This window comes from Gymnodraco acuticeps, unplaced genomic scaffold, assembly GCF_902827175.1.
Source record: "Gymnodraco acuticeps unplaced genomic scaffold, fGymAcu1.1, whole genome shotgun sequence".
NCBI lineage: Eukaryota > Metazoa > Chordata > Actinopteri > Perciformes > Bathydraconidae > Gymnodraco > Gymnodraco acuticeps.
Window position 1 is genome coordinate 777,735 of NW_022990335.1, and position 288,358 is coordinate 1,066,092.

General features: G+C 41.6%; 9 protein-coding genes across 15 annotated transcripts in view; 5 read left to right on the plus strand and 4 right to left on the minus strand.

Moving 5' to 3' along the window:
* Window positions 1-4,827: 4,827 nt before the first annotated feature.
* On the minus strand, window positions 4,828-14,027 carry uri1 (URI1 prefoldin like chaperone). The gene is made up of 11 exons (XM_034223326.1): window positions 13,643-14,027; window positions 11,794-11,828; window positions 9,766-9,844; window positions 9,409-9,544; window positions 8,153-8,244; window positions 8,006-8,069; window positions 7,646-7,856; window positions 7,319-7,550; window positions 7,062-7,201; window positions 6,719-6,959; window positions 4,828-5,563 (listed from the first exon to the last, which is right to left on the minus strand). Exons 1-11 carry the CDS (start codon window positions 13,712-13,714, stop codon window positions 5,375-5,377), a joined length of 1,491 nt encoding a protein of 496 aa, XP_034079217.1. The 5' UTR covers window positions 13,715-14,027; the 3' UTR covers window positions 4,828-5,374.
* Window positions 14,028-15,842: 1,815 nt separating this feature from the next.
* zgc:112052 (protein C19orf12 homolog) lies at window positions 15,843-17,720 on the plus strand. Its single transcript, XM_034223330.1, has 3 exons — window positions 15,843-15,960; window positions 16,345-16,505; window positions 16,617-17,720. Exons 2-3 carry the CDS (start codon window positions 16,346-16,348, stop codon window positions 16,880-16,882), a joined length of 426 nt encoding a protein of 141 aa, XP_034079221.1. The 5' UTR covers window positions 15,843-15,960; window position 16,345; the 3' UTR covers window positions 16,883-17,720.
* Window positions 17,721-18,377: 657 nt separating this feature from the next.
* Window positions 18,378-20,112, minus strand: LOC117550794 (cytochrome b-c1 complex subunit Rieske, mitochondrial-like). The gene is made up of 2 exons (XM_034223329.1): window positions 19,843-20,112; window positions 18,378-19,099 (listed from the first exon to the last, which is right to left on the minus strand). Exons 1-2 carry the CDS (start codon window positions 19,952-19,954, stop codon window positions 18,489-18,491), a joined length of 723 nt encoding a protein of 240 aa, XP_034079220.1. The 5' UTR covers window positions 19,955-20,112; the 3' UTR covers window positions 18,378-18,488.
* Window positions 20,113-20,307: 195 nt separating this feature from the next.
* Window positions 20,308-28,766, plus strand: rxylt1 (ribitol xylosyltransferase 1). Of its 2 annotated transcripts, XM_034223327.1 has the most exons (6): window positions 20,308-20,513; window positions 20,665-20,850; window positions 22,663-22,765; window positions 22,921-23,235; window positions 23,352-23,522; window positions 27,200-28,766. In XM_034223327.1, the coding sequence occupies exons 1-6, from the start codon at window positions 20,372-20,374 to the stop codon at window positions 27,600-27,602; spliced, it is 1,320 nt and encodes a 439-aa protein (XP_034079218.1). In that variant the 5' UTR covers window positions 20,308-20,371; the 3' UTR covers window positions 27,603-28,766. The 2 variants fall into 2 exon arrangements, with proteins under 2 accessions (XP_034079218.1, XP_034079219.1); XM_034223328.1 differs by lacking the exons at window positions 20,308-20,513; window positions 20,665-20,850 and having other exon boundaries at window positions 22,921-23,053.
* Window positions 28,767-29,918: 1,152 nt separating this feature from the next.
* On the plus strand, window positions 29,919-143,253 carry srgap1a (SLIT-ROBO Rho GTPase activating protein 1a). Of its 3 annotated transcripts, none has more exons than XM_034223316.1 (22): window positions 29,919-30,598; window positions 68,720-68,915; window positions 75,161-75,323; window positions 102,739-102,801; window positions 106,890-107,069; window positions 107,770-107,898; window positions 109,441-109,662; window positions 110,195-110,296; window positions 115,506-115,703; window positions 116,201-116,285; window positions 117,766-117,793; window positions 119,170-119,275; window positions 121,415-121,475; window positions 122,255-122,332; window positions 122,465-122,599; window positions 124,801-124,906; window positions 125,122-125,346; window positions 127,890-127,969; window positions 132,714-132,894; window positions 135,822-135,959; window positions 139,327-139,791; window positions 140,879-141,101. In XM_034223316.1, the coding sequence occupies exons 1-22, from the start codon at window positions 30,535-30,537 to the stop codon at window positions 140,883-140,885; spliced, it is 3,012 nt and encodes a 1,003-aa protein (XP_034079207.1). In that variant the 5' UTR covers window positions 29,919-30,534; the 3' UTR covers window positions 140,886-141,101. The 3 variants fall into 3 exon arrangements, with proteins under 3 accessions (XP_034079207.1, XP_034079205.1, XP_034079206.1); XM_034223314.1 differs by having other exon boundaries at window positions 29,920-30,598; window positions 139,327-139,726; window positions 140,879-143,253; XM_034223315.1 differs by lacking the exon at window positions 119,170-119,275 and adding an exon at window positions 119,885-119,918 and having other exon boundaries at window positions 29,922-30,598; window positions 139,327-139,726; window positions 140,879-143,253.
* A 1,723-nt stretch (window positions 143,254-144,976) lies between these two features.
* On the minus strand, window positions 144,977-151,217 carry ccdc113 (coiled-coil domain containing 113). The gene is made up of 9 exons (XM_034223406.1): window positions 151,108-151,217; window positions 150,475-150,610; window positions 150,075-150,236; window positions 149,846-149,995; window positions 148,320-148,430; window positions 148,097-148,192; window positions 147,204-147,311; window positions 145,493-145,648; window positions 144,977-145,297 (listed from the first exon to the last, which is right to left on the minus strand). Exons 1-9 carry the CDS (start codon window positions 151,197-151,199, stop codon window positions 145,157-145,159), a joined length of 1,152 nt encoding a protein of 383 aa, XP_034079297.1. The 5' UTR covers window positions 151,200-151,217; the 3' UTR covers window positions 144,977-145,156.
* A 1,923-nt stretch (window positions 151,218-153,140) lies between these two features.
* parp12a (poly (ADP-ribose) polymerase family, member 12a) lies at window positions 153,141-161,300 on the plus strand. The gene is made up of 11 exons (XM_034223365.1): window positions 153,141-153,460; window positions 154,649-154,784; window positions 154,861-155,125; window positions 155,211-155,360; window positions 156,863-157,052; window positions 157,481-157,655; window positions 158,127-158,362; window positions 158,482-158,563; window positions 159,645-159,775; window positions 160,152-160,303; window positions 160,500-161,300. The coding sequence occupies exons 1-11, from the start codon at window positions 153,141-153,143 to the stop codon at window positions 160,754-160,756; spliced, it is 2,094 nt and encodes a 697-aa protein (XP_034079256.1). The 3' UTR covers window positions 160,757-161,300.
* A 10-nt stretch (window positions 161,301-161,310) lies between these two features.
* Window positions 161,311-171,426, minus strand: tbxas1 (thromboxane A synthase 1 (platelet)). 2 transcript variants are annotated; one of them, XM_034223366.1, is made up of 14 exons: window positions 171,272-171,426; window positions 170,596-170,746; window positions 170,185-170,278; window positions 169,448-169,500; window positions 169,200-169,296; window positions 168,976-169,092; window positions 167,466-167,554; window positions 167,232-167,380; window positions 166,882-167,012; window positions 165,647-165,991; window positions 165,400-165,488; window positions 163,284-163,421; window positions 163,012-163,174; window positions 161,311-162,551 (listed from the first exon to the last, which is right to left on the minus strand). In XM_034223366.1, the coding sequence occupies exons 2-14, from the start codon at window positions 170,694-170,696 to the stop codon at window positions 162,435-162,437; spliced, it is 1,683 nt and encodes a 560-aa protein (XP_034079257.1). In that variant the 5' UTR covers window positions 170,697-170,746; window positions 171,272-171,426; the 3' UTR covers window positions 161,311-162,434. The 2 variants fall into 2 exon arrangements, with proteins under 2 accessions (XP_034079257.1, XP_034079258.1); XM_034223367.1 differs by having other exon boundaries at window positions 170,596-170,654; window positions 171,272-171,420.
* Window positions 171,427-258,012: 86,586 nt separating this feature from the next.
* The window catches only part of hipk2 (homeodomain interacting protein kinase 2), a 79,099-nt gene continuing 48,753 nt past the window's right edge, over window positions 258,013-288,358 (plus strand). For all 3 annotated transcript variants that reach the window (XM_034223292.1, XM_034223294.1, XM_034223293.1), the window contains exons 1-2: window positions 258,013-258,356; window positions 274,664-275,837. In XM_034223292.1, the coding sequence (XP_034079183.1) occupies window positions 258,338-258,356; window positions 274,664-275,837 (1,193 nt within the window). In that variant the 5' untranslated portion in view covers window positions 258,013-258,337. The remainder of the gene's footprint in view (window positions 258,357-274,663; window positions 275,838-288,358) is intronic.

Here is a 288,358-nt window from a genome sequence, read left to right on the forward strand (position 1 = left end):
GTCGAATTGAATTCCATAGTCGCCTTTTAGCCCTTCGCCATTACTTACTTTTTCACCCCCTAAAAAAAGCCAACAGTGGCAGCTCTAGGAAACGCATGTCTATCAGAATCCGACAGAAACTTAAACTCACTCACTTTTTCGCACAAATGACTCCAGTAAATCTGAATCGGTTATTTATTTGTTTCTTACCTGGCCAGATTGGAGGAGGCGCGGAGGACACGAGGTGACAGCTGGAGTTCAGAGGAGGAGAGTGATGTTGAACTGGATGACTGACTGCTGACTGACGGAGTGTATACGCTTCTCACGCTTTATCATAAACGCCCAACACACAGTCGGACCCAGATTCCCGCTTCTTGAACTGTCGCTTCCTCTCTAAAAAATAAACCTTAAAAACACTCGCACCAGACGCAACCGCAACGCGCTTAGCTGTGTAGTATTTCCAGTTGAAGAAAGAGGTAATGAAATCTTTAAAAAAAAATACTCGGGATACTTCGACATGTCCCGAAGCCGTATGTCTCCCTCATCTGGCCGCTGGTGTGTAAGTGTAACAGACTGGCAACGTGCGTAAAATGTGCTCTGCCGTCTCCAGGACGCAGCCCTCATCAATCCCTCTTCTCACTCAGACATGCGTGCATTTGGAATTTAAAGTATTACGTGGTATCATGGATGTCAAATTCACTAAGGAGATTACCTGCAGGAGTAGGCTATTACTTTTATATTATTTGGAAACTTGTGTAAAGGCATGATGTATAAGGAGTCAAGATCTTTATGCTGTATTTTACATGCAGTGGTGGTTGTAGACCAATTGTATTGGTGGGCCATATGACCAGTTATTTTATGAGAGGGGCACACAAATGCAGGAGAACAGAGAAATATCTAGTCCAGTATTAAGTCATAGTGTACAAAACAACAACTCACAAAAGACCCTGATTAGTGTTTGTTTCAGTTATATAATTTGTGTTAATAATTATTTGTATTAAATTGCAATTACACAAATCCAAACACATTCCCAGAACTTTGGCTCCAATTACAGCCCAGTATCAACACTATCACAAATGATATTATCATAGACTCTTTTTTTCAGTTGTCTTTCAGAGGGGGGGGGGGCACAGGGGGTTCCAAGCTCAGTGTTATGGGGGCACTGGCCCCTGTTGCCCCCTCCCTAGAACCGCCATGCTTACATGTTATTCCGATGTTCTTTTTTACACAGGTTTATCCTGTGTTGTGTATTATTTCAGATTATTTTTGCTTGACGTACCCATACCGTTTGTTGGCATGTTGTGTAAGGAAAGAGAGGAAACTAAACCTCAGTGATTTACAGTAGCATTGTAGATGGTAAATGGCTCTATTAAGGAAGAGTAATTGGATGCATGTAACCTCTCTCACATTTGCACCAACCTGCTGACCTTGACTGTGGATTCACCTCCAACAAAGTGAGAAGAGTTTTCTTACTTTGAATATGTGAAAGCTTTTCAAATATTTTCCTCTAAGAAAAACATTCTTGGACATCATCACAAATAAAGAGAAACATTTAAATGACATCAATACAGCAACAGGTCCTTGGTTTCGATGTTGTGGTTTTGATTGGTTGTAGATACGCTTCTTTTTGTTTTCTTATACTGGAATTTAAAGCTATCTACAGGTTCTCAAGCTCTACATATTTCAAAGATATATAAGGATTAAAGTGATTTATGTTTTTTTTTTTACTATTTTCTCAATTAATGACTTCATTCTTTGCTCCATTTTCATAAATGTGTGGGGGGAAAGCATTATCAGTTCCCAGAGCCAAAGAGGATGTCTTCAGATTTGTAAAGGCGGCAAATCCTCTCATTTGAGAAACTGAAAGCAGACAATTTTGACATGTAATGAAAAACTACTTTATAAAATTAGCTAATTATAAAAAGAACATGTTACATTATGTGACATAACATTAATGCCCATCTTTTTGTCTTTGTACAATATTCTCTTTAATCCATGCTGTGAATTGCTCTTCCAATGAAACACATATTTGTCAACCCTTGTCCAGCTCTTTATTTAACCGATTATATTGTAGTTATTTCTATTCATATTTGTATATTTATAAACACATTTATTATATATGTTATATTCTACATTGTTGTTTCTTGCAGTGAACCAAAATCCTTTATATATGTGTATGTGAATTCTGAAAGAAGTGACCAATACATTTTCTGTCAATCCACTACAATACATTTAGGAAAGTGCAAAAACAAAAAATCGAAGTGATATTTTTAATCTCTGAATGATTTTGTCGGCAATCTGAAGAATCAAAACATCAGTGCGAAAATCTAAGTGTCATGAAGCGACATCACAATGAATCACCTCAACATTGGTTTCTCCTGTGAGTTCCTTCAGTTTACTCTTTAGGCCGTGAGTGTAAATTCCGTAAGTGGCTGGATCTTAAATACAATACGTTCAAACTGCAGTTGAGCAGACGTGCTGGTGCTGTTTAATCCATTCCTCTGACATTTGGAGCTAAGTGCAACACTTCCTCTCCCCTTCTCAGGCCCAGGCACCTGTCTGGACAACAATACCTGCTTGAATCCTTCATCACACAACTCTTTAAATCCCCCTTAATCCCTGAAATGTAGATCTCATGTGTGTTCCAGAACGTTAGTTTGCATGCAAGATTTCTTTATAATGTAGTTCTGCTGTGTTGCAGCATATACCTTTGCAGCTTAACCTACATAAGTCCATTGATCCGTGTCTCACCAACACAAGTCTAGTATGTTAAGCATTGCCTAATCTGTCTCATGCTACCTGGATTTTCATATTGGAGAAATAATCCTGATGAAGTGGAGGGGGGGGGGGGGGGGGGGGCCGAGTCACCTCAGGACCTGTTTAAAAGCTTCTTATCGGAGACCTGCACTCCCACCATTTAACTAAAAAGGGGAGTGATAGCCTTTCAACTCACAAGCCGCAGCTTTAATTAAAGCGGCTTGTAGGGAGATCAAGTCCAGTGGTGTGTATGAGTTGCCCCGCAAAAAGAATCTAAATTACATCAAACAACAGAGCTCAGTCCGGAGTGATTTCCAAGTATATTACTAAAGAAAAAATCCCCAAATTAATCTCCTAAACTCCTAACACACACTGAGTGTACCAAACGCTCAGCAACCAGAGACAAAATTGTTTTAAAGTTATACTTTAAAACGTTTAAATGAGGGGATTTAAAAAACATGGATCTTCCTTAAAAATAATTACACAAGAGAGCTATGACAATTGTAAACAGAGCTTATTTTAATGAACCACCCAATATATTATTAAATAATCACATGCCCTTGTATTTAGGGACTTCAAAACAGCACAATTAACTATGGAGTCAAACAAAAGGATAATTTAAGACTGTTAAGGTGTTGTTCCAAAAAATACTCAATATGAAGGAATTAGACATTGGGGACAGATACATTATTGATGACAGATTTGACGACTTTCATATTTGTAATTTGGGTTTCTAAAACCTGTTAACATGCTTCTGATGTTTTTTTAATTGTTATTCTCATAGTCTGTGAATATACCTCCATTTCCTTCCATTTTGAAACACATTGTTTTAACACCTGTCTCTTTAAACCCCCGTTGTTATTGGAGACACTCTGATGGAGGGCGGTATATATTCTGAGCCTGCACGTGAAAAGATGACCTGCTGAAGACTGTGATTTCCGTCTGAGGCAACCATGATGTGATTAAGCAAAAGCAAAGATCAGTCACAAAATGCAAATCTAAGTCAACATTTTCTATTCATGACCCCTTCAGATGTATCTTGTCACGGGGAGGAAGAGAACTAAACTACCCAACTGTTTATAAGAAGTGAAACATTTCCCCATCTCTACCAGCCCCCAAAAATGCTATACTCACAGTAGTGTGTCTTTTAAAAGTACATTTTGGTGTATATACCTTTACTGAAGTAGGAGTTTAAATATAGGACTTTAATACTGTTGTACTGGAACTGGATATGTATACTCCCTATCATACTTGTGTCAAATCATTAAGCATTTTAACATCCTATATTTTTCTAAGCTCGCTACTGGAACTATGAACTGCACTCTAAATCACTCTCTCCTGGCCCTCCGCAGTAACATTTTGTTTTTGAGCCAATGCTAAACTTGATTTGTTGTCAGAGGGTGGTTGGCGTGGGCATTTCCTCTCTCTCATTGAGGCTGCACTTTGTTGAACTTTTGCTAACTGGAAAAGGTTTTTGTGTTCAATTTGCTTTACAGCTTTGATGAAATGCTATGTAAGGGATAATGTGCAGCAACGCGGTCATTATGGGGAATAGAACACCGACAGGCTGATCAGGAGCCCGACGCGAAACAGTTTGCTTTTCGAAGCCCAACGGTATACAGTTAAATCGACCGGACTTCTTTCTGAAGATGTGAGCGTCCTTAACAACGGTCAATAAGTCCTTGACAGCGGTCTGTCTGTTCGGTATTAACAACGTGTCACGTGTTCTGAATTGACCAATCAGAATCGAGTACTCAACTAAGCCATGTAATAATGCTTGCTAACAAACGTTTGGCTGCAATATAGGGCAGGGATAAAGCTTTACTTAGTTGCTCAAATTTTAATACACGACAGGAATAACAATAATTCATAAAAATACCATATTAGCTCATTCAGTGACTGGTAATAGCAATTGAAATACCAAAACAATTTGCGCTAGGCATCAGGGAAGAAAATGTAATCATAAACATTACTACGCAGTGTGAGAAACTCTTTCAAAACTTCAGGTAAAGGCCTGATAAAAGATCAAAGTCTGCACAAAACAAATGAAATAAAGGTCATTTTCTTTAAAGGAAGGAAGAGGAAGCAGTATTTGTAGCCAAAATTGTTTATTTTCCTTTTAGTTTCCATCAATATTCTTTTTTTGTCTTTACATAAAGCTTGTCACAAAGGAATACATTCATTAGGCAGGTCAAGAAAAAATACAAATAAGAACTAGCTGGCAACCGATTCTGCTTAACAATCCAAAAAAAACAAGGCAACTGCTTTTAAGAGCAGCCTATAGTCCTACCTTAACTGGCTCTAGCATTGATGAACAGAAAAACAAAAGAAAGGTAAAACGATGACGGACAGAAATCGGTCGCCATTTAAACTGTAATAATGGATAAGCAACAGATGAGTGAGCAAGGGAGTATTTACTAGTGTTTGGATCTTGCTAAAAAGCAGTGTTACACACAAAGCGTTGCTACTCTACTTTTTCTCACTGAATTCTCAATGACAGAAACCCTGTATTGAAGGAAGTAAAAGATGTGTGAAGGAAAAGAGAGATGCTGTGCAGGTCATCGGTTGGAGAAAAGAAACTTTAGTAAAAAAACAGACTGACATGTTATTGTGAAAAATTATAATTGATTGCCAACCATCACTTCTGCTGCAATCTGGCAGCTTTAAACTTGGACACCCTCTTCGGGGCCTCCTGGGGGGGAGCTACTTCAGACGCCACCTCCTCCTGCTTCCTCTCCATGATGGTGGGCAGAGCTGGTGGAGCGAGGGTCAGGTGAGGAACAGCTGTAGGCATCGGGTCCTTTTCCACCACTGTACCTGAAAAGGCCTGGAGGAGAGAGAATGATTGTGGTAAAAGCTGGTGTGAAGGTAGAATTAGATAGAGGTACTTTATTGATCCCAATTTGGGAAATGTTTGCGTTGCAGCAGCATAAAAAATAACAAAACAAGGCATTGCACAACATAACATAACATTTTCCTGCATGAAATTTAAAAAAATGACAAGATGTTATATATTTTTTTCGGTTGTGTGAAATCTAGAGAAATCTTTGAAATCAGGGTAACGGTGCTTTTCATTGGTCAGCAAGTAATTCCTTTGCGCATGTGTCAGCATTATGGTTGTCAGAATTTTTTATACATTTTTAAGCCACATTGTTCCAATTTTCCTTTAGATCTTAGCTGTTTATGACTATTTATTCAACCAGATTAAGGATTTTAGTTCTTTGATGCCCGGATCTTAAATTATCAAAGAAACAAGCTGAGCAAATATAAGCAGCATGTGTTGACTGAACAGCCTTGGAGGAACACCATTTCTTTTTCTTTTATGTGAATTTGCTTTATTCAATGCTTTTAGTGTTTTTTTAATCGCCAGGTCTGCTTGTTTTGGAGAGGAAGAGGCTTCTGTTGATAACGTGGGTCTCGTTAAATAACTACTGAACTTCTGGATCTTAAATCATCAAAGAAAAGGCAGAGCAAACGTAAGGGGCAGCTCGCAGCCCCTACAGGAAAATCTTCGTCCAGCAGCGTTGGTGATAAGTACAACAGCTCTTCTGATTCCACACTACTTCACGACTTCCCCAACTCCCTCTTTAGTTATTGTTTTGCTTAGGATCCCCAGCGGCAGATAATACGTTTACACATTGTGCGTTTACCGTGGTAACACGTTAATGATGGTTGGAGTTTCAGGCTCACAAAATGCTTCCTACTGTTTTCATGCTGTAATTTCTTCTTCATATCGTCTCGTGTGACTAACATTTAATATCTGTTTGACCGAATGCAGCCCCCGTTTCAACTTAAAGAGGCTTCTGTGGGGTTTTGTTCATCCTCATTAAGGGATTTGAGGCTCAGAGGAGCAATTTAACAACAGTTTCATAACGTAGCAATATTGCAGATCCCTCCACACTGTAACTGAGATTAAAGACATTACACTGAGCAGATCTAAGCAGTAGTGGAACTAAAACTAAAAAACATGTGTATTGCTTACCTCAAACCGACTGGCGGGGTGCAGTGGGACGGCGGTGGGACTGTCCTCCTCCGTGAGGCCGTCGCTTGTGTCGCTGTGCGTCGTGTCGTCGTGGCTGAAGCTTCGTCCAATCATACGGCGCTCATCAAAGTCTGCCGCGCTGCTCTCGCTCGTGTCGCTGCACACGCTGTTCTCTCGGCTGCGAGACTTCAGGATGGACTTTCTGGGGATGGGTTCCCCGTTCTTCACGTCCACAAACAACCTGACAAAGACAGCAGACCCGTTTCACCAACCAGAGGACAGGAGCCTCATTTAGCAGACCAAATGACTGTTTTTATATTCCTACATTTAGTTTTTCATTTACCTGTAAATGTCCACTGGGGTTGTGATTTTGTGAAGTTCATGATGTCCATTGTTGAGGCCGTTTTTCTTTTTCTTCTTAGAATGCTGCTCTTTCCTCTCGCTGAACTTCAACATGGTGTTCTTTCCTATGTTTATCCTCACCTGAAGCAAAATACGGAGACAGGGTTAAGAGAAAGTCGCAAACACGGAAATAAGCAGTAAAATTAAAAGTAATGAAGGTAAAACAAGTTCTTGCTATCAGTGATTTATCACTCTGACCTTCTTAGGTTCCATTGTGTGAGAGAAAAGGATGGTAGGCAAACCGTGGCCTTCCTCTTCCTCGTCGTCTTCCTCTGCTATGCTGTCTTTGCACGGCGGCTTTTTACTGTGAGGCGCGGGGGTCCAGCTTGGCTTCACACTTTGTCCGTTTACTGGAGGTGCTGCATCTGCCTCCTTCTCCTCTTCAGAGGATGAGGATTCCTCACCATTCATGTCCGCATTATCAGATAATCTGAAGAAAAAAACATTTCAATGAGACCTTTTTTATTCTGCCTAAGGTAGCAATTATTAAGGTTATTAGGAGAACACCCCTGTGTGTTTTTCTACCTGTCCTGATCATCTTGCTGCTGCTCCAGCTTCTCCAGTTCATCCAACCTAGCCCACAACTCCTCCTCAGTGATGGTGCCTATTCTTCTCTCTGTATCTCCGCCCTCCACTTTAATCTCCTCTTCTTCTTCTTCTTCTTCTTCTTCTTCTAGATCCAAAATGGCATCCAATTTGGGTTTAGAATTAGGTTTGTGTGCTATCCTTTTCCTTCCTGTTAAAGCAAGATGGAAAATAAATTCATTAGCTTTGTTTTGCTTAATGCTAATATGAGTTTGTTGTCAAATTAAACTCTCGTTACTTTCTTTCACAAGGCAAGATAGATAAGTAAAATGGAGACAGAAGAAAGGCAGACAAAGATACCTTTGGTGACAGCAGCTTCGATGTTTCTGGAGTCTTCTCTAATGTCAATATAGTCCCCTTTCCCCTAAAAAACAAGCAAAGTCAATATACCTTTTAAGTGATAGGTAATATCTCATCTGCGAGAAGACTTGCAGTAACGCAACATACAGACGAGATGTTTTCCAAATCCTTGGTGAGCCCGACTCTGGCTTCAAAGTTTTTCATCGTCTTTGAAAGATCGTCCATTTCACTCTTCACATCTGCAGAATAAAAAAAAAGGGTACATTATCATTCAACATTAAGAAAGTTGGAAGCATTCTGACAAAACACAATGGCTGGCTGCAGGCTAATGGAGATTTAAATAAAACATTTAATGGCAACCAGCGGCGAAAGAGTTAAAATACTAAACAAGTTGAGGGGAAAAAAAAATTGGAAAATGATGACACAAACAGTTCATAATATCTTCTGCCCTGAATACTACTCCGGATCATTAAATCTTGACAACAATTAAGCCCTTTTACTAATAGCAGCAGAGGGCCCTTGTTTCCATGGCGATTGGGAGCTCCTCCAGTCAGTGCATCAACTGGAAGTGAGGAAAGGTCAAACACAGAAGGCCTGACAACTCAGCCGCTGTTTGACACATTTCAGCCAGCTATGTTTGTATTACAGCACTTAGCTCTGTAATAGTGGGGTGGGCCGGGTCAGCAGATAGGAGGGGAGGGGAGGGGGGGGGGGGGGGCAGACGGCTGCGGATGGGCTGTGGCATCGTGTTTCTGCTTCACTAAACAGCCTAATAATGTTCATATCAGAGGTCGTTACTTGGGCCCATTTCACTTGATATGAGATTTTTTCAGACCTAGAACGAGCGGCGGGGAATAAATGCAAGACAAAACACGGCCGTGCATAACCCATGACGGTATAAACACATTTCTTCTCTTCAAAAAGACTTCTCGCACTCGATCAAACAATAATCTTGCATTGACAGGATGGGATTTGACAACAGGAGAGGAACAAAAAGTGTGAATTGACATAGAAGGATTAACAAAAAAAGCAGGGACAGCGGTGACATGAAACAAGAGCAGCGCAGCGCATGAGTGCTGTAGATGTGCTGTGCAGCGTGCAACCCTTTAACCAAATGTGAAATTAAGTACCCGGCATATGACAAAAATCATGCATGCTTCAAGATATCTATGCAATTATGGGAAGCAGCATTACAGTTCACCAAACAGATCCTTAAAATAGACTCAATTTGACAAGTTGTTCCCAAAGTCTTGTGGCAAATAATGGCTCCTCTAAAAGTATGTTTATCACTTCAGTGATTCTTCAGTGGAGCTTGGTGCAGCAACACCCTCTGCTGGAGGAAGAGGAGCAGTGCTGAGCCGTTACTTTGAGAATAAACAGTGTCTTTTCAAAAACAGACTCACATTTCATCCTGTGATCCACAATTTTCTGAGCCTGCTTGGTGGAGCACTTGGCGAACCAGTTGTCGCCGAGCAACGCTGTGACCTCGTTGGTGTGCACCAGCTTCCCCGGCATGAAGGCCAGAGGGCCAAAGGGCACCTGTTTATAGCACATGGGGTGGAACAACAGCAACAGAAACAATGAGCAGGAGTCATGATGTGGACGTGAGGATAGGAGTGAAGAAGAAATAAAAATGCCGCAAAAATATGCATATTGAGGCTCATGAAGCTGCTAAATGCAAAACTTGACATTTACAAAAGACACACAAGTTGTGTAACTGTGTGTTTCTCCTGTGTATTTGCAACAAGGTCAGCACTCACCGTGATGTCATAAGAAAGCTGATCTGGAAGAGTTTTAAGCCGGTCATTCAGCGCTTCATAGTCACCTGCCAACTTCTTCCTGCAGAAGCACAGATTCACAATGTTAGGCAAACCACTATTCAAATAAACGTTTTTTTGTTTATTTATTTGAAGTCACAGATGTCCTCTGAGCCATTGTTATCCAATTTGGTTTGTTGGACTTATTTTTGAAGGTTAAACAATTGGAAGAACAATGGGAAGTAAAAAATAGCTATTCAGCAATTAGGAAGTGCCTGTTTCCCCCTTCAGAGGGGGCGTTAGAGAAACTAAAGTCGCCTCAAGATGTCCCTGGTATACATTGATTTTATTTATTTTTAGAGAAAATCATGATGATAATACTATGCTATACAACACACCTTTCTTGCTGCAGGTTAAAAAAAAAGAACATAGCTATGTACAGTTACTCTTAAAAAAATATTTTACGATTAAAACCTTTTTTTGAGACGCCCTACTTTCTCCAATTTCATGCCTGCAGGTGCAATTACAACATTCATATTGAAACAAGCGAGAACTAGTTTATGATGTTTTATTGCTCTTTCAAACTTAAAAAATATCTGTATTCAGTTTACTTGTAAAGAGGGCCTTGCACATTGACTGAAGTGTTCAGTTAATCGGCCTTGTTCAGATGTAATGATCGGCAGAACCAGGCTTTTCATTCAGTGCACCAATAAGAATGGTACATTTATTTTGGTCTGTCAACAACACAAACAGGTGAGTCACAGAGAAGTCAAGTATGCACACGCCTCCAGACTCACAATCAGCCCGACACATTGGAATACTGTGTTTGAGGTCCAAATACTTATTTTAGTAAAAACTGCAGTGGCCTTTACAAGGTTACTGTAACGTGTAGTATGCCAGTAATTGAGATATAGTACTCAGTCCTTACATGGTGCCTTGAACTTTGACCTTTTCTGCTCATCTGCTGTGCAGAGTTACAGTAAATAACACTACTGCAGACCACTGCTTGCATCAATACAAATACATTTGACTGTATAGTTACACTATAGTAGAGCTCCTACATGAGTTATGGTCCACTCACACAGGTGTTACCACTTTGTATTTCCTCTACTTGTTGTTGACATCTACTACACTCTTGTGTGAGCTTTGTTGCATCTGTTTGAGTGAATCATTCAAACAGACCAGTGGACATAATAAAGTTAATGATGGCTTAATTCCATTTAGCTGCTTTCAAGATCCTGGTGTTCTGCAATATGGCTCAATGTCAAGGATCACCGGGACACTTAAATACAACAGAGCCTTGTTCTCGTCCACAAATGTGGAAAACTGTCTTTGGCACATCTGGATTAGGCTATCAGACTAAATACCACTGTGCAGTGTGCAGGGCCTAAAGGTTGATTGTGTTCTAACAATGCTTCTCCTTCCAACTACAAGTGTGCTTGGGATTAAGGATAAACGGGCTAATTATGGCATGCTTGAAACAAATGCCACTGATTGGTCAGGGAGTGTCTAATTTGTAGATTTAGACCACAGCCAGCACTCTAAATACAGAGCATCAATATTGCAAAGAATCATTCTTGATTATGTAGGGAAGAAAAAAACCTCAAGGCTATTATTATAAAAAAAAAAATGAGGCAGCCCTAAATGGATCTTTAAAAATTATGATTCGATTAAATACAAACTTCCCTGAAAAAAAGAAGGTGGATGATGACAGAAGCTGAAATATTATTATAATTGGATCACTTAGGGATAAGCAAGGGCCAGGCAAAACAATTACTATGTATACATTTGTTAAACGCTACAGAGTTGAGCAGAACATTTAAAAAAAAAATCCTCTTGAATGTGTTTTATTTTCACAGATATGTTTATATTTTGTTATTTATTTCTCAAAGGAACTGAACATATGCTTTTTGCTACTTTGTTTATCATCAATATTTTTAACAGTGTATTACAAAGACAAGAAAAAAAAAGTATAGAAAGATATCACTATGCAACTTTTGACAAAGTACATGTGATCTTCTTCAAACTTACCAGTGCTGAATCCGACTTTCACAGTCTTTCACCACCTGTTTCAGACAGATAACTTTAATGAAAATTAAGTTGTCCAAAATCGATGGAATTTACACAGTATTAAGTCAAGGATTGTATAGCCATAACATGTTCTGGTATAATGGAAAATATGATAATTGCAACATGTAAATTGCAAACATACAACTTGTGATTATATTAGGGGTGCACCGAATGGGAAATTCTTGGCCGAAAACCGATACCAAAAATGATTAAGAAATATATATATATAATGTATACATTTTTTACCAATGTTGTTCAGCTACCTGATTATGGAAATAGACATGATTATGGCAAAACTTAACTTAAATAATAATCACTATTATGGGTCCATAAAACATTTATTCAGCACTTTTGAATGCATACAGTACATTTATATATGTCTTGTATTATTGCTAAAAAACATTATATCGCAGTCTTAGTGTCGCCAACTCGTTTCTAATATGCAAAGACAACAAATGCGTCTATGATGTATTTTCGATCAGACGAGATCTCTCTCCCCCGTCTGTGTGCGAGGGGGCGGGGCAGTTTACACACACGCAGCTGCTACATGCAGCGGAGCACACTGCGGAGGTGGCGGAGAGAACGCGCTCCGAGGTGTGGTTAAACTGTACCCGTCTCGATGTGGAGAATACTTGTTACCATAAGTGCAATAAGAGTTTAGCATGTAAGCACGAGCAATTTGTCTAAACATTTAGCAAAAGTGCACCGCATGCAGACGGAGGAATGTACCGGGTTCGACCGTATTTCTAGCAGCTCTGTTGCCCCATCCACGAGTAACGTTTCCACGTCAGGTGTTATGTATGCTAGCAGCAACACACGGAGTTAACTACATTATACAAACATGTGTTAATGATTAGAGGTAACTGAGTTATTTAGTTTGTTAAAATTTCAGCTATTCTGTTTACAGTCTGTCATCAGATTATTTAATACGATTTGTTAAAGGCAATCTCGACAAAGGTCAATGTTCCCCCCTCCCTGTGAGCCAGTTGTGAGCATGGTCGCCGCGTCTTTATTACGTCATCACAACAACACATTAGGTTACCCTTTCGGCCGAAAGGGCCTTTTTAACCATTTTCGGCCGATAATTTTCGGTGGCCGAATATTCGGTGCATCCCTAGATTATATAAGTTAAAGAAACATCACACACAGGGAAATGGAAAAAATACCCAACCAGGAAGCAGGAGAGGAAGACAAACACAGCTGTCAAAACTGCATTCAAATGGAATTGCACAAACATTCCTTCAATGGGATAGATGTTGACACATACAGTTCATGTTAACAAAACATTTCTAAAGTTTTGCTTGCATGACTTTCTCAGTGTTGACTTTATACAGATTCGTATCTAACAAATCGAAAGTTAAAAAGCTCCCATTGTTTTAAAACTGTCACGTGCATCACTTAGTTAACCGTTAGCTAGCAGTTGTCAACAGTTCATAAACACAATACAGGTCAGTTTCACAAAGTGTGAATGCTAACCACTAGCAGTACAAACACAGAGGCACAGAAAAGGACACTAAACACACCCCTTCCTGCAGGCACCATTTTCATTACAAGACCTTGAACATGTGTGTGGCTGCCAGAGAGGAAGCTTCTCGAACAAGCAGACATTGAACTTACAACTAACTAATTCTACATAAACGTGTGTGCAATTAGTGCATAAAGGTCTGTGTTTCATTTTAAAATGCACTAAAGTAGATTTACTGGTAGTTCAAAGACCCTTGCTGATCCACCGCGTGGCCAGCAGCACACTATGGTTGGGCTAACGTTAAACGTTATTAGCTAAATGTTTCATGTCAACTAGTTAAATTACCTTCTCTTGTTCCTCTCGGAGCCTGGCAACTCCTCCGAGATGCTCATTGCTCATTTTACCTTTTTCCGCCATTGTTAACCCAGGTGCACAACAGGAAATTGTGTTATTTGAAACCCCAAAACAAAGCTCAGGGGTTGTTGTGAGTCCTAAAGAAGTGTTTATGAATGCAGCCGCAGCTATTCCTGAGACCCGTTCTGGCCGTAGTCATCAATGGGGCAGTGATAAAGATCCGCACTTTCGGAAGTGATACCATTTCACACTCTCATTTCAAGATTTCTGCATGATCTTCAAAAATATCCACGGTGTTAATCCAAAAGAACAGCAAATATTCCTCGTCACTCTCGCTGCGACGTGCACCTCGGTCCGATGTCAACACAGCATAAATAACAAGGGAACTTCCGCTCATGATTTTCAAAATAAAAGCTATCGTTGGTACCTCGCTTCTCAGTGAGGCTATAAATAAAGTTTATCATTAATGTTATTGAATTAGTATCTAACAACACATTTCGTTAAAAAAGATTCCAATATTCCATCCATATTCCAACAAAATAAGTAAATTACCACATAACACTGTGTCTGTGGCATACAGTTTGCTCTGGGATTATAAAGCCCCTTGGGGTCTGAGGGCAGTTGGCAAACAAGACTTTAGTTAGTACTGTCATCAATTACTGAAAATAAAAAGAGTTAACCCTGTTATTAAATAAGCAAACTAACAAAAATAAATCTTAAGTAAACTGAAGTAGAAGTTTGCAAATATTGGCATCAAATACTAAAAAAGCCATCATTAAAATGTGTTATTGTTTAGTGTTATCATAGCAAATGTTCTATATTTATAAGTTGATTTTATCCTGTTGTGTGCAAATTGTTATTATAAAGCTAAACCTGTATGCTAGGTTTAAATAAACAAAGGGGTGCAAAAAGTACATTTCTGAAACTTAGTTGAGAAGAAGTATGGAGTGGCATAACATGGAGACATTCACGTAAAGCACAAACATCTCAATATTCTCCCCCTTCCCAGTCCACTCCAGTGAAGTCCCCCACCATGCTTTTATTTTGAAGAGACACCAATGCATTTCCCGTATTCAGTTATATAAAGCTATCTTGACGCAGCTGATCCTCTGTGTCCGCCAATGTACTCTGAGTAAAATGGATGATTGCACAAATGTAAACAGTCGCCTTACAGTAGCCAGCCAAGATCCTGCAAAGTCAAACACACAGTAACAAAATAACCAGCACCACCACTGTCAGAGATGTTTTTGTCTCAAAAGTAGCACTGGGTTACCTCTTCATGTAAAAAGGCTTGAAGCTGTACATATATATAGTTCAACATCATATTTTAACCACAAACATGTTCATATATAAGCCAACAAAGCAATCATTAGATATTAAAGTTGGCTTTGTCAGGTCAGTTCTGATAAACAAGTTCAGATATTTTATATAATCAACCTATGGTTCCAGCCCCCTTGTTGTTAGACGCTGATTGGCTGTTCTTGTTGCCTTCAATTGCTGTCGTTAATATGATTTGTAAAGGGGAGCAAATGCTCACAATGGAAACACAATGGACCACGAAACAAGAATAAAAAATCCTTGTAAAAAAAGATCAACTACCCTATTATGATGGGTATAGCCAGAGGTCACTTCATTTGTAAAGGTACTGGTACACCATTTACAAATGTGTTTTGTAAGGTTTGGATTAGGCAGGTCTTAATTTGTTAATTGTTGAACTAATTAATTATCACACAAATTAGTTTAGATTGATCTGAAATATCTGAAAAGTGCATTTGTATCATTATTTAAGTTGATATTAACTTAATAAATACAAAACCCAAACACCTTAATTCATATTTATTATATATTGTTTAAGTAATTCCTCTTTTACTCATTCTTAATGTAGCCTACCCTAGAAAACAAACACCTACAGTATAGAAGCCAGGTAAGTATGTTTATTAGGGGGAACAACACACCTTCAACATTCAAATACATTTAATTTATTGCTGCTACAATACTAGTTAATGTATTCTCTGATCAATGTCATGGAAGTCCATTTGTGCAGCTGGGAGTGAAATATCCTGTAAGTCATCATTATTATGACTTAATATCTCATTATTCATAGTTTTGCAGCTATTGGTTGTTTATCAACCAGAAAGGAAGCAATTCAGGATTGTAGGAGTGTCCCTGAACGCACCATTATTGTGTTCCCATCAGGCATTGCGGTCAGTCATACAAGCCCAGAAATCAAGAGTAACCGACTGACCATAACAACATTATAGAAATAAGACTGACAAAACATATTGATGAGGATTTCCTAACACTGCAAGGTATGTAGATATTAGATAAAATGACTGTGGTTACTACGTGAGGTCTAATGCTATAGATGTGACATTGTGAAACCATAGTGTGAAACCTGTACCTTTGCCTTATGATCCTTTCTGATGCAATCAGACCTATCCACTACTTCACTGGTGTACACAGGATTGCCTTTGAAACTAACTTTAGGGCAACACTATTAAATACATTTAAGACCATGTTATGCTATTTTAAAATTGATTAATGTATGTCAGTGTTTTTTAAGTTAAGTTAAATAGCCAACTACAAATACTTTAAATGGTCAGTTTTATCCAGATTTCTTCTTCTTCGCTGATTGTTAAGTCTTTTACAATTATAAAATATGACTTATCTCACTAAATTCTTCTGATCCACAGTATGTCTCATCGAATTAATGATGTCATGAAGCTGTGTTGTGAGTTATCTGCCCATCAGCAAATCCAGACCACAGTGAAAGGCTCGGGAAAGGGAGCCGCAGCAGCAGGGGGGCTCGCCTTTGCTGGAGGCCTGGTTGGGGGTCCCCTTGGTATTGCAGTCGGTGAGTGGGAAAAAATGAAACTGCTCTTCTTACTTAATTAATTACTCTTAATTAACTTAAATATATGTACAGACGGTACTTCACAAGTTTGAATCCCTCTTCCTGATTTAGGCGGTGCTGTTGGGGGCCTCCTGGGCTGCTGGCTGACCAGTGGACAATTCAAACCTCTGCCTCAGATCATCATGGAGCTCATCCCCCAGCAGCAGCAGAAGCTTTATGAGGGTCTCATGGCGGTCCTGGGGGACATTCAGTGGACAGATGTGCTTCAGTTAACTACTCTAGTGATGGGGAATGCTGCCCTTAAGCAGCAGGCTACAGCCGCCCTCCTCGGGTACATCACCAAGGAGCTCCAGGCGGAGGTGCACTACGTGGATTAGAGTCTGTGGAGTCAGGGGCGCAGAAGGATGGAGCCTTTGAAAAGAATGTGAACTTTTGTTTTGAGAGACTCTTTACTTAATGTAAAATATGATATTTTAAAAGTGTACAGCCACCATCACACTCCTGGATACACTTATGGGTTTAGCAAATTAATGTGGAAAAGCTGTGACACACATCAGTTTAAAGGTGGGGTAGGTCATTTCGGAGAAAACCAGCTCGAGTGCGCTAGAATTTGAAAATACACAGCCAGAAAAAATCTGCCACTTCCTTACAGAGCCCCTCCTCCAACACACACGAACGCGCACATGACCAATGAGGGCACGAGATAAGTTTGTGCACAGATGGAAGGCTGACAGGCAGGTAGGCCATCCAGTTACTTTAGCCGGGCCGGCTCAGATGATTGGTCGTGCTTTTTACAGCGCCACGGCTTCCACAGATGACTTTTCTTTATGGATTTTTCGTCAAAGCACTTAAGATATTCATTGCTATCGGGATGGTAAGAGCATTCCATGGAATATAACAAAAAGTGTATCTCGAGCCGGTTTCTCAAACTTACCTACCCCACCTTTAAGGTACTATTTATTAATAAGCATTAAATGGCACTGACGGTCATGGTTAGGCTACACTGATTTCAATATATAAACACTGGTGATTATGCAATGAATGAGTGCCAACTGTACAATGTGAAATATTTTTGATTTGCTGGCCATTTATTGGCTTTATGACTGGGAGTTCACCATTATCTGTGCACCTTATATCGTATTTAAATTATTTCATCAATTAAAACAAAAGGTTTGTGTTTTTTCACTGACTTATAAAGTTTTATACATCACACTTTATTGGCCTCGTGTCCAACAATAGGGCTTTTTTTTCTGTGTGACAGTTTACATTATTTGCTGCTGCTTTTAGTGGTATGAAAATGTGATCATGTTTGACAGAAAGTCTCTTAAAGGAAAAACAGGGTCCTAAGAACAAGTAATCTACACATTCTTTAAAGTTAGATAACATAACGCTGGTCAAAACACTCCTGCAAAGAAACAACCTTTGGATCTCAGTACAAACTCCTCTTCTGTTTTTACCTTATTTTAACACACTTGTTGAAATTGCCAGAGGCTTTCCTTGATAATTCATCTTATCCCTCTTATTTTGCTCTTTGGGGTACCCGGGTCTCTTTTATGTGTGTATAAATACTGACAACTCAGCTTTATTTAGCTATGAAACTGGCCCCAACCACCACATGAGAAAATGAAGGTAAAGAAAGCCAATTCAAAAAAAGTTATTATTCATTTTATTTTGTCTGATATTTGTTTTAGAGCTTGACTTTTTCCACAGAGCTTTCTGTAACTTTGTCACTTTTTGTGTTGAATAATTGTATTGGCTAAATATTAAATGCAGTTTGAATTGAAGTGAATTGATCCTGATGTAAAAAAGTGATCAAGCTAAATGATGCAGAAAAAACTTACTTTTTACATAACATACGCAAGAACTCAATCATAGAGTTTGGAAATATGTCTTTATTAGTAAATACACATTATTTCACCCCTACCTCTTAAAAGCATCAAAAAATACATATTACAGAGAGGAACTCGGACAGAGCTCCAGTATTTATCCCACCACCACTGTGTCCTCATCAGGGAATTCATAGAAGGGAACTTCCAGGTTAAGAGGAGCGGGTCCCTTTCTTATTCTTCCTGAAGCATCGTAGTGGGAGCCATGGCAAGGACAGTAGTAGCCTCCGTAGTCTCCTGCGTTGGCGATGGGCACACAGCCCAGATGCGTGCACACCCCGAGGACGATGACCCAGCGGGGTTTCTGCACTCTCTCATTGTCGTGCTGGGGGTCACGCAGCTCTGCGATGTTCACAGCCTCCTCTGCGGCGATTTCCTTCTCTGTGCGGTGACGGACAAACAGGGGCTTTCCTCTCCACTTGAAGGTCACGTTCTTGCCTTCGGGGATGTCACCGAGCTTAACCTGAATCTGGGACAAGGCCAGGACATCTGCTGATGCACTCATCGAGGAGACGAACTGGCTGACCACCGTCTTCGCGGCATACACGCCAACGACGGTGGCCGCTCCGGTGACAAGGTAAGAGAAGGTCCTTCTTCCCTCACTGCTCCCCTGGGAGGACTTGTTGGGGTCGGTAACCTCTGGGCGGCGGTAGTCCGTGAAGTCAGGAATCTTGATATCTGTGTGGGAGAGGCGGACCCCTCCTGGAGCTGAAAATGAGACATAAAATGCAGTGTTTAAAGATATGAGCAGCATATTGGAAAATTGATTCAGTATCTAACAAAATAATAAAATACATTTTAAAAAACAGTCATTTCTGGTGCATTCATGTGACAGGGACATTTTATTATCCATCTTAACTTTTATCATGGTGATAAATTCCTACTTTTGATTAAATTAATACAGATGTAATTATTGTATCCATAAACATTAGTCATTATTGATTATAGAAACGAGACAAACTATTTATAACAATATAAAAGTGTACATACGAATTTGTATGTTTTCCCCATGTATATTAGATAACAACCTCACAATATAGCTGCTACAAATATTTACATAGTCCAACTTTGATAGTTGCATAACACAAATCAAAACAACATCAGACATGTAAATGCAGAAACTGGACCACAGCAATGTGTTTTGAGGTGTTTACATATCACAAGTGTATATTTATATACCTCAGACTTCTTATCTATTGTTGACCCCCGGTAAGGTTTGATATGTCAGTTATGACACCGGCTATTTCAAGCTAACCACTGCAAGTTGTATGTAGTAGTGTTAGTTGCACACCAAAAAGGTACAAAATGATACAAACAATTCACACGTTGTCTATCATGAATATATTAACAAATTATTTAAAAACATTGTGTATGTTAAGGTAGCGTTACAGCAAGCAGCTCAATATCACTTTCACTGTTAGCAGACACACACGTCCTTCTCTTGGCCTTACCAGCAGCAGGCACCAAGGTCTTTACTCCCGGGGACAACAGGCTTTTAACTGTTTGTTTTGTCGCCTGCATGTACGGGGTAATAGCCCCGGAACGGGCAGCTATGGACATCATCTTTGCCCAAAAAAGATACCTCGAAACCGGCGCGGGGGACACGACCTTGCGTGTACAAATCTTTACGTGCACCTCCCTGATCTGCTTTACCAGAAACCCGCTCCGCCTATACAAGGTTCCGCAGTACGTACGGTCTGACCGAAGCGTGCCTTTCGTTTTTCTCGGGTTATGACATTGTTTTATGGGTGTTCTTTCATACTTAAATTACAATTGATATATATTCTGTGTTTATATTTTGTAATAGTTAATTTAAAACAGTAGAAACCGTTCATTAATTTAAATAACGGCTTATTTTAGCACAGGCATTTTCTAATTCAGCTGTCAGAGGTCCTTGTGATGTAAACAAGGGTCCTCTCACAAAATATGGAGAGTAGCTACACAATGGTAACCTGAGACAAATAAAAAAAGAAAAGAAAAATGAAAATACCAAAAAGAAAACTTTTTCTACTAATCATTTTTGCGTATGTGGCATTTTCACTGTATGCTGCATACAATGTCTTCTTCAGCACCAAAGTAATCTCCCGTGTTCACCGGGTGGTGAAGAAAGAGACAGTCTCGGGTAAATTCACGTTAGCTAGCGCAGCCGTCACCTAGCCCCGATTCCAAATAAGCGGCCTGCGTTTTTCACAATGAAACTCGTTTCTATTTTATTTTGGAAATAGAAAATGAGTGCCAATACAGTAAATGGAAACTGTTTGTTGTATTTGCAGGTGGTGTCAAAGATGGTGGTGGAGCTCCATTTCTAGCGCGTGATTGGAATCCGTGGGAGGACGAACAGGTGGACTACAACTCTGCTTTGACCAAGAAGAGGGAGGCCTTCAAACAACACCTGGCCCGCATTGACAAGAACAAAGCCACAAGATACAGGGTACAAATCTGGGGCAAAGCTGCTATAGGTAGGTCGTGGTATTATCAGATGTCATCAATCACAGCCTGAGGAGAAGATATGTGTTGGTGTAGTACATCACTAGATAGATGCACTATGAATGTCGTTTTGCACTATGGATTTAGTTTTACTTTATTTTGAATTAGATCACAGCTAAAAAAGTTCGTCATTCCTGTGATTGGTGATTTGATTTGTTTATTTAGCTTTATATCAAGGTATGTTTTTATTATATAGAATGATACAGTGGCACAGAACTGTATTCTTCACTGAAGATGGAGTGATATAAATACAGAACCTCTGCATACATCATTGAAATGTATTAAACTCATAGGTATATTTAGTGAATGTATGTATTAAATATCTGAAAATCTAAATGTTATTATTACATCACAGTTGTAGGGGAATTGCAGAGGGCAGGAACACCTTTGATGACGAAGGCAACAATGTTTGTATTGAAAAGAACATTGTATTGTATTTTCATTTGTGGTTGTGCTTTTAAACTAAATAAAATAGTTTTAAACAAATGTAGTTTCCTGAGGTCCAGAATTAAAAAGGCTACTATCAGGCACATATCATAGGAACAAACACCATATGCAACTATATCTCAAAAGTGTTTAGAAAAAGTCTCCAGCTCATAATACTTATTTGCAGTGGCGGCGCCAGGGTATGGCTGGGGTAGGCTACAGCCATACCAAGAAATTGCTTAGCCCCACCTCAGCCCCACCATGAAAAATGATGTTAAAGTAAGCAAATTAAATTAAATAATAAGCAAAATGCTAAATGTTGAGAACACGGCTTGCAAAAATATACGGGTCGTGTCCACAACACACAAACTGATCCTGCTGTAACAACAAGTGCACGTTACTGATGCAATATAGTTGAGACCATTCGGGGTTATGCTAGAAGAGGGGTACAAGGAATAGTCTAAGTAGTGGGGAGCTTTATACACTAAAGGTGTGGAAATTCTCTGGCGTTATAATATCAGCGCGGCCGCGGTCAGATCAAAATGCCTCCGAATGCAATTTGAATAGGCAAGGCAAGTTTATTTATATAGCACCTTTCAACACAAGGCAATTCAAAGTGCTTTACAAAAAACAAAAGACATTAAGAAAATGGCATTTAAAATCAGTCATTAAAAAGATAATAAAATAAACATTAAAAGAAAAAATACATGGATAAAAGAATAGACCTACAGCCAATCAGAGCAACGAAACGTTGGGTCTGCGTCATGCATTACTGATTGAGATCAATCGGAACCGCCATTCAGTATCCCCATTGGATCTTCAACGTGTACTATCATACGTCACATTCAGTGATCCCTTTTTATTTACTACAAGACAAATGTGCCGTTTTATTTCATACAGGTCCATTTTGATTGAGACAGGGAAATAATCTAAACCTCACACGTGGCGTTTCACTGTCAAGTGGGGAAATATAGCGTGTAAGTAATTACATTGCAAATACTGACTTGAGCCCCACCACTGTATGGGTTAGCCCTACCATAGATTACCCAAAAAAAATACTCTGGCGCCGCCACTGCTTACTTGAAACAACATCTTGGAGAAAAACAACTGGGATCTATTTATCTTTTGGATTGATAATGGTACCCTCCACTTTGCTGCTTGGCTCAATTGGCATTAGTAGGTACTGTGTACTGTATACACCTGATAATACTATGTTCACACAAGATGTAGTTGTATATACAAATTACATGCATTTGATATGTACCCTGCTGTGGAAGCCTGATAGAGGTACAACATAATGGCACTGTACATGTTAACATTTGAACTCAAATTCCAATGTCCCATTCTTTTGTCCTCAGGCATTTATCTCTGGGAACATATTTTAGAGGGACCCCTCAACCCTACTGACAAGGTCGCACAATGGAGAGAGGGAGAGTTGCAGTCAGGAAAGATCGATTTCAGGTAACAGGAAAAATATTGACTGCTTAAAAAATGCCATACGATAAAGTCTACTTGTTGGCATCTGTGAAAAACACCCCATCATATAATAACTACATAATAAAACAGCACCATCATTCTGATATGTTCTCCTTCCCCTGTTGCTTTTCCATCTTTAGTTTCTACACTGGTCCTGCTGTGGTCCAGGGTCATGTCCCTCTGGATATGAACAGCCTGGTTCTGGTTCTGAATGGCCGTGAGCCGCAGAAGGTGTCTTATTCCACGCGGTGGCTGGAGCATGTCCAAGCTCTGGTAAAGTCCCGCACAGTGTCACATGTGGCCGTGGTCCTGCTGGGCAATGAGCACTGCCACAACGACTTCATTGGCCCTTACTTAAAGAGGAACGGTGGCTTTGTGGACCTGCTGTTTGTAGTGTACGACAGCCCCTGGGTTAATGACAAGGATGTGTTCCAGTGGCCTCTGGGTGTCGCCACGTAGGTCATCTCTTAATAGTCCTACATGTTCAAGGCTACATATCAGTACATAACATTGTATGTTGTCTTTTTATTGAAAAACGTTGTCTAACTCTTTTTTTCTTTTCTCTTCCCAGGTACAGGCAGTTTCCTATGATTAGGCCGAATGCCCAACTGATTACCTCTAACAGGCCATACCTCTGTAATTTCTTGGGAACTGTTTACAAAAATTCCTCCAGGGAAACTCTCATGCAGGTGCTGAAAAAATCTGGTCTGGAAGAGGAATGCATCACCAATGCCAGGGAGAAGTAAGTCATTGCTCCGGACCAATCTTTAATATTACATTACATACATACATAATTCAGATTCAAGTCAGCAGTCATTGGGTTTCTCACATTGACATAAAATGAAGTGCTCTCAAATTAGTGTCAAGATATTATGTGGTGAAATTCAACTATAATACATTTCAGATATAGAGAGGCGAAGTCCCGCCCATCTACTTCCGACCCATGGGACCTTGTTTCGGAAAAATTATGTATTGAAGTAAATGGGGAGAGAAAACTCATCTTTCGATCCCGTTTGAATTGTGCCACGAATTACACATATGATGTTTGTCAATCTTAAAAAAATCATTTCCATGTCAAAAAGTCACAGTTTGTCGTAAAACTGTTGAAATATAAGACTATGAAAAATACGCAACTAGAAAGACTACAAATCCCAGAGTCTCGTAAGCAATGTTATAATTGTTTTCCTCCACTAAATATAAGAGATAGCTAAGATAAGCTAACTTTAACAAGATGCCTGTGTGCTTAGTACCAGGTTGTAATCATACCAGCAATGGGTCGACTTGCTCGTTCTTTCGCTTCCCGTCTGATGAAAGGACCAGGGGCCTCATTTATAAGGATTCACGTGCGAAGGTTGCTTACGTAGTAAAAAAAATAGGTACAGAAATGTTTCGACATTTTCCGATTCACAAAACATTGCGTACCGGCGAGGAAAGTGCGTACGGCACTTCCTACGCCGGTTTCCCTTTATAAATCACAACCGACTCGAAATGCGGTGCAGCTTTTGCGCGCTTCATGTAACGCCCATATTTGCCTATAAATAGTCCAAGAAACGCTCATTCATTCATTCATTTTGACTGACTGCATGAAGAAGATAGCAGGAAATGACTACAGAACAGCTAAAAAAGATATCTCACACCGTGTCAGATTTTGGTTATTTTGGGGAGGTCGAGATAAATATTGTTTGGTGGATGCAGTTTGAACCAGAGTAGCAGCATGGAGGTCGGATCGTCACCAAAATAAATAAATAAGTGGTTAATGTAAAAATAAATACACATAGCCTAACCTTCCTCAGGCAGTGTGTTTGTACCGGGGACCCCCTTGATGAGAAACTCTAAGAAATTATCGGGGAATCCCTCCGGTGGAGTCATGACAACTGGATCTGAATTATTTTTTTGTATTTGGTGGTTTCTGTTCCAGCTGTCGATCATGTAGCCAGTGGTGGAATGGGACTAAAAATCATCCCGGGACTCTCGACCGGCCCACTTCGGTACCGCTAGTAAATTGTCAACGGGGGGAGTGGGGGATGTGCTAGTGACTTATCCGACCGGCCCACTTCGGTTCCCGGCCCATCGGGATTCGTCCCGATGGCCAGTCCGCCACTGCACCCAGCCCAGCCCACGTAAACTGTCAACGGGGGGAGCCTCGCTGCGGGGAAACGGTGGACCTAGTGTCCCGATCGGAGTGGGAATAATAATAATAATAATAATCCGTACATTTTATCCATTAATTTCCCCAACATTGTGGTAAAAAAAACACACGTTTAATCCATGTTGGTGTACTACAACTACAGAAAGCATCGGTTTGTTTTCTCATCAGGAAATGCAGACCGGCTCAAACAAACGATTTTTAAATCATCATCCTCACGATCATTTAATCTATCATATGTTCGCCGAATTTACATGAAAGCACTAATAAATGTAGTTTCATCCAATTGAGTTTACAACTACAAAATAATCGATTTGTTTTTATATCACATCCTACGGGAGGAAATTCAGCAGCTCTCACTACCGATTTTTAATCCTAATGTAATCATCATCTTCACCACGATCATTTATGTTTATGTTCGCCGAATTGACATGAAAGCACTGACAAATATGAATATACTGTAGTCAACTTCATTAAAACGTTATTAACGTGCCTAAACTCAGTAATTCACCATTTCTACGCATGACAACACACTTTGTCCGTGTTTGGCTCTCTCGCCGCACAGTGAAGCGTTCCCGCATTGACGTCACTTCCGGCTTCCCCCAAAACTTCAAAATTAGTCGAAGGAATTTCCCCGCGATGTTCGAAATTATTGATATTTATCGGAACGGTATCGTTCCTTCTTTTTTAAACTGACGGTTCGAGATTACTAGTAGCCCAATATTTCATTGCACAACAGTTGTTGGGAGGCTGTCATAGGCTCTTTAAGTAACCCAAAAATGTACAGTAAGAGTAGTAGTCATATTTCGTGAACCCTTTGAAGAGTACTGTCACACCGGTGTGATCATTCTATAATACACCGTTTAAGCCCGGGGGAGAAATGCAACCGCTACATTAGCATCGGCGATCTTTTCTACTTCATGCTATCTGCACAAATGGTTAACATTGAACATTAAAAAGATCAGGCAGTTCAGGGAGAATCGAAGGAAGGCAGGCAGCTTTGCATGACATTCTTCCGGACGTGTTTCATTGTGGTGATAGTGAGGGTAGTCAATCCCTTTTTTGGCAAGACAGTAGTGACGGCCATCTTGGTAACGTGTGTTGTTGTGCGAGACCAGAGATGAAGTTCATTGAGCGGTTTCACCCAAATAAAGTCTTACTTCACAGTTTTAGGGCGAAACATTTTTTTTTTTACTTGCAAATTTATCTTTTACATTGACAAACATCATATATGTAATTAGTTGCACAATTCAAACGTGATCGAAAGATAACTTTTCTCTCGCCATTGACTTCAATACATCATTTTTCCGAAATAAGGTCCCATGGAGTTCCACCGGAAAGGGAGGGTGGCCTCGCCTCTTGATATCACATTCTATTAGTTCAAATTAGACATCACAGAAGCTGACCAAGTTAGGCCTTTTATTGTTAAACTGATCTTTAGATGCACTACTTTTCATACAAATAGGTAGGAGGATTTTGTCCACCATCACTTACATTAGAAATGTATTATATACTTTAACTAGCTCACTACCCACACCAGCACTGTGATTTTTCCCACACCTGTGGTACTTGAGATTATTTTTGCTTTAGTTATATTGTTGCAGAATCATGATGTTATTGGTAGCTTCATTTTTATGCCTTCGGGCAGCGGTTCTCAAACTTCCGCGGAGGTACTGCAGGTGGTCCGTGGAAAAAAGCTGAATAAAATGGACTTGCTGTGCGTGTGCGTTGTTTTGAGTTTAATTAGCCTATAATTGCACAAAATCTGTTATTTTATTTATTATTTCCTTATTGTACACGGATACAATCGGATGTTGAAAGAGCTGAAGCTGCAGTTCATGTTCACTGATGCAGCTGTTGTGTTCTATGAGTGTATGCAGATTTGAATATATGGTCAAGGACCAAAAGAAAAAAACAAGTTGTCCGCCGTCCTCTTTGAGAAACATACACAGACAGACACCGGTCACATGTGCAACAAAAGTATCAGATAGGCTTCAATTTACTTTTGATTGTCTATAATTAACTATAAAAAAATATCTGCGTTTTAACACTACGTTTATATGTACTTATTTTTACGGTTTGCATATGAGGTGGTCCGCGAAACTCCTTGATGATAAATAGTGGTCCGCAGAAACAAAAAGTTGGAGAACCCCTGCCTTAGGGCATTTCATACATTTTTCAACAAATAGTTGAGGTAATATGTATACTATATGAATCATCTCATTGGAACATTATTGCAGATTACTGATTATTAAATATATTCCTTTCCTCAGGTGGCTACCTCAGGAGACAGCAGACAGTCTGAGACAGTATCAGACCGCTCTGGTCCAGAGCGAGCTCACACTCTGCCCAGTCGGAATCAACTCAGAGTGCTACCGCATCTACGAGGCCTGCTCCTATGGCTCCGTGCCTGTGGTGGAGGATGTTCTGACACCTGGGAGCTGTGCTGCCGGGTCCAGCTCTCCTCTGCGACTGCTCAAAGCTGCAGGAGCCCCCTTCATCTTCATCAGTGACTGGAAAGAACTAGCTGCCATCTTAGAGAGGGAGCGGGGGATGAGCCAGGAGCAGAGGGTGGACCGCAGGAGGAGGCTGCTGGAGTGGTACGCCGGCTTCCGTCAGCAGATGAAGGAGAGGTTCACTGAAGTCCTAGAGGAGAATTTCTTCAAAAACGTCTGACTGTGGTGCTCAACTAACAACATTTCAAAAGATATACAGGGGTAGATGTTTGATATTGGTTTAACTTATTTTGTGGTCTGTGGAGATATGTGACATACTACTGGCTTTGTGAACCTGATGATGTTCCGTGGTATATTCCTGTCAGGGTTATTATAAAAAAACATTTATGTATATTGTAAAGCTGCCAGTTGGTAAAGGGCTCCATGACTTTGTTTGGGTTTATTTATCATCTTAATGTTTACAATGGAGGAATGCCCAGGCATTTAGAAACACTAAATCTTAAACTGCCTTTGCATTTTGTCCGTATACCATTTCAACCATGTTTTATATCTGTTTGTATGCATTTAATATTGTGATTTTTAAGAAACACTTCTTTGGAGTAGAATGAAATGATTATGCCTTGTTTTTAGAGTTATTATTTTTGTAATGTGAGTAGGGCTGGGCGATTATTCAATATAATCATTCATCGTCTTTCAATAGAATCATGTTGTGATGAAATCCTTTATATCGTGTTGTATCAGATATTGTGATACGGAATGTCGTAGTCTATATTGATAACAAGCACATACTAACTCAAAATGATCCGAAAATCTGATATGAAATATTTTGGCTGATATCCTTTGAAGATTGAGGATTTGTTTTTATATTACACTTTACCACTCAGTTTAATAATAATAATAATAATAACAACAAGCTCCAGATAAATCAAGCTATTGTCTTTATTTGAGTACTCTGAATTTGTGCCATGGATGTTTACATGGGTCTATAGTTGGAAATATATTTTTTTGTTATTTATTTTATTTAACTTGTGACCATTTTTATTTATTTTTTTGCACTAACTGTCTTAATTACATAAGGAACCACGTTTTATTTTATATAACTATTCATTTATTTATTTATTGAATTACCAGATACGTGTTATCATGTATATTGTTATCAGATATGAAATGACCCATATTGTGATGGAAGGTTTTTGCCATATCGTCCAGCCCTAATTGTGAGCGACTAAAATATGGATGTTGTTTGCTGTGGCATGTGACTTCTTTCTGGTCAAAACATAACAACATTATTTATTTTGTGTTCTATTTATTTAATTGGTGCAACGCATGTTTTTTAGACAGTGCAAGAAAATAAAAATTGAGTGTTATCCCGAAGAGAAAGAAGTGGATGTGCTTGTCCTGTGGTTTTATTTCCCCTACAGATGGCACTGTGGGCCATTTTATTTTCAGAGGCTACAATGATTTCAATTGTAATGTAGAGCAAAAGTATTTTGAAATATTAAAAAAAAAAGGGGAACACTTGAGTAAACTACATCAACAGAGATCAAGAAATACAATGGCGCACAAGCATGCTGCTATCTTCACAATTAAACGTAGACAATGTACTTACTATCTATTTGACTACTTGTTGTATTTTGCAACATTCAACAAATACATTCTCAACACTATAAATATATGCTTTATTACCTTCATTATCTACTTTAGTCTAATTATATATGAGGGAATGGAAGTAGCTTGGAAAACAGGCCCCCACTAATATTAGAAAACATTGTTTTTTGTTCAATTAATAACTTCTTAACAAAAACATACATGTAAAACACATTACCACCATAAATTACTTTAGATAACTCCTCTATGAGTGCATGGGTGTAGTTGGAAATATGCACTGCAGCTGTGAGCCTACAAATAGCTGAAAAAATAAATAAAAGTCTGTATGGGATCTTATTTTGGATTTGTTTATTGCCAGGTACGTTTACATACAAGGTATTTGCTTTGGTTAATGGTGGTGAAACCATAAACAATCTAAGAACATAAATTGTTAGTTGTAAGAGTAAATTAATGGTGTAAAGGTAATTTGAATTCCTTTACGTTATGAGTTCAGTTCTGTTCCTCTTTAAAGTCCCACTAGATTACATTTGACAGCTGAGCACAGAAACAACAGAAAAATGGAACAATACAAACCAAATACAAATCCCTAGTAAGGAGGATGTATATTTTTAGAGTTAAATAGGATAAAGTGCTTCTGTCCTAAATGTTAGCAGAAAGTGCATGGGTGCAAAGTAGCATTTACATTTTGTTCAAATTAAACATATCTATGAATGTGAATTTAGTGAAAATGCATGGCTAATTGTTAAGAAATGAAACGTGTGTTATTTTATTAAAAACGATAAGTAGGAAAAGCAACCTACACATTACAAGCCATTCGTTACACTGAATGTAATTTTCTGCTGACTAATCTGGTCAAATAAAAAACCGCCTTCAACTCCGCGAGCAGGGCTGTGAGTCCGCGGGTGTCCACTAGCTGTCTGTGAGCATGTCCCTCCCTCCTGTCGCTGCCTGGCTCCAGCTGCGGAGTGCTGCAGTCGGCCTGCCTTGTCTGCCTCTGAGCCTGCTGGGAGCTGGGGAGAAACCGTCGAGGGAGAGCGAGCAAGGGGGGAAGTGTGTGTGTGTGTGGGTCCCAAAACTGGAAAACCACTACCAAAAAGCACACACGCTCACGGTTCAGACCGACTTTAAAGCCCTCTGGACGGCACTACTTTACCTAGAGCAGTGAAAAGCCGCCACGGAGAAACTTGCGTGATTGTTTTTTCTTCTTGTGTGGTGGCAGCAGTCCTGTTGATCCGCCGACTGCTCTGTTACTTGAGGGGAATCATTGGTTGGAGCAGCATTGCGCATTTACACCGCTGTATATCCAGGGGGGAAAGGAACAATGAAGAACTAATCGTCTTCTTCTTGCTGCTTTAGGTCGAGCTTGTCGCAAACTTAAATATTTTCCAGTGTAATTTTGTATCGCGCCTCTTTTCTCCCACCCGCGTTCATTTTTCTCGACCTGTGTGGGATGCGTCGGCTGCTGTAGGATTCCGCTTGTTGACAAACCGTTTTTTTTTCTTACAATAAGTTTACAACAAGCTTCGGAGAAAAGAAGACAGAAAATGTCTTCGCAGAGGTTCAAAAAGGATAAAGAGATCATCGCGGATTACGAGAGTCAAGTCAAAGGTAAGTGGGTGTTTGGCTGGGAAATGCTCGGAGCCACTGGAAGACTGATTTTGGGAGCAGGCTAACGTTAGTTCACCACTACCTGCATAAGAGCCACAGCCTATTTCATACAGCCCATAGTATTACAGCTAGTAATGAGGTCTGTTACATTCTAAAAGTTTCAAAATAAGACCCATTGCTGTTTTCTGCAAGGCAAACTATCACATGTCTAACCAGGACATTTAATCTTCACATAACTTAGTTGTGTATACAAATCTTACAGGCCTGGTATAACCTACCATGTATACCAGCAGTGTGAACTTCATTAGCTAAATAAAAAGACTGGTAATTGCATTCAGAAGTGGCTATTAATCCTTTTGTTTGGCAGTTTTGCATGTGAAAAACCAATGGAAGTGCTCAGCAGATTCACCATTGAACAGATCCTTATCTTCCACAGATATAACTTATCAAGTGATCTGTTATGTTCAGGTTGTTTGTGCAATCATGTTTCAATCTTAATCTTCTGAGACACCCTTTACTACTACTTCTTGGTCTAGTGCATTTTATTATGATGACGTGTTTAACAACCTGTTACTATCAGAGTTGGTGTGAGGATCTTTACTGATATGTTCCCACGGCATTATAGCATGATTATGCACCCAAACACAGGAAGAGCACACGTTAGGACCTGTCTTTAAAGATTGTTGCTCAGGGGCCACATCAGAAGAACTGGTTGTTTGGGATTGGTCATTTATTACTATTCTATGCACTCTGTTGTGTTTTCCATTCAAAGTCATCAGCCAGATTCCCAAGCATAAAACTGCAATGTTTGGGTGATGGAAGGTGCACTAGGGACCTATATCTTGTCTCCTTTAAAACCCTCATGCATGCAGAGCAGAGATAGTTTATTCCAAGATAGCCCAGCTCAGGAAAGAAGCAGTCGCTGCTTCAAGGTAACCATGGGGACTTGGCCCCCAGCCAACAAGCTCTGTTCTTCAGTGCCTGTTAGCATGCTGAAATACCACCTATTCACGTCCCCGTACACAGCCTTAAATCCAAAGGAAGGGGGAAGGTTAGCGGGGGTCGGGGGGTATGAAAGAGAAGGCACCAGTGCTTCTTGAGGAATTACAAAATTGCATGTGGTTGAGCACAAGCTCTCATTTTTGAGGAATGTTCATTCCTCCCCCCTGTGAGGATGACTAAGGGGTTTCAGCCAATGATAGAAGATGATGCAGAGTCATAGGGGGATGCTGAACAAGAGATGACGAAGCCTCCCATTTACAGAACCCAGCGGGGTAATAACAACAACCTGATGCTTCTGAGAATAGCTGTTGCTAGACAGGTCCACTGGAGACTCCGAAACCCCTACTGAGGTGTATTGTTTTGTTAGAAAGGCAGAATTTAATTCCGAGGGTAATGGCAGGGGCTTGTTATCGTGCATTGTAAATATTCTCACACGTAGCTATTTGCATAATGTACTGATAGGTTTGCATTGCAAATAGCTTGCGGGTATTACATTTGGGAGTTGGTTTATTTCCAATCATTCAATTAATTATTTTGGCTTTAGACATGTTTGTGGTTGTGTAAGAATCATCCTATGTGTTGCAATACGCATTGACAAAAGAGCTACAACAATACATCAATCGACATCCAATCATCATCGTTTTTTGTATCTCTTAATCATTTAAGTTATTGTTGTTGATATGGCAACAATGTCAGACAATTGTGTTTTCAACTTCTTAAATAAATATGTTTCTGCTTTTCTGTATTTTATATATAGTAATCTGAATATCTTTGGGTTCAAGAGATCAAGACATTTGAACACATCACTATAGCCTCTGACATTATATAGAGTAGACCAAATAATTAATTGATGAATCTAGAAAATAATCTGATGATTAATCAGTAATGAACGTTGTTTTAGTTGCAGCCCTAATTCAAAACCTATTAACCTTTTTCTGCATTTATACAAACTCAACTCACTGAAATGAACCATTAAGGGACCTCATGTTACATATTTTCACACGCAGCATATTCAGACCTACTGTATCATCTCTACTAACTTTACGCTTGTTGTCAAGCATGGTAATGAGAGTCTTTAGTAGGTCAGATGTCTCCTGCAGATGCAGACTCTGATTATTCTGGAAAAATGTCTGCCAGGCTTGTTAGAATATGAATAGTTATCAGTGGAAGAAAATGCATTCAGACAACATTAAGTATCATGACTTCGAGCAGCTCCTGATTTGCAGCTGTAAAGCGTCTTATGAGCTAAGAGTTTGCAGTGATAATGAGCCGGTTCACATCTGCAGTGTAGCTGATAGCCAGAGGCAGATTCTGGTGAGCAGGCATTGATTACTCAAGAAGTAGAACAACAAGCAGCCGGAGCTCATGTTTGATCCTTTGGCTTGCATCTTCTCTGTCTCACAGTTGGAACATTTGTTTTTAATTCTCACAATATTTCATCAAATAACTGGCAGCCGGTTTTATGCTGTTCTTACATAACCTCTTTGATTTGTGGCCGTCTGCCATTATCCAGTTATCCAGCAGTTACGCAGATTTGAACCAACATTTTCCTCTTTTTTTTGGATTCATCATTTTTATGTGTATATATTTAACAAAGCAGCAACAGTGTGCTGAGTGGAATTGTTATTCGGGTCAGTAGATGAGAGCTATTTCATGTAGTTTACTATGGTAACACTACTCTTCTCAGGCTGGGCTTGTCATCAGTGGACATTTACTTCTTAAGTACATCCAAACTGCCTTTTTTTCTCCCACAGATAAAGTGAAATGGATATGTCATTTTGGCAATTTGAGGAAATTATCCTTTTTATTGAAGGAGCTCTCTAGCAGGGGGATTTAATGTTGTCTTGCCTAAATCAGCATCTACATCAAGGCACAGCTTGTTTTGGGAAAACAACAACATTAAGAAGATTGGTTAAGACGGTGGAATTTGTTTGTGCTTTATGGTGCACATCGGTTGCAGTCAATTCAAGTCATTTATAGCAGGCTAAGGAAGGTTGTGGGTATGTTGGCTTTCTCTGTGGGCCCCTGTTTCTGTGGACTGGTGGATCAGGGCATAGCAGCGCTGCCGTGCTTTCTCTGGGGCAACGTGTTGTTTGCTGTCAGCCTGTGGCTTGCTGTTTGTGGCCTGGGGGTCGTGGCTCTGATGGCAGGAGCCCTTGAGCCCCTGTCAGGGGTTCGCTCCCGGATCATCATAAAGGCTGCCCCCTTTGACCTGCCTCCACTGCTGTTTGAAATCCGAGCCCTGCCCCTCTGCACACTCAAACAGAGTGGTCTGCTTGTGTTTGTATGCAGGGGGATTAAAGGCAGGAAGCTGCTCTGAGGTGGTATGGTTTCAAGTTATCTTTCAAATTAGTAGGATTTGTCTTGTGGTTAAAAGTCAATAGTTTATTTACATTTGGAATAGCGGAAGTTCATTTCCAATTGTGTGGCAGCCAGGGGATGAACATGTATGTGTTGATTAGTGTCCATTACACAATCCAGATGTCACATCTGGATCACACCGAGTCACATCTGTAATTTTGCTATAAATGGGCCTTTCATGTATTTTTGGTGAAATAAATGCAGCATGTCTCCAGACTTCAGCTTGTGATGATGTGGAGAATGTGGTGAGCTGAAACTGCCTTCTTATAATTTAGAAAGGTTCATCTTGGTTTAAAAGACTACTTGGAATGCTACAGAGTACTTAAAGAGCCTGTGACACGAGTTTCCCCCATCATCCAAACCCATCAATTTGAGTAAATATTGTCCCCTTGAAACCCGTTACTGAACTGATTTTGGATATTTGTACTTTGATAACCATTAATCTGCCCTTCAATGTTGACCATTTCCTGGATCTTCTCGGGGATTCTTCAAGTCCCGCCAAATGATGTGTGACGTCATTGCGGGCACAGCGCTCCAGCTGCACCGTTCAGGATCCCAGCATCTGCATGTAAACGCACGATGGCGCACACAGCAGCAAGCTCAGACAGCGATGACAGTTTAATTTTGAACGTGTCTGAGAGCTCATATGAGGCTGAAGGATCGGTTTATGTTGTATCTGTTAGAAGTTTAGGAATTAGGTGCGTCAATATGGGCGATCATACGGTCATGTAGCCAGTGGTGGAATGGGACTAAAAATCATCCCGGGACTCTCGACCGGCCCACTTCGGTACCGCTAGTAAATTGTCAACGGGGGGAGTGGGGGATGTCAGGGGCGGCGGGTGCTGTAGATAGTAAATGTAAATATGTAAATATTTGTGTCACTGCATCCTGGTAAAATACAAATATAATGCAATGTCTGTGTCTTTGACATTAGCGCTGCTAGCCACCTGTGCCCTGTACTACGAAGCCAGTTCAACATACCCTGGATATGTTTGAGTAACAAACAAACTAACAACAACAAACTAACAAACGAGATCTCGCTAAGCGGTCCTACGACGCTGGTTATCAACTCGGTAAATCAAGCCAGGGTTTCTCTCACCAGCTGAGAGCGCGTTCACGTCTAAGACACGAGTGGATCTGACTTTAATTACATTTGACTCAAGTGTTTCGTCAACATAATGTGTTAAAAATAATACTTCTGCATACATTATGTGATACTCAGTGGCGGCGCCAGAGTATTTTTGTTGGGTAGTCTATGGTAGGGCTAACCCATACAGTGGTGGGGCTCAAGTCAGTATTTGTAGCCTAATGTAATATTACATATACGCTATATCGCACGATCGCACCCATTGACAGTGAAACGCCACGCGTGAGGCTTTTATTAGCTTTTATCAGCTAAATTACATCGAGAGCAACAGGTGTGAGTTAAACAATACAATAGCCTATTCTGCTAATTCCACGTTGTTGCAACATGCTACGCAGCGGCAGAAACAAGAAAAGTTGGCATATAGAATTGACACGGAGAGGGAGAGAGTGAGGGAGAGAGACACAGACACAGGTAAACAGAGAGAGACAGACACAGCACACAACAGGTGGCCACTTTTTCAAATGACCCATTATTACAAAATATATTCAAAACTCACTATTGACGTTCTCAAAGCAGCACGATCCGCCGGTTGTTGTGGTTGGAAGCGAAAATGTCAATGACACGCTGGACATCCAGTGCCTACTCCTCTGCTTATTGATAGCCATTAGCCAGCAGGCCCAGGTTGCTGTTCCGTGCATCACCACTGCTGTTTCTTAGATAATTCTTGATGCGACGGAGACAGGAGAAGCTGCGTTCGCCGCCAGCAGAGCGCAGAGTCAGGGAGATGCATATGAGTCTGTGTACATCCGTAAAGCCATCCTTGTAGGGTCGCATTAAAGCGCCTGTTCGACTTGTTGTACCTCAATGCGAGGGCGTTTAAGAACAAATCTATCCATCCGAAATATACAATTAATCCTAGAAGTTCTGCTGTCTGTCTGCAATTTACTCGGCGCGAGTTTGGGGACTTTTCACTGTGAACGTGAATCAGTAATGCATGACGCAGCAGACCCAACGTTTCGTTGCTCTGATTGGCTGTAGGTCTATTCAAAATTGCATTCGGATGCATTTTGATCTGACCGCGGCGAGATAATTTTCACACCTTTAGTGTATAAAACTCCCCCACTGCTTATGGCGCGTTTCCACTGCAGGCCTCGCTCGGTTTGGTTAGGCCTTATTAGGCCCGGCTCACTTTTAATGCTGCGCTTCCATTACAGTTTAGGAACTGGGCAGTTACTATAGTAACGCAGTGTAGGCGGAACCGTGACGTCATCTTAAATGAGAGCCCCAGAAAAACAACACCGCCGTTAGCTCTTAGCACTCAGAGCACACAGCTCCTCATATCTGTTCAGAAACTAGACAAAAGTTGTACAAAGTACAAACCACAGACTGCCTGTGTCATGGCGAATACAGTCGCTGGTTTATTTATGTCTGTATAGGCCGTTGTTGTGAGTGTGGACGGTCGGAGCATATATAACGTTAGCTTAGCCGATCTCCATTTAGAAAACACGCATTTTAAAAGGGTTTTTCGCCTGCCGTCTGTCTGCAGACTTGTCAAAGCATTAATTCATGGTTTTTACTAACCGGTATCAGTATGTTGTTACTTCGGCATCATTTTGAAACGTGTATTACAATTAAATCACGGTCAAATATGTTCATCTTGTTGTAGTTGTAGCCCCCTTGCCAGCGATTCTCTCTCTAGTTTAGCATACTCAGCCCGACTCAGCCTGGTTGTTCCTGGCCCTAGAACCACGATTTAGTCGGGCCAGAAAAAAGGTGAAAAAGTAGCCCCGGGCCAAAACTAGGCCAAGTGGAAACGCAACCAAAAATGGGCCCCGCACGGCTCGGCACGCTTAAAGCGAGCTACCCGCTGCAGTGGAAACGCGCCATTAGACTATTCCTTCCTTACACCCCTCTAGCATAAGCCCGAATGGTCTCAACCATATTGCGTCAGTAACGTGCACTTCAGGATCAGTTTGTGTGTTGTGGACACGACCTGTAGATTTTCGCAATCCGTGTTTTCAACATGCTTACTTTAACATCATTTTTCATGGTCGGGCTAAGGTAGGGCTAAGCCATTTCTTGATATGGCTATAGCCTACCCCAGCCATACCCTGGCGCCGCCACTGGTGATACTGTAAGTGTTGCACGGCCAGATACGGCTGGAGAAGCTGACTCAGATAAGGAAATATGTGATATATTATGATATTATATGATCGATGATCTGATTGATGATGTAATATGAATGATAAGTGTGACACGTCGGCGTCTTCTCTGCATACGGCAGTTTAAACTGTATTTCCTTTATCCTGTAATATGACTTGAGAGATTTAAACTCCGCACACTGAGTTGATCTCTTTTCTATAGACGCCAGGTAAAAAAAAGTTATTTAGCCTTCCCAAACCTGAGCCTCACGCGCCGCCTATGGGGGATGTGCTCGTGACTTATCCGACCGGCCCACTTCGGTACCGGCCCATCGGGATTCGTCCCGATGGTCAGTCCGCCACTGCACCCAGCCCACGTAAACTGTCAATGGGGGGAGCCTCGCTGCGGGGAAACGGTGGACCTGGTGTCCCGATCGGAGTGGGAATAATAATAATAATAATAATCCGTGCATTTTATCCATTAATTTCCCCAACATTGTGGGGAAAAAACCACACGTTTAATCCATGTTGGTGTATTACAACTACAAAAAGCATCGGTTTGTTTTCTCATCAGGAAATGCAGAAACAAACGATTTTTAATCATCATTCTCACGATCATTTAATGTATCATATGTTCGCCGAATTTAAATGAAAGCACTAATAAATGTAGTTTCATCCACTTGAGTTTACAACTACAAAAATAATCGATTTGTTTTTATATCACATCCTACGGGAGGAAATTCAGTAGCTCTCACTACCGATTTTTAATCCTAATGTAATCATCATCTTCACCACGATCATGTATGTTTATGTTCGCCGAATTGACATGAAAGCACTGACAAATATGAATATACTGTAGTCAACTTCATTAAAACGTTAGTAACGTGCCTAAACTCAGTAATTCACAATTTCTACGCATGACAACACACTTTGTCCGTGTTTGGCTCTCTCGCCGCACAGTGAAGCGTTCCCGCATTGACGTCACTTCCGGCTTCCCCCAAAACTTCAAAATGAGTCGAAGGAATTTCCCCACGATGTTCGAAATTATTGATATTTATCGGAACGGTATCGCTTTTTCTTTTTTAAACTGACGGTTCGAGATGACTAGTAGCCCAATATTTCATTGCACAACAGTTGTTGGGAGGCTGTCACAGGCTCTTTAAGCAAATAGTCTCTTCAGGCCAGGGTAATAAATAAACAGACAGCTGCAGAGTGCTTTTACAGAAAACGTGTCCATGGTGCTTGTTTGTTGTCTTCACAGCAACATTACACTCACTTTTGTATGCAAACAAAATAACAAAATAGATCCCAATACACATTTTAAGTATACTTTATATCTATCTGTACTCCAAAGGAACTTCTCTTTTACATTTTCTGTTTTTTACATTACATATTGTAATAGTGTCAAACTGAAAAGCAGCATGGTTTATGAAGATGGCACAAGCTATTTGACTTGATCTGAAACTGAGATCTGTTATTAATCAGTTCTACACTTTTACTATGGATGAACTAAAGGTTGATTGAACTACCAAATGCTTTGTAATAGTCTTTCTTTTGCGTAATTCCAACAGATACACGTTGAGAAGGATTCTCAAACTTCAGCTGTCAGACTCTGGTGTAGCTATTTCACCATTAGTAAATACTGTACATTGTGGGATTGGCACTTCATACATGAAGGCATTTGTCGCCATAACCTGACCTTTGGTGGCAGTCACATTTTGTCCCATTAGCACCAAGATGCAGCCACGTGAGGACGTTCCTCTGCCCGTACTGTCGAGTCATGCTGATGTTTCTTTTGGGAAGTCAGATCTCTGAATGGCAACTTGAGAGCAAGTGCTATTAAAGTGTTGCATGTGATATTGGACACTAGATACAATAAGAAAAGGCTTTTATCCATCTTAACCTTCCTCCACTTTCTTGCGGTCTCAATTACTTAATCTAAATAGCGTCGATATTCTATTTCATTTAGCCGATGCTGCCTTTATTTGCACTGAAACCAATGATTTAACACTTCCTGGTGGAGTTAAGTTGCAGCTAATACTCCTCAGTGGAGACTGTTGGATCCGTGCGTCTTAACAGCTTCTCGAGGTGTTGATGGACGTTAGAGGTTGACACACTAACGGAATCCTAACGACCCCAGAGCACTTCTCCACAACATCACACATCCATCCACACACTGTTTTTACTACCCCTCCTTCTGTCACTGTGTATGTAGTGCGTTTCACACCCGGCGGTATGGCATGGGGTGTGGCATTGGTGTGTGTTTAGTATGTGGGCGTGCATTTGCATGGGTGGGTGAATTGGTTATTGACAGCAGCATCTGTGGCTACTCAGCCTTTTTGCCGTTTTAATCAACTCTGCTGAGCACACACAAGGCTTCACTTTCCCTGCTGAGCTTTTCATTGTTGCCATAAAGGCCACCAGGACATTACTGCAGCCCCCCCTGACCCCTCACCTCCCCCCTAAAAACCAACCCCTATCCATGCCCCTGCGTCCCTAAACCAAACAAAAAAGCTGCAATTCAAGTGGCACTGTTGCAGTTAAAGACAAAACTAAAAGTAAAAGGTGTTAAGAGTGGTGCATGAATGAGTCTTAAAACCCGGGACTGAGTTAGCATTTTACAACTTACGGTTCCCTCATCTCAAAGTCAACATGTTTTGAACAAGTTGTTGGTCAGATGCCTGAAATAAGGTCTGTGGTTAACACAAGCTTATTCCATTTAAATTTGCGAGTAAATTCCTACTTGGGAATTTGTAATAAACAAGTGACTAACTGAGACTAAATGTCATCGTGACAATGATTCCGTCCTTAGCTTAGTAAGGTTTATGTGAAGCCATTTAAACTGTCCTATAGTTTGTTTATAGACTCATAGACTAACATTAGCTTTAAACTTCTGCTGATTGCATTTACGCTCTTAAAATCCAATTGTAAATATATGAAGATTATCCTGCTGAACAAAACGTGTAATTATCACAATTGTGCGGTTGCCTCAGAGCTTATTTTCTGCAATATAGTGGATATTTGTTTTGGAGACCTTGCGATGCCAACTTCTGCCAATAAAAACGAGTCATCCAAGCTCCACTGTATTATCTTCAGTTGTAAATCACAGTTCATTCAAATTCTTCCCAGAAAGGATCAAATCAAACCCACCGAAGCATCACACAACACGAGACAGTTTTACCTGTCATTGAAGCATACAGAGACTGAGCATCCTTCTTTTGACAGCTGCATACACCACATTCAGCTTCTATTCCTCCTCTCTGTTGTTGGTGTTGGGGCATAAAACGACTCCCCTGTGTGGAACTACTGTAGTGCCGGTTAATGAGCTGGATTGGATGCAGTGTGTTGCTGCAGTGTGTTGCTGTACTGCATTAGCTAATAGGACGTACAGGGTGTTAATGGAATTGGACCGTGCCCAAAGAAAGTGAAACAGAAGAATTAAAACTAAGGGAACATTTAAAGGGAAGGTTGAAAGGGGGATTTGTGGAGATCTTTGGCAACTTTCTGAACAACGTTAGTTCCTTTGAACCACTGCTGTGGTCCAGCAGATGGACAGACAGGAAGGCAGACAGACACAGTTTGACCATCAGGCCATGCTGCTGTCTGCCACCCAGTAGGGCTGGATTTAGGGTAAGGAGATTGAGGGATGGGGAAAGGACGATATGAGGTCAACGAAGGAATAAGTGAAGACGGAGGTCATAAGCTCCGACTTGGTTGACTTGTTTTAATCTGCGTCTGAGTGTGTTAGGCCCATTCATCTGCCGCATGTAAGCCGTTGATGTGTTTAGTGGTGGGGAAAGCTTTTTAAGATGGGTGCAAACATGCTGCAAGTGAAGTGTCCTGCTGGTCGTTATTACCTGTGTTCACTTAAACATTGGGACATCTGCCACCTTGGCTCCCCTAGGGCCATTTACGAAACAGAGTATTAAGTAATCAATGAGACTGATAACTAATATCTAGGAGATTTCATTCTTACAATAAGTTCAAAATGTAGTAAGTGCAACCCGATTAATGACGGGTTGTCATGAGCACATCAGTCCTGAATTACTATTGGCATGTGTACAGCATAATCTGAGTTCAAAACGCGGACACATCATTTACGATTTGAAAAGAGAGAACATCAGCATGGCTGCATTTCTAGCAGTGGTGGAAAAATGTAGCCAATGTTTTTGGGAAACAGCCAAATATCAAGTCCACAAGTTTAAAAAAACCTACTTCATGTTTGGCCCCAGAATACCACATAATCCTCCAGATATTAGAGCTGCCCAGTGGAGTTTTCTTGTAAACAAACAAGTTATGTTTGTATTGACGGTTCCACACTAACCAGCTCTATTACACTACCAGCCTTCAGCAACTCTTACTGGAAACTTCAATCTCACTGCACCACAATTTATAGAGACTGTGGTTGCTAGGTAATGACTTTAAAACATGTAAAAACCTTCCTTGAACAAATACTGTAATTGTGTTATCTGCAGTAACCATGAAATTAAACTAACTTGTAATAAACATCACCTTTCTTCTGAACATTGTGCCACAGAATGTTTCCCCTTTTTGATTCACATTTCTGAAACAACTAAATTCTGCGTAATATTTTGACTTCATCAAAGCAGTGAGACATAAACAATCCAAAACTCAAAAGGATAAGACATGTCTTACGTAAAATCGAATAGATATAGATGTACAGTCTCAACTTAAGCGCTGTATTCATCTTGTCTTACCCCAGATAAGGTCACTTGTTCCTTTTTATATTTGTTTATATTCAACAGCTTTCACCTGTCATGCTTCCAAGCGTTGCAAAAATAAATCATAAAATGCAATCAAAAAATGGCTTTTAATATTTCCCGCTCTTATATAATTCCCACCGTATACTTAGCTTTGTATTAAATAAATAATTAAATGCAGTATCTAATATGTAAAAAAGGTTGGTCCAACTTTTCATTTTCTCATAAAGAAATGCTCCTAAAATGTCCATTACCAATCAATGTTATTCACTGCATACATAGTAACGTCAACAACTCATCTTATTTTATAACGCTTGTATCTTCTGGGACTTTATCTCCCCTAAGCTGTCTTCTCAGGCAGACCAAACCTGCAGGCAATTATAACCCTAATTAAGCTTATTTTCAACATGAAAATGACTACAACGTCTCTCATTTCTGACCAAATAATCAACAATAAACCAAAATCCTTACAGAGTCTGTTCTGATAAATGAGAGGCATCCAATGCAATTTACATACATTGTAAAGATTCACACATTGACCCCCCAGAACAATTGATCCCTCCGCCTTCTGTCATAAACTTCCTTTCCCATCCGCCCATAACATTGACAAACAGAAGTTTCATTTACTGATCACGCAATTCGTTCTGGTCCCCTCCCCCCTTTTCCTTTCTTCTATCGTAACCTCATGACCCAGTGGAAGCAGACCTTGAGCTGGCTGCCCTCCTAATCCATAGCTAGAGACCACCCCTCGAGGCGTGGCTGCCATGTTGGGCTGATGGCCTAGATGGAAGTCTAAGGGGGAAATAGTATCATAAAGAAGGAGTGGTCAATGAAATGTCAACTGAAGGCTTCACCCCCTTTTTGTGACAGTCAGCTTGATTGATTATAGCTTCAAGCTAACCCCGTCTTCTATTTAAGAATATATTGCTGAGGGCATCCCAAGATGACTTCACTGTTTCATGTGGTAGCTTCTCTCTCTGTCTCTGGTTCCCTCAGCCTGTTTTTAGTACTGCTGAGAGATTGTGCAAAGACTTTCCCATGGTCTCAGCTCTTTGCCTACCAACTCACAATGAAGGGTTGTGGTGGGTTGCAGCAGGAGGAGACCAAGGCTGAGTGCGCAGCCATAGCTGGTGTCTGAGGTCCTGTGAGCTCTGGTTTGTTCTCAATGCTCCCTCCCCAGAGATGGAAGCTGGAGCCATAGCTATAGTCCAGCAGAGGATATGTGGCAAACATGTAAAAAAGAGCAATTAACAGATAAACATCTGTCGGCCATGTTCCTCCACTGCTCAATGTGTCCCATTGCCAGTGGTCCTGCTTTATGTCCAGTCTAACTCGCTCAGTTTATAAGCTTAAAAGTGTTTCTCTTTGGCTAACAGCTCATGTATAAAAGTAAAATAAACTTAATGTGAGTGAAGATGTACTTTGTATTCAGTTCTCTTTGAATTCGTTTAACATATTTATGAAGCTTTCGTATTCCCTGAAACTCTCCAAGCCAATGTTGGTCAGCTGTTTCTATAAATATCACAATTATGTTATTGTCATGAGACCTCATGTCATGCGGTTATTATGCAATCGATGAAAGGGCTTTCTTGTATCTTCTGCTACAGTCAGATGAAAAGAATGACTCCAACTGAGTCATCAACAATATCTAGCACACTCTCACATTAACACACAGCAGACTAATTCATATTAGTAGTTGATGAATAAAATGCTAGTGACATGCAACTTAACTGGTATTTTCTTCTGTCTGTCCTGCCTTTTGTCTCTGTCCTCTCACTGACCCCCTGCTGGCGGCCTTCTGTCCAGGACAACTTGACCCTCTGGTCATCAAAGCACTAACCTTTGTTCCTTGACCTGAATCCTGGACCAAATCTCTGCCAAATTCGTTCAATTAGACAAGTCTCCCTGCCGTGCTGACGCCATGGATCGTGAATGCTCGTTGTCCAATCAGACAACCTATTCATGACCTTTCAAGAAGGTTTTCAGAAACAGACGTATATTGTTACGGGCAACCTATTTGCAAAGTAACCGGTAAATGGAAAACCTCTATAATACAGCAATTATTTGACCAAATTGTCCCCGGTAGTATGGAGCCTCGGAAAAATGACTTTGAAGCTCACCAGACCATGGAGACAATAGCAGAAGACAAAAAGAAAAACACTGAATCCTCTTTTATGAATTCTTCTTTTTTTACCACATCTTCATAAATGTGAATTTAGGACAAATTACTCACAATTAATCACCCAATGGTGTTTGTATGAATGAAAGGATGCTAGATTATGTCCTTGTGATATCAAAGACAACATCACTTCGTTTTTTAGAGTCAATAGCCCGCGTTCACACCGGAATACTTTCACCCGTACTTTTCCCCTTTAGTTCCGTTAGTGCCAGTGCCCGTTGCGTTCACACCAAAAAGTTCACTTGGTTCCATTATTTTTGTAGTCTTCTAGGAGTGGCATGACTGGCATGCAAACTTTTTGAATCAAACTGGTCTGGAAATATAGCGAGCACTGTCCTGGTCTGCCCCTTTTCTCATAACGCTAAGTAGAGCAAAGCCAATCTGACACGAATGGTCACGAGGAAGAAAGTATGCAGGACACTTTTTTTTCTCCTTAATTATAGATAGTGATCTGCACTCTGAGCTGGATGACAGACATTGCTGAAACACCATAGGAAGGGAATAGAATAGTTTAGAACAATTCAACAATGTCTGCACAGTTTGTGTATCTGTGTGTGAGAATACAAATGCTCAGTCAGCTGCCCAGCGTGGACACAGACACTGGGGGCATGCCTCATATATCTTACTTTTTAATCAGGCAGTGTGGAGGAAGCTACCGTCTCCCCTGGGGTCCTGTGATTTGTCCTGTTTAATGGTGTGTCACAGGGGTGTGATACATGGCAACCTGGCTGGGCATGTGGCACATGGGCGAGTGGACTGGGGTCTCTCTCTCTCTCTCACACACTTCTGTGGGGGACAGAAAAGAGAAAGCCCCAGTCTTGCTCACTATAGTGTAGGGAAACAATGAGCAGTGAAAGCTGATCTGTCTGTTCTTTTCTTCTTCTCGCTCTTTGTCCTCTGCTCTCGCACTCCGAGCAGCTGCCCTCAGGTCGGTCACATTCTAGGCTCAGATCTCGACTCGTGGTGATCCTAAAGCATTTGGCGGATCAGTGTGGTGTTGCCCCCTTTAGGCAAAACTGGCATTGGATTACACTTGCCTAGTCTTGTCACGTTTGTGTTCACGCAGTGGCGATGATAAAAGCTAATAACGTGATATTATTACATACATTTCTTCTGTGGAAGACATGTCATCTCAGTGCCGAGAGCCAGTGTGAGAGCCTACTCTCAGTCAACCACTGGTGCTTTAAAAAGTGGGAGAGGACTGGCAGTTAAAGCTTCCCTGAGGGTAGGTCGGAGTAGATAACAGCACCCAACTCTCTGAAACTTCCTCCATATTGGCTTCCACTATAATTATCTGGGAATGAGGTCTTTGTGAAGCCTCCTCATTCTTTCTATGCGTGTGTGTGTGTGTGTGTGTGTGTTTGTCTGTGTGTTGGGGCTGGTCATGCTAGCCCCTCTCTCTCTGGTGTCCGACAAGAAAAAGGGCTGTGAGGGGGGTGTCATTGTGGACTTCCTCATTCTCCACAGCTTGGCTTTCACTGAAGATGAATTGTGAGAAATCAATCCCTGCTGGCTGTGACTGGGACTGTGACAAGGGGCCTGATTGCGCTGTGGTGAGCCGCTCAATCTGTAATCTGAGTCAGGGGGAAATCAGGATGTGAGTTGATCTTTGTTCAGCAATGCTAGGCACAGGAAAAAAACCATTGGATGGTTTAACTCAGGGGTGTCAAACTCAATTTCATCGCGGGCCACATCAGCATTATGATTGCACTCAAAGGGCCGGTTGTAACTTTAAGACTATATAATAATACATATATTTAATATATATAAAATTATTATTATTATTATATTACATCATTGCCTCTGCATTGGATTATCATTTTATAGGGTAATGACTTCATAATTAACTACGTCTGAAAGCAGAAGTCTACGGCAAATAATTGCAGGTCTCTTCAGTGAGAGTGTCACAAAATGATTTAAAAAGAAACGCCACATTCTTGAAAAACAAAACAAAAAGTGAAATTTTGAAAAAAGTAACATTTTGAGAAGAAAAAAAAACTTACATTTTGAAAAAATATATAATTCTGAGAAAAAAGGCATATTTTGAGATGCATTGTGGGACATGTAGTTTATGGGTAACGTGCTTCTGTAAATCCCCATGTAACCGTATAATAAACTTATTATATTCTTTGCAAGCCTGTCACTGAAGATTCTTTCTAAGCACCAATTTACATTTTAGTACGGAATAAGCTATACGTCTATTTTATCAAATGTAGGTTCAACTGAGAGTTTTTCTTCAGTACATGTGCTCTATTGCTTGAGGAATTGAAGGTTCCAGCTCTCAATCTGGCATAAGCATATAATGATCCCACCTGTTTCTCCTCCTACTCCCTTTTTCATGTGTGGATCTCTGTGGTTGTTCTTAAAGTTTGAGAAGGAAGAGCCAGTATTTATCCGTGCCTTAGTATAAAACGGCACACTCGACCTGCACTGCAGTGCGCTGTCTCATTATTATGCCCTTTCAGTGCGGCTTCGGCGTTACAGAAGTTGTTGCATCATGCTTGGAGCAAAAGAAACTCAAGTCCTCCTTGTACAGAATTAAACTTCCTGCTTCTTTTAAAATTGTACTCAGATCTGTCAGCTTGGTTAGTTTCAGCTCAAGAAACACGGGGTTCTACTTAATATTTTGTTCGTTTCTGGGAACATTTAAAAATGACCTGATAATAAAATGATAATGATGGTAGGCTTTAGATGGTCCCTCTTTCTTTACCTCTGGGGATGCATTCACAGCCCTTAAACAGCCATTAAAAATGTATGTGTGCATATTTGGATGAAACTCTGAAGTGTACCATGTCAGCATATAATTATATCTCTTTGATTTTAGATTATGCTTTTGCTTTGAAGTTTGGCTCTTGGCAAAATGTTTCCAGCTCTTTCTTGTGGCTGCAGGAAAAGACCCTCCAAATATATGTATTCTTTCCCCCAGTTTTGATTTACTGCCACTATCATCATGGTTTTTACATTACTTTTAAGGTAATCAAGATATCTCTTCGTTTACTTGTGAATTAGTGTTATGTATCCATTATCCATAATATCATTGTTCAGATCAGTTCACCCGATTTAGCTTACTAGGGGAGTCCATTCCTCTTGTTAGTGAAATGATTGACCCCCAGATCTAAGGCAAAACCCCCATCAATATCCTCCACCTGCCCTTAATTCTTTACCCTCAATCTTCAATCCCAGCTTTAGCTCACCCATCCATGCACCTCATTACTCTAACCCCCAACCGCTGTGCCCTCAATCCCCAGCCTGAGACCAGACACACTGAAAGCCAAAGTCATTCTGATGCTTTTCCTCTAACATTCAAACCAAGCTGAGGTGTCAACAGACCTAACACTGTAGAGAGGTTATTCCTGTGTCTCTTTAGAATGTGGTCAGATCTGGGTTAGTTTGGATGGAGCAGCTGGTCAGACATAGAAACGTTTAGAGGTGTTCTTTAATCTAAACAAATCTTATATCAGACATATGAAGGCGGAATACCAATTGGAAATGGACAAGGAACTAGTAGGACTAAAGTCTTGTATTACTCTATATCTAACTTTGTATCATTGTAACGGTATACTTTTATGAATAATAAAGTTTCCCTAGAACACATATTTCAAGCATTACAGGTTTGAAATGTAACAGTTGCCAATAAATACCAGCTTAATCTCAATCAGGGTAAGGATTTTCTCATCTGAAGTTTAACATGGCATATCGATCATTGTGTGTAGTATATTTCTCCCTGTTTTAATCAAATACGATTGAATTATTAGGGATGCACGATATTGTTTTTTTAAACCGATACCGATAACTTCCTGCTTCTCAAGACCGATACCGATACTAAAATATATTGTATATTATCGGGGCTATTAATACTGTTATCGGGATGACGTCATAATTAGGGATGCACGATAATTATCGGCCCGATAATTATCGGTCCGATATTTATCGGTCCGATATTAGGAATTATGACGTCATCCCGATAAACCCGATAACAGTATTAATAGCCCCGATAATATACAATATATTTTTTGGGTAAAAAAAAAGAAAAAAATACTGCGGTGTGGGTGGATTGGGATGAGGGGCGCTTGTTTTTCACTCGGCTCCTCCCGTTTTGCCAGTACTGTGGTATTAGTGGTTTAGGAAGAGGGGAGTTCTTCACAAATCCAGCGCTCCCTAACTCATGCCTGGCTGTGACGTAAATGGTGTGCGGCCGTGAAGCCAGGACAGTAAACAAACATGTCGTCGGTGGTATGGGCGTTGGAGCTATGTGCAACTCAAGGCATATGCTCGAACCGGAGCTGCCTGGACGCTGCAATCATGTTGCGCACTATCCGTGCTGAGAGTGTTTTCGTACAATGTCCCACTGTCTGGCTTCCTGCATAAAGTCAAGTGCTCGGCGCAGTTGTGGCGAAATGTCGCTCCTCTGTTTTCATTTAAACAGCTCCTTATATCCGTTAGCGCAGCTAGCTAGCACCAGATGCTAACAACAACAATGCACGTAAGGTCTCTCTCTTGCTAGCTCGGGCCACACATACACACACCCTCCCGGTCCTCCCAACAGCCAGTCGGTGCCTGCCGGTGAGCGTGGAAGTGTGGTCTGCCACAAGCGGGCGGCAGGAGCGGGGCTGTCAGCATCAGCTTGTAGATGGTATTTTAAACTCGATACGCTCTGAAACTACGGGGCGGCCAAGGAAAAAAAATACACATGCGTTAATCGCGTTAAAATAATTAGTGGCGTACATTTTTTGTTATTATCGGTCTTGAGAAGCAGGAAGTTATCGGTATCGGTGTCAAAAACCCAATATCGTGCATCCCTAGTCATAATTCCTAATATCGGACCGATAATTATCGGGCCGATAATTATCGTGCACCGCTAATTATCATACATTCCCACAAGTGAGGGAGAGGGCTAAACAGAGAAACTAGGAGGCAGACTTCTGATCTGCTTGTGACTCAGTTGGCTTGAACTGTGCTATTCTCCGCATTGGACGGCAGCTGTTCTGATACGGCAGGTGAGAATCTGCCTTCAGTCTGATCCCCATGTCCCACTGATGGTAAGTCACCCACTCTACACAGAGATGACCACATAACTTGTGACGTAGGTAACCTCACTGAGAACCAATGTAGAAATAGTTTCCAGTTATTCAGTTAGGCTTATTTCATGTGGATGATATTCAGCAGGTGTTATCTGTGACATTGAACTACATCAAGTCAACAGAGAAAGCTGGAAATGACTAAATACTGAGCTCTGTGAAAATGAGCAGGCAGACACACTCTAACATTCAGGCACTGTTGAGATTGTATTAAGTACATTTTGGCGCATCTAATAAGTTATAAGTGAGGTAATACTGATGTTAACATTTCAATAACAACATTTAGTCTCACTCAGGAGTTTAGTGAAGGCTGTATATTTGAGTTAGTCAACTCTATAACTCTATCCTTCCTGCCAAAGATCAGACTCTACACCCCCCAAAGTGAATATGTTTACAAGAGGCTGAAGCCGTCTCCACGAGTTATTATTTCAGCTGTCACAACTCTGAGCACCAGGTGGGAAAAGATGAACTGGTGTTCCTCTGAAGATTTTGGGAGAAGTTTCTGCTTCTTGTAAAAAGTTTTCTTCTGCACTACAGTAAAGTTTTAAATCGGAGAGTATATATCTTTCGGTTTTTATTGCTGGGACTATATTTTCACCCGTCCCTGTTGCTACTCAAAGCTAGCTTTATTTGTGTATCATTTTGTTGTAATAAATATGACTAAATAATATCTACCTATTACATACAGTTGCATGTTCAACAGTTTTCTTAACTTTGGCTATTGCTATGCTCTATAATTCTGCATCATTATTTTATTATTGAGAACATGCATGTGTACTTAATTTGACGCCATTTCAGTGCTGCATAACGTCTCCATTTACCTGCAATCCTCTTTCTGTGTGAATTAATTTCCTCATTTATTCACAAGGTGAAGGTAATATTGAATATATGACAAATGGTTGTATACATAAAGAGAAGCAAACAGAGAAATAACGCTTACACCAAGCACATCGCTAAACAAGCATTAAATACATCCTATTAACACCAGCAGGGCTACAAGACAAGGATGCTGTGTGCTACTTGGAGTCTAATTTAAAGGCATTACCCCAGTAATCAATACTGCCTGTGTGTAGACACAGTGGGCTTTGTAAAAGTATTTTTAGTGAAGGCTGAATGGGCATGTGTGTGTCTGTGTGTGATGTGTACATAGACTGTGCATGACTGGACACACTTTCAGCTGTGCTTTGTCTCAGCCAGCTGCTCCTTTGCAGATAATACATTTGATCCATCTTCTTCGACCTTGAAAGTAGCCATCTCTCTTTAAACTTGTCACATTAAGAGCTGAATAGGAGACTGGAGCTGATTATAAATTATGAAAGTCTCCAATAGGGATCCATCTTTGTTTTATTTGTTTGTATTTTCCCCAGAAACTCTTTGTTTAAATGTCTGGCTTAAATTGAATTTGGGGACCTCTTTTCCAAAACCTAAGCTTGAAGTGGGAGATAAGCAGGACAAGAAAGTCTACCCAAGCTACTCTCAGATGGACAGATTAGCTAAAAGAGAGCAACAGATGGACGACTTTGTGTATAATCAAGAAAAGACCACATTGTTTGTTGTACAGGGACATGTGCAGTCCTGCTAACTTTCTATTGAACTCTTTTTCCAACAATGACACTATTTTCACATTGGAAATAGACTCAAACAGAACGTTTTCAACCGTTTTTACTGTTCGTGTGCAGTTTGTAAAAGTTTAGGCATCCACAACCATCTTCCGGTTTTTATTTGAATGTCCTCGACCAACTTTAGTATATTTCTGTCTGGAATATGTCACCTTAGACTTCTTATTCCATAAGTAATACAACCTACAGACTCTACAACAAACTTTGCAACCTCTTTCTGTTTGAGAATGTACTTGTCCCCAGTTCTTCAACAGATTTTCAACCTTGTGCGAATTCAGCCCTACTCTCTTTCCCCCCAGCAGGTTTGCTGCACACCTCTGGAATTACAGGTCTGGTCTTGAATAGTAGGGTTGTTCCTTCTCGGTCCCTCCAGCTCATATGCTGGTTCAACCCTATCAAAGGCCCAGATACCACAAATCCTGCAAGTTGCTGTTTTTTGTGGCGGGGAAAGGGGAAGGGCACAGTGAGGGGTGTTCACTAACAAGAAGGAAAACACACAAGCAGAGGATGATGTTGTTCTTTCCTGTTTAGTGGATATAGTACAAATCACAAAGGAATGGCTGATGTTTCCCATGTAGAGGTTTGCACTGGATTCAGGGTATTTTTCACCCCTCTGATGTTGGACTCCACTGCGCAAGTTTGTGGTTTGCTGTAGTCTCTGGCACACACATGCTGGCCTGAAGTTGTCATTAATCACTGACCCAACCACAGGAAGACATGAGTAGGAATCAACAAATGTATCAATGGGGATACATCTTTCCCCCCCTTACTGTAGGAAAATGACCACATACACTATATGATTTACCTTATATTCGCTACATATTCTCTGTCGTGGGCTTATGATCTTTTGGAAGACATATGCTCCATATGTTAACGTTTTTTTTGTAAGGAACTTTCTCTCATGTTAAAGCCGTTGAGGTAAAGTTGCTATGTGGACTAGCTCAGATGTTTCTTTTAGTATTAGCCAGTCTAGACAAAGGGCTCTGGGGATGGCACTGTTGGTCTCTCAACCTGTCTTTCCACCACTTTGGTCTACATTGAAATAACTAAACATATATTTGATGGGTTTCCTTGAAATTTAGTACACATATCCACAGTTCCTAGAGGGCCAATTCTAACCTATTTAGTGTTCCCCAGACCCACAAGCAGATCAGACGTTTTACTTATCTAATGAAACATCTCAACTTCTACGGGTTGGATTGGCACAGTATTTACTGACTTACTTTTGTTTTTCCAAAACAATTGATCTTTCTTGGCTTTTTCTCAGGCACATGGTTGAGTATTTATAGCCGCCACTCAAAAGTCCGAAATATTCTTCAATCTTAAATGAAGGCTTTTAAAGGAAGTGTGTGGATGGTCAGCACTAGCCTGGTACTATTTGGAAATACTGCTTGCATCTCGATGACCCCAATCCAACACATAATAATACAGGCTGTGACTGAAGGACATGACTTGATTATAGCACATGGAGCTTGCTTCTTACTTTATATATTTTGTTATTGTAATAGTTTCTGTTCTTAAAGCCAAGGTCTGAACCTGATCCTCCAACATTAACATATTTTTGAAGTTGACAGCCTCTCGTAATCTCCTGATATTATTCTTGGAGTCATTAAAAGATGGTTTAACTTTAAGCTAATCATTGCTTAGTCTTTTTGCTGGTATTTGTTTTCATTATGTGGAAAGATGAAATATTTGAGCATTAGAAGGAGAATGAAAAATAGCCCCTAGGTATGTTTCCTTAATCTCCATTGCAGTAATATGTAGAATTCATTTTAGAGAGGCGCCCACTACCTCTTTTTTCTGAAAACTTTTGAGGTTCACATTAGCGAGGTCTTTACAGAGGATGCTGTGTATAATAAGAGTTACGAGGATGCTTTAACAGAAATGTCTGTGGGACATGGACTAGTTTCATTAATCTCCTGTCTGAGCCAGCGGACTGTATGTTTGCAAGCACTCAACAACAATACTGTGGCTTCTTATTCTCTTGCATGCTATCCTTCATTTGTAGCTTTTTCAGCTTTGCTTTTGGATAATCTTAGATGCATGAGGCTCAGACAAAACATTGAACTTGTTACCTCAGGAAGCTCCTTGACTTTGAATGATCAGATGTCGTTTTCACTAGGTTCACTGGGTCTACGTTTAGAGGAAGTTGAATAAGACACACACATATCCATTGTTGTTAAATGTAAAGCAAAGAAAAGTGAGCCATATTACTTTAATATAAGTATTATTGAGTTCCCAGTGTATTCTTCTTTTTCGTTGGTTGAATGTTGGATGGGGGTCCAGCTTTGTCAGTTACATCTCAGCTGTAACTGTGTACAGTCTTCTCCTCTCCTCCCCTATACTTTCCACGGGTCCATTGGTGCCACGGTGTCCACATTGTGGGAACACGTTGTCAACCGAAGCCGGCAGCGGCTCCAGCTGGCTCCGGGCCATGGATCATGGTGTCCCTGCCCAGCTCTGGTGTCTCTCTGTTGCTGTGTGGGAAGACAAAAGAAGAGGCCTTAAAGGTGTGCATACTTTGAAGAAAGGCAGATGTACAAACACATCGGGGGAATAGACAGCTGGACTGAGAGGCAGACAGACAGATGGCTTAGGACGGCAGCTATGTAGATCGTCTGAATAGAGGCAGACAGATGGATGGACAACAGAGGCAGGTAGGCAAACAGCCTGAAGATAAACATACAAGGCCAGGGATGTATCAGAGCATTGAACTGCCAGATTTGGTTTATTAGTTATAACGAACAGAAATGAAGTTGTTGAATTTTTCAATGTTTGAACACTTTCTGCAATCATAACTTGGAGACATTTTAATACGATTTTTTTTTATTGTTTAGTTTATCAACAAAAATACTTTAACAGTTTGGTTATGGATTGAGGTCATTATTTTAAAAAGACGCGACTGCATGAGAGCCAAGAAGAACATTTTATTTATCAGTTTAATATATTTGTATTATAATAAAAGGCAAACTATCGCAGTTGGTAATCTGTCAGGGAGGTAATAGGTCGATCCTTGCTTATGACAGGAATAAGCAGCAGAATTGGACAGCACAACATTGCAGCTCGGAGTGCTATCAGAAGCACAAACCTGACCTGAGACCAAACTGTCAATGTGCATGGTGGAGAGCAGAGGTCAGGAGATACACAGGACAGTCTGGAAATAATAGTGGGGAGCTTGTTGGTGACGGAGCGGTCATATAGATTCATCGCCCCCAAATGGAAAATTCTGGTCTGCATACCTGCAATTAAATGTACTCAACCCCCACACAGGTGCACACACTGGCCCCCTCTACCTGTTGTGTGTGTTGAGGAGCTACATTGTGTGACTTTTCATTTATATGCTCTCTCTGTTTCTTTCCCGCCTCCTTGGGGCCCGCGAGGAGGGAATATATCCACCATCTCCTTAGAAACAACCTTACCTTCAAAACATTTTCACCGCAGGTCACAGAACTGCTCTGCCATTCTTTAGGTTCATCTTTCAGATTTTATAATTAAGTCTCTGCCAGCCTTCTCCATTTGTTTATTGCGAGGGGAAGCAAATATACCTATAGATGAAAGCTTGAGCTCCTCCGTTCCAGATGTCTGTCGCGTGACACACTCTTTAAAGGCATTTATCTCTTCATGTGTCGGACCGCAGAATTTCCATACTATTGTTACCCCAAACAAACATCCCAACTGTAAGAGCTGTAGACTTGCTCAGCCAAGTATTTTGCCTGAGGTTAGATTTGCTGAAAATGAGAGGCTTACTGGCTGCCTCGACATATGAGCTTTATTCTCTTTATCTCTCCCATCACTAATATCCCCAAACAAAAGGACAAAGGCGGGCTAGATACAAGGCGAGGTGTCATGTTTCATTTGGTAGAATTAAAAAAGTCAGTACATATGAGGTGTAAAAACTACACTAGTTTTCTAAACTTAAAGGTGGGGTAGGTCATTTTGGAGAAACCAGCTCGAGTGCGTGAGAATTTGAAAATACACAGCCGGAAGAAATCTGCTACTTCCTTACAGAGCCCCTCCTCCAACACACACGAACGTGCACATGACCAATGAGGGCACGAGATAAGTTTGTGCACAGATGGAAGGCTGACAGGCAGGTAGGCCATCCAGTTATTTTAGCCGGGCCGGCTCAGATGATTGGTCGTGCTTTTTACAGCACTACGGCTTCTACAGATGAAATCTTTTATGGATTTTTTGACAAAGCACTTCAGATATTCATTGCTATCGGGATGTTAAGAGCATTCCATTGAATATAACAAAAAGTGTATCTCGAGCCGGTTTCTCAAACTTACCTACCCCACCTTTAAGTGTATTGCCTTTAAATTAAAACAAGAGGGGTTTTTTCTGAGTGTCTATTACTTTCTTACAAACACAAGCACCCTCAATGGTCCCTTTAGGGCAGAGCAGCTGGGTATGGTCTAAAGATGAAGGAAACAAGTGGGTGAGGTCAGGCCAAGAGACTGAATGAGATCAATGTATTTTCATTATCTGATTCTGGAGCCACACAGATAAAACCACTTCCCATCCTGACCATTAATTGTCCACATTTGTATGAGCACAAGTGTTAAAGTGCACCTATCATGCTATTTTTAGGCATATATTATGGGTCTCAGATATATAAAAAAATATAAAAACATGTCTATGATGTGTTTTGCTCAAAATACAAACAGATATTGCATTTTAGACATCTCTCATATTCTTCTATTCCAGCCCTGTTTAGAGAAACGCAGATTTTGGGTCCTTAGCTTAAAGAAAGAAAAAAAAGGAGGCGGAGCTAATGCCTGATCAGAATTCTACCGGAGATAAAGTACAATTCTGCTGTGATAAAACACCATCCTGTTCTAAACCACATCAAAGATTATTTCTGAAACAGTATGGAGCTCAAATTATTTTTCTCTCGCAGGTTTACCACAAGGTGAGTTCCTTTTTTAATTTCCTGCTTTTTAAACACATGTGCTCTAAACAAATACCATATTATGTCCGAAACACGTCAGGCATTGTTTCTGATAGCAACTCTCTGTGGGTCCACCATCCAAAATTACGTAATATCGGCAGCAAATCTGTATCCGCTCGTTGTACCCCCGTTTTTAAAAGATGTGGGTTCAGAGGAAAAGAGAAAGGGTTTTATTTCCTGATGCTGCGTGAGTTCCCAAACACACCGGGGACATATATTTATGTATAAAAGACATCAAAAAGTGCATTTTTCATGATAGGTCCCCTTTAAAGTTAAGTAGCATATTTTGGATATCATACCAAAAATCTATTTAAGTATCAAATTCCCACTCAGGCTTTCAATGTGTAGCTTGCTTCTTTGCATAGGCCAGCAGCTGTGGTCTGCTTTGATTCAGAGCAGTCACAAAAGGATTCCACTGGTGACCTAGAGCTACAGCAAAAAAAAGAAAGAAGCAAATTGTCCATAGAAAACTTTTCAATCTGCTTCTGTTGAACAAAGGCCTTGTGACACCATTCACTGTGAAATAGTGGAATTGCTTGTTCATTTGGACAATCTTTTTTGCATTACATTCTAGAAATGGTTTTTGACACTTCCTCAGATGACAAACCCAAATCCATTTCTTTGCCTTCAAGCCACAACCTCAGCTTGTTCCCAAAAGTAGTTTTGGGAACAAGTTTCTGTCCACATTGGGAGATGCTTTGACTCCTTTGTTTTGGCAGGACTCCATTGTCTGCTTTTGGTGAAGGAGCAAGCTATAAGCATTTTAGACCCACCTACAAGCCTATTGGTGAAGCAACCCTTTAAGAGTCTAAACACATGTACATACTACATACATGCATTTATCTACGCATTAACACACAAGCAAAGACAAACGTAATCAAACAGACTTACACAAGAACACATCCAGCCACACAAATCTCAACGGGTTGCTCTGAGCAAACACACACACAGACTAGTGTCCAGATCAAACAAAATATCTCGATGTTAACCGGCAGCTGAGCAAACAGCTCTGCCTCTAAAGTGTGCTTACTTCTCCCAGCATTTAGCTCCTTACTCTATTTAGTTTGGATCAAAACGATGGTCCTCACTGGCCGCCGTAATGTCAGCGGTGATTGATCTCTCTCCTGCTCGCTGCAGGCCTCTCGTCTATGGGGACGTCGCCTTAGCAACCCTCGCTTTTTGGCTCTTATACAGTTTGGCAGAGCTACATTTAATTTGCAGATATTATTACATTTCACTTATTGAAATTATACATTAAAATATTACCTTGATGATTGAAACAGACTCGATTTAAGTGATTTTGCCCAGTCAGAACCTTGTAGACTAACATCTGTTATATTGTCTGCTGGGGTGTATTGTGTTTGAACAGTTAGCCACCATAGCTGAGTTGTTTCTGAATCAGACTATAAAAATATAAGCAGGAAGGAACCTGAGCCCTTAAGGTCTGCCGCCCACAATTCTCTCCGGCCCAAGAGAAAACACATGGACTCAGTTTACCGCCACAACTGCATTTCCTGTGTGTGTTGGAATTGTCGGGAGAAGTAACACTTGCGTGTGTGTGTCCACGTCAAAGGAAATCATAATTTAAGTGAGCTAATTGCAGCTCATCGTCTTCCTATCATCAACAGTAATAATAAGGTAGCACTGACCAACAAACAAAGCTGCCAGGGCAGATAAGATGAGGTTAAACGCACATCTTGTAAATCACTTCACACGAGTAGCACCACACTCCTATTGGATCATAATGTATCCAGAAGGACATTGGTTCAGCTCACAGTGTTAGAAAGAAGCAGATGATTATAGGCAAGGCTCCTTTCTACTCTTCATTCTCTGGATCACGGTAGCCTATATTGGAACTCTCCCTGTGGTTTTGGAAGCTGCTAACATGTCAGTTAGATGTTGTAATGGGGACCATATTGCCAGTTCTGTATTATTTTGGGATAAAAAAGCTTTAGTATGCTGTATAGTTTGGCTGTGCTATATGTGATCGGAGAGAATCTGTTCAGCCTTGTTGGCAGGTCTGTTTTACTTCAGAGAGAGCTGGCTATTCATCCAGTCGTAGCTTTGTCCTTGACCGCTTTATTTCAACCAAAATGGGGTTCGTCGTCACTCTTTCAGTTGTGTATATATTTTTCTCAAAGACAGAGCAGGCAGGAAACATGTTGGTAAATAGAAGGAGACCTTGACAATAGTAATTTAATTTCAGAACAGAAGTGATGTAATCTCAGATAAAAACTACATGGGAAACATTCCAGCAAGACAGAGAGGGTAGTAGGGTCACCATCTCTGACATACCAAGCACATGATGAATTTCTTGCTGGTTCCACCAACATAATGAAGTCATTACAAAAGTCATCCTTCACAAGGCTACTGTGTGATTTGTATAGCATTAGTGACTGCCCAATTGTATTGTGTGCGGCGTTACTTATTGGTCGTCATGATTCTGGATGTCGAATGCAGAACTACTTTTCATCTGAGTCTTTCTCCCACACATATGACATTACTTAAATGACCAATGGGCGTTAACACAAGTACTAGCAAGCTACTAACAGATATGGAAATCAAGAACAAGTTCCAATTGAGAACCAGATCGAATTTCTCTGGTTGAAAACATATTCTTTTGAGAGTACTAGTTCCTTTTGTCAATGCTGTCATGGTTTTCTAACAGTAGTGCATTGCAAAACATTACAAGAGAGTTGTGTTGTGTTGTCTTGTAGTGTCTTTAAAATGATCATTTCAAGAGAGGGTTGAAACAACAGCACCCCTTTTAAATGTTTCCTAATTGTATCCATTATAATTATGATGAACATACTTTTGCTCTGATCCGTTTCTACTTTGTGTTCAGAGATAATGAAGCAGTGGTTTGAGGCTGAAACCCATTTTTCCACAAAGATCAGGAATCAATAAGGAAATCCATAAAGAAACAAAATCAATAATAGCATTGCTACCAATACAATCAGATCAATTCCCATTCCTAGCTACAAATATACTGTTAGCATACAGTCCAACATTTGCTAAGGGTTTTGACTGAATGTTTTTTTTATGTTTCATGAAAAGTTCTGATTGATGATTATTGATCATTGACGTTATTTTTGTCAATAAGCAACACAATCTAATACCAAGGCATGGTGAAGCAAAAATATAGAAATATGCTCTGTATACCTTTGGTAAATGTAATGATATTTTCAAATGCTAATTTACAAGAGTAGTTGTGTTTTAAGATTCTGTCTGGTCTTTCACAGCACAAGTAGTCTAACTTAAAAGCCAACGTCTCTACCTCTATTGGTCACAGGACACTTGTCAGTGCTTGTTGTAGCAGTCCCTCAAGTGTCTCCCCATCTGGTCCAGGGCCTGGCAGGCCATGCCTTGGTGATAAAACACTCCTTGGCAGATCAGTAGAACAGTGGTGGTAAAGAGTCACCCAGCGGGCCTTTAGTTCACATCCATCTGCCTCTCGTTAACTGAGTGGGAAGAGAAGGCAGAGAGAGCTTCAGGTGGAGAGACGTGAGATGGTAGAGGGAGGTTCAGAGTGCTTACAGAAGTGTATTTTACATCTGGGAATGCTGAAGAATGAGCCTCATCAGTTTACATCAGTGGGAATCTTTTGAACACTGTGACTGCATGGATTGTGTTAGGGCTGTGCAATAAATCGTATTTTAATCTCGATTATGATTTTGGCTTGCAACGATTACGAAAACAGCGTAATCGAAATAAAACGATTATTTTTGCTGCATTCCCTTTCGCAATGATGCTCTCAATTTGTCTTGCGTTATACATCCTGCCCGCGCGTGCGCTGTCGCCCCCCCCCTAAAAGCCCTCACGGCCAGGTTGTGTTGTGACTTGCAGTCTGTTTAATAAATCCATATAAACACGTTGCAAGGGAAGCTTTATTTGCCGTGTCTTTATTCTCTTAGCTCGCTACTTCCGGTTTCCGGATAAGGGGTTACCAAAATAAGAGTACTGCGTGTAGCAGTAATTAAACATTACATGTAATTAAACATTACAGGTTGTGAGTGACATTAGTTATCATATTTATATATGTTTAGTAAGTTGTGGAAGTGCGCTCCAAAATATTTGTTGATCTTTATTGGTATTTATTATTTTGATATTATTTATTTAAATGTAGATAATATAAATGTATACCTTTTTTTAATGTATTTTCTTATTGGTTTTTCAGTTGAATTATACTTAAAGGTGGGGTAGGTAAGTTTGAGAAACCAGCTCGAGTGCGCTAGAATTTGAAAATACACAGCCGGAAAAAATCTGCCACTTCCTTACAGAGCCCCTCCTCCAACACACACGAACGCGCACATGACCAATGCGGGCACGAGATAAGTTTGTGCACAGATGGAAGGCTGACAGGCAGGTAGGCCATCCAGTTATTTTAGCTGGGCCGGCTCAGATGATTGGTCGTGCTTTTTACAGCATACAGCTTCCACAGATGACATTTTTTTATGGATTTTTTGACAAAGCACTTAAGATATTCATTGCTATCGGGATGTTAAGAGCATTCCATGGAATATAACAAAAAGTGTATCTCGAGCCGGTTTCTCAAACTTACATACCCCACCTTTAAAGTTCAGGGTAATCAACTGTTAAAAACATACTGTTCAAATTATTATAATTTTTTTAATTTTATTTCAATAAATGGATGTTTTCAAAGTCAATGAATAATCGTATTTAATAATCGTGATATCAATATTGACCAAAAAATAATCGTGATTTTTGTTATAATCAAGCAGCCCTAGATTGTGTTGGGAGCTTCATTGGCTAAGGTGTATGCCACATGCTGCCATAGGCTTACGTCCAACTTATTATCTCACACATTCCCATCTACAACCATTGCTGCATTTCTTCTCTTAATATATAATTGTAATTAACCGTTGATTGACATTTAGTTAGGACATTATTTTATAAAACAAAAAAAAGATAATGAGTATATATGTTTAGGAAAAAACCCCTGTGTACAGGCATTAGTAGGTAAACCAGACCAAACAACAGATTCCCAGTCACTTCAAGACTCACCATAAAAACCAATGGAGTGTTCAGTGAGTCATGCTCAGTGGAAATTAGCAATGTGGTAGGCCTATTTTTTAGGCTGATTGGATGAAACTACTTTTTGTATAATCTTTGCCATATGGCATGCATTTATCAAAGAAGCGAGAACATGAATGATTACCCCGCTATAATTAGCTATGGCAGTAGACCCTTGTTGGATTATGAGAGTACTCAAAAAATGTCAGAGGAAAGCGTTCTGTGGATGCTCAGCTCCTTCTGGCATGTGATCCCACTCCAGCTGTAATTAGAAGCTTGTGCTCCGTTAAAAACTGATCGGCCATTTCGTAATTACCTCTGATGGTATTTATCCTGTATAGTATCCAGCCTCTAGAAAAAGGAATGGACAACTCCAACATTCCCAAACCCAAGATCTGAAGCAGATGGTGGGGCTGGGCAGCCCCTCGCATCGTCCCTCCCCAGGCCTCAGCTGCTATTTCAGGTCCTGCTGATGAGCCACTCTGCACATGGAGATGCAGCCCTGGGACTGATGTGGTACGGCTCGTCCCAGATAGCTGTTAGTGGAGACTGTAACCAACTAGGAGAAACTTAAGAAAATCTGAGTTCATCTGTATGTCTTATATGGTAAAAGGAACACTCAGCAAATGCTTATTGTTTCATAGTCAGGTTAATTGGGATCACCAGGAGCGAAAATATTGTTGAGTTCAAAAGTAAAAAAGTCTCCCTCTCTTTGTGAGAGTTGCTTTTACTGAAGCCCAAGTTACTCTCTCTGGAGGTCAACAATGTGGGTCAGTACCAATCCTGCTTACAAGGCAGTTTCTTTGACAATGGAACAGTCCTGTCTGGCAAATCAGAAGCCACGCTGAACTGCAACTTTGGACATATTTGTCGCCATGAATGGGGTTATGGGAAGTATGCGATGTGGCCTCCAAAGAAGCAATTGGATAACATCCAGATTAGAAACAAAAGGGCTTTGGTCCAGACTGATCAACACAAAGAGGCCAACAGCGCTCTCTCATTGTCCCTATCGACATTGTGTGCATTGGGCCACATTGACTGGATGTCCATCAGTCAGCTGGAATTGTTGCTGACAACTTTATAGGCCCTGCTTTAATTCTGTAAGCAGCTATTGACTCACTAGTTAGGGTGAGAGAAAAAGACTGACAGTCGGTTATTATATTTTGGCAACAAAGTACTGTTTCTTTCGATATCCTAGTGTCAATTTCTCAACCCAGTTCACAGGTGCTCTCATCTCCACTCAGCTACTCAGTTTGAAAGGGATCACAGAGGGCTTTGATGCCTCCCCTCTACGCACTACCCCCCCTCCACCCCCAATCCCTCAGCACACAGGCTTCCACACGTGTTTACCATACAAATGACTTCAGAACGACAGGAATGCACCATGTAATAGTAGAGCAACGCTCACAATGACAGTAAAAATGATGTTTCTTTGAAAAAACGTAGGATTGAATTGGTTAAAGTGTCTGTTGTTGCTGTGAGTTCTGTAAGAAAGTAGTCCGACGGCTGATGATGCCTGCAGCAGGGGATGCAAATTAACCATCAGTTTGATCAAAGGGAGCTGTTTGGCTCTTCTCAACATATTCGTTTAAAATATTTGCCTTTTTACATGTGATAATGACTTTGTCCACACTTTTCTGGATAGTTCCACAGGAGCTTGGATCAGCCAATCTGCTTGCTTTATGTGTTTTTCCACATGACACACTGTTGAGATTTGGGAGGTGTATTTATGTATCGGATATTCTGTGACCCATAACACCCTTTTGTCTTTGCAGGTTTACTTACTGTGGCCATGATCGAGTTTTGAGAATATTGTCACAGCTGAATTTTGTTGAACTAAGTAGTTTTCACAACACATCCAAGTTTCAGGAAGCGGCAAACATGTAATTTCCTCTGACAGGTGCTCACGTTTTAACATTAATTCCTACGCACTACAGCTTCAGTAGCCGGTGTCTGACTGGGAAAATGAGTGATTTAATGAGTTTCCGTGCGCAGTCATGAATGTAATTGTGTTAAATGATCCAGTACACTCCTTTGTGTCAGTGCCATGGTGGCTTTGTTTTAATCCCCACATCCTCTGGAGATGGAGGCAATTGCAAGGTTTACCCATTCATCAAAAATGCCTGGTGGACTTGTGAACCAACATCCTTCTCAGTGCTCATTGGTGGTCTCCAAGTTTTGGTGTTCTGGATGTTAAAGTGTTGAGTTCTTAATTGAAGTCAGGCCTCTGCTTTGCTATTAAAATCCCTTTGTCATTGTTAATGATGTCTTTAGTTCACTGTGTTTATGTTTAATTGCTGTGATAAGCATGTATTTTGATTGAGTATTGCTGAAATGCCTTCATTGTTTCTTTTTTCACTTAGACCCAGTTCCTTGTCTCTTTCGTAGTGTTTTATTTCATTGCGAGTGTCAAAAGGAAGGAGCTACTTGCAGTGCAATAAATAGTCAACAGTAGTCCCAATGTATATTGTTATTTATCAAGACCTTATACTGATGAATAGAGCAGAGCCTTTCCGATTATGTGATTTGACGTGTGCCCATATAGCTCTCACCCCTCTTTGAGTGGAAGCTTTCTGATTTAGTCAGCCGTTGATTGGCCAGGAAAGAGCTTGACATACTGGACTATTGATGCTATCCCATAAAAGCTCTTAGGGATCTCTTGGCTTTTTCACAAAGGCATTTGTAGCTGTCTAATTGTTTCGTCAAATACTTATCATTGTTTCAATCCACTTTACTTTAATATTAATGAGTGTATTCATTAAGCAGCAGGTTGGCTAGAGTATTGACCAAGCATGCGGTTTACAGTTGTGTTTCCCCTGGCTCTGGTTCAGTTTAGTTCAAATTAGGTTGACTACAAAATCTGAGGTTATCATATGTTTTCCTTTATTAGGGCCCGAGCATGGAGCGCTAGGACCCAACGGCGTCCTAGCACGAAGTGCGAGGAAACCTATTGTTATTGGTGGTATTATTTATTTTTTTCTGCTGGCGTTTCCTGTTTTTGAGGCCTTTAGGCCGCTGAAAAAGTTGTATAATTTTGCACAGATTCCAGAATCGGTGAAAACTACAATATTCTGGACTCAATTTGTTCAAATTGTTCAACATGCTCTCTAGCGCCACCTATGGCCATTTCCGTTTTTGGAAAGATGTACAAAGTCGCACCGTAACTCCAAATGACCTGACATTTTTCACACTTACTCGGGTGGACCTGCTCTACATATAATCTCCTTGAACCCCTAAGCTCCGCCATTTTTTTTTAATTAGCATAATTTTAAAAACAGTTAAATATTCACTTACATTTCAAATTTTTGTTTTTCAACATCAAACTCAGTATACAGTATCACTGGAGGGTCAGACACATTATCGTAGGAAATGAGCATGTTCAGTCGATAAATGTGGCCGTCATTACTCTAAACGTGTTCGCAAAAAGGCGGGGCTTAGATAGAAATGGTCATAGCTCATCAACAATGTACCAAAAAAACACACATTTTGGTGGTAAGGTTCAGTCTGTATTGGGGAATAGGCACAAAAAGTAATTTCCATTTTGGACTATAGGGGGCGCCAAAAACATGACAAATGTATAACTCATGAACTGATGGACGAAGACATACTCTGTGGATAAGTATGAACTTATATTTAAAGTGTCACAACGAATGACAAATGTGGGCGTGGCCTGTACTTTTTTTTTTTATGACGATGTGCTAAAATGTGTTTCGGTACGCAAAACTTGGGACACACGTCACAGCCCACGACCTTTTCAAGAATGTAAAAAAAAAACGTAATTTAAAAAAAAAACTGCTCACTAGCGCCCCCTATTGTGTGGTAGTCACATATAGTTTCTCACGAATTTTGGCACAGAGATTCCTCATGGAATTGCGGACATATTTGTAAACACATTTCATTAGCCCCGCCCCCCAGGAAGTCGGCCATTTTGAAATATTTGCGTTTTTCAGCCATTTTAAGCACATTCTTGAGAACTCCTCCTAGGGGAATGATCGGCAAAAATTCCAATCCAGGACACGTTCAGCCCCTATCCAATATGATACCTAATTGAGGAGCACATTTTAAAAAAATTACTCGTGGAGGTCGTAAGCTAACAGCGAATACACCATTTTTGACAATTTACATGTCGCAAATTACTCCAAACTACTCGGATATAGTTATTCCGATATTCACGAAACGCTGTATACATATTGCTATTATGATTGCACATATATTTCAAATTGCCTTCCATTAGCCCCGCCCCCCACAAAGTCGGCCATTTTGAAAAATTTGCGTTTTTCAGCCATTTTACGCACGTTCTTGCGAACTCCTCCTAGTGGAATGATCAGAAAAATTCCAATGCAGGACAGGTTTAGCCCCTATCCAATATGATACTTAATTGAGGAGCACATTTTTGAAAAATTACTCGTGGAGGTCGTAAGCTAACAGCGAATACACAATTTTTGACGATTCACATGGCGCAAATTGCTCCAAACTGCTCGCATATAGTTTTTCCGATATTCACGAAACGCTGTATACACATTACTATTATGATTGCACACATATTTCAAATTGCCTTCCATTAGCCCCGCCCCCCAGGAAGTTGGCCATTTTGAAAAATGTGTGTTTTTCATGCATTTTAAGCACATTCTTGCAAACTCCTCCTAGGGGAATGATCGGAAAAATTCCAATCCAGGACAAGTTCAGCCCCTATCCAATATGATGCTAAATTGCAAAGAAAATAGTTGCTAGCTCAAACGGGGAGCTCGTAAGCTAACGGAGAATGTACCATTTTTGACGATTTACATGTCACAAATTAATCCAAACTACTTTGGAAAGTGGCACCGTAACTCCGAATGACCTGAAATGTTGCCCACTTATTCGGGTGGACCTACTCTACATATTATGTCCTTGAATCCCAAAGCTCCATCTACTTCATTTTTTTAAAAATTAGCATAATGTTAAAAACAGTGAAATATTACCTTAAATTTCCATGTTTTCTTTTTCAACGCCAAACTTAGTATACAGCATCAGTGGAGGTTCAGACACATTACCGTAGAAAATGAGCATGTTCAGTCGATAAATATGCCCGTCATTAATCTAAATGCGGGGCTTAGAAATAAATGCTCATAACTCCTAAACCACACACACGCTCTGCTGGCGGCAAAATCAATTACAACAGACACCTATACACTCCACAACAGACACCTACTGACTGTACAACACACACATACAGCTCCTAAAGCATATAATGTAGATCAGGCTACAGCCCTTGTATATTTTATTATGTGAAGCACTATATGGTTTCATGAAAAATATCTACTGTTTACTTGTAGATATCTACTAAAGCATACAAATAAAGTGTGTAATGTAGGCCTGTTACATATATTATTGATGTTCTCACTGTAAACATTGCGTCACAATGAAAGCGGTTGTATTAAAAAAAAAATAGCCTAACATCCAGGGGAGATGTGATTAGTAAGTAAACAAACGGTAAAGGGCAGAAAGTCTGATGCACATTTGATCATCTTGAATAACTTATAATCACAACGGGAACAGTTTGCAGAGCTGTGCTTCGTTGACAAAAGTCCAGCCATGCGTCACGCCTCTTTTAAACATCACTGTTGGCTGAAATCGACTCCGAGAACTCATCAGTGTACCCTCGGTTATAGCTCCTCCAGAGAGACTCCTCTCTCCTTTCTCCTCTAAATCAGTGTATCCTCGGTTATAGCTCCTCCAGAGAGACTCCTCTCTCCTCTACATTTTTGTACCCTCGGTTATAGCTCCTCCAGAGAGACTCCTCTCTCCTCTGCATTAGTGTACCCTCAGTTATAGCTCCTCCAGAGAGACTCCTCTCTCCTTTCTCCTCTAAATCAGTGTATCCTCGGTTATAGCTCCTCCAGAGAGACTCCTCTCTCCTCTACATCTTTGTACCCTCGGTTATAGCTCCTCCAGAGAGACTCCTCTCTCCTCTGCATCAGTGTACCCTCGGTTATAGCTCCTCCAGAGAGACTCCTCTCTCCTTTCTCCTCTAAATCAGTGTATCCTCGGTTACGGCTCCTCCAGACAGCCTCCTCGATAATCGATCCTCGACGAGCCTTTAGAGACATTTTTTTTCCTTCGAGACATGAGCCGACATCCGTTTCCGGGTCGCTGCCGGAGGACCTGGGAGTCTGGGACGCGAAAATTATAGAAATGAGAAACGGCTCATTTCCCAGGACTCGCGCGCAACTGCTTGACGCCGGGACGACCGGCTGCCCTCCCCGACAGGCGCACGGACGCGAGGGCCCGCTCATCACTGCGCGCACAAGTGCGACCGCAGTTTTAATTATTATTAGAGCTCAAACAGAGATGTACACAATCATAATACACTTGAAAAGAGATTACTAGCATTGCAATAACTTCAGTAAATCACAATTACAGAGACCCCTATACAGCAGCACAGACATTACAGACAGGAAGGAAAGGAGGAAACATTGCCCAAATTACAGTCTATTAGCCACGAAAACAAACAAATAATGTATGTGAGCAATTGAATCTCCCTGCCAAGGACTGTAATGGCGCATTTCCATATTTTAAGGCTTTATACACAAAATCAGCACTTTTAAAACAGGAAGTGAAATAGAGGGATGTGAGGCATGGCTAGAATGGGTGATCTGTTTGGTATTTTGAGCAAAACACCTCATAGACATGCTTTTTATATATTTGTATATATCTGAGACCTGTGCTATTGCCTAAAAATAGCATGATAGGTGACCTTTTAAGAAAGTGATCAAAGCCTACAAAAACCAATACACGCATATCAGAATACTTTGTTAATGTTTGAATCTTTTCTGAAAGGTTGGCATACTCTCTATTGAGCACTGGACCTTTACATATCAGTATTTGCAATTGTATTACCTCATCAACTGTAAGTGGGAACAATACAATGCACATTAAACTGTGCCCTGAAAAAATTCTCCCCATCAACTGATTTTAATATTTTGTCAGTGCGCCAAGGGACATTCAGTAAGACCTTGCAGGCTTCAACTTTTTTTATAATGGTGCATTGTCGTGTGAGTTGTACAAACCGTTTGTGAAGGCATGTTGCAGCCTTATTGTTCTTTAACTCTGGTATGAGGGATGGATCTGTGCCCTCTCTGTTGGTGGCTCTAAATCACCTCATTAATCTGCTTCCTCTGCTGAAGATGTCTGGCCCCAGCCGCCTTCCATTAGGAGGAATCCATTATACATGGTGGCCCTGGCCAGAGAGGACACACAGAGGAATTTGTGTGTGTGTGTGTGTGTGTGTGTGTGTGTGTGTGTGTGTGTGTGTGTGTGTGTGTGTGTGTGTGTGTGTGTGTGTGTGTGTGTGTGTGTGTGTGTGTGTGTGTGTGTGTGTGTGTGTGTGTGTGTGTGTGTGTGTGTGTGTGTGTGTGTGTGTGTGTGTGTGTGTGTGTGTGTGTGTGTGTGTGTAGTTGTCATTGCAGGCTGTACATTGAAATGAGAGTCGCTCTGACAGGTGTGATTCCTCAGAAAGGACCTCAGAGGATAATTTACCTGCACATACAACTTGTTTTAGTGAGGCCTGCTGTCACCCCTCTGCTTTCATAAGTGGCTTGGGATTTCATTCAAAGACACTGATGAGGATGTGTGTTTGTGTGTAATTCATCCTAAAGATATTCAGCCCTAATGAAACACCTGAGACCAGTTTTGCCATCCTCACATCTCTTAGCATTCAGACCCATAACGAACGGATAATAAGCTTCATCAGGCGGTTGTTTTTCACTGATCAAACGCTTCTAGTTTCTCCATGAGTTGTCCAAATGAAAAAATGAAAGTCTTGCTCTTATATATATATATAGCAACTATGATTGGTTTAAAAAAAAAAAAAAAAGGTTTCAAAGCAAAGCTCTGTCGGAAAACACCATATTTCTAGTCTTCAGATTTTGGCTTCATCCTAATCTATTTGTTCTCTTGTTCTCCTCAGAGATCCGGGCCCAGTTGGTGGAGCAGCAGAAATGTCTGGACCAGCAGACGGAGATGCGGGTCCAGCTGCTGCAGGACCTGCAGGACTTCTTCAGGAAGAAGTCAGAGATTGAGATGGAGTACTCCAGAAACCTGGAGAAACTGGCCGAACGCTTCATGGCAAAGACTCGCAGCACCAAGGATCACCAGCAGTACAAGTGAGGAAACGCTGTCTTAGTGTTTGTTCTCAATTTGAGGCGGTCATCTGGGTTTATTTATGGGGCGCAGAATACACTTTGTGAGTCCAAATGATTGTCATTCTTAGCCCGCTTGCCTAATATCTAGAAGAAAAGCTGTTTTATTGTGGCGGCCAGATGGAAGTCATACTGAATTTCATTTTGTAATGTTGATATCATCTCTTTTTTCTGATGGGATTATTATGCTCATGAGCTTTATCAATCTTCATTATATATTCAAAGCAGGTCAAATGAGGATCAGTTCACCGGTGACACTTATTTTTCATCTAAAAATGTTTTTTTTCCCAAACATATCCTCAGAAATTCTAGTGGCTTAATTCATAAATTAAATTCATAGTCCTATCTTTACCTCACCAAATACATTCTTGACAAAACTATTATATATTATGCAATAATTACATTACCGCCTGTTTCTATTTTTGTATCTATGATCTTTATTGTAAATATGTTTAAAGAATAACAAATTACGCAATTAAATATGTATATGTGAAGGGTTAATCTATATTTTTCAAACATATTTGGGCCAATTATAAAAGGAAATCTTGTTTTGGATAGCCCTCAAAACTTGTAAATAAAAGAAATATGTGTCATTAAAGCAGGTACAGGAGAACTGGAAGAACAAACTTAATATAGAATTTGATTTGTCTTCGTATTATATAGTTGGGGACGGGTGGCGCAGTGGTCTGTGCGTTTGATCATCAGATCAAGGGGGCGTTGGGGAACTCCAGTTCGAAACCCGCTCCCGCCCCACTGCGTCAGGCCGTTGTGTCCTTGGGCAAGACACTTCACCTGAACTTGCTCCTGTGGGTATTGTCCACAGTAGATGACCATTACATATATGTATGATCTGTATGTGTAATGTGTATTTTGTAAAGCGCTTTGAGAGTCATTGATAAATATATTATATAAATATAAGGATTATTATTATATTATTATTATAACCTGGCTGAGGAACATGTACAAAATCGAATGAATTGTGATTCTTCATCATGTTTACAGGAAGCTTGTCTCCCTGCCTCTCCACCTCTCTCCCTCTATCTTGTTACCGTGCATCACAGTTTGACTGGGAGCCTTTTTAAAGATCTTGACACAGTTAAGTCTGCTGTAGTTTTTGCCCTTATTACACTCTGCTCATGGAAAAAGCCACATTAGCATATTGTTTGAACCCGCGGTGAGAACGAAAATAAAACCCATGTTTGTCTTCGCCGTCTGCAAATAGCGAGTGCTCTCTGTCTGAAGCGGCAATGGCTCTAGCAGCTGTGTGTGCCCATGTCTGTGACGGGGGACTCTGCTATGTCGCTCTGTGGTTTCATCGCGTGATGCACAGTCCGGTCACTTCATTCACAGGGTGAACGTTTGGCAAGTGCCTAGGAGCATATTTTTAAGTAAATACAAGATGTCTGCATAAAATTAAAGACCTTCCTGTGGGTTTTAATCATTGAGCCTGTATTTTTGTATTCGCATAAACACTACACGTACAGTAAGGCTTTTATGCTCTCCACATTCTCTAGGTTGCTTTCATTGGACATACATGTGGTGTGAAAAAACGACTTTTCATTCCGTCTGTAGCATTAAGCCAATAGTCATTTGACAGGTCAGCTAGGCGGAGCTGCAAAATGCTTAAGTAGCATTAAAATGACCCCCTAGATCTGTGGGTAATTGGTCTATTCAAGCTGCATTCAAAAGGAGGCCACTGCTAAAGCCGTCAGTGGTGCTGCCTGCTTTAATCGGGTTTACATAACTGATGTGGGGACAAGTTGACAAGATGGCATTCAAACAGTTAAGACTGCATTAATATACACAATGTGTTAACTTTAGTTTGTTGTTACACTGAAGCAAGTGGCAACCTCTGTTAGGGATGTCTTCCCAACCAAAAGGATACTGGGTAAGCAGGTTGAAGCCACATTTCTGAAATCGTGATGTGATTGACTTTTATCACCACAGCAGGAGCCATTTAAACTGTAGGTTTTGGAGGGCTCAAGATAACTGACTATAATATGACATCTTAAACAATACACAACCATACTGAATCGACAGGAGGAACGCTAGTTAGCTGTAGCCGTTAGCCGTAAGTAGCTGACAATGGAGGTACTATTGCACTTTTGAAGTTTTGGCACAGTAGGAGTTTTTCTTCCAGAGCGAGAAGTGTTGTTCAGAAGTTTCAGATGTTGTGCCAACTGTGGGAGGATTACATGCCTCTGCTCACTTCTGCAGAGGAATCCATCTTTCTGCTAAATTGCTCACTGTTGAGCTGTTGTTCTGCATACACATATCTTTATTTCATTTTATTGCACTTGTAAACAGAGAAATTAAGAGCGAATGAACACACAAATAAAAACAGAGTCCAATCCAGAGTGTTGGTCTGTGAAAATAGCTAACTGAAAAATAAGTGTCCTTCTTTACAATAAATAGTATTTGTTTGTTTGTTTGTTTCTGAATGGTTGCTGTAGCTCCTCTAGGTTTAAATAATAAAATAAAAATAATACTTTACTGCCTGTCATTTTATTAAATGTCCTTGCAACACTAAGAAGCAGCTGCAGGTTTGCTTTACATGCTACAAATCATAGTCTCCACATAGGTGTTAAAAAGCTTTTATAACACATGCTGTTCAACATTAATATAGTGTAGTAAGTGTCAACATGTATGTTTGAGCTGCTGATAATGGCTATTTAGAAACAGTTTGAGCTTATAGCTTCCAGTTGGTAAGGCAACGCTCCAGCAGAAAAGAGTATGATCGCTAGTGATTTTGGAAGAAATATCAATGGGTTAAAATAAAATATAGATGGCTGTTAATGGCGGGAAATAAATTCTACTCTTTTCTCCTTTCTGTAAGAAAACAAAAACAACAGACCAAGATTACTGTGTGCAGCCTAGAGCGGCAGTCTGTGGGAGAGCCATTCACTGCCCCGTCCATTAATGTTCCAATGGCTGTTTGCAGAACACACACACACACACACACACACACACACACACACACACACACACACACACACACACACACACACACACACACACACACACACACACACACACACACCACACACACACACACACACACACACACACACACACACGAACAAGTAGGAGCAAACATTCTCCTCTATCTTTCTTGCTTTTTTTAAAACACATGCTCATGCACACAGCCTGATACAGTATTATGCAAAGTTTGTTCATGGAGGGACGTGGAGATGATGAGAAGGGACATCATTTAATTATTTATAATGCAAAAGCCACAGCTAGGATCATCTTAAATAGGCAGCTTTTATCCAGAATGTAGTGTCTGGTTAAGGGACTTCCTCTCTTTGTCTGAAGATAAAAAGAAGGTGTAGAACATGCTGCGGCTGCGTGTTTCTTCAGACGGTTCCATCCGCCGCCTATTCAGCTTGAGATGCAGAGAATAAAGTTTATCATTTGTTATCTACAGGTACGGTTTGACTAGACTTTTTAATTAGGCTGTTGCGCCCTGTTGCATGCTTCTTCAAACTCCACCATTCTTTTTCATGATAGCCTTGTTCCAATTCGGACTTACAGTGATCCTTCTGGTGAAGCCAGTCACTGTGCTGCATTATGAAAGCTGCCGCTGTAGTTCATTAATGAAAGATGTTATCAGTTTGGCACTGGAGGACTTTGCCGTTTTCCGTCTGATGTTGATATGGGCTCCTGTTTCAATGCCCTGCATACTGAAGTGGTAATGATCCTTCATTGTCGGCGTCCTGCTACTGTATGAGGGTTTGTTGATGTTGACTCTGGGACTCCTGGATTTAGACTGCATGAATAGACAGAACCCACATTACCACACGTTGATAGTAGCCAGTGAGTTGCTAATGAGCTTTTTTTTATACTCACACCCCCCCTCCCTGCCTGTCCTGGACATTAGTTTCCACTTCCTTACCTGTGTTGCAGGCCTTCTGGGGCACGCCTATCTGTCTGTGTTTGTCTGACCCACTTCCTCCCCTGGCTGAGCGGGAAACGATGACATTGAGAGATTTTCCTGCCATTATGTAGAGTAAGCAACCCGATAGGTCATTTTGTCGCCACAGCCCGTGTCAGTCCCCTCCCCTTTTTTCTGTCCTCTCTTCATTACAGAAGTTTCATTTAGTAAATCAGCCCAATAACAAACATACAAGGTACTTTGACAACTGTTGATGTATTCGTGGGAGGGCTTTGGTATTTCAAAGTCCTCCCCTAGAGTTCAGTTGGCTAACTGCTCTGTGTGGCAGACTTTTGTTTTGTTTAATCGTTTGAAATGACTTGGAAAGGAACAGTGCTATAATTGGTTTAATGTCTAATGTGTGCATGTATTGTTGATGAGGAGTCCTGCTGTGCTTTGAGCTATAAGGTCGGATAAAGCAAAGTAAAGAAGGCAATTCAAGTACTGACTAAAAGTCCTCTAGCTAAACCTGCCATTACTTGAACGGTTTTACATCCCATTATCTTCATATCATCTATTTCTCCACAACAGGTTCACAGATGGATCATAAGATAGCTATGCTTGGAGGTTATTTCATTAACTTTTGTAGGGGCTCATGTTGTGCGATGTCCAGCTTCATCTCAGTGGCCACTTGGACATTATGCCTCCTCTGCACATGCAAAAGTGAGCATGAATGATTAAAGAGGTACACATGCACGTGCTGTCCTCGTGTATCTAGATTGGCAGTATTGCACTCTGCTGATACATAATGCAGAAAGGATTTATGGTAATTGCTCTTTGACAGCGTGTGTGTGCGATGCAGTGTCCGGCGGTTCTGCTGCTAGCTCTGGGACTGCTTCATTTATTTTTCTCTTTTTCTTGCTCTCTCTTACTTACCACATGTCCTTTAGCCCAGGCATGTGGCATCACTACACCACTCATCCTTTAGCTGAATCTTTTATTTTCCTTCACCATCTTCCTGGTGTCTTTGAAAATGGTCTGTGCTCTCGGATGTTTTCCATGTCAGCGTGTTTGGCTCTGCCTTTATCAAATGAAGTTTGCTTCCTGTTTTCGCAGAGACTCGGGAAACATTTCAGCTGGTTGGAATGTTTGTGTGAGTTATTAATTTAGGGAAATGCTTTGTTTTCTGCTCTTGCAGCAGATGTTGAGCCAGAGGTGGATGTTAGTTCAAGGTTCGGTCACCTAACAGTAGAGTTTCACCTGTTGTGATGACAAGTGCTAACTGTCTAACAAACTGACACCATGACTGGAGAGCAGAGGCGAGTCTACATATGGTTCCTGCCATGCTTGACCCCCAGACCCAACCTTAGAATCTACACATTCATATTCTGTGCTGTGTTAGCAGGGAGGAGGAATGTTACAGGTTAACCCAGAGGAAGTCAGCCTGCAGGCTAGTGCTTATGCAGGGCCCCTGCCTGCTCTGGCCTGGACAATGTCCTACAGTTAGCGTGGAAGCAGCCGGCACACAGCACAGGAAACAGCTCTCAGCCTCCACTATTTCACTCTTTTTTCACTCAAGATCACAATCTTTTCCCTTTGCTGTGACTTCTCTTTCCTCGCTTGTCTGTCTTCTGCTGTCACAGTTCATGCGTGTTTCTACTTTTCAACTCCACTTAAAATGCATGCTGGCTTCTTCACCGTCGCTCCACTAAGTGTATTTAAAGCCTGTGGCGCACTCTTCCCTGGTTTGTATGAAGTCGGCTTGGCTAAGAGCATTGTGAGAGCTCTGCCCCAGAAATGTCACAGATACAAAGTGTTTCCAGCTCAACTGGGTAGTCCGTGTCATATATAGGGAGCTTTATTAGGCCCGGAACCAGCTGTATATGGGACATTTAACCCCAAGGGAGACCTGTGACGCATCTCCCTTCTGCTTTTGTACCAGATCCGGGTGAGAACTAGTCGAGGAACTACCACTGTCTGCTTGTTAAAATGACAAATATTGTCTAAAGAAATTGGGGCTGAGACATTGACATCGATACAGACACACAGGAAAATGTTGAAATGCACTGATACAAACTATAAACACACTCAATTGATATTGCTTTGGATTTCAGTCTATGAACCCATGTGTTGTTGTTAATTAATGCTCTACACGTGTGACCTAACAAACAGGAACATGCTGAGTCATCAAAGCATTCCATATAAACAATTCTTCCATACATCCTTCCTTTTCCTATTTTGTAACATGTATTAAATTATACCAGGATATTACTTTTCCACATGTATTATTTTAGACAGCTGATCTGACACTCGACTGTTTCCCTGGTTTATTCAGGAAAGACCAGAACCTGCTGTCCCCAGTCAACTGTTGGTACCTGCTGCTGAACCAGGTGAGGAGGGAAAGTAAGGACCACGCCACGCTGAGCGACATCTACCTCAACAACGTCATCATGAGGTTCATGCAGATCAGCGAAGACTCCACACGGCTACTCAAGAAGGTGAGGACAACACTTCGGCTTTGATCACACTATTGCTAAACAGGACTGTCTGGAAACTTCTAAATAGGGTGCTTTTGGTCACATTTGGTCATAAAATGCATGAAAGATATCTTCTCAATCTGACATGTTTTGATCTTGTGTCAATTTAGGTTTGATGTAATCTTTACGTTTTTTTCTTCCAAAATGGTTGAACATATAGAGTCAGGGCCGGCCCTAGACTTTTGGGGGCCCTAAGCAAGCTTTGGCTTGGGGGCCCCCCTCACTCTAGCGCATTCTCACTACACACAACACGGAACCAACTTTTGTCTTATGATGTTAGCATAAGCACACATATTGTATAAATAAGCATGTAAACACCGTGGACCTAAGCTCCTCTAGGGGGATCCTCACCTCCTGTAGGGGGGTCCGGGGGCATGCTCCCCCGGGAAGATTTTTTTTTAAATATTGAAGTTAAAAGCATCAATCTGATGCACTTTGAGAGCAAAATGAAGAGATCTATGGATACATTTCTCAACACCCATATGAAACGGAACTGTAAACAGATTTTTCTTTATGGATATTTTACAAATCACTTAAACTGTATTCTTGTTTTGTCATATAGTATTTCACAACTGTTTTTCATTTATTCTCTCTGGCTGTCCATCTCATAATGTTCACATAGAAACTAGCTGTCAATAGGAATATCATTCAGAAGAATTATAATTTCTTGCAAAAATCTGTCACAAAAAGAGGTTGTACATTTAAATTCAGGTGTTGTTATGGCAACGTCAGTGGCCAAACAGCCACATTTACTGCTGCAAATACGTTCAAACATGCTGTTGACACGTAAAGCAGTGGCAACTATGCCACCATTTCAGCTGACTTTTTCTCAGAAATACTGTCACATAACATCCATATATTTCAGTGCTAGGTTGATGCTTAGCTAAGCTAACTATGAAACACTTTAACTGACAGGACTCCGGATCAACTGTGTACTGTACGGTAGCTTCTAGCTTCATGTCGAACAGTAAGTCAACATTTCCCAGAGAGCTTTCTTTGAAATCACCAGGTAACGCTAAAAAACATTACATTTAGATTGTATGACAAATGTTTATTTAATATATCTGGCTAGCTATAGCTACTTGCTAACGGTTTAGCTTAACCCCGCGATTCAAAGTTACGTCAACGTAGCTGTAATTTATGCTTTGCTTACATGTTTGCATAACTTTGAAGTTTACTGACATTTACATACAGTGGGGCAAAAAAGTATTTAGTCAGCCACCAATTGTGCAAGTTCTCCCACTTAAAACGATGAGAGGCCTGTAATTTTGAGAAATGAGAAAGAAAAAAAAATCCAGAAAATCACATTGTCTGATTTTTAAAGAATGTATTTGCAAATGATGGTGGAAAATAAGTATTTGGTCAATAACAAAAGTTAATCTCAATACTTTGTTATATACACTTTGTTGGCAATGACAGAGGTCAAACGTTTTCTGTAAGTCTTCACAAGGTTTTCACACACTGTTGCTGGTATTTTGGTCCATTCCTCCATGCAGATCTCCTCTAGAGCAGTGATGTTTTGGGGCTGTCGCTGGGCAACACAGACTTTCAACTCCCTCCAAAGATTTTCTATGAGGTTGAGATCTGGAGAGTGGCTTGGCCACTCCAGGACCTTGAAATGCTTCTTACGAAGCCACTCCTTCGTTGCCCGGGCGGTGTGTTTGGGATCATTGTCATGCTGAAAGACCCAGCCACGTTTCATCTTCAATGCCCTTGCTGATGGAAGGAGGTTGTCACTCAAAATCTCATGATACATGGCCCCATTCATTCTTTCCTTTACACGGATCAGTTGTCCTGGTCCCTCTGCAGAAAAACAGCCCCAAAGCATGATGTTTCCACCCCCATGTTTCACAGTAGGTATGGTGTTCTTTGGATGCAACTCAGCATTCTTTTTCCTCCAAACACGTCTAGTTGAGTTTTTACCAAAAAGTTCTATTTTGGTTTCATCTGACCATATGACATTCTCCCAATCCTCTTCTGGATCATCTAAATGCTCTCTAGCAAACTTCAGATGGGCCTGGACCAGGGTTTCCGCTAGGATTTTTTGTCGCCGGTCAAATGTCCGGGCAGAATTTATTTTACCGGACAAATTTGAAACTTACCGGTCATATTTCAATAATAATAATAAGAGTTATGTAGCAGAGTTTCCGTTAGCAGGTAATTACCGGACTATGAACAGATATGCTGATGTTTAAAACTCAGTTCACGGGGCTCATTTTTATATTGCTTCAGTCTATAATCGTAACAGATCGAAAAAATTCATATTCATTTTTCAGTAAATGATTCCACATACAACATAATTATTACATTCAAACAAACTACTTGTAGTAGATGAAGTACATTATTCAAAAGTTTACATTAACTTTGAATAATAACACGGGAGAAACGGATCCTCTCTTTCCCTCTCTTCCTCTCTCTCTCTCCTGACAGCCCGTCAGTTTCTCATGCAGCTCCTGCAGCTCGCTAAACAGTGGGCGGGGCTTCAGGTGATTATGCAGAGCTGCGTGTCTCCGTCAGACTCAGCAGCTGATCTGATCTCTCTCTCGCGTCCGGTTATACTTCACTCGCGTTTATGTCCATATCGATCAGATCCAGCTCTCCTGATCGGGCTTTATAGAGAGCATCGATCAAACTATTAATAGTGAATATCGGCCGATAATGACCGGCGGCCGATCTATCGGAGCATCCTTAATTAATACCAGACATTTTGACTGGCAGTTTTTGAATTTACCGGTTTTTAATAAATGTTACCAGCTAAAAACCGGTAATTACCGGCTAACGGAAACCCTGGCCTGGACATGTACTGGCTTAAGCAGGGGGACACGTCTGGCACTGCAGGATTTGAGTCCCTGGCGGCGTAGTGTGTTACTGATGGTAGCCTTTGTTACTTTGGTCCCAGCTCTCTGCAGGTCATTGACTAGGTCCCGCCGTGTGGTTCTGGGATTTTTGCTCACCGTTCTTGTGATCATTTTGACCCCACGGGGTGAGATCTTGCGTGGAGCCCCAGATCGAGGGAGATTATCAGTGGTCTTGTATGTCTTCCATTTTCTAATAATTGCTCCCACAGTTGATTTCTTCACACCAAGCTGCTTACCTATTGCAGATTCAGTCTTCCCAGCCTGGTGCAGGTCTACAATTTTGTTTCTGGTGTCCTTTGACAGCTCTTTGGTCTTGGCCATAGTGGAGTTTGGAGTGTGACTGTTTGAGGTTGTGGACAGGTGTCTTTTATACTAATAACGAGTTCAAACAGGTGCCATTAATACAGTTAACAAGTAGAGGACAGAGGAGGCTCTTAAAGAAGTTGTTACAGGTCTGTGAGAGCCAGAAATCTTGTTTGTTTGTAGGTGACCAAATACTTATTTTACCGAGGAATTTACCAATTAATTCATTAAAAATCCTACAATGTGATTTCATGGATTCTTTCCCCCATTCTGTCTCTCATAGTTGAAGTGTACCTAGGATGAACATTACAGGCCTCTCATCTTTTTAAGTGGGAGAACTTGCACAATTGGTGGCTGACTAAATACTTTTTTGCCCCACTGTACCTTGTTTACCTGGCTCAAGTGGTGGCTCTGGGGTTGTTGTGTGAGTCACCACTTGAGAATTGTCGTATTTTTTAAGAAAATGTTTTCTTATGTCCATCTTCAAAAACTCTGAGTCCGACTGACAGTTTATTTTAAACATTGTCACAGCTCACAGGATAGGTACCTGTCAGCCAATAAGACAGATGTTTATTTCCATTCAACTCTCTGGTTGGTCTGGTGTCTTGCCTCTGTTGCATTCACTGAACATGGGAAATTACAATCCTGCCGTCCTCTCTTGTGTCATGATGAGGTTCAGGTAAAGCACGGTTAATGTATTATATTATTGACTCAATAATATAATACATGACTTTGAGAGTAGGCAATCTAGACATATTAATTAAACATACTTATCACGGCGACGGTGTACTGAGATTTTTTTTTTTTAAATGACATTTTTAGTGGCTGTGGGGCCCTAAGCGGCCGCTTATGTCGCTTAATGGGTCGGGCCGGCTCTGTATAGAGTTGTTTTTGTGGTACCCATATAGAGGGTTTTAGATGTATAGGTTGAAAGGGAATCCCAAATATGTAACAGACTGAAAATAAATGGGACTATATTTGGAATGAAATAGCTGAAAAAAAACATTTTGCTCAGAAAGAAATTGGAAAGATTGGCAAAGAAAATACAGCACCTTCTTTGTACCAAGTTTAATGTTATCATTCATAACACTCCGTTCGATGTCTCACTATGGGATGCGCCTCAACGCGTATGCAAACAGAAGCATCAATCTCATTACGCCAATCCTGATTGGCTGGTGATCTTGACGTCTACGTCGGGGAATCCACCCACCCTTTAAGTAGCTTGCGCTACGTCGCAGCGTCATTCAAACACCTCTTCTCGCTTCAGAGCACATCTCGAATATCAGTAACCGGACTAGCTTAACGGTCCACAGACTGAACCCAAGCTAACATTCGGTCGACGGGCGCTTGCCGGTTACTTTTTTGCTTTGCAGAAGAATTGAACAAATATTAACACACCAGTTAATATTGTAATCTGCCCCGCCGTTTTTTCTTTCGGAATAACGGTAAGGTTTGATTTTTTCTTCAAACAGTAACATACCTGTTTCTAGTTTATCCTCCGCGCCGACACCACGGCGAGCGAGGACGGACTCTTCTCTCCCTCACACCAGAGGAGACGGAGATAAGAAAGATATTAACACACCAGTTACATTTTTTTTTTGGGAAAAATAAAAATCTACCCCCTCGTTTTTTCCTTTCGGAATAACGATAAGGTTGGATTTATTTTCTCTGTAACATACCTGTTACTAGCTTGTCCCTCCGCGCCGACACCCCGGCAAACGAGGATGGACCCTTCTCTCCCTCACACCAGAGGAGTCGGAGGCTCGGCTCTGCGGCTGCGGGTTTAAGATCTCGAGCACGGACTCACCAGGTCTGCTCGTCCTGCCTTGGGCTGGAACATGCTATCGATACCCCCGGTTCGTGCGGGCATTGTGCCCGCTTCACCATCAAGAGCCTCCGCCGACGGCTAGCGCGCCAAGCTAGCCTGTCGGGACAGGATCCCTTCATGTCCGTTGATTCGCCGGCCGGCAATCGGGACATGGTGGCAACCGGCGCGGAGATTGAGCCCCGCGCTGTGTTAGGCTGGGGCTCAACAACGGCGGTAGCCGCGGAATCGGAGCCCCGCGCCGTGTCAGGCTGGGGCCCGGTGGCGGCAAGAGCCGCAAGAGCGGAGCCCCGCGCTGTGTCAAGCTGGGGCTCCCAGCTGGACCTCACCGTGGTTCCACCCGCGGAGGATGTCCTACAGCTGGATTATATGGAGGAGGATGAAGAGGATGCCTCTGAGTTCCTCTTATCCGACTCGGATGAGCACGAAGATGACATCTTCGTTTCATCTTCGTTTCATCTGCCCAGGCTGCCAAGCCGGAGGCGATGTCCGCTCCCCCGGGCGAAAGCACACCAGCTTCGCCCTGCCTCAGTATGGACTTGCAGGCCGTGTGCCAACGCGCTGCGTCCAGGCTGGACATCCCCTGGCCTGAAATGGCCAAGGAGACCTCCAGATCTCGCTATGAGGGGAAGAACTTGCCCCAAGCAGCAAGGATGAGGAAGCAGCTTCTCCCAGTCTTTCCAGAGATGCTGGACGAGGTGTCGGTCTCGTGGAGAGAACGCCCTTTCAGCAACAAGGCCCCAATCCAGGGTGCCTCCTCTTTGGACTGTGACGGCATGGAGAAGCTCGGCCTGCTCTGCATGCCGCCCATGGAGCCGTTGGTGGCGCCCACCTCCAACCGCGGCTGGCTTCGGCACCAAGCAGGAACCCCACGCTACCGGCAAAGGCAGACCGCTTCCAGTCAGCAATGACCAAACGAGCCTATAAAGCCGCAGCTTTGTCCGCCAGGGCGCTCAACGTCTCCTCGCTGCTGACCGCCTACCAGGCGGAGCTCTGCGAGGACATGACGGTCAAACCTGAGCCTGCCGTGTGGGACGAAATTGCAGCGATCACAGACACTTGTCTCCGTGTGCAGCGCTGTGCAGTCCAAGCCACGGGCAAAGCACTGGGGATAATGGTGGTACAGGAGAGAGCCAGGTGGCTTACCCTGACGAACCTTCCAGACCGGGAAAAAGAGGACGTCTTGGACATGCCTATTGTTCCCGAGGGCATATTTGGCTCCACTCTAGCTTCGATGCAGCAGCGGTGTGAGTCCAAAAAGAAGGAGGATGAGGCTCTCCAGCTTTGTCTTCTCCGAAGGGTCCTGCCGCCGCCTTCAACGGCCCCGCGGCAGTCCTTCGCTCAGGCTGCCTCACGTCCTGCCCGTTTCAAGATCCCGAAACAGCAGAGGCCACAGCCCGCCCCGGGTCTCCAGCCCAGACACGAGGCGAGGACGGGCTGGCCAAGAAAGTCTCCGGTTCCGGCAGCAGCCGCTCAGGCACAGCCGGCCCAGACTTTCAGCCACCAGACGAAGAAGAGGGCGGCCTGGCGGCCTGCCAGCCTCCTCTCCTCGATAAAAGAGCTGGAAGTTCCCTGTTCTCCAGCTCCAGAACACGTTCCAGTGTTAGATGCTCATGTGTTTCCGGGGTGCAACCATGCCCCCATCTTCCCGCCGCCTCGAGTGATGTCAGAACGTCATCCTCAAGTTCGCGCCATGAGGGAAATGGACTTAACATCAACGACAGCAAGCTCCGCTGCTCGTTTAAGTCACACAAACACATATTCATCAATATTGTCTTTTAATAAATCATTTTCCACTGTCGTTTCCAGGCTTAAAGCCAAGGGCGCAGTCAATAAAAATGAAAAGAAAAACAATAAACAGTCTGACGTCTACCCCCCTTCTAACGGCCCGTCTACACTACAGGCGTCAAAAAAGCTTGAAGCTGGGCGTGTCTGAAGCTTGGCGATTTTTTGCGAGCAACGCAACCAACAACCAATCACATGAATCTCCCGCCCCCGACATACAAAGCAATAGCAATGTTAAAACGAAGTAAACTGGATATAAACTCCCCAAACAGGCGAAAACCTACCAGTTTCACCCACTGTCTCTGCCACCTCCCTCCATGCCTGGTTCCTCCGGTTTGTATCCCGGTAAATAGTTCTGGTCGTAAAGAACCGGGTGATTTGCTACCGTAATTTCTCGTTTGGAATATGAGGAAATGAACTGCGGTCTGGCTCTCCCAGCTTGCACGCGGTTTGATTGGCTAGCGCTTATACTGGCGGGATTTGCATAAACGGGATTTGATTGGCTGACGCCAGCTTCGAGCAAGCATCGAGCCTCAAAAGTTGAACAATCAACTTTTGACGCCGATAGACGCTCGCGATGCTTGCAACGCCTTGCCATGCTACCCACAATGCAGTTCGGCGAAGTTTGAAAATATCCTACGTCACCCCATTCAAATGAATGGGCGAAGCGTTGAAAGCATTTTTTGACGCCTGTAGTGTAGACGGGCCGTAAGAGTGGCTGCTACCTCTCTCAGAAGGCGGACGATGGACGGGGCTGTGAAGGCATCACCGCCACGTGCATGCGCAGTGTCGACCGGGGTTGTCAACCTGGGGTACCATCGTGTGCAGACACTAGAGGGCCCCATAACACAACAAATAAAGACACAGAGGGCAGACGACAGAGATGTGACATCTCCACTCGCTTTGAGAAGCGAAAAGTGGAGGATGCTCACAGATTCTGCTTGGGTTTTCAAGACAATAACACAGGGTTACAGACTCCAATTCGCTATCACCCCCCCTCACTTTTCGGGCATTCTGCATTCGCAAGCCCGGGGAGAGTCGGCCCATATTCTAGAGCAAGAGATCCTCTCGCTACTAGACAAGAAGGCTATATCTATAATACCCTCCGAACAGAGTCAGAGCGGCTTTTATTCCAAGTATTTCCTCGTTCCCAAACGGGGAGGGAACGGGATTCGGCCTATACTAGATTTGAGGGCTCTGAACAAATATCTCAAAAGATACAAATTCAGAATGCTCACTCACACATCTCTGTTGCGTCTCATGCGCCAAAACGATTGGTTCACATCAGTCGACCTGAAAGACGCGTATTTCCACATCCCAGTATATTATCCACACAGGAAATATCTGAGGTTCGCCTTTCAGGGTGTCTGTTACGACTACAGAGTACTTCCCTTCGGTCTGTCTCTCAGCCCACGAGTGTTTGTACGGTGTACGGAAGCCGCGATAGCCCCGTTAAGACAACGGGGTATTCGCCTGGCAACTTATCTGGACGATTGGCTCCTTCTCGCACAGTCTGAGCAAGAGGCTTTTACACAGACGAATGTCCTCGTAAAACACCTGCTCGACCTGGGTTTCGTAATAAACACAGAAAAGAGCATGTTGTCCCCAGCCCAGACTGTACTCTTCCTGGGCCTACGCCTGAATTCGGTGCCCTTTACAGCCCGCCTGTCAGCAGAGAGAGTGAAAGCCTTCAGGGCTTGCCTCGCTCTTTTCCAGCAAATATGTTCTCTTCAAATCATGTCTGCGGTTACTCATGGCGTCAGCCATCCTGGTGGTACGACTGGGACGCTTACACATGAGTGAATTTCAGCGCTGGGTGGCTGCCCTCAGACTGGACCCCGTGCGTCATGGCGCGCGGAGAGTGATGGTCACTATGAAATGTGTAATGGCACTGCGCCACTGGCTGCACCCGACTTTTCTAGTACGGAGCGTGCCTATGGGTGCTGTCCTATCGCGGAAGGTGGTCACCACAGACGCATGTCTGACGGGCTGGGGGGGTATATACGAAGGTCGACCTGTGATGGTTATCTGGAGCAGAGACCTCCAACGGTCACACATCATTATCTGGAGCTTTTAGCGGTGTTCCTCACCTTGAAACGCTTTCTGCCTTTTCTCAGAGGACATCATGTCCTCGTGAGGACAGACAACACGACCACAATATCGTATATAAACAGCCACGGGGGTTTGCGTTCTCTCCAGTTACACATGCTGGCACGCAAACTGATCTTATGGAGCTGCGGACGTCTCCTCTCTCTGAGAGCGACGCACGTACCAGGAGTGATGAACCTCGGGGCAGATCTGCTGTCCAGAGGTGCACCACTATATGCAGACTGGACTCTACATCCAATAATTGTGAGTCAGCTGTGGGTGTGTTACGGCCGCGGTGGATCTGTTCGCATCAAAAGAAAATGCTCAATGTCAGCTGTTCTTTTCAATGCACGATTTAAACGCACCGTTAGGTGTGGACGCCCTCGTGCACGCTTGGCCTCCGGGTCCTTCTGTATGCGTTCCCACCCCTGGCTCTGATACCCCCAACTCTGGCCAGAGTGAGAGAACAACGCCACACACTGATCCTAATAGCTCCACACTGGCCTGCAATGTACTGGCTGGCGGAGATATATCATCATGTCCTCGTCAGGACAGACAACACGACCACAATATCGTATATAAACCGCCAAGGGGGTTTGCGTTCTCTCCAGTTACACATGCTGGCACACAAACTGATCTTATGGAGCTGCGGACGTCTCCTCTCTCTGAGAGCGACGCACGTACCAGGAGTGATGAACCTCGGGGCAGATCTGCTGTCCAGAGGTGCACCACTATATGCAGACTGGACTCTACATCCAATAATTGTGAGTCAGCTGTGGGTGCGTTACGGCCGCGGTGGATCTGTTCGCATCAAAAGAAAACGCTCAATGTCAGCTGTTCTTTTCAATGCACGATTTAAACGCACCGTTAGGCGTGGACGCCTTCTGTACGCGTTCCCACCCCTGGTTCTGATACCCCCAACTCTGGCCAGAGTGAGAGAACAACGCCACACACTGATCCTAATAGCTCCACACTGGCCTGCAATGTACTGGCTGGCGGAGATATATCAGCTGCTGTGCGGGCAGCCGTGGCAGCTCCCGCTACGCAGGGACATACTGTCTCAGGTGGGGGGGGCAATTTTTCACCCACACCCAGAGCGCTTGGCACTATGGACCTGGCCCGTGAGTGGTATAACCTGAATACAGTGGGACTCCCTCAGAAGGTGATAAACACTATTCAGAGTGCAAGAGCTTCCTCCACCAGGTCCCTCTATGACTGTAAGTGGAGGGTGTTTGAGGAGTGGTGCCTTCAAAAAGGACACATCTCTTTTCAATGTTCTGTCGGGGTGATTCTATAATTTCTACAGGACCTGATTGATTAACACAGAGCTTTCTCTACGATCAAAGTGTACCTGGCTGCTATTGCTGCATGCCATGTGGGCTTTGAGGGAAAGACGGCTAGCCAACATCCCTTGGTCTGCCGTTTTATGAAAGGGGCTCGCAGGCTCCTCCCTGTTTCCAGGTCACTGGTGCCCTTATGGGACTTGGCAGTGGTTTTAGATGGGCTCACTCGACCTCCATTTGAACCCCTGGAAGAAGCTGACATGAAACACCTGTCACTGAAGACAGTGTTGTTACTGGCTCTGGCATCTGCCAAGCGAGTCAGTGACATTCATGCGCTCTCTGTACATCCTTCATGCACTCAGTTTGCCCCGAGGCAAACGAGAGTGTTGCTGAAGCCCAACCCTGCCTTTGTACCTAAGGTGGTTGGCTCATGTACCCCCATTGACATTGAGGCATTTCCTCCGCCACTTTGTTCCTCTGAGGAACAGCGGCCGAATTTGCTGTGCCCAGTCCGTGCTTTACGCACCTATATGGACAGTAGGGGTGTTGAAAATAATCGTTTCTATGATGCATTGAGATGCGGACGTGGACGATTCGGTATCGATGCAGTGACGGAAGATAATCGGTTATAGCGTAGTAACGTTGCTTCCTGATTTTCCGGCCGCGGCTTCACTATAAAGTTTTTTTTTTTCTGTCACTTTAATATCAAATCGGTTGGTGACGCAGAGATCAGGGAACAGACGTGACAGCGGCACAGCAACACCAAACACGGAGCAATCTGCTTTATCCACCAACACAACACCACCAGTCCAGAACCAACAGCAGAAGGACCCGCTCTGAATCACTCCGTGTCGCTGCGGCACAGGGATTTATGTTTTTCAAAAATAATCGCGTTACAATCATGTCAGGTTTTTGGTGGATTTAATTAAGTCTTGGATTGCAAAGTATGAATGTCCTCTAGCAATTTTCAGACGATATATACGTGTGTAAAGTTTGTGAAGGCAGGAGGAAAAAAAGCTTCCGCGATCACCGTCTCCTCTCCGTTCCACCAAACCCCGCCCCCCTCCCTGAAAATAATGAGTGACAGGCTGATAGTGACCCGATAGAAACTTTATTATTCACTTAATCACTGAGATATAATGAAGCTAACTTAGTCTCATACATTCATGGGATTTATGTAACAGTAAATTCCGTTATCTTTCTTACAGTGCAGACGCTTTTCTGCTTGCTCCTGCCTCTGCTTACTTTTCATGCTGATTTTCCTATTCTTATTCTCTGAAAACTTCGAGCAGCGGCTCCTGGACATTAACTTATCACTGGGACAGTTCATCTTCGTAAATAGACGGAGGGTTTCAGCCATATTTCAACATTTTTACGACGATGTCAGTCTTACAGTAGCGTGGCCTAGCAACAGCTAAAGCCTGGTAGGCTACTGCATGCTATTTAGCTTAAGCTAGTTGGTAGCAAAATGCCTCCGTTCTCTACTGATGACATCCACAAACTTATACAGAAGATGGCTGTGTTGGAAATGAAAATGCAACGGTTGGAAGTTAACGTGGAAGTGAATGGACTATGTCGTGGGAATGACACCACTTTACCAGTGTTGCAAAATAATGGAGAAGGGTATGCTAACTCACAACTAGTTAGCAGCTACAAGGATTCCAAGGAACAGGAGGGCTGTGTACTGGGTAATAAATCTACAAGTGGTAGTCCTCCCTGGAACTCTCTGGGTGCAAAGCCTAACGGAGCGTCCACACTACTGCTGGGCGTGTCTGAAGCTTGGGGATTTTATTCAAGCAACGCGACCAACAACCAATCACATGAATCTCCCGCCCCCGACATACAAAGCAAAAACCCCCGGGGATTTTATGGGAGCAATATATATATAAACTCCCCAAACAGGCGAAAACCTACCAGTTTCACCCACTGTCTCTGCCACCTCCCTCCATGCCTGGTTCCTCCGGTTTGTATCCCGGTAGGTGAAGAGGGTCTGGTCATACAAAACCGGGTGATTTGCTACGGCGATAATTAGTTTGTCCTCCATCTTTTTTTGAAATATAGAAATGAACGGCGGGATATCTCTCCCAGCTTAGACGCGGTTTGATTGGCTACAGCTTGAGCTGTCAGATTTTCCGAAACGGGATTTGGCTGGCGCTGGCTGGCGCTGGCTGGCGCTGGCTGGCGCTGGCTGGCGCTGGCTGGCGCTGGCTGGCGCTGGCTGGCGCTGGCTGGCGCTGGCTGGCGCTGGCTGGCGCTGGCTGGCGCTGGCTGGCGCTGGCTGGCGCTGGCTGGCGCTGGCTGGCGCTGGCTGGCGCTGGCTGGCGCTGGCTGGCGCTGGCTGGCGCTGGCTGGCGCTGGCTGGCGCTGGCTGGCGCTGGCAGGCGCTGGCTACTCCGGCGTCTCCAGCGTCAGAAGTTGAACATTGTTCAACTTCTGACGGCGGAGACGGACCGCTATGCTACCCACAATTCAGTTCGGCGAAAAAGCGAGGCAACGTGACGTCACCCCATTCAAAGTGAATGGGCAGATTGAAGCTGTCGACGCTGTAGTGTGGACGGGCCGTAAGAGTAAATCATTTCCATGGGATTTGGGAGGACGGATAACAGGCAGAGCCCAGCGCTCTGAAATCTGTGATGCGACCGGCTGGCCTGCATTGTTATCACCCAGGAAGAGCGCCTCTTCAACCCCTATTCATACTAGGAAACAGCAGTGGACAGCTGCTAAAGGGAGAATTACAAACAATCCTCCTAAACCACCAAGTGTGCCAATCCAGAATAGATACGCTCCGCTGACCGAGAACCGGAGATCTGATGACCTGGATAACCTGTCCTCTTCACACAGCAGGGTAAGGACCAATAGCTACTCCAAAAGTAAAAGGCTAGAGGGAAAGCTAACGACTGGGCCTGAAACTCTGATTGTGGGTGACTCTGCTGTAAGAGATGTAAAAGGTCTGTGTAATAAGAACAACACCAAAGTACTCGGTTTTCCCAAGGATGACTTGGCTGAGAAGATCCTGCATATTGGGGCTGAACATCCGACTGTGAAGAATGTGGTACTACACATTGGAACAAATTATGTTGTGAAACAACAGTCAGAAATGCTGAAAGAAGACTTTAAATGTTTGTTGGAAACTGCCAGCTCTCTAAATGCAGAGGTGTTCATCAGTGGCCCTCTACCACCAGTCAGAAGAGGAGTGGAGAGATTCAGCATATTGTTTGCACTGAACACCTGGCTTTCAACTGCCTGTACTGACCATTCTGTCCATTTTATTGACAATTTTAACTTTTTCTGGGATCGCAGACATCTTTTCAAGGCAAATGGAGTTTGCCTGAACAAGTCAGGAGTGAAATTGTTTATCTCTAACATATTCAACTGCCTGCGTCATCAATCTGTTCCCTCTGCCAAGGACAAGCGGCAAGAGGAATCAAAACAGGAGAAAGACACAACACATCGCGCAGAAAACCCTGAAGAATTATCACTGCACCCGCCTGAGGAATGTTCTGATTATGGGAGACCTTCACTGCCCGTCCCCCCCCCCCCCCCCCCCCCCCCCCCCCCTGTCAACGCCTTTGAGGATACTCCGTTCACCCTTTCACCCTCGCCCACCCTCCTGGAGATCGCTGAACACACAAAGGAGATACAGAGGGTTGGCACCGATTCCTTCCTGGAGTTCAAAGACCAAACTAAGGCGATACACAGGGCTGGCAGCATGTCTCCTTTACCCCCGCTCCTCAACGACGCCCACCAAAATCACTGCAGAGACGCGCACCATCTCCCCCGTCTCCATCACCGTGCCTACGTCAACCACCTCCCCTCCCTTCAAGAAAGCATCTGCAGTCTCCGAAGCCTGATAAGGATGTGTGTGTACAAAACACAACAAACTCTTACTGATATGTGCTGGGTCCAGGCTCAAGGGCGTATGGGACTCTCAACTATTTCCAGGACATGTCGGGGCCCTGCCTGCCAGTAGCTTTGCCGATATCTGTGTTGATGGGTAATAGATTAAGAGCGGTGAATCATCTTAGAAACAGGAAGCGCTCAAACGTTTGTGTGAGTTTATCTAATTTAGCAGTGATTCCATGTCAGCCACAGCTTGTTACAAAAAACATGACTGATAGTGTGTTTAACAAACTTAAACTAGCTTTATTAAATGTCAGGTCTTTGGCAGGAAAAACATTTTTAATCAATGATTTTATCACTGAGCACAATCTCGATTTTATGTTTTTAACGGAAACTTGGATTGAACAAAATAACAGTGCAGCTGTTCTTATCGAATCAACCCCTCCCAACTTTAGTTTTATGAGTCAGGAAAGAATGCATAAGAAAGGGGGTGGAGTTGCTATTCTGTTCAATGATTCCATTCAATGCAGGAAGACAATAGGCGCATTCACACTGCGGTACTTTTCCCACAAAGGTTCATGTGAACTTAGTTCATGTGAACTCTTTTTTATCGCGTTCACACCAAAAAGAGCCGGTACTAAAATTAGTTCATGTGAACCTTTTTACCCCCACGAAAGTCCCTGCTAGAGAGCAGGGACTTTCGTGCGGCTCTCTTGTGAGAAAAGAGCTATATTTCTGATTGGCTGGGCGGATTGCAAACCACGCCCCGTAAAACTCCCAAAAAGTTTTGTGAAGCCGCCATTTTATTATCCTCGCATTAGCATTATTAGCATTAGCATTAGCCCAGCGCAGAAACGCAGAGAGACTAACTTATGGCAACACAAAATAAAACATGGGAGCGGTGGAGATGAGGAGGTGTCGGCGTTCTGGCGATTTACTCGGAAGGCTTCAGTAGAAGCTGCTGGGAGTCCCAGCAGCTTCTACTGAAGCCAGTCCCCAACTCTGGGGACTTCCGGCCGGGGACTTTGGGCGGCAGTATACGCCGTGAAGTGGTTTGCGGCCTGCCAGTAAGCCCAAAGCAGAAGAAGAACAAGTGACGTCAGCGGCTTCATTTGCCTAATCCACCCCCAGGGACTTTTTCCAGTGTGAACGCGATCTGTACTTAGTTCATGCGAACTAAAGAGTTCACATGAACTAAGTTCACATGAACCTTTGAGGGAAAAGTACCGCAGTGTGAATGCGCCTATCGTATGGAAACTTTGATTCTTTTGAATATGTGGCCCTTCAGCTGAAATGCTCCTCTCGAGCTCTGTTCCTAAATATCTATAGACCACCCAAATACTTTGCAAGCTTTTTTGATGACTTTACTGAACTGCTGTCTATAGTGTGTATTGACTTTGACCGTCTAGTCATTGTTGGTGATTTTAACATCCATGTTGACAACCCCCAGGACAGAGGGGCTAAAGAACTGTTTTGTGTTCTTGATAGCTATGGACTGACTCAGCATGTGACGGAGCCCACGCACAATAAGGGGCACACTCTGGACTTAATTATCTCAAAGGTCTGAATATCTCTAAGGTTGTGGTGAATGATGTTGCACTCTCTGACCATTCCTGTGTTTTCTTTGAGAGCTCTATTTTTGTTCACAAAAATGTTCAAAAAGAGATAACCACAAAGCAATATTTAACTGAAAATACTAGGGAAATGTTTACTCAGAATTTTTCTTCCACACTTGCCCCTGCTAACATCTCAGTACATGAGCTAGTAGATCATTTTAATTCAAAAATTAAAAATGTTATAGATGCCATTGCTCCAACTAAGGTAACGGAAATATCTCCATGGAGAAAGGCCATGACCGTGAAAACAGAAAAAAGAGAATGTCGAAAAGCTGAACGCAGGTGGCGAAAAACAAATCTCCAGGTTCACTTTGAAATCTATAAAGAGAGACTTGGCCTTTATAATTTGGAATTGAAAAACGCACGACAATCGTTCTTCTCTGACATCATTACCAAAACCAAAAACAACGCACGTGCCTTGTTTGCTACCGTTGACAGACTAACTAACCCCCCAGTGTCAGTAGCCTCTGAATTTCTATCCACCAGGGCGTGCAATGATTTTGCCTCGTTTTTCACTGACAAAATTCAGAAAATCAGACAAGCCTCTGCATCAGGAACAGCAAATGTGTTGTCTCTGTGTCCACTTAACATCAATTCAAACACCATGACACAATTCCATCAGATTAATGATAAAAACCTAGAGGACATTATACAACTTCTGAAATCCTCCTCCTGCTGCCTTGATATTATTCCAACAGGATTTTTCAAAGATGTTTTGCCTTGCATGGCCTCAGATCTACTTCATATAGTAAACAAATCTCTTCACTCAGGTATTTTTCCACAGGCCCTGAAAACTGCAGTCATTAAACCGCTCTTAAAAAAGAATAATCTAGATGCTTCAGTAATGAACAATTACAGGCCCATATCAAACCTCCCATTTCTAGGTAAAATCATTGAAAAAGTTGTTTTTCAACAGTTGAGTAATTTCTTGCATTTAAATAACTGTTTCGATGTGTTCCAGTCAGGCTTTCGTCCAAACCACAGCACTGAGACTGCTCTTGTAAAGGTCTTTAATGACATCCACTTAAACACAGACAGTGGCAGAACTTCAGTGTTAGTATTATTAGATCTCAGTGCTGCGTTTGACACTGTTGACCACAGCATATTACTAGACCGACTGGAGAACTGGGTGGGACTTTCGAAAACAGTTCTAAATTGGTTTGAATCCTACTTAAAGGACAGAAACAACTTTGTTTCTATAGGTAAATACACATCTGAGTTGACAAATATGACATGTGGGGTTCCTCAGGGCTCCATCTTGGGGCCTCTTCTCTTTAACATCTACATGCTACCACTGGCTCAGATAATGAAAAACAACAAAATAAGTTACCATAGCTATGCAGATGACTCACACATTTACGTAACAATTTCACCAGGAGACTATGCTCCAATTCAAACACTGAGTAAGTGCATTGAACAAATCAATGACTCGATGTGTCAGAACTTTCTCCAATTAAACAAAGATAAAACTGAGGTAATGGTTTTTGGAGCCACGTCAGAACGTATAAAAGTTAGCGCTGAGCTTCAGTCTGCAATGTTCAAAACAACAGATAAAGCCAGAAATCTAGGTGTAGTCATGGACTCTCACCTGAGTTTCAACAGTCACATTAAAACAGTTACTAAATCAGCCTACTATCACCTAAAGAATATATCTAGGATTAAAAGACTAATGTCACAGCAGGATTTGAAAAAACTTGTCCATGCTTTTATCTTCAGTAGACTCGACTACTGCAATGGTGTCTTCACAGGTCTCACTAAAAAATCTATTAGGAAGCTGCAGCTAATTCAGAACGCTGCTGCTCGAGTCCTCACTAACACTAAGAAAGTGGATCACATCACTCCTGTTCTGAAGTCTTTACACTGGCTTCCTGTGTGTCAAATAATAGATTTCAAAATACTGCTGCTGGTTTATAAAGCACTGAATGGTTTAGGCCCAAAATACATTTCTGACCTCCTGCTAAATTATGAACCATCCAGATCTCTCAGGTCTTCAGGGACTGGTCAGCTTTCTGTCCCCAGAGTCAGAACTAAACATGGTAAAGCAGCGTTCAGTTATTATGCTCCAAATATCTGTAACAAACTCCCAGAAACCTGCAGGTCCGCTGCAACTCTGACTACTTTTAAATCGAGGCTGAAGACTTTTCTTTTTGTCGCTGCTTTTAATTGAACTATTCATATCTTAGACTGCACTGTAACTTTTATCCATGTACTTTTTCTTTTAATGTTTAATTGAACTATTCATAGCTTAGACTGCACTGTAACTTTTATCCATGTATTTTTTTCTTTTAATGTTTATTGTATTAGCTTTTCTTTTTAATGACTGATTTTAGATGCCATTTTCTTAATGTCTTTCATTTTTTGTAAAGCACTTTGAATTGCCTTGTGTTGAAAAGTGCTATATAAATAAACTTGCCTTGCCTTGCCTAAGACAGAGAATGTAAGTGTGCACCCACATGCAGTATTTTAGTTGTTATATGCTGTTGTAAATACTCCTGTTGTCTGCTGTGTTCAGACTCAAGTCCTGTGTGTGATGCCACATTCAGGACATTCAGTGTCCTTTTTTTTAACAGCAGACTGTTGCTAGAAGCTGCAGCTAGACTGCAGAAGCATTATTTTTTCGTTTTTGAGGATGGAACAACTTCACACACAGATATAGGGAGGCTAGACCTATACAATTCATTTATTTTGGTTTATAAATTAATGTCAAGACATTTATGTTATTATTTCTGAAGCACTTTCTAAATAATAAAAAGAGAGTTCATATGTATTTACTGCATGTATGCATTGATGAAAAATAAGCCATGTGCAGTAATATAGAAAATTGAGGATGCAACGCATTGGTATGAATCGTGATGCATCGTGATGCATCGGGATATCGAATTGAATCGAATCGTTGACAGGATAATCGTAATCGAATCGTGAGACCAGTGAAGATGCACAGCCCTAATGGACAGGTCAAAAGAGTTTCGATGCAATGACCAACTCTTTGTATCCTGGGCTAACCCTCATAAGGGCAAGCCCGTTACCAGGCAACGGCTCTCCCACTGGATTGTGGAAGCGATTGCTCTGGCTTATACGAGTCAGGGTTTGCAGGCACCAACGGGCCTGCATGCTCATTCTACTCGTGGACTGGCTACATCCTGGGCTTTGTTCAAGGGTGTTTCCATCCAAGACATTTGTGCAGCAGCGAGCTGGTCCTCACCGCTCACTTTTGTCCGCTTTTACAGGCTAGATGTCTCTGCTCCAAGTGTGGCCCGCGCAGTGCTGGGCCCCGTGTTGAGACAGGGTTCTACCAGTTCTGGTTGTTTTTGGTGATTTTCGAGATAAGCATGTCTAGCAATACGGGAGTTTCAATATCCCATAGTGAGACATCGAACGGAGTGTTATGAATGAGAACTATAGGTTACTTACGTAACCCCAGTTCTCAGAGTAACATGAAGTGAGATTTCTCACCAGACGGCCCTTCTTGCTAAGGCGAAGCGAGAAGAGGTGCTTATTTTGAATGACGCTGCGACGTAGCGCAAGCTACTTAAAGGGTGGGTGGATTCCCTGACGTAGACGTCAAGATCACCAGCCAATCAGGATTGGCGTAATGAGATTGATGCTTCTGTTTGAATACGCGTTGAGGCGCATCCCATAGTGAGACATCTCACTTCATGTTACTCTGAGAACTGGGGTTACGTAAGTAACCTATAGTTACTGTGGTTACTTTGTTCACATATTGGAACACACTCAACGTTCTGATCTAATGTGTACTTTATTCTTAAACACTGTTCAAACGTAGCCTGCTGCCCTCATGCACTCACCATTTTTCTGGCCCTTTTATGCCCCTTAGGCCTCCTTTCGCTTCATTCTTCCCTCACTCCTTCTTATTTATTTGTGTTGTACTTTCTACTGTACTGATGTTTGGTTTCTACTAGAAGAGGTCAGATGTGATACTCCTTTGATCAACAAAACAAAAGTTGGACCCCACTGCTAACACAGTCCAGATTTTTCACGGCGGTCAGACGGGGCAGCTGTGTCTCCAGTCACTCATGTGACATAAACAGTCTTTCACTTTCAATTCACTTATTCATTTGACAGTAGAGTATATATAGTTGCATGACAGGAAACTAACAGTACATAATAATAATCTCTGCGTTTGATGGGATGAAAGTCAGGCTCCTGTGGTGGAGTTTTGTGAATTAGAGTAATGCGGGGGAGCCTCGGTCACCACAGTTTCAGCTCAGTATGCCTCCACTCCCCCATCTGAGGACTGTGTGATGGCTGAAACTGGGCCTCTGCTGCCTTTTTTCACCACAAAGACGACAACTCCCTAGAAGATTATGAGCTCCTATGCTGCAGGAGTAACATGAACTCACCACAGGCCAAAATTACAAAGTGGCCTCTCTTCAGAGGAGTGCCTTTTTGTCAGTTAAAGCTTGTGCGACTTTTCTCTACCTCTGTTCCCACTTTTTTTCTGTATTTTTTGCTCCACTTTACTGAAAAACCTGACCATGTATCCTCCAGATAAAAAAAAAAGTGAGGCTCCTTTTTGGTTCTTGAAGTTATTAACATCCCTTGATGTTAGTGGTTTGATCTGATTGTAAGGGGGTGTGGCATACTCAACCATACCCCCCCAACACACAAACAGGAAGCTACAGCAGTCATTTCCTTTTGATAGTGTTTAAATGCTTATGAGGTGAAATTTGAAACAGACAGTCATTATTCACAAGCTACAATTGTTGCCTCCCCCGACTCAAAACACTTTGATGATTATAATGAGATCCTGCTTTCAATGCTTTTTCCAATTTCTCAAAAAAACATCCTCACAATCATCAGGGCCAAGTAAGAAACCTTTTATTTTTTTATGCATATCTTCTTAAATCAGCAACTCTTTAATTGAAAATGGATTTGTGACCTACTGACTCCAAATAAATGCAGGATTGTATCACTACACCGGACAAGTATCAACCTCTTTATATGATTTAAGTGATTTTCCTACTATATTCATGTCTGCATCATCATCCCTGTGGAATTTCCAAAGTCTACGCACTTTGTTTGATTGCTGTCCCTTTTATAGTTTGTAATGCAGTTTCCCAGTGGATCCAGGTGACATTGTGCAGACTGATGGGAGGTTCCGTTTCTTTAGAGACCCGAGACACGGCTCACCCTCTAATTAAAGCTTCCCTGAGCCTTTGATCTCAACAGAGCTTCACTAACTAGACACAAACAACGGAGAAGTCCCCCATGTTACGTGGCCTCACTCACAGCTCAGAGGAGACAGCTGTACTGCTGTCATCCTTCCAGCACATCAAAGACCCGTGCTTTTATTTTCTTGTATGTTCAGGTCGCATGCTGAGAGCAACAGCGGAGAACGACCTCAGAGTAGCCCCGGCGTCTTCGTCAACATCATCCGGTTAAGCCGTTTGGCATTTGTTTCTTCAGTGCTGCATTGCGGGTCACTTTATAAAAATAAGCCACAGCCAGAAAATCTTTTAGAAACAACCTCTTTTTGTTTGACTACATGAGTGAAATATTGAACCTCTCTTATTTTATGCTTGTGTAGGTCTTCTCACATGTATTCAGTTTCCATTATTCATACAACCATCTCTTTGTTTTACTCTGCCCTGTTTTATTTAGTGGCGGAGATCCTGAAGACTGAGGCAGGCAAAGCATGTGCTGGAAAGTGTTTATCTCACAATAAGCCTTATAAGCCACTGGTGTAAATGATAAAGTTAATGTTTGAATTCCATTTAGCAGCTTAGTTTCAGGCGTCCTTGAAATGTCATGCTGACTCACTGCTACAATGTCATTGTGTATGGGGCACTTGAATGAAACAAGCCTTTGCTAATGTCAGTGGCGAGCCGTGACTTTTATATCCCCTTCCCTCGAAAAATTGTTATTACGTCACAGCATATACTTCAGAGGAATATCAGAATAACTACCCGGGGTGCAAAACGCATCAATGACAGCGACCCTCTACCACACAAAACAACACCATTTATATAAACACCTATCATGACAGGGCACCCACAGCCAAGTAACAATTACAAATGAATTAAGTTGGCGCGGCGGCCCACATTGAAAATGACTTAAGGCCCTGACACACCAAAACCCGATTTTGGGAGTCAGAGGCTGTCGGGCATTCGCGGAGCCGTAGTCAGGTTGGTGTGTCCCGCACCGTCTGCCGTGACACGCCTTATTTGGACTGCCTGACCAGATCATGGATGTATAACAAGAACTGGATACAGCGTGGGAGGCGGGGCCTCATTCATTCCTATGAGAGTTGCTCAATGGCGCATGATGACAAAATGGCCCAACTTTTGAGAGAGCGAAACGTCACAGATTACCCGGCATGCCTGAGAAGTACCCGTATGTGCACTCATAGAGCATGCGCAACTTTAACCACGCCGCCTAAAAGGCTCGTTCACATTAAGCACGTGAATTTGCGTACACGTAACAGCACCTCGCGTTCATGACAGCATGGTACTGGATTTATATTAACGAGGCGGCAGTTAGCAGCTAGCGGCTAGCTAGTAAATTATGCTAAGTTACACATCAATCGTTATGTACTTTTTAGGGCTGTCAGTCGATTAAAATATTTAATCGCGATTAATCGCATGATTGTCCATAGTTAATCGCGATTAATCGCAAATTAATTAACACACTTATGCTAATCATAAATCTATCGATTAGTTTTAGGATTATAAAATAATAAAAGTTGGGTAGACAAGTGGATATTATCCGGCTGAACAAAACGTGCATTTATCTAACAGGTTCGTTTTCCACAGACATTATTTCGAGCTATTTTCCAAAATCCTATGGAGAAATCCCATTGCTTTTTTGTCGAGGGAACCCGAGCGCAGCTTACTTCCGGGTTTTAGGATGCGTCACTGCACCACTTGCATAAACTTCACAGCGGGCGGAACTTGTCATAAAGTCCGCGAAAATAAAGCCCACCCATTTAGAGGGAAGATATGATTGGTCAATTGTACTGTCATTTGACATTACTCTCTCGTTGAGTTAGTATAGCGGGCCTTCTGTGAATTTACAGCAGGACCACCAATCAGCTCCTATCTTCACCTCGGCTCAGAGATGGCTAAAGGAGCTTCTTTCATTTAACCCTTCACATTCAAACAGAAACTGAACAGGCAGATTCGAAGTATTTATTTCTTTGGAAATGTTATTTTAAATACAATTAAATCAAGTTATTTTGGTAAAACTAATGAAATATATAACTAACAAAATATATATTTTTTAAATATTTAAAGACATTTTTTTTTTAATGTTTTCAAATATCATTTTTTAGAATATCTTAGGCACTCAGAGAGGGCCTAGAGGGCCCTGACGGCTCGCCACTGGCTAATGTTGTTTGTCTCTCCTTCTATGACAACTATACTAGGTGTTCACACATTAAGCCTACTTCAACATTGTGAAAAAAATGTGAAGAGCTAATCAAAATTAATAACATGTCTGTGCTTTGAGTGCAGAGCTGTAGTCAGGATGTGGTTTGTCTATCTTCAAACCTAGATTAGGACTAGGTGTGGAGGAAACCGCTAGTTTAGCCCTGTCAAAAGTGAAACAATATGCCTACCAACACCTCAACGATCACTGGTATACTTTTTAGTTTAACCTGCACATGAACATAGAGGTAAGAACGTCAGTCTCTGGTTTTACAGGAAGTTAGAGGAGCCAGTACAGTAGTGTGCAAATCCTCCCAAAGTGTTTTTCTCACAGCTTGGGCTGGCAGGTTTTGTGCCCTTTTGTCTAAACCAAAACCTGCTCAATGACTCAATCTGGCAACCTTTGCTATAGCAAAAGATTATTCAGAGAATGGTTGACAGAAGAATAAACTGTGTAACTCGACCTAAAACATAAACAACTCTTTTTCACGTATTTGTTCAAGCGTGGTTCAAAAATATCTAGTTAAAATATCAGAAATAGCCATGCTAATCTATATGCTAAACTAAGGACTAACGCTCTGTCAGCAATGCATTAACATGGGACTAATGTTGATCTATGTATCTCACTCTTGTAATTAATGTTCCCCAACTATCATTTCGTTTAAAATGAAAGGATTTATATAATTTGGTAAAGGCTGTTTTATCCAACACTAGCTAACTGTTTGTGTTACCTAAGCGACTGTGTCTTAGTGACAAGGCACTCGTAGCTTTCCTAACACACGTGCACAGGCCCAGCCTGCAGGGTATAAGAAGGCAATCTCTATACCATGATTAATGTCAGTGGCAATATGAAACCCACCACTCCCCAAGGGCTGACTTGGTTACTCCTCTCTGGGTTTTTTTCATGTTCCTAATGTGGTTGGAATACAGATGGTATGATCTTTTTTAATGAATTAAACCCGATTGGAAACCCCCCTAACTGAGATTCCTTTAAAATGAAAGAGGGTAAGTAAGCAAATTAAATCAAAAACATCAGTTGCACAACACAGCGTTTAGTGAACAGCCCTTATTGCTTATAATTTGAGGTACACAGTATGTGTGTGTGTATTGCATTTAGCAACACTTTAAAAGAGTTAATTTCACAGAGTTCTTAAAATAATTATGTTAGTTGTAGGTTTTCCGGGGAAGGCGCGCTGAATGTAATTCCCTTTTACTTTTATCTCATTCTTTACACACACACAGATACAGATACACACTCACAGCTCATGTGATCCTTGAGAGGGCTTTTCATTGAGCTCTGGATCACTTCTGAATGGAGAAGAGCTGACGAGTGTTGGATGTGACAGATAGTCAAAGGTTCTGTCCTCTAAACTGAAGATTGCTAATGGGTTTTCCCACAGGAGAAGGCCTGTGTCTTTACGATCCTTCATGATATGTAAGGCCTTTTTGTTAAACTGTCATGTTTTGTGAGATACAATTATGGATTTAGTATTCAATCAACGCATAGATCATCCTCTTATTAACCAAAGATTTAAGAAATGTTTCGTAGCTGGCTTATCTACACGCTGTTCTCCAACATGCCTGAGTTTGACTCTTGCCAAGTGCTGGTGTTCCTAAAGCTCTGATTATCCCGGCTTACACACAGTTTACACTCAGGTTAAGTAAGAATCAGGGAAGTGACAGAAAGGTGGTGTTTGGGAAGAAGTTGCCAATCAACCAGGAGAACCAGCATTACGTTCTAGTTTAAGTCGCCATCATGGCATCCTGTAACTAAGTGTAATCCTCTTTGCTGTCTATTCGTATTCTGGCACATCATGGATCTTAACCTGTACTTGTGAAGAACGAGAGTGAGAGTTTGTATTCGAGTTACTGTGCATTAGAACAAACATGCTTGTGAAGTCCCCTGGATCAATAAGGTGTGTGACCTCAATAGGGCTTCTTACTGGTTGCCAACACCCACATGAGGCAAGACGTGTGCAAGGTCACACACTGTAATGTGTGTGACTCTTATCTTAAGTCAGGAAATCCAATACATGGTTCAGTGCAGTGCGTAGGATATTGTTGCCATGAACAACGGCATGTGCAAATGCATGCAGTGTTGTTTGTTTCAGCTTACCTATATGTATGCATTGAGCCCTGCAGCTAATAACAGCAGATTGAGTGCTCATACATTGTGGTTGCCATAAAGTGCAACCATGAACACATTTTTAAATAAAAAACCTTTGGAAAAGTTTCCATTAATGATCTATAGTGCATATTTTACACTGTTCAACAATTCATTGTTAAACCTAACAATTAACTTTGTATAATGTAAAGACATTTTCTCCAACTTGCACTTAGGTACTATTTGTGTTTGTTGTCAACAAACAAAAGTTACTTTTAGGTTCAACATTTTTCTGAAAATGCATTGTGCGCTACTGTAACGTTACCCAGGTGTGTGTGTGTGTGTGTTCCTCATTACACATTAGAAAAGTCAACATTTAAAACGTTTTAACCTGCATTTCTTATGGAGGTTTACTAGCTTGCACTCTTCTTTCTTGCCTTCTTTGCTGCATTCCTTCAATTTATTGTGTCTTGCGCTCCCTGCCTGTTTTGCACATAAGGAAAACAACTACCCCCTCATAAAAAAAATCAGTGTATAGCACTACTTTTGGACAGAAACTCCACAGTACATATTTTAAATGATTTATTGCAGTTGTAGCTATAGTTTTAATTTAATTCACACCAGAGTACTTTTCACAGGAATAGTTCCGATAGTTCCTGGGATTTTGCGTTCACACCAAAAAATCTGGAACTAGAACTTTTTTTTGGGAACCTTTTCACCCCTTTTCAGTCCCTGCTAGAGAGGTGGTACTTCTGGTACTGGCTGGGCGAATTGCAAACCACGCCCCGTAAAACTCCGAAAAGTTTTGTGAAGCCACCATTTTATTTGCTTGCATTAGCATTATTTGCATTAGCATTAGCCCAGCGCACCAACAGAGAGAGACTAACTTACACAAAATAAAACGTGGGAGCGGTGGAGTGATGAGGAGGTGTCAGCGCTTCTGGCGATTTACCCGGGACTTCGGGTGGCAGTATACGCCGTGAAGTTGTTTGTGGCCTGCCAGTAAACCCAAAGAAGAAGAAGTGACGTCAGCGGCTTCATTTGCGTAATCCTCCCTCAGGGACTTATTCCGGTGTGATCTAACTAGATAGCTCAGGAATTAAAGAGTTCCGGGGAATTAAGTTCCGGGAACTATTCCTGGGAAAAGTACTTGGTGTGAAAGCGCCTTTAAAAAAGCACTGCACTCCATTCTTGATCAAGAAGTACAATCGCCACTCTATCCCACTACACCCGCTGGTTCAATACCTTCACAGAACCCTCTTTCCGCCTTTTGCTGAGAGAGGCTCCCAAAATGAGATTTGTCTAGGGATAATTGGGTTAAAGAAAGACCTGGAGTGCTGGGTGGAGGCTGTAACATCATCCAGGTAGCAGAGCGTAGTATCAACTGTAGAGATCAAACATTTCATTGTCACGACTCACAGAATCTGAGTCAGTGTGAAGGAAATATGGGAGCTCTACTGTCAAATTAACAGTGAAAAACCCCTAAATCCATCACAGCAAATAGTGTGTGTGTGTGTGTGTGTGTGTGTGTGTGTGTTGTGTGTGTGTGTGTGTGTGTGTGTGTGTGTGTGTGTGTGTGTGTGTGTGTGTGTGTGTGTGTGTGTGTGTGTGTGTGTGTGTGTGTGTGTGTGTGTGTGTGTGTGTGTGTGTGTGTGTGTGTGTGTGTGTGTGTGTGTGTGTGTGTGTTGTGTGTGTGTGTGTGTGTGTGTGTGTGTGTGTGTGTGTGTGTGTGTGTGTGTGTGTGTGTGTGTGTGTGTGTGTGTGTGTGTGTGTGTGTGTGTGTGTGTGTGTGTGTGTGTGTGTGTGTGTGTGTGTGTGTGTAACTGAGTCAGCCTTGTGGTGTGGCTGATTGAGTTAACATATTTGGGAAAAATCTTTTACATTGAGGCGTAGGAGCCAGATAATGTGTTGAGCATGTGGAAGATGAAACCAGAGTCGTGTTTGACGATTAGAGTGGAAAGGCCCCCGTGACACTGATACTGCTATCACTCAGAAACCCTGTATTTGACACAGGGTTATAAATCCACTGCTCTGTTTTTTATTTGTACCATTCAAACCACGGGTCAATGTCTGGTCATTGTCCGCCATTCGTATAAAATATACAGTAAACAGTCTTGTCAAGTTTCAGTTTTATAAAGGTCGTGTTTATAATTGAAAATCACAAATGGCTTGAATTGGGTATACTCTTTAATTTATCTTTGGGATAACTTATTTTCTGAATTTAATTGTTTCAATTTACTGATTTGTTGTAATTGTCTCATTGATTGTTCTTCTGTGTTTCCTTTTCAGAGCAAGGAAATAGCCTTTCAGCTCCAGGAAGACTTAATGAAGGTCCTTAATGAGCTATACACAGTAAGTAGTAATGACTCACCTTCTTTTTCTTCTTTTACTAAGTACATTTAGTCTGTGCTGTGGTGGAGACTGGTTTATAGCATTGAGTTGTTGGAGATGTTGAAGGAATAACAAATTAAACATTCAACTAAATATGCACCTATCAACTTCTATGGAAAGTCTGTCTAATCTCTTTTTCAACACAAAACTGAAACACAACCTCTCTTACCCAAATGACCTGGATATTCAAACTGCGAAGGTTCAGCATCATGTTTTCTTGACTCTTTAGTTTTCATATTCTCTGTTTTATTGGCTTTTATCAGATTGGTTTGCTTGCTCTTCAAAACAAATGCATGCAAAGCCACACCAGGTGGTTGGAGCCAGATAACAACTTGTGGATACTTATTGCTTTCTTTAAATAAAAAAAGAAATTATTTTTGGCAATGATGCCTTCATTCAAAAGTTGACAGACAGATATGAGGCCTTGAGTGAGGGGGAGATTACATGCATCAAAGTCCTCAGTGGGAATCAAATCAGGAATGTTGTGATTACATGGTATTTTCAGAAACACAAAACGGTAAACATAGCTTTGGCTGCAGACGTTTGAACCCAGAGGTTGCATTTTCTCAGGGGGATTAGTAGCATTTTAACCGACCATAACACTTTAGCGTTAAATCATCTGCATAGCTGCTGCCCAGTTTCTATGGAGGCATTTCATCTCTTCTGTTCAATGCCTTTGCTGGAAATTGTTGTCTGTAAGTTGCTATGACCTTGGCAGGGAAAAGTTTTAAAATCATGAATCAATAGCTAATTCCTCTGCCTTAATCGCTCCAGTCAGCCCTGCTACCCTATTTGCCTTTTTTATTGCCTCACAAATGTTGTTTGACCATCAGATGCTTGTGTATTCTTAGAAAGGGCGACTGGAATTAAATGAAAATCATGTTGTTTTTATATGATTGCTTTAGGTTTATAGTGTGATATAGTCTACCCTAAGTATTGTTGGGCAAGCTTCTTTAAAATCACTGCTTTGCAAGCTACCAATTACTTCACACAAGAACTACAGCAAAACTACGTTTTTGAGAAATGGTCACTGGTCATTCATGAACCAAAATGCTGCCACAGTCAAATGTCTTAAAATGTTCACTCTCTTAGACCATTTGACTGGCTTAAAAAGTGATCCTGACTACTTGAATCGTAAATGGCAATGTCATTAACTACTAGCAAGCTTCTGCGATATGTAGTCAAACATAAAATTAAATACATTATTTTCAGGTCACTCAAAGGCATCGACAATTACAAACATGACATCATAGAAATACATAACATATGAGAGAAACACATATAATTCTACCACACAAGACCAAAATCTGTGGTCTTGTGTAATCTTGTTTCATTCCTTCCCATTGATCAACAACTTTATATTGATCATATACCTGGGTTGTACACAGATAGAGGTACTAGTCGAGGCAGTTGTTGCTGGTTCCCAAGAGATGGAGTGAAAAGCAGCTCGGTTGGCTTCTCAGTCTCCAGTTCCTCACTACAGAGGATTATGGGCGTGCTGCTCCAAACACAACAAACCTGTAACTCCAAACTCAATATGTGTCACTTTCACCATGCTCCACACTCCAGATATGACCTGGTTTAGCCCCTATGGGAAAGAGCACACATGTACAAAAATATTCTCAAACACACAGTAGCTATTGCATCAGACAGATGTCGAACCCCGCCAATGAAATAACAGGTCTGCTCCATCTCTAAATATGTCCCTCTAAAAAGAAACACCAAAGTAAACAAAGCAGCGGAAGACTCCAGACCAGTAAGTGAGGAGTACAGGGCCCAGGGTCAGTCAGCCATCTCTAAACTGGTTCCAGTTAGGCCAAACCAGAGCGCTCCACACAAATCTCGCTTTGCTTCGTTGTTCCACTCGTACAGAAATATCTCAGCTTGGGGGAAAGATGTTTGGATTTTGAGATGGGTGGGACTCTTTTTGTATTGAGGTTGAGGTTTTTTGCAGACGAGTGTATAGTAGTGTGTGTGTGTGTGTGTGTGTGTGTGTGTGTGTGTGTGTGTGTGTGTGTGTGTAGTGTACACAGGTTTGTTGAAGTTGGTTCATTTCAGGTTAAACCACAGGTGCTCTATATCACCGCCTTCTCCTGGGAGTTTGAATGTATTTTTAGCCAGTTTTTAGTTCAGTATGTAGCTTTTCAGAAGATTCATTGTTTGGAGAAGTTTGACTAGATGTAAGCGGTTCACAAAATATAGTTCATTTGCTGTAGTTGAACACACTTTATTCCATAATGAGGCTGCAACTAACAACAACATCTACCCTAGTTTCTCTAAGTCCAATGTGATACCTTTTAAACGTTATCTATTGTCAGTACAATATCCAAAGATGTTCAGTTTTAAATAAACGAAAGCTGGAAAGCTGGAAAATCTCAATATATGAGGCTAAAAAACTGCTCTTATTGCCACGGCACAAAATATGACTTTCTTTATCAAAATGGTCGGTGATAACTTTCCTTTCAATAATTGATAAGTTGACTAATATATTCGAAAGAGAATATAAGATAAATATAATATTTGACAGTTTATATGTTTTTAATGTTTGGATAATTACTTTAAAAACTTTAAAAAATAATTCTTTCAAATAAACTAAAGTATTTTCCTTCTCCTTCTCTCCACTCCTACACCCATGAGATGTTGTGAGCAGTGCACCTGCTTTTTGGCTTTTTATACTGATATACCCAACACCAGAATGTGGTTTGGGAAATTAATTAAGGGGTGGGACTTTACTAGGGCCCATACAATTATTTGACATACAAATTAGTTATACTAATGTAAATGCCCATTGATTGGAGTTCAGCGCTCTTGCTGATGACTCCATGTTATCGTCAAAGGATTACGTTTTTCTCCCACAGCAAGTGATTCATCAGCTCCGTCCTTCGAGCCCCCTCATTTGTCACTCCTCCTGACGATGGTAGCCAGTGCTAATGAGACTTTTATACCCGCTTGCTCTCTTCAAGAACTCATTGTTTTGTGGTTAACCTGCTACTCTACGATTGAGTCACCCTCCAATGGGTTCATGGAGTGTGTATGAGTAACGCTCGCACTCCAACTTACTCTGAAGAGGATGACTCAGACTTTAGAAAGTAGTTCTTATCAGTTGTTCATTATCAAGCTGAAGCTTTTCTCTAGTACGTGACGACACAAGGGGTGGAAGAATTCAACTTATACTTCAGTATAGCATCACTTGGATCTCTATAAGGAAATATTTAAGAGCCATATCCTACATGTTAAACATATATACATTTTGGAACTAGTGAGGTATAACTTTGTTCATGTTTTAAAACAAAATAGAGCTTCAAAGATACACCAAACCCTTTATAACCTCAACCAGAGTGAAACCCAGATGCAGGAAAACTCAGATCAAGGAAGGCCCTATGTTAGATTTAGCTGCAGTGATTTGTGGTGGTTGTGGTCAAATGAGGGGCCTCATACAAAGTCTTGAGAGAATCTGTCTTTGGTTTGTTGGTTTACGGAGAGACAGACTGCAAGCTGTGAGATGATTTGAGAGCTGATGAATGACAGGGTCCAAGGATGGAAACCTTAGTTGTGGGTTATAAGAGGTCAGTCTCCTCTATGAAGATGGATTACTGTGACCTTTGACCTCACCATAACATAACACGTTTTCAGGATCTTGCCCTTTGCCAATCTGAAGAAGCGCTGCACACCTCTTTTCACCCTCTGTCAGAAACCAGAGCCCAGGCTGCTCTGATTGGTTAGCTGGCTGGCTTTTTTGTGATTGATCAACAGCTTAGAGATGTCCCGCCCCTTATTCTGTCACGTACAATGTGTTTGAGCGCTAGCCGATAGAAAGTGTACATATTGATTTCACTATGTCACTGAAGAAAAAAAAAGGAGTCCAATGGAGGAGTTTCAGGAAGGGTGGGGGGAGTGTGGGAAACCCCCCCTCGAGGTAACTTTGGGATTTTAGCCTCTGTAGACCATTGACATGCACATAACACTACAGGAAAAGGGGAAACCAAAAACATAATAGGGCCTCTTTAATAACTGTTTTGCAGCTTATTGACACTTTTGTTTGTCTCCAGGTGATGAAGACGTACCACATGTACCACACAGAGAGCATCAGCGCAGAGAGTAAGCTGAAGGAGGCCGAGAAGCAGGAGGAGAAGCAGATCGGCAGGGGAGAACCCGTCTTCAGCATCCGAATGGAGGACAAATACCAGAGGCGCAGCTCTGTGAAGAAGATCGAGAAGATGAAAGAGAAGGTAGAACGATTACAGCACTTAGCGATCTAATCACATTTGTGACAGTTGCTTTTAAACTCCATTAGTAGTAACAGCATTCCCTGTTTTATTTAAGTAGTTCAAACACAACTAAAATATCTGATTAGGACATTTGCCTCATCAGGGACACAGCATGTTTTTTTTACTCAGACCTGATCTGAGAAAAGCAAAACAGACTGAGAGCGTTTTCCCAGAACAGGCCTGCTTTCTATTTAATCTCTGCGACTAATATTCCAATGGCCTTTTAAGGGTGGCTCTTCCTGGAATGCATTCGGGAAGTGTTAAAAACATGGACGATTTGGAAGTGTGAGTCAGGAACATTGGTCAGAAGATGGTGACTAACTAACAGACTTGTATTTGTCTGGTAGAGAGGAAGTGTATGATGAAAACAGATGGCTCCTGCAGAGGTTGAAGTGAAGGACACGGGCTGTTTTTAGTTTATGCCTCTTTCCGTGCTCGTTCCTTTTTTTGTGCTATTTTTAAAATAATTGTACATATTTCTACTGTAATGTTTATTAAAGCTGTTGTTCTGCCGTTAATCCGGTCTCAGCTCTGAGAGGAATACATGAAAGCACAGGCACTTTGTCAGAAAGGCAATTCTCGACTCATTAAATCCATCCTCTCTCCTTCGCTTTGTTGTTGTTGTCTGTTTCTCATTCTCTTCCTCTAATTCTCTCATCAGCGTCAAGCCAAGTACTCCGAGAACAAGCTGAAGTCGATCAAAGCGCGCAACGAGTACCTGCTGACTCTGGAAGCGTCAAACTCCTCCGTCTTCAAATACTACATCCATGACTTGTCGGACTTAATTGATGTAAGTTTAAAACCACATGCCTCTGTCAGCCCTGTTCGAGACAGCTTCGTCTTTTTTGTCTCCCTTGATGCTGGGAACATTTTGCTGAGGACTTTCTCACATAAACAGAACACCTTGCAGCCACATCAGGAATATGTTATTATGCTTCTTTGTGCTCTTCATACAGAAGACCCGTTGCTATTCAGGGTTTCTTCTTTCACAGACTCTTAGAAGAGATTTCAATCTTGATCAGAGGAGAGGCTGATGACTTAAGCAGGCGGTTCTGATATAACAATGATCTCAGGACAGCAGACTGTGGGACGGAAATTACAGTTCAGGGCTGAATTAAAGCAGCTTATTACATTTGTGATGAAAAATATTCTTTCCTCACTTCCTTCTATTCCTGTCATTATTGAAAACCCACATATTATATTAAATTCTACTCTGTTTTCCTGATATTCTGACATTTCCACATCTTTCAGACATTTTCTTTTGTCATCTTCAGCTGTGGGTCATCACTCCATTTACTTGAGAATCACGTCTCCCTATGCTTTCTTTTATGCAATATTGACCTTGTTGTTACCGTACCAATATACATGGCTTATTTATATATAGCTTACCTGTGTTATTATTGTTATTTTGTTAGAGAAATAAACTTACTTTTCTATTTCCTGTGGCCTTTCTAAGGAAATGGGTGGAGGCCAGGTTTTTAGCCAGGTTTTTGGGTTTAATATCCAAGACGAGAGAAGAGGAATGCAACCTCTCTTCAGCCGCATGCTGTGTGCTGAAATTACCCCTCTGCCTGCTTTGCTCAAAAGCCTTCACATCGCACCAGGGTGTGTGTGTGTTACTGTGTGTGGGATGCGCTCTGCGTGAGCTGTCGGAGCACGTTCGCACACATTTGTTTATTGATGAAGTGGACTTTTTATCGTCCAAAATATAGTGTACATGCCTTCTTGTGGAGGTATTGCCTATCACTCAAGCCATGTTACATTTATTTGTGTAAATGTGCGTGTGTGTTTTTGTGGTTGCCTGAGGCTTGTGTGTCTTCCTAGGAGAAACCTTGGTCAAGGTTTTAGTTATTAAATATCAGCATACTTTCCTGGAGGAAACATTTAACAATATTGAGGAAAAGTTGTGTAACACAGAGGCAACACTGCTGACTGTTTACAAGAGACTGTTGGCTTATTTAAAAGTATATTTAATTTGTAGTCTGTTTAGCCTTCCAGTCTGAGACTTAATTCGAAGAAAGTGTTTTGTATGACCGCATTAAGTTATGTTGTTTTTCAAACTATGTACTCAAGTTGTGGATTCCTGTGAAATCTTGAAATGTTTTCCTATGTGATATTTAAAATATATTTTGGGTTTTGGACAGTGGATAAGACAAAACAAGCCATTTGAAAATGTAAACATAGGCTTTATGAGGTTGTGATTTCCACTTCTCTTACAATGTATTAAGAGGAAAACAGGAATTGTTGGTTGCTGCAGCTCTTGTATGATATTAATGTGTTTTATTATGAGACCTGTAGTATCACATTGACCCTGTTCTCCCCTCTCCTCCAGTGCTGTGATTTGGGGTACCACGCCAGTCTGAACCGGGCCCTGCGGACCTACCTGTCAGCCGAATACAACCTGGAGACGTCCCGGCACGAGGGTCTGGACATCATAGAGAACGCCGTGGACAGTCTGGACCCCCGGAGTGACCGACAGAGGTTCATGGAGATGTACCCTACGGCCTTCTGCCCACCGGCAAAATTTGAGTTCCAGCCTCATATGGGAGACGAGGTACATATATTGGTCAACAATAGAAGCTGATATGAAAAACTGAACTGAAAAACTGCATTTATACAAATGTTTTCAACATATTTGTTTCCAAATCATCCACTTTTTGAGCTGCAGTGCACATATACTGAGCAACATGGTTTGGATTGTATTATAAAAAGGTCTCGGACTTAATGAGGTCTGATTTCAGTGGCTTAAGTGCAGCGTTTTACTGCGTCTGAGCGGCTGGATCAGGTTTTTATGGGGCACATATGACAAATCATGTGTTAATTCTCCCCCTGCAGTCATGAAGCTCAACATGTGTTTGGAGTTTTACTGTTTGGCTAGCACTGCGGACGCTGTTATCATGTCTGTTTACACTCTGTTGTTGTCTGCATTCAGTTGTGAGACGTCACTGTGGTTTGCTCTGCAATTGAAGAAGAATTTGAGTGCCTGCAACTTGTTTAAAACAGTGGACATGTCGCTTGCCTTTTATTTCAGAGGGTTGTCACTTGAAATCCTAATTCCTGACAATGTGTTTCCTTTTTTTGCCCAGGTGTGTCAGATCTCAGTGCAGCCACCGGTGAACGGAGAGCTCATCCTGAGGTTCCAGCAGCTTCAGTCCCGCTTGGCAACTCTGAATATTGAGAACGAAGAGGTAAAGCAATGCAAATAAATAAATTCATTACACGTATATTTGTATTTTGATCCGTGAGGTGATTCTGTCCAACATGTCAAAACTCTTCTCCCCTGTCCCGGCGTTTTTTCCTGCTAGAGATGCGTACGTTTCTCCATGTTGCCGTTTGTTGGTTTTAAGAAGCTGACAGCTGCAGAGCTTTAAAGCTACCAAAGTTAACTTTAGCCAGAAGTCGTCCAAGGTGAGACAGAGAAAATAGTTGCTGATGATCTCTGAAGAATCTTAATGTTTTTTGGGTATACACAGACACACACAGTGTTTTTCCTGTCTCTCATGCCCTGCAGGTAGCCATCAAACCTCTCTGTGAAGCCTCCTTTCTGCTCCCACTGGTAGATTTCACTGTCTCGCTTTTATTTGCACAAACCTGTCTTACGCTGCTCTGTTTTGACATTGAAGGTGCATCTCTAGTCAGGCAGTTTAATTTGAACCTGTCTGCAGGATGCTTGAAGAACGCAACATTTCTGTTTATACAACAAATGGGAAGAGGGAACGGAAATGAATACTGTGACTGCAACAGTTTGACGGAGTACAATTACACCAATTATGTTCGCTTTTATATCACAATAAAAGCTATCCGTATTTACCCTCTCTGTTGTTGTCCCCCACATGGGTGCATGTTTCTTTCATTTATCCTGCCTTTTTTTTAAAAACATTTTGGGATTTTTCATTTGAATGTGCAAAGGATTAAAGCTGAAGAAAGTCCTTGATTGGTCAATAGACTGAGACTTAAACTGAAACTGAAAATTGTCATCATTTTGATAATCAAGCAAAAGTGATCACTCTTTTTTGTTTTCACTCTCAATGTATTAGTTTTGAAATTGATTATTGACCTACATAGGTGTGTTAATTTCAGGACCTATCCTAGTCTACCATGATGAAAGACGGCTTAGTCCAGCTATCTTCCTTTTTCTCAGAAACTTCAACATTTCCCAAATAAATTCGACATAAAATAAAAACACAACTGATATTTTTTGCCATTTCTCAACAAATCAGGAGGTACTATTATTTTCCCCTACACCTATCACATATGTGAACTTTTTCTTTCTTTCTAATTTGTTACCCTTAATGAAAATATCCCTAGTGGCAGCCTCTTTAAGCTTCCTTTGGATTGTTGTTTTGATGCTGTGTATCGGCTGCTCAGGCTCCTGCTCCTTCTCTCTGATGCAGTATGTACAGTATCTCTGCACCCTGTGAGTTTCTGTGTGTGAGGGTGCGCACTGCGAAGACAAGCCCCGGTTGCTTCATGTCCTTGTCGGCTGCCTCGCTGTAGCGGATGTCCTGGTGGGTCAGAATTGGAGGGCACTATTGCCTTGTGTTAGCATCAGCAGATGGCCTCTCTTCCTGGGCACAGCGGGCCAGATGCATCCTTGAAAAAAATGAACTTTCAAGGCTCTTTGACAACCTACCTACAAGCACAACTGTCAAATGAAGAGAATGAAAAAAAGTCGTTATCTGGCCAGGAAAGGCTGCAGGGCATTTCTTAATAGAAGTGCAGCTGTTTTCTAAAACCTCTTTTACTCCCGTGAAAAAGTGAAGGAAAACATTGCTGAATAATTTACTGTGCACTGTGACGGGAGGGGGTGACTTACTAAAGGGTTGGGGTTAACATAGCCCTGCTGGGTGCCGCACTGCAGAAATTACAATTGAATTTCTTTCATTAAAAAAGTCTGCTCTCTGAAGACGGCGCTCATTTCAGCTCGTCAGCCAGTCAGCGTGGTTCATCTCCTTTTCAGATTTAATAATCTTGCCATTTAGATCTCATTTGCCTCCGTATGAAAAAGAGTGCAGGCTGATGTCCCTCTCTTTTGTAATCTCAAGACATTTCACACTAAACTATGACAATCTAATAGCATCTCCTTCGCGGGGATTGTTTGTTTTCCTCAGATAAATCTCAGGAAGGCACATCAAAGCCTGTGTGTCTGTGTTAATAGAGGGGCAATCAGCAGATTACACACTTACTACATATTCTGTTAACAACTATGGAGAGCAGTTTGCCTTTTGAACAGTGAGGATACATGTAAGGGATTTTGTACAGCTGCTGATTTTGAAGGAATTATTTTGGATTTTGACAGTGCAGAAGTAGTTTTCAGTGCAGAGAAGGACGACTGTAAACAAGTCTGGAATTATATTTAGCTCACCATATTACTGCGCCGTCTTTGCAGCTACGCAGGGAACACATGAGTCATGGTTCCTTATTGAAAATAAACAAACCTAATTTGATCCCGGGGACTTTTCACCAGGTTTGTTGTGCCGCTACAGGGACTAATAGGCATACCCAGCGAGTCTCTTTAAAAGCCCTGTTGTAATCGAGCCCAGCAGTGAACACTGGTAACTATTCGTCTGCTGAATAATGGATAAACTCAACAGCTTTTTCACTGGGAGCGATTCTCTCGCATGCATGGGTCCGGTCTTTCTGCTGACAGCTGGGCCTCTCGCCTCCACGGGGGCCACCCGGGATGTAGCTGTAGGGAGAAGGGGACCCGACACACTCCGAGCGTGTAACTCATGACTGCCGTGGATTAAAAAAAAACTGTAGATTTCTGAATGTTTTCTCTGTCTTTTAAAGGCAGCAGGTTTTTCATTTCACTCACAAGACAGAATTATGTTATAGCAAAGTTTTACGACGGCAGAATCCCCCATTTCCTTCACTACGCTGTCATTAGTCGTGTTTAAACCTGCCGTGTGTTTTTGCTTCAAGACGGGATGGATGACACTTTTAACTACATCCACATTGTGTTCCCCAGCATGTATGTCAGCGCTGTAATCTATCAGTGTTACACTTGAAAGAGAGTCCACCTTGCTTTTCAGGTGTTTTTTTCTTCTTTTTTGGAGGCAAAATGAGTCACAGGTCAAACTGTTTAAAAGAAAAACAACCTAATCTTTCCGTTGTCTCGGTGTGTGTAACAGCACCATGAGGAATCCAGCCTGTTCTTTCATTAGCACTGAGGTCAGACTCACTTAATAACCCAGACACAGGGTCACTACCTTTGAATAGGGGGCCTCCTGACCATTAGGAGTAATTAGGAGGGCTTCCAGCTGCGACTCACTGTCGGCGGCGCTGACCTGTGATGCACACACAGTTGAGCTGCGATGCTCACAGCTCTCATAACCCCAGAGTGTCTCTGTTGAAGAAAAAGAAACTTTTTGAGCTCAGAGCTGGTTGAGGATGTTTCAGCATCAGCAGGGCCTCTTTCCTTCTGCAGCTTTTCCACATCACTGATTCGTGCTCTCAGGCTTGACAGTCTCTAGACCCTTCGTCCTTGTCTTATTTTTATCTTTTTTGGTCTCTCCTCCTTTTTCAATGCTCCACATTTTGCACTTTTCCTTAACCTATATAACCCTATGTTTATATTATTTTATTGATTGAAAAGGCAGAATGGTCCTTGTGTCTGCCCTCGACGTACCCCCTTTTTTTAAGACATTTTTTATTTAAATGTCTTGGACATGGAATATTTAAATTAGGAATTGGACATTTTTACGTTGACAATAGTCATTTAATTGAGGGATAGACTTGGGGTGGATTTTGTTGCATAAATTGAATCTTTGGCTTGAGGGAGATATGGGTCAGTTAATCCACCCTGACTAAAATATCCCAATTATTGGATGGATTGCCATGTAATTTCGTACAGACTAAAGGGGTTTTGACTAACTGTCTGCAAAACTGAGGACATTCCATCAGCCTCAATTTTTTTCATTTGAGCGCTAATTAACATTTGCAAGGATTTAGACTATTATACCTGCTAAACATCAACATGTTGCCATTTCTCTGTCACTGTGGATTTGTTAGCAAGCTAATGTTCGCTATGTGCCATGTTAAATGAAGCTTCACAGAGCTGCTAGCATGGCTATGAAGTAGGGCTGAACGATTAATCGATTTTAAATCGAAATCGCGATTTGAAATGATGCGATTATCAAATCGCAAAGCCTGCGATTTTTTTTTGACAATTTTTTTTTTCTTTTTTTTTCTTTTCTTCTTGTGTGTCAGTCATCCACACCAATCAGAAGTGCTGTGCTCCACATGTACCAGCCATTGTTAATCAATCAGAAGTAGCCCATGATAGAAGGTGATAGACAGATTGATCCAATCACCTGCCAAGTGCTTCTGAAAGTGCCTGCCCTTTCCAAATGGCTTCCAATGGAGCTTTCCTAGATGGTTTGGTGAAACAAACCATCTGGGTCAGGTTAGTAATTCTCCATCACATGTTTCTATTACAGGGTGAATCTTAAACTGAAGCTTGACTTTAAAGCAACCTAACAGAAGTTTCATGTAAGTTTAGTTTTTTCACTCGTAGCTTGGGCTGCTAGAGACGGGAGTACGTTGATACGACCTTCCTAGCCGGAGTTATGGCCGCATTTTACAATAAACTTCCATTGGGTAGCTTAAAAACAAATATCGCAATTCCAATCGCAATATTTCTCAGAAAAATCGCAATTAGATTTTTTCCCAAAATCGTGCAGCCCTACTATGAAGTGGCACTTTTCTTTCAAAATATTACTGACAACAATTTTTATAACACCAGGACTTTTGAGACATGATTCTTGAAGTCTAAATGTCATCATCACGTCTTTGTACTGCAAGCTCTTTATTAATAGTCTGCATAATTAATTTGCATCTCTTTTGGTCTCTTCAACTTTAAAAAGCTGTCACATCCTTATTTGCCCTCGCATTTTTTTTTGACATCATCCCTCATCTTACATCCTCATTTACTGGACACAGCCAGTAGCAGTGGCCGTACATCCTTGGCAGTAAGAAGGAGGGATCACTCCGCAAAGTCCTGGCGTTTATGGGCTGCGGCAGAATCACTTTTTCAGAGAGGGTAGAGGCGGTTTTGGAAATGTATCTTAAAAGCCTGTGACTGAATGTATCGTCTCTAGCATACTCTCTCCCTCTGAGTGCAAGCAAACTGATTGCTTTGGTCGGGAGTCATGTTCAGGGGCTGATGGATTTTTGAGGAACTTTAGGCATTTTGTCAGAAAACACCTGCATTTTTTAGAGTGTCATGGGATAGCGAGAGAGGTTTTTATGGAGTGTGATGATTTCAACCGCTAGATATGCTGTGATGTAGCATGGTGATAGTGAAGAGATGACATCTAGATTTTTAGCTGGCTGTGTTTTTGCAATTCTTCAACTTTTCTTCATCTTTTCCCCTTATCCTTTGTGTGTTTCCAGATCAAAAAGACATCTGAGGCCACCCTGACCACCATCCAGGACATGACGACTATCGAAGACTACGACGTGTCCGAGTGTTTCCACCACAGCCGGTCCACGGAGTCGGTCAAATCCACCGTTTCTGAGACATACCTCAGCAAGCCCAGCATCGCCAAGAGGAGGGCCAATCAGCAGGAGACGGAGCAGTTCTACTTCATGGTGAGTGGAAGAAGAAGATGATGGACATTAAAGGTGTCTTTTCATTTCTGTATGAAAATAGACATACATCCCTCTTATAGACTCTCTTTGAAGTATTAGTAAGCTTTCTTCACTTAGATTTGGGAAAATGCCAGATTATTGTGGTCTGTTTAATATCTGCTACAAATGTCTGTAAAATGAATCAGAGAATCTGAACTAAAGTTATTATCTGCAACTTTAAAAAGCTTAATCTTTCCACGTTGTCCTTAAAAGTCCTTTGCTCATGCACCTTATTATCTTTGATTAGCTGGCAAAGGGATAGCTTCCCAAAATATGTTCATCTAGTAAGTCTAAGTGCTATCTTTTTCCCGTCTGAAGATGGACATGCTCTGATAAAGGCTTTTTTTAAGACTCTGAGCGTGTCCTTTGCCCTTAGATTTTCTTATCATAGATTGCTGTCTGAGGAGCTCTTGCTGGCACTCTGGGCCCGCTGTGTAATTACTCTCAATTCTCCACAGAAATTCCGGGAGTTTCTGGAGGGCAGTAATCTCATCTCCAAACTGCAGGCCAAACATGACCTGCTGAAGAGGACACTTGGTGAAGGTACAGTCAAAACCCTTTACTTATATACACTTCTCTTAAGGCCCAGACACAACATGGAACTTTTGCTTATAAGCTGGGTTTGAACACATCACAAAGACGAAAGGGAACACAAACATTCTGCTCATCCCAGATGGCAACAGTAGTCGTCCCTCAACAGAGTGTAATAGGAAAACATAGGGCTGTGCATCAACAAGTTGTTGTTATGATACAAACATTAAATGGAGCTTCGTTTGCCAACCATTTTTACACCCGCCCGTCATTCCTGATGGCAATGTTTTTGTGGAAATATCCAGTTATTGGAAGGAAAAGATTACATGAAGATGGACAATTTAACACACACGCAACTATGTGTCTCTTGACTTAAGTCATGCTTTAGCTAAACAGCCAGTCAGATTGATTTCTTTAAACGACATGGTCCCTAATAAATTCAACATGCAAGAATCGGTGAAAAAGCGGAACACACCGCAAAGACGAAGACGAAAGGCGCTCCCAGAAGGCCCGACATTCAGCGACAGACGTTCGCCTTGTTATCTCCAAGCCTGTTGGTTTATACAATATAATGGGTGTATGCTGTATAAGTCCTTTTTAATATCCAAATAGCCACAATCAATAATAATTCTTTATTAAATGTTGTCTTTATTTATTTTCTGCAGTCTTAGTCAAGCAATTTCGGCCTTTTAATGTGGCAAATTTCCCATTGTTTGCCAGCTTTTCTCACTACTCTAAACTCCTCGATTGTAATCTGGGTTTGAGCCCGGCAAGCGAGAGCTGAGGGGGATTGTAAAGTTGTATTATCCGTCTTAGTGATTGATTAGCTCCTAACTTAATGGACTATCGTGCATTAGAGGGGCGTCAGTCATTACAAACGGTCTACATTGGTGGAATTTCCTCAGGGCTTCAGCTAATCTGCCACTCAGAGAGTCAGTCAAGTCATTGTTCTACCCTGCAGTGCTGGTGGTCTCAGTCAAACTGTCCACCTAATGAGTGATGAAGCTGTGCTAACAAGGGGAGAAAAGCCTCCTACTTCTCTCACAAACTCCTTAATCATATTGTTGTTAATGAGCTGTAGTACAGTATGAGTCACTCAGACTCACAGACAGGTCAGATCCTGTTCACAGGCACAGATGGCCGTGCAAACGAAACCTCTTCTGTTCTCCAAAACCATTTGGAAGCTATTTTGCGCTTAATCTTTGCTAGTCCACACTTATAGATTGTAAACTGTGTGCCTGCTTGATGTTTTTACTGTAATGAAGCTAATGTGTCCCTTAGCTATGCGCTGTTGTATTTGTGTGTGTAGGTGTGTGTATGTGTTTTGTTTGTGCCATTCAAGAGGCCAGCGGTTGCGGACAGATGGCAGGCTTCAAATGCTTCACTGGCCGTATGCAGAGTGCACCGCAGGGACCTCAGAGACAGGTCCTGGCATGTCCACACATCTAACTTCCTCTCACATCTCTTCTCTTTTCTCTCTCTTCCCCCGCAGGCCACAGAGCCGACTACATGACCACAAGGTAAAGTACACACACGCTTCAGGACACCAGCGTATTTAAAACGCACATCCATTGCACTTTTCTTTCAGCTGTGACAGAGATATTTGTGCCGTGTTGCAGCACATCATGGTGCGCACAGGTTGCATCAGGACATTCTCATGGGAAGTCCTCTGTGACCATGACGGCAGAGGAGTCTAGTTAGAAAAAACAACCTGGAGAGCAGTGAGCAGATGTGCCGGCCTCCATGTTTTAAAGTCCAACCTGTTAATGTGTAAAAGGGTGACCTTACTTTCCTTTCCCTACCTGTAAAAATAGTGGGAAGTGACAAAGTAGACAATGTTTAACCTAATAAATAAGGGACATTATTTGCATTGAATTAAGAAAGAGTTGGTTCCAAAAAAAAAGTAATAGATAATGTCTGTTGCATCTTTGTTTATCTTGCACATCTTTGAAAACCCATCATTTATGTTCAAAAGTGGAGATAACTTATTGGATATACTCTATTATTGTAATTAGGTTGCTTTGCAATTTTCTATGGGTCACTCACGTGTTAATGACTAAGTTATGTAGCTTCTTTTTTTTCAATCAAAATTGAGGTTGTATTTTGCCTTTAGAGAATAACAAGGTCAGTCAAATCGATCAATTGGAACCCTTTCTTCCTTCATATAAAACACAGCATTCAGAGACGCCACCTTGAGCTCTGTGATAGACATTTTTCACGATTTTCTAACATTTTATAGATAGAAAAATTAATTGAGAACATGTTTGGCAAATTGAGAGAGGCAGCCATGTTCTTGGGTGGGGATAATCACCACTAGTTTTAAACAAATGTGAATTTAAAAAAAAGTGATCCGGTGGCATGCCTTATGCTACTGTTGTATTCATATGGCAACGTTTTTATCTTTTGTTTGCACGATAATATATTTGAAATACTTTGAGGCTTTTCTAGCTGAATAATTCATTATGATTAAGCAGCAGAAGCGACCAAAGTCCCATACTTTGGAATCTTGGTCAGACTGGTCACAAGAAGCCAAATAGAATGAAATCACAAACCAAGCCACACGCACACACGCACGCACACACACATACACACACACACACACAGACACACACACAGGCACAGGCACACACACAGAGGAAATCCCCTGCAGGGCCTGCCATGAGGAGGATGCTGACACATACGATGCTCCCAGCAGGTCGGATATTTCACTGGCCTGTGACAGGATTATAAAGAATAAGCAAATTCATGGCTTTCACTGGTGTCTGACGATAACCTTTTTCACCTGCCTCATGTCTGAAGCCTCAACTTCAGTTTTTGGAGGATATTGAAGGATAGATGAACCACACTACAAAAAACTGCATTGTTTACTTTTTCTAACACACTCTTTGTATTCTAGACATCCCAATGGGCAGTTCAGAACCCACACCGGCACCCGGCGGGCTAGACCCCGCTCTGTTTTTAATGTTAGGTTATTTAATGGCAATTTGGAGTCATTTATCAAGGTACTGATTACCAATCTGCCTGCCCGACGTTGTTCCTCCTCCTCCTATCTATTTTCTGTCTTGCTCTGGCTCACTGGCCATTTTGGTGGGTTCCCCAAAAGCATTTGAGCTTACATTAATCTTTTACCAACAAAAACAAATAATTCTAGATTCTGGAAACCTTCCTCATGGGTCAGTGAGCTCTGGTGTCAGACCTGTGAGGTTGGCTCTGATAGATTTGGAGGGCTGCAGGAGGAGAGGGATAAATGTTTGTCTCAGTCAGCTCCCCTGACTCGCTGCTGACCTGGCATCACTGCGCTGCACTGCCAGAGATATGAATTCCTCCAGAGGCAGAGCAGAGGCCAGTGGGAACTGCAGGGTGACTGGCAGTCAGGGAGCAGATGGCAGACTGATAAGGTGCCCTGCCTCCCTCCTCGGGCCTCTTCTCTGCCTCTCATAGGTGGCCGCGTCCGGTCCTGCCTGTCCACTTCTCATTGTTTCCTTATGGGTGTGATGCACAGAGGGGAATGAGGGTGCGCTCTTAGCAAAAGCTTTGGTGGGGAGCTGCTGTGGTCCTAATCTGGGTCTTGCTTTTCTCTCTCTTTCTGTTTCTCTGCGACAATTCTCTAGCCGCGGACGAAGGAACTCACACGCTCGACATCAGGTACCTTGAAGCACCTTGGGGAGCCCATGCTGCTTTCCTGCGCTCATTTTCTTCATCTGTCCTGCTCTAACACCATTTGTATATCTTACTGTGTTTGTCTATATTTTGTATACATAACCTGACATCTGTGAGAAGACTGAGACAGACTGAATTGAAGCTTTTATCCTTAACAGGACACCACAATCAAAAATGTATAATTTCCACTTACTTGTAGTGTTTTTTTAAATCTAGATTGTTTTTGATATCAGTTAAAACGGCTCACAACAAGGTCTGTGGATAACCTTGAGTAACCGGGGCATGATTTCTAAAAAGAGTCATTACTTTTGAGTTTTTCAAATGTGTTTTAGTTCCATTATAATGGAGAGAAGGCAGTAATTGACTCTTCAAGCAAGTGGGAAATAGATAAATGTTTGATTTTGGGGGGACCTTTTCCTCTAAACTGATTTTGCTGATCTTAGTTTAAATTGTGTTTCCCAGCATGAACCAAATCCCATTGCAAAATCGGTATGAAATCGATGTGATATAAAGCAGTCATCCCCAGTCTCGCATACCCAAAGAGATAGTATTACATAATCCTGCTGCACCAGACTCTCTGCCCACTCTGACAATAGATAGTTTTGATTTTGGCATGGTCGCTGTGTCGGGCCGTGCGTTTACCCCTGAGGACTGTAAACAGATCCACTGTATCATTAAAAGCATGTACTGAGTCCCTGTCCAGCACGGAGCCGTGGGATCAGCTGGCACCACAGCAGAGCAGTCAGCGTCTGAGCAGCGAGAGGAGAGTGTTTTCCCTGAAGGAGACTACGCTGCTCTTCTCATCTCACCACTCCTGCCCGAGCTCCATACTGAGTGTGTGGCTCTTTAGATAAGCTCTCCTCAATTTAAACACAGGGTGCACTTGATTGCTAGAATAACAAAACACATAGTATATTTAGCAACACTAGAGGCCAGTTGAAATGTGTTTACAACAAGTTTGCTGTGGATTATAAGTTTTTTTTTATATATATATTCTGATCTTTTTATGCTCAGTGAGTTATTAAGGGAGACTGGGCATGAACAAATAGCTGGAAATGTCAACTCAATCTGTCTCAGTAACATCACAAAATGGTGACCCTCCCTTTTTATATAAATACCGCCTTCACTTACTCTGGGTGTGCATGTTTTTAAATTCACATTAACCACTTTCTTTCAGAGCCCGACAGATATTTCAGCAAATTGATATTATCTGTATATTTACTGATTAACGTTAAGCATTATCTTAGATTTACTTTTCATGTTTATTTAAAAGAAGTACATGTAGAACTTTTTTTTTTATATTTACATTGATAAATCTACCAGATTGTATTTGATTTATTTATATTTTCTCAATTTTTGATCTCGATAATATCTGAAACGCCGGTTGTATCTGTCGGGCTCTAGCTGTTGTACATGTTATACAAACAGCACATTGTACATGATCTGACATTTGGGTGTTTTTGTTCACTTTGCCTACATAGGACTCTGGACAAGCTATCCCCCGCGTGGTTGAAAGCTGTATTCGCTGCATAAATTTGTATGGTGAGTTGGATGTTGTGTATAAACACGTTTGTCACGACAGATATGCAACCATAACTTGATGACAGTATTTATGGATTCTTCTCATAAACCAGCATCTTCATCTCCAAATCTGTCTGACTTTGGTTAAAGGGGACTTCAAGTGAATCCCAGGCATTCATTGTTTGGGTGTGTACATAGTTTTTCATGTTGGGGCTCCACTGTGTTCAGTCATGGGAAAATGCAGATTCCATCCTGTTTACAGCGGCGCTGCCTTTTTACACCCAGTTTCTCAAACGTACCATGATACAAGCAGGCAGACAGCTGAGCCTGGCACAAGTGATGCAAAACTATTTAATTTTCAAGACTAATTGAAAAAAAGATACACAATAAAAACTGAGACTATTTTAGCATTAAATATGTGACAGAAGTGAGATTTCATGGTTTTGCAGGCACTGCATCTTATAGGGAACAAGTAATGACGTACACATTTAAAAGTGACAAAACGGCCGACTAATCATGCTTCCTCCTCACCCTTGACCCTTCCCCTTATTACGTCCTAATCCCAGCTGGAAGACACTTGAGTAAAGCTTGATTGCAGCCTCCCTGACTCATTAATTATCTTTAATTAGAAAAGTGAGGGGGCTTAACAGGGAGGATGTGCTTTTTAGGTCCAACTAAATTAAGCTTTATTTTCTGAGTGAGGGTCTCTTTCTTTCTGTAAGTAGACTTATGATCACATTGAGTATCTGTCGTCTACACTCTGTCTTCCTTACCGTCTGCCCTTGTTTATTTCCTTTCAGGCCTTCAACATCAAGGAATATTTCGCGTATCTGGATCCCATCTCGAAGTCAATGACATCAAGAACTCGTTTGAAAGAGGTACGTTATAACCAATCATTACACAATCTATGGAACATATTAAGCCAGTGGGCTAATTGTAATTTAGACATATTTCACACCTCAGTCGTGTGCATTCTCAATCATTTAGGATATCATTTGTCTTTGTCTTAGGAAATGACCCCCTGGCGGACGATGATAACAATCATGACATCAACTCGGTGGCCGGCGTTCTTAAACTTTACTTCCGTGGTCTGGAGAACCCTCTTTTCCCCAAAGAGAGGTTCAATGATCTGCTGTCTTGCATCAGTAAGAAACAACACTTTTGCTTTGTATCAGACATGTCGTTTATTTTCTGAGTGCATCTCTTTGTAATGATCTTATCATAACAACTGTTATTATACTGTGGTTAATTAATCTCACTTAGATTCAGTTTCAAATGAACTTATAGTTTACAGCACATATGTGAAAAAAAACAATGAAAAAAAGTTTTTATCAAGCACAATTTTGAGTCCTTAACTTTAATTAAAATACACATATGTTTTATTCCCAAGATTGCCCATAAATTAGAGCATTTTTGATGGACTTAAATGTACACTTGTCACCAGCACATGGACCCCTTTTTAAAGTAAGAAACTATAAAAAAACAGGTTTTAAATGAAACAAGTCGCACTGTTAATCATAACCGTAAACATAAAACTACAGTCATCTACAAGCTGAAGGAATGAAGAGTACATATTCTCTGTTTGTTTATATCTATATGTCTATTATTGTGAAGATTAATGCTTGCTTAGATTCCTGGATATGTTTTACTTTTACTTAGCATCGTTAGCATGATTCCCTGTAATTCTGCAGTATTTTGTCAGCAGAATGGCTCTGACTTCTCCTTCTCCTTGGCACTTTGTTTTATTACAACTCTGTGATATTTGGTCGAGTACTGAGAAGGAAATTATCCATCGTAAGTGGCATAAAGCTGGCCATGCTTCCAGATCGCAGTGGAATGTTAAATGTCTGCAGCACTGAGCGGCGTTTGAATCCAGAGCTGAATCTACTGTACACTGAGGTCAACAGAAGAATAGTCCCAGTCATTCTGCTGTGAGTCAGTTCAAAGACAAGTCAGCTCTTTGTGTGGCCTTTTCTCATATTTTAAGACATTAGGGGGGCTTTAGGCTCTGTTACAGAACAACTGAACATGCATCGAGTCACATGGGCAAAGCGTGTGCTGCAATGCCTGGTGCAGCTTTGTGTAGACCATGTGAGTGTGTGCTTTTATCTTCATGCAGGCTTTAGTGTACTGGCAAGTGTGCAAAGTGTTTCCTGGGTGTATTTTTACACAGCGTGAGTGATGGGGATTCCCTGTTTACATTCCCCAGCTCAACATGCCAGTGATTGCAGTGTGGGCAGAACGCCTGGCAGGCTTCATATTAAAAATGATCTGCTTATTCCATGCGAAGAAGCTCCGACCAGCTACAAGAACGTTTTTCCTTTTAACTGCCCTCAGTTGACTGTTTTTTTTCCCAACACAGCAGCTTACTGCAGCTACTAATATTTTTCCTTTGGGAATTAGCAGCAGGGATGTTTCACGTGAGTGTTCTCGCGTGTGTGTTTCCAGGTTGATGTATAAGTGTACACTGGAGTAGGTCTCTGAATAAGATCTTCTGAAGTGCTCAGGAGCCTTGCAGAATCCTAGTTAGGTATTCATGAAAAATGAAATACATCACAAGTAGCCCAGAAGCTCAAATCCCAGATGGCAAGTGGCTGGAGGGTGACAACGCTATTTTTAGCACCCAGCAGAGCCCCAGCCCAGCCAAATAAAATAGGCTGCTTCAAGCGCCACAGCGGAACAAATTAGATAGTAATGAAAGACATAAAGGTTCACAGTCAACCCTGTTGATAAAGGGAAAGGATTGAACATGCTTTGTTTTTGTTTTTAAAGTTACAATTGTGTTCCTACAATAATTATGTTTTAGAAAAAGTCACTTCTTTGTTGGTAGGGTTAGTGAATAACAGAGAACTTGACGAAATGATTTTGAAAAAGAGATACTGTATTCCTCTAGAGCAGGAATAAAAACTGGCGTCCCTGTCGTCAGTTGCTAACAGAAAAGCTGACTTCCTCCTTCTTTTCCTCTTCCTCTTCCTTTTGGTGTCAGCAGTGAAACACAGGCTGAGATCAAGGTCATCAGAGAGTTGATACATTTCCTGTGGCCTCTACACACACGCGCACACATACACATACACATTTTACATTGCACTTTAATTATAAATAATTGTTGGTCATCCAGAGACGTACATTTATTCTGATAAGTAAAAGGCTCAGCTTCAATATTCAGTTTTGTTTATATGCTCATATATTGCGTGGTAAAAACTAACATCTTCAGGTAGATGATGTGGTGCATTTGAATTGTAGCTGAGGCAAATGGATGGAAAAAGAGGGCTTTGTTCATTTGCTAATATTTTCTACTTATATAACTGTACTGACATTACTGACCTCTCTTGTGTTGCTTCTATAGGAATAGAGAGCCTGTACGAGAGGGCGCTGTTCATCCGTAAGATCCTCCTGACCATTCCCAGATCAGTCCTCATCGTCATGCGCTACCTCTTCGCCTTCCTCAACCAGTAGGTTTATGGATACTTATCAGTAAAACCATCCTTTACTTCAAGGATTGCTTCCTCTTTATGAAATGTCATTTTAAAAAGCATTCACAGCTGTCGTTCATGATTCTATCTGAAATACTTTCCCCAGTGCTGTTTCCTCTCAATCTGCCTTAACTTGGTGTCCTTGTCCCCATCTATCCTTTCCTACCCTCTTACATCCACCCTCCCCTCTTCAGCGTGTCCCAGTACAGTGATGAGAACATGATGGACCCGTACAACCTGGCAATATGTTTCGGCCCCACGCTTATGCCCACACCAGAAACCCAGGACCAGGTCTCCTGCCAGGCCCACGTCAACGAGATTGTCAAGACCATCATCATCCACAATGAGAACATCTTTCCTGATGCCAAAGAACTGGAGGGGCCCATCTATGAGAAGTGTATGGCTGGAGGAGACTATTGGTGAGCAATGATGCATTTAGCTGGTGTTGCTATTGATTAAAGGCACTCTAGGAAACGTTACACATGTTTTAATTGCTTTGTGTTCCACTTTTTTTTTTGACAGACTTGACTTTAATATTTCAACTGAGATCCTCCCCAACTTTCTCCATTGCCTATAACAGCCTGTGGACTTACAGCTAACTTAGCATAATACTACTGTATTAAGTTGGAGACGAAAGCTAATTCATCACCATGTGCTGGTCTGGCTGGTGAATTGGCTTGCTAACAGTTTTCTACCTTACTTTATCCTAACAAGGCAGCAAATGCCAAGTGCGGTATAGCTAAGTTGCAGCTAGCTGCTAACCTTAGCTTGCTTGCTCGCTAATGTTATCACTAGCAAAGTGGCATCTGAGTGGAACCACTAGTAGGTTAGCTTTCCAAATTACTTTACCAGCTAATGTGATCTATGATACTAATTTATGTAAAACGACAAAGGGTGTTGAATTTAGCTTTCTTAGCTTTCTGCGGCATAAGTTAAGGATAACCAGCAAGCTGAAATGTGGCTAGGGTCAGGGGCGGCGGGTACTGTAGGCTAGGGAAGGCTAAGACTTCCCAAATATTTGTGTCACTGCATCCTGGTAAAATACAAATATAATGTATAATGTTTGTGTCCTTGACATTAGCGCTGCTGTGCAACCACCTGTGCCCTGTACTACGAAGCTAGTTCAACAGACCCTGGATATGTTTGAGTTATCTTAATAACTAACCCTAACAAACGCGCTCTCGCTAAGCGGTCATACGACGCTGGTTATCAACTCGGTAAATCAAGCCAGCGTTTCTCTTTCCAGCTGAGAGCGCGTTCACGTGAAAGGGGCGGGGTTAGCAACATTTGACCAATCACAAACAGGGACAAATGTACTGAAAGCGCAACATCATACTTCATTAATGAAAAGTAAACTAATATTAGACAAATATGAACTTTAAACATCCATGACTTAAACATATAATTAATTACATTTGAGTCAACTTAATGTGTTGCTTAAAATAATACGTCTGCATACAGTAGGCTATGACAATTAGTGTTGCACGGCCAGATACGGCTCCAGAAGCTGACTCAGATAAGGAAATATTCTGATATTATGTGATCGATGATCTGATTGATGATGTGATATCAGTGTGATATGAATGATAAGTGCGACACGTCGGCATCTTCTCTGCATACGGCAGTTTAAACTGTATTTCCTTTATCCTTTAATATGACTTGATAGATTTAAACTCCGCACACTGAGCTCTGATTGGTCAGCAGGCGGTGCTTTCACTGAGTTGATGTCTTTTCTATAGACGCCGGAGGCGGGCAGCGTCAGGTAAAAAAAAAGTTATTTAGCCTTCATAAACCTGAGCCTCATGCGCCGCCTATGGCTAGGGTCCATAGATATGGTGTTGGTTGCTTTATAATGTTTTAGAAATGTGCAAACGGTTAGCTAGTCAGTATTATGGAGCCATGATTCAAATCAACTTTTGATGTCTGAGCTACAAAGCACACACTGTCGCTATTAGGGCCTGTTGTCACCACTGTATGAACGTCAAGTTGTAGGTTATCCAGGATTAAAAGAGAATGTGGAAAGCATTCTGATGAGATCAGTTCCTGCAGCTGCATAGATTTTCTAAACAACATGTAGAGTCAGACAGAGGTTGGTGATTTTCTTATTACATTTCTTTCCGTGAATGGAACAAAGGCACGCAGCCAAACCTCCTTCATTAGGTGCTCACACATCAAGCAGGTATGCATCGGCTTACAACGCAGCAGCTGTGTCAGTAGTATGTCAGCGGAGATAATTTGAGTAATTACACTCACCAATTATGTGTCTGTGGTTAAGGAACATGACATGGTCAAGCATGTTTCAGTGCTAACTTTAGGTCATGGACTATTTTGTAGGTAAGACGGGCTAAAACAATCTGGCTGGGAAATTATGACTTTTGGAATTGCAGCACATACTGGGGTCAAACAGAGCTGAGTCAAACCTGAGTCACTTTCCCAACGCTAAATCTGTAAGCAGTGCTTTTCACTTATTTCTGTATAAATGTTTCCCCCCAGTTGTGATGCCCCATTTTACCACAGGCTGACTGATTTAGCTAGAGCTAATCACCCGTCTAAAGCACCTCCATTTTCCCCCCGCAACACACATGATGCCCTGGAGAGATTTGTTGTCTTGGCTGCCTCCCTTTCTTGTAGAAGAGGAGGTGACTGGTGACATGTTAGCATGGGAGGAGACACTGAGCTAATCTGTGTGTGTGGCATTACCAGCCAGCTCTCACAGCACGATGCCAGAAGATCACCATTTAGAAAAAAGAGGCCCAACCACAGATAGAGGTTATTTGCCTCTTCCTGTTGGTCTTCATAATTGTCTTACCCTGTCATCTTCACTGAAATGAGATAAAAGTTAATTAGAAGATATGGTGTCTTCAAACAACCTTCAGGCTCTGTGTCTGTTTTGAAACTTTCCCTTAATCCCTGCATCGCCTTGGCTGTGACTCTGACCCTTTGCATGTTGTCCCCCCCACAGTGAAAGCCCCTACAGTGAGCACGGAGCCCTGGAGGAAGTGGAAAATGAGGGAGGGACAGAAACACACACCAGCGAGGACGGTGAGTAACAAACATATCTGTATGCATGTCATACAACAACACACTACTTCAATATGTATGTAATGATGTCATTTTGCACCATTGCTTTCCATCCGTATTGTGATCGGTATCATTTATGAACATCACATGAATTCAACTTCATTATCACGCCTGAACACTCACTCAATCATAGAATGAAATACTTAAATCCGTATAAACTCTCCCCTGTCCTTGGTCTTGGGAGGGTTGAATCCAGCAGCTAATCCTGCCTTTCAGTCTGTTAAATGCTGTATCCTTGAAGGGCCAGGGAACTGGGCTCACAGTGATGGACAGCCATTCATATTCTAATGATTCTGCTTCTCCCTCGAGGCCTTGGGACACTTCCACATCCCCCTATTCAAATCCAGGGTGGTCAACACTAACTGGACCCCTTTTGGGAGAGAGGCTTTGTTTTCTTAGGGTCACATTCTTGGGTTAAAATGGTCAACTACCTTGGTTTCCGTAAAATAATAGAAAATGTATGTCAAAGTGTGTGTCAAAGGTTCCAGGTTTAAAATAACGTTCCAAATTATAAACGTCTGTGTTTTCTCTACATTTAACTACATTTCTATGTCCAAGAGAAATATGATGAAAAAACAAACTCACAAAAGACTTCTCTTAGACATGGTGGGATACTGTGCATTCATGTAATCTTACATGTTTTTCATTCATTTGATTGAAATAATTAGAAATAGTTCGATCTGAATCAAATGAGTGAGTTGGTTGAAACCAAAATATCAACCGGGATCATTCACTGCTGTGCAAAAGCAGAAAAACACAATAAAGCTGCAGCTATGACAAGAGAGCCCAAGCTTCATATCTTAGAAGCAGACTTCCCCTAGACCTGTTTCCATGGTAACAAGTGCCCAAATCCTGTCTCCTTTGACACCCTGAGATGATTTTTAGGGGCTCCCTGTCACCACATGTCATCAGGCCCCATTGACATAGTATGAACATCTGGTTGATCTGATCTCACTACATCAGCTGTTCATCACTGCTTCCAAATGAAAGTCATCAACTGGATGTCCTTTATAAAAAGGGACATCTGATTAGAGGAAACTTTGAAAGATTCCCACTGCAAAACACAGATGGCAGCTATCAACTCTTTGAGTAATTAATAGAGGATTATGTTTTCCAGAAATCCCTTGGTACCATGGTTTTGTTCCAAAAGCTTCTCTGAGCGGACGGGGAGGATGTCCTCACTGAATCCTGTCCCTCCCTGCGGAGTCTTGAACTGTGGTCAAGTTATTGTCGTCAGTTATTTTTAAATCCCCATGACCTCATTTGGATTCAGACACACAAGGAAACCACTTTTCCTGTTTGCTTACCAGCACTTGACACAGAAATAGTCTCTTCTCAAGGCTCAAAATGTGTGCCCTTAAAGTAAGTGGACACAAGACGGACAGGCGGAGGCATTAAAGTATCCCTCTCTGGCAAAATGATTTACAACGAGAATACAACAAAGTAAATGCTAAGATCAATGATTGTTATATCATAGAGGTAAATGTGGATGATATAGATTGTGTCAGAATACAGCTTAGCCTCAGTATATGCAACTCACGTAATTACAGGCCTTTAATTTGCCATGGACGACTGTACAGACATGTATGGTTCCCAGAGGATTAAACCTACAGACTTTAATTATATTCTAATTTGTTCCTTAAGCGCCACCATATGGTCAAAGTTTTCGTGTGATATTTTGCACATGATAAAGATTGTGTGAGGTCAGTTGCATTATAAAACATAGGGCCATTTTTCGACCCTCATTTAATTCCATTACAGACCTTTTAATTTGCAATGAAAGTTTGTACGGACATTCATAAGTTTGGTACCTACTTAATTATTTGGTCGCTTGACTTTTATTTCAAGCGCTACCATGAGGTCAACATATTTACTTCTAGTTATTTGGCCTACATTCTACATCCTACATGTCCCTCTTTAGATTGACTGTAACACTGTTGGTTATTCTTTTCATTTCACATAGCGACATAATCTTGTCAATACATTTCATGACCAAATAATACCTAAAGAAAATGATGACCTTCCATCAACCTCAGCTGCACCTAACTACTGTCAAATGTAAGCATGCTAACCTGCTAAACTATGTATGGATGAACATTATACCTGCTCAACATCAGCATGCTGTCATTGTGCCTCAGCATATTTCTGCTCGGGGTTGTCCCACATGACGGTCTCATGGACCGCTGCTGTCACGCCTGGAGATGAACTGCCAGTTTCAGAGTGGCAATTCACGCACAGCATCAATACATTGATGTTCTATCTGCTGGTAAATCCGCAATAAGGTCAGAGGTGAATTATCCAGGACATTGATTAGTTATCACTTTGCAGGAGTGTAGCATGACGTCCTTGTTGTCAAGTGCTCCAGGCAGGCGTGCAGTTATTGTGAAAGGTCAGTGTTCTTCATTGTAGAGGAAAGGTCATCTTTTTTCACCATAAAGAGCCACATCTAAAGCAATTTCATCTCTTTATGTCCAGCATGAAGGCTCCTGCTCTCTTTGTAGCTGCAAACACCATGGATGAATATTTGTCTTCTGGGAAAAGGGAGGATAGGAGAGAAAGGAAGATAAATGGTTTTATACACTCTCCTGTAATGAGTTTAAACATATCTTAAAACAGGCTTCTGCTCCCCTATATCTATCTATGTAGGAACAAGTAGAGCAACATTCACCCTGACTCTGCTCCACTGGCTTGTGTAAGACATCTGACAGTTTGTATCTCTTAAACCACAGGCCTCCAGCTCACACAGTCGCAGTGTGTGTCTCTTTGTGTGTAACTTGGATGTTGTATCTAAAGTGATTCTCAGTTATTATAGCACAACATGAAAGAGAAAATCCACCAAGATTTCAGTTTATAGCCGTCAGTGTTCAGCAGCAGCCACGTCACTGCTGTGTTGTGTGTGTGTGTGTGTGTGTGTGTGTGTGTGTGTGTGTGTGTGTGTGTGTGTGTGTGTGTGTGTGTGTGTGTGTGGTGTGTGTGTGTGTGTGTGTGTGTGTGTGTTGTGTGTGTGTGTGGTGTGTGTGTGTGGTGTGTGTGTGTGTGTGTGTGTGTGTGTGTGTGTGTGTGTGGTGTGTGTGTGTGTGTGTGTGTGGTGTGTGTGTGGTGTGTGTGTGTGTGGTTGTGTGTGTGTGTGTGTGTGTGTGTGTGTGTGTGTGTGGTGTGTGTGTGTGTGTGTGTGTGTGTGTGTGTGTGTGTGTGTGTGTGTGTGTGTGTGTGTGGTGTGTGTGTGTGTGTGGTGTGTGTGTGTGTGTGTGTGTGTGTGTGTGTGTGTGTGTGTGTGTGTGTGTGTGTGTGTGTGTGTGTGTGTGATTGGTTGAAGTTAGGGAAAGACATGGAGAAAAAAGCCAGGAATAGAAATCCCAAAAGGGCCCTGTCACTTTATTAACAGCCTCGTCCGCTGCAGTGAAGCCACATTAATTCTGACAGTAAATTCCTGCTTGTCACATTTTATTGAATTCACGTCACATCCACCCTGTCAATCCTTTCAACCAAATGAAGCTAAGAAGGTGGCAAGTTAAAGATTGGAAGATGAATAAATAATAGGAGTAGATCAGGTTGAATCTGACACCAGGAGAAATAAGGAAATCTCCGCCTGTATTTCCTCTCTCTCGCGGTCTCTCTGGGAATTACTTCCAGTTCCTGTGAAAGATATACCATGATGGCTTTTCACAGCCGATAAAAGCTTCATCCATTTAGCCGGTGTATAAAGAGAGCGGCTGTTAGTTGAGGCTGAGGTCTGTTCAGGGGGTCCTTCTGACTTAAAGTGAGATGGGAGGAGGGCAGAGGTAGGAGTGAGGGAGAAATAAAAAGCTATTTTTAGACCGGTGTTGCTGTAGAGCTTGCATATTGGGCTCAGAGACGTGTACCTTTTTTTATAAGGAGTCGACTGTGGCTGTAGAAATCACAGATGTTGACATGAATATAAGAAAGGGATTTCATAAACTATGGACTTGGAGAGAATAATTACTGCCAATACATAATAATTGTATCTGCTCTATCCATCACTGACAATACTCTTTTGTTTGTATAGTTATCACACAAATGGAAATTCAGATTCAGATTGCTTTTAAAAGGGAATGGAAAGACATACATCAGACGTTAAGATTCCATTGAAAAGACGATAAAAACAGAAGCCGTAAATTCAAATAAAAAGTCAAAGGAATTGCATTTAAAAGAGAATATAAACATAAAGCATAAGACAGCAAAATATACATGCAGATAAAACAAAGAGTTATGAAGCAATCATCGGAAAATGACAGCAAGCAATAATAATACTACCTTCTGTAGCTTCTAGCCTAGTGTTCTTCGTGTTCATTTGCCATGTCACTGATCCAGGGCTCTACTGGTACAGTTATGGCCCAGCCGAATGATCCATTCAGTGACTGACATGCCCCTCAGTCATATAGATCTCCTCTCACAAGCTCCTATAAATATCCTACTAAAGGTCCTCAGGGCCTACCGTTGTAGAGCAGGGTTACTAATGACAAATACTAATATATCCAACTGGCTGCTCATGCACAAACATGCTGGTTTTAGACGTGACTCTCCTGCAGTCAAGCCAACAAGTCAGCATTTTTGATCTCATACGATAGCACCACCTGTGTCAATCATTAAAAATGTCTGCACATGCGATAATAGCCGACTCTACTCGATGTTTTTGCCCTGTCTGACATACCTGACCTGTGTAATCCTCTCTCTCCGTTGGCAGAGGGTGAGCCCATTGAAGCCATCGCCAAGTTTGACTACGTCGGGCGCTCTTCCCGAGAGTTGTCTTTCAAGAAGGGCGCCTCCCTGCTGCTGTATCAGCGGGCGTCAGAAGACTGGTGGGAGGGGCGGCACAACGGCATCGATGGCCTGGTGCCACACCAGTACATCGTGGTCCAAGACATGTGAGTGTTTTCATCGAGCGTCATTTAAGATGTGAAAATCAATGTATCCTATCAGCATCAAGCTCATGAGAGAAAGCCATTGTACTATCTTTGGTTCTTTTTTTTATCTAGCACCAACATCAAGATACAAATGTATTTTTTCTTTATAACTATTATATTCCGCTAACTTGCACATGCTCCGGTGCTTAACATGGTTAACATTACTCCTGCAAAAAATCATGTCACTTTGAGCGTGTTAGCATGCTGATATTAGCATTTAGCTCAAAGTAAACCTTTGCTTCAGTAAAGCCTCACAGACTCAACACTCTAAAGCAGTGGTTCTCAAATGGGGGTACGCGGACCCCTAGGGGTACATTGGAGTACTGCAGGGGGTACGTGAGATTTAAATGTTTACAGTAATTCTGGATAATAAAATGGGAACAATAAACGGGGTGCTCTCTTTTCCTCTCCCTCTCCTGACAGCTCGTCAGGCTTGTGCAGCTCACTGAACCTGTAATAAGTGACCCGACAGTAAAGAATAAATACATGTATAACTAGTATAGCTAGTTCCAGAGTAGATAAAATAGCTAAGTGTGTTAGGTCTAACTCTTAGTGTATTTTGCTCCGCTCAACGGTCCGTCACAGCGGCGGAGCTGTGATCATGCAGAGCTGCGTGTTCTCCGTCAGCAGCAGCTGATCTGATCTCTGATCCCTCTCTCGCGTCACGTTTATGTCCAAATCTATCAGATCTAGCTAGTTCTAGCTAATGATATGACTGCCTGCTTATCAAAGGACCTAAACAATAAGCGTTGCTTGGCAACGGCGTGTGGCCGCAAAGTATAGCATTATGCATATGTTTATATGAGGGGTCAAAATCCCATGCTCATAAAATGCTCATATATCATTTTCTCTTCATTCCCCACGCCCCAAAATAAATAAAAATACCAATTTTAGGAAAAGTAAGGAAGTTTGAGCAGTGTGGGTTTTATATGAAGTTATATGAGTTACACATATTTCAAAACGCGAAGTGTAATAACTGCAGTTAGCCTCCCTGTCAGAATGACAAAGATCCTCAGTGAAGCACAAACCCATGTTTCCCATGCAACTAATGTCGTCTTAGTGTTATTGCATGATGTTAAAATTGGTTTGCCATGAATTTAGTGATGGATTGTAAACATTTGAAATGTAGCATTTAAGTGTTTCTCAGTTACGAGGTTGTTGTTTTAATAAATCAGAAACTGATGGTGCAGCACTGTACTGTACCTCTTTATATAGGCATTTTGTCCCTAACAAATAGTTTTTGCGCTGATCAGGGGGTGCTTGGCTGAATTTTTTTTTCAAAGGGGGTACATGAGTGAAAAAAGTTTGAGAACCACTGATCTAAAGGGCCGTCCACACCAAGAATGAGACCAGAAGGATAAATATACACGTTAACAATGTTAGCATCCAGCCTGATGAACAATACCCTACTGTAAACTCTGGCCTCACACACAAGCTACACCTGTTACTGCTGTACGCTGCCAAGAGAAAGAAAGTAAGATTAGGATATAAATCATACGATTAAGAAAACCATTTAAAAGTGAGTCACTTATAATTACAATAAGTACACTTATTTGCCTTACCTTCGTTTTGGGATGGATTTTGATTGGCTGTCACTGTTTGTCTTTCATTTAATTGTTTTCTTAAAGCAATCCCAGCAATATAGTTTGTCTTTAGAGTTGTGGCGTGGACTCTGCAATCCACTTGAGTTAAAACGATTATTCTAACAATATATTTTAGGTTATCATTCTTTGTGAAGAAGGTCTTTTGTCATCACATAATTACAAAAAATCCTACAGGTGGTACACTGAAGAAACATCCCCCCCCCTTACTCCAATCAGAGCCTTAGATATGCTTTAAGGAACAGCTCTCCCTGATGAGATCTCTGATGGTTAAACAACACACTTGTCCTTATTGATTTACCTCTATAGGAGGTTATGGGCCATCGGCTCATGCATCAAGGACCTTAAGACATGTTTGTCCTGAGCGCTGCTGTCTCTTTGGAGCTCTCTCCACCTCTAGAGTGCTCAACCAGCCCTTCAGTCATTCTCAGCTATAACGAGCATACAGCGGTTTGGACCGTTTCTGCCTAATGGACTGGATTCACTGTCTCGTTAGGACCTGAGCAAAATCACTCCAATCACTTAGTAGCTGGCCGACTAAACGGCCATTTAGAATTCCTTCCCTTCCTCTTCTGTTCCTTCCCCTGCCGTCAATGTCCCTCTATCAATAATTCACCTGGTGGGGTGTCCTCTTAGTTAATGAAAGAGCAGGGGGGGGGGATTTACAGCTGTACGGGTTGTGCCCCTGCGTAGTAACATCCTGCTCTCTACTTAAACAGAGCAGGCAGAGGAGTGTGAGAGCACACAGGGTTGTGATCTTCACTTGTCCAATAAAAGAGCCCAGAATAAAACATCTGAGAGACCCACTCCAGCACAGGAAGTCTCGCAGAAACTTTCTCAAAATGTTGTTTACCGCTGGATAGGTGCTCGTCCTTGCTTTGCCTCTCTGTGTGTGCTTTCATGCGGATAGTCACTCAATAAGTAAGTGTGTTTTTATGTCGGATAGTACACATCATCAGAGGCTCTGATTGCTGCCACCTGACAGGAACCTGCATCCGCTCACACACCTCACTGAAACCCACTCAGCTGGCTTGTGTGTGGGCATGTGCGTGTCACAGTATATCACCGGAATATGACTCATCTGACTCTGGGGACCTTGAGGCTGGGGGGAGGGAGACATGCTGACTCACAGAAAACTGATATCAAATACTGTCATCTAAGAACCATGCAAATATGAAAGATGGACTGGTTTGCTGATTTAGTCTTTTTTAGTCTTTTTTCCGTCTTTTCTGTCACTTCCGCTTGCTCTTTCCATGTCTCAATGTCACTCTGTGTCCCTGTGCTCAGGGATGACAGTTTCTCAGACACTCTGAGTCAGAAGCCTGACAGCGAGGCCAGCAGCGGCCACGCCGGAGAGGAGAAATGCTCGGGGAAAGACTTGGGCTCGCCCTCTGACATCAGGATCTCTGAGGCCTATATCACCAGGTTGGTTCCCCACGGATTCTTATGTGTATTGTGTGCATAAGAATTGACAATACCTAACAAGAAAAAAGCAAATATGTTTACCAAAGTGCTTAAATATTCTTGCAATATTTTTAGAATAACTATGCAAATATAGAGATGGGTATTTAGGATAACTGCATTCAACAATGCATAAGGTTTAATTGATTATTTCGACAATATCCATATTATCAAGGTATCCCACCGTGTCAAATGTAAAAACAGCACACATTTTTCTATCAGCTTTATCTAATTAAAGGCAACCCAATCCAATAACAACTGACAGTCCTGCTGCCTGTCTGAGTGGGCTTTAGTTTTGTGTCACCTAAAACGGCTAACGGTTTAAAGGCTTTATTTTCATATGCACAATAGCTACAGGGTAGTTTTTAAAAAATACAAATCTCAAGTCCCAGGCTACTACAACAATGCAACATACTACATGTAAGACATAAAAAACAAATCAGAAACAATGATATAGAAATAGCTTTAGGTGTCAATACCAACTCGACTCTTAAAAAGCACTTATATTGGTCAAAAGAATGTTGTTTCCCTTATTGCAATTCAACAGCATACATCTGATGTGCCTGTTAAATGACTAAGCACCCAATCCTCAGTGAAACACATGCTGCCTCCTCCTGTCATCCCATCGCTTCAGCTCACCCTTTCAGCCACTGCCACTAGAGGACTTCTCTTGCTATATTTTATCAAAGCATTATGACATAGATGAATGATTAAATCCCAGCTGGTATGAGCTAGTCACACTGGAACATACTGTATTTGCACAGGGAGGCATGGCACACACATATCCAGTCACACCTCAGACTTTTTGGCAGCGGGAGCTGGGGGCGAGCCAGAGTTTTGTCTTCCCTCTTCATCACTGCGTTTCTGCCGGTGGAGTAGGCGACCTTGAAGCGTGTCTGCTACCGGCCCTTGCCAAATACAAATGCTGTTTTATTCAGAGCCATACTCCCACCCTGCACTTCACTGTTGAAATGTTGATGATTCATACTAGAAGCAGCGTTTACACCACTGCAGGAATGTGTGAGCGTCTCAATGAACCGTATTTTTCACATGAGCCTTAATGAAGCCGTCTACCTGTCAACAGCTCCCAGGTGACTTCCACCTTCATCTGCATCTCCATCCCCCCCGCCCGACTGCTCTTCTATTCAAACAATCCTCAAATGTGCTGAATCATTTAGATCCTGAGCTTTATTTAGATATTTTCCACTCGTAGCATTCTCGCCAGACAGGAGGTCTCGTAGCGCTGGCATCAGCGAGTGTTAGTAAACAATGCAGTTAAGTTAGTGACTGTTATAGTGGAGAGGATGCATTATTATTTGATTATAAACCACCTACTACAGATGATCCTTTTTTTCATTTTCAACAAAAGGGAACTCCCAGAATCCCTTGTGATATACATTATTATCAGGCATGGACCAATAGCCAAAGGGTGGTCTGTCAGTGTGTTGGCAGAGTAGGTGGCAGGGCCTGTTGTTGGACACACAGGTGTTTTGTATGCAGACTGCCCCCCCTGCAGGCTGTCAGTGGTTCCTACAGTTGTTTACCAATCCAGATTTCTCACTGCAGTCAGAAAAAAAATAATGTTTTCTGTTGCCAGGCACACCAGCCACCAATGAGTCTTTATTTTCCAGTGTCTAACCTATCATCAGTAGCTGTTAGTATCAGGATACCTTTATTCATCCCACAGAGGGGACATCTACATTGTTACAGCAGAAAAGAGCCAAAGACAGCTTAATGTTACCTAAGAAGAATGCATAACAAAATATTAAAGATACAAAAAACATATTGTAGTAAAAAAAGTTACACAATTTACAAAAAACACATCCTGTTCAGTTCTGAGGATTTAGCAGCCAGGTATATATTGCAGTTATTAACGGCATATATATATGGCACATAGTTTGTGGTTAACAACAAGGAGTGTTATAGTCTGTGTTGTTGTGTGTGTGGGGGTCTACTAGGGGCCGTGGTGGTTATATAGTCAAAGTACCGTCAAGAAGTATATTGTGTGCACATTTATAAATATTTAGTGTGTTTTGCAAAGCAGGTACATATTTTCAGATTCTTACATAAGAACCTTCTGAGACTTTGTGGTTTCTATAGATTCATAGTTTTCTAAGAGGAAATGTTGGGATAACAGTGGCTTTGCTTGAAGAGCTGCAGTTCCATTCCCTGAGCTCCTTCATATCCGTACTCATTACTGCTTTTAGTTCAGCGCGGGGATGAAGCTGTCTGTAAGACTTAATGATAATGGCTGTGCGGGCGTTCATTAGACAGACGTAAACTCCCAAATGAAGCCATTGCAGCAAAGTGATTAAAGGATAAGTCATTCACTGCTTTTTCACCAAAAACAATAATGCCTTATTAAAATAGTTAATCTACCGTGTATCATCTTTGAAATGTTATTTATTTATTGTGTCAAGTTGTTGCCATGGCAGAAATTATTATTCTAAAAGAAAAAGGAGAATCATGACATGATTATCAGGTAACTTCAATCATTTATCTTTTAGACTGAAGTGATAATATCTGCTTCTAATGTGTACATCTCCTGTATCTGTAGCTACTGTAGAGCTGTTAGTCATAAATATGACTGATGCCTTCATGTTCAGCTCCGTTTCTCAAAATGTGTATCTTCCCCCGGGAAGCCTGTTTTGGAGCCCTGAAAAACCTCAGGCCTCCTCCTCTGGCTGCGAGCCAGCTCTGCTCTACCTGATCTGTAAATAAGCTTCAAGCCCTGACATCACCACTGATGACTCTTTGTTTTTCCAATTGACAAGGATTCATTTCTGCATATTGTGCTAAGGTTTGGAGGATGTTCATGTCTGAAGGATTACTGTAGTTTCAAAATGAGAGCCAAATGCATCCCTTAAATAATGAAAGGTTTATATTTGTGTTAGTCCAAAAACTAGAGTGCACAGTTATTCCCCAAGCCCAATGGAGCATTTGTGTGCCTCTTGGATAATTGTATTTCTTAAGTACTTTTTACAACTTGTTGTGTGGTTTTGAGCTTCAAGTCGTAGTGTTGTAACAACATGAATTGTTTAAAGGTGTTTTTTTTGTATTGCCGTTTTCTGTTTCACACGTTTTTTGCACACTTTCACGTATAGATGTAACAAATATTTTGACTCCAATATAAGGCAGCACATTTGCCCTTTCTCACAATGTTACACAGATGGACAAAATGTTCCAAGAACACAACCTCCTTGGCAGAAAAAAAAGGTTTAATATCTAGCTATATGCCATTATGGGATACAATGTTAAAAGACAAAAACTGTATGGAATAAATAAATAATTAGCTTTGTTGTTTCCGCTCTGTCCCACCCGTCTATTCCAGCCGGCACAAGAAAAGATCAGAACCCCCTTCTCGGAGGCCCCCTGCCCGCCCCAATGATGTCATGGTGCACCCCTCCCAGCACGGACACGGAGGTCACGGAGGACATGGAGGTCACGGAGGACATGGAGGGACCCCTGAGATGGGCTCCCCAGTTCTGGGCCACTTCAGCCCGCGGGACATGCTGCGGACTCGGTCCCACCTCCCCATGGACAGCCCGGAGCGCCGCCGCCGCACCGGGCACGGCAGCCTGACCAACATCAGCCGCCACGAGTCTCTGAAGAAGATGGAGAGCCCCCCGATCCGCCGCTCCACCTCTTCGGGCCAGTACAAGGCCTTCGGTGACCCCCACCACCTCCACCACCACGGTGGCAAGCCCCTGGACCCGGAGACCATCGCACAGGTCAGCGCGGGACGAGCAGCGACCCGACCGCAGCTCCCTCCACCATCAAAGCCCTGCCCCGCCCTGTAAACACTTAGTCAGTCTTCTGCTTCCTCTGGCTGCTAGTGTTCGTGTGCTAACTACACGCTAAAGGCTAGCTGCACAGGCAGACAGCAGGGAGCATAGCTGTACACTGGGACTCATAGCATCACATCTACTATAGGCATAGGTTATAGGCACACAAAAACACAATATCACAAAATATATATTGAAGGTCAACTATTATGCAAAATCCACTTTTTCCTGTGTTTTATACATCAACATGTCCCCCCCCCCTCTGTGGAAAGAGATTCTGAAAGTTTCAGGAAAAAAGATTCGCTCACTTTTCTATCCTGAACCATTTACATAAAAACCTGTCTGAAAATGAGCTGATCAGATTTTGGCCACTTTATGATGTCATAACGATTTGTTGGCTTGTGTAACCATTAGCCAATCACCAACCAAGGTACCCCCCCACCTTATCACCTGAATCTCCTCCTAGAGCACCATTGTGTTCTTTTTAACCAAATATCTCTCAGCGGGGCGTGGGGAGGGGCTCCTTGTTTCCATCTAAAGTAACAGACAGAGAATCAGCACTTTGGAAACAGTATTTCGAGCCAAACACTTCAGAGACGTTTTGTATATATCTGAGACCTATAATAAGGTAATGAAAAACAGTATCATAGGGATCTTTAATACAAACATTCCTGCAGATTGGAAGACTGGATGTCATTTTTTGTCACATACGTAATATAATAGTGAATCCATGAATTACATTTGTACAGAGCATGAATTAGAGGTCACTTTGCTGGGCTGTCTGTCTGCGTACTGCGAGCATGCTCAGATAATCAGTGTTTTCTGCATCTCCTTCACTGTTTGAAGTCATTAGCATGTAGAGCGAGAGGTGCGGAGTCTCTGCCAACTCTCCGCATGTATAATGCATGCTTTCTTGAAAATCTGTCACTGTGGTCCTCTGTTAACATCACTTTGTATGTTCCCTACCCTCTCCAACTCTCAAGTCTTGGCCGTTTTCTCTCCTTTTTACCCCCCGCCTTCCTGTGTGCTGCTCATCTCCCTCACCCTTACAGTCTCTTCTCCCCCCCTAAACCCCCCCTCTCTCTCTCTCTCCCACAGGACATAGAGGAGACGATGAACACCGCCCTGAATGAGCTGCGCGAGCTGGAGAGACAGAGCTCGGCCAAGCACGCCCCCGACGTGGTGCTGGACACCCTGGAGCAGCGGCAGACCTCCGGGGGCAGCGGGGGGGGTCCCACGCCGGCCAGCTCCAGCGAGTCCCTCAGCCCCATCCACGGCGTCACGCTGAGGTCCACCGCCAACACGGAGCCGCCCATCCGCCGCAGCACCAGCTCCTCCAGCGACACCATGAGCACCTTCAAGCCCCTGGTGGCGCCCCGCATGGGGGTACAACTCAAACCCCCCGCCCTGAGGCCCAAGCCCATGGTCCTGCCCAAGACCAGCCAGGCCTCGCCGCCTCCACCCACGTCTGCTCAGGACCCTTTGGACAAGTCCTGCACCATGTGACCACCGAGGTGGAAATGTAAAGCAAAAACCCTCGAATTCCAGGAGCTGCAAAATGATACCAATGTCTTCATCGATTTACAGAACATACTATCTGAGAACGTGTAAATTACCTGGACAGGAAAATACATTTGAAAGCATCATAAAGAGGACAGGAGTATGCTAACAGACCTCCAGTTATGTGTTAATATGCTTAGGTTAATATTATCTAACTTTTTTTTCCTTCTGTTTTGTAAAGACATTCAAACAACAAATCACAGAGGCTTCCTTCATGATTTTAGACAAATATACACAAGGTAGTTTAGTTTACAGACATTCATGAACTTTGAACACGCCGCATGTAGCTCCCGTTTACCACTGAACCTGAAGCGGTGGCGTCTCACTCCAGATTATGATTTGTTTTACTTTTTGCTCTCCTATAGCAGAGCCAGTGAAGGTGTTTTGAACTGGTTGAAAGGCCTTACTAACTGATTCCAGACATATTATTAAGTTGCTGTGACTACCTGGAGAGAAAGGGTGTGAAGGTTGGACTGATTGAAACCCTTAACGGTACTTTGTTAATAGATGATAGTACTGATAGCAGCGTGTTTTCTTCACTAGCGTACACACTTACTTTTGCCAAGGCATACCATCTCCTGTGTTTCAGAAACTTCACCTCCGTGCTGGATTCACTTACATTTATTTTGAACATATTGCCTGGAAGGAGATATGACTATTGGATTAAACCACTACTTCACTATGTTTGATGCATTTTTTAATTCAGGCATACAATAAGCCTAATAATAAATTAAGCCTTTGCATCTGTATAACAAAAGTGTGAAAAACGATGACAAATGATCTCCTTTAGAGTATACTAAACAAAGCTATATGTGGAACACGGCATAGCTTCTTTTACGCCTTGCTTGGCTTTACCTACCCAAAGATATGACCGTACACAGCATGGATGGTGTCCCTCCTTGTATGATGTAGCCGTTCTTCATAGTCCCGTGTGTATAGACTCATGGCGGGAGCGCTGCCGGTAGCCATGGACCTGATGACTGTTAGCGTGAAAGCCAGATGCTTGTCCTGAAACAAGCTAACTGCTAACTTGTGTCTGTTTTATGTTCAGGTGAGACTGTCAATATTTCTTTTCTTTTTTTATTGTCCTCCTGGATTTTCTGCGTTTGTGGATGACACCTCTAAATGCTTGACATGTGGCAGAAAACAGGATCAATGATGAACAACCAGTGTGTGTGTAGAGTTACATGCAAATGCAGTAGCCCCATAAAGCTGTCTGTGCCAGAGCGGCAACTGTGTGACTGCGACCCTGATGTCTTTAGTTTTTAATAACCTCAGTACTTGTAGAGAAGAAACAAACTGGGTGGATGTCCTCCTGGGATTGTTTGTCTAGCTGCGCATAATAACACCCACAACACTTTCTAATAGCAGGTTTACACTATTTTTGACGTGTGTGTATAATAATTAAAAAGATGATTCATTTCTGATTTACTAACTTTCATTATTTTTGTGACCATTTTTGTTTCTGGGTAGAAACGACTTGATGTAGAATAAATATCCAGAGATACAGTATGAAGCCAGTTGTAAAAAAAAAAATGAAGAAGTGCTTTTGTCACTATGTTGTTATCATCAACAGTAGGACTCATGCCCTGTGTAGGCTTTAAGCTGTAGTATGTAGGGCCTACATCTGTAGTATGTACTTGTGAAAGTGCCTTTAAAAATGTTTTAGAGGAACTTCAGACATTCTGTTAAATGTTCACGTCGACGCAGAAGAAAACACATGAATTAGTAACAATGCCATTTTCTCACAGCGGTTGTATGACAGAGTTAATCATAAATAAACAGCTTACCCATTGTGACATTGCACTTTTATGTATATAACTGTATATATGGCATGTAACATCATAACGTAGAGTTCTCTGAGGGCTCATACCTCCGAGGATTTCTTTCTAATAAAGGAAATAGTTTGTCGAGTTTGAGGTGATTTTTTGCATTTTATATTGAGTAAATTCGGCTACTTATTGTCAGTGATGGAAACCGATTACTTAACATACATAACTTACATAACCCATTACAAGAAAATGAATGACATCCAAACATTTGTGTGGCAAGAGAACCCTTTGTAATAACCTGCATTTATGTTTACATTTGTGCTAAAACAAGGTCTGATCTTCATCTGAATTGCAATAATGAATGAACACAAATGATTGCTTGTGCTTGTCCATATTTAAAACCTAATTTAAACATTCACAGTGTAGGTTGGAAAAAATATTTGAACCCCTATACTTAAACAAAAGCTAATCTGGTTAGGACTTAGCACACCTCGTTTTATTCTGTGAAAGTGTGGATTAAGCTCTCAAACATTTAATTTTCTGTTCACAATCTGCTGATGTGAACCATGCCTGGCAAAAAAGAGATCTCAGAAGACCTACAATCAAGAATTGTGGATTTGCATAACGCTGGAGAGGGTAACAAAATAATCTCTAAGAGTTTAGATATCCATCAGTGCAGTTAGACACATGTTCTATAAATGGAGACAAGTCAGTACTGTGGCCCAGCAAAGATGACTTCAAAGGCAAAACGCAAAATAGTCGATGACATTAATAGGTAAGTAAGATTTAAAGGCTTAAATGTATCATTAGAACCAGTTAAAATCTCATTTCATGCAAAGATCGTTGCAGTGAGCTTTATTCCCAACAGTGGGTGAACAAGTTGAAAAAAACCACATCAATAGAGCATAAAACACGTAATTAATTGAGTACATCATAGTGATGGCATAGTAACCAATACACTGTGAGGAATACATCATTTATCAAAATAATTCAGTATACAATGATTGTTTAGTGATTGAGGCAACAGGGCTTGATGGAGCGTGGATTGAGATTAATAGAAGATCTACAGTACAGTTCATTCTTCATGCAAACATCTCTCCTGTACAGGGGGGAAAACTAAGACTTCAAGGTTGTATTCCCCGAACACTTTCTAAAAAGTATTAAAGGTCACCTATTATACAACATCCACTTTTTCATGTCTTTTATACATAAACACGTGTCCCCTCTGTGGAAAAAGATTCTCTTTCTTTGTGTCCTGATCCTTTTATATAAAAACCTGTCTGAAAATGAGCTGATCAGATTTTGGAAACTTTGTGATGTCATAACGATGTTTTGGTTTGTGTAACCATTAGCCAATAGCCAACCAAGGTAACATCCCCCACCTTATCACCTGAATCTCCTCCTAGAGCACCATTGTGTTTGCAGCAGTAGCACAGTCTCCTTCTCTGGTGCTCTATGTGCGGTGTTCTCTATGTGCGCTCTATGTGTTCTCTATGTGCGGTGTTCTCTATGTGCGGTGTTCTCTATGTGCGGTGTTCTCTATGTGCGGTGTTCTCTATGTGTTCTCTATGTGTTCTCTATGTGTTCTCCATGTGTTCTCTATGTGTTCTCTATGTGTTCTCCATGTGTTCTCTATGTGTTCTCCATGTGTTCTCCATGTGTTCTCTATGTGTTCTCCATGTGTTCTCCATGTGTTCTCTATGTGTTCTCCATGTGTTCTCTATGTGTTCTCCATGTGTTCTCCATGTGTTCTCTATGTGTTCTCCATGTGTTCTCCATGTGTTCTCTATGTGTTCTCCATGTGTTCTCCATGTGTTCTCTATGTGTTCTCCATGTGTTCTCCATGTGTTCTCTATGCGCGGTGTTCTCTATGTGCGGTGTTCTCTATGTGCGGTGTTCTCTATGTGCGGTGTTCTCTATGCGCGGTGTTCTCTATGTGCGGTGTTCTCTATGTGCGGTGTTCTCTATGCGCGGTGTTCTCTATGTGCGGTGTTCTCTATGTGCGGTGTTCTCTATGTGCGGTGTTCTCTATGCGCGGTGTTCTCTATGTGCGGTGTTCTGCTATGTGCGGGAGCTTCACTGGGATGTGCTGCTCTGCAGGTCTCGCTCCAGCCTCAGCTCTGCACACGGCAGGAAGAGAGGCTGTCTGTGCGCTGCGGACTGTAGAGCGGGTCTTCAAGGCCATCTGGGGAAAACAGAGAAGAGAGAGCCCACTGTTTTGGTTCCTCTCGCAACAGTTTGTTATGCAGCTGGTATGAGTGGGTGTGGTATGATAAAACAAAAGAAGATAAACAACACTTCAAATCATATCATCAAGTGTCGGAGAGTCCTGGAGAGAATTCCAAAGATAGCGGGTCTTTGGGAAAAATGAAATACTTACCTCAGCGATCCCAATTTTTCTATCCAGAGTGTGAATGCTCTGCTGCTGCTTCTTGTGTTTGCCCTTGACCTGCATGTACTCTGTGATACCAGGAGCCTGGTAATCTGTCATCTGGCGCCGCAGGTGCTGGTTGAGGGCCTCTGCCTTCAGACGCTCCTGAAGTACAAGGAACGAAGTACATTCACAGAACTAAGAGATAAATGAAGTTTATGGAGCATGGCCACGCCTCAACCCCATCTCTACTCCCAGCTGAGCATGTCAATTAAAAGACTAATGTCACAGCAGGATTTGGAAAAACTTGTCCATGCTTTTATCTTCAGTAGACTCGACTACTGCAATGGTGTCTTCACAGGTCTCACTAAAAAATCTATTAGAAAGCTGCAGCTGATTCAGAACGCCGCTGCTCGAGTCCTCACTAACACTAAGAAAGTGGATCACATCACTCCTGTTCTGAAGTCTTTACACTGGCTTCCTGTGTGTCAAAGAATAGATTTCAAAATACTGCTGCTGGTTTATAAAGCACTGAATGGTTTAGGCCCAAAATACATTTCTGACCTCCTGCTAAATTATGAACCATCCAGATCTCTCAGGTCTTCAGGGACTGGTCAGCTTTCTGTCCCCAGAGTCAGAACTAAACATGGTAAAGCAGCGTTCAGTTATTATGCTCCAAATATCTGGAACAAACTCCCTGAAACCTGCAGGTCCGCTGCAACTCTGACTACTTTTAAATCCAGGCTGAAGACTTTTCTTTTTGTCGCTGCTTTTAATTGAACTATTCATATCTTAAACTGCACTGTAACTTTGACTAACTTTGCTTTTTATCTTTGCTTTTAAATGAGTGTTTTTATATATCATTTTATAATATGTTTCTTAATGGTCTTAATGTCTTTATTTTTTGTAAAGCACTTTGAATTGCCTTGTGTTGAAAGGTGCTATATAAATAAACTTGCCTTGCCTTGCTATCCGGCCAAACATCCAGCCATTGCTTGTCTCCATTCTATCAACCCACCCTCCCTCTCCCTTCCACTCATACATTCCTACTTCTTCCTCATCCTAAGCCAAACCCCCTTCATCCCTCCAACCATCGACCCGTCATCGATTCCTCCCTACATCCATTCATCCCTTCTCCTTCCATCCCTTCTCCTTCCATCCCTTCTCCTTCCATCCCTTATCCTTCCATCCCTTATCCCTCCATCCCTTCTCCTTCCATCCCTTCTCCCGACATCCCAACATCCCTCCATCCCAACATCCTTATCCGTCCATCCCGAATCCTTTCATCCCTCATCCCTTATCCCTTATCCCTTATCCCTCATCCCTCATCCCGACATCCCTTCCTCCCTCCCTTCCCTTGTCCCTACATCCCCTCATCCTCTCCACCTGTCTCCACTCCTATTCAACTAGTTCATATTTTAAAATGTCTCATTCTAGCAACCATCTGGGGTCCCGTAATAAGCCCAAGCAAAATCATGACGGAGATTTAAACACCATTTTGAGTTTCCCTCTGCCAGGACCATTCGCCATCATCATTTCATCACCCCCCGGCCTCCATATCAATTCATTGTTACTTCCTTCATTAAACCTATAACATCATACTGTTGTGGCGTGGTCCTTGCTAGTGAAGTACAGTTTAAAAGAGGATAGAAGTATTAACAGATTCCATGGTTTTGGGTCTGCCGTGCATTATTCAATGCCCTCTGCCGCTCTGACAAACCTCCTCAGCGCGCACGATCTCCTCCTCAAGTTTGACCAGCATCTGCTTCTTCTTGGTGATGTCATCGCTCAGCTCTGTGGACTCTCGTGTCACACTCTGCAGCTTCTCCTGAAGACACACACACACACACACACACACACACACACACACACACACACACACACACACACACACACCACACACACACACACACACACACACACACACACACACACACACACACACACACACACACACACACACACACACACACACACACACACACACACACACACACACACACACCACATAAACTGGAGGGGACACCTTTAACATTATTATTGCTGTATTTCAAGCAAAGCTATGGAAGTATATTTTACAATGTTAACATAAAAAACCCGTTGCTACTGTAATTGTTAACAAGTCATTAATATTTCTTGTAATTATAGTTCATGATACAAGAAAAAGTCCCAACCTTTTTTTTTTTTATTGGGAAATATCCCACACATAAAAGATATTTGTTGTTACTGTGACAATCCAGATGGTGGTGCTCTTCACTATCTGATTAACTTTATTATTATGTATGCATGAACTGAATTATGTTATTTGATCACTCAGTTTATAAAACAACTGAAAAGGTTTTTAGAAAAACTGAATACGTTAATATATGTTATTCTCATTTGTTGTTATATAATTGTAATGTATGCTATTCGTATCTCATTGTATCAATTACAATTGTCATGGTACTATTGTTTACCTGAAGTTTTGGTAGAATATCCTTTTAGTCAATAGAAAAAAACACACTCATGCAGATTTAGAAGCTGGAGCTAAGTCAAGCTATACTGCAACATTTCATTTATCTACACTAGACAACACAGAGAGAACGACCTCTCTCACACATTGTAATGACTTACCTTGTGTGAACTGAGGACACGTTGTACTTTCAACTTGTTGACTTGAAGTTCATCCCGGTTTTTGTCTATTCTCTGCTCGCTGTACTCCTGAAAAATCTTCAAAAAACAACACACAGTAACTGACAAGCAGAGTGACACCCAATGATGATGGGTCATCATTGGTAACACTCTTTCTAGCCTTGTTAGCCCCTCTGGTTATAACCCTCACACTCTCATCATCTACCTCGTACTCGGCTTTCCCCGTCTCTTTCTTCTGTTGAAGCTGCTGCTGGAGCTTCTTCTCGTGGACCTTCAGTGCATGGTTCTTCCGAGTCAACTTCTCCACCTGTGTGACCTGTTTGTGAACAGAGCAGATCATGTGGATGAAAGTTGGAGGATGGTAAATATGGGTAGGGGTTGTAAAAGTACAGAAAACATGAGGAAGAAACCTATTATGCTCATTTTCAGTTTCATATTTATATTGTGTGCCTCTACTGTGACATGTTTCCATGCTTTAATGTTCAAAAAGGTCTTTGATTTTCTCATACTGCCTGTGCTGCAGCATTTCTTTTCACCCTCTGTCTGAAACCAGAGCCCAGTTTGCTCTGATTGGTTAGCTGGCCTGCTCTTTTGTGATTGGTCAACCGCTAAGAGATGTTCCACCCTTAGCCTATCAAACGCAATGTGTTGGCCTACTAGCTAGTAGAAGTGGAGTGTTACGTAGTAATGTTTCTATGTTACGTAGTAATGTTTCTGTGTTACGTAGTAATGTTTCTATGTTACGTAGTAATGTTTCTGTGTTACGTAGTAATGTTTCTATGTTACGTAGTAATGTTTCTATGTTACGTAGTAATGTTTCTACGTTACGTAGTAATGTTTCTGTGTTACGTAGTAATGTTTCTGTGTTACGTAGTAATGTTTCTGTGTTACGTAGTAATGTTTCTGTGTTACGTAGTAATGTTTCTATGTTACGTAGTAATGTTTCTGTGTTACGTAGTAATGTTTCTGTGTTACGTAGTAATGTTTCTGTGTTACGTAGTAATGTTTCTGTGTTACGTAGTAATGTTTCTGTGTTACGTAGTAATGTTTCTATGTTACGTATTAATGTTTCTATGTTACGTAGTAATGTTTCTGTGTTACGTAGTAATGTTTCTGTGTTACGTAGTAATGTTTCTGTGTTACGTAGTAATGTTTCTGTGTTACGTAGTAATGTTTCTATGTTACGTAGTAATGTTTCTGTGTTACGTAGTAATGTTTCTGTGTTACGTAGTAATGTTTCTGTGTTACGTAGTAATGTTTCTATGTTACGTAGTAATGTTTCTGTGTTACGTAGTAATGTTTCTGTGTTACGTAGTAATGTTTCTATGTTACGTAGTAATGTTTCTATGTTACGTAGTAATGTTTCTATGTTACGTAGTAATGTTTCTGTGTTACGTAGTAATGTTTCTAAGTTACGTAGTAATGTTTCTGTGTTACGTAGTAATGTTTCTATGTTACGTAGTAATGTTTCTATGTTACGAAAGAAAACAAAGGACAACAAAGGAGGCATTTCATGACATCATTTGACGAAAATAATAACAGAATAAAATCTAAATATCTTGAAATTGTATAAAATGTTTGAATTATGAGAGGTAAATTAAAACTATACACTTTGAACAACTGCAAACATAATGCCATCTTTTGCAAGTTAAAATGAGTAGCCACGTTTTGTTTCAAAAACAGTGTTTATGCTACTTTTCAAAGGTCATTAGACAGAACCCTATTTTTTACCTTTGACTTGTCTTCGATGTACCGGAGCAGCTTGTTGGGCTCCATCATTTCCAACCTTTTGTCCTTCATAGGTTTGACCATTCTGCGTTCAAAGTCGATCTTAGCCTTCCTGATTTCGGCAAGACGCAAATCTGCTTCTTCCATAGAGGCCTGGAGATACAAGCAGAGTTACCAGGGGACATTTTTTGTAGGCGTGCATTGTTTTTTTTGTGCAAGTGTGTATTAAAACCTTGTAGTTGTCCTGAATTTGGTCATGTCTCTGTTTGAGTTTCTCCTGGTCCTGTCGTGTCTCTGCTACTTCTCTCTGTGCCACATAAAGTTTCTGTTCCAAGGTCAGCTGCTGGAGGCGATCCGATATGTTGGACTGGGACCTCCGCCTCGGTCCACCACCCTGACAAGGCACATTTACAAAATGAGAAGCGGAGTGCAGAGAGGTCATCTGTCCGGCAACATATTTAGAATCAGGATTGTACCTGAGATTGTGGCAGGCTAATATGTTAATATGAAGCAATAGCTATCACACTTTTAACCCAGAAAGTATTAAGTGACTTTACTCAAGAATAATTTACGTATCTTGATTTTTGTGTTGTAGTAGTAAAGGAGTTTTGTTCTCATTGGTTAGAACTTACCCCACCCTCCAGCTGGGAGTCTCCTGCTGCCCCCGAATCGTCCCCACCAGCTTGAGACACCAGGTCCTGAGGATCCAGTCGACCGATGAACCGCTCCAACATGTCGATCTCTGCCAGGAGGGCTGCATTGGAACATCTCGGGGTAAAAGTGACTTTTATAGTCAGGTCAAGATAATGCTTGATAATGGTTTGTTTGTAGTTTAAGGTTTGTAAGGTGAACATTTTAACTTAAACACCTGTAAAATATAAGCTATTGACTCACTACTGATAATTCATCAAGAAAAACAGAAGCTCAACTTGTTATTTTGTAGTAGTTAACATAATAAAATGCAGAAGACCTGAACAACATGTCATAATGTAAGTAACCTATCCAAGTTTGTGCCTGTACTTCCTCTACTCTTAGCTAACAGTTATGAGTAAACGACTAAATAGAAAGCTACATTAAGCTTGTAACATTTCCATGCTAAATTAACTATTTTTCTCAATACTAACTAAGCTACATTGCTAGTTCAACCTTGTTAGCAATGTTAGCCCATTGTTAGCAACAAAATAGGCAAACTAATAAAGCCAATTTTAGGTTAACAAAGTTCACGGTTGACCTACAAGGTGTTGTTGAGTATATGTTTTCCTTACTTGAGTTCTTTGACTTGGTTGTAGAGGAGTTCCTTCTGTTCTTGAGTGACCTCTTTGCCTTTTTCTTCCATTAACGAAAGCTCACCCTCCATGGTTGCTATGGTACACGTAACTCTAGTAGTGGTTGCTAGGGCTCGTGATGCCTTCAGGGGCTCGCCTAACCCTCTGTAATCAGTTAATTTCGCAAAGAATAATACAAAAAACGTTCAATTTCAACTGTAATGTATTCCTTTTGTATTCTCTATACTACTTTACAGTGTTGTAACTAAGTCAAGATACTTGTGCTTTTCTTGAATATTTCAATTTGTTGCTACTTTGGACTTCTTCCCAACTACAATTCAGAGGTAGGGAGAAGGGGGTAAATTGAGCCAGTGGGTAAATTGAACCACCCCCTGTAACCAGGCAACGCCTTATAGTTGTAATCAAGTGACCAGAAATTATGCAAGCTCCACTCATTTCTCATTGCCTGTGAAAGAGAGATGCTCATTGTGGTCTGCTAAGTAAACATTTTTACAAAAAAACGTTTTTTGCTTGTCAAAGTAAATGTTCTAGATGTCAGCTATATCGGCTGTCATGTCAAAAAAAATTATCCAGGTTTAAACACATATATTGTATAAGTTGATGTGTTGGCAGCGTATTAAACCATGTGAACCATTAAGCTAAAGAAGACTGAATTTGATTGCTAGGCTATTTTTTCTAAAATGGTGGCTATGGGGTAAAGTGAACCGTGGGGTAAGTTGAGCCAGTTTTTCAATGGAGAAATGACTGAAAGTAGGCCAAGTTGATAATAAGAGCTCATTGTAGGCTACATTTAAAGTTGAATTTACCCTGTGTGTGATTGGTAAGATGTATGAAATTGTATCACCATTTGTATGATTACTTTTCCTTTTAACATGTTAAAACATTTTTTTTTGAAAAACTAAGCTTGTATTTGGTTTGTTATTTATTGTTTATAGTTACCTTTAAGATTTGTTGTAGGTATGCCCAGGTTTGAACCGTGGTTCAATTTACCCCCTGACCTGGATCAACTTACCCCTAACCCGGGGCAAGTTGAGCCACAAGACTTTTTTTTTTAAAGAAGTAATATTTTCACTGCCCTTGATCAAATATTAATTTGTATCATTGCCATTGATAGGAGACATCCTGAATTATAGGTGTGTGTTTTCATTTTTACTCTGTGTCATTTATCCTTGCTTAGAGGACAGCATAACAAAACAAATGGCTCAACTCTCCCCTATAATAGTGTACTTTTACTCCACTACATTTATTAAATACCTTTAGTTACTTTACAGATTTGGATTAATGATGTGAAATATAATCAACAATTAAATAAGACTTTAGTTACACCTTGAGTAGTAGTAGTAGTATTCGTGTATTAGTCCCCAAGGGGAAAATGGGTTGCAGCACATCACAGAGGCATTTAAAAAGGTAAATTAGAGTAGATTAGATTAGAGTAACATTCACAAGCTACCCTGCAGTATACAAAGTCATTCAAACTAGCTGCACCTTTACCAGCTTTGATAAACACAACGATTGATCAAAACATATATTATTCTGAAATGGGCCGATCTGCATAATCAGTAGCCTACTTTTACTTTTGTACTAGGCTATGTTTTGATTCTAATACTTTTGTACTACTTGAGTAACATTTTGATTGCAGGCCTTTTTCTTAAAAGAGTATTTCCTTTTCTTCTTCTTGATGACATATTTGTATATATTTATTGTCAAAGCATTTCATTTATTCATTGTTATCGGGATGTTACGAGCATTACATGGAATATAACTTAAAGTGTTTCTGAAGTGAATGACCTACAGTACCCTACTTTTAAGTACATCTTCAGCCTCTGCTACTTTAAATACACGATACATTTGGAGACAGGGCAACCATTGTTGTTTTTTGTTCTATCGCTGTAAAAGTTTCAGTTTCGTTTCTCTGTAACCGGGCGTCGCTTTAACTGTGAGGAGGAGATGTATCAAATCAGGTCAGTCTGCTGAACCAACTGGTTAGCTGACTTGCCGAAACTCATTTAAGTATGACTTTACTCATCTCTAAGTTTGTCACCAAGACCCTGTGCGACCACCATGGCTGCTTGGACTTCAAGCACCTTGATGAGAAGATTGCACAGTCTTTCACTGCTGCGCCTCAAGTCCTGCGGAGTGTCATTTTTGACGACGGTAAAATAGCCATTGAAGAAGGAAAGCAGAAGGCCATCGGCAGCCAAGTAATCAGCCCGGACAGTCTGATAGTGGCTAAAACCAGCCTGCGTCTCTGTCAGAAGAAACCCGGAGAGTGTGCACAGTGCGACGGGTTACACCTGTGCAGGTATTACGTCTGTGGAGACTGTACGTTCGGGTGAGTTGCTACTGTTGTGCTATAGCCTTCATTTTGAGGCTTTGTTATGTTGTCTTGTAAAGCAGTAGGAAATGCCTACCCTGAGTTGAAATAACGTGGTAGTAGTCGTACATATTAGTGTTCAATACAATTTAAATAAATGGGTGTCAACTGTTCAGGTTTAAACGCTTAATTTGTCAAGGCTAGACTATTGTATCATATGTTTAAAGGACGTGTATTGAGAAAGGAGAGAGAGCTGTAGAAGCAAAGTGGGGTTGAGTACTTTAAAATTTAAAAGGACACCCACACATGTGTTTTCACTTTTGTTTCTTGGTTGCAGCTCAACATTCCTCTTTCTGCTGGTTTTGTTTCACTTCGCGGCAGGACAACTGGCATCTTTAATGTGTTACCTTTGCATTTAACTTGGTGACCTAATACCCAGTAGCAGAAATGTAATCCAGAGTAGCCTACATGAAATCAGCTGTGGGGCTCTTAAAGGTGTATGCACAGTTGCACACAGATACAGTCAGACAGGATTGAACACATTTGATTGAATAACTTGCTTTGACACAACCAGAAATAATGCAGAAAGTCATCAGGACTCTTTGACCTATGCTCTATACAGCTTCATGATCTTCGCCTACAGCTCAATGTATTTACATTTTTTTTAAAGAAAAATATAAAACATTACATAGCTTGACAGTCTATTTTTGGCTGTGAAGGAATACAAACTAACTTGACATAGAAGGACTCAAACATGTGTAACCCTTTTCTTCTAGATCATTAAAAATGACAATAACTGTAAGTCCTTTTTTGGACCATGAGATGGCAGTAGTTTGCATCATAACATGAACCTGAATAACCCACTCTGTGAACTGAGCAAAGTGTAGAACACTTATAAAGCCTTGTATAACCCTCTCTAGACTGAAAGGGGTTATGGCCAATATTTTACTTGTAAGAAAAGTTTGATTTAAATAACAATATAGCAGAAAGTGGGAGTCATTATCGAGTTGATTTTGTCCCATATTAGAAAACGCATGTAAGACATGTTTTGACAGCAACCCAACTTTATTATGACAAAACATGAAAAGAAAAAACAATGTTTTCATCTCTAGGTGCCTGCATATTTTCAGAAGCCAACGTTTTTTCATTTATTTCCATAAAAAGCCTTTCACTGAGCTCTATGTTATCCCTTCTCTTATATTTCAGAGCAAAGTGTAAAAATCCCCATAGCCTGGCTTTTCCAAACAATGCAGAGCTTTTGAAAAAATATGGTCTTCAGGACTTGAAGGAGAAACAGTTGTTCCAGCTGTTACTGCAGAATGATCCATATCTGCTGCCTGAGGTAGGTGGTTTTAGTAGGCAGCTTTTCTGTAGAAAAAAAAAAATGCACATCCTAATGTTATAGTCACCCCTTCTAGATCTGCCAGCACTACAATAAAGGCAACAGTGTGCACGGTTCCTGCAAATTCACCACTTCCTGCACCAAGCTCCACATCTGCCTGCACTATCTGCAGGGTGACTGTAAATTTGGCTCCTCGTGCAAAAGAACACATACTGTTGATGCCAATGGAACGAAGATTTTCCGAGGATTCAGTCAGGAAAATATTACAAACCTTCTTCAGATCTACAGAAATAAATTCATCATCACGGGTCAACATGAGAGACAATCTTCTGCTGTTCTCGGTAAAGGACTTTAATAAATAAACGTTCTTAAGTGAGTTGTAGTCTTCGCAATATATTTGATTTTTGTGTGTCTACTCTCTTGCAGCGCTGCCAGTCGCGAGAACCCCGACTCAGCAACCATCTCGCAACAACCCTGGACCCCCAACTACTTCTGCTGGTCCATCTAAAGCCATAAGCGATGCAGAGAGGGATGAAATCTGTCTCTTCTTCATCCGCAGACACTGCAGCTTCAAAGGTAACTTTTCAAAATATTCGTAAAGAGAAGATGATGTTAAGGCTGCACAAAGTCATGATTCGCGACAATAGGTGGGATGTCAATTTTTGAAACCTAATTCACATTCTCATCATCATCAAAAATGATTACAATGACCATAGTGTGTTTGTTTCTTTTTAAGAGCAACTGTAAAAAGCAAAGACTTTTTTAATTAAGTCTGTTGAATACATTTTATAGGCCGGGACTTTGCCTCTGCCGAATATTGCCCTTAAGGCGATTTGGATATTTTGTTCTTGGCTCTTCGCCTTGTACACAAACTTGCTCGGATCAGTCATTAGCCTGCATGGTTTTTCATACCACTGCTACGCTGACGACACCCAATTAATTCTGTCCTTTCCCCGCTCAGAGACCCAGGTCGTCGCACGCATCTCTGCTTGTCTAGCTGACATCTCTCAGTGGATGTCTGATCATCACCTCAAGCTCAACCTTGACAAGACTGAGCTGCTCTTCCTTCCGGGAAAGATTGTCCCACTCTTGACCTAACAATCAACATCGGCACCTCAGTTGTTTCCCCGACTCAGACTGCAAGGAATCTGGGTGTGACCCTAGATAACAACCTGTCCTTCACTGCAAACATCGCTGCTACAACCCGCTGCTGCAGATACACGCTTTACAACATCAGGAGGATACGTCCCCAGCTGACACAGAAAGCGACTCAGGTTCTGGTCCAGGCTCTCGTCATCTCACGCCTAGACTACTGCAACTCCCTCCTGGCTGTTCTACCTGCATGTGCCATCCGCCCTCTGCAGCTCATCCAGAATGCAGCGGCTCGTCTGGTCTTCAACCTTCCTAAATGTTCCCACACCACGCCGCTCCTCCGCTCCCTTCACTGGCTTCCGGTGACTGCTAGAATCCACTTCAAGACAATGGTACTTGCTTACCATGCTGCGAATGGATCTGGCCCTTCCTACATCCAGGACATGGTTAAACTGTACACCCCACCAGCACGTGCACTCCGCTCTGCATCAGCCAAACAGCTCGCTGCACCCTCGCTGTGAAGGGGACCCAAGTTCCCATCACCAAAAACACGTGGGTTTGCTATCCTGGCTCCAAAATGGTGGAATGAGCTCCCCATTGACATCAGGACAGCAGAAAGCTTGCACACCTTCCGGCGCAGACTGAAAACTCATCTCTTTCGACTCCACTTCGAGCGATAGAATTACTAACAAAGAATTACTAACAGAGCACTTATATATTAATAAAGGACTGGCTTATCTAAAGCTAGTTGAGTAGAACTTGAAATGTTTCGCTCTATGAAACCTGATGTACTTATATGATTCTGTTTTCTTCAAGGTTGTATCTTGTTGGTCGAATGCACTTATTGTCGCTTTGGATAAAAGCGTCAGCTAAATGTAATGTAATGTAATATTTTACTAGTCCATATTGCAGTTTCGATAAAATGTTGATTCCTTGTGCAACCCTAGATGTTTAATGAGTGTGTCTCTATCACTGTTTTTCCCCAGAGAAGTGTGCTCGTGTCCATTGGCCCCGGCCTTATAGATGGCAGGTGTTAGACCGTGATGGTGTGACCTGGAAGGACCTGCCTGACATGGAAGACATTGAGAAGGCCTACTGCGACCCAGGACAGGACACAAGCTGCATTGAGCCACCAGCCGCCCCCTTAGGCATTTTGAGATACCTGTCATTAACAAGGTGCATGTCTGAAGAAAAAGACCACAATTAGAAAGTGGACAAAGTACAAAGTAGTAACAAGTGTTGTTATTCTCCCGTAATAGTAAGTCCTGCAATCCACATTTTACTTAAGCAAAATTGTAGAATTATTGCCAACAAAATGTATTTGAAGTATGAAAAGATAATCACTCTACACACTGGCCCATTTCATAATAATATATATTATATTATTGGATCGTAATTATTGATGTATAAATGTGTTGAATGCAGCCAGTAAAAAAGGCGTTTTCATTATAAACTGCTGGGTAGGTTACATTTTACTGATGGAACAGTTACGTTTTATAGATAACATATTTGTTGATGTAGGGTAGGAAGTGCATTTGACTATTGTTATTCAATATTTATTATTTAGAAATGTCTTGTGATTTGCTTACATTGCTTGCTTTCAGCTCGGCAGCCCCCGCTGGGCAGTCAGTAGACTTCATGACCATGACATACGGAGGGTCTCCAGTCCGCCGCCTGTCCACATCCTCCTCCGTCTCAAAGCCCCCCCACTTCCTTCTCACCACACAGTGGCTCTGGTACTGGAAGGATGAGAGCGGGAAATGGCTGGAGTATGGACAGGTCAGTCAAACCATAACCAAATATATCAGCTATATCTGCTATAGTGTACTTATATTTATTTATAAAAATGCCCAAAACAGTTTATGGTTTATCATATTTATTCTGACTATAATGTCTATATATTATACTTTCTTAATTTACACAACTCTATGGTCTCATAGTGTTCATACCCATGTATGCTGTTCATATTTTATATACTTTAAAAAATATGTATTTATACTATACATTACACTGCATGTTACTGCTGCATTTGCACTCATGGTTAGATACTCAGTGTATTTGCTTGTATCAGTACTCTTTGCAATGATAAAACAGTTGAATTTAATTTAATTCATAAAGAAGGTGCAGCTATGTGTCCTCTTACCCTTTATAGTACCCGACCGAGGCAACAACTAGACTTGGATTTGTTAAGCTCCTCTTCTAATTTCTTACTATTCAATTCCATCTCATCACTGGCCCTTTGTTCTGCAGGGAGATGGTGACAGGCCAGCCTCTGTGACCTCTCAGACTCTGGAGAATGTGTACCTGGCAGACAGAGATACTGAGATTCCTTTTGGTGCTGGCAACCACCAGTACATCCTCCACTACAAGAGTGCCCTGGGAGCACAGGGGATATATCAGCAGAATGTCAAGTTTAAGACCAAGAGGGAGGTCCGACGGAGGCCTGTCTTTGTGTCGGGTCATGACGTGGAGGTGAAGCTAAAGAGGTATTTATTATTGGTTTAAAATGGAGATTATGCTTCAAATCTAACATTGCTGTTTTGAAGTGCTCCTTGTCTCAAGTGACTTCAATAGTCAGAACATTCCTATGTGTGTCTCCCTATAGTGGGTCATCACCCAGCTCCTCCACAGCTGACAGTTTCCCCCCCAACTGGGACAAGACTGCCATACTGGATTTTGGACACAAGGTATCCTACATTAGAATATACTGTATGACAGAGGGCTGCTTTTCTCCCTGTTCCAAAAAAAGCAGGGTTTTTACGATTGTTTATTTATACATTTTAGCCCAATGGTTAAACAAAATATACAGTTTAATGAGCTTTTTAAAATTGTTTATAAGAGTATGGTCTATTGAAACAGGGTCACCATTTTGTTTTGTTGTGCCGTTCTCCGGGATGTTGGAGTAGATCAGCTGCTCAATCAGGGAAAGTGTAAACGGGGTTGCATCATTATATCTATTTAAAAGTAAAGAGGAAGGACGATGGGGACTTTAGTTCTGCAGTCAGATACATTCGGTGTGCAGTGAGGTGATGCTGACAATGCCAAATGCTCCTGATATGTTGCTGCTCCTGAGTGATGTAGAGGAGGAAGGAGGAGGCAGCTTGCTGTGTACTGCAGAGTTTACCAGATTTTCATAATTTTTTACTTCAGCTACATTTCATTAACTAAGTACATTTACTCAAGTATTGTATTTAAGTACACATTTGAAGTAGTTGAACTTTACATAAGTATTTTCTTTAAGAACCCCTTTATACTAGGGAATGTTGTACTTTTTGCTTCATTACAACACTCTTTAGTTACAATTTACTTCAACAACTCAGATTATTTTTGAAGTTGTTTATGATATTTAAGTAAACCACTGACAATGAATGGGCAGCAATTTACTTATTGCTTTATTATTTATTATACAGTCCCAGCTTTCAAGATGATCTGCTTTACATTTTTAAATAAATATTTAGCAACGAGTGTTTTTACTCCTAATACTTGAAGTAAATGTTCTTGATCATACTTAAATACTTTTACTTAAGTACGGTTCTCAGTGCAGTACTTTTACTGGTAATGGAGTATTTTTGCATTGCAGTATTAGTACTTTTAGTTAAGAAAAGGATCTACTTCTTCCACCTCTGCTAATTTTAGCTTGGTCCAGTTCTCAATCTGCCCTCAACTGAGGTGGCAGTGCTACACTCTGTAATATTTAAATGTGTTCTTGTCTTGAACATTGAATATTTATGACACTTTTTTTTGTTGCACTGTACTTTTATCTTCCAGCTCGTACTCCTCTCCAAATCTGGGAAGGAGTATCAGATGATTGAGTCTCTGTTTAAGCGCACGATGCCACAGAGTAAAATCAACAAAATACAGAGGATCCAGAACTCCTCTCTGTGGAAAATCTTTCAGTGGTAAATTGGCATTAAGCAGCTATACCAGTATTATTATCTCATGAATATATAATATGTATGTTTAAAATGAGTGATCACTTGTCTTGTAATAAGGAACCTGTATCGATGTTATCACCTGAATCTGCAGCTCCTCTCAGCCTTAGTGATTTTGAGCTAATATGGTACTGTAAACTGTACTGTTTTAGTGTCCTCCCACTGCTCTCAGGGTCTTGTGTTAAGCTGTTAAACAGTTTTAATTGAAAAAACCTCTAAAACAGCAGACACATTTAGAGATTAGCTGATGAATGTAGCGTAGCATTTAGCAATTCTCAGGAGTTGACCAAAATCATAGGGTTGAGAAGTTAATACATTTCTGTTTTCTACGTTGTGTTTTCAGGCAGAAAGAGCAGATGAAGATGAGGAATGGAGGGAAAACTGTGAATGAGCAGTACTTGTTCCACGGGACAGAAGAATCCCTGATTGAGGCAATATGTGAGCAAAACTTTGACTGGAGGATGTGTGGGGTCCACGGCACGGCCTACGGCAAAGGTAAAGCAGCCATTCCAGAAATGCAGTATGATGAATAGTTTACAATGTAGACCACAAAAGATATTTCTTTGCCCAAAATGTTCTGTGTTGCATTTGTGTTGTATATGTTCATGGGACTTCTGAAGCTTAACATGACGGTAGACACAGAGCCTTCACTATCACACTTGTCAGTATTAACGCTCTCTTGTTTTCTTAGGGAGCTACTTTGCCAGAGATGCGTCTTACTCGCACAGATATGCCACGTTGAAAAGTAAACAGAACAACATAATGTTTGTTGCTCTGGTGCTGATCGGAGACTACACCAGGGGGAGCAGCAGCTACGTCCGACCCCCACCCAAAGGAAGCGGCAAAGACCTCTATGACAGTTGTGTCGACAGCAAGAGCGACCCCAGCATCTTTGTTGTCTTTGAGAAACAACAGATCTATCCCGAGTATATTATCGACTACTCTTGAGTCACAATGCTGGGGTAAATCTTTATTATGGGATACTGTATACTTCAATGGAAACTGCCGGGGGCTTTGTTAAGGTTTGTGATGTTTAACACCGGTGGAAGAAGTCTTCATTATAGTTGTAATGCTACAATGCAAAAATACATATTAATAATAATACATTGGATTTCTATAGCGCTTTTCCTAATGCTCAAAGACGCTTTACATACAATTACAACAGAAACAGTACAACGAAAACTAAATATATGACACAGATTATCATTAAAAGTATTGAATGCAATATAATCATTGTATTAACTAGTATTGATATAATAGTTTGAGGTTAAGTAATTAGTAAAGTGTATCAGAAAATTCTTGCAGAATGTATAGAAACAAAAAAAAAGTATATTCTTGTGTTTAGTGTCTATTGCTGTCTGCTACAGGTCGTTGTTGTTGATCAATAAAGGAATCTGAGGGTCTGGTGTTATATGAAATTAGATTAAATCGCCTTGTTGTGTAGAAGATATATTACAAATTGCCAATAAAGTGAACAACGTATATAACAGAACAAAGAGTGATCTGATTTTCACATGTTAATATTTAATTACACACAAGTGCCATTCAACCCATTTTAAATGTACATCATTCAGAAAGGCATGTTCAGCCCTGTGCCTCTCATCATAGCAGCTACATGTATAATCATCAATTAATCACATCTTATTGTATACATTTACAATTCAAATTTATTCAGGGCTCTAATTCCCATGTTTCATAAAATAACTTCCAAATAATTGTCTAAAATTCTAAATAAGATTGACCATAATTTCAATAAAGTGTAAAGAATAATAAATGAGACATTTAATCAAATGTTTTTACTCCACGACTAACAAGTTCCATCTTGTTTACTATTGTGAGATATTTTATAAATGCTGAGTCATCAGAAAATAAAAACAGGAGGATTTCCTTTAAAACCACTCACTGTAAAATAGCAGCTCTCCTTTGAAGGGGTTTAAAGATGTAACGTGACAGCATTGTGTAAGACTGGAGTCAACAGCAGTAACTTGTAGAGACCATAACACCCTTTTAAATATTTAAATGCACTTGCATATCAATAAAATAAATTAATTCTACAGTGCAAGGAAGACAAATAGTTGAGGTGAATTCATTCATTTCACAGACTTTTATGCAGTGCGTCTTTATTCGCTCGACTCTTTTTTTTACTCACGTCTCGTCTTCAGTACCCTTTAAAGTTCACTCACCAAAAAGAAAGGCACTAACCATGCATTATCATCGAGAAATACAGCAGTGTTTCCCATACCATTGTCTTGGAGGGGCGCTAAATATATTAAATACATTTTTTAAATATATATATAGCACCAAATTGCAACTAATCTATATCTACTGTCACTTTTCACACGAAAATGTGCTCTTTTATCAAATAAACTAAACACTTTCATTTTAAGTTGTGAGTTTAGTGTTTTTGACCCTAAGAAACACTGATGCATTAATCAATAACAATAATCCACAGCTCCTCTCTCTGCTCCAGAGGGTTTAAAAAATATATATCCCAATGCCACCCCCCCCCGGCTCAGGCAGCACCCCCCTTCAAATGCAAAGTTTCAATCTTGTATAAGATAACTATTGAATATGTATGCTTTGTAACGGTTCATCAGGTTTGTACCGTCCATGGTGATATCTCTCTCTAACTGTCTGCTGGCGGAGAATTCACTTCGCCTTCTCCAGCGTCTCTTCTTTCAATTTTCACAAATATGCCATTTTTAGGTCCCAGGGTGCTTGCTGACTTCAACTCAAGAGGAACCTGAACAAAGACATGAAAACCATATGAAAAAGCAACATTTTAGCATATACTCTATATATAACCACGCATGGAAATAGATGAACGATTATCACATTTTGATTACAACCTTAGTAATTATAGACGGTTCAGTTGGTGCAAATTACAATAATTTAACTGTATTATTGATAATTAATTATAAATAATAATAATAATAGATTCAATGTGTATAGCGCCTTTCAAGGGACCCAAGGCCGCTTTACATGGTGAACAAACAAACAAACAAACAAAAGGGGCAAATAATAAAGTAAACAAATTAAATAAATAGCAGTAGGAATGGAAGCAGTGTTGATAAAACATGACCGCTGTGCTTTGGCCAGTGTTCTTGCAGTTCTGCTCAGTGTTTAAATGTGTCTCGTGTTAACCAATAATTTTTTAGATTTGTTGTTTTTAAGAGATTGTTATCCTTAGTGTTGGAACCCACCTTGGTCTCAGAGCAGGCCACGATGCTGAACTTGCGGAATATACGAACTAAAGCCATCTTCATTTCCAGTTGGGCGAGCCTCATTCCCACACAGTTACGGGGTCCGGCCCCGAACGGCAGGTATACGAAGGGATGTCGACTGGCCTTAGCTTCTGGTGTAAATCTAGAGATAAATGCAGGTATTTTACCACCTAACACTAACCCCAGATTTTAAACAATGAGTCACAGGTTGCAGTCTCTATAGTTTATCTCCTGTAAGAACAGCCCCCTACCGCTCAGGGATGAAGCTCTGCGGCTCGGGCCAGTGCTCGGGGTCCTGGTGGAGGAAGCCGGCGGGGATCTCCAGAGTTGCTCCTTTGGGGAGGAACTGTCCGTTCACCACACAGTCCTCGTCGATGTCTCTCGCAAACCTGTAGAGAGCAAAATACCATTTCATTTTGATTTGTTCCGTTCAAGGTATGCACAAACTCACTCACTAACTCTCCTGTTATCTCCATCAGAACAACCTTCTGGATCCGCACCAGTCTGGTTTCAAAGCAGGTCACTCAACAGAAACTGCCCTCCTCGCTGTCTCTGAGGAACTGCACACTACTAAAGCAGCCTCCCTCTCCTCTGTCATCAGCCTTCTGGGACCTGTCTGCTGCATTCGACACGGTGAATCATCAGATCCTCCTTCGCACTCTCCAAGAACTTGGAGCTTCAGGCTCTGCACTTTCCCTCCTCACCTCATACCTCAAAGACCGTACCTACAGGGTAACTTGGAGAGGGTCCGAATCCGACCCTTGTCAATTAACTACAGGGGTCCCTCAGGGCTCTGTTCTTGGTCCCCTCCTCTTCTCCCTGTACACAAACTCGCTCGGATCAGTCATTAGCCCGCATGGTTTTTCTTACCACTGCTACGCTGACGAGACCCAATTAATTCTGTCCTTCCCCCACTCAGAGACCCAGGTCGTCGCACGCATCTCTGCTTGTCTAGCGAACATCTCTCAGTGGATGTCTGCTCATCACCTCAAGCTCAACCATGACAAGACTGAACTGCTTTTCCTTCCAGGAAAAGATTGTCCCACTCTTGACCTAACAATCAACATCGGCACCTCAGTTGTTTCCCCGACTCAGACTGCAAGGAATCTGGGTGTGACCCTAGATAACAAACTATCCTTCACTGCAAACATAGCTGCTACAACCCGCTGCTGCAGATACACGCTTTACAACATCAGGAGGATACGTCCCCACCTGACCCAGAAAGCGACGCAGGTTCTGGTCCAGGCTCTCGTCATCTCACGCCTAGACTACTGCAACTCCCTCCTGGCTGGTCTACCTGCATGTGCCATCCGACCTCTGCAGCTCATCCAGAATGCAGCGGCTCGTCTGGTCTTCAACCTTCCTAAATGTTCCCACACCACGCCGCTCCTCCGCTCCCTTCACTGGCTTCCGGTAACTGCTAGAATCCACTTCAAGACAATGGTACTTGCTTACCATGCTGCAAATGGATCTGGCCCTTCCTACATCCAGGACATGGTTAAACCGTACACCCCAGCACGTGCACTCCGCTCTGCATCAGCCAAACAGCTCGCTGCACCCGCACTGCGAAGGGGACCCAAGTTCCCATCAGCAAAAACACGTGGGTTTGCTATCCTGGCTCCAAAATGGTGGAATGAGCTCCCTATTGACATCAGGATAGCAGATAGCTTACACACCTTCCGGCGCAGACTGAAAACTCATCTCTTTCGACTCCACTTCGAGCGATAGAATTACTAACAAAGCACTTATAAAGGACTGGCTTATCTAAAGCCAGTTGAGTAGCACTTGAAATGTTTTAGCTCTATGAAACCTGATGTACTTATATGATTCTGTTTTCTTCAAGTTTGTATCTTGTTGGTCGAATGCACTTATTGTCGCTTTGGATAAAAGCGTCAGCTAAATGCAATGTAATGTAATGTTCAATGTATAACAATTATTTACAAAACATGTCTCTGTAAATCCCTGAAAAGGAGCAGGGAGAAGAAAATAATATATACCTGTAATATACCTGTAATATATTACCTGTCCCTTTCTCAAAAAATAAATAAATAGAAATATTATTCTCATCAATCTCATCCTCAGTGATCATCTTCTGTCCTTCATATTTTCTTATTAACAGCCAATCATTGCAGTATCGTAGGAAAATAAGAGAGACACAAAACGTACAAAAGATACTTAGTTCCCACTTGACAGTTAAGGGAAAGAAAAAGAAAATGCATGTATTATTCCCTTTCTCTCCTCCATTTGATTTCTGTATTATTAAATACAAAAACTAAAACATATACTGTATGTTTGTATGTAGAGAAGTAGTTAACCCTGTTCATTCTGCAGAAATTATCTTATCCTCATTGAATGTTCTGGATTTACCTGAATCCTGGAGGGTAGAGGCGCAGTGTTTCACTTATCACCATGTCTAAATACTTCAGCTCCTGGACATTTGTGTAATCCGCTGACTCCTACAATGCAAGGAAGATAAGATCAAATCAGGACAATTTCAGTACATTTTAAAAACAGAATGAGCAAATGTGTGCATGAATTACATCTGAAACTTAAATCTTGTGGTTAGTAGCTGAAGAAAATGAGACGATATCAAACCGTAAGGCGTCACACCCACATGTCTGGTGTAGAACTTGTCCACCTCTTCCTGCACTCTGCGTTGACATTCGGGGTTGATGGCCAGGAGGTAGCAGGTGAAGGCCAACGTGTTGCTGCTGGTCTCGTAGCCTGCCAGCAGAAAGACAAAAGCCTGGCCCACAATCTCATCCTCAGTGATCATCTTTTTCTGTGGGCGCATGGTGGGGGGCTCCTGTGGGGACGGACGGTCGTCCTGATCTGAGGCCGACAGCTGGTTCTTCTGATCCAGCTCAGCAGCGTGCTTCTCTGAGTCAAAGTGCTCCAAAGACACATGCTCCTTGCTGGTTCGTGCATCCAACATCAGCTGGAGGAAGTCTCTACGCCTCTGCATACACAAGAAACCCAATTAACTCATTTTTAAAACATTGTTAAAACTAGGAAATGGTAAGTTTTATATACAGTATACATGATCTTATAAGCTTATTAAGTGCAGTGATTCCCGCAGAAATGAAATATACTTTGGGGGAATGACTTTTTTTTCACGGCGTGAAAAAAAATCTCCTCAGAAATCTCTCAAAAATTTAGGAGCGGGGCTAGTCCTGGTGAGCTACCCAGGCTGAGTGACAAGGTGGCATCCAGGAAACTGACATTTGCAGGTCACTGCCATCGACACCAGGAACTTCCAGCTGGCAAGTTAGTACTCTGGGAGCCAACACACGGGCACCGACCAAGAGGGCGCCCCACGCCAACGTACGTGGAGGTGCTGAGGAAGGATGTGGGGGTGGAAAGCTCCACAGAGCTGGCCGAGTGTATGGAGGGCCGTGAGGATTGGCGAACCCGTTGGCAAACTCGTCTAAGGACGACCTAGTAGTAGTAGTCCTTGATTGGCTCAAGTTCACACTTTTTTAGGGGCGGGGCTAGTGATGTTGTCCCGGGGATGCTTAGGAGTTGATAAAGGAGATAATCCCACTGACGTCATCATTTGATTCCAAAAGTGGGTCTGGACTCGCGCCCATAGAGGCTGTTTACCAGTGTAATGGCTCCCCCCAAAGTATAATTTATGGGTGGCTCCCCCCAAAGTATAATTTATGGTTTTTAAAGTTTTTTTTACTCACTGAGCACTCATTGCCACCAATGCAAATGCAAATGAGTGCTCACTGAGTTAAAAAAAACAAAAAACACACAAATTATACTTTGGGGAGAGCCATTATACTTTGGGGGCCCCCCAAAGTATTAACATGCTGTGGGAATCACTGAAGTGACAATGAGCTTCACCTGCTCAGGAGGCTGCTCCTCTCTCTGCTGGATGATCCTCTGGATGCTATTCGTGAAGAAACTATTCATCTGGTCACGCCTTTTGTTTGGGATGAGTCCCGCCAGAGGAGCCATGATGAATGGGAAAGCAACTGGACACACAAATCAACTATTTACATTTAAATACAACTATAACAATCTATTTAGTTTGTGATTAAAGTTCTCCAAATGCAATAACCCCATTTATATATAGGGAAACACGCCTCTTCTGGTCTATGTTTTCATATTTTGGTTACTTGCTTACATTGCTTTCCTGTATAAATGCCTCTAATAAACACATACAAATAAAAATACAAAGAGATTGGACTGACTGAAGAACAGCATGATGGGCCTGAAGAAAGAGAAGCCGAAGAACATCTGAGCATGGCGGACAAACGGGTCGTCTGGGTTTTTCTGAGAGTCCACCTGAGTTCCAAATGCCACACTGGCAATGACATCCATGGTGAAGCAGCCGAAACATCTGCAGAACACACACAAACTAAAACATCAGGCCGTGAAGATGATTATATAATACTGATTGCCTGTGTTCATTCGAGTGTGATCACCTGTGGATGTCAAAGGCTTCTGCTGACTCAGCGGAGACTTCCAGGTTCGTCATCAGGGCATCGGTGGCTGTGTTGATGAGCGGAACCATCTACAGGAACAATGAGAGACACTGATATTCGTCAAAGCTGCCAGTGAATACAACACGGATCGGATAGATTGGTGCAGAAAGAATACTGTACTCGCGAGCTGCTCATTTGGTATTGATTATTTCAAAGAACTATTGATCATAAAAACATAAATAAAAAACATGTCCCTGCATTACTTTCCCCTCTTTAGTATGCTTGTGACAAAAAAACTGATATCAGAACCTAGCGCCTAGCCAACCTCCACATCAAACAGGTGTTTTTTTAAAGGGGCCCTATTATGCTTATTTTCGGAAGTAAATAAAGGATTAAAATGGAGGTGTTTCAGGCAGATGTTTGGGTTTGCAGACCATTTACATGTACAAAAAACTATATCACACACTACGGGGAAGGGAAGACCCCAAGGAAGCATAATAGGGCCTCTTTAAAATGACCATTCTTTTGAAAAATCTATTGACAAGTCATGATCATTATGGGTACAGTTAAAATGTAACAAGAACGTTTGCTATTGTAAACAATTAAAATAGTTTGTGACCTACTAATCACCAATCATTTGGGAAAGGTGCCACAGACAGATAAAGAGCACACTCAGACTTCTGTACGCAGTTGAAAAAGGCATTCATAGATATAACAGTCAATACACACGCTGCATGGACGTAGTCACACTGTGGGGATGACTATTCAAAGTTAATCCCGGCTGAAGAGAAGTTTAAAGGATAAATAGTGTGATTAAGAGGTTGATATGAAAAAGATAAAGATAGGTCATTCAATTCAATATTTTTGATTTACCAATGAAGGAAGAAAATTACTTGATCAGATATCATTCAAAGTCAAAATGTAGACAGCAAAGAGAATTTAGATGGACCATGAACTCAAAACGCCTTGGAAATAATTTCTCTTTTTCAACAAAGAAGTCTTTCACTCCCTCTCCACTCTTTTCTCCTGGACTAAAATATTGTCTCCAAAATGTACAGATCTGATATTTACTGCAGATCAAAGCAGAAGGTCTGCGCTGCCGTAAATTCATTCAGAGACAAGCTTATCAGCGGTACCAGGACACCACTCTCCACCCTTAGATACAAAAACACTTCTCGTAGTTACACCAACTTCAGCCTTTAGTTATACGAGAAACTGATATTTCATTATAATCATGTACATAATAATAACATTGCCCAAGAAAAAAAACGTGACCTTAAAAAAGAAACGGAAATTATTTTAATATTTTACAAAACAGTAAGAGCTCTATTTCCTTCAACTCCACTTCTTTCCCTCCATCTGTAACTGTTTGGGTAAAAAGGTTTAACTTGTATGTCTGTGGGCTGTTTCTTGTAGACATTAATGATCTGAACTTCTATCCTGCAAATTTCAATACCACAAAAGCATTTAAAAAGTGGCAGCATCTAATGGGCGTTCACTCTTATCTCACCTCTTTCATCTTGGCAGCGCTGAAGGACGGGGTCAGGATGCTCCGCACTCTCTTCCAGCGTTCATTCCTCAGCATGAGCAGGCAGTCTGTCATGGGCTTGGAGGCAAAGCGAACAGTCTACACAGAGAGAAAGGAGAGAACAAAAGATATATGCACTTATGTCATCATTAAATCATAGAGAGAGCACAAAGTGTACATGGGAATGTTTTCTTTCATGTCCTCACCATTCTGTTTGGGAAGCTGCTGAAGTCCCTGACCATCACCTGTCTGAGCATGTCAGGGTCCGCTATCACCACCACCGCTCTCCGGCCCAAATAATACCTGAAATATACCAAATGGAGTTCATCTTAATGCTTCCACCATGGGTATTTACAAAAGAAGTGTAGGTTTTGTTATACAATGTGACAGAACTAAAAATGTTCAGAGCATCATTTCATCAGATGCTGATACAGAAAGTATTTCTAATATTTACCCACAAACTCTGCCATGCGTCTTTATCAGATCATTGATAGGGTTGAAAAAACCCTTAAACGAAAATAAAAAACAAGATCAGAACAGATGAAAAAAATAGCACATCACCCATCAACTCTTTTTTTGTTGTAAAATAACTCCATGTTAGCGACAGATCACTATTTGGGTTGTTGTCAGTATGACTACAGTATGATGTGACTGTGGGAGATGTATATATTTATAATTGATAGCCAACTTGTTGATCAAAAACCTATGACAAGTAAATTATATCTAACAAAATGGACAAGGATGATGATGAGGAAGGTCCCACTTCCATATCATTTTGTAGTTAATCTCCGGGAATAAGATCAACCACTTTTAAATTAAGCATTAAGATATATTATACTAAACAATCTGCATTAAAAAAGATTTCAGGATGGCTTTTGCTATTTAATGTTGTTTTAAGTAGGCTGTTGTGCAAAAACCCAAATTGATAATGGATGTTCAATTCATTACAATCAGTTATCCGTTTTCATAGTGCTGATCACTACCCAGCCAAGCCAGTAGAGGTCACTGGCTAGCCAAGCTAGTGCTGGTAGAAGAGTAAATAATCAGAGTGCAGTGGTGGAGGTATAAAGAGAACAGTAGTAGTGCAGTAATAATATGTTGGAAGGAAGATTTTGCTTACATTGGTAGGTAATATGTTTCATTGTCCAAACCAAATCTGACAGAAGTTGAAGACAAAAGAGGTCATCTTACCTGACGAAACATGAATATGTTGCCCAGGAAAGGCATTGGCTTTGGGTGTTTGATGCCACATCGTGAAAGGACTGAATATGGGTAGATTGAATACCTAGAAGACAGTGCACAGAGTTGTATCGATGAATGAAAATAGCGCTGTTAAGAGTCGGCAAAACAATAGTGGAGTACAATCAAATCTCCGGTTGGTTCCCTGGTCAACAATATTATAAAGTGTTCCTTCAAGAACCTCATCTATCTGAAACCCAGCATGCAAAGCTGTAACAATCAGATCTGGATCATCTGATGAGTGAGGAAGTTGCTTATCTGCATTTCAAGAAGGAATGGGCTTTATATTATTAGTATATTACACAATATTGACTTAATTCCCAATGCAGCAACCCAACACAGAGGTTTGAAGTATTCACTCACCAGTAAAGCAGACCCAGGAAGATGAGGCCGAGGCTAAACGTCACCGTCAGTCCACTGGCCTTTATGTGGAAAACATCTAGATAGTCAATTAAAGCCTCCATAATGTAAAAACTCCTCTCAGTTCTCCACTGCCAGCATTATGTCAAGGCACCTGGAAAGAAGGACAGAGAAATAAATCAGGTCGGTGTCTATCCATTTATAATAAATACTAAACAAGTAGAATACATCTCAAATGTCACAATATTTAAAAGCCCTACTTCTTCAAGAGAAGAAAGCATCAGTCGCATCAGTCACATCATATATTTTGGTGGACTATGCTCTCAGGCTTTTTTGTTTTGTATCAATAGTTGTCTGGTTTACCATAAACACATGTTAATGATTTGTTCAAGCAGCTTTGCTTTTGTTGTGTTCACCTTTCACCTCAAATGTTAACAATGGGTTCCTTAAATACTGAGCTTTGTGTGTGCGTTTGGATCCTCTCAACATGCCACAATTCAATAGCAAACACGTAAGAATATTGTTTTTACAACCTGACTACGGATCCTTAAAAAGTTAACCAATCAGCCTACATTTATTTGAGGTGAAATACAGCGTTTAAATACCCAGACGTCACTGTAAGTCATATGTGATGCTAAGTTACTAGCTACAACAAAATATGGCATATTGTATGACTCACTCTTTAATGTCTCTGCAGCACGTCGTCTAACTGTTTTCATGTAACGTTATCATGTGATCCCGCTTCTTTATAAGACATTAGCAAACATCAGTCCATGGTCATACTGCTCGTTTTCATAATAGTCCTCTTCGTCCTGTAATAGTTCGCAGCACCAGAGACAGCTGAGGCTCATACTGCCACCTACTGGACGGGCAGCGTTGTATAACTCATGCAGCAACATGTTACTTTGGCGCCCCCCTCCGGACAAACAACGGCTTTGTTCTTCAGCTGTTTTGTGTAATCCAAAAACAGCACTGTGTTTCCTCCATTTATAATACTTTAGTAATGAATCATGATCATAACATCCCCACATCTTCGGTTTCAAAGTGTTTTGGTACGTGAGCAGAAGGCATCCTTTTGTTTGTCTTCAACCCAAAAATACTGATTTATTCATGAATGTATTTGGTATAGGCTATCTGTGACCTGCATTGCGTCAGGTCAAATAACCTTTGCTGTGATATTATCACAACATACCGCACGCAGCCTGTCAGGAGTTGGTTCCTAATTATACTGGAAGCTATGTGTAAATTACAGTCCTACGTTTCTTCTTACCATGATTGATTCGTATTGATTTTAAATGTAGTGTGTATCTGTGAGGTTTGATCATCTCTCATGGTTTTACTCCTCTTTCTTTGGCTGTTTCTCAGAACTCATGGATATATATCAAAGCCTTAATATGGATATGGACTGATTAAAAAAATATATATATGTGTGTGTTCTGGGTTTTACAAATAATCCATAAGACTCAGTTCTTATACGACTTAGCAGCATTCTAGCCACTATATATTTGATGACACCTGAAGTTAATACACTTTTAAAACAACTTCACATTATCTAAATAAAAGGTATTTAAAAGACATCTCAAAACAGAAAGATTGATTTCCAGGTGTTTTATTGAATTCAACAACAAAACCGTGAAAGTGAGAGATCAGGGTGATACCGCTGCATCCACTCTCAGGAGACCCAGGACTTCCAAAGACACAGGAGGAGTTCTAAAAGAAGAAACAAAAATGTGTTTCTACTTATTATTATTATGTAAGAGTTCAGCATATGTTAACTCTTTAAGTGTCTTTAAGATACTTACATAGACTGAAACACAGACGACTATCTCTCCAGAGGTAAGCCTGGATTTGCTGCAGGAACACTGTGTCTCTGTATGAGAAATGAATGAAACGTGTTTAACAGAATGAGCAACAAGTTGAATTATTCAAAAAAGTAAAGTAAGACTTGTCGGAAATGTCTGTATTGTTGTCATTAGGGTTACCTGTCTGATCTCCAGTTTGTCCTGCAGGTCGGATGGGAGCGGTTCCTGGGTCGTCAGGGTAACCCTGCATGTAGTAGGCCTACTGCACTTTATGTCAGTCTGAGGCTCACACTTACCTTTTACTGTACAGTGAACAGCAGGCTCAGGGGGTGGAGTGCAGAAGAGAAATATAAAGAATAGTTAGTAAATAGGAAAAGTGACAAACATGTATGAATGATGGGGCTGTCCCGAATACCATTCTTCGGGCTCCGGATAATCAGCAGCGAATATTCGGCCCACGCAGCGAACCGCTTCAACACGTGTATTTCGGTTTATTCACGGCATTCATTTTGTTATTCTACAGCAGTGGTTATCAAACTTTTTTCAATAATGTACCCCCTTTGAAAAAAAGATTCAGCCAAGTACCCTCTGATTCTTTCACACACAGTGACGTCACGAGCTACCCACAATGCAACACGCGCCATATAAATATATATAAATGCGCCATTTTCCTGGAGGTGCTAATATCCTGGAAGTGCAAATATAAACAGCTAGCTAACTAGCCAGGCAGAGCGCACTAGGTTTTTTTTCTGAATTAACGACCGAAGAAATTGCTGCATGTCTTCGGATTACATCTCTGGACTTGAGGGGTGCTCTAGGTCGTTACCAGCGTAAACTAGAGCTGTGTGGGTTGTTACAGACTGCCTGCAGATGTATGGAAAAACGACAGTGGCCTTCGTCGATTTTGGCTGCATCTACGTCTATCTTCTGGAAACACCAGGTGAATACCCCACTTGTCACAATAATATTATCATGCCATTGCATATATGTGGTATTTTAGAGTTGACTAGATATTGATTAGGGCAATAGACTATGATATTCAGTACAGGAAGCTTAGCAACACCTAGACGGTGTACGGCTGCTTGCACCTCGCGTAAAACGGCGCAGACCGGAAGTACGGTGTCGCGCTCGGCCCAATACCCGTATGTGTGTGTGAAAGAATCAGCGCAAACACAATTTGTTAAGGAAAAAATGCTTATAAAGAGGTACAGTAGCCTACAGTGCTGCACCATCAGAGTCTGATTTATTAAAACAACAACCTTGTAACTGAGAAACACTTAAATGCTACATTTAAAATGTTTACAATCCATCACTAAATTCATGGCAAACCAATTTTAACATCATGCAATAACACTAAGACGACATTAGTTGCATTGAACTGATCTTTTTAATAAGTTGTACGTACAATTTAGTGAGAAACATGGGCTTGTGCTTCACTGAGGATCTTTGTCATTCTCAGTGACAGGGAGGCAACCTGCAGTTATTACACTTTGCGTTTTGAAATATGTGTAACTCTGTTAATTATAAAACCCACACTGCTCAAACTTTGTTACTTTTCCTAAAATTGGTATATTTATTTATTTTGGGGTGTGGGGAATGAAGAGAAAAAGATATATGAGCATTTTATGAGCATGGGATTTTGACCCCTCCTATATGCATAATGCTGCGCTATACTTTGCGGCCACACGCCGTTGCCAAGCAACGCTTATTGTTTAGGTGTCCTTTGATAAGCAGGCAGTCATATAATTAACTAGAACTAGCTAGATCTGATAGATTTGGACATAAACGCGAGTGAAGTCTAACCGGAAGCGAGAGAGAGATCAGAGATCAGATCAGCTGCTGCTGACGGAGAACACGCAGCTCTGCATGATCACAGCTCCGCCGCTGTGACGGACCGTTGAGTGGAGCAAAATTAAATACACTAAGAGTTAGACCTAACACACTTAGATAGTTTATCTACTCTGGAACTAGCTAAACTAGTTATAAATATATTTATTCTTTACTGTCGGGTCACTTATTACAGGTTCAGCGAGCTGCACGAGACTGACGGGCTGTCAGGAGAGGGAGAGGAAAAGAGAGCACCCCGATTATTGTTCCCATTTTATTATCCAGAATCACTGTAAACCTTTGAATAAAGTAGTTAATCTACTATTAGTAGTTTGTTTAAATGCATTACTTATGTTTTTTTCCTTCTCATTAACATATAATAAATCTCACGTACCCCCTGCAGTACTCCAACGTACCCCTAGGGGTCCGCGTACCCCCATTTGAGAACCACTGTTCTACAGTATTGTTGTTTTATAGTTATTTGTTAATGTATACAACCCAATTTGTGTTCTTTGAAATTGAAAAGGATATTGCATTGTGTTTGTTACTTTCGTTGCAGTTGTATATGTCTTAAGTGTAATTTGGCTTGGCTTCCTATTTTGTATGGACATGCTTTTATTTTGAAGGGGAGTTAGCACTGTTGACAGGAAGTTGTTGTTGCTATGGAAACAACATGACGGAAAAAACGAATATCCGAATAACGAAATTGAAACCCGAATAGTACTCCAATTAACGAATATTCGTGTACAGCCCTAATGAATGAGTGTAGCTTACAGGGTGCAGACAGTTTACATCAAAAGATTACATTTGCTTTCTTTGCATTAAATCCTACTGTAGTGTTTTTATCCACAGAGAATCGCAGCAGGAAGGAGGTAGGTAAGAGGTAAGAGAGAGGTAAGAGGAATTATAAATGTTGAGTAAGACAGATCATATTTCAATTTTGAATCAATGATATCACAAAAACATTGTTTTCTCTAGCTCGCACTTACTTTGATGTCCACAGTGAATGGCAGCAATCTCTGAATAAAAAACACTTATTACATTTATAAAGACAAACTTAGATTAGTGGAAATATAAAGACACACTTAGATTAGTGGAAAGACAAACAGGGGTAACATGCAGTGGATATATTTTTTACTTTAAGTCAGACATTTGTACTCATGTTTTTGTCCAAGGTGGAGTATGAGTAAGTAATGGTTACTAAAACATGATCTGATCTTTTTAAAAAGTATGGATAAGCATACAGATATTACACACAGTAACACATATTTCATAATTTGACTTTCCATTGTAGAAAATGCCAAATCACCTTGTCAGAAGTTCTTACTTACCTTTTTTCGTCCACATTGAACAGCAGAGTTTCTGTGATTTACTAAACAGGTGATATAATATTATAAACAAACAGATTTAGTGTACAGTTTCGAGGTAGGTAACATGATATTACTTTCTGTGTTTTTAATAATAAACTATTTCAGGATACTTTCTCTACAAGACAGAAGCTCATACTTATCTTGTTTGTCCTTAGTGAACAACAGCAGCTCAATTGGTGGAGTAAGATAAGAGTGAATTAAGGACAAAGATGGTAAGCAAGACATATGATCTCTGAATGATTGTATATTTAAAATATCATATATTTTATAAAGTTACTGTACCTTTTTTGGCCATATTGACAGGAAGGACCGTTTGAAGTGGGATTGTTTGAGGTAATTCTCCAGTCAGTGTATTTCCTCAGTAGATGGAGGTCGGCACGTCCCGAGCTTGAGCACGGAAGTAGAGCACTGTTGTGTACCTTTGTGGGACTTTGGTGGATTCAAACTAGAGAGTTTAAGTCACACAATTACATATACTAACTAACAGAACGTGGCAACGTTAAACCAGCAGCTCCTGTGGTCTGCGAGGGCAAAATGACTGTTTTGTGACTTGCTTCAGTTTCCCCATTGGAAAGGGAAGGTAAACTGAGTTAAAGTATCTATACAGCGCATATAGCATTGCTTAAACTGAAATAACTTTTTTAAGGTGGGCCTTTCTTTTAGATGGGAACTGTTACACACACACACACCCCCCCCCCCCCCTCCACAGAAATACTTTGCTTTTGCTGTGCCTATAAGTCCTGTCTGCTTCTTCAAACATGGGGTGTGCACTGTGCAGGCTGCAATCTACTGTAGCTAAGACCCTGATCAATACTGTACAACTCCACTTTAAACTATTCAAACTATCCCTTTAATAATACGGTAAAATGCATATGCAAACGCAATTGCAAAAAAGGCTTCCGTCCACACGCAATAGACACCGGAAAGTTTCTGTCCACACGAGAAAACTCCGTTTAGCTCCAACCGCTGGAGAAGCTGCAGTACATATGCCGAGCCTATACGTGGCGCTGTAACTTCCTCCACAAAATCAAAGAAGAAGCATGGTTGTCATGGTTGCCCTTCTGTTTATTTTCCGCGGTGGGGGGCGAGGGAACCGGGCAGCCAGTCAACGTGTATTAAAGTTTAAATCTTCCGGACAAAATTATAAAAGTGCCGGTCAAAGGTCTTCTTTGTTATTTATTGAGCTTTAAAACAAATGAATAACGACTCTATATAATATAATAATAAAATACACGGAGCCTCTCTATTTCCTCCCTCTCTTCTGACAGTGTCAGTGTCTGTCTCATGCAGCAGCTGTTCCAGTAATGAGTGACCCGGCCGACAGTAAAAATAAACATATTTATAACTAGTTTAGGTAGTTTGAGAGGTAATTAAAATAGCTAAGGGTGATGATCTGACTTGAAGTGTGTGTTTTGCTCCGTTCACCGCTGCATCACAGCAGGAGGAGCTGCAGGTGAGCAGAGCTGCGTGTCTCCGTCCTGTCAGATTAGACTTCACTCGCGTTTATGTCCATATCGAGAGAAAGATAAATAATCTGAATTCAGTGTGCAGTTTACTTTGACGCGGGGGTGAGCAGCAGAGGTGGGGAGAGGCGGGGCTATTGCCTCATCATCATCAGAAAATGATCGTATAGGGCGTACACACGGAGCCGTTGGACCCCCCAGAACGTTGCGTATGCCGTTCTATCCACCTTGGGACCCGTTATCGTTACCGTAGTCGTTTAGTGTCATATTCTGTCGTCCTAGTGTGGCCGAATGGTCTATATGACACAAAACGGTAACGGAAACGACCGTTATGTGGCTCGTGTGGCCGGGGCCTTAAATGGAGGCATATTCAACCACTCTGGATCAAATCCAGTGTGTCTATGCTTGCTGCTTGCTTCACAATTACAGAAATGAGGCACAGAAGAATAGAAATGATGCCTCAGAAATCTGGTTTTCTGACCACCTGACCTACTTCTATATCTCTCTGTGTTTTCTGTCAATCTCACCTGCTGCTTCTGAGCTAGCTGGCTCTGCCATGGCTCCCTGACCCTCTCTTGCTGCTACACTAGCACTGGTTGAAGCCTGGAAATATTTCAAACAAATTAATTGGATAGCTAATCACACTGGTCGGACTGTTCAGCTTTCCCGCATGTGTCCCACCAACGTGTGTTTCTATAGGTACTCTTGCTAATACCTCTGTTCCAGGCTGTGTTTGCTCCTCTTCAGGATGAGCCCGTTTCTGCCTCTGAAAATATGTTTCTATATTCATCTGGTTTGAGGGAGCAAACATCATTCAGTGTCAGAGTTAAAGAATTAAATGCAGTCGGTAGTTGACTAACGTTAGGAGCGCTATAATGTTACACAGCGTGCTAACCTCGACAACCCAGCTAGCAACTAGCTAGCTACAGTAGGCTCCTTTCATGCTTGTTAGCTAATAACTTATTTGAAGAGCTGGGTCTCCGCGATTTACAGCGTGATACGAACAGAGAGACTAACTTATCAGAGTTAACTTGAATACATCCATTTTGGACAAATGTATGCATATACCAACCATTCGTGAAGTGATTCTCCGGCACGCGGCATCTGGTTTCAAACTTCAGAAATGTCTTGCAGAGAGGAGGGGGCGGAGCTCAGGGGCCGTTGAGAGCAAAGAGCACCAAAGAGGGGCTGAGCTGAAATAAAAAAATTTACATTTTTTTTTACGAGATCTATTTGTGGTGGACGATATTTAATTGTGGCAGCCAGCCACAAATAAATCAATATATGGGAAACACTGTTGTCTGCTTCTTCTTATTTCACGGCATTGGTTTTCAGTGATGTCTTTCGTTTGACCTTGAGACAGCAGACAGTCTTCCAGGTGCTTCCACAGTGCTGTCAGCTTCACTGTGAGGGTATGACATGAGGGTGAGTCAGGCAAACCCACCATCAAGGTGAAGGCTCCAAGTTAAAACGTCGATCTACCGTGCAAAAAAAATTAGAAGATGATACACCAAAAATCCAAGACGTTTCCTGGGTGGCAGCCCCGCAAGACGCAAAGGTTACCTGAGGCTTTACTTGCCCAGCCAGACGCAAAGGCCAGCCCTGACATGTAGAAAAGTGTCAATCAAATCAGTGCAAGACGCTTCCTGGACCTGCCCCGCCAGACGCAAAGGCTACCTGGGGCAGCGCCTGCCCTCAGAATAAAAGGAAGAAAGATTGACAAACAAAAAACAAGACAGTACACCAAAAAAAGATCCGAAGGCAGCCCCGCAAGACGCAAAGGCCAGCCCCAACATGTAGAAGTTTCCAATCAAGTAGGAGCAAGATGCTACCTGGACCCGCCCGCAAGACGCAAATGCTACCAGGTGAATTATTTGGTCCAGTTGTGAAGTGGAAGAGATGATGGGCAGATATTGCTCTGATGATCAAGGAGGATTATCAGCCCATCCATTGCAGACTCAATCCGAATCGCAGTCCTCGGACCACCGTCGCCTCTTCGCAGCAGACTCCTCTTCCCCCTCCTCTTCCCCCTCCTCGTCGCTAATTTCCCTGCATCTTCTTCTGGAGTAGCCGGGGCCATAACATGAGGGAGATCCAGGAACGACAGAGTCTTCGGGCTCCTCTGAGAAATCTTCAAGGGAGAGCGGTCCGATGTCCTCAACATCAAAGACAGGGCTGTCATATGCTACGTCTTCGTCCTCCTCCTCCTCCTCAGACGACTGCCCGTCCAAGTACCTGTTAAGAAACGCCTCAACAGCAGGGTCCTCTACGTCATCTAAAGGATTTGCGTAATAGGAAGGGTCATCGTAAGCGGCAGCCTGGGGGTAGGCAGCAGCAGCATAGGGGTAAGCATACGGAGCAGCGTAAGGTGAAGGAGCAGCGTAGGGGTAAGCATGAGGAGCAGCGTAAGGAGAAGGAGCAGCGTAGGGGTAAGCATGAGGAGCAGCGTAAGGTGAAGGAGCAGCGTAGGGGTAAGCATGAGGAGCAGCGTAAGGAGAAGGAGCAGTGTAGGGGTAAGCATGAGGAGCAGCGTAAGGAGAAGGAGCAGCGTAGGGGTAAGCATGAGGAGCAGCGTAAGGAGAAGGAGCAGCGTAGGGGTAAGCATGAGGAGCAGCGTAAGGTGAAGGAGCAGCGTAGGGGTAAGCATGAGGAGCACTGTAAGTAGAAGGAGCAGCGTAGGGGTAAGCACAAGGAGAAGGAGCATAGTAAGGGTAGGGAACACCATATGGAACAGCATGGGGAACAGCATAAGGAACCGGATAGGGAACAGCATAGTGAACAGGGTAATAAACAGGAGAAGGAGCAGCAGGAGGGGACTGCTCACTGTCTCCATTACCTCCTTGAGGCTCAGCTTGAGCCTCCTGAAGCCCGTCCACAGCGTCCTCCCACACAGTGCCGACCTCTTCCTCATCGACCTCAGACAGGACCGGGTCCTCGGGAGGAGTCACAGCACCGGGGCGAGCGTTGGTCACAGGCCACAGGGAGCCACCTGAGAAACAAGACAGAATTTGAAAGAAAGTCACATTCTGCACTTATGAAACAGACTTAATCAGTTGGTCTAAAGGCCTAATTAATCCGTTGTAGAAAAGCCACCACTTAACACTGCCCCCTCTAAAAGTGTTATCAAATATTGTGCAACTCATCTACTGGTATTGGAAACTTAGGACAGTGAAGTGGTTTGATAATGCCTGACTAGACACAGGTAAGTTGCTGTTGTGTATTTGGTGTGGCATATTTGGCTGCCAATTCGAGAAATACTGATTTTGACAATGAAAACTGTAAAATGTAGGGGCAACTTTGTTACTATTTATTAGGATATCTTAAATAAAACAGCATGATGAAAATGCTATTGCCATGTAGATTTTGCAAAACTAATTTGCATTTGTATCTTCCCTTTAATGAGCACAGTATCTGTAATAAGGACTGTAAAGCAAAGGTGAATAAGGTTGAGTTGTATTAGTCATATTAAGTTAAATGGCATAGCTGTCTGTATTCAGTGACTCGGTAAGAATAATTCGATTTAAAAACACAAAAATCCTGCTCTGCTATTGAAGACATATGAGAAAACATCTTGTTTGAAAAACACTGAAATGTGGCCAAAAAGTTTGATGGTCACGGACTTACACGCGCAATTACGCAGCTTCAACGTTGTTACTCATTAACCACATCACAATAAAAAAACAGGGCATCTCCAAAATGACCACAGCCATATATGTGCGAATGTATTGGTTACTCTATTAAATTATGAGTTGCAAAGCAATGCAAATAACTATACGAGACAGCATATAAAAAGCCACTAATCTCTTCAGAAAATACAATCTCAATTTAAGAATATATAATTGATAGATGGAATTATAGTTAACAAGTGTGATATTGTTAAACATAAGGGGGCCCCACATCTCCAGATACATTTTAAGCAGCAAACTCAACTATCTATGTATAGAGAAACGACCCTGGACATGTACGTTCTATTATCACCATGGTGCTGGTCGCCATTTTGTTTTGTCAATTTTCGACAGTTAATTCGGAAATTTGAAGCTGTTAAACAACAATAACCGGGGTTTCAACTCGCAACACCTTTGTTAGCACATTCTACAACTCTCCCGACAAAGTTTTCCCAGTTCTATCGACTTTTTCTCATTGTACACCCAAAAAACATTAAGCGACCTGAAATCTATTTTTTTCCAACTTTCAAGCCAACATTCCATAATGTCTCAATCTTAATATTCAACTATTTCACGTAATTAAATGCAAACTTCGTACTGAAACTAACTGAAACTAACTAAAGAAACATTTACAAATACATTTGGTATGAAATTAAATGATGTCTTACCAGCAAAGCCAGTGAACCACCGTGTGACACAGGTCAGCAGGTGCTCCTCTGCAGGGGGTCCAGACGAAGCCATGTTTTCAGCTTGTACTGTAAATTAACTTTAGGTGTTTTCTAAAGCTCAGTTATCAAACAGTTGGTTTCCAATACGTTTTTGGGATAAGAAATCCAAGATTTCAACTTTCCAGTTTTCGCAGGTGAACTTGTGACAAGTCTGAGTGCAAATGACTGATTGGAAGCTCTGCAGCCGTCTATAACCTCGGTACAACGTCACGTTCTGTTCACTGTCGCCCGTGCGTGCCGGTGCAAGAGTGAGTGAGAGAGCGCGATTTTGTACAGTAATTATGTAAATGATTCTAGACCTAGGCTATCTAAGCATTTTTTGCTGCTAAAGTGGACTTTTTGGTGAATCGAGTAAATGTCTCTCCTGATCCTCTTGTTTGTGGTGCGTTTACTTTTCACTGGGAACTGAGGAGCTGAAACAATCATCGAGGCTTCATTTATTTATCTTCATCGTATTCGTAACGGAGACTGTCTCCAGCTCCCATACAATAAAAGCCAATTAGCATGGAATGTAGGCTAAATGGACCTAGTTATTATATTTTTCAGGGAGAAAACTCTTGTAGGAAACAGCAGCACATGGACATGACATGGGTAAGATAAATGTTAATTTTAACAACTTTAAATCAAACGTTTTGTTAAAATAGAGACGCGTCACTGCGGTTCTCGACTATTTTACCGATCCATCATCCAATACAATTGTTTTCAACTTCTCCCCTCTTGATGGCGCTACAGATTCATCACACAAATAACTTATTTCACTTCTGCACTTCCCTCAATTTTTAAAACCCCTCATATGGGCATAGATATCTCATAATTATTTGTGTGAACATAAAAATAATTTGTGTGTAAATATGTGATTTAAATGTAAAACATCATCCACAAATGCATTTAACAGATTTACAAACTCACAAATTCTTTCACACACACATACGGGTATTGGGCCGAGGGCGACAGCGTACTTCCGGTATCCGCCGTTTTACGCGAGGTGCAAGTAGGCCAAGGGTTTAGCCGTACACCGTCTAGGTGTTACTAAGCTTCCTGTACTGAATATCATAGTCTATTGCCCTAATCAATATCTAGTCAACTCTAAAATACCACATATAGGCAATGGCATGATAATATTATTGTGACAAGTGGGGTATTCACCTGGTGTTTCCAGAAATTAGACGTAGATGCAGCCAAAATCGACGCAGTCTGTAAGGGCAATCCGACAACCCACACAGCTCTAGTTTACGCTGGTAACGACCTAGAGCACCCCTCAAGTCCAGAGATGTAATCCGAAGACATGCAGCGATTTCTTCGGTCGTTAATTCAGAAAAAAAAACTAGTGCGCTCTGCCTTAGCTAGCTGTTTATATTTGCACTTCCAGGATATTTGCACCTCCATGAAAATGGCGTATTTATATATATATATATATATATATATATATATATATATATATATATATATATATATATATATGGCGCGTGTTGCATTGTGGGTAGCTCGTGACGTCACTGTGTGTGAAAGAATAGGCCTACATTTGCAAATAAGATTTCGTGTCACTCGGTTATTTTCGGAAACCAAGATGGCCTGCTGATGACGACATTTCCGCATGGTTTTCAAAGTAACAGCATGATGGTTTCTTTAATGCGCTGTTTTTTTTATGAACAGCGGAACGTTAGATGCATTCTTTCACCATCATCATCATGTTAGTGATACAGTTAGTTTGTGTTCAACTTTCTTCATTGTTTTTTGTGTATTCAGTCAAGCGGGTCAAAGTTACAAAGCACTTCACATTTTATTAATCGGCCTAGTTTTACCTTACCAGTGCAGGTAATCTGTAGAAAAGCAAGGTATTTAGGTCAGCCTTCATAGTAAGGCTATATTACATGTTATATTATTCATTGTGTCCTTTACAATCCGTGTATCTACCGTCCAATTGTTTTTTCTTTATTAAACACGTAAACAGAAGAGCGTTTGAGAGGCCTTTTTGCTTTTCACCTTACTAAATGGTCAAATGGTCATTGGAGCGGGGGGCGGGGCGAAACTCACGGAAGTGATTTCAAAACAAAAGCACTCGTTTGCTAAAATCACACTTTGAATCACTACAGTATCCTGCTGAAGGACCGGTGATTATTATAAACAAGGGGAATTTAGCGATCACAACGAATACGGCCAAGACACATATTGAGCCCAGAGAATGGATGTTATTAAGGGCTGGAAATATAATAAGCCTATGTCTAAAATGGACAACATTGTTAGGAGATTTAAACTATTCAGCGGTTCTGCACTGCGGTCACTCAGCCGTCTCTCGAGTTTGCTTTTTCAAATCAGCTGCTCTTCATTTTTCCTGCTATATTTGACGAGTGATACAAATATTTGTTACCACAAGTTCTTAAGGAAACTGACACTGTTGGACTCTGTTCTAGTTTGACTTCTACCAGAAATAAAATGAAATACTTCTACTGTGTACTTTGTGAGTAATCCTCTGTCATAGTTCCCTCCATAATGTACGGTGGCCCTGAAGTGCAAGACACTACAGCATTTCAGAAAACACCACAGTATTTCACAAAACACAACAGCATTTCACAAAACACTACAGCATTTCACAAAACGCCACAGCATTTCAGAAAACGCCACAGCATTTCAGAAAACACAACAGCATTTCACAAAACACCACAGCATTTCACAAAACGCCACAGCATTTCAGAAAACACAACAGCATTTCACAAAAAATGCTGTTGTGTTTTGTGAAATGCTGTAGAGCATTTTTTTTTTAAAGTGTTCAGAAAGACTGCATCAATTATATGTTATATATATATAATATCAATATTTGTATTAACTAACCAAAGTCAATTGAAATAGCAGGCACAAATGGGTTAATTGCCATGGATGTGGTGTTTGATATAGTTTACGTTCAATTTCAACTATTTTAGGCAGAAAAACGTTTATTGACTAAACCTTTTATTAATAATTTAGAAAGGTTTTGGTGAGAAATCATTTCAAAAGTAAACTTTTTTTTCATTTTATATTTAAATTTGAAATGTTTGCACACAACATTATTAATTTATACATTTTTATCAATTTAAAAAAAATTATGAATCCATTTATTTTATTGTGTTTCCTTGAGGCTGGGGAAGATATCCAGTATGTAGTTCAAGATGTAAACGTTCTAATACAAGTAAGTATAACATGGAAAAGGAAATACAATACGTTTCATAGGAGGATGTGGATTTATTTTCTCTCACCTTGTAATTACACAATCAAACAATCTATAATTTAGCTCTGGCCTTCACTCACAAAAAACATTTTGTTGAATTTGACACATTTTTCGAAGCTCTAATGACTGACATGCAATGACTGGGACTGATGGAATAATCCGTGAGGAATGAACTAGGAGCAGAGAAATAATCATATTTTAAAAGACAGCAGCCCCATAAGAGGCCAACAAGAGTGACAGAGTGTGTCAGTGTGCAGAAGGATAGACCAGCTATCCAGGCCAGTCTAGACTTCCAAGGGGTAAAAAAAAGTACTTCATAGTACTTGTGGGGGTAGTTTCACTACTGAGTCCAACAGGATCAATCTCACGAAGAACTAATGGGAACAAAAAAGAATTCCCTCATCAAACTTAGCAGAAGTGGCTTGATTTTGTTCTCAGCAGGGGACTTTGACAGAGTATTTCTCAAAAAATACACAGTAAAAGTACTTCAATGTATTGTAAGTAGTAGGCTAATACAAAGTCAAACAGATATAAATTTCATTAAGAAGTAATGGTAAAATTATATTTGTATCATTCATCAAAGATAGCAGAAAAACATGCATTATGAAGGGGACTATGACAGAGGATTACTCACAAAGTACACAGTAGAAGTACTTTATTTTATTTCTGGTAGAAGTCAAACTAGAACCAAGTCCAACAGTGTCAGTTTCCTTAAGAACTTGTGGTAACAAATATTTGTATCACTCGTCAAATATAGCAGGAATAATGAAGAGCAGCTGATTTGAAAAAACAAACTCGACAGGCGGCTGAGTGACCGTGCAGAACCGCTGTAGCCTATAGTTTAAATCTCCTATCAATGTTGTCCATTTTAGACATAGGCTTATTATATTTACAGCCCTTAATAACATCCATTTGCTGGGCTCAATATGTGTCTTGGCCGTTTTCGTTGTGATCGCTAAATGCCCCTTGTTTATAATAATCACCGTTGCTTCAGCAGGATACTGTAGTGATTACATGTGTGATTTTAGCAAACGAGTGCTTTGTTTTGAAATCACTTCCGTGAGTTTGGCCCCGCCCCTCGCTCCAAGGACCATTTGACTATTTAGTAAGGTAAAAAGCAAAAAGCAAAAACGCCTCTCAGACGCTCTCCCGTTTACGTGTTTAATAAAGAAAAAACAATTGGACGGTAGATACACGGATTCTTTCTAATATGCATATATTCCTGTCTATTGCTTTAATTTGTATTTAATGTTATTGTTTCCACATATTTCACAATTGTACTTGACTGGTTTGATTTTGAATTCAATAAAATACATTATTGGACATCTTAAATGACTCCCTTTACCTTCAGTAATGCTGGAAAAAAACACATTTTCAGATGCCTGGATTTGTTTAAATTCAGGTCTTAAAACTCATTATACAACCAGAGGAGCTATTGATGAAATAAAGTATCATTACTGACAATGTATGGATATGGCTTTGACAAGATAAAATGCTAAAAGTGATTAACATTTAAAAAACTTTTGTACAGTAATTTGTTTCTAATACTGTCTTATCAGAAAGGACAAAGTACACATAACAGCCTAGAGAAAGACACTACAAGGGCTACATGTCAGGTTATGCATCTCTCCTGCAGAGGAAAATCCCTGCACATGACCTAGAAATCATAATGTTTTTTCCCTACTGTAATCAAACCCAAAGGTTGCAGTTCCTCAAACTGCCTGTAGAGGGCACTCACACACCACAGTATCAAAGTACTGATGATCGCTTATTCCACACATGGGTAAAATATCTACAGCTTCAGAAACAGGAGTGACAAGGAGTCCTTTATTCACAAAAAGATACAGCTTTGTAATACAAAGAGAAGACAATTCTGAGAACACCAACGTTTTTCCAAGGAAGCCTTATGGTTCAAAACAAGTGTTGGCAGTAGGGATACATACTTGTAGGCTCAAGAGTTTCTTAAGTAGAGAAGAACAATGCTTGTTCTCTAGTAAATGGTAGATTTAGATGCCAACCAATGACCATAGGCATATCATGCAGATTGTAACTCAGAACAATTTCAACTATACTCCAAAGACCAGAGAACATGCAATATTTACACAGCACAACAATTCATATTTCTCATGTTCAGCTCTGGCTATTGTCACAAGTTTGACTTCTATGGAAAAGGAAGGATCAGGGTGACTGGTTTTGTATTCAGATGGCATAGTGTCTTAATTATGCGGACTCAATGACAGTTACTTATCCAACTCCTTTGAGGTGGGAAACACAGGTGACTCAAACAGACAAGTTGTGTGTGTGTGTGTGTGTGTGTGTGTGTGTGTGTGTGTGTGTGTGTGTGTGTGTGTGTGTGTGTGTGTGTGTGTGTGTGATGTGATTAATCAATCAGCATCTTCCTGCATAGAGAGTCATGTCCCAGCATACAGGATGTGCAAATATCTATATGCTGATATGTGCACATCAGCACTTTGACTTCTTTAAACACACTCCTGATTGCTTCCAGCAGGGTTACACACATGTACTGAGGTTGCCACAATGATGGTGCCTTTTATTAATGATCACAGAGAGCCGGAGAAAAGGTCAAAGAGCAACAGAAAGTTCTAGAGTAGAGGAGGACACTTGGATTTGGATTATCCCAAAGAGGAGATGCACAAGATTTCTGGTTTGATGAACATGTGACATACTTTGCGCAGCATGCAGCCAGGCAGGAATAACAATGGGAGCTGGAGCGGCACTAAGCTATTAATAGAGACACTAGCTGAGGAAGAAATAAAGAGTTGGGTATCGCCTGCTCTGAGGACCGCCAGAGGGCATTGGGAGCCTGGAATGAAACATGATGAGGACCCCTCTCCCCCTCTCCTGCTAGTCTACTACCATCTCAACTCCTGCCTCAAGACACTGGGCATCACATTTTGACACTTTGCTGAATGCAGTCTGAAGGCATATCGCAAACGATGCCCCGTTAGTGATGTAAATTGGCACACAGGCAATTAAATGCAATGTACCCTTTTATTGATTTAGCAAATTACTCTTTTCCCCTCCTTTCCCCCCCCGCACCTGTAGAAATGGGGATCGTTTCAGAGACTTTTAGACACTTTTAAACCATTCAGAATCTATGCAGACTCCATCAGGGTACATTAGGGTTAGGACAGCCTTTAAAAGGGCAAATCACCTGCAGGAGGGCTTCCATCATACTCAAAATCATAGACTGCTGTTATATGACTCTTTTATTTCCAGTTTAGTCATTGCTTGGATAAAAAATAAACTCAAACAGAAATATTGTTAATGTGCACCTCACACAATGTATGCAAAGTTGCCTCTAAAAAAACAAATGATCTGTTAAAACAAGGGTTGTCATGACATTTGTCAGTACATTTTCATGAAATGAAAACACATCTCTGTGTGTTTTAGCATGGTCACATAGCTGTTAAGTTTTATAAACACTGTCAAGTCTGCGTACATCACATTTATTTGAAGGTGTAATTTTCTCTGATATAAGAACAGAGATGAAAAACTGATTTAAGACAGTTTGAGCTCTTCAGATTTTTATAAAACAAGTCCAAAATAAATTCTTAATAGGTTTGAAATTAAGCTCTTTATAGATAAATACGTTTCACCCTTTGACTTAGCGGCACATTCCTACACAAAGCAGGAGCAGGCACTTTTTCTGCCACCAGAGAAGAGGAATCTTTTTAGGGCACGAGAGAAAATAATCTCTTCAGCTATGGCAGGTTATTCAGAGAGGGCAGACCTTGGCATAGTAACAGCCTGAACACTGGCAGAGCAGTCCCTCTGAAGTGTCATGTCTGATTCATAATAAGTCCAGGTAAAATGTTTGCTGTGAGACAGGGGCAAGGAAGCTAATGAAATCCCTAGCACCCTGCCTTCAGAAGCAATTACCTCGGAATAAACATTAACCACCAGACGACGTGTCAAATAATGTCTAACAGCTCAAATGCAACGCGCATTAAACATACAAAGATTTCCTCGACTTTCTCTGTATTCAAAGGAGCATCCCAAAAAACTTCAAGGGGACATTCCTGCACTGCCAAGCCATTTCCAAACAGCCTCTGTGTGCCTATATTAGCCTTTTCTCTGAGAAATGAGGTTAAGCAATGAAGGCATTTAAAAAAGATGAGGAAAAAAGAACCAGTACAATTTCTTATCATTGCCTCCTGAAGAGCGGAGGTGCCCTTATTTCTATTTTCCAATCCATACAGGCCCTATTTGAAGGCGACAAAAACAACCAATTACTGTGAAAAAAATGTCAGCTGCGGTGGCCCTCCCTTTGATGCCTGATTTGTCTTTGTGTTCGGGCCTCCGTGTTCCTTTGTGTTGCCTCCCGTTCCAGTCTGCACCGGCCTTGCTTCAGGCCCTGGTACAGTAGCTCCCACTAGTCTCATCCTGGCTTATTTACATTATATTATACCCTATTTGAATGACGCCTGCTGAGAGATGAGTATAGACAGACACCGCAGACACAGTGGAAAGCAAAGCAGAGCAGGATCTCACAGGATCATCCGTCTCTTTGGCTTCCTCACGGTCACATTCATCTATGGTCGCCATATAAACTTGTGGTAACTGTATTTGTGTGTATATTGAAACAATGGAAAGCTTTGGGGTATTGTAAATTGAAATGCAAATAAATTGCAGAAGCAGAAGGGGGGGAAAAAACGTCACTGGAGTCAAATCATTCCCGATGAGACGGTGCTGTGAAAATAAACATGAATACCATCAGGCAGGTCATATCAAAACGCTTAAAGCAGTTCAAAGCAATCTATTTTGTTCAGTTTGTAAGAGATTTCTATTTCAATTTCTCTCATCAACATTGTTTTCGTGCCACAGAGAACAAAATCTTAACATAGTTGACCATAGTTGCCAGATATTTCTCTAAGGAATTGGTAGAGACCAAAATATGGAGAATGTATTACTGACTTACATTCGCCAAACATTTACTTAAATGTTGCTCATGTCTCCTGCATGTGTAAATGTGCAGTAGTTTGCCTAAATGTTCCAACTTAATGGATGAAATGAAATTGGTGTTGTGTTGACAGCTTGTTTCCGCTGCCCCAAGTATTAAAAAAGCAGTTTAAGATGCAGGTTTAAAGGGCACTAATTTGCTACAAAGAAAGAAAAGGGAAAACCCCAACAAGCATAAAAGGACCCCATTAATAAAATAATTAGAGCCCCTCCTCCTTCTGCGTGGAGGAAGACAATATATCCACATGTATCCGATGATCAAATACAAAATAAAAATAAAAGTCAGTCACACTTTCCAGCAAGAGAAGGATGGAACTAAACACACAAGTGTGCCTCTTTTTACTAAAGGTAATTATTCCGATTGCCAAACTGTTAATTAGTTTGAGTAATTGCTAAAGGTGTGTGTTGGGAACTGGGGGCGTTGATTGTATTAGTCTGGAAAGATCCCAGAGAGAGAGAGAGAGAGAGAGAGAGATAGAGAGAGAGAGAGAGAGAGAGAGAGAGAGAGAGAGAGAGAGAGAGAGAGAGAGAGGAGAGAGAGAGAGAGAGAGAGAGAGAGAGCTGGTCACTGTGAGTTGGGTGTCCAGGTTCACTAGCTAACCACCCTTGAGCCATCAAAGCAATGCAAAGCAATTAAGATAATGATTTGAATGACAAAAACACAAAGCTATACCTGTCTGGCGTACAATACAAATAAAACTACATTAGCCTATCAGGCCATGTGAGGCAGAGGGAAACAATAAACAAAACATGAGAGCTGTTGTGGGATTTCTTTTTAAATAAAAAAGGAGAAAGGTTCTAGTGAAAATTATTTATGCAAACACTTATTCATAGACATTCACTGCTACACATGTACACCCACACATTGTCCCCGTAATGGCAAACAAGTAAGCAACTAAGGTTTACGCACTGGATCTAAAGATTTTTGCAGGATCTATTAGCATATCAGAGCCTTGCTTTTACTGAAGTTGAATAAAAAAGAGAGAAATTAAGAATAGAAGATGTTCACACTGAAGGATGCTTTACACAGTCTATGCAAAAACCCCAAACCAACTCGGCTACTGATTTGTGAGTGATTAGTGAGTTTTTAGATTTCTTCATTATCCAATAAGGCCTGGGATTTGTGGCTGAACACAGGTCGTCACCCTACATCAGAAAATTACCTGTTCAATTACCATTTTAACAAAGACAGCAGAAGTAAACCAAGGATCATGGGAAAGGATGGGGGCAGAAATTACATAAATTATGTCTAACCATTACCTGAAGGCAAACAAATATGTTAGTGTATTTTCCTTCAAGACATGGACATACATTTTAATGTGAAAGCCAAAAATCTTAAATATATTTACTCCAAAAAGTGACAACAGCAGTGTGAATAAAAGCATACACATGTAAAGGGGCTGATATTGCAAGGATTCTATTTATATTGTATCACATGGGATGGCTATACTAAGGGACGTGTTGTTTTCATTATATCAACAGAATGGAATAGTTGGTGATAAATAAGAAAAACAATCTATTGATAGATTGCCTGTGAGAAACCCCTGCTGTGAGTGGCATGAAAGAGAGGAAGAGCCCTGAAGCCATGGGGTTTCCCTGACTGACTAGCAGGGGGTCTTGTTGTGAGCAGGACACATGCAGGTAGCTGGACAGTCATTAAACATCTAAACCAGTGGTTCCCAAATGGTGTGCCGCGGCACAAGTCCGGGTGTGCCGTGGGATTTTGTGACAACCATACCTTATTATTGCAATATACAACTACACAAAAATAATTACTTTTTAATTTACTATATCAGTACTTTGTAGGTTTATATGTACGTAATCTGCGCGACTTGCGCGTCCACATCTCCACGTGCAGTGCTGCATAAACATGGCTGAGTCAGCGATAACTTTCGAGCGGTGGAGGTATGCCCATTATTTTGAGTTCGTCCGAAGAATAGACAGGAATGTGACGGCAAACTGTGTCCAGGCCAGAAGCTGTTATCCACTGCTGTAAACACCACGTCAAACCTCAACAAACACCTGCAAAGAACACATGCTAAGCTGAAGCTACCGCACACGCTATTTGTTGTTTGTTTATATCACGTAGTCTGTTCTTCTTCTCTGTCTTCCGGTTGTTGCCTGTTTTGAATGACAAATACACACTACCGCCAGCTGCTGGTAAGGAAAGTTATTGCCACTCACGCATGCGCAGTTCGTATGTGCTCGGCGAGTAAAGTAACGAAGTAGTGTACTATATCGGCAAAATATTTACAATAGCACATGTTTCAATGCTGATTGCTGAAATGTTACATTTATAATGTGTAGTTCAGGACCATGGACAATGCAGCTTCCTTGCATTGACAGTTCTCTGTGCTGAATTTCTGCTGAGTTTCCTTTGCCTCATTTTTTATTTTGTGACCTGTCTGGTTTAACTGAGTGTGTTGCTGTTTGATGAAGCCTAATTTGATAACGTTTCAAATTAATTTCTGAAATATTTCGTTAATAAAGTAATATAGTTGTCTTTGTCACATTTTATTTGGCATTAGTAAATAATTATGCACATTTACAGATATTTTACATGATATGAGTGATAACACGTGTTATAAGGGCTATTTTGCACAATAGGTGTGCCTTGAGATTTTTACTTGTCCTTTGGTGTGCCTTGGGCACAAAAAGTTTGGGAACCACTGATCTAAACAAGAGAGTGGTTTATGAAGTACATAAATATGAAATATTGAGAGTAGTGTGGAGCCACATTATACTGATTACAATTTGGAAAAAGGGTTCCAATAGATGCAGAGACTAGACCAAAGCTGCTATGATAATGTTATGACTGGCCCACAAACACAAGAGTCTGTTTTTTTCAAAGTGTTTTTGCTGTTTCAACTTTTGAAGTTGTGAACATCCTGTTTTCAATTGCCATAGGATGCCATCTAGGTCTGGTCGTTGTGTGTTGGCATTTGACAGAAATAAAAAATAAACACCCACAATGACAAATAGCTTTAAACGATTGAAATGTTGAATTTATTCAGATTGTAGCAGCCCCTTCATTGTTTACATCACACCTAGCTTCCATGTAACATTTAATAACCAGGAGTTCCCATTAACGGCAATACTGTTGACACTCTTTGAAACTATTAGGCCACAATTACGCACTTTGACCAGAGTTTAAGTAATGTGTGTTCCCTCTTTGTGAAGAACCCAGAGAGAATTATAACCCAACTCTGCAACTCTCCTCAGCTTTATGAATCATTTTAGCATCTGTCACCATCATTAACTTTTTGGTGTCTTATTTGTTCAGCAATTCAGTCGTGTGGATTCACTGTTGTCATGTGATGCAGCTGGAAAAATGTACGCTACACTACTCGGCCAGCTGGTAAACAGCAGACAGACAGAGTAAACAACTAGTAAAATAAAGTTTCAAGAACAAAAACGGAGCAGGCAGGATATTGCACTTTCAGTCAGTTGGCAAAAAACACTCCAAACTACAAATGAATGCTAATGCTGCTCCGTTTCTTGATGGGTAAAATAGCTTTGAACGTGTCTGTGTTGCCCTTCGGCAAAGTGGCCAAACAATCACTTACTGTAAGGTGTATTTCAACTGAGATCACCTTCCCGTAAATGCAGACCCTAACAATAGATATCGTGGTTCCTATGGTGGTAATGCATGAATCTGGGCAGCCATACTTGGAAAAAAGTGCAGTCAGCCACAAGGAGAGGGTGCCAAGACACTGACTTCTGCCTTACTGCTTGGGCTGTAAGCTGTTGTCTGCAAACACAAGTGTCTGTCTTCCAACTGCTCACCCCACAGGGACAAATCTGTTGCTCATAATGACGCTTTTCTGGCCGCCTTGTGAGATGAGTTGGATCCGCTCATTAGATCTGTTGGGAGACACTAAAGATGGAAATGAAAGCTTTAGCGCAAGTTCAATAAGGAAGACCTAACACGAGTCACTTACACGTCACTCTATGGCTCCCTTCCCCCCTCATTAAATACGAGGGCGTCACCCCTCAGCAGCCAATCGCTGCACATGCTAAATGCCTTAAATGCCTGCTCTTCCTCCCTGTCAGTTGTCATTGCAGATGATCACACGCAACCCGCCTCCACCCCTCTCGCCTCCTGTCTCCTTCAGGACAAAGCTAAACCTTCCTCCTTCAGACCGGTCTCACCTACTCACCACCACCAGTGTCTAGACCCCGGGAATTTCATCGGAGCGGTTCTTTCCCTCCTGAATGATTATCCTGCAAACCGGGGCCTAATCGCCAAACACCATTACATTCTCCTGTTGTATTATCATGGCAATCATTTTATTCATATGACGTGTAAACAATAAATATGTAATTCTTACATCACGTCTCTCCGGTTTGAACTGCAGTCTGGGAGACATTTAAAACATTTTTAGAACAACAAGATCTACTGAGAAACACAAAATCTATCTGGATGCTTTATGAATTGTTTCAACAAATAAAACAAATCTATATTGTTCACGAGATTAAAATGAATTCACTTAGAGGTATGACATTAACCAGATATTCTCACGTTAAAATCATAATATGTCTGGGATTTGATGAAGATGAACATATCAGTCATGCTACTGTTTGCTGTATGATGGAACAGCTCCTTTTATTTTATTATTGTTGCTTTTCAAAAAATCATATCATCAGCTCCAAGAAACTAACACAATATTCAATTTAAGTTTTCATTGTTTTGTTCTATAATTCTTTGCAAATGTGAGATGAGACAGTCTTTATTAACATTTCATCGTGCTTTCCTTCTCTGAGAGGATCACGGAGGACCTCTGGGGGTCTGCTGTGTTTAGGAAAAAAGAGCGACCTTCCCTTTACTTCTCTCTAAGTCTCAGGTTTTGTGAACATCTGGCAATATAAACAGCAATTAAAGATATCCTTAATTGAAATATCATGAATCCAAATATCAGAAATAAAAGCACCTGTTTTCTTGTGATGAAACCTAGAAAATATTATTGTTTTTTCAAGATGAGAGCATCCATTATTTCCCAAATGTCAGATTTGTTTATGTTGCCAATAAGGGAATATTTCATTAAGGGCTCATTCTTATTCTATAGTTTCCTGTTTTTCTTTCCTGAGAGCTTTGATATGACAGGCATTCACAACAACTGAATCATGGGAGTAGATTTCTGAATGTGCAAGCTGTTAGGTAGCTGTGGTGAAAAAAAACATAATTATTCTATTGGAAGATAGCAGTTCACTATCGCTATCATCAGGGGCAGGGAGACGGGATAATACAAGAACTTCTGCACAATTAACTATGCATGAGGAAAAACAGAAAATGAGAGATGAGGGACCCTTCGCCTTTATTACCCTTAACTGAGCGCTGTATTTAATAACCGAGAGGAAGAGAATGTGTTCTGTATTCAATAACTTTGTGTGTTTGTGCTTGTGTGTGCCTCAACTTCCCGTGGGTTCACTGTGCCTGTAGAAAAGACGGCTTATCTTACAATGCGCGCCGCATGACAGCAGCTGCTGACATTCAAAACATCAGTCAGAAATCCACCGATGAATAACTCCACATTATGTTTAGGACCATTCAAGACAAACATATTGAAGTGCCTGCTTATTTCCCTCAAGTTCCTTTTTTATCTTGCATACATTTCTTCTCGAGAAAGAGTTATCTCGTGCTCTGTTGTCCATCATTTTGATTTGAGATTGGATAAATATATACAAAACAGGCCTACATTATATTAATGTGTTTTATAACAATGAACAGAGACGTATCTTAAATAATAACAGGACAAACAAATCACTATGCACCTCATATCAGCAGTAATATTCTATTGTATGTGATTTAAGTTTATTCATCCCCTGAGCCAGGGGTGATAGTTGCTTTGCCCCGTCAGGATAAGATCTGTCTAGGTGGATGCTGCTAGTGTGAATAATGCATTAGAGATGATGACCCCTCCCTGACCAAGACGGACAGAAATAACACTGACGTCAGCCCACTACAGCCTCTTGGTACCAGGCGACATGAAGAGAGGATATTAAGCCTTCTCAGGGATCAGCTACACCTCTCTATCTGCCTGTCTCTCTGTCAGGGGGGGGGGGGGTGCATCTGTGTCAGGCACTCCCTCTTGCCCTTTCATGATGACGTGACAGGCATCTGTGAGAGGAGAGAAGCCACTTGCTGGGATGAATGGGGACTGCGGAGGGATATTTGTTTTGCCATTCTGCATTTGGACACACACAAGGGCATTTCCTATCAATGCTGGCTATTAACTTTAACTCAGTTCATTTAAAAGCCTGTCATCATTCAGTGTGATGTGTGCATTTTTGACCATTTATAAAGGAGGGGTCAGTTGATTAATGACATGGATTATTTTTTCCCCAACTCCATGTCTCCTAACCAGTTTTCCTTCTTTATAATCTCAGATTGTTAGAATTAGGCGTGGTCACTCTGACTTCACACAATGTTCAGTTGACCGCCATTTTTGTCTGTTTTGTTGGTCGCAATTTTGGTTCTTCGTAATCTGAAGTGACACGAGGAGGAGAAGCTACTAGTTTCTTTTAAGGTGACTAACCTGTAACACACTGAAAAAACTGTAACATTGACTTTAACTAAATGTATTATGTCAACAAACGTCACATAACTGTATTAGGTTAGTTGAAAGCAATATTATCAAGTTCAATTTAATATGTTTTATTTAAAGTTAATGCATTCAACTAAACTAATACAGGGATGTGAAACCCTAACCCCTAAAACCTTTTAATTAAAGTCAACATTTCAGTTTTTTCAGTGCAATAAACCTTCATGAACTGAAAACACAGAACAAGTTTGAGACCTGGCAATCACAAGGTAGCCTTCCCTAAAGCAAATCATGTTTATCTAATACTATAAATGGGCACATATTTTTAAAAATAAATAAAACTAATAAAACTTCAAACTAGCAATTGTGACCAAAAACTCATTAGGAAAATCATGTGATAGGTCGAGTAATCCTCTCTTAGACTTCTATACAGTCTGACTTTGTTCTTCAACCATGTGTGTCCGAAAACCTGGCAAGGTAAAAAAAATAATGCAATTTAAAGCCACTTCAGCATTGGCTTTTTTTCAGACCTGAAGGTTGCCCCTCGTTCATAACATGCTTTCCACCCTTTCCCCCTGTCCTTTCGCTCTCACAGGGTAAGGTTATCGCGTGCTCCAGGGTCATTGGCTGTCAGAGTTGGAGGTCTACAATTGGGGGCTTACTGCACTTCTCTTATGCAGCCTTCAGTTCCGATTATCAAGAGAGTCTTAGCTTCTCAGAGATTTCTGCAGGAACCCCCCCTCAGGGAGTTCTCTCTGCACTCTTTTTATATACAACACTGTAAGCCTAATGTCACAATGCACGGTTGCCCAGCCAACCACATATCAACAGACAACAGCAGCATATTAACCAGCCAACATATTGGCCAACACATCAGTCATCCTGTGAGCCTCGTAGCCAGTGTAACCAGTCAGCCAGCTGGCTTTCATCTCTTTCAAACACGGGGACAACAAAGCAAATATTTGTTCGTGAATTAGCGAATGACAGAAGAAAAAAACATTTTAGAGGGATTATTGGTAAACCTATCCATAGCCCGACCATAGTTACAGCGCTCTCTAATGAACTTGTATTTTAATATTATAGGATACACAATAATATCTGAACACAACAAAACATGGGGAAACCTTATTTGCATTATCCTTCATAATGGAATGTCAATGAACACTAAGTTTGATATTAAGATGCTTCTGGTATTGCACATTTACAGGTCAAGAGGTCAAGAACATGTTACATTTGATCATTGAAATCATATTTGTGTTTAAGAGATATCAACAGTCCCCATTCAGGATATGAATACACAATTTAGGAAGGACAGGTAAGATTTAGCGAGTGAGTTGTTTCACAGCCAGGAATATTATAGCTCACTCTCTCTCTCTGCCTACTGTATCATTTATTCTTTATTTTTTCCTTGCCAAGTTTCTCTCGCCGAAAGAGGCTTTTCCTATTTCTTTGTTAATGAGAATATTCAAATTTTACACATCTTCTACTCTGCTGTTAATTCAGCATAATTAAATCCTGCATGTATGCAGATCTGAAATATTTGGCTCAGACTAAATTAACAAGGCAATTAGATATCAGGGACTTTACTTGCCTAGTGTAGATCTACATGTATATGATGTACATGAGTGGTAGGCACAGCACTGAGTAGCATTTAGCTTTCATATCATTCTGTGAAGTGGGCCACCAAAACGGACTGCAAAAGCTCTGAAATCTGTTCAGAGAAAATAAACACAGATTTACTCTATGCTACATAAGGGAAAAGAGATGCATATAAAACTTGAAGCGCATAACTAAGTTTATCTTGATCTCTATTTAGATCGGGGATGAATCAGTTAAAGCAGAATTGAAAAGGAGAGGCAGACACAGAGAGTTGAAAAGCACTCTTTGTGGAGACTCCCTCCCCTGTTCGTGGGGGGAAATGAAGCATTAGAGTGTGTGCTGGCATGGCAGAGGAGAGATGAAAGAGCGTCTGACTCCAGTCACTGGGATCTCCTCCTCCCATGTTTGATCCTGTCTTCCGGTTGGCTGGCTGCCCGAGAACAGAGCAGAGAGCCAAGGCCACGGTCAGGGCATTAGCATTGAGGAGAGGACAGAATGGCTTTCATAAACTGAGAACCATCGGCAAAGGTGCACACACATGCAGAAAAACACAGAAATGCACGTGCGGTAGAAGTAGCTACATGTATTCAGCCCAAAACATTCAGAGAACCAGAGTATTACCATTGTTTTATCTATTGCAGTATAGCTACATATTGACATATCACCTTTTTCTTTATTGTCTTTATTACTCAAATTCTCAATTTTAGTGCAAAAAGTCCTTAATGCGTAAAACACAACTTATTGTTTAAAATGTCCAAATGAACACACATTGAGCATTGAGCTAGCAAATTTTTCATAAATTCACCACAATAAAGCAGTATAATGCCTCATTTGTATTAAAACACAAACATTAAAATGTGTTATACAACAAAGAATTGTCGTAGTGTAAGTAATCCACTTGTGTATTATCATGGTGATGTATATTAGAAGATGTTCACTCATTCACCTGTAATTTATACAACGTTTACTGTATGACATTTCTTTAAAAAGATCTTAAAAGTAATGTTTTTTTCACAGTCTGAGCCATACATCTCCATTTCTATCAAAAGCAAATGTTCCAGTCTCATTTCTATCTATATTCTGAAGGTTTTTACTGAGGATTTGTTCATATATCATTCATAGCCTGATATATAAAACATTTCCTACAAAAAACATGGCACAAATAGATTATTTTATATGTCTGTTGAAGGTATTTTTACCAATTTATGGAGTGATACAAACAGATTCCCTCTCCTAACTCCTAAAAGAACAACCAATTGAGACAAAACATATCGAACCTGGCCTTATCCAATGTGTGAATGTCTGTTTTGGAACTGTATGAACATTATCACATTATTTAATAAGATCATGTATTATTAGAGAACATTTCATTTAAACTCATAATATTAAGGACAGTTAACTCAACTCCAGAAAAAAACAAAGGTAAGATATTCGGTTTACTCACTATTTACTATTTATTTAAATATTATGATACTTCAAGAGGCAAACATGATATTGATTGGACATTGAGGTTGTCATCTGAACATCTAATCAAGGGACAACGAGAGACTGATAATCTCTATAGTTGATAACTACCAAGAAATAGAGTGATGTTCCATTTTGAATTTCATACTATCACAAATTGAATTCTTAGATGAGGGTGCGAGCGCACACACACACACACACCCACACACACACACACACACACACACACACACACACACACACACACACACACACACACACACACACACACACACACACACACACACACACACACACACACACACACACACACACACACACACACACACACACACACACACACTATAACCCACTTCACTTCCATGGTCAGCAGTGTGAGAGGCAGCAGAGGAGGTTATTACAGTACAGCTGCAGTGGTAATGTGCTTTATTTATGACAGGCGCTGGAACATTGCTAGCTATCTGCACTCAGAAGCTTATCAGTGGAGGCGCCTGGACTAATCACACATGGACAACAACCACAGAACCGTCACAGGCAATTATAACAGACAGAGTGTGGGTATAATGAGTTTTTTTATTCCAGGTGAATCTGGGTGCTTTGCCATGCTTACAGCTTAATCCAGTGTTACCGCACATCAACAGACATTCCCACTATTCAAGATTCAACAATACATGTTTTAATGGTGATATAATATTCAATGTGTTGAGTGTGACTTTGTCCCATCTTGCTAGATTGTTTCACACATTAGAATGTTGTTTATGGATTTTTATGGCGTAATATATAGTAACCTGCTGTTTTGTCAAAGGCTTACACTCATTTTGTTTTTTCACTTTTATATAAAAGCATCTTACATACACTTCCGATACGCCTACAGGAGCAATTTGGTGTTAAGTGTCTTGCCCAAGGACGCTTTAACATGTTGAAAGCAGCAGGGGATGGGATTGAACCAGTAACCCACTGATTTGATACAATTCAATATACTTTAGTGTCCCTGTAAGGAAATTGTTCTGGAATCTGTCCTGCAGTTCCCCAGAAGATGAAAAACAAACATACTATATAATACATAATAAAATACATTAACATATTAACTGATGTAGGCCTACATATACACAGTTTGTATATCGGCAGATCATTCACCGAGCCCCGGAGCCACGGCCGCCCTCCATGGATAAAGTAACTGATGTAGGTCCACCAGAGGGTTGTTTAACATGTATGAATAAATACCATCAATAACTGTAAAAAGATGTTGGCTCACAGTATGAATAAAGTAAGGCAAATTCATTTAAATCTAAAAATATTTCCTGTTTGCACTAACCTCTTTGACCTACTATTCAAAAATAAATCTTCAGTTTCTTTACGTTTCATTCCCAAAAATAAGGATTATACACATCGGGGTGCACACAACTTTGATGAGTACCTGGAGTCAGTGTTTGGTACTGCTGGCTCCCCTCAAAGTTCCCATGAAGCCTGAAGCCCTCTGTATCGCGAATGTCACGGGGGGGGGGGGGATCAGTACTTGATCTATAGCTGTCATACAGCCCTTAGCCTAGTAAAGATATTTGACTCTTCTAATGAATGTCAGCATTGCATGTTGTGTTTCTCCGACTGTGAACCTGGTTGCATGTCTCATAAATGATCTATTTTTTCTCACAGTTACAAAGAGCGAGGAGAAGGAAATCACAAGTGACTGGTAAATAATACATGTTTTACTTTTATAATAGCCTTTGAGATGATGCTCTTGGTTTTCAAAGGGGATTTTTGCCTGAATACACGTCTGATTATCCCTCCATTACTCTTACACTACAGAGGTTTAGGGTCTTCTGGAGCAGTCTGCCAGAGGACCCAAGGGCATCAGTCATGTGAGCAGTTTCAAATAAAACCTTATGGAAAGTCTTTACAGCCGACATTTTACATCAAATCAGAGTTTCTTTGAAGTGCGATTCTGCCTGATTGGGGATATATAAAAAGGTGGGTTTGATTTGATGTTTCACAACTTAGAACTACACGGAGGACATGACAGAAAATGTTTTGAGTAGTTAGGGATCAGCCACTCTGCTCTCCTCTGTCTGCGCAAGAACAACATGCTGGGACGAAGCTAGTAGCTAAGACCACAGAGACTCAGCTGACGCCACTCCACCTCCACCTAAGCAACAGCGGCTGGATTTTAACCAAGGGACTGCTGGCCAGGGAAAAGTCGATAAAGCCATTGCACTGTATGTTGTAGAACACATGCAGGCTACAGTGGAGTCACCCGCTTTCAGGGAGCTAGTTAGCATGATAGCATGTCCGGGCGGCACACGGCATATGGGACGGAAAACTTTTTCCAACTACCTGGAGAAAGAATATACAAAAATGGAAAGCCAGCTAATATTGATGCAATCCAGATTGCATATAATGCATGTCAAGTTGATCAACAGATTGTATTATTCTCCAATGCAATAACAGTACTGAAATGAAGGCTATAAGGGCATTAATGGGACCCCTTTAACAAAGTAACAAAAGCGTTACTTTTCACAGTAACGCATTACTTTTTGGGGTAAGTAACTAGTAAAGTAACTGAGTTACTTTTGAAATGAAGTAAATAGTAATGGTAACTAGTTACTGGTTTTCAGTAACTAGCACAACACTGTCCAAAGCACAGAAAGTATTTGCATTTCGCCTTCCAGAGAGTAGCCTACGAGTACAACAGACTACCGTTCGGCTACTCCCTATCCCCACGCACGTTCAGCAAATATGTGGCCACAGCGCTCCAGCCGCTGCGCGACCATGGCATGATTGTGTTCTTTTATTTAGATGACCTCATAGTCATGGCCAGGTCCAGGGAATGGGCAATGTTTCACACAGTCCAATTGATCCTACGCCTAACCAAGTTGGGTTTTGGAAGAAGAGCTGCCCCATACCTCACCAGCAGGTAGAATATCTGGGGGTTTTGCTCGATACAGGCAGACTACGTGCCACCCTGACAGAAAGCAGACAAGCATCCCTGCTTTGGGCAGTTTGCAGACTGCGTCAGGGGGCGACGGTGACAGCTTTGACCATCATGCAGACTTTGGGTCTCGTGGCGGCTGGTCACTTTGTGGTGCCACTCGGATTATTGCATACACGTCGCCTGCAGAGGTGGTTTATCGGCCTTCGTTTAGATCCCAAGAGGCACAAACGACGTCTGGTGACCTTCCCCCCCCTCAGTAGAGAGCAACCTCCGATTCTGGGGGTCCCCAGAGCACCTGCGGAGGGGGGCTCCACTGGGGCGAGTGACCTCCTACATCATGGTCTTCACAGACGCATCCGTGACCGTGACATGCCTAGAGAGAGCTATAGGTGGTGGCTGGCCTCTGACAGAGGCTCGGCACAGCAACCTCCTGGAGCTGCAGGCAGTGATGTTGGTCCTACAGCACTTCAAACCCTTAATACAGGGCAAACATGTGCTAATGAGGAGCGACAACCGCACCACAGTGGCGTACATCAACAGGCAGGGCGGGGTTCGCTCCGCAGCCTTGTTGACCGCAGCAGAGAACCTGTGGTTGTGGGCTTCACAGAAGGAGTTATCTCTAAGGGCCCTGCACATGCCGGGATGGGAGAACGGGGCGGGGGACCTCATGTAGAGAGGCGGGCCCCTGCCAGACGAGTGGAGGCTTCACCCGGAGGTGGTGAAGCAGGTCTGGACTCAGTTCGGGAGAGCAGAGGTGGACCTGTTCGCCAATCGGCGCAACAGCCACTGTGCCCTGTGGTTCTCCCTGGCCCGGTGGGACAATCCGCCCTTGGGGGTGGACGCATTTGCACACGAGCCATGGCCAAGAAAGCTGCTTTACGCCTTTCCACCGCTGCGCCTTATAACCCCCCTCCTGGAGAGGGTGAGGCGGGAACGTCTGTCAGTCATCCTAGTGGCCCCAGGTCGCCGCTTGGCGCCGTGGTACACGGAGGTGACACAGATGATGGTGGGCCAGCCCTGGACGATTCTTCAGGTCTGGGGGCGCTGTCTCAGGAAGCAGGTGCAATAGGGGTGTTACCCACTCTGGGCCAACCTCTCCAGGCTTGGCTCCTGAGAGGGACAGGCTGAGACAGATGGGGCTGTCTGACAACGTTATTCAGACTCTCCAGGCAGCAAGAGCCTGTTACAGGCCAAAGTGGGCGGGATTCCAGCGATGGTGTGAAGAAAGGAGTCTAGATCCGCTATCGTGTACGTTGGGCTCTATTCTATCCTACTTACAGATACTGGTTAACAGGGGGCTGGCTCATTCCACAATTAAGGTGTATGCAGCAGCCATTTTGTCCTGCCATGAGGGATTTGGAGGCAGGTTAGCCTTCAGTCAGCCGCTTATGTCGCGTTTTTTGCAGGGGGTCAGGAGGCAGCGCCCAGTAGTGCACACCTCCTCCCCGCAATGGGACCTGCCGTTGGTGCTCGAGGCTCTGGTCACAGAACCATTTCAGCCTCTGGAGCTCTCCTCCCTGAAAGCACTGCCATCGAAGACAGCGTTGCTACTTGCCTTGACTTCGGCCAAAAGAGTGTCCGAGCTGACCGCTCTGTCGGTCAGCTCAGACAACCCAAGTTGTCTTTTGATCCGGGGCGACACTCAGACCGAACCCCTCCTTTGCTCCCAAGAGCCTAAGGAGTTCGTTCAGGTCAAGGGCTATTCAGTTAGGTGGCTTTAATCTTCCACCCCATATTGGGGCCAGGGAGGCTAAATTGCACCTCCTCTGCCCGGTGCGTGTGCTAGCATGTTATGTGGAGCGCACGGCTGCCATTAGGCGCACTGAACAGCTGTTTGTGTGCTTTGGAGATGGAGTGGCTGGAAAAGCTCTCTCCAAGGATGGCTGTGCAAGTGCATTACACATGCCTATAGACGGGCGGGGAGAGACCTCCCCACGGGATCCGTGCACACTCTACACGGGCTGTGGCTGTGTCAACAGTCTTATTCAGCGGCGTGAGTGTAGAAGATATATGCACGGCGGCGTCTTGGTCTACACCAGGCCCCTTCATAAAGTTTTATCTCTTGGACATGTCTGGCTCCTTCTCGTCGTCTGTGCTTGCCGGGGCAACACATGACTGGTGAGAGGGGGGGGCTGTGGGTCAGTAGGTATCTGACCCCCCCCTGGACATAATGCACTTATGTTTTTCCCATGCTCCATGGGGACCTGGGAAACATGGTGTGCAGTGAGCCCCATACAGGACTGGAGTGGGGAGAGGCCTTCAGTGGAGGCCTTCCCCACTATTTTGTTCCATGCACACTCTATACGAGGTAAGCGTGTGTGAGTGTGCCTTATCCAAGCTGCGGCCCCGACTTCTCCACGGTTACAACCGGATGGGAGGAAGTGGGGGTGCGGTGGATGTTAGCCAAAAGCCGGTCAGGGACGGTGTGGTGGGTCAATGTTGTTGGTCGACAAGGCGTTTATACATCGGGCTCCACCCACTGTACCCATAGAGTCCAGTAGAGGGCGGAGCCTGTGTGATATATAACGGAGGGTTACGTATTGTAACCCTAGTTATATAAGCACAGGCGGAGCCCTCTACCTGGGGGCCCTGTCTTTCCTATGCCGCTCGCTGAAGAGGGTGTAGGATGACGGTCGGGAGGCGTAGCCGACTTATATACTGTGGGCCTGCACTCGCATTCAGGTAGGTTTGCCCCGATTGGCCGGCTACGTTTATGCAACTCAGTAGGTGAATGCACACATAGCATGATAGAGAGTAGTACCCATAGAGTCCAGTGTGCTTATATAATTAGGGTTACAATACATAACCCCCCGTTTTCTCCTTGAAGATGGCCCACTCTAGAGATAGACCACTGAGCTTCTACTGAATCCAATGTTGCTTACTTTCTTTTGACCGGTAAAAGATAAATCATTTCATTAACCAGGATGCTGACAGGTGTTATCAGTGTGAGGAAGGATTTTTGGCTAAAATAAATCTTGCTTTGAGAAGGATTCACTCTTTTTTGTGGTATTTTTACATCTGACTTAAAGTTTTGATCTGATATGGCTTTTTGGTGCTCTTGACCTCAGTATCACTCTTTGATGCATTTATTCTACAACTCTGCATAATCAAACAACTATTTGTACTTTAGATTTCAGTAAATAATGAGTGCATTTAAAAAAAAATGTATACAGGGCCGTCCCTGGCCAACATGAGGCCCCACACAAAGTTATATGATGAGGCCCTCTGTTTCGCGAGCGTCAACCGGCGGGGGGGGATGCGAGTGGAGCCTCGCAGCAGCGAAACCGTGCCGCGCCACACTAATTGCGCCGCATAAGCGCGCCGCATTTTTGGCTCAGTCGAGGCACCCTCCGCAAGATGAGGACCCCTCCGCAAGGTGAGGCCCCACGCAGTCTGCATGATCGGCCTGTAGGGAGGGACGGCCCTGTGCCCAGAGATGTATTGATATCGTGTTTTTTCCTGATCTCTACACAGCCTTTTTTGTTCTTTGTCTGCTTGCCCTGTTGTTGTTGTTGTTGTTTGCATCCAATCTCAGTGTTGCCTTTCCAGGAACAAGATTCAATATATTAAGGTCAGACCTCGCATTGCCCTGCCTCTGCTTTTCCCCCCCATCCAATTCTTATCCTATAACTTGGTTTTCCCCAGCACTTTAAACTGATCCTTGAAAATCTCTCCTCTGAGGAATATTAATGACATTTATTTAAGATTAACACTGCTGCCACACAAGGACTCTCTTCCCTCCAGCTTGAAAAAGCGAGACGCTAGTCTTCACCTGTTTTTTCCGCTGATCCCTCTAAAATAATGTGTGCCTAAAAATTATTCTCTTCAGCTGTAACAAGCAAGTTGTTAGCGGAGTGTATTGGTGTTGATTGTTAAACTGCTCCTAAACTGCCCGGTTTATGTTCTCTTTTAATTTTATATTTCACGATATAAAATTTCAGTTAATTGTGTGATATAATATTTAAACTATCTCGTAATTTAATTCAATTGACTGGGAGTCACACCGGTAGCCTCAAAGCAATTTAAATAATTAAGTTAAATTTGCCTTATTTGCCTGATAGCTGTCTGAAATATGATAAGAAACGATACAATAATTATTTATTGTCAGATCAAGTCTGGCGTTTTTCTTGCATCACAGCAGCACCATTTGCATCATCAACAGGACACATATCTAAGACAAGATACAAGGAAACACACATATTGCTGTAGACTCTGACTTCTTCTTATTTTTTGATAACTCAAATGTGCACATCATAGTTAGCTACAGTAACACAGCAGCACTGGGGTGGATAATATGTATGTAACTGGAAACCTCAATGACCAGACTATCATGTATATACCCAAGAGCTGCACACAGTAAGCAGATATGAAGCAGTAAACAGGAACTGTGCAGGGCGATGAGATAACATTTGTGAGTGTAATATGTTTGTTTGGCAGGGTTAGAAAGGTCCATTCAAGATTATTTTTATAATAACACCAAAACCTTCCCATGTTAAAATGTATGTGCATGGGAGAGAAAGATAGAGGACAGACTGTGTGAGTTTGTTTCTTTGCTTGTGTTGACGCAAAGCTCAGGATCTGATGTCATAGGCCGAGGTGTAGTCTGAGGTCTCATTAATCTGCTGGACAGAGTGTGAAGTGTACAAAGACAACACGATCCTACTTACAACACAGCATTCGAACACGAATAAATACACACCACCGACAACCTACATCAGACTCAGAAAAACATGTCTACGCTGAAAAAAGAAATGCAATATCCCTAATGCAAACCGAAATCAGTAAATAGTGATTAAAGGCTTATTGAATGGACCACAGTCCTGGTGTTGTGCTGAGCTCCCAGCATGCCTTGTTTTCCCTTATGAGCTATTTTTGAAAGGCATGAATCACAGGTACAGTTCTCAACCAGAATCTTTCCTCCCCAGGAGCTCTCACACACACACACACACACACACACACACACACACACACACACACACACACACACACACACACACACACACACACACACACACACACACACACACACACACACACACACACACACACACACACACACACACACACACACACAGCTACGTGCTGAATGCAGAAAATAGAGGAGCTTTTAGTTGATATGCCACTAACAGAAACCAAGTACACTCTGTCCATGAACTACTTGCGCATGATTAACGATTAAGACATGAGAGGAGGAAGCAGAGGAGCAGAAAGCAAAGCATAGGGTCATGGATTAAAATCAAGAAATGGATGGGAGGAGGAGGTTAAGGAGTTACACATGTAAAAGAGAAAAAGCAGGTCCAAGAGTAAAGATTCAAAGAGGTGAGGAATAGAGAAGAAACTAAACATGCAGGAGGTGAAGGACTTAAAGAGGGATGTTGTGTTACAGACACAGGGGTTTCTACTTTTTCACACACTCCACACATACACGGTCTCCATGGGCAGGCCGAGGCCAACAGTGGCTAAGGTTGCCATGACGACATCCCACCAGAACGGTAATTACAATTAACATCCCTTCTAAATGACCACCTCTCTCCCCTCTACCCTGCATCTCTCGGGTAATTATAGACTCCCGCTCAGCTCTGCCATGCACTGTGGTTGGCCTCTATTTTATCTTTCAGCTAAATAAATCTGTCTGGGAACAATGGAGGCCAAAAAAATACTTCTTCAAGGCTAAAAGGCTGTTTACTGTTTCATTACAATAATGTTGCATTGTTACCACCAGCATTCAAATCAATATTCAGCACGCAGTTGAGCAGTGAACATGAAAGCATCTTCAGCAGAAAGACCGGAGAAAGAATATTGTTACATTACATTAGGGTTAGGGTTATCACCACTGTGTAAATATGAAGTGAAAACAACACAGTGAATTGTATCTATGAAAAAGAAGTTAGAAAAGCTGTGCGGTGTGATGTCATCACCACTAATCTCTCTTTAATCGAATAGACAAAGAAAAGAGGGAAGACAAGGAGTGGCGCAAAAGCACAGAAAGCAAAAGACCCTCGCTGTAATGGAGCTGAAAAAGAGGCTCGTAAAAATAACACTCTGTCAAAGGTGTCACAACCAATGCAGCGGTCAAAGAGACAGGGAGCCAGAGTGATACAGTGGCAATGAGGAGAAGGGGTTGAGAAACAGAAGAGTGGCAAAAGAAATAAAGTGGTTTTTGATCCACCTGGGATGGAACTTAACAGCGTTAAAATGACATCTGAAGAGAGAAAGTATCATTGTTTAGCACATTTTAACACCTGTAAGTCTACTGCACAGTCCACTGTTTTGTGGATTGCCAACAGGAATCTGCTATACTTTTTCCTCTAACGTGGTACAAGGGAATATGATTGTCACACACTGGTAATATGTTCACAAGATTTCTCCAGCTAAAATTTCGGAATTTAGAATGAGGATGCAATACATCATATAATCAAACCACAAACGCTGAAAAGAAACAACTGCCGTAGATGTAAATGGAGATGAAAGATGAGCATATGATGAGTATTTGAACGTGGATATGCATATAAGAATCGCATTACTAAGATAAATACTGGATGGATGAATATTTATGGGTGTCAGAGCCCGAGCAGATGGAAGAAATTAATACAGAGGATTCAGACAGAGCAAGCGAGGGGAAATAAAAGGCTTGAGTAAAAGTAAGAACAAAAGTGGATGTCAGGTTAGAGGTGGAAAAAAGGTGAAGGTTAGATGTGGAAAAAAAGGAGAATTGCTGGCTGAGGAAGGCAGAAGTCAATCTCATCTCTTTCATCCATGGAGGTTGGGATAGTGCTGCTCCGGGATACGCTTCCTCTTCCTAATTGCGCCGACATTACACGAGAGAATCAGATGCCTTCGGAATAGAAAAACGGCCATCCTGTCGACACCTGCACCCATCACACCTCTGTCATCCCCATCCTCCATCCATTCCGGTCATATTCATTCCACGGCCCCACACCCCAGACGTTCAAGTCATCTTGACAATAGATGGAGGAGTCAGAGGGCCTGTACTGTTGTGTTATTCCTGTCCAGTCCAGTGAGTCTGATCATCGATAAATCCTCAATCCCTCCATCCCTGGGTCTCAGAGACAGAAAATACAACAGGGGAGCAGAACTCCAGAGGAATACAAACTAAACTGCCGCCTGCTGACTATTTCTGGAGAGAGATGGCTTCAATATGTATCTATGAAATACTGCAATAATATGTGTGTTTACATGCAGGCTAGTGTCCTCATTGTGAGCAATTCTGTTTTAGTAACAAAGTTTAATATTTGTGGTTAAGAAATACAAGCCTCCTGGCCTCTCAAAACCGGTGATCTTGATATCAAAATGCTACATGCTTGGTTGTATTTGTATTAAGGCTGTGTACATCACAGATTGATTGTGTTGCATTTTAGTAAATGGCGTGTGTGATTTATTGATTTTGAGTATTGATTTACAAATCTGATTATAACGGAGCACTTCACTTGCGTGTTTTGGGATTTTGTGTGTTTTTGACTTTGCTTATCGTTTTTTGTACTTGCAGCTGTTTTTGGTTCACTTGTTTTTGTGCTTTTTGTGTTTTTACCTATGCATCACTTGTGTATTTGCAGCTTGTTTGCTGCTTATGTGTTTTTGGCCGTTGTAGTGCTTTTGCATGTGTCGGCCACCGTAGATTCTCAGTGTCTGTATCAGTCTGATACTCGCCAAATCAATGGATCAAATATCAGGGGGAAAAGTAAAAAGTAGTTTGTATTTTGCTATGAATCGTTAGCCTGAACGTAATGTGTGGAGCTATATCCAGCATTTTACACTGGAATCATCACTCCTTCGTGGTTATACTCAGATTCGAATATTTTCACTTTGAATTACATTGAAATATTTGAATAGTGCTGACCAATCAAACTGCTGCTTAGTTGTGTGTGTTTAACAAAAAATAATCCACAGTATTGCATACCAAACTGTGCATTACTTCCTTCAAGGGAGTAGAACATTTGCTTCACAGTTTATTGTAGGTTAAGTAAAGTGCATCCATACAAATGTATTATTAACAGCTAAGTTGAAATAGAGAGAAATAAATCAGTATCCATGTCGACGGATACTCAAGGTTGCTGTATTGGACATGAAAAGGCGGTCTCAAGCCGTGTCTTTTATAAATAGTTCACATTCTAGGAGTTAATAATTGACCCCTGTGAAGTCCGAAAGATTATGTTTGGCTTCTGACTTTGTCTAACTGTAACTATGTCTAACTGCATGACCCTGATAACTACAGGAGGTCCTATACTCACTCCTATTAACACACAGGAGAAGCTATGAACAGCAGGATATCATATAAAGCATTCTCTGGCGTAAAGAATGGCGTCTGCAGTAAAGCTTGGGCAAGACACATACTAATTCTAGAGAACAGTGAATCAATGTTAACTTAATCAATGTTATTCAGCTTATAGGCCTGTGCAGACAACAGCTAGTGGAGTTTTAAAATGTTTTAGTAATTACACAGGCTCTGTTCTAATGTCGACTCCACACAAATCAAAAGAGCAACCCATATTTTCTTCACAATTAAAGAAGATTCATCGCTGCTGCGCCAATCTCCTGGAGCCTTTCATTTACAGGAAAGTGATAAAGCAAATTAAAGATGCCTCCCACAACAGCGTCTAGAAGCCGAGTTCAGACCGATTTATTTCAGGTAAAATGTCAAAACAGGTCTGCGTCATGCTTTTTGTGTGTGTGTGTGTGTGTGTGTGTGTGTGTGTGTGTGTGTGTGTGTGTGTGTGTGTGTGTGTGTGTGTGTGTGTGTGTGTGTGTGTGTGTGTGTGTGTGTGTGTGCGCTGAAAACAAAGCCCAGGAGCCGAGCAGTGTTTCCAAAGAGCATTGATTTTTCCTCCAGCCGGCTCCATCCCACTTTGACATTTCACAGAAACTGTACAGCCAAGAGCCAATATACAGGATGATGAAAGCCAGAGCGGCCCTGTGACCTCTGACCCCTGTATGATGTGTGTCTCAGCCAGACATCAACTATGACTGCGGCATGCTGGGATATAGATTTATCCTAACCCAGATCTCCTCTAGCCTTTTCATATCCTTTTGTGACTGTTAATGTGTGATCTACTCTTTTGCTGTTGCATTGAGACAATTCAAGATTTCTCGATTCCTTTCAGTTTTCCTTTATCAATCAATCAATGTTTATTTATATAGCCCAATATCACAAATGTTACATTTGTCTCAGTGGTCTTCACAGTTTGTACAGAATATCAGTATGACAATACGACACCCTCTGTCCTTTGACCCTCACATCGTACAAGAAAAAACTTCCAGAGAAAATGGATTCATGCTCTCCTCCACCCTGCCTGCACCACCCTGTTTTGCTCCTTCACGCTCTCTTCCCTCCATACACCGCTCCCCTGTATTAGGATCAGCTGGGGGATCTTAGGCTGAGGACACCAAAGCCCCAAAGACTGTTCAGAAATCACAGAGCGTAAACTTGTACAGAAAACACACATCATCCTTTCCCAATACAGGGTCACACAAACAAGCACACACACACACAAGCATAAGGCCGAACCGTGTGCCTGATGGAGAGGGTTTTGTTTGGGATTCTTTGAGAAAATGAGGCATTGATATTTGTTTGCTTCAAGGCTTTCGAATACAAATCATTTCTGAGAGAAATTACATTTTAGGAGCTTTTGAATCAGATAACCCGGTGTAGTTCATGATCGTGCTAAATTAGATATTTCTTTGTGGATAATTTAAAGACGATCACTAACTATTTACCCTGACATTGCAAGTGAGAAACTAAGAGGTTTTGCGGTGATACCATTCCATTTAAATACTTTTTTGATTCATCACTGTGTCTAAATACGGCTTCACGAAGCTGCTAGCTTGACTGTTGAATCTCAGTTTTGTTTATTCAAGGCTGCTATTCATTTCAAGAGCATTAATCTCCCATGTATTTTGTATTTGTTTAATCTGATAGTATAGCCAGTGAGCTCCAGTATCTGTCTGAGCATGTCATCTCTCCACAGTGTCGGTCCCTGGTCTGAAAAGCGCCCGAAGTATAAAAAGTGGCATCTGAGGGCATTTGAAATCCACACCGGTTTGGCCTATATGTTGTGCCTTAGAAAACGACTTTTAAACCGAAACTACTGAGAGCAGATATGTTGCTGATTTACTGTACATTTTGTTATCAGGACATTTCAAGCTTTCATTGCTTCTTGTCTGGGTCATAACTTTCTGAAATGGCATTCTGACCTTCACTGGATTTTCATTGGAAGACAAGAATCTTAAATCATCCTAAAGAGACCCTATTATGCTTTTTGGTTTTTCCATTTCCCATAGTGTGTTATAAAGGTTTTGGTGCATTTTAATGGTCCGCAAAGGCTAAATTCCACGCCAGAGGGAGTTTCTCTCCACACACCATTTTAGTCCTTTGTTTACTTCTGACATATTGACATCACTATATCACCTGCAGTTCTATTGGCTAGCTCTTCAACACATTGTATGTGATAGGCTTAGGGGCGAGACCTCTAAAAGGTTGCACAATTACAACAGCACCGTCCAGCTAACCAATCAGAGCAGACTGGGCTCTGGTTTCAGACAGAGGGTGAAAAGAGGTGCTGCAGCACAGGCAGTATGAGAAAAATAAAGTCCTTTCTGTACATTAAAGCATATAAACATGTCACAGTAGAGGAACAAAATACAAACATAAACGTACAAAATAGTATAATAGGGCTCCTTTAAAGGTGGGGTAGGTAAGTAGGTAAGCCGGCCCGGCTAAAATAACTGGATGGCCTACCTGCCAGTCAGCCTTCTATCTGTGCACAAACTTATTTCGTGCCCTCATTGGTCATGTGCGCGTTCGTGTGAGTTGGAGGAGGGGCTCTGTAAGGAAGTGGCAGATTTTTTCCGTTTGTGTATAGAGAGCATGATAGAGAGGCGAAGTCCCTCCCCTTCCGGTGGGACTCATGGGACCTTATTTCGGAAAAAGTTTGTATTGAAGTCAATGGAGAGAGAAAGATTATCTTTCGATCTCGTTTGAATTGTGCCACGAATTACACATATGATGTTTGTCAATCTTAAATACGCAACTAGAAAGACTACAAATCCCAGAATCCCGGTCCCGACTAACTCCCCTTTTGTGTATGTAGCTACAGCTCTCAACATGCCCAGACTTGTAGTGATTTTCACCTTTTTTAATACTTTCCGCCTCATTCTGAAAGAAAGGAGTGAAATATGCCAATGTGACGGCCGTCTTGGTGTGTGGTGCGAGACGGGAGAGGTAGTTCATTGAGCGGTTTCACACATAAAAAGTGTTACTTCACAGTTTTACGACACATTTTTTTTTTTTTGACTTGTAAAATTATCTTTTAAATTGTAAATTGTAATTCGTGGCACAATTCAAACGGGATCGAAAGATAATCTTTCTCTCTCCATTGACTTCAATGCATAACTTTTCCGAAATAAGGTCCCATGGAGCTCAACCGGAGGGGGAGGGACTTCGCCTCTCTATTTCCAAATTCTAGCGCACTCAAGCTTTTTTCTCCAAAATTACCTACCCCACCTTTAAGGCAAGTCACTTTTTATGACATGACAAAAATAGATAGTAAACATGGTTCAGCTTCATTACACAAGTGGATTTCATACCATGATTTAATTAGGCAAATTTAGCTCAAACTTGAGACATCCTGGGAGTTCTGGAGGAGAAGAGCTGACAAATATTGTAAAATAAATGCACACACACACACTGATTCGCTCGAGTCTGGAAATTCCTATGAAAGTGTTTTCATTGATATCATTTGGCAATAAAGAATACAATAAGGTAACGTAACATGTACGGTTAGTTTCAGCTGAAATGAATAGCATACCAGTTATATAATGTGTTAAGTATGAAAATAGAGGATCCACTGTCTTTACTCCTTTAGCCTTTTGAATGAGAATGAATCTCACATGGAAAATTGAGTTGAGAGAAAGACTGAATGTGCAGGTAATTCAAACCCTTTTATTACTGAAGTGATAATTGGATACTGAATCTTTTTGTCAAACGGGGAAACCATTTTCTTAGCGTGATGGTGTTAAAAAGTTGAATTATCATAGCTGAAGTGTGACTTCTCCAGAGATGTTAGGAGATTTTTGGAGGAGATGCTCAGAAAGGGATACTACATGGAAGACTCACAGGCTAAGCCGATCCTCAGCTGTCTGCGCACGGTTTGCTTTCACACTTACAGAGGAGCAGCCAGGCTGTCAGTACTGATTTACACAACCATGCTCATCCACAGGCCCTCTGCAGACCCTGCCTTCTAACTGCTAGTGGGCCACACACACACAAATCATGTATCAAAAGCTCCACTTCTGCAAAGCATTGAAAGTCCTCAGAGCTCATGTTTCAGTAACAGGTTATGCTTACAGGTCCTATGGACACAGAAGCCATGACACACAAAGTTGCCTTGAGTTTAATGTGTAAATGCGAGTCAGCAGCTTTTGAACCGGTAAGGCTATAATGAGCTATTAGTACCCAAGGGGAATTGGGCCTTTATTAAATGCCATAAAAGGTCATTAACATTGTATGCCTTAACTTCCTTTTTGCTTATGTTGCAAAGCTAATGTCAACGGAATGTGTTGTAATCGCAGAGACAAACCTCAAGGTGAGTTGGTTTTATCCAATACTGGCTTATTGAGTAGTTTCCTGATTGAGGAGTTGAGACTGATAGAGTTTGAATCAAAGCAAACGTCACCTCAGCACTTGTAAATACTTCATAGAGTTTTTAAACAAAATCACTGATTGCCGGATGCTTTGACAGCAGACACTGTACACAGCAGAAGTTAAATAAAGATACTGTGAGCTTCCCTCGCTGTGAGAAAGAAAAGGAAATACACACTCATGTGGTGGATTATGCTCACTGAAAGCTGTAGTAATTTCTTTTGGCATATATCCCTGATTTCAGACTTCGTTTGTCCGTCCGGTCTCGGCTTTAAATCCAGCCATGGAAAACCCAATTTGCTGCGCCTATTCCTCCCAACCTTGCTGTCTTCCTTGTTTTCTTTCTTCAGCCTCGGCAGAGTGTGGAAGGAAGGAAGTGAGCGGGCTCTTTGAAGTGTTCTTAAGAAAGAAATCTGCCTTTCATAAGCACCCTCGTCTTATCAACCCAGGCTGATCAGGCGAGGCATCGGAGAGTGTGGCACTTTAATACCGGGGTCCCCACTGGGAGGCTGTAATGGTGGGGTGCCGCCCACTGGTGATACATCCTGCTACCTGACAATCATTCTGAGAGCAAACAGAAGACTGTGTACACACAATATAGTCACATCTTAATCGTCAGGTTAAGAGAGAGTCCCACGTGACACAATTGGAAATAAAACCCTTGCTTTTTCCTCTACTGAAAGTGTTTATTAAAGGAATCTAAGCTGACAGCATACAGAAGTCACTATATATTCATCATGCCACCAAAAACTGTGACATTGTGGACAGAATGTAGACAAAATGAGATTGTATAAAGATTTACTAATGCACACACTCTCCGCTTCGTGTCTTTAAGTTTGGTTATAGAGTTGAATATAATGAGACTGCGACAACAGCAAGACCAAAGTAAAAACACAAGATCAATCAAAAACCTGAGAACGTTTTCAAAAAGTGAAATTATTTCCTATAGGAGACAGCTTCATTATTCGGCACATGCCTTTTGTCTTAATGTAAAATATGAGGCAGCAGCTGAATTGATCTGCATTGAAATTCTTTGTGGCTCCCGGTTGTTTTATTTGTCTCTATCATCTGCATATAACACAACGATAGAAGCGGGAAGCACTGAAACTCAACTCTGATCCAAACCTGAAATCACAAAAGAGACAGAAAGAAATGAAGGGTAGTGTATTTGTTTGTTCTAAGAATATACATTTATGCATTAGTGCATATTAAGGTGCTCTGGTAAGATTCATTGAAACTTTGATGGGATATAGGCACTAACAAATAACAAAATACATGATAAAGGTCTTAAGCAGTGTCCTACTTTATCACTTTATCATTACCATTTAAAAATATATATTATCACACCAAACCTGACACCGTATAATATTCTTGAGTATTTTACATCTTGAGATGGTAATGGCCCAACAGCTCATTTTCACTCCGGGAAAACCTTAGCAAGTCAATCCGGTTACTGTCGATGTGTGAATACATTTATGTGTGTTTCACTTATATCTTTAAATCTTTCTCAAGGTAAAAATATAAGCATAGTGCTTTTTATTCTTCCCACTTACTAACTCAAATAGATTTATCTCAGTGATAAAGGATCTGTGATGCTATAGTGAATAACAACCAAGGTATATTTTTCCAATTGGAAGGAGTCTGAAACTTAAAAGCCTTTTCATCTACTTAAGATACAAAGGGGAAGTGGTCAGAGCGTCTTAGTGAGCAAAGAGGAACAATATATTGTTTTAGAGATAAGGATAATTCAACAAATGCATACAAAAATATCCCTACTTGGGAAGTGTGTCTATCATTGTGTAATGGTGTGTAAAAAAAGAACAACCTAATTTAAATAGGACTCAAACAAAGGCGCTTTCACACCGCAGTACTTTTCCCACAAAGTATAAAATAAATAGGTGAATACAAAAATCAATAAAAAGAGATAGAATAAAGCTCTACACTGATGGGAATGATTGAATTTGATCTCAGAGGAGTTTCCTAGTTGAACAAATGTATAACCTGTTCCTTTTTTCACGCATTTATAAAATATGAATCTGTTTAATCACTCCTGTCTCTAATTACCACATCAACTACTTTAGCTAATTATTTTCTTAAGATTTGTTGTATGGTAAAGATACATATCAAATGCACATTGGCAAACTGGATACAAGACTAGTAAAATGCATCCAGGAGAAAGCCATCTACACAATCAGCCAGCCAGGAAGCTCATCAGTCTATCAACTAGCAACAAACCCGTAAATCAGTCAGTAAAAAGTAGCAAAGCAGGCAGCCATCTTGCCTTTTAGACCTCCCTGCTGACATGCACAGTCAATAAGTCAGCTGACCAGCCAGCCACCACAAAGGCAGTCCGTCATCCTGCGAGCCGCCAGCCAGCAACCCAAGGTCAGCCATCCAACCCGCCTGAAGGAGCCGCCAGGTCCAGATTTAATAATCCCACTTGCTCTCATCGCAGATCACCGTGAGCTCTCAGCAGAATACATCAGGTCTGACCTCTGCACCGTTGCTCTATGAGAGGTGTGTGTTTTTAAGTAATTATGTGTGTGTGTGGAGTGCAAACACATGCAAATAAAAGAGGGAGGAAAAACTAAAGTCCAAAGTGTGGAGCTTCTGCTAATGAGACTAATAATGACAGAATATGCATTTCCAAGGTAAATTCACTAATGAGGGAGCATGGCTATCCTTAAATACTAAACAAGAGTCCCTTTGACCATCACTTTCATGTTCATCCTAATTAGAGAAAGCTTAATTAATATGAAACCAGTAATTTTTTCATCCCAGGCCACTAGAGGTCAGTGGCTAGTCGAGTTGCTGCTCGTGTTGAATGGCTGCGCTTCAGTAGAGAAAGCTTTGTCTGGAGGAGGCACACAGGTTTGACCTTCTCAAAGATAACAACAGATCACCCAAAAAACTAATCCCCACTGTGGCTGCAAACACTCAAATGCTGCTTGAATCCAGTGTAGTCCTGTTTCTATTGAGAAATGTTATAACCCTAGTTTTAACAACCTAGCACACACACACACACACACACACACACACACACACACACACACACACACACACACACACACACACACACACACACACACACACACACACACACACACACACACACACACACACACACACACACACACACACACACACACACACACACACACACACACACACACACACACACACACACACACACACACACACCATAAGGAAAGTCTTAATGTCAGTGTTTTTGCTCTAATTCTCTCCAGGTTTGTTGACACAAAGAACAGGCAGCTACAGCTCTCAATCAGGCCTCAGCTCTCTGCAAACGGAACCACGGCTCCATTGAAATGTTTATGTGAGCAGAGCCAGTACATGCCCATCACTCGGACGGAGGGGGAGACAAGAGAGGAGCACCGTGGGCTCCGCGGCCCCGGCTGAATGGACTCCTCTGGCTCACAAAGGAGGGCTTGTCTGTTAAGGTGCTTAGAAAGCGCTCAGGTCGTTGATATGCAAGGCGACGGGGCAGCCCGCAGCTCGCCTGCTTTAGAGTTAATTAAGCTGCAGACCCAGTTGGCAGGATGCCCCCCCCGTTCTCTCACTTTCCCCCCCTCCTCTCTCTCTGCACTGTTGAGCTCTGACACCGGGATTCCTACGGGCTAAACCCACCAATCATCTCACCCACAATTCATAAGGCGTCTACCACCTCAAACTGCAGTAAGACATTGCAGTCAGTTTCTTTGTGTTGCCTTTACTCTTGGCATCTTTTTCTCAATGTTTTGTTCTTTTTAAAAATAGAATTGGAATATCATATTTAGAATTGGAGGGATGAAACACTGTGTGTGCATACAGCACACACAGTGACATTTGTTCTCTGCTTTTAACCCATATCCTAGTACGAGGGGCAGTGGGCAGCTATTGCACAGCGCCAGGGGGGGAAATGGGAGTGGGGGGTGTCCGGTGCCTTGCTCAAGGGCACCACGGCAGGGCCGAGGAGGTGAACTGAGTCCTCTCCAAGTACCAGTCCACACTCCATATTTAGGTTTGTTCTGGGACTTGAACCGGCGACCCTACTGCTCCCAGTCCAAGCCCCTACTGACTGAGCCACTGCCAAAAAGTCTATGACATGTTTGATTGAACCCATGTGTGTATAGAGCCTCTCTTCATCGATCCATAGCAAGCTAGTAGGCTAGTTCATGACGTTTACATGCGACTGGCGCAAAATCCAAAGAAAACAAACATGCAAGGGTGATGAAGAAGAAGAAGAAGAAGAAGGGTCTGTTGCCTCTTCTCTTTTTCTCAATGTTTTGGTATTTTTTCCTACTATTGCTGATTCCCAAGAGGTGTGCACTCACACTACCCTCATATAGCAGCATTATATCACCCACAAGGAATGGCTCCTTGTCCCCTTCTGTAATGTCAATGAGCATCTTGCAATCTATCGCCTCCATCTTCATTTCTTCTCCCTCCTTGCCTCTGTCTTTCTCGGCTGTATGTCACACCAGAAGTAGCTCCTGCCATGCCTTCAGCTGTCAGACATACACAGATGTGCACTTACAGCTCTCACTTTCTGTCTTGCTTAATGTTTCATCCCCATACTGTAGCTGCGAAGGCGAAGAGGGCAGGCTCAATCAAACAGAGGACAGACTCCCCAGCGGCCTGCCATGCCTCTAATTGTGGATTCATCACAGATAGAGCAGATCAATACGCCACTCTTGACTCACACAACGCAGAATGATCTGAAGTTTGTCCTATTGGTATTTATTTTACCGAGGGGGATTAAACACTTCCATTCTTGTTTGAGGTTGGCGAGACCTCACTTTCAGCCACATTAGGGTAAAAGAAAAATAAATACAGAGAGAAAACCTCGCCCCCTTTTTTGGCTGTTTCCCCGCTAATGACTCTCCGCTGCCTTTGTAGTCTGAGGCACACACACATGCCGAAACACACACACAGACACACACACACCCAGACACACACAGACACACACACACCAGACACACAGACACACACACACACACACATACACACACACACACACACACACACACACACACACACACACACACACACACACACACACACACACACACACACACACACACACACGTGGAAGCGCCTGTGTCCTTTATTTTAATGTGACCTTGGTGCTCCTGGAGAGAGGTGGGTATGGACTGGCGAAGTGGTGAGAGAAGTCACCGCCATTCAACCTGTGGGGGCTTATTGTAACCCTCGCCTCTCCATAGCTGCTCTCTGTGACTGCCTGGAGCTGTAATAGAAGCTCTCTGGCTAATGTACTGCTGGGTATTCAGGGACCAAAGAGGGTGGGTGGTGGGTTAGAGGCTGAGCGAACCCACACTAGTAAAAAGAAAAGTCCATCTTAACAAGTCATTTAGTCCTGTAATGAGTCTGAACATCTGATTATTCTGCTAAATGAGGTGACATGCCAGGGACTTTTGCACAATTGTTCTATGTCCTATACATATTCATGTTGCACTGTTGGAGGAGCCTGTGACTTAAGTTTTTCATTGCCATATCTACACTGTGAATAAAGTCTTGAATCTTGAAATGCTGTAAATTCACTTGTTTTTAATGCCTGAAATGTCATGAAACTCTATATTTGTATGGTAAATAAAGATCATGATTTGCATTGGAAGCAAGGTACACCTCATTCAAATAAATCGTTGTCCCCTGTCACCCCCTTCATTTTTTGTTCTTCCCACAAAAGTCCTTCCTTCAACCTTGAATTGTATTTATTGAGATTGGTCAAATTGAATCAGATGCCATAAAGGCCAGATGGATGGGTAATATTTTTTCCCCCTGAGTGATAGACTTAGAAATTGTAGAGGAGCAGCAGTAACACGTCCTCAGTCTGTCACAGCCGCAGCTTTCCCTGCCATCACACAGCGAGAGGGCTCCACTGTTGTGTTTTGCCAAACCCACTGACAAGCACTGCTCCTCCATGCATCACTTTCTCTTCAGTTTGAGCAAGACTCCAGGTCAGAGCTTCTTATTTAGATTTTCGATTTGCATGTGCAGAGGAATGTTGCAGAGACAAAGCAAACAGCCTCCATGTGGATGCAGGCACAGGTTAGGATACTGATTGAACTGGAAAAGACATTTTTTATTTATTTAGGTTGTGTTAGTAAGCTTTTGGAAAGAAGAAGATCCTAGTTGAATAGAGATTAAAGCTTTTGTATGAAAAGGAAATAAGCCCCTTTCACACATGCGCTACAATCCTGAATCTATCCAAACATTACCCTTCAGAGGAACGGTATGTTGGAACGAAAATGTCCAAATCATTCGGACGAGACTTCAAACTCTCCCTACCCTGCCAGCTTACTAGTACAACGTCTGTGACATGTTTGAGTGAACCCATGTGTGTATAGAGCCACACGTCATCAATCCATAGCAAGCTAGTAGGCTAGTTGATGACGTTTACATGCGACTGGCGCAAAACCCAAAGAAAACAAACATGCAAGGGTGAAGGGGAAGGGTCTTTTACACAAAAACTGCAACGAAAATGTCTAACTTGAGAGACATCTCGATTCAGGAAAGGTTTCTGTAACTAGCCAGACAGAACCAAGGAACAGCGAGCAACATGACCACAGTGTATTCCACGGGAATCCTGCCCACTATACTCAGGTGGTACCCCCCGTCTCAGTAAGTGAGAACACTTCTGACAAAGACAATCTCCTGTTGTGTGCTACATGTGTGGACCTGATTGTCCGGACACTATCCAGAGTGTATATGAGAAAAGTGGGGCACCCTGGTCGCCTTAGGGTTCAGGCGCTGGTAATGCACTGCATGCACAATTAGCTTTTTTATGTCCTGAAAACAGAAGAGCTGTGAATTTTGCATGCATTAAAAAGCTTGTAAGTGAATCTTGATAGATTGATTTAGAGCCCGTAAAGTGGAGATTTAATTAGGTCACTATATGACATCATGGAAACCAGCTGAGGAAAGTTTTCTTACCATTGTCACCTATATAAATAGAGTTTCTTTTTTTCCGCATGTGTCCACTCAAGATACATATCACAAAAGATGTTTAGATTGATGGCACAATGACTGATAGGCAGAGGCTGAAGGGAAAATATATGTCATGACAGAGCAGATAAAATGTCTGCAGTGGAGCTACAGGAGGACCATGTCCACTTAGTCTGGCACAGAGAATTGATCCCTGAATCACAACAGGATTTGCTCTGCAGATGCACACCATCACACCCTGTGGCACTTTAATGTAATACAAAAAGGAATTGCATATACGTAAGAGTGTACATCCTTCTCATCTGTTTGTCTTCCTCTGTTATTGCCTTCTTTCATAGCTTTGCCTGGAAATTATTCACTCAGTAGAGACATATTTCCTGATAATCTCTTCTTGGTGGCTCAGTCACCGTGGAGGAATTAAGGCTGAGAATAACACGTTATTAATTCTGTGATATTAAACACGCCCACTCTCCGTTTCCACTTTTTACATATTCATCAAAAAACTAATGCAATTATCAATACTGTAATCTATTTGGCGGTCACATGGTGCATAAAAGTCATTACTAGTGAGCCTTCTTTAATGAACAAATCTAATGAAGTGCAGTAATGTGTTAGAAGCCAGATTTCTCTCACCTTAGGGGGTGAAATGCCTGTGTGGTGTGTGTGTGTGTGTGTGTGTGTGTGTGTGTGTGTGTGTGTGTGTGTGTGTGTGTGTGTGTGTGTGTGTGTGTGTGTGTGTGTGTGTGTGTGTGTGTGTGTGTGTTGTGTGTGTGTGTGTGTGTGTGTGTGTGTGTGTGGGTGGGTTTGACTCAAGGACTTAAATAGTTTTGACATGGGTGAAATGCTTTGCTAAGGACAAAAGAAAAGACAGCCAGGGGAAGTTGGAAATGTGCAAACTTCCTCCTTATCCCAACTGCCAAAACATGGATGTGTTGCCATGGAGTGGCTGAGGCTGTGCATTTTTTATTTCTCGAGGAAAAAGGGAAACACCTACATTTAAAGGTGTCCTGATGATTGATGCATATAAAGGGAGAAATTCCACCAAAGATCACCGCATCTAATCTCTTGGATATAAGCATCTCCTCACATAAACACATAACATCATGACACTTGACTGATTTATTCGCTCAGGGAATAAAAAAAAGAAATCTCCACAAGACTCCAGAAACCTCCTGCATGCATTATTCATTTACACCGTTTTTTGCTGATGTGACGGTCCTTGGGTGTGAGCAAAGGACTTCAGTATAGGACTTTTTCGGAGGGGCGTTGTGGGATGTGGCAAGACATTATTTAGTCATGTAATAGGCCTCGTCTGTCTTGTGTCTGCTTAGCGCCTTTCTTGTGAATCCCACCAAGACAGAAAGGAAAGAAAAAAGGAAAAAGAAGAAAAGAAAGAGGGCAGCAGCAGCCGCGGCAGAGGATGTCTTGACCGATGAAAGGCCAATTACTGGATGGGTTTCCACGCCGTGTGCTGGGAGGAACAGTGCGCTGATGGCCTTTACAGACAGCAAATAAAGCTGTTAGACACAAACACCGGGTTGCACACATAAAATGGCACAACCAAAAATGTTACATCAGATTATATTTATCAACGAGTCTCATACAAGTGCACTTTCACATATCGCAACTTGGTAAAAAAACGAACCGAAAGGAGCAGAGCTGAGCGGCCCTGAAAAAGATTCACTCTACATTAAACGACAGTACTCATAATCTGCAGCAGAAGCACTCTCTGATTCTAAAATCTAAAATAGCTTTTACTGTCACCACCAACCACTCCATCCCTTAGTCTTTTCAAGGAGAGCCATTACCATATTAATAATGAGATGTGAACCGGTCATAGATTAAACTGGGTAATAAAGCAGCCTTCCAGGCACTCACACTGAGTCACTTTAATGACAGTGTGGTAATTATAACTGCATGTGTCAGAATTGACAGACAGGCCTCCCTGCATACATCATGGGCACACACACGTGCACACACACACACACACACACACACAAGTGCACACACACACACACACACACACACACACACACACACACACACACACACACACACACACACACACACACACACACACACACACACACACACACACACACACACACACACACACACACACACACACACACACACACACACACACACACACACACACACACACACAGTGTCTTATTCTCCTTCTTCTTCTATGTGTCAAATATAGGCGTTGCTTGCAATATAAATAGACGTGAATATGACAAATTGAGTTATTCACCTGCAAACTGTCACTGAGACAAGGGCCAGTGTGTCAGAACAAATGATGAGGAGGAAGATGTAGATACTGGTGGTAGCAGATTAAACACTGTTATATACTAAAGCATTATTTCTTTCTCGGGCTTCCATTTAGTGGCAATAAACTTTTGTCAAAAATATAAAAACAACGTTAAAGGGTACACATATTATGCAAATATTCAGTTTAACATTTGTATTTTTGGTTTCTTCTACAACAAGTTTAGATGTTTTAATGTTCAAAAACCACATTATTTGGATCATATTGTCTGTCGGAATATACCTGTAATCACTATTGCCTTAAGCTCCTTTTCCGAAAAAGCTGATTATGCTCTGTTTAGTTTGGGAGAAAAACGTGGCGCATTTTGTAAAGGTAGTTCTCAGGCCGTTCAAATGTTTTCAATACGTCCCATTCAAAATTAGTATTTTCTATTCCCTGCATGTCTTGCATACTAAAGCACTACCAATAACCACAGACCCTGTGAGCAAGAGCTTACAAAATGGTCTGAATAATGTAGAAAAAATAAATAAAACATTTGTAGAATGATATGTTTATATAAACAGTATGTGGTGTGATATAATCTCAGCGGGAATGCTCATTATTTAGCTATAAAGCCCCATATAATATGGCCAACACAGTTTACTGTTGCTCTGTGTCTGACACTAAGCTGCTATTGTGTTCAATAGATTGTATTCTGAGGCTTTGAGTGACACAGCGGTTGGCATCTAATGTGAGTGTGAGCGCCGCAGACTGGGTGAGAAACGATGTTTGTTTCTCTTGTTGCCGTGGCGGATAAGTCTGTGAGTGTGTGTGTGTGTGTGTGTGTGTGTGTGTGTGTGTGTGTGTGTGTGTGTGTGTGTGTGTGTGTGTGAGAGAGAGACGCTTTGTTTTCTTCATGTCATCTGTACACGTGCTATGCTTGACTTGATTTGAGAAAATCAAGGCCATATAAACAGCTGTGGTAAAAAAACAACAAGCTCAAATGTGTGTATGACATGGTAATATTAGATGTAGCTGCTTGTTTGTCAAGCAGTGCTCATACACCGGAACACATTATTTAATGCACACAGCAACTTTAAGTGAGATTAGGTCAACAAACACACCATGGTTCTCACACACACACACACACACACACACACACACACACACACACACACACACACACACACACACACACACACACACACACACACACACACACACACACACACACACACACACACACACACACACACACACACACACACACACACACACAGTGCTTAGACGTGAGGTAATGAAAGAGTGCAGTGATGTTTGTTTGTGCCTGAATGCTTCTCAGGCTGATCAGAGCAGATGGTATTGTTGTAGTCAACGCTGTCTAAGTTCAGCGTGAGGTTGAGACCAGCACTGCAAGACTTTAAATGATAAGATTAGATTAGATAAGACTAATCTGAACCATTTATGAATAACAATAGGATAGTTATACAGATACCTAAATGTTTTTGCATTTCATGTAACATCCTTCAAATCATAAACTCATTGAAATGCAGACACCATGAATATTCATCTTAATTATCAGCAGAGGCAGTAATGACCATCGCAAAAGGTAAAAAAACGAGATGAAAGAAGAAAACTGGGACACTATATACGGTAATGAAATTTAAAATAGACAGACATTGTATTTGATATGCACAAATGAGAGTCTGCATGATGATGGGTGGCATGAAACCCATGGACCTGCATGGTTCAAATATTTTGGCTAGATTGTAATATAGTTTATGAGCAGTTCTGACATAACTCGATATTGGCAACTGTCTTTATAGGAGAAAAAAACTCCTGCACAATACTGAACTACAGTTTGAGCTGTTCGGTTTATCAATGACTGTTTAGCGATAATTAAATGTATAATATGTTCAGTTTCATGTGGAGCTTTCTGAGACAGGCCAATATGCATTCACAGCACACTCTGGTACAACAGCTAGCTTGGATTTGCCAACTAAATTGGGCTGAAAATGTCTATTGAAAATAAAAATGTGTATTAATATATTCAATATTTATCTTTTAAAATCCAGCTATTTAGTAAGACAATTTCTGATTAAAATTCATTCTGGACGAAAACAATCTCTGCTCACCTTCTTTTTATGAAGAATATAAGCAGGATTTTGTAGTGAAGAAAGTAAAGCAGGAACAGAAAAACATATTTTGATATTAAATGTGGAATCAATGGGTCTAGTGAGGGCAACAGGCCATTCCAGGTCTCTTACCCGTACAAAACTGCTTGAAATGTCCCGCTTAGACAACACAGTGCTAATGTCCCATTACAATCATTCAGTCTATGATATTAACCTGTGTAATTAACCACTGTGGTCCTGCCCTGGTATTAACCTGTGTGTGTGCGTATGTATTTAAGTTTCACAGCCTTAATGGGTGATTCTGAAGTATTGTGTGTGAGTCATTGTTAGCCTTTGAGCTGTTTACCGCTGAACAGAGGCAGGCAGGTGAGCCAATCTGTGCTGTGTTCTCATTAACCACCTGTGGATGCGCAGTGAGTGAGGGGAAAAAGACGAGGAAAGCAAAGCTGCTGTAATAAAGAGAAAGAGGGAAAGAAACAAAACAATGCGGAACAATTTGTCTCCAAATCCTGTAAAGAGGGAAAGGAGAAAAGGTTGGTCTACCTTTCTATTTGTGAGGAGAGGAAGGGCAGCAAACAACCTGAGAAGGTAGCTTCGCTGGTTAAACAGGATGTGGTGTGTGTGCATTGATTCACGTGTATGTGCAGACAGATATGAGCTTTTCTTTCTGCATGCACGGCAACAATTGGCATGGGTAGAGCCCTGGTCTGCCAGTGTGTGTGTGAGAGTCTCATGTTAGCATGCACGTATGCATCCCAGCCCATCTGTACATCTTCATGGAGGGGAGTAATTGAGTGGTGGAGGACAGGGCTCAGCACTGCAGGGAGCCAGCTGGAGTTATTGAGGGATGAGGAGTCTGCCTCTGGGAGCCAGCAGCTCTCTCTCTCCCTCAAAACAAGGCAACAGGGGGGGGTGGAGCGGTAGAAGAATATTGGTAAGGACGGAGGGAGAGGAAGAGAAAGAGACAAGAGAGCAACAACCCACTACGGGAGATGCATCTCCTTCACTCCGCACAAAGCAGGAGGAGACGAGTGGGGGAGGAAGGACGAGGGAGGGATGGACAACAAGTCTGTGGGAGCTACTGCTTTAACACAATACACACAAAAGAGGATGGGGGCAGTGGGGGGTTAAGGTTGTTGGCATATAAGCCCATACATTCAGGTTAACTATTATTTATTTGAATAGAGTTTGGACATAGTTGGATGTCCATAATTCCTGGTGACAGGATTTCATCAACACAAACTGTCCAGTAATATGAAAATCAAATTGTATTCAAATGTTGGAAAGAAGTACTCATTTAAACTGTAATGACCTTTTTTGAATCACACATTATTCAGTTTCTGTTATGTAGTTTGCTTTAGTGATCCATCTTGGAGCATTCACTGACCTTGTGTATGTGCTAATGAATAAAGATGAAAGGGATACTAGACAAGACTGAAGAATGGGAGAAGCTGTGTGATAACCCTGTCTCCTACAAAGTAACACTTCAATTCAACTACATTTCCTTTTCCAACATTTTCTCAGAGTTTTTATCTTTTTCCTCCCAGATTACTATGGCATTTGAATTATGTCATGCATGTTATACATTGAAACATTAAAAATAAACAACAAAACGCAATTTTTGTTGTTGTTCTGTTATTAAATGTACATTAAATGAAAAAAAGAAAAATTATGTAAATTAATACAATTACGGGATGGTAATCTTTGGTTTCACACAAGACATGACATGATGACATTTTGGTTATAACTGACTTGGTTAAAGGTGACAGCCCTTAACATAAGTAAAGGAACACATCATATTATAATATACTGTATTATATAATATAGTTTTATAAATATACTCACTGCTTTAAAGCAGTTCACCGCATCGCTTACACCCCGGTGTGACTTATTGCAACTCTAGTTAGAAAACACAAAGATGACTTTAGACAAGGTTTGATGTTCACATACATAAACCAGACCAGAGAACAGTGGAGAGAGATAGATTGGCTGGCAGAGTTGTCAGACGAGATACAGGACAGATAGAGTTAGTGAAGGAAGGAAGGAAAGATGAGGAGGTGTGGTTGCAAGCTTCGTGATGACGGGCTGTGTGATGTCAATGATTCCTCCCCAGACGTCACACCAACACATGTACGCACATTTAGGGACTTATACTTTTAAATGGGCTGGTTATAACAGAATATAAGTAAAAGGAGGAAAAGATGTGCATGTGTGTGAGAAGTGACCACAGGAAATTGAACAGCTAGGGATTTGGATGATGAAGCCATGGCTGATGATTGTTTCCTATCACACAAACTGCAGCTGAGGTCTGATCAGGCTGCAGGGTCTATATCAAGCAAACCAAGTACAGACATGCCAGCTGTTGGTGATGGTGTATAATGGAGTCTGATGGGAAGAGGGCTCTCAATATATGTCTGCCTGAGAGGATGTAACACTTGTCCTGAGAGAAACAAAAATATTTTGTTACTGGAATAAAGCTCCAAAGCGACCTTTTGCAACCATAACATTTAAGCATTTCCATGTACTTCTTTAATAATGCATGAAAATCAACTATTATTTAATGGTGCCTAATGCACATTTAAGAGGTTTTTAGTCTTAGCTTTGAGTTGTAATGACAATTATCCTCATCCCAGTAAAGAGCTTGCATATAAGATGCTATATACATCGCAGTAATCAAGCAGTGTACCGCTGATGAGGAAGCTCAGGCTGTGAAGGGCTCTTACATTTGATAATGATAGATTGGTTTGCTGGGATTCAAAGAGAGAACCTGTGGAAGATACTATCGTCTTTCAAGGTCTTGTTGAAAAAAATGGATGGGGCCCGATTTCCTCCCTATAAGCCGTCCAGTAATTTAGGGTCACATCGATCTCTTATGTCAAGCTCCATCATCATAAATCATGGTGGTAGAGCTGCTGGCTAGAGTTCATGTAGGGAATTTGAACAAAAGACGAAAAACAACGACAATATTAGCAGCAAAGTTATATCTGTGTACTTCTTAAAAGGCACTGTTGGTGTGTGTATCACGTAAAAAAAAATGTCTAGCTTAGTTCAGTAACGCTGAATTTAAAACCTGAAAAGTGTAATTTCCTGTACAAGATGAAAGCTTCCTAAAATGCATTTGTATTGTCACAATGAGATTTGTATAAATGCCTCTGTGAAGCCAAATGAATCTGCATTGATTACATTTACACAACAAAACACTGTTGGCATTGCACCTTATTTTGCTTTTGTTGGACATATTTGGAAATATGTTATCACACCCATAATTGGCTCCATATTTAAAACACATATATTTATGTAACAGTTCACAGGATAATTTTAAATTAAATTCAGGTTTTATTTATGATTGAAACTAGACCCGCAAAAATACGAAAAACACTCCTACACTCAAAAGCAATGAACAATAAATGAAGCAAAGTAAAGATGGACCGCATTCTGTGATTAAAACGCACGACCTAGTGTACCTTGTGCAAACAACTGTATTAATCGAATGCAGTTTTGTTGCTGTCATATGAGTTTTGTGTCTCAGTCGCCCACATAAAGCTGATTTGAGGTGCTGTATAATTACCCTCCACGGTAATTCTCTACCGTTTCACTTCATGAATAATCCGGCATTTCGATCAGTGGGTATACAAACTGTTGGAAAATCCAAAAACAATATTATCAACCCACACACAATCATGCAATCACCCGGTTTTAGAATATTAGTGGTGAACATACAGTATAGCTGCTTTGATGGACTATGAAGAGTGAAATGTGACAATTTAAAAACACCCACGCTGAGAGTATGCACTTCAGGCTCTAGGGAGAAGCAAAGTCACTCCATTTATTAATGATATCACTTCAGCTGCATATCAGTTAAAACTCTGAAAATGGACACAGGGTGGCGAGAGATAAGCGAGGCAAACAGTTCTATAAATCCTCGTTTTACTTCCTGGAAATGTTGTTGGAATCAAAGAGCTTTATAAGACTGCGGGCATGTCTGTAAATCACACAGAGACGAGCAGAGTTGTTATAATTGCTTTGCAATGCCTCTGATGCCCCTGCGCATTATCCATGTCATAGCTTATTGCTTTTTTATTGTTAAGTGCCTCGTAAAAACAGCATCGATACATGACCATTGATTTGTGAAAGGCCGGGAGAGCTTCCCCAAATGGTGGACATACATGATCCACAAGCAAAGAGGAAAAACAGTGTTCAGATGTAACAATAAGTGGTGCTACCGAGTCTAATATTTATTTGTAATTTATTTTATTATAATCACATAAATTCTGTGTTCTGTATCTACAAAAAGTGAATACCTGACTTCTTAGGCCTCAAATCAGTGGGCGGAACATGCAAAATGCAGTCCCTATACCCATATGAGTATCCCCCCTTTATATTGTGTCCCTCACATTTTCCTCTTCCCTATTTGTTAACGTGTTTCACGGGAGAGGTAAACTGCACTGTTTTCGGACATTTCTGCATTAAGCCATGAACATGTGTGTATGCTGAATTACTTCTTTCTTATTTAATCTGTGCAGGAGCCGAAGTGTGAGGGCATACAATATATTAAAGACTGATTTGTTGTACATCTGTTGTCAGAATAAACGGAGATCGGCTCCAACGATATGCTGACTCGAGTCTTATCCTTCCACAACGCAGACACCGCCACACCGGTTACACAGAGGCAGTCTCATGGACAAGAGGGTGCCAGCATCAAATGTGCCCGCATGAGACCCCACACTGGCCCACTGAGACACAAGGATGTGTCCATATGGGAAAAAGAGAGGAAGGAAGGAGAGAATGAAAGATAGAAAGGGACGTGCTGCTAGTGCTCACTTTAAAATGTAGCTTATTTTCACACCTGTACAAATGTGTATGTACGTGTGTGTGTGTTTCACTGATTGTAGCACGAAGCATTGTGTGTGCTCAGGCCCTGTTCCCACATCCTGGCTGGTGGTCACAGATTTGCACCACCCCACACACACACAGCACACAATACGAAGGCTTATCAGAGGGAGCAGAACACTCCTCTGATTAATAAGCTATGGCACTGCGGAGTCACAAGCCAAAAGAATCCTCTCTAACCAAATCTGGTTAGCTCCCTGCTGCAAGCCTTCCCAAAGAATGAACAGAAACTAAACAGAACATTGATCGCGCTCCTCACAAATTGAAGATTATTCAAGTTCTGATATGCCTTTGGGAAACCAGAACAGACCAGCGTAGTCTGGGAAATCAAGTCTTTAAAAGTTGTGTTTCCCAAATAGGATCACCCAAAAACGTGTGATCTTAATCCTGTATCACCTGAACCAAATGGGGATCGAGGAAGATTTTTTGTTCCATCACCCACCAAGCAGTAATATGAATTGTTTTGTCTGCATTTCCTTACAATTAAGGACTAGATGTTGTCATTAACGTCAGAGAACTGTCTTCATCACGGAGACATGTTCTTACAGTTTGCTTATGTGCGTGTGTGTCTGTATGTGTGTGTGCCACACAGTGGGGGTTTATCTCCGACTATAGCTCATAGTACATGTCTGGCGTTCCTCTGTGTCACATCATCGGTCGTCTAGCGCAATCAATCAAGAGAGCCCATTGTGCCTCACAAAAAGCCAATGAGCTGCATCAATAACTGAGCCTGGGCTCCCCAACCATGAATATTCTCCTAATGAAACAATCTCTTACCCAACACAGGCCTGGAAGTCAGAGAAAGACAAAATTAAAGAGCTTGCACGGCAACAGGAATTTTGTCTTCTTTTTTTCTCTCAATTATGTAGAAGAGAAATTTGAAAGAAAGAGAGAAACACGTGCGCACATTGACCAATGTGCTGCCCTTTGTCCTTTTGCATGTAAGCTCACAAAAGGGTACTTGCTGACTGTAACCCATTCACTAATACCCATCCCCCAAAGATGCAACAAGAGGAGGAAATAATAGGCACATTCACTTCTAAAAAAACATCACACATGAAGGAATCACAGTAATGTCCTCCCTCAAGCAGCCTTTATTTCCATTAAGACAACATATCACTCCCTGATCCCTATTAACCCAGGGATCCGGGCCATCCTCGGTTGGGTCACTTTGCAGCGAAAACAGTGTGTTCATCACTTGGCCTCCCACTACCACCATTAACTCTGTGCTTGGACCATTATTTAAACACTGAAAGCAGAGCGAGTCATTTGGAGCAACGCAGTGCCAGCTCCACCGTCTATTCTATAGCCGCAGCTGCAGTGTGTAGTCTGGAATCTGTCGAGGGGCCAGTAAGTGACGCTCCATTGAGCCCCCACAAACAACACAAGACAGAAATGAACCACTGAGGCAGGAAGAAAGAGGGAATGTTTTTCCTCTAAAAGACAGAAGATGGATGAAAAAGCACAGAGGAGCGGGAGGAGAGGACAGAGAAAGAGACAAAAGACAAGAGAATGAACGATGAAGGATATGATTTATTGAGTGATATCTGCAGTGGATGAGTGGGAAAACATGCCACATGCCATACCTGCCTTCCTATAACAACACAAAAGAGGCATGTGACCCTTATCCGTTGCCTCTCCAATTGCTGTGAGTCACATGGATACCCCCTACCATCTATCTTGCCCACAAGCACACACAAACACACAGCACTCTGAATTCCCTCCCCACAGAGCACATCATCCACCTCAACAACAACAGCAATATTTACAGCCAGGCCCCCCCAGGGAGGCTGGGCTTCTTGTCACGAAGCCGGCCCTCTCAGCACACGCAATACTGTAGGTGACTTCAACAATCGCTGCCAACCTGAGAGATAAGAGAGCTATTCTAGACTCCGAGAGGAAGCGAGACTCTGGTGTGAATCTAGCGTCTGAGGCACTTCAGTCCTCGAGTAACAATAACAGAGAATGGCCTTTGACGTCAGCGTGGTCGTAAGGCAGAGACGAGTGGAGAGATTAACAGGAGCTCTCTGAGGGGGGCAGACCCTCTTCCTGTTGCTAGGAGGCGCTGGGTGTCTCGTCTTTTGCTGGATGGATGTCTTAAAAAATATTAAGAGGGAGGGGTGGAGAAAGACAGAAATAGAGTGAACTCAAAATGGGCTGTTCTCTGTCAGGTCAAGTCGTTCTTTACACATTCACTTGCCCTGTTGTTCATTCTACCATATCAGGTGAGAGTGTTGATGCAGGCAACAATCTACAACACACTTTGTACCAACAGTAACACAAACAAAAATAACCATTTATGACTTCTTCAAGCCAAAATAATAATTGTTGGAAAAATACAGAAACACCATCACTTGGTGTGTGGGAAGGGATGCTGTTGACAGGTTAATGCATATTGTAAGAAGTGAACTCTTTTATGTTTTCTTGGTAAAGTAAAAACATGTATTATGGATTGATAATAAAACACAACATGTAAGAGTACCTTCTACCTTTCATTATTTATTACATGTATATATATATATTATATATATATTATTCTATATGTATTTAATTGTTGTTGTATTAAAAAATTGGCACATGTTTTGTATGTCTGATGTGTTAACTTCAGAATAATGTTTAAATTCTCAATATAAACATTGTAAAAAGACAAAAAGAACGATCTCTCTTCACCAGTAGGCCTATGGCCAAAACCTCTTTGTGTTTTACTGTTATCAATGCAATGTAAAGTAGCCTCTAAGCCTTTCCAATTTAACAATTTGTAAGTATTACATCAGGTAGCCTACCTGGTAAATCACTAGAAAGGACAACACCCTTACAATAAGGAAAAGAAAAGGGAGGTTGGGTCAAGAAATCGGGGACAAACAAGGCCAGATGTGTTGACCGTGTAAAAGTAGGCCTTACAGGTGATTAGAGGTGTGGTCGAGGCATGGCCCCACTCACAAACTCAGTTAACTATAAGTGACTTTATTTCACCAGCTAGAAACAGACACAACAACATGCCAGTTACAGATGAAATTACTGGAGGTATTGGATGTTCAGGACAAGCGGTAGAACGGCTCTGGGCTGATGTTGCAGATGTGTTTTCTATGGAGAGAGTGTTGCCGCCGACTAGGCAGAAGCTCTACACCCGGCGTAAAGCGACGCTTTGAAATTGTGGTCGAGCACCTCACCCAAAAATGCTAATATGACACACATGGAGAACAGTGGAAAGTACAACCTGGTCCCCTCCAGGGGAGAGTAGCATGTTCCTGCAATGCCAGAGACTGCAGTTTCAGGGCCGCACTCCTGGGACCGCACTCCTGGGACCGCACTCCTAGGACCCTAGCTTGACACTGCCACCTGGCGAGTAGGAGACATGAATATGAACGACAATCAGAGTGTGAGTAATGTGAAGTGCTTTTAAAGCTTTATTTGTTTAACATTAAAAACAATTCCGGTGTCTTGAAATGAAGTGTGATTAGCTAACGTTAACTATGATTAAAAATATTTGATACATTTAATACGAATATTGTGTTACTGTACGTTTGTTACCTAACTGATAACTGTCTCTAGACAACAACGGATTTTAAATTGCTATGACACCCCCCCTCGAAGCTTGTGTCTTCTTCCGACGAGTCCTGCAGCTTGCTGGTAGATAAAGGCTGCATGAACATTTCTAAACCCGTCTTCTAAATAAATAAAGATTGATTCTGCACTGAAATGCCTCTCGGTCAAACTGCATGTTTATCTTTGGTAGCCAGGGGCATAAACACACTAACAGTTGTTTTTGTTTTTGAGTAATCAAGCACCTCTTCAAAGACACATTTTATTTTATTTATTTCGAACGTGTAATACAATAATAAAAATAGTTATAATAAAAATGAAATGAAACAGGAACACGGAATGGGCTCTGTAGTTTGTTTAGTATATGGCCGTGTAATAAGCGGGATAATGTGCAGCGAGGCGGTCATTATGGGGAAAAGAACACCCGACAGTCTGATCAGGGAACCCGACGCGAAGCGGAGGGATCTTGATGAGCCTGAAGGGTAAACACCAGGTTTACTAATCTACCCGCACAATTTTTCTCTGAAAAAACAAAACACCATTTAATTTCGGGTTAAAATAGAGAGCCGAAGTCCCTCCCTTTCCGGTGGAACTCCATGGGCCCTTATTTCGGAAAAATAATGTATTGAAGTCAATGGAGAGAGAAAACTTATCTTTCGATCCCGTTTGAATTGTGCCATGAATTACACATATGTTTGTCAATCTTAAAAAATAATTTCCATGTAAAAAAAGTCACAGTTTGTCGTAAAACTGTTGAAATATAAGACTATGAAAAATACGCAGCTAGAAAGACTACAAATCCCAGTCGCGTAAGTGATGTCACCATTGTTTTCCTCCACTAAGAGATAGCTAAGATCAATCAATCAATGTTTATTTATATAGCCCAATATCACAAATGTTACATTTGTGTCAGTGGTCTTCACAGTTTGTACAGAGTATCAGTATGACAATACGACACCCTCTGTCCTTAGACCCTCACATCGTACAAGGAAAAACTTCCAGAGAAAACCCACAGTTTAAAGGGAAAAATGGGAGAAACCTCAGGGAGAGCAACAGAGGAGGGATCCCTCTGCCAGGACGGACAGACGTGCAATAGATGCCGTGTGTAATTGAAAAGATAATACATTTAGGTAGTCCAAATGTTTGGAAATGCATGTGTGTATAATAATAAGATGAATCCACGAGGATATCCATCCAGCACTTATGATCCAGGACCACAGCCACGATTCAAGATCCAGGGCTCGTGATCCAGGACACAGGACCGCAGGATCATCCATGACTCCGGATCCCGGCGTAATATATAGACACCAAAAAGAAATAAATTTGGGGAAGCTGGGTTAATCGGAACATGAGAGTACACAGGTATAGACAGAGAGAAGGAAGAGGTAAGATATCCCCCGACAAACTAAGCCTATATCAGCAAAACTAGGGGCTGAATCTAATCAGCCCTAACTATAAGCTTTATCAAAAAGGAAGGTCTTAAGCGCACTCTTAAAATCGGATAGGGTGTCTGCCGCCCGAACACAAACTGGAAGCTGATTCCACAAATGTGGAGCTTGTTAAGAAAAGGCTATGGCTCCCATTGTACTTTTAGAGACTCTAGGAACAACCAACAACCCTGCATTCTTGGAACGCAATGTCCTAGTAGGACAGTAAGGTATAATAACTTCTTTAAGGTAAGATGGCGCCTGCCCATTAAGGGCTATGTAGGCGAGAAGAAGAATTTTAAATGATATCCTGTGTTCTATAGGGAGCCAGTGTAAGGCAGCCAGAACAGGAGTAATGTGGTCCCTTTTCCTAACTCTGGTTAGTACACGAGCTGCAGCATTTTGAATCAGCTGAAGCGACTTGACTGACTTTTTGGTACACCCTGATAATAAGGAGTTACAATAATCCAGCCTTGAAGTAACAAATGCATGGACTAGTGTCTCTGCATCGTTTTGAGGCAAGATATGCCTGGTGTTTGCAATGTTACGTAGATAGAAGTAGGCGGTCCTTGAAATTGATTTTATATGGGCATTAAAGGATAAATCCTGATCAAATATAACAACAAGATTCCTTACAGTCTCACTGGAGGCCAAATTAATGCCATCCATAGTTAGTATATCTTTAGATAATTTGTTTCGTAGATTCTTCGGGCCAAGTACAATAACTTCAGTTTTGGTCGTGTTTAACATCAAAAAATGTAAGGTCATCCACGTTTTTAAGTCCTTGAGGCAGTCTTGAATTTTATTTAGATGATTAATTTCATCAGGCTTGATTGATAAATATAGTTGAGTATCATCCGCATAACAATGAAAGTTTACAGAATGATTCCTTATAATATTGCCTAACGGAAGCATATATAATGTGAACAAAATAGGTCCGAGCACTGAGCCCTGTGGCACTCCATGGCTAACTTTGGTTTGCGTGGAAGATTCATCGTTGACACGTACAAACTGAGAGCGTTCAGATAGGACCTCAACCAGCCTAAAGCAGTTCCCTGTATGCCAACTAAGTGCTCTAATCTTTGCAATAGGATATCATGGTCGATAGTATCAAATGCAGCACTGAGATCGAGCAAAACAAGAATAGAGACAAGTCCCTTGTCTGAGGCTATTAGAATGTCATTTGTGACTTTAACCAGAGCTGTCTCTGTGCTATGATGTGTTCTAAAGCCAGACCAGATCAGCGTCATATATATATATAATCTATCTATATGGCGCTGGCTAAGATAAGATAACTTTAACAAGATGCCTGTGTGCTTAGTACCAGGTTGTTATCATAACAGCAATGGGTCTTGCTCGTTTTTTCGCTTCCCGTCTGATGAAAGGACCAGGAGTGGCTGGATCAAGTTAGCTACCTAGCTAGTAGCTAGCACGTTAGTTAGCATCACAGCCTTGTCATTTGTATTAGCCTTAATATGAAACATTAAGTAACGCAAAAATGTTAAACAGTAAGAGTAGTAGTCATATTTTGTGAACCCTTTGAAGAGTACTGTCACCGGTGTGATCATTCTATAATACACAATTTAAGCCCGGGGGAGAAATGCTAACGCTAGCATCGGCGATCGCCGATCTTTTCTACTTCATGCTATCTGCAAAAATGGTTGACATTAAACATTAAAAAGACCAGGCAGTTCAGAGAGAATCAAAGGAAGGCAGGCAGGCAGCTTTGCATGACATTCTTCTGGACGTGTTTCCTTGTGGTGATAGTGAGGGTAGACAATTGTTTTGTTGACAAGATAGTAGTGACGGCCATCTTGTGTGTTGTTATGCGAGACCAGAGATGAAGTTCATTGAGCGTTTCACACAAACAAATGTGTTAATTCACAGTTTTACGACAAAATTATCTTTTAAATTGACAAACATCATATGTGTAATTCGTGGCACAATTCAAACGGGATCGAAAGATAATCTTTCTCTCTCCATTGACTTCAATACATAATTTTTCCGAAATAAGGTCCCAAGGAGGTCCACCGGAAGGGGAGGGACTCCCTTTGAATTGTGCAACGAATTACACATATGATGTTTGTCAATTTAAAAGATAATTTTGCAAGTCAAACAAATAAAAATGTGCTGTAAAACTGTGAAGTAACACATTTTTTTGTGTGAAGCGCTCAATGAACTACAACTCTGGTCTTGCATACGTCACCAACACCAAGATGGCCGTCACATTAGCACATTTCACCTCTTTATTTCAGAATGAAGCGAAAAGTATTAAAAGAGGTGAAAATCACTACAAGTCTGGCCATGTTGAGAACTGTACATACACAAAAGGGGAGTTAGTCGGTTCCAGCATGCGGGACAGGCTTTACAAGGTTTCGGTGACGGTGAGTAACACGAGTGAAATGTGTAACGTTAATGTCAGCTAGCTAAATTCACTTACGCGACTCTGGGATTTGTAGTCTTTTTAGTTGCATATTTTTCAACACTTTTAAGACAAACTGTGACTTTTTTTACATGGAAATTATTTTTTAAGATTGACAAACATCATATGTGTAATTCGTGGCACAATTCAAACGGGATCGAAAGATAATCTTTCTCTCCCCATTGACTTCAATACATCATATTCAGAAATAAGGTCCCATGGGGCGGAAGTAGATGGGCGTGACTTCGCCACTCTATAGCAGGAACCAGTGCCATATAGATAGAAGAGTTGCGACAGCGGAAGTCCAAAATGCTTGATCGTCACATGGTTCAGGGAGACTCAATAGTTCCCCGGAAGTTCGTGGCGGGCCATTTGAATCACGATTTGAATGCATAAATAACAGGATAGAAATGCAATTTTTTGGTAATTAGTGGTCAATAAAGGTTTTGATTTGCAATATTTATACAACATATCGATATGTGTATATCAATGTTTTGTTTTTTAAAAGTAAAATTTGCTAATATTTGAGGATTAAGATACAAAAAGAAGTACTTTATTGATACCAATTGGGGAAATGTTTAAGCTGCAGCAGCAAAAGACAAGGCATTGTACATTAGACAGTAAAAGACTAGAATTGAACAATCGAAAATGTAAACATCTTAAATAGAAATAAAATAGCATTACAAAAAGTAGAAAATAGACAGTGTGAACAGCTATCTTACCTGTTAACATATACATGTTAGGCTAACGTTGCCTTGGTTAAAGAGCCTGTTGTTTATTGCTTTGAATTCTTTAAAACAAATATTATCTTCTTAAACCTGTATGGTAGTCAGGAGCATCACATCCTAATGTTTATTGATATATTTAGAGGGAGGGGATGGGAAGGAAGGTTTCAAAATTCTGATTAGATACATTTCTACCATTTCTTTAATTCATGGTGGTTTCAGTAATCCCATGGTCATTGAGGACATAAGTAATCTAAATGAGTAATGTAATCTTTATGACTTTCAGAAAGGACAGGAGACCCACAGGTGCCTATCAATGATGGTCAACTGACAGCACAATGAGTCAAAGGACTAGCAGCAGCAGCATGATGATGTTAAATGTGTTGCTTTAGGAACATCCATTGTAAATAAATGGAATTCAATAAACATTGAATAGCATGCATGCAGTTTGTCTGTGCCTTTTCCTCTGTGTTGTCCTGGCATATCGTCTCCCCCATGGTTTGCTGTGCTGCCTGGAGATGCTCCAATTGCTCAGAGAAAGGAGTACAAATGTACGGCTTCCCCACTGACACAGAGAGGAGGAAAGAATGGCTGGCTCAAGTCAGCAGGAGCAATTTAACTATCTCAAAAGACAACAACAGCATATGTATAATCATATTTGTCACAAAACAAAGACCACACCATTGGGAAGCTTAATGTCTGTTTAATCAAAAATAAGGAACAGGGAGAGGCTTGCAAAACTCTGGGAGTTGAGACTCAGGTGCAGGGTGAGGGTCTCATTGCAGGTCTTCAGGCTCCATTGAATCCCCCTGGGGTTATTGTGCTGAAAGAGGGAGACAAAGACAGGATAAAGGGTTAGATACATCTAGCAACTTATAGGATGGGAAATTGCTGACCTATTTGAAACGTATCTTGTGTTTTCACTCTCACTTAAGTCCCTCTCCCGTTGCCATCAATCCAAAATCAGCTGAGCTGCAACATAATACAGAGAGGTAATAATCAACAGAATCACAAGGACATAATATGACTCTGCTAAAAACACTCACCCATAAGTTACGTTTTTGTTTACTGTTTGGAAGTCTCAAATATGCACTCTAAATCCATATCAATAGCGATGTATCACAAATATAGCTCTCTTCCTTATTATTGTGTAACGTAACGTTAAATATATTATACTAGCTTGAACTCCAAGATGGATATCCTCATTTCACCACCTCCACCCACTACAATCACACGCCCCAATGTTATATTTAACTAATATAACTCCCTCCACCCCGGATAAAAGCACGTTAAGAAGCCCCTTTTCTCTAATTCCACAACGTTGCAGGAAATAACATTAGGAGAACGAATTAATAGGCTGTTCGTGGTTAACGTGTGTTGCTCACTTTATCCGGTATCCTAGCCTAATCTGGTATCTGTAAACGTTCCCTAAATATATTGATATAGGGATAATCCACTAACATCCTTTAATACACATGTTATTTGACTCAGATGTGCTGATAATATCCGCAATATAAATCTTTAAACGTCTTTTTACCTTTAAAAGTCCAACACGAACGGTCTATTATGCTGCAACTCTACTGCGCTGCTAGCCGCAGATAGCCTCAATAGTTCCCCGGAAGTCAGCGGCAAGCTAATTTACGGGGAACTATTGAGGGCTCCACGATCCGCCATTGCTGTAAAAAAACTGGTCCATTGCTTATTATACATCCATGGTCCATTGGAGTGAACGGAGATATCCTAACTCTTCTATTATATGGCTCTGGCAGGAACATACTATTATTGCCAGGGGGGGCTGAAGGTGCAGGCTGTGACGCCACGTTTTGACGATTGATTGATTGAAAAGTTTATTAACAGCTTGTATATTGGGTACAGTACAGTACAGCACGACACTGGCAGTGGTTGGTTCCTGAGAGAAACCGGGAAGCGCGGGAGCAGCTTCGTACTGCCGGAATATGTTGGTGGATCAGCAAAGATGAAGACATTTTGCTTTACTGTCGCAGCAATGGAAGGGAATTCATTTCCCTCACAAAAAAGGTTGGAGGCGGGCAGCGTCTCAGAAGTCGGACTAAGTTTGTGGACTTGAAGACTGAGTTGCGCCGAAAATGCGCAGCGGTAAATGTCCGAGGACTGGGGTGTGAGGGAAGCTGCTCATGATTCCCGAGATCTACTTGGAGTTGGAGAGATCGTTTTGGTGTTCTGGGTCGCCCGGCTGAATCCGATGAGTTAATTTACCATTCGGGATCCGTGGTTTGTAGATACTTTTACTATACGAATTTCAGCGTATTTCTCAATGTTTTGAACACTGTGCGTTTGGCGTAATGCACCGGGTATAAATAGGCTTGACAGGTTATTGGAGGCGTGGTTAGGGCGTGGCCCTGCTCCTGAACCTAGGTTAACCTTTCATTTCCTCCCATATGCCATATTGTTACTCAGTAAGTCATTCTGTACACTGTTATAAGTTTCCAAATGTGTATTTGTTGTTCCTTGTTTATGTATCTGTACCAGGTCATTGTTGTTGCATGTTGCAGACCATTATGTAAAAAGTACTGCTTTCATAGTGCTTTTCTAGGTTTTGCAACCAGTCAAAGAGTTTTTTACAACACTAGTCTATGGTCAGCAAGCATGCACCCATTTATACAGATGCAGTCATACAGAGGGCCACTTGCTCATCAGGATTGATAAACATTCGTACAAACTTTACCAGAAGCAATTTGGGTGTTCAGGATCTTGTCCAAGGAGACTTTTACATGTTGATCACAGGGCCTGGGAAAGAAAAAACAATCTTCAAGTGGTGAATAATTGTGTCTTCATGAGTCAGAGCCGCCCAGCTGTATTCCAAAGTGTTACCCCTTTATTTTCAGTGGTGTACCTGCATTCGTTGAGTGAAATATTGTCTATTAAACTCCACAAAGCTCAGAAGTCCCACTGTAGCATCAATGTGATCAGTTTGAGTGGTATCGGCATGTATTGCGTGAGACATTATATTCAGCAGAAGTCTCCACGTTTGCAGTCAACCAAAGTAGTTTGTAAGTATGCTAACGGACAGAAAAAACACACGACCACATCGCACTGAGTTTGGCCTGGAGTACTGACCGTTTATTACATCTGCGCATGCTCATTAGCATCACCACGTTTCAGGCACATTCTGATGATGTCATACACATGAACTGAAACATGACTTTGTTATTATATAAATATGCTTAACAGCATGTCTTTTAATTTCTCAGGGGACAAAACTGAAAATGTCAAAAAGAGAGTAGTGGATGTGTTTCTACCTTTTTTAAGAAAAAACATTTTACTTGTTTAATGACCGATTCTCAATATCCTCAACACAGTTGGCCTTGTTTTCTGGTAATAGCAAATTATGAAGGGTAGTTTTCTGCAGGCAAAGGGTGGAGGTCAGTGTGTCTGCCCAGTCAGCAGACCTGTCTATGTTCATTTGTGTGTGTGTGTGTATATAAATAAAATTGCCGTGTGTGTGTGTGTGTGTGTGTGTGTGTGTGTGTGTGTGTGTGTGTGTGTGTGTGTGTGTGTGTGTGTGTGTGTGTGTGTGTGTGTGTGTGTGTGTGTGTGTGTGTGTGTGTGTGTGTGTGTGTGTGTGTGTGTGTGTGTGTAGGGTGGAAGCAGTGGGTTGCCTTTTAGATGCACAGTCTTGTGACACCTTAACAGACGCTGCTGACTCCCCTGTCAGGGCTTCACCCTTTGTGAGAAAAAGAAATTGTGATTATACAAGAGACTATAAAGGCTAGCAAGTCCTCCTCTTGCACATTCTCTGAACAAACAGAGGCTCACTAATGTGTATGCAGGAGCAAAGGTATTATTATATACATGAAGAGGGCAGACTTGGTGCAAAGCATATCACAAGATTATCATGTTGAAATAGATTTTCAAATATGCCTTGAAACAAGATAAGAATAGATGTCATTATGCCATGCGCTTTCAATGAATAACATATAGGTAGGTCTCTTCCTGTCTCCTTCTCGAAGTGCCAGAAAACAATATTGCAAATCTAACTTGAAGGGAATAATTAGAAGAAGTACTCAAGGTTTCCTTATTATTCTGAAACAATTCCTTGATTATCAGCCTGCTGATTGTATGAAGCCTGCGTGTAAACAGACCACAGAATATTTGTCAGTGCTATAGCAACCCTGTCTCCTTGAGTTACTGTTCTGCCTCATGATGTATGTTCACAGGCTATTTTCAGTGCCAGTGCAGAAACTTTTACGCAGGTTGCTGTCCTTTGGCAATTCAAGCAAATCCGGTATCATTTTTCATTCTTTAACCATGAACTCTAAGTATAATAACCACGTTTTGTTGTCAATAAGGGAAACCTTACTAAAGGAATAATACAAAATTGTGAAATTTGTAAAGGAAACTATTTCATGCAGTGTATGGAGATGTTTGTGGTTTGAATGTTCCCTCTGACACACTGGAAGACATCTTTATTTGGACAGAATCGGTATTCCAAAAACACATTTGATTATGTTATAAATAATTCAAAGTGGATAGAATTGGATAATCCCAGCGTTGGTCTATTCGCAGTAGACAAATAAGTGAAGTGTGATTCTGTGAGGAGAGAACAATTGAAATTGCACATTACACAGGTCATTATGTTGTAAATATCAAACGGGATTCAGTTTAATTGTATACGTTAGCTTACTGGCTGTAAGACATGTTTCTTGCATCTGCTTCACCCATTGGGCTGGACAATAAATAAAAGGAAAGATAAGAATTCTGAATGGGTAAAAGCTAAATGTCCCTTAAGACATTAAAACTAAACGTATACTGTAGACAAGCTTAATATTAACCAAGCTAACTATAGCAGCAATCTTAAAAATAATCCCATTTAATGAATAACTTTAGCTGTTTCTTATGGTCATGTTTTGTATCCCCCCCCACCAAACTGTGCTTACGTCGACAATCAGTCGATTAAGATTTGCGGGGGAATATCTCTGCACAGAGCGGCTGCTGATTTCAATAAGTAACTCGGCCGTGATTTATAGACTTAATCCCCCACAGACAGCGTGTACAGCCAGCTCTAATGAAACACATTGAAACACATTGGGTTGGATGTGATCTGAAGGGTCAAGATAGCTGCACCATGTGGTAAAGAACATATGGATCATTGAGCTCCTCTCCAACATTCCTGAACAATCTGGACAGGACATTGAGCATTTTATCACCACCAAGGACTTAGCAGTTGCCCTACGGATGCATCCAGCTGCCTGGGCCCAGCGGGAGAAGCATCCTCTGGAAAAACAGGAAAATATCTCTTGCACATTGCTACTGTGACGTCAAGTTTTGTAACTTTATCTTAATTTGAGCTGGAGACTGTTTCTCATAAAGTCTGAAGAGGATTATACTATCTCATTTCAACTCTGGTGTTTTGTTTCTGCCAGAAAACACAACACTGTGACTGCACTGAATCTACTTGCCACTCTTTAAGAACTCTGATAACTCATTCCTGCATTCCGGCAAAAAAAGGTCAGCATCACTTTTGTTTTCCGACCCGTGACTCACTTTGTCCATGAGCAAAAGGAGTCATTTGGATCAGCAAAACAGTTTAAAGCTCACATGTTGTGAGATCATCTGAGAATATGCCATCAGTTCCACTTGGAACCGTAGGAGCCTGAATGGACCTGGTTCAGTTAATAGACTAGTGCAGGGGTGGCCAACCCGCGGCTCTCGAGCCGCATGCGGCTCTTTGCCTAGTTTCATGCGGCTCTTCAGTTCATATCGAATTGTATATGTGTGAGTTTGGGGGAGAGACACTGACTCCTGACTAGTGTTGCACGGTGTACCGATACTTGAAAGGTACCGCGATACCCTGCCGTTAAAAACGTTACTATTCCTCCGTTTCATTAGTATCGGTACTTTAAGAATGACGGGGAAAAGTACTCCGGTGAGAAAGCGCCGTTTAATAAGAGCCGTGTGTGTTCAGCGCTCTGCTTCCACTCCCTGCACTTTAGCCGTGCCTGCAGTCCCGCCCCTCTCAAGCACGCTCAAGTGCCTCCCCTCTCTCGTGCACGCGCTAGCTGCCAGAGCACGTGAGAAAACGAGAAGCATGGCTGCAAGTGGGAGTGCAGCTGCCGCTGCGCCTCAGTTTGTTGACAAAAAAGACGCCAGAAGTGACATTTGGAAGTATTTTAGCTATATCTCTGACAGTGAGAGCAAGCCTACGGACACCACGAGGCCTGTCTGTAAGAAATGTATTAATTTGATTTAATACGAATTCTTGTCATTTCTTTTATTTATTGTTCTCATTGTTTAAAAGTGTGTGTTATGGTTATGGTTCTGGTGTGAAATAAAGCACAATAATTACATTTAAGACTGTTTCCCTTTTTTTTAAGAAAAGTATCGAAAAAGAATCGGAATCGCAATTCTTGACTTGGTATCGAAACCAAAATGTTGGTATCGTGACAACACTAGCTAGCTACTCCTGACAGTTAAACCTGATATTTAGTAGGTCTGTTAAGTATTGAATGCTGATCATTCTGACGTAATTTGGCCGGTCAAAGTTGTTTGGGCTCGGATAAAATCGCTCCGTTACTTTCGTCCCGTGTTACTTTCGTCCCGTGTTACTTTCGTCCCGGCTCTCCCTACGTGTGTATGTGTGGTGTCAGGTGTCAGTATGAGAGGATGACAGCGCGTCTAATTTTGATGTGGCCCAAGAGCCAATCACAATAATACCTGTGATGCAGTGAACCAATCACCTTTGAGGGGGGGGAAACCTATCGTTGATTAAACACTATCCAGTGTTTCCCCTACCATTGTCTTGGAGGGGCGCTGCGCCCCGCCAACGGAGCCCCGTGCCCCCCCCTGAAATTCAAGGTGTTTAAAAAATATATATAATTATTTTTTTTTTTTAATATATATATATAGCACCAAATTGCAAATAATCTATAACTACTGTCACTTTAAACATTGAACATGTGCTCTTTTATTAAATAAACTAAACACTTTCATTTTAAGTTGTGAGTTTAGTGTTTTTGACCCTAAGAAACACTGATGCATTAATCAATAACAATAATCCACAGCTCCTCTCTCTGCTCCAGAGGATTTAAAAAAAAAAATATCCCAATGCCACAAAAATGCATCAGTGACGTGGTTGAAATCTTGTCTCCAGAAAACAAAAAACTGAAACAAGCGGTATCAGTGACTGTGTGTTTGATGTGGCTCTTTGCAGTAAAATAGAAAAAATGTGGCTCTTAACCTCTGACTGGTTGGCCACCCCTGGACTAGTGGATGTAGTCACTGTGACGTCAACAATTGCTTTGTCAACTAAAGTTTTAAGCCTATAGGTTGGCATTTTGCCCGTCGCCATCTTGGTATTTTGGAACATGGAGTGACCCAAGATGCTTAATAAGACATTTAACAAAAAGGTAACAATTAACCTTCATGATGTTAAAACACACTGTTTTTGGGTCGAAATTCTAAGGTGGAACAATGCAAAAAACACTGGTAGTGTGCTGTCAAACACAAGGTCAACAGGCCCTTAAGAATATCCTCTTGTATCATCTATTTCACTCTAAATGGGGCCGTGATTAAAACAATTAACCTCATTCTGAATTGACTTGAAACTAAGGATTGGGACGTTAACATTTATTAAGATTTATTGTTACTGAGGTAATAAATCAACTGAAAAGTATGAGGATTTTCTTCAAAATCAAACTTCTTTTTGCATTCTCTTTAGTAATTGTCAGCCCCATGATGACTATTGTATAGATAGCAGGTTTAAGGCACTATGCATTGGCTTCACTTTTCAGACCCGGAGGTCGACACTTGCTTTAGTTTCACAGCATACTGCAGAGTTTAAGTGATTAGCTACCATTAGAACATGAGGAGATGAGAGGAGATGAGAGGAGGATTACGATGACAGTTATGCCATGAGTTATTGTATTTCAGACAACATTCATCATGCTATCATCTTCCTTATTATTAGGACTCAGTGTGGGAACATGTGGCATGCTGGCCAAACCATACACTGTGGCCATCAGCTGTAAAAGCTTACCTCTCTTTTCTATTTTCAGAGTAACAAATGCCTCCCCCTCTTAGTAAAACAGGATATGTATTTTTATGGAAGGTTATCTGGGGCATGAAGAACATCCAGAACTGCAGGGAGGGCTTTGTGCCAGCTTTCATTACAAGGTGTCTAAGATACAAAACACTACGGGAATAGGGTTACAAAAAAATAATAATAGATGTCACCCTGAAACTTCCCCAGATTATAAAAAACACTACGACAATGTTGTTTTGTATTACAATATTTTTCTAATGGGATGTTTAAATATGCAAGTCTGATCAAATATGTGGTCATTTTCATACATTTCCAAAACAAAACAACATTTCTAAACATGGGATAAAGTCAGGTTCCAAATTCTTGTTTCATTTTGTTGATATATTAAAGTGAAATGTATTTACAGAATGACATTTTGGATATTTGTATCACTACAAACATTTTAATATATTGACTAGAAGTAAAACTTGTGTGTTAGAAGTAGTCTGAAATGTTATGTGTTAATTTGCAAATGATCTAATGCTAACTTTTGGGGAGAAATCTACAGATGCAAATAGACAGAAAAGTGTAGCTAGCCCAAAATTGACCAATGCGTCATCAAATCTTTTAAATCCCTGTGTAAGCCATATTTTGTATGTCCCATTCAACACATATGGGAAGGCTTCAAGAATAGTTTATCATAAAACCATTATGCTTTGGCAAGATTGCCCATTCATTTTTCCGCAGACTCCAGCAGGTGTCACTCTAACCTGTGATCTCCAATACAGACATAGGAGCTGCAACCACCCTCCAAATCTGACGGAGACTGTCTGAGGCTGCAAGAGGAGGGCTCAGTCAATCAGTCATTCAGTCATTGCTCTGCCTTCACCATGGGTGAGTTCACCCGAGGTTCACCCCTGCCCAGCAGAGCAGTGTGAAACCCAGTCTGCCTGCCACACTCTGGCACACACTCTGCTGAACCCACAGCCCCGGGGGGAGGAAATGTTTTTGACTTGCTGTTAAAAAACACACCTCTTTCTGTTTGTGTGCTAAACTGCTTGAGCTCACAGTTAAGGCATTCCGAGATAACGATCATTAACCATCTATGGTGGCTTTGCCTAAGACCGTGAGAGCATTCATCTTGGGGAAATGGAGGGGAGAGACATGTTTAACGAGGGGGTCTTTGATGTCCCAGGACATGCACAACTTGTGCTTCTCAGCATGCCAGCCAAGAAAGAAACGGCCGTGCATAGTCCTACAGCACTTGATCAACCACTGACAGGACTGTGTTTCAAGGACACAACCATACGTTTATTTTGCTGAGGAGTTAAGTTGAAAGTGTGGGCGTAATTCTCTCTTTGTCTCTGGACTTCAACTTCCTTGAACCCTGTCATTTCTAATCTTGGGGGCACAGCTGCAATGCACGCTTGTATGCACATCTTCAGTGTTTTATAGCATGTAAATCTTCATGTATATTGATAGCAGGTTACATAACATCCACAGCAGCTGCTGCCTCACAAACAATCAGGAATTTACATGTTCTGAACACAGTTTCTCTTTCTCTATCTGTGCATGCACATGTGTACCTTTAGCCATGGCGTAAGCTACTTCAAAAGCACTCGCACTGAAGGAAAGTGCTACACTTTAAGTGGTTCAAGTTTATCCCACAATAGAGGAGGTGAAACCTGGTGTGTCTCTTTAAGGTACACCATACATAGCAGGCACTCTGCTTGTTGTAGCACAACACAGAAAGATAAAAAGGAGGGGCTGCACTCACTCTTTCCCTTTTTTCACTTGTGTGATCAATCGGGCAAGGCCAGCTTACATGCTAATTCTTCCTGATGTGTTTAGAAACCTATTTAACTCTGTAAAGACTTTATTTCAAATGAAGTGGTGTATGCTTAGGTCAGTCCATACTCATTACCCCTCTGACTTAAACCCTGAATTCCCTTTAAAGGCTTTGTCTGACATTTCAAACCCCCTGCTGGCACGCGTCTTCATTTTCATTTTCGGTGGTCAAAACCAGAAAGGTCAAATAGTGTTAAACCCACACACAGTCTTTTCATAGTGTATACATATTGTGCTGTGGGAGAAAAGTCCATGAGCCGAACAGAGGGCGATATGTGTTCTTTACGTTTCTGTTTGTTAAACATGTTGGACAGAGGCTGTGATGGGACAGTGAGTAATGCATTTGAATAATGATATAGCTTAATGGGGTACTCAAGCGATTTGGTACTTTTTGTATGCCTTGCATGCGACAGATTAAGTGGATAGGATATGAGATACTTATCATTGTATTACCTACAGTCAGAGGATATTTTAGCCACCTCAAAAGGTTTGTTTTTAATGTTAAAATATAACTTAATAAATATGTACTTGACCTGAATCCGAACTAACTCTATAAAATCATCAAACTTGCACAATTACACAAAATAACAACCAATCGAGCTCCTGGTACACCAGCATATCCCAACTTTTGTAAGGTAACATTTCTTACAAATGTTTGGTCTGTTTAGTTCCTGATTTTAGAGGGATCTTATGATTACCATATTACTATAATGCAAGACAACATCTCATATTAGGCCTTACCTGTCTAGTTAATACCTTTTCTCTTTCAAATTCTGTCTCTCAAGTCCTATACTGACTCAGCGGAAGTTAGTGACCATGATGATTCAGAAAGCGCCAGAACCACAGAAAACGTAAAAGGACTGCTCTGACTGGAAGTGCCAATAATACATAAACTGAGCTTTATTAGTTCAAGTGGAATACCCATTTTAATTTTACTACACTCGTTTTTTTCAAACAAATTTGCATTCTATCTGTGGATATTAACCTCTAGTCACAGTCAGATGTTTTGACTTACAGTGAAATGTCTGTTAACACTCCTCCTGTAGCCCAGAGAGTATCTGTTGATTTCCACTGTGATGCTTGTGTTTCGTCATTGAGTTAGACTTCCACTCTTGTCCAATACATCATTCATGTTGTCAACTAACAGAAGTGTGAAAATTGTAGGTCCTGTGCACCTGTGTGTGTGTGTGTGTGTGTGTGTGTGTGTGTTTGTGTTTCTGCCCCTGCCACAAGGTTGTAACATTGTTGATACATTCAAGCACCGATACCTGTCTGCTCTCACATTCCCGCATTATGTCTTGCTCGAACCAATCTTTCTTTTTTTCACACTATCCCAGCTGCAAATTTGGGGCAAAACACAATAAATAAAGCTTTGCCAGTTTGGGTCCTTATCACAACTGATCAAGGTGGCCAAAAGAGTCTCTGCTCAGAGGGCCTTGCAAATGATTCTGGAAGAGAGAGAACCATTTGATGATGATGTAGAGGAAGAGGAAGAGGTTTCAGAATGTGAGGGTCACATTTCTGAGAATTCTGAGATGAGATTGAGCATCAGCTAGTTGCAAAAAAAAGACAAGCCACAGGACCAGCCAGTCAGCGGGCAAAAAACGAGTAGCACTTTAATTAATTAATGTGATCCAACAAATGTAAAAGGGCAAATATTAACCATATATGCTGTTTATATTGCTTGTAATTGAGATGAAGTAAACATCTGTTGAGTATTTTAACATAAAATAGTTTGATTGTGTTGAATTGAAGCCCAAAAAGGCAGCGGGTCCACCAGACCCACGAACACTGGCTGAATAACAAAAATATGAACACCACATAAGGGTTAAACAGCATCTGACCAGCAGTGCCCATTAAAATCCAACTCCCCACCACGGAAAGAGCAGTAACCAACCACCTTTAGCCGGTCTTGGCTTTATTTATTTTTTGTCCGCCATCTCAAGGTCAACCTTATTTATTTGCCGGTAGAAAGTGTCAGAAATAGGAGGGAGAGTTTGATTGACGTGGAAATCAATTACAGCCTCAATAATGGAGGAAACATCCCTTAGTGGAGCACAAGCAGCACTTGATCAAGGCAGAAGCTGTCAAAAATGATTACTGTTAAAACGCTGTTGCATACATGGGAATTATACTACATGTAACTGCAGATAAAAGAAGAAAAAAGAAGAAAATCAGGGTGTAAAACAAAGATATAAGGAAAAAATAAATCCTAATACTTGTCAACATGTTGAAGGATGGCTCTATAATGAATACATGATGACTCAGCTATTATGTTTGAAGAGTATTTATCATAGTGTGTACAACTTGGGATCAAACCTCTTACTTGAGATGAACACATTTCTTCTACAGATTTGATCTCTTTTGGACTACAACAATGCTTCGTCTCATGCAGATTAGTTGGTTGGTTTCCAGGGCAACATTAGTCTATTATTTGTCCCAGCACTTTGGTCTGAAGCTTGAAAGGGCCCTTCTCTACACTGTGACCCCAGGAGGCCGTGTATGTCCCACCCTCTGTAACATTGTGTCAATGATAAACCACCCAGGAACATCCAAAGACCCTCACCCGGTGAGCAGCAGAACCATGAATACACAAGGAGGCACGGGACAGTACGTTGCAACACCAAATAAATTGCGAGAAACATACTGCTGAGTGATCAAAAAATAACAAAATAAAAAGAGAAGCTATTCAGTGTGTTCTAGATTTTACAAGGCATGACAAACTGCTTGATGGGTGGAAACAGAACTGTATGCATTGGTGCGTGTGAAGCATACTCGTAATCATTTACAGCTTTGGGTTGTAATTCATGCGGCTTGTTTGTTGTTAAAAAAAGTTGCTCAGGTAGTCAATACCAGAATCACTGTCAGAAGAATCTAAATTCTGTTTACTCTGCCAAGATGGCTGGTAAACCACCAGTTCTCGTAGGCAGGAAAAAGCACAAAACACTAATTTTGCACAACAGAAAAGACAGCTTTGATGCAGGAGAGTTCTCATTCATTTAACAACTCTTTTTTTGTTGCTGTTGTATTTCTTCTTTTTAAGGTTTATTTCCTCATCTATCAGGTGTTTATTATGCTGTAATGAATATTCTGTTATATACTGAGTTCATTATGAAGCTTGATTGTTATTGAGAGGAAATTCATCAAAGTAATAAAGTTTTGTACCATAGGCTTATGAAAACATGTTCATTACCACTGCAAAACAACTATTCAAAAAACAGCGAACTTTCAGCCAACAACAACATTAATATCTGACATGCATATATGTTACCGTATCAATGATAATAATCTAATATTAAAGTGAAAACTACAGAGCCCATTTGGCTGCCTGGTATGTACTTTTTAAAATGTAATTACATTTACATTTTCTTTTTCTTTTTCTTTTTAAAGGGTCCCTATATTACGCTAATTGTCAGGTTCATATTCAGGGACGTGCACAGGTACGGGCTAATGTTGCCCGGGCAACTGCCCGTTTGGCCTTTTTGGCTGACCTGCCCCTCTGGGGAGAGTGAGAGTTTGTTTTTCTTTTTTCTGTTGTGGCCGAATCAACATGATAAGCCCACAATTAGTATTGTAGCGTCTCGCTGCGGGAAACACACTTTGTCAGCGCTGTCATCTGCCGGTGCGTTATCACCACCTCAGTGTCGGATTTTGGAAACTTGATTTTGAGTTGTCTCATGGCAGTTAGGGTATAAGGGACAAACCAGGGGACTTTACTTCCTCTTGATACCGTCGGTTATTTACAAAAAAACACCTAAATAAATAAGTAATTAGATACCTTACCGTTACAACGCTCATAAAGAATGTTAAGAATAAGAATAATGCGTATTGAACTGGTTTCATTAATTAGTGAGTTTAGTTAGAGGCCCTATTTTATCAGTATGTCTGGACTGCACAGCAGTTACAATAGTCTGGCAAACTACATTAGAACATAATTGTCCCCATTTTGTCTTTAATAGTTACTAACATTAGATATTTTAATGAGATATGGACCGCAAAACAAAAATGTCCCTGGTCACCTTAGCTTATTTTGTTATGAGATGATAATGTAAATTACTCTTCAAATTAGTTAATGTAAAAATCGTTTGGTTTCTTTTACATCAAAAACAAGTTACAATTTTCAAAAGGTCTTGTGTTTTTTTCCGGGGGGAGGCCCTTTTTCCAGTTTAGAGCAATAGCCCCTCCAAATGTCTGTGCACGTCCCTGTTCATATTTGTATTTTGTGCTTCTACTGTGACATGTTTCCATGCTTTAATGTTCAAAAGGTGTGATTGGGTAGCTGGCCGGCTCTGTTGTGATTGTTCAACCGCTTAGAGATTTCCTGCCTCTTTTACTACCTAATTATCTCTTAAAGTCTTTAATTACTCATGCTGGTCATCTGTTGATGTCCCGCATGAAAGCAGATTGGTTGGGCGATGAACCAAACAGGGATTCTTGTTATCCAGGCATGTTCCTTTTTTCCCTCAAACTAGCTCGGAGAAAGTGATTTTCCCATGGAAATGTCAATTTAAAAGTCAATGATGTCATCCATGTCGGCGTACCAAGAAACACCCCTAATTCTAACATGTATGAGGTAATAATTGGACCAGCGGGACTAAACAGTGGAGTATAGCAGCTAAGGATCTGAATCGGCACAGAGGCTATTTCAGCACTATACAAGAGGTCATAAGGTCAATAACAACTGAGCATGTTTTCCACTGACACAGGAGGGGCAGAAGGAAAACACAAGATGTTTGCTTTCCTTGACTTCCCTTTAAGTGAGTTTTCAAAGGAGTACACATGCAGCCTAAATGAGCATAATGACAGATGGGAAGAGGTATTTATTTATAAAGGACCACCTACGTAACTCACTTTTGGATATAAGATGGACCTAAACAATTTCGAGGCAGAAGAGATAATTAAAGAGTGGTACAATAAGACGCACAAGTACAGGGAACTGCAGTGTGATAGTCATTCTTAAATATTTGTTAGTTCAGGCATTTTCTTTTGTGCACCCTTGACGAAACCACACTCTAACCAGACGTAACTTCTGTTTAAACTTAGAACGTGTGTGTCCTCTAACTCTGCAGGCTGCTGTCCGTTCTGTGTCAACACAATCAGGAGCATCTACTTAACAGAAGTCAGTAGTGAGTAAATACACTCTGTAAGTCTGTATAATTACAGTTGGTTTAATTTTATCTGCTGTGTATGTTTAATAAATTACAGTTTATAGTCAGCCAGAGAATAAGGTATCATATAACAGAGACTGTAAACAAACAGGTGAACTGGGATGACATGTGTAAACCAAAATCATTCAGATACAGGTACAGGTGCAGACAAACAAAAAATACAGTTTCATTCTGTTGGCCCTCTGGCTTTGATATTTTACATGCCGTACACAATTGTATATCAAGCTATATTTGATCAAATTGATTTATGTTTAATTACTCTAATAAAACAGTTGTTATTTAAGTATAAAGTATATTGTGCAGTTATTAAACCATCAATGGTACAAACAAGGGGCATAGGAAAGAGATAGACATGTAAGTCTCATATAGTATGATGTGTAAAGGCAAGGCAAGGCAAGGCAAGTTTATTTATATAGCACTTTTCAACACAAGGCAATTCAAAGTGCTTTACAAAAAATGAAAGAGATTAAGAAAATGGCATTTAAAATCAGTCATTAAAAACTATGACTAAAGAACCAGTTAGTTCTAGTGGTGGCCCTACAGGCCCGGGGCTCTATTATAATAATTGAACATCCTGCACTGCCGGGAGCATCATAACTTTATTTTTATTCCTAAATATTATAGACCAGAATTACCGGCTTTCAGTTTACCCTTAGGTGAACAAATGTCATCACTTCAATAATTGCATCATATTATACCTTTGCGTGAAAATGTCATAATCAGCATATGAACTCTAGAGTTATGGACGAAATGTGTTTCGTGAGGTGAACCTTTGACCACCAAAATCGAATCAGTTATCCTTTATTCTAAGTAGATGTTGTGAAATACATTTACCAGAATGGACAGTGAGACAGACATATGAATGAAAACGTGCAAACATAAACACTATAGTAACTTTGATTAACCTACATATACTTATTATAAAATCTTTACATTTCATTACCATTCTCTATCTTTTCCTTTTAACCACTTATCCCTTATTAATTATTATTCAACCTTTTTCTAAATTAAGTAGGATATATCCACATTCACCAACATGTGTGGTATTGACCCTCTCTGGGATTTGTAGTCCTACCCTGTGACACATTTGTCCTACACGATGAACTTGGGGGGAGGGAGATCCATTAATCCGTCGTAATTACCCCGGCCCATCTGTCTGTCTTTCTGTCTGTTCAACATGTCATCATCTGTTGGTCTGTCACGCACAATGTCTTCAACACCCCTGACTGGGCGTAATGAAACTTCAGGGCATGATTGCATTGTTCTGACTTTTTGGAAAATACACTGATTGGCCAAAGTGAGATGTAAACAATAGATTAATAAACGGTTGCATGATCATAGTTTTATTCCTTAAGTGAAACATTTTGGAGTTCACTTCTTTTTTTCTTTTTTTTTGTGAGATACAGGCAGTTTATTTTATTTTAGTAAATGAATATGAATACAAATGAAGGGTAAATAAACACAAAAAATCATAGTTCTTTAAAACAATGGATGCTCAGATTTGTAGGTACATTTGAGAATAGGTGAAGGATACGCCTCACTGCTCCATTGCGCCTGTTTTATAATTGGTCTAAAAAGCCTAAGGGATCCACATTAACTACAACATGTATTTGGTCATTCATGTACAAACATTAAATAAAAATGTTTCTCATCAGATTTGCAGGAAACAGGAGAATAGTTTGTATAATTTCTCTGTTTCAGGGTTTTCCAACTGGCCATTTGTCCTGAGGGGGGCCCTGTAGTGTTTGAGCGCCACACTTTATGCCACACAAACTCCCTTGAATAAGAGACTGGCACCTGCTCTTTCCCTGCTGTAAAAACAGCAATTAAGAAGCAGAAGCATTTTTCGTATTACCAAAAACGGTACCACTAAGGTGCCGCACAACCTGTTAGTTGGTTTATCCTTAGGCCTCAGTGAAGCTACGAAAAATGTGTGGCCAATTAAACATATAAAACTCATGATAATAAACCTGTAAAATATTTAGAAGGAAATAAAGAGTACACTGTAAGACTGTATAGGAATCATTTAGGATCCAAACATATTGTTGTGTATTTAAACTGTATTCAGGATATTCTAAATATTTAGTATAATGCTACATTTTTTAAATATTATGTCTTACATTTTCCGCATACTTTCACTATTGAGTTGTTCACCACAGCATGGTGCACAGTAAGTCTCTTTAGGAACATAGTGGCTTTTGTTAAGGAAGTCACATGAATAAACAATGCACTGCTGATGGGAGACGTGCATTACTTGGGTTTTTTAATGCCAAACAAACACAGGTCTGCAGACCCTGTGGGCCTGTAAGACCACCGTTTATGTCCTGCATTTACATCACCACTTAGATGTATAGTGGTCAGCTGTATATATATATATATATATATATACTGTGTATATACATACTGTGTATATGGTGCGTGTGCAGGCTGTGTGACATACTTAAACCAAATGAGTAATTGCAGAACTCGTTGTAAAGCTGCATGGCTTAGAATATGCAGTATGTGCTGAAGATAGAGCATTACTGATTGCTTTTGCACAGAGACAATGTGACTTTTTGATGAAAACATGTGATTATTTTATCCTACAAGGGCGACATCAGATCACTCCCATATAGCTTTCAAATTTGTTTTCAGTTTAGTGCACTTTAGTAGGCTATAGGGTGAACTAGCTCTGCTGCTCTAATGCACTGCCATATTAACAGCCGCCCACATGTCTAAATGGACATGTTTAATTTAGAGGTTTGGTGCACATATTTGCTGTGAGTGCATTTTAGGGTCGCTGGTAAATGACAGATTACTCACATTTGTGTGAGCCTATGTAATCCGATTCCGCTCCAGTTCATCTGTGCAGACCTCATGTCGTCATACTGTAGCAGCCTACTGTAGGAGCGCTTCAGCCTCGCAGGCATGAGCAAACAGCCGCAGAATCATCCAACACGGATGCACTTTGCACGGCTGGGAATAACATGGACAGCTGTTAAATGTCCAAATAATAATTACAGCCCCGAACAATAAGTAGCGTGATCACGCGATCCTGGTTTTTGATTTCAATGTTTTATTCTCAAATGTTATGATTATCTGCTTTTATGTTAAAAGCTTTGTTTTATATTGTAGGCTATTCATTATGCTTTTTAAATAAAGTTGAATGTTATTTGTATTATTTATATACATGTTTATGAATAATAATAATAATAATAATAATAACAATAATAATAATAATAATACTTAATAGTAGGCCTAGTAGTAGTGTTTGTAGTGCTGTCTGTAGTAATAAGCATTTTATTACAGTTTGTACACGTCCAACTCAAAATATTTGCAATAATATTTAAAAAAAGAGCCAGAATAAGAAAATCTTACCACATACAAAAACGAAATTACTGATACTACTACTCACTAGCTAAACTACTTTATAAATAGTAGTAGTAGTAGGCTACACTATGCATTTCCTTTTTTTTTATGTTGTTGATATTTTACTTTTTCAAAACTTATTTTAGTTGAATTGTAGGTATTTTTATTATTATTTTGTTTGTATAAAATGTGCCTTTAGTAAATCCGTATTAAAATCTGTTAAGGTCGATCTTCCGAAACCTTTTTTCCCTTTATAAAAGGCTACACATTGTAGCTCATTATTCCTATTTGTGTGATGCCATCTCTCTGTAAATAATGATTATGATAATGATAATTACTATTATCCTATTTGTTTTGGAGTCCAGACTGATGCGTCTGCTCGTTGTCTCCATCGACTCGCTCGACACTCGACTACCTGACTGTACACCAAACTCGCTGCGCTCTGACCACTGCAACTTTTGCAGAGACTCCTCACTCCACAGACATGTCGCACTGATAGCTGAAGTAAAGCTGTCACCGTCCGCGGCTCATCCTCCGAGCCTCCACACACACACACCGCAGCCGGCTCTCCATTGCACCGCCTGTCCTCTGGCGCTCCCCTCGCATCGGACCGTACCTTTTGGAAACGCCTGGATATGAATTATGAGCATTTTCCTCACTAATGAACTCGACCAGTAATGCAGGAGACCGCGGCGACTCTCTCATCACTGTTTCAAGATGGCAGATTTTCATTGAGTTTTGAACAGAAATCTCGCTTTATTGTTCTGCCATGAATAACAGAAATCCTTGCACCGATGGCCCCTGTATACGAAGGTAAGATGCTTTTGAAAATGTGCTGCCCCCCCCCCCCCCCCTGTGCGGAGCTCTGTCACTGAGCCTACTGTATCAATTGTGATACAATTGCGGCTGATACGGAGAGAGAGATGCGATGCACCCTGTCCTCTTCCTGTAAAAACATTACATCTATATTTACATTATGTTATCTAAACCTTCTATAACTAGGCTGTCATGTTGCCTGCAGATTGGTGCATTACTGCTGATAATCTTAGTTAAAGAATAGCCTACGAGTAAATACTCAGATTGAGCTGCCAGACTGAGCTGTGTCCGTTAAAATAGCGTTGAGAAAGCAGTAAATGCTCCAAAAACAAACATGTTTTAACATAAAGCAGTGAACATGCTGTAAATGTTGTTTTGTCAATCATGTTTGTTCGTGGTTAAAATTAAAGATCTGCTGAAGAAAGAATTAAAGGTCGATCAGTGCGAGTCTCGCCTACAGTATGTCATTCTCCTATCTCCGATTATTGCACACCATTATTAACACAGACTGACTTTAGATCGTTCATTGCATCTGTGAATTTAAATGTTTTTTTTAATTTTTTTCTTCCGGGAAGAACGAGGCAAGCTTAAATAGAAGCGTGTATTCGCTATCGCTACAGCAGCTGTGACTAATCCAATTGAAAAAATGCTACCCTGCATGCTTCCCTAAATTGTTTGCTGTCATACGGGTTTTGTGTTTCTTCTATTCTAAGAGAGTCTAACACACACACACACACACACAATGTGTTTACTTCGTTGCAAGGTTGGTTATACATGTTAAACATTGCCACTATATTCCGTGCATGATCTTGTGCACAGTGGATAGGATAAATGCTACTTCCCAAATTACACTAATATAATTAACTGTATGATCAAAGACGACTTTTAGTATAATAACATTGCGATGTTACGTTATGTTGCTTTAATTCCGCTGTAGTAATGTTTCATTCAGAAATATACCTCCTGTAACCCGTAGAGATGCTTTTCTGACAATAAGACAGATGACCTGTAACAGTATTTATCAAGATGGCTTACATGCGAATCACAAGCTTATGCAAACAAAACAAATGATGACCCCTTATATTTCTAATATTTATTTTAGAGCAACCCAATGTTTGATATCTTCTCCTACTCTGTAGTCCCTCTGCTGGTGTAAAAGGGGAGCCCTCCTCTTCTATTAAAAACTACTATTGAGAAAAAAGAACTATTGAAAAGTGATATTACACATTTTAGAGTGGTATAACAAAGATCACACACAGAAGTATGCTCTAATATATAGATAGAATGTTGAGGTTATTAAATATGCTGCTATAGAAGATACAGTATTATGAGTTTGATACAGACTCCTCACTGCAGTCATGTCATGTCACTATGGGAACATTGTGGTGATTTTTCATCATGGGTGTTGAAGCCTACAGGCATGGCGTTTCAACATGAAAAGGAAAGTTGAAATGAGACTCCTATGCAAAAAGGTAATTAGTGTAAATTACATTCCCCGGCTTCCCCCCCCCCCACCACGCAGAGGAGGAGAAGGGAAGAGAAGGAGGCGGCAGGGGGAATTAATTACCTTGCCTGTCCTCCTCAGTGTTGGAGAAGCCTGTTATGTAGAGCAGTCATGGAAATGACCAAAGTCTCCTATGGAAAATGGGTTCGGGGGGCCAGGCACAGAGTAGAATTAGACTGGCTATTATGGTGATTACTCACCCTGGGCTACAGGGCAGCTAATAACTAAAATCTATATGATGAACTGCTTCCTTTGATGGTAAAAAGTTGAGCTTGTTGAGGAAAAACACTTTACAGTAGACATTTGTTTGCTTAACTTGATTTCACATTAGTAGGAATTATGTGTTTTAACACGGTGGAGACGTTCAGGAATGTTTAGAAGCTGATAGTCACGGTTGTGTCCATGTTCGTGTTTTTTGTTCCATTTTTTCGGTGTTTGCCTTTGGTCCTCTCGGCCCAGACAGAAGGCCATCAGGCGCCTGGGAGCCCGCTCTCATAACCCAAACTGACACCTTGATGGATGTCAGATGAACGGAGCAGGTCCAGCAGCCCCCAGCTGTGGAAAAGCTAATATTCACACACTGCAAACCCTGCCTGCCCGCCTGCTCTCTTCCCTGGCTAGATATTGGTTGTGTGGTGTGCTCTTGCTTGCATGTGTGCATGTGTCTCTATCTGCGTCCGCACACATGTGCCATCAACCCATTTGTAGGGCAGGCCTGCAAGAGGATTAGACAGCTGCAGAGCTGGGCACCAGGCAGGGAGGCAACTTCATTTGCCTCTTGCAGGTCAACCGTTATATTCCAGAGAGGACTCATTCATTCATTCACACCTGGAAAAACGGACAGAGTATGACTCAGAGGCTGATGATGATGATAGTGTTGACAGACACTGCAGCATCACAGGCAGATGAATGTTTTATCCATCCACACGGCCATTATGAGTTAATGCAACTTTGAATTACCATGGTTTCCAGGTATGGGAGGTGCACCCTGCCCTTGTTTTAGAGGAAGTTCCTCCTCTGAGGACAGAAGGAAAGGCTTTCCCAGAAACTGCCCTCAACTCTCCGTCTCCCTCCCGCTTCCCTCTCACGCTTGTTTGGACCCGCTTGATTGATATCTTCCTCACAGGCCGCGACCCAGGCTTAGACTCCAAGGTTGCAGCTTTTTAAACTTTGATTAGAATTGCAGGAAGAACCCTGGGGGCCTTTGGGGGGGCCGCGCCCTATGTTAGAGTCAGGGGAAGCAAGGAGGGTCTCTCTTCCTGACTGTTATGACAAGCAGGGTGATGTGTTTAGCTCTTCACTGTCCACAACGGAGAGAGGGAAAGCCTGTGGAGGGAGGATAGTTAAATGGCTCACAGGAAAGAGCAGTCATCACTCAAATCCTTGTACCATTGTGAATGTTTACCTCTTGTTTCTCACTGTCACTCAGCAGCTGTTTTGATCTGTTTGTTGACCCTATACATCACCTCATGACTTGTTGTTTTGAAGGCGGTTCCTCCGCAGGATTATGAAAATGGATAAGCTGTCTTTACAAGTATCGGTTTTGTATTATTCAAGGCTTCCTATCTGAAAAGGAAAGAGAAATCCAGTGTTCAGGGATTCTTTGTGCTATTGATTTGTTGAAGCATTTAGTAGAAGAAGCAGAGGCTTTAGAGGGAGATAGAATGTGAGTTTTGTTTAAGCTAAGGTGTGTGTGTAGCTCTCAGATGAAGACGAGGGGATATGTGAGCTCTATGATGTGCTGAAATAGTTCACAGGTGTGATCTGAGGGTTTTGAAAACAGATGAGGGGGGGAAGGGGGGACGTCAGACTGAACCGAAATGACAGGTTAGTAGAGGCCAGTCTGACACAGGAGGCCCAGCCTTGAATATGAGCAGGATACTTCCTGGATATTCCAACAGTCCAAACTTTTCATATACTCCTTTCAGCACATTTCTCTGGAGTGAAACTGCCTCCAGTACTCCAGCACATCATTCTTTGAGCTCTTTTTCTCTCCTTTTTTTTTTTTTAGCTTGAGGGAAATTCAATTGAGATGCGAGGGGACTTTGCAATTCTCATTTTCTCTTCAGTCAGTAAGCCTCCTGTTTTAGTGCTTCTGCCATATGCTTCAGACCTCTCTCGGAAACGACTCCGAAAGCTGGGCTCCGAGGTCCTTGAAGCGGGAGACCAATTGTCAATTGCTGACATTAGTTGTTTTTTATCGGAGGGTAAGGGGGAGGCTGGCTGAGATGGAGCCTCTACTCTGTCGACTGCTTACACAAGGCATTTCCGTGTTGGTTGTCATGCATGTGTGAAGGCCTTTTTTCCCCCTGCACTGTTGTTTCACACTGTGTTTGGTGTCAGCTTGTGTGGAACAGCTGCCTCTGGCTCTGAGTAGCTGTGTAACGACTCCAGGCTCTGTTAAAGGAGGATCCAGTGTAGCAGGCATCTTGTTGCTGGCCTGTAATATTTAAGATTGTATGAGTTGCAAATATTAAGGCCTGCAACTAACAATAACTTTTACCGCTCAATTAATCTGCAGATTCCTTTCAAGATCAATCAATACATCATTTGTTCAGAAAATGTCAGAAGAATGTGCATCCCGATTTTTTAAAGACCAAGGATGTCCTTAAATGTCTTTGTTCTGTCAAAAAGCTAACAATATTAAGTCAATAGAATATAACGCATAGAAAAGCATGAAGACTTCATATTTGAGGGACTCAATACAGTGTTCTACCATTTCTCATTAAAAAAGCAAAACAATAATTAAATGATCAGAAACGCTGGTTATTATTCTTTTGACAATCCACTAATTGATAAACCATTTAACAGTTGCAGCTCTACAAGTATCTGATATCTGCATTTATAAAAACCATGATAGTGCCTGGATTCCGGGGATGAACACTGTAAAAACAAGCAACTCCTAATTCTTTGACTGCTGAATGTGTAATTTGTTCCCTAAATGGATTAGTAGCATTTTGGAAACAATTTTACTTCTCTCAGCAGGATGCCACATTAACTTAAATTTTGTTCCACCTTTTTGTATTTTAAGGATCTGTGTGGGAGACAGAAATAAATGAATGTCCCTCTTAAATATAGATAACCTCCTCTTGCTAAAAGTAGAGTAATAACGGCTCTACAGCGAGGATGAGAGCAGCATCTGTTGAAAAAGCACTGAGAGTCTCTACACCTTATGACACATCCAATGCTTTGATCTGCTATGAGAGCCACGGTTCAGACAAAGGTTCACATGTTACTGCTTCTCAACACAGCACAGGGTGAATGAGGCCTTTTGTTAACTGGGGCCTGCTAAGCAATAATTACACAGGGATTCCTTGAGCATAAAGGGCACTTTATATGCTCAAGGCTTCAAATCGGTTTTTTATATACAGTATATTCAAGTGGATTATAATGCACAGTGCAGAATGAGCATGCTCACTTTGCTATCATCACTTGCCAATGACCAATCCAATTCCCACCCCGCGTCCCCCGCCCCGCCCCCACATCTATCTCTTATGTGCCCTTCCATCCCGCTCTGTTTGTTGATAAGCCGAGAGGCCATTGGCCAGCGCACATCATGCCCATGTGACACTTCACAACAGCCTGATGGCCAGATTGGAAGCCCCCATGTATGTGTGTGTGAGAGAGGTCTACTGTAGCTTTTTTGTTCTCCCTAATCATGACCCCCACCCAAAAAGCCCTCAGACTCCGCTCAGACTTGCTTCCCGCCTCACTCCCCCCCTGGCTTGTGTTATTGCCATCTCTAACCCCCCACACTAAACCACCAGCTTGTTTGTTGCGCCCGTTGTCCCTGGTCTTAATCCTATTGTTTGTGATAATGTCCCCCCCCCCCCATTACGAGTCCATTTGACATTGCACCCTCTGGAACAGAGCTGACGCTGCTGGCTGATTTGGCCTTTCAACTTGACAAGTCACATCGCACATGCACATGGTGAAGCTGGTTAAAGAAAGTTGAACAAAGCTCTGAATGTGGTGCAAAGATGACTAATGATGTAAGGTGCTACAGCTGGATGGTTAGGAAAACTCTGGCGCTGAAAGCCACTTCATTTAAACAAAAGACCCAAACCGTGTCTCTCCATATTATATGAAGCGAGGAGTGAGAAATGGTTTCGCAGGTTTTAATCAAGCCTCCCGTAACCCCCACACTTTCTTTTCTTCCGACTGAAGGAGACAGGGTGGGAGGGTGAGAATAGAGATTGATAAGATAATAAAATGAACAGCTATGGATTGAGTTGAGCAGGACGATTGGGCCACTGAGGTTGGCGTTGTTGGGGTACACACGCTCATATTCATTAACAAAGACACCGCTACGGGCTCTGCAATGACCAGCCAATGTGTGCCTCGGTCAGCCTCATCACCACTCCTGGCTCCGGACCCTCTCGGTCATGGAAGGGAAGTGGAGCGATGGGTGGCTGCTGGCGGCCCCTTCACAGATGGCTGCAGGTACAGCGCTACGCTTGGCTGGAAACCAAAGGACTTCAAAGCTCAGAAGAACGCTGAAGCCCATTTCTGTCCAGAGCCAGGAGGCAAAAGGCACAGAACAGAAAAAGAAGACGGCAATAGAGTAGGACGAGGTAGTCAAAAGAGTCAACAGGCATGGCAATGAGCAGCTTTAGCCCCTTTCCTGTCCTCTTCTGTTCGTTCTCATATACTTATCTTATGTCATGTATATTGTCTCTCTACATGCTGTGTTATTACCATTACTGGGAAATCCGTTTTAATGGTTCATCCCAATTCTAGTTAGAAATGAAAAAAAAAAAGTGACTGCTCTAGAGATGTGCCCCTCCCTCTCAAAAGACGTTTTTTTTTTTTGGTTCAGCCCGGGGTTTCTCTTTGGAATCCTGTATTCCCTGTGAAAATACTTAGTAGACTAAAAAGTAACACATCTAAAGGAACAGGAGGTAGAAGTGACAACACGTGCTGATGAAAATCTCTCAGAGGTTTTAAATACACATTTAAAGTCCTGACGTCTGGAGAAATGGTCTCTATCTATTTAATATGAACATTTCAGGAGCAAAATTATTTCTTCATTACTTGCTGAATTTGTATGAGCTTTAAAAGGATAATGTAGAGAGAGAAAGAGATGTTAAAAGTCATTGATTCAATTAAAACATGTTGTGGCTCCTCTAATATTGCTTCAGTACTGACAGGAAGGAGGCGTGTGGCGCAGTGGACAGAGCTTTGGTGCTTTGGGGTCACAGGTTCAAACCCCACTGCAGTCAGCATGTCGTTGTGTCCCTGGGCAAGACACTTCACCCCAAATAGCTCCTGTGGGGATTGCCCACAGTATTGAGTATGTAAGTTGCTTTGGATAAAAGTGTCTAATAAGTAATATGTAATGTAACATGAAGAAGCGCAGAATACTAAGAAGTATCTCCTCACAGTAAGAAATGTTGTTACATTCAATTGCAATACAAGTGGATGATTATGGTTGTTAAATGGCAGTTCAAATTGTTTTCATATAATAAAGGTTTATAGAAATCGTTATGCTTTTTTGCATTCCTATTCTTTATTCAGCAAGTTTAAAAAAAAGAAAAGAAAAAAAAGAAGATTTTTCCCAGCAATTTTACTTTAGTAGCTTTAGAGTACAAGCTTGCACTCCTTGGTAAGCTTTGAAGAACTTTAATGCTCACAAAACAGAAACAATGGGGACATGTATTGCTGAAAATGTTACTCATCCACTCACGGCTTAGTTTAAGTATGCTTTCATGGTAACTCGACTAAACAGAATTCATGAACAGCAATACCTGATTATATTTCTGGGCCCAAGTGTTTTGCAGCATCAAAACAGACTGCACACCTTTTAGAGCCACTCCTGACTTCAAAGCTTCAGGCACCATGATGGCCAGCCAGCAGCTCTGCCTGGCAGCCTTTTGTACTGACCCTCCTTTCAGCCTGAGGGACAGAGAGGGAGGGAGAATGGCAGGGAGACAGGGATTGACAGAGAGGGAGGGCAGCTTGGGTGGAGGGATGAATACCCCCTTGTGGGGGCCCATGGGCCTCAGGGGCACTGCCAGAGGTCAGAGGAGTTTAGGGGGGGGTGTTGGCAGCTTGGTTAGGAGGTATGGGGGTCAGTGGTCTAAGAGGGATTTCCGTGGTAGTGGCGGTATTGGGGGTCTTAGATCTCACCCCTCGTCTCCTTTAACCTGTCTCCTTCTTACATCTGGGATCAGCACCGGCAGGATAGGCGCCCGGTCTCCTCCGCTCCCCTGACGGGGCTCAGCAGCTGCTAACACACACTCAAATATGCTCCCACCCCTCCATCCTTTTAGAGAGGCTAGCCCAGAGAAAGGCCAACCGTTGACCTTTAGCCATGTGAACCTGTTCTCTTTCCTTCACGGAACCAAAGCAATCCTGGCCAGGCAAAACGTTTTTTATTTGTGAGGAGGAGTTCTGCATTCATAAGCATTCGACTAAAAAATATTTTGTTGTTGCTGAGATGGATAGCACTTAATGCTCAGTTAAGTGCCATCCGTTTCAGTAACATTAACCTCTTTCAGTTCCCCTCAACGTTTCAATAGCCTGGACAACAAATACATCAGCTAGGCTAACTCACTAATAGCATTCCCATCTTTTTTCACAGTGAAGCATCTTACAGTATGATGAATCATTATTTACTAGCTTCCCACAGGTCATCTTTTCCATCTGTTGAAATCCCTCTCAACTACTACTCAGCCGGGACTTTAGAAACAGCTCAGAACACAGGAACAGACCCAAACTGGCAAATTCTTATAGTAAATGGATCTTGTTTCATGTAATTTACTAAGGAAGTACTAAAACCAGTAACTAAACCAACAACTCTTCTTCTTTTGAAGGTGTTTCTGCCATCTAATTCAAATGTGTGATCCTGCATACTCAGTGTGTGGGCGTTAAACCGATGGTCAGAATAGCCATTTCCTGCCTGGCTTTGGCTGCTATTTGCGAATGCGAGGACACTGTAAATATAATCGGCTAAAGCCATGATTTTTCACGCTAAATCAGACACAGAGGCTATGTTGGCTAGCCATCTTTATTACCTCAGCTCTGTGGCCAAAAACACTCAAGACAGCCCTGTTCACGTCACACTGTCAGTTGGATTAAGGGCACATATGCTTTGCTAAATTGGTATGTGAGCATGTGTTTGTTTGTGTGTGCTGCTATAATCTTTTGAAAGCTGTTTGAATATATAGCATAGTGGGCCTCCTTACGCTGTCAAAGATAGAAAGCCACAGAAGGAGGGTTAAAAAGAATAATGATGAAAAAAGATTAGGAGATTAAAAACAGTTTATCAAGCATGTATATGGATGAGTCACCTGCAGTATGAGCAGGGTTGCATGTTGAGGCATTTTAAGAGAGCGAAAAAAGGCCTCAGTAGTCTAAATTAGTCTGATCTATGGCCTTAATAGGCACAAAGCAACAGCTTCACACAGTCTGCTGAAATACCACACACTCTTGTCGCCTGGGGAGGCATGTGCACCATCTCCTGTTAGTATTTGATAGCATTGGGAGGTGGAGTATAGTTGGGGAGACAGGGGAGCAGGAGGCCAACCACATTTGGGGGTTATAAAGAGCTCTGATGTGAAGAAGAGAAGTTGCCTGTTTCTTCCTCACTCTGTCGTATTTGGGGCACTAAAAAGTGGGCTTTTCTTTCACAGGCATCAGCACTAATAACTATCAATTGCACTGACGCGACTCATCCTGATACAACGGCTTGAGGATATCTTCCAAAAAAAGTGATTCCTCTTTTTCAACTAACTGAGAGCTGACACTAACGGACAGTGGTAGTTTATCATTACCAGATGTGGATCAAACAAACAAGTATGGCCGTGTTTTGGAAATACAGGAAGTGGCACCGCTGCCTGAGTGTGATTGGTCCCCAGGTGCCTGGTCAGGTTGGACTGGTTTCTCTGTTGTCGGGGTTCATCGCAGGGTTTCCAAGGGGTGGAGCTTCAGATAAATCCCTCTGGGTGTAAGTTGGGGTAGTGACTCGTGTGTTGTTACCATACAACTAAGACATTAGCGCTTTGACATAGTTGAGTAAGTTAGATACAATAACCAGTTGGAGTCCCAGAAATGCAACGATGCATGTCTGTGGGTACACGCCTGTACTGACACCTGCACACACAGACATTCTGCTCACTTGCAGAGAGACTTGTTTGTGTAGCGTTGGGTGCATCCAACAAGCAAGAAGGGCATTATTGCAGCTGTGGGATATCAAAGCAGAAGCAGACTTTGACCTCGGAGTTCAAGAACACACCCAAAACCAATTCTTAGTAGTCTGTTCCGTGGGACAGGGCAGGGTGGGGGCGATGATGCCGTGTAGTGATACCTCCAATGCGACTTTCTATATCAATTGCTTTCAGTTTTTACTCTGCAGCAGTTCGATTTTATTTTAATTTGCACTTTAAATCAATAGTTTACAAACTCCAAAATTGTAGTAAAAACACCTATTAATCTAATTCTTCGGATTTGATAATCATGTTAGTGGGGTTAATACAAATCTGAACCTCACCTCGTGAATACCTGTTCGAAATACATAAGGCAGCCCACTCATAAATAAAAGGGATCACATGGATTTTTTTTTCTGCTGTCACTTTTCTCTGAGAATATAATTATATTTGCGTGTTCATTAATAAAATTAAGGTCTCTGTCTCTAAAGGTTCTTCCTTTACAAACCTAATTCTCCTCCTGTAGCCAACAGGAGCCTGGCTCCTTGTGTTTGTGTATGTATGCATGTGTGTGTGTTTCATTTTGTGTTTGCATATCACTGGCTTTTGTCCTTCACTTACTGAAGCACCATCCTTTAAAAAACCTCAGGTTGCTTTGCATTGCAAGGGCAGCAAAACAAGGCCGCCGTTCACTGTAGATTACAGCGCAACACAGCCGGCACGCTACAAAATCCATACCGCTCTGGCCTCCTCTCAAATCAATTTGCCGTTGTACAATGTTTCCTTCCCACATTGTACTCATCAGTGTGTCCTCCCCCATTGTTGTCTGTGTTGGGTTAGTGTTTCTTGCTTGCACTTCTCATATGTTGATCTCATTATTGAACATTGTGTCCAGCTGTCATTGTTGATCCTAATGACATAAGAGGAAGTGCGGTGTAGTGGGGCGTTTCTCGCTGTGTGTACATGATAAGCATTCTGGAGAACTGCTGCTTATCAGTTGTGTGTCCCTGCGTGGCCCAGCACTCTGTTTGCAAGTGTAGTCAGCACAGCGTGATGCATGCAGTGGATGTCAATGGTAGTGCAGTGGAGCCGTGAGTTAACAGGTGCCATCGGTTTGTGGTTGCTCACGTTTTCCTCTCATTATAAGCTGCCACACAGGAGGCCTCGCACACACAGAACAAACAGTTTTTCTGTTCTACATTCAGCGTTTTACTTCTGCTGCAGCAAGGGCCTTTTCTACAAGGCCTTTTTTTCTTTCTTTCTTTCTTTCTCTCTCGCGGTGGGGAGGAAGTTGGTTGCTGTGCTTTGTACACTTGCTACACTCGTGATTTGATTAATAAGAAATCCAGCTGAAGCAGAGCCTCTCTGCCGAGCCGGTTCTCCTCCCCCCTAGCGCTCCTCCTCATCTCCCGCTCCTCTCCTCCACCCTGTGCCTTGGTTCAGCACCTGGTTAGGCTGACCTGGCAGTATAAACAAGGAAAATGTTTTTTGTTTCACACCAGCCATTTTACGACCATACTTACAGCATTAATGGCACCCTCCTTATCTAGTGTCAGTTACCCAGAGGGGCCAGGTTTAGCTGCTTTACTTTAGGTTAGAAGTGGTTTTTTTTTTTTACTTCAACTAGACAAGTTATTATTGCTTAGTTTATGAGAGAGATGCTTGTTAGTATTGGTCTGATCTTGCTTGTGTATCTATGCATGTGCATTTGCACGAGTGCTGACCGATCATGTTATCTTGCAGCTAACACAACATGTTGTATCTTTGGCTGTTTGCTTCCAGGAAAGGGAGAGTTGAGGGAGTGCCACATTTACTGCCGGCATGTTGCTGATTTACGAGTCCTGTGGCGTCTGTCAAACAACATTTACATTTTCCTCTTACGCTGTCAATGTGCTCGATGGATATTTGCCCCTCTTTTGTGCGTTTGTAAGAGAGCAGCTAGAGACATGGCGAGCCAATTCCAACTGGTCAAATACTGTGGGCAGTTGAGCATGCAGGCTGATGGAGCAGCAGCCTGCATGGCAGTATCTCCCCATGAGCTTGTCTGATGCATTATTCTATAAATAAGCAGAGATGAGAGAGCTAAAAAGGCAGACAGGGTGGTCAATAGTGGATGGGGGAAAGAGAGACAGAGAGATGGAGAGAGAGAGACCATGCCGTGTCAAGCTCCAGCTCCCCTACTGAGGGCAGAACTCCAGGATAGACTGCTCAGTGTGGACAATATGTTCCTCTTCAGTGGTGCGTTCACTGTTGTGTTTAACCCGAAAGTCACTGTCCCTGCTACAGGTTTTCCACCAGTGGTTTTGTTGGGTATTATGCCCATGCCCATGTACATTTAAATGAAGATGGATGATAAATGAAAAGAAAACTTGAATTAAGCAATTGCAGATGCTTCTATACTGAAACTGATAACTGAGTGGTAAGAATGGGATTGCCATGATTATACATGCCAAAGAAATATTGATGAACGTATTGTCCCACCAAAATATGCTTCAAAATCTTAAAATGGAAAACAATTTTAAATTACCGTCATTATATTTCATGAGGTCACCTGACTTAGATAGAAAACGAAACAAAATGGCATCATTGTGACTTTGTGAGTCTTATCTTTTCGTTTCATGATCATTTATGTCTTTTTTTTTTATCTCTACCAAGATAGCGAGCTAGACAGATTTTTCATGAGGATATTCACTACTATAATAATAAACAATAATGGAAATTCTCCATGATATGAGTGCTTGTTATAGTCTCATCCCTTAAGTCAACCCAATGGAACCACTATGGGAAAGTATGGACTCACTAGACACTATCATTCCAAATAAAGGAATGTCTTTTGGAACAATCATGTTCCTCCAGAGTTTCTCCTTGGAGAATTTATAACATGGTGAACTGAAGCTCTTCTGCTTATATTTTATTAAGAGACATTAAGTATGTTTCCCTCTAGTTTGTCTCTGTTTGTGTCAGGGGTTTCAAAAAGGAATGGAGGTGCAGTGAGAAGTGCTCTGACAAGTACATGCAAACTACGCCGAAGGGTGTTATAATGCTTTGTCTAGACAGTCAGAAGTCATTTGATTTGGCTGTGATTCAACCCCCTCCCCACCCCTCCGTCCTGCAGACACTGGGATGTCCAGTAAAGAGACAGGGTCATCAGAGCGTCTCAGTCGCTGTCGGTAGTCATTAGGCCTAAGGAAAAAGTCCAAATATATCTAGACCGGGGAACATCGACCACACAGACCTGACTGACATCTCTGAAAAGTATCCCAGATAATGGCTGAGGTATCTATTTAAACATATACCCCTGATTTCTTAAGAAGAAAATAAAGTCCATGTAAAATGGAAGATAAATATGAATATTTCCTTATTGTTTCAGTTTATATGATATTTTACTGAATATACCGCTGACAAAACATCACCATGGTATGGGTGAATCTTCTTCTCTATTTTCTGACATTTTATAGACCAAAGGATTAATCGAAAGTAAATCAACAGATTAACAGATAATGAATATAATCATTAGTTGCCCTGGAATGTAATACATTTATTTTTATCTCAGACTTAAATCATTTAAAATTATGATTTGTATAAAGCCCAGAGCTTTGAGCAGAGGCAGGGATGAGATGGACGATAAGCAGGTTTTATATTAAAAGACTATTTGTAATTACAAAGGACTACTTGGCAGGTTTTGGTGGTTTCTAAAGGCGTCCTCATCAATACTCTCTGTCATGTTGTCAGTATAAATGGCGGGTTTAATAAAAGAGAGTAAACAGAAGCAGGTCACAGGCGAGTGTGAGGGCCACTCGCAGCCCCGCTCCCCTTCCCTCCCTTTCAGTACATCTCTCGCCCTCGCATGGCATGCAAAACGTCCCTGATCCTCCCAAAAAGAAGATTAACAAAGCCCTGACAGAGAAATAATCTCTCTGAAAACATTGACTCCTACCATTTCAACATGCTGCCTCTAAACAGTGGAAAATGCCGCTCTGGTATGCTTAATTGCAGTATGTGGGACACACAGTGTTCCTTTAGGTATGCTGAATGGAAAGCCTTGGCTACTGAAGGCATTCCAACATTGTAAATGCACAACAATGGACCTTAACAGTTTTGCGCTTGGCATTGGCTTCAGAAATTCAAATAAACTTCAACAGGACATTTCCATGGGAAGGTTTGTGTTGTTTCTGACAACAGTATATTGGGTTTGGCAGATTCTAGATCATAAATGTGTTTGAACTTCAGTGTGTATGAAGAATGATTAATGCAGACTGGAGCTGCTTTCCCAATCAAGTATAATTGGTCACATGTTGCCTGTGTATGTTGCCATGAGATAATATTCCAGGCGTTTGACCTCTTACTTTTGGTCCATTTCATTTCTTATCTGTGTTCTGCCCAGGGCTTTAAACTGAGGTGCTGTTTGTACACATTTCAGTTTTGTGGCAAAAACCAGCTGTGCAGAATTTCAAGAATGTCCTCTTCATTTCTAAATATTTTTGTCAGCATTCCCATTTTAGGGAAACATGTGTGGCCTTCAGTTCATTGCACCATGTTGTCAATTTCAAATGAACTCTTTGACCACAGTGTTAAAACTGACAGAGTCAATGAATGACTAAGATCAGGGTTGAAGAGGAATTCATGTGACGCTAATGCAAAGAGCAGCTAGCCTCGATCTGGCCTTGTAAAACCTGAGCTATCCATAATAATGCTGGCAGATATGTAATGCTGGAATTTTCCATAAGGGGAACAAGCCAGCTCTGTGTCTGTCCATCCATCTCTGTGTCCATCAGTCTGTGATTATCCTGTCAGACTCTCAGTCACACACTGCTGACGCTGCTCTGTGACGCCATCCGATCATTGAAATTATTTTTAGCGTAAAGTCCAGGCACAGGAATTGGTAATCCAAGGAGTGACATCTGGCCTCCAGGGTTTATGTGATTAGCAGAGAGCCTTGCCCCTAATAGCCTAGTGGACGATCTTCCTTACCTCCCTGAACTACACGACTGGTCATCATGTGCCGTAGGCACTCAAAAAACCATTTGTTTAAGTTAATTGTTTACACATTTATCATAGTTGAGGCTTAAAAACATTTGTCAGTAAGCATGGAGGAGCTATGCTATAGCTAATGTACAACACCCTACCAAGCTTACAGTTGGCTCTCTTATGTGCAGCTTCATTAGGGTTAAGACCTGATGACCGCACCAATAACTAATAAGTCCAAGTTAGACAACAGAGGGCCAAAAACAATTCTTAAAAAAGGAAGAGGAAAATAAGTTAGGAGAGATTCAAAATAACAAATGTGGCAACGTAAAGTGGAGGGCTGCCAACTTCCTACTGAATTAATCATCATCACTACTCAAAGGGCTAAAAATGACAAAGTGACCAGGCATGTCCCCTCCTCTTCGCTTTCTGTCTGCGTAGAGAGCCTACCATTTTGGAAGTCCTTCCATCTTGGAGGTGAACGCTCCACCAATTATCTTTGAGCAAAACTTTTCCAGTTCTCAAGACGTCTATTAAACACACAAAAGCAGCAAACAAAGTTTAAAGGCTGTCTGCATGCATGGATTTCGTTAGTGTTTGTGTGCGAGCTGCGACTGAAGCGTTCTTTGATTCCTGCATCAGTTGATCAACAGCGAGTTCTAATTGCATCGGCATTGGCTAAGACAGGTGGAAGCTCTTAGTTTGTTAGCATTGAACTCATTTTGGGTTTACTGGAAACTGTTTAAACATAGCATTGCTAGACGTCTCTTATAATCTTCCTTGTGCTGTAATAATCATTTCAATGATACAAACAAGCCTGTTTGCAAAGCAAGAGATAAAGAAAGGGACTATTTTTGGCCAGTTGTTTGCTTGGAGAAGCGTTTGCTTATTCTGAGGCAGCTTGTTCCCAGGAGTTCAGAGCACAGCCTTGCTACATTTTTGTTTTGCCTTCTGCATTTGTAGCTGAGAGGGAGTTCCTTGCCCCTCTCCTGTTCTCATAGTTCCTTTAACCACATTTCTTCCTCCACCTTTTCTAAAGTGAGTAATTGTGTAGTAATAAATGCAACGGCTGGGTAGAGTAGTGTGAAAGGAAATTGCAATCATTCCTTGAGACTATTTTGTGGGACTGTTTTTGTGTATGGTTTGTGGTTGCTCTGCCCTCTCTGGAGTGTCCCATGAAAGGGTATTCTTTTAGTATTCCCTCAGCCTATTTACTCTCCTGCAGATGGGAACAGTGGGGAAATGGCATTTCCTCAACATGAACCAGTGGTTTGCATAAGCACATCTAAACCAGCTTATCTTTCTGCTACGCATTATAAATATACATACATTTATTTAAAAACAAATCAATTTACCAAGAGTTTTGATGACGCAGTATCTGATTAAAAAAATGCTTCATGAAACATAAAACAATTTAATGCCAAAGCAATGAATGCTTTGGGATATTTTGGAGGTTATTTAATGCTTAGTACTTTACTGTGATGGTAAAGAGCTCAAAAGGTTAATATGCTGACACATCAGATTCAGCGTTTATGCTTGGTGTTTTAATAACCTGCACTGACCCAAGCTGTCTTTATTTAAAGCTACTGGCTACCACTCGTGTTTCAGACACTATCAATTTCCTAACCTCTCCCTTTCATCCCTCCCTTTCCTCTCTGCCCCTCCCCTCTGCCCCCCTCTTGTTACAGGTATGGCCTCGCAAGTGCAAGTGTTCTCCCCTCACACTCTCCAATCAAGTGCCTTCTTTAGCGTGAAGAAACTGAAGGTGGAGCAGAGTTGTAACTGGGATATGACAGGGTACGGCACACACAGCAAAGTCTACAGCCACAACAGCAGCAAGAACTTGTCGGCAGCCAGTGGCCCCCTCGGCATCAACAGCTCCCTGCAGGTCGCCAGCTCCACCCTGCCCTACGAGCAGGCACTCATCTTCCCAGCCAGCGTGGGCCACATTGTGGTCGCCTCAGCAAGCAGCACTTCGGGGGCCTTGGGGTCTCTGCTGAGCAGCGGGGGTGGAGGTAGCAACAGCAGCGGCAGTGGTGGTGGAGGTGGCGGCAGTGGCGTTGGTGGCGTGGTTGCTTTTCACAACCTGACGCGCCGGAGCACGGTCAGTCTTCTTGACACCTACCAGCGATGCGGGCTTAAACGCAAAAGTGAGGAGCTTGACAACAACAGCAGTGTGCAGATCATTGAGGAGCACGGCCGATCGATGATCCAGAACGGAGCAGCCAGTGGAGCCACGGTGGCCACAGTGGCCACCGCCACCTCCACTGCAACGTCCAAGAACAGCGGCTCCAACAGCGAGGGGGACTACCAGCTGGTGCAGCATGAGGTTCTCTGCTCCATGACCAACACCTACGAAGTGCTGGAGTTCTTGGGGCGAGGAACCTTTGGACAGGTGGTTAAGTGCTGGAAGAGGGGCACCAACGAGATTGTGGCGATCAAGATCTTGAAAAATCACCCGTCGTATGCACGGCAGGGTCAGATCGAGGTCAGCATCCTGGCGCGTCTCAGCACGGAGAATGCGGATGACTACAACTTTGTTAGGGCCTACGAGTGCTTCCAGCACAAGAACCACACGTGCCTGGTATTCGAGATGCTGGAGCAGAACCTGTACGACTTCCTCAAGCAGAACAAGTTCAGCCCTCTGCCGCTCAAATACATCAGACCCGTGCTACAGCAGGTGGCCACAGCGCTAATGAAACTAAAGAGCCTGGGCCTGATCCACGCTGACCTGAAGCCAGAGAACATCATGCTGGTGGACCCGTCTCGACAGCCCTATCGGGTCAAAGTCATTGACTTTGGCTCCGCCAGCCATGTGTCAAAAGCAGTCTGCTCCACTTATCTACAGTCCAGATACTACAGGTAAGAGCTGGAACTTTGGCATTTGAATTATTTTTGTTATGAAATGGATTTGAAAGAAATTAGGCATTTATGTAACATTGCAGATGCAAAGAGGAAATGGCTTGAAGAAAGACATGTCCTGTTGTTTGTTCCTGTTCCTGTCCGTTCTGTTTGGATGATTATTGTGCTTTCTGCATCTTGTTTGATTTGTCCCAGCTTTAATAGGAATGTCTTCCTAGCTGAGATGATTATTTGGCCAAACACCCATGTGATATTTTGCCAACCTTATGAGCTGCTGCTGAAGTTCTCTCTCACTCTTTGCTTGTTACTCTTGTTGTTAACTCCCCTTCCAGTGTGGGATAACATAGTAAAACTCAGAGGCTTGCTGAGTAAACAGCTGCTTTTTTCATTTAATGTGATAAAACATGTTGCAGTGTTACTTAAAAAAGTTAAAAACCTCTTCAGTTCTTCCAAAACTTGGTGAAACTGGTCAAGACGAGACAGACCGTTAGAAATATTTGAAGAAATAACTTTGGTCTCTTTGAGAGGTTCATGGGAAAAAAGTAGTTTTCCCTATTTTTGGAAGGTGTTTGAAAAGATTTCAGAGAAACTCCCTCATTGAAGAACGGCACCAATCGTGAGGTGGCAGCCTGCCCACAGGCATTTATTCACCCCTCTGCTCCCCAGGCCCCCATACCCTCAGCCCCCCATCACCATCACGGGCTCCCATTTCCCCAGGGATAGAGATGAGGGGTCAGCCTGAGTTCTCCGGTAATATGTGCCTGTAATCCACACCAGCGGGCCCTGCATTAGAACCAGATGAGTCTTCCTGGGTAGGCCCTTTCCTTTCTTCTTCACAGTACTTCTTAAACAGTATTTTTTCGCCCATAGCAAACAGTGTGTTTAGGTTTTAGCGGAGGCAGCGTCAGGGGAACTGTGCGAGGAATCAAACAGTGTCCATATCCGTACAGAGAGGAGCTTTGTTTGGGGCTCAGGCCCGGTGCTGGGGGCCGAGCCAAAGGGAAGAACAGGTGTGTGTGAACCGTGGTTTTGTAATCTTTGTGGATAGACTTTTATCATATCTGACAGGTGTATTACTTTATATGAGCTATAGTGTTTATTAAACTGGACTTTATAAACACTTCTCCCAGACTGTCTCTTAAATCCACAATATATTAGGATCCCTGTATGGGAATTTGATCGTCTACAGGGCACTGCTGTTATATCAGTTTAAGAAGCTCATCCTGAAGTGAACACCTCTAGTAGCCGGTTGTTGGTGCCCCTGGGCTTTGGGTCAACAAGCAGGCCATAAAATGTTCTTGTTTGTTTTCTCGGGGAGTGACGAGTGGAGGAGAGTGGAGAGATCATCCCTTCATTTCCTCTTGGCAGCAGAAGAGGGGAAAGAAGGCTGAGATTGACCAGAACAATTACCCATCAGCTACCAAAACCAAAACCAGCGCCTTGGTGAACCTAGTTTGAAGCAATGGGAGTGGTGTTTGTGTGTCACATGGTTTGTAGTGTGTGTTGTCTCATTGTGAGGAATGAGGCAAGTCTTACAATTTAAGGAGTTAGCTCATGGGAGATGAGCACTACGGGTGTCCTAGCATTGCATGCCGTTTGGGCAGCAAACAAACTCCAACTGCGGGTAGAGTTCATGGTGAGTTCAAAAGCTTAGAGGAGAACATCAAACCATCTTTGATGACTTCAGAGGAGATGATTGCGTGATAGTTTCTCTTTCTGTTGTGCAGACAGTACCTGTACAGGGTACAGATTACATACAGGTGGGATTTGCCAGCTCCAACTTGCTGGCTCTGTGTTACTCTATAGCCTTTACAAAAGCAAAAACATCCCCCTGTCGTCTTTTTTGATATACCGGTTTTTTGTTGATGAGGAAGAAATAAGATAAGAGATAAGGAGGAATCCTCAGAGAAATCTGTCCCACTTTTTTCAAATATATGAGAGTGAAGAGTATTTCGAGCCCATTTCAGACATTATACAAACAGAGCCATTAACACTTGCATTTGCCTCATACATGGCTGTTTGGCTTTCATATGCCAAAGAAAGCATTGCATGTGCTGTAAGAGCCTTGTAAATGACTTATGGATTTTCCACAAGGTTGACTCGTGCAAATAAAACACTAGCGTTCAAGGTAAACAAGTGATGTGCAATTTGCAAGAACAGCTCTCAGGGTGCTTAGAGTTTCAACTTTGTTCGCTTCAGTGCTTAGTGAATACAGGCTAATGTATCTGAGCTCATCTATCATTGTCAAACAGGCCTGTCTGTGGCACTTATTCACTCAGTGCTACTGTACTTCAATACAGTCTACTATCGTTAAAATACATTATAACCATAAACTCTGTGTTCTTAATTATTGTGTAGATTGTACTTCCTCATCTCAGTAAATTGTGACCTTAACCTGGTCCTCCTGCATGTATCCTCCTTTCCTCTCCTACTACCCTTCCTCCCTCTAGCCTTTAGCCTCTGACGTAACAGGTAAGCCAGCTAGTCAAGCTTACCCTTTGCCAGATAAAGGGATTATTGTCTTGTCCCAATTGGGCGTGTTTGTCCTATTTATCTCATCATCGAAAGACCATGGGATGGGGGGGATGCAGCAATCATTTTTAAGTTTGTCTAGATTTTCCTGAGGCAATGCAGCTGGCAGGAGCTGGCCGTGTAGTGGAAGGATGTTAAGAGGAAGACACTTTTCCCCTTGTTATTTAGGTGTTGCCAAAGGCTGCTCTGTTTTCATGCCTTTAAGTATATCCAGTGGAGGTTTGCATGGATCTGAAGCTGGTTCATTGCTGCTTCTTAAGCACAAATACCATTCCCACATTTGAAACTCAAGCCGGTATACTCAATGGAAATAACTCAAACTCTTCATAACAGACACTCAAATTACATTTAAGGGGTCAGTATTCCTCAACTTAAAATCTTGAAATGTAGGGGTTTTACATCTGGTTTCTGTAACGTTAGGAAACCGTAAATCTGCCAATCACACCCACTACGTGCAGCGACTGACGAAGGTGAGAATGAATGCAGTGTTTCGTTCTCAAGCTCTCTTTTCATTCTTACTTTTTGTATGCACGAATAAGTGCAACACTATGACCAGCTTTCTGGAGTGACTGTCTGAAAGCCTTTATCCCAGTATTTAGAGCAAATATCGTTTGCGTCTAGCCCCTCTCTTTGTACCCCACCTTTGAGTTTGTCCGTTCAAACGGCTGTAAACTTCTTGCTTTTTCTTTTCCGTACCCATCAGAATGGGTTCCTTGTCGTGGCAGTTTTACAGAGGCTTGCTTAATGGCCACAAGACAGAGGGAAAGAGATAGAGACAGAGCAATTTCCTCTAGTAATTAAACATCCTAATATTAACAACTCAGAAGCCTGAAGCTGCATTGCTCACATGTCAGCGCCTGCCACCTGCACACATCACAGACTTCATACTGCTGGAGAAACCTTCATGTTACATACAGTTGTAGAGCATGAGAATATAGCCTACTAGTCATTGTGGTTGAAAGGAAAATGAGTGTCTGAGAGGGAGGGAAAGGGCTTGTTGATGTCACCAGTGATCTGAAGTGGCCAGTACTCGCAGTGCTTATCAGTGTGAAGCAAAAGGCCTCTGGCAGAACAGATCTTAATGCATCCGGATGGAAACTTAAAAAAAAGGCTCACATTATGGAACTCACTGCACTTTTTACTTTTAGCACCTTTTTATACATGTTAGCAGTGAAAATGGGTGCAGCCAATGCTACGGTAGGATCTCTAGCACTGCCAGCCTGTATGTCGAAAGTAATAACTGATGAAATATGTATCTGCCTCCATCAGGGGTGGTGCAGTCACAGCTCGGGCTGAGTGTAAGACGAACCCCTCCCCACCCCACCTGTCTATCTGTCTCTCTATCTGTTGTTAGCGTTACACAAGCATACAGACAGGGCAGGCGTTCCAGCACATTTACCCTGCCTCCGTGCGAAACATCAAGGGGTGTTTTAATGAATGAGGTTGCTATTAGTTACTGTTCTGTGAAGCGTGTGTTAAACAGTGAGTGTGTGCGTGCTACAGAGGAAGAGAAAGGTGGGTAAACGGCAGTATCAGGTTGCCACAGAGGAAAGATGGATTAGAACAGGGCAGAAAGGCAGATTCGCTTTGTGGCAGCGGCGGTGTTAATAGTGCAGGTGTTGTTTATGTGAAGATCCTCGAACAAGTTTCAGGAAAGAGATTGGGAGGTAGGGTGGAGGTGGGGGGTTTGTGAAGAAGGCCCTTGTTTTGCATTCCTAACCAGCACCTGGAGCAGCGCTCTTTTTCCGCCAAGCCCTGACAGATTATTACTAATGCAGATGAGATTTCATTAGGTTCTACCTGACTGGGTGTGTGCTGTGACACAATGAGACTTATTTTGCTGACTTTCTGGTTGCTTTCATTATTTATTCTCCAGCTTGTGACCACTCATCTTGTTGTTGACAGTAGATGCTATTATCAGGAACCGGTAGTAAAAGAGAGCCCCCTAAAATGATAATTACCGCTCCCTGTATTCGCTACTGTGCTTTTTATGACAGTCATAACATCTTAGTATGCATGACAGGATCCTAATAACCTGTTTCTCATTTATAATTTGCCTCTGGGCAGCTTTTGCATGTGTCTCCGCAGAGCAGGAGACATGTAGCAGCTAAGCTAATTAACTACAGGTAGTCGAGCATATGCATCGTAATATCTACAGGAGTCAACCGCTCTAAGTCATTTGGGTAAATAATGAATGAGAATTATTTAACTCTGAAGGATAATGTGAACCTGGCCACCTAGCTGACGGATACACATATCTATACACACATGTGTGTGTGACACGTGTGTGTTTGTGCGACACTGCTAGGGTTGGAGTGTGTGCTGTACGACGAGAAGGAGCTCTCTGAGTTACCCCACATACTTGTCTTTGTTCTCCCTCGCAGTCCAATTTCCATACATTTCCCAGGATATTAAGCTGACAGAAATTAAGCTGCCTTGATAAAACGCAGCGAGACGCCCACTTAAGCTCACTGAGGCTGCAATCTGTCTGCTCTATATTGATTGGCTTATTTAAAACATAGGATTCTTTCCTCACCTAAGCTTTTGGGGTCGTTAGCAAATGTTGGCAGCACACAAGCAGAAACCTGTTCAGCCTTACAGGTGTTTGCTGCATAACACCGCAGGCTAACGGGGAAAATAATAAAGTGCAAGGTCATTAAAATGTCCAGACTCAACTGTAAGGGTTACCACCACGAAAACAATTGAGTTTTTTTTCCTCTGGCTTAAGGTTGATCATTAACTGGACAGGTAAAGTTTGTCTCAGCAGTGGTCGCATATTAATTTTCCCGCTTGCCACAGATTGGTCTTTCTTTTCTGAGAGTCAAGCACATGTGGGTCGGCAGGGTGATGACTGCCATCAGCGTCTGACTGGCACAGGTGCCCCCGGGTCTAAATAAATCATGAGGCCTCCTGCTGATCCCCCCCCTTCCACCATTCCTGTATGCCCGCCATCCCTCCGCAGGGAGCTCCAGACAGGGGGGCAGCCCCCACCTCTGCGCGCTGCCTCGGCTCCTTCCTGCCCGCCTTCGCTTTCTCTTCTTTCTCACCTTCCCTTCAGCCCCCCTCACCTCTTCCATCCACTTGCATGAATATTTAAAAGCTAGCACCAGGATGGAAAATATGCAGCAAGGGCAATGGAGACTTGGGAAAGAGGAAAAAGAGAAATGTTCATTTCGGGACTCGGAATGTCTTTTTTTAGGGGTATTGATGAGTAGTCCAATTACAGAGGGAGAGATTTATAAAGACAGATTAAAACAGAAATGGAGAGAGAGACAGACCGAGCTGAGAGACGCTGATCCAAGCTATAGCTGTCCAGCTGGGGAGAGGTCCGGGGGGGATTGGGGAGGCCCGGTAGGGACCTGCATTTGGCTCCATGCTGGCTGTGTGTGTGTGTGTGTGTGTTTGGACAGACTGCCACGCACTTTAACAGAGGATGCCTGGTGTGCAGAGGCCCATGCAGGCTCCCATGAAGTTTTTAACAGAACAAAACAGATGCATTTGTTTTCTCAATTGGAGGAATTTGCTAATGTGCATATACAAGGGTAAATAGTTTGGCTAATTTGTGGCAGGCAAGTGGGCAGAGCTCCGCGTCGCTCATCCAGCCAGCTGGGGCCCCTGTATAGAGAGAAAAAGAGGCTTTGATGACCCCCCCTCTCCTTTCATCTCTCTCTTCATTTAGTATCATCCCTGGCTCAACACACTAACTTGACTTTCCTCTAACTGCCATTTTTAATGGTTTTAACCGCGTGCTTTTATGTTGCTCACTCTTTTTGAAAAATGTTTTCATTGTGTTAGATAAAGATGTTCGACAGCCCGGTTAAACATAGCTCATATTCATGGTGACAGTTGTCGCTCTATAAAAATGTTGCTATTTTTCATTGCAGATGGCAGAATTAAACGAGGCTCTGTTCTTACCACACAGGCTATTTTCAGCAGCACTCATAACGTCGTAAAGAGACAACGCCATGTGACTTTTAGATTCCAATTATTAACGCCTCACTTTGTTCGCATTCATGGTAGTGAATTTCAGATAGGATCATGAATGTTTTATTAAAGATATTTTACTTTAGTTAAGAGGGGAATATGAAATGCAATGAAACTAAAGTGAAAGGCTTTGAAACGGCTAAATAAAATCTGATGTTTGAATATACAATACATTTCTAGCAAACAGTTTTTCTGAAGATTTAAGAATTCTTTGGGTCACAAAAGATTAGGGAAGTTAATGACACATAAATGATCTGATGTGGCTGTCTGTCATCATTGAGCAGTTGTCTGGGGTGAAGTCTGTCATAGCATTCTTGTTCCAATGTCTTAAGAAAAAGCTGTTTCCACAGATCCCACGTCACTGAACTCCTCACATATGAGAGTTTTCTGAGAATGAGGCAGAGGAGCTTTTCACAGAAATGGCTTTGTTTTGGGGGGATATAAAGCACACTCAAGATTCTGTTCGAGCAGCATGCTAGTCATAAAACAGTTCTGAAGCAAATCCTATTTCACCCAAGCTTGATAAATAATTTAAAATGACTAATAGCGCCTTGTGACAGAGAATGTATCGCTGTGGTGTATCAGATTGCGGCGGTTTGGGCCCTAGGCGTAATTTGTTTGGAAAAATAATTACTCCTGTATTGGATCCTGGTTAAATATTTAAAGGGTTAGCATTAGGAATGGGGCAGGATCCAAGGATGTTTTAATCTACTTCTGTGCAAACCCGTTGCTCTAGAGACATCACTGCTGCAGACAAGCTGCCACAAAGGGAGGAACAACTGCTATATTTGTTTTAATATTCAAACCGCTACATTTCTAAATTTCACGGAGAAAGAGCAAGGCAAACTAATGAACTTCTCCTGTGTGCTTTGCCAGCGAGCTTTGAAGACTAATCCCAGTGTGTTATGAGTGTGGAGCGTCGGATTGTCTGTTGGGTTCAGCTGGTTATTGAGTGCACAAGCTGGGAGGCACCAAAGAGCATTAAGACGCTATATATCAGCCCACAGAGGAAACCCAAAAGAAAACAAGCTCCAGTGAGATTGCAGATAACAAAAGAAGAAAAAAAAGCTACGATGGAACGAAAAAAAGAGAAAGGGAAACAAAAGAACAATAGCCACATTAATCACTCTAAATGTGAACAGTAGCTGTTCAACCGTGCCGGGCAATTTGAGGTGTGTGTGACTGTCTGATTAAACAAGAAGGTTATGTCCTGTCCTGCTACACACAACCTGTTCACATCCTCCCGCAAGATTGAGTCATTCACAGCATGGAGGATTTTTGGTACACAGTCAACACAAGCACCATTTTTCCCCCAACCGTCTATCACTGAGCTGAGAAAACACGCCTTGTTATCAACAAGATCTGGACATAGCTCACATCACCCCTTTAAACACAGCAGGGACGTCAGGGAGGCAGCAACACCGCCACGCACTCTTTCATTACATCCCGAATCTGTATATCATCAAACAGATGGCTTCTCTTTAAACAAGGACAGTGTTGTTATCTGAAGCTGGAGTGTCTGCTCATCAGCTCAAGCTCACACCAATGCCTTTTAACAGGAGAACTGATGCAGGATCAGGAAAGATGTTTATCTTATTCAAAGTTATTGTGGCTGGGCAATATACAATTATTCATCTATCATATTATTAATAATAAGCTGTGTGATGTGACACTAGATTTCGTTCTAGCCAAGTAGGGCTGGTCGATAAATAGATATTACATGGCTATTTTGTATAGGACTAGATAACGCTAAAATTTTGGATATTTTAATATGGCATAAGTCTTTTCCTGGTTTTAAATCTTGCATTACAGTACAGTGATGTCGTTTTTAAAGGGGCCCTATTATGCTCCTTTTTAGGTTCATATTTTTTGGTGCCTCAACTGTTTCCATGCTTTAAAATTCAAAAAGTGCTTTATTTTCTCATACTGCCTGTGCTGCAGCACCTCTTTTCTTTGGGATTTTAGCCTTTGCAAACCCTTTACATGCACACAAAAAACATACAGCACACTTCAGGAAAGGGACAACCCCAAAAAGCATAAAAGGGCCTCTTTAAATTAGTATTATTTGTCTTTACCCACTTAGCGGTTATACCCACATTACTGATGATTATTTATCAAAAATCGCATTTTGTAAATATAACATAAGGCACCAACAGTTATCGCAATACTGTCACAATACTGTAACCAAGGTATTTGGTCAATAATATTGTGATATTTGATATACTTCATATCACCCAGCCTTACTACAAGTCTCATCTTTCCCAGTTGTCTTTGTACCCAGCAGATATGAGTTATATGCAGTTCCCTCCCTCTGTGGCTCTTTTTATGATAGCATTTACATATACACACTAGCTTCAAGCACACTTAATTTCTCATTAACATACAGATCATCTTGGATGCAGGATTTCACACAGGTTTCCACCATCACTACTCTCTGACACTAATCAGGAGGCTCACATTCAAAGTGCATACAGTATGTTCCTCCCTGTATGTATTCAATTGAAGTGTTGAATACCGTAAGCAGAAGTCAAGGCTCAGTAAAGACAAATCCATTTACACGCAGCGCCTGGATCCTGCTCAAGCTGCTTTCAGCGTGTGAATAAACTGCAGCATAGTACTGTCTTTCTTTCTTTTTTTTAACCAGGAGATGTATTTAACATCAATGACTCTTGAGTAAAACGTCCTTGCACCTTTTAAAAGTGTGTACAAATCTGCTCTTTATGTTGTTGTCGGTATAAAATAAACAACATTAACGCGCCTTATTTCACATGGGTTCTTTAAAAAGAGTTTCTCTGTTGCGGCCTTCGCCATAGCAACCCAGGATCTTGTTCCAAAATTGCCCATGTGCTTCTGAAGGTGCAACACCTGAATTAGACTGGGGCTGTTTTTGATGTGCCTGCCTGCCCGACCAACAGCTGTGTGCTTTAGGGACAGGCAGGGCCCTTGAGCCACACTCTCATCTCGCTGCTATTGTTTGCCCAGGTGGGCCCCCCCCCCCGGCTCTCCTTCGTCTCCTTTCACTATCTCATCCCCTCTCTCGCTCTCGATCTCTTCTTTTTTCTCCCTCGCTTCTCTCTGTCTTTGTTCCGCAGGGACCTGTGGTCCAACTGAAGCTCTTGGTTACACAAAGAAAACTAAATTGGCTTTCATCTGCAGCCTGTTACCAGCTGTGTGCATTGTGCGTTTGTGCTCCCGCTCAGCGTAGAAAAAAAGTATAGATTTTACCCATGACACTGTTATTATTATTATTGGCTTTGACTCGTAGCTCTCCTTGCAGAAAGACTTTCTTCTCTTCACAACTCCAGAGAAGATATCGTTTCTTGTTAAAGAAGTCTTTGCCGTGACTTTGCCGTTAGCAGTGCTGTTAAATATGCTCTCTGGTTATGAAACAGGTGTTAAATGAACAGACAGGAGGATATTTGGAGGCCCCCAGAAGCCCATCCTCCACTTCTACCCCGGTCAATGTATCAGCCAAGTAGTGCTGGCCAATAATTTGACACAGATATTCTGATATGAGACTACAGTAGATATCGTCTTAGATTTGGAATATGGCATAATATGGTATTAGTGTTGTGTTTTCCTGGTTTTAAAAGCTGTATTACATGTATATAATGCATACAAAGCACCAGGTCTGTTGTTGACTGGTACCAATATGGATAATGTCATTCAGGTTTTTGTGTCTGTTTATTCACCATTCTTCCTGAGTGTATGTTTGAGGGTCAGGAGTAGAGATGGCTCTTTTAGCAGACCTTCCTGGAGTTCCTGGTCTTGAACACAGCTCACTCTGCTCAGGGCACCCAGAAGAACAGCTGAGAAAACAGCGGGGAACTTTCATTAGTGATCCCTGCCCCTTGTCCCTCTTTCCCCTCATCACTCCTTTCTTTACATCTTTCCGTGCGTCGTCATCCCTCTCCCTCCCTTTCCCCTGATATCCTCCTGTGACTGTCCATCCCTCTCTTCCTCTCTCCATTTCCTTTATCCTGACCTCTGTTCCTCACGCAAATCTGCCTGGCATTTCAATCATCGCATCCAGAGGACATATAGGATCACAGAGGCTCATCCCTCTGAGCTGGTCATAAGGACAGAAGGCTTTAAATGTATATGTGCCTGTAATGTAAGACTGACACCAACCATTATTTTAATTATTGATTACGCTGCCAATTTCATTAGATTAAACATTCTGGTGTTTTAGAAAACGTCCACCCAAGTCTCTCAAAGTCCAAATGATTCTTTTATCCAGTTCAGTTTGATATCATACATAATGGGGGAAAAAAACATTAAATGTTCACATTTCAGTGGCTGAAAACAGCATTCTGATATGTTCTGCACCAAAATGTTTCGAAATAGCGAGTGATTTTTTTTCTGTCGATTGGACTTATTGATTGATTTCTGACCTTGAACTATGCACAGGACTGTTTTAGAACATTCAACAGATCCTGGTGAGATATGTTGGAAATACAGGACAAAAAAATAAACATTTCCTTTCATGCATTCATGTTCAGAATATGTGCGTGTTTTGTGGCACAGAGGAATTGCGGAGAATTGTAATATATGGGTTCTGCTCTTTCCTCTTAGCTCTTAGCACTGTAAACAGGTGTTTAAGGGGAAAGGAGGTCAGGTACTTTAATGTGCCTTCCTTCGTGCGAGTGTGTGAGTGCTAACAGGTGGACAGTGGAATATCTGTACCCGCAAGCACCCGTGCTGTGACGGAGTTTACTCTGCCGCTCTTGAATCAGTCGAAGGCGAGCGTTACCGCAGGAGGAGCGAGTTTAACAGACTCCTTGAACTCATCGCTCTGCTCTCTTTCAGTGCACACTGCAGCTCAAATCAATCATAACTACAGCGTCTGTTCTGCAGAAATGCCATCATCAGTTAAAAAAAATAGGCCGTTTATTGGGCCGGTTTTTTGTTTGCCTTTTCTTCACGGGAGCGGGGGGGAAGAAGAATGGATGACTAAGTGCAGTGAATCATAAAAGCGAGGAGAGTGTTGTGGTGCAGTGGAGAGGCTCAGTGTGATACCACCAGCTACCTGTCACATGTCTGTCTCCACTTTCTTTAAAATCCTCAGGCTCTACCAAGTCTTGATTTATGAAAAGAAGCCATTTTGTCGGGCTAATTGCACAAAGCCCGCTGCTGAAGTGTCTGAGATCATAACGACATACTGCAGACAGCTGAAGCAGGGCAGACTCCAGACCAGAGCAAATCATCCCTCCTGAATGTTGAGCCTCCAACAGATGATGACCCGCAGTATGCTCTCACCACATGAGCCCAGTTTTTGAAAGCTTTATTATAAACAACGAATATATGAGGATTTATAGTAAAGCAACTGTTCTGGTAGAAACACCCTCCAAGTATGCTCCGATGCTCCTCCCGCCTCCTTTCCTGTTGTTAACCCAGGAGTGAGGAGTGCTATTTGCATTACAAGGTTCCTTTGGAGCAGAATGAAACTCAGACAGAGCTGTGAGCAAAACGAACGCTCTCAGGGTGGCCCTGCGCTAATTGTAACTGGGGTGCATTTACTGATTATAGTTAAGTGGTCCAGAATGGTCCCCTGCTCTCTGTTACATTGACCCACTCCCTCCCCTGGTGGATGTGGTCAATAGCAGGCCTGTTGAGATGCCTTTCCACTGAGGGAAGAAAACAGGGTCCAATCATGCCTGTCTCCTCGCTTCATCCTGAAGTGGAAGGAAAGTTGGAGGAAAGGGATTTAAAATCAGAGTTTGTAACAAGGTGAACAAGGGAGTGGGGACAGCAGGACGCTATTGTTCTCATAATTGTATAAAAGTATTTTTGTATTCTATTATTTATGTTGCATTGCCATTTCTACACTTATGTGCATATTACAATAAAACCTTTGAATCTTGAATCTTTCGAATTTGAATTGACGAATAAATGTTGAATTTAAATAGAAAATTCAATCAGGGTTAAAAATAATGTATCCCAAGTGTTAACAATGAGAACATATATTTTGTTCTCGAGGCTGCATGTCTTTTTGTTTTCGGTGC

What these genes read in the sequence shown, in the direction of transcription:
- ccdc113 (XM_034223406.1), bottom strand. Translation starts at nt 151,199, where the DNA reads ATGGAGGGTGAGCTTTCGTTAATGGAAGAAAAAGGCAAAGAGGTCACT. An exon ending in AACCAAGTCAAAGAACTCAA is followed by an intron (nt 150,611 to 151,107) that starts GTAAGGAAAACA and finishes TTTTACCCCGAG; the next exon opens with ATGTTCCAATGCAGCCCTCC. An exon ending in AGATCGTGCGCGCTGAGGAG is followed by an intron (nt 145,649 to 147,203) that starts GTTTGTCAGAGC and finishes CTTGTACTTCAG; the next exon opens with GAGCGTCTGAAGGCAGAGGC.
- rxylt1 (XM_034223327.1), top strand. Translation starts at nt 20,372, where the DNA reads ATGAAAATACCAAAAAGAAAACTTTTTCTACTAATCATTTTTGCGTAT. An exon ending in TGGCCTCTGGGTGTCGCCAC is followed by an intron (nt 23,236 to 23,351) that starts GTAGGTCATCTC and finishes TTCTCTTCCCAG; the next exon opens with GTACAGGCAGTTTCCTATGA. An exon ending in ATCACCAATGCCAGGGAGAA is followed by an intron (nt 23,523 to 27,199) that starts GTAAGTCATTGC and finishes TCCTTTCCTCAG; the next exon opens with GTGGCTACCTCAGGAGACAG.
- LOC117550794 (XM_034223329.1), bottom strand. Translation starts at nt 19,954, where the DNA reads ATGATGTCCATAGCTGCCCGTTCCGGGGCTATTACCCCGTACATGCAG. An exon ending in GACCTTGGTGCCTGCTGCTG is followed by an intron (nt 19,100 to 19,842) that starts GTAAGGCCAAGA and finishes TCTCATTTTCAG; the next exon opens with CTCCAGGAGGGGTCCGCCTC.
- uri1 (XM_034223326.1), bottom strand. Translation starts at nt 13,714, where the DNA reads ATGGCGGAAAAAGGTAAAATGAGCAATGAGCATCTCGGAGGAGTTGCC. An exon ending in ACACAATGGAACCTAAGAAG is followed by an intron (nt 7,202 to 7,318) that starts GTCAGAGTGATA and finishes ATTTTGCTTCAG; the next exon opens with GTGAGGATAAACATAGGAAA. An exon ending in ACCCCAGTGGACATTTACAG is followed by an intron (nt 6,960 to 7,061) that starts GTAAATGAAAAA and finishes TGTCTTTGTCAG; the next exon opens with GTTGTTTGTGGACGTGAAGA.
- srgap1a (XM_034223314.1), top strand. Translation starts at nt 30,535, where the DNA reads ATGTCTTCGCAGAGGTTCAAAAAGGATAAAGAGATCATCGCGGATTAC. An exon ending in TCCTTAATGAGCTATACACA is followed by an intron (nt 102,802 to 106,889) that starts GTAAGTAGTAAT and finishes GTTTGTCTCCAG; the next exon opens with GTGATGAAGACGTACCACAT. An exon ending in TCTGAGGCCTATATCACCAG is followed by an intron (nt 135,960 to 139,326) that starts GTTGGTTCCCCA and finishes CGTCTATTCCAG; the next exon opens with CCGGCACAAGAAAAGATCAG.
- zgc:112052 (XM_034223330.1), top strand. Translation starts at nt 16,346, where the DNA reads ATGTCTCATCGAATTAATGATGTCATGAAGCTGTGTTGTGAGTTATCT. An exon ending in TCCCCTTGGTATTGCAGTCG is followed by an intron (nt 16,506 to 16,616) that starts GTGAGTGGGAAA and finishes TTCCTGATTTAG; the next exon opens with GCGGTGCTGTTGGGGGCCTC.
- tbxas1 (XM_034223366.1), bottom strand. Translation starts at nt 170,696, where the DNA reads ATGGAGGCTTTAATTGACTATCTAGATGTTTTCCACATAAAGGCCAGT. An exon ending in TTCCTGGGTCTGCTTTACTG is followed by an intron (nt 170,279 to 170,595) that starts GTGAGTGAATAC and finishes ACTGTCTTCTAG; the next exon opens with GTATTCAATCTACCCATATT. An exon ending in TGGCCTGCTCTGAGACCAAG is followed by an intron (nt 162,552 to 163,011) that starts GTGGGTTCCAAC and finishes GTCTTTGTTCAG; the next exon opens with GTTCCTCTTGAGTTGAAGTC.
- parp12a (XM_034223365.1), top strand. Translation starts at nt 153,141, where the DNA reads ATGACTTTACTCATCTCTAAGTTTGTCACCAAGACCCTGTGCGACCAC. An exon ending in TGTGGAGACTGTACGTTCGG is followed by an intron (nt 153,461 to 154,648) that starts GTGAGTTGCTAC and finishes CTTATATTTCAG; the next exon opens with AGCAAAGTGTAAAAATCCCC. An exon ending in CAGACACTGCAGCTTCAAAG is followed by an intron (nt 155,361 to 156,862) that starts GTAACTTTTCAA and finishes GTTTTTCCCCAG; the next exon opens with AGAAGTGTGCTCGTGTCCAT.